Source organism: Wyeomyia smithii, chromosome 3 (genome assembly GCF_029784165.1).
Source record: "Wyeomyia smithii strain HCP4-BCI-WySm-NY-G18 chromosome 3, ASM2978416v1, whole genome shotgun sequence".
In the NCBI taxonomy this organism is placed as follows: Eukaryota; Metazoa; Arthropoda; class Insecta; order Diptera; family Culicidae; genus Wyeomyia; species Wyeomyia smithii.
This window is the reverse complement of record NC_073696.1, coordinates 251,630,165-251,875,004: the sequence shown is the minus strand read 5'-3', so window position 1 is coordinate 251,875,004 and position 244,840 is coordinate 251,630,165. Positions and strand designations below refer to the sequence as shown.

Sequence of the window (244,840 nt, the reverse complement as noted above, 5' to 3'; positions counted from 1 at the left end):
TGTGTTCTCCGGTATCGAAGGTATTTTCCGACAATCGAAAGTTGCACAGAATCCAACAGCACCTTCCGCTGCGTTGTTATTAGCTGCTTTCACAGTACTTCAGCAGTCCTTCAAAGGGACTTCAGTAAGCTCTCTCTCTCTCAACGCTTTGCTTAAGCCGCTTCAGATCACACCATAGCGAGCTACGGCAGCGGGTGCTGTTGACAACCGAAAGTCTTTGGCGCATTTTGGTCATCACGAGATAGTGGTCAGAATCGACGTTTGCGCCACGGTAGGTTCGGACGTCGATAATATCCGAGAAGCGCCTTCCGTCAATCAAAACGTGATCGATTTGTGATTCAGTCTGTTATGGTGATCTCCAGGTGTACTGAAGTAGGCTACGTATAGTCATGTTTTTGGAGGCGGTAAATCAATGAGGCGAAGACCGTTTTCGTTCGTGATCCGGCGTGTGCTGAACTTTCTGATAACTGGTATGAATTCGTCCTCCTGGCCAACCTTAGCGTTAAGATCTCTGATAACGATTTTGACGTCATGCTCTGGGTAGCTATCGTATGCACGCTCCAACTGCGCGTAAAAGGCGTCCTTGACGCCATCGTTACTTCTTATGTGAGGGCTGTGCACGTTAATGATACTAACGTTTAAGAAACGGCCTTGTATCCTCCACTTGCACATTCTGTTGTTGATTGGCCACCACCTAATCAAGCGCTTTTGCATATTACCCATCATAATGAAAGCTGTGCCCAGCCCGTGTGTGTTGCTACAGCTCTGGTAGACGGTGTACACATATCTGTATGTATGTAACGAAATTCCCTTCCAGCATACCTCCTGCAGCGCTATAATGTCGAATTTGCGGACCCTCAATAAGTTGGAAAGAATGCGGGTACTTTCCAAAAAAATAAAAGACTTGCAATTCCATGATCCGAGTTTTCAATCGTCCGTTCTGGTTGCCTAAGTCTATGCCGATTGTTCCGATCCATATCAACATCATTTGCTTCCTGTAATGATTGTTTCGCTGCTGGCTTGTAAGGCCTGCACCAACCTCCAGTCACGGCGGAGGACCATCGTGACAGCACAACTTAGTGTCCCACGCTGGCACCAGAACGTTGATCAGCCGCCCCTAATTTGGAGAACAGACGCTGTTTTGAGCCGCACCATCTTAGTGAACAAGCTATTGTCGGATGACAACATTGTCCAGGATACACACTTAGAAGAACTTTTTAAGAACTTCGGCAAACGAAATTAATTACCTGCTGGTTTACGGTAGATCGAAATATTTACTGAATGTTCGTCGAAATATATTGCTGACATTTGTTAAAAATTTCGCCGAGCTCCATCAGCTGTTGGGAAGTTTGCCGAGATAAATTAAGTGTGTACACCAACCTTTTTTGTCTATGTTTCAGCTTGCAGTCTATGACTCGTGCACTGCCTAAAATCGCATATGGATTTTCATCGTTTTTGAGTTAAATATCAGATTCCATCTATTTCTTACTTTACTATCGATTAAGGACACAAAAAATATGTTTTATTTAAATAAGTCAGAAAAAAATGTGAAGTCAAATTATCCCATCTTAAAAATAATCGCATATCAGTCCCACCGAATGTTTTTCATGAGTATGGCCATATTTTTTTCTTCATTCCATGTAACACATATTTGCTATCCCTCAAGCTTTTTACTGTTTAAAAATCATCAAATAATTAATTAATGCAAGGTTGTTTAAAATAAATTCCACACAAAAGTTAATTTTAAGTAACACATTTTTTTCTGAAAGTTCATTCGGGTTATTGGTTCCGTCAACCAAAGGGATAATAGCCTTGATCAATGCTGCTTTCTGTAAGGGGTTGATTTACTTTTGATGATCCGCTCACTTCAAATGGTCATTCAAGTTGATCAATCATTTTTTTAATGAAAAAGTTATTGTTACGTTGTGATATTTACTGAAACACTTGGTGGTAACAACTAATATAACTATATTTAATGCGTATGATATTCGTAGACAATAAAGCACCCGATCGTGTGTGATGTGGTTTCTCGACTCACTCGGCTGTCTTTTATTATCAGCGCCGATACCAAAAAGTGATGACGTTTGAGCGTTATCCTTTAGTAACGTTTGGGAGAGGGGTACTCCAACAGTTATGATTAAGGTTCATTTTATTACATTATATCGAAAAAATAAGAATAACCGACCCCAAACAGGTGGAATACCCAAAACAAGCAAAATATCTTTAAGCGTTGTTTCCTCAACTCGATGATTTCCCAGATGGGACTGATATGCGATTATAGGCAGCGCAGGTGTGGGATAGGAACTTGCTAGGACCGGAGCTAAGTTTGACGCTTCTTCCAGGTTGTCAACTCACCATTTGAATCCCAAACAAACCTGTGATCCTTGAGAAAATAACTGTTCACCCGCAAACGGACAATAGACCATTTTACAAGACGTTTCTGAACTCAATTCATGAATGAAATTTTGACAGAAAGCTCGGAACCGCTCACATAACGCACGTAAAAGCAACATCAATATCAGCAGGATCCGTGACACCTGTCAGTTCGTAAAATGGTCTATACTCGACAGGGGCGACTCGTGACTTTCAAACTTGACTGTTCAATTGTAAGTTCTGGAAATCACAGTTTGGGGAAATAGTCACAATGATGTCCGCGAAAAAGCGCAAGTTATTTTTTTTGTTACTATTTAAAAATATCACTACGAAATAATGAAACATGAATACACGTTTGGATTTAAAATTAATTTTTTGTCTGGCGTTCCCATGTGCAATGCACAGGTTGCACCTATGGACGAGTCGCCCCTGATACTCGACGAAAAAAGTGAGATAACAATTTCTGCACTTACCTTAGCAATAGCTTCTTAACGTCAGTGAACTCATCCATTTTGGCCTGAAAATATTTCGACCAAATGCACGCTGCACCTCGAGGTACCCGAGTGAATTCCTAGAGCTGAACACACGCAAACAGTCGTATTCATTCATGGCACAGAGTAAACTCACCACGCATTTTGCGACACTGCATTATTGAGCAGTGATGTCGAATCAGCGGGATTTATTCATTAATAGCAAAAAACTTTATTCCTGGGGCCCACATGGGGCTATCTGGTATCTCTTTCTTTCATCGTATTCCCGTGTAGATTTCCACGCACCCATTGGAATAAAGAATTTCGCTATAAGTAGATGTATTGTTTTTTTTCTAATTGTCTAGGATGATAGAAGATAAAATATTCAAGCGAAATGGTCTAAAACACTAGCGTGTGAAATTGTACCATCGTCGTTTAGGGTGGTGAAACAACTGGCACCATTGTCGTTCGCTGGAACTTGTCTGTTGTCTGTTCTGTTATTTTTGCGTTGCGTAGCGATCAGTTTCGCGCCTGTATATGTGTGTTCGCCTCTCTCCACCAGCGCGCGATAAAAGCTCTATTCAAAGCTAGCATTCAGTTGCGTTTTAACCGTCGTCGAGGTTTCTTGCGTGTGTTGTTCGTTTGGTGTATTACCTACCTACGGGGCAAATTTCGATGAACCTTCTTTTTTTGGGAATCTCTCGTGAAGGGTTAAAAAAAAGTGTGCGTTCAGGTTTACGTGTGTGTCAATTTAAGGTAGTTTTTATGCCAAATACGATTGTTTATATTCTGTGAATTTTCTGGTGAAAACATTAGGCCGACATTAAGTGTGGAATTCACGGTGAATAGGAGTTGTGCGCGGTTTGGTGGAGTGTTTGCTGGAGAAGTTGATCGTGAGAAAGTTTTGCTGCAAAAGTGTGTTGTTGAACAGTGATTTTAATCGATTGGGATTAGTAATACACATCCACAGGCGGCCGACCTTGTTGATACAGGTGAATATTTCAATTTTATTGGAATACAGAGAAGCTTCTGTTTTCATTCAGACAAAATTTTCAAGAACAACTCAAGCCGACAGCTGTTTACTGAAAACAGGTTTCGGTTGTGAATGCTACGATTATTATTACGATTATTACATCGTTGTCATTGGTTCTGAAAAGTGACAGTAACACCCATACTGAGTGCAATTATCAATGGCAGTCTCAACTTTAAGTTTAGGTTCCTTCTGAAAAGGATATTCCTACGAGAAAACATTCATTTATAGTTTTAGTTTCAAGATTTTTTTAGTTATAATTTAGTTAGTTTTTGAATGCGCATATTAAAAAGGGTAGATTTTAACTTTTCAATAAAATATGTACACACAGCGACTTAAATTCTTTTGTTTTGATTTATATCATAAAGATGTAATATAATGTTCGATATTTTTGTTAAGGTTTTGTCACATTTTTGTTGTATTATTGTCAATTTTTTGTTACATTTCTCTCGTCATACTTTCAAGTAAATTTTTTAAATTATTTTCATCACTTTTTTTGTATTCTTTTATGTTTTTTTTTTTAATCGTGAATATGTTACATTGTAAGCTAATTTTGCCGTTCGACATATATTTTTTGGGTTTAACATGGTGTGATTCTTTTATTTCATAATTTTCTTTCTCATATTTGTCATGTTAATGCTCTCTGACTAATTATTTCCATTACTATCTGTCATACATTGAAAAAATATAACAAAATATTGTTATATTTTTTCAATGTTTTATATATTTGCTGTTGTTTTTATGCAATATTCTCACTGTTTATTATGATTTTGTAATATTCAAGGCATGGTTTAGTCAATCTTTTTTTCTTTCTAGAAATGGTTCAATTTTCGTCAGATAGTTTTACATAAATTTTGCCTTATTTTATAAAAATTATATCTTATTCTAAAACTTACTTCTGTTGAATATGCATATGTTACTGTGTCTTAGTTGTTTTGTCCAATATGGCATATTGTTGCATATTGTTGCATATGTTTTATCTGTTTTTTTTTATTCGTCACCTTTTTGCTTTATTTTTATATTATAACTATTTTTTTCGAATTCCATGATTGTCATATTTACGAGAAAGAGTAAAACAATCAACTGCAAAAAAAAAAATGGGGTTGGAATTACATACTATTTTTCCACTAGCTCGGAAAAATGTAGTTTTCAACATATTTGTATACAGGGTGATTGGTTCCTTCATGAGAGTATTTCTGAAGCTGTTAGAGGGCCACATTTGATGATAAAAACTTTTCTACTTCTATGCTTTAATGTTGATCTACTCGGAGTTATTCAACTTTAAAGTCTCTTCAATACTCTTCCCTAAAGTGACTCTAACTATAAATATATACGACATAGGGCAATTCTATTGGTTTCAATTAAAAGCTGAGAAAAGTTCCTAATAAACACAGTCTTTAATTTCCTCATAAGTGTAAAAAGTAACATTTTAGAAGCAAAAATTTTTAAAAGTAGTACAATTTTAAACGCATTTTGAAGTCTTCTCATAAAAAACGTGGTTAACATTGTTGTTTTTTAAGCGCAAATTAAATATTTTAAAGCGCTCTACAGATCATTCTTTGTCATTTTCTAACTGCTTTAATTTTTGAAAACAACAACACAACTGTAATTATTAATTATTCATTTCTTTTCAGCGTATGTCGAACAGAGCTCCCAGGTGGCGTCCAAGTGAGTGAACAGTTACGAACCACAAAATTCAACATCAGAACAAGTCCTACGCATTTCCGCAATTCCGGCGTTCGTCTGGAGGGCAAATTAACTGGAGGTACCTCCTAGTTCGGAAAACCGCGACCGCCGCGAAGAAGTCATCGAAATAGAGCGATTGCTCGAACAGATCGGCGACGCAAGGCAATTCGTCGACTGGAATCACGCGAAAAAAAAAGTTTTAAACCGGTGCGATAAGTTTTGACCAAAAGTGGTCTCCATCCCTGCTGCTGCGCTGTTGTTGTCCCAAAACGGTGCCGGGGCCAAAAAGATAGCATCAATAATAAATGAAATAAGAATAATAACGTTCCGGCGAGAGGCAGAAGAAACGTGCAGTGCAAGAGGAAACGCGAAAAACGCTGTTAAGTGTGGAATTTTGGACGGTGTTTTGGGCTGTTGTTGTTGTTATTGCTGCTGCTGTTGATGCTTTTGATATTGTTGTGTTTGCTGCTAGTGAAGGTTGAAATTTGCGCGGCTCGGTTGTTTAAATATTTTTGACAGCGTGTTTTTTTTTCTGCTTGTGTTGTTGGCCCGCTTACCGAGAACGTGTTTTGTGTCGTCGTGGCATTTCTCTACCGGAACGTGTTAATTTTTTGGTCCGTTTAAGGCGATTGCCGTACTGAGCTGCTGTTGCTGAGACATTAAAAAAATCAACATTAACACAGGTGAGTTCTTGGTGAAATGTTTCGGGTTGTTGTAAATGGGCAAAATGAAGATTTGTCAAGGGTATAAAAAAGCGAGTGGACCTGTTTGCTGTCCCATTCGATGACGAATGGAGGTCTAGAAATATGAATACATCGCTTGATTGCGGGAGAAATCGGATACTCAAAACCGTCGCCCGTCGATTTTACTGCCGCGCGTTTTAAGAGCTAAATAGGTTGCGCCGATGGAATGATAGAGTTGACGGCGCTTTCGAAAGTGTCTTGGGGAATTGTTATTTGCATCACAGGGTGTCGCTTTGTGTCTGCTTGTGACCAGAGCGACGTTTTGGATGTTTCCATCTAATTAGCTACACATTTGTTGTGGATTTTGTTTCAATGCCTCCGCACCGTGATGAGGAACGGGTTAGGAGAAGCACATCGGCGCGAAATTTTCGAAAATCAAAGTAAAGGTTGAATTTTCAAATATATTCCAGGTGAAAGACATAGAGAAAGGCAAGATGTATTCAGGATTAGTGATTGATAGTAACCTTGAATAGTGAGAAATGCAAATGTATCAGAGGAATTATAATGAAATTATTCACCTATTAATGCAAACGAAAATGTCATGATGTTAGCATAACCTTAAAAAATTTTGAAGTTTATTTCAATTTTTCATTTCAGTTGTTTGTTACAACAGTTAGCAAACGCCATACGTATTTGATGACTCTACATTATGAATCTCAAAGAATATTGGCAAGGATGTGTATGTAATCACTGACCTAACGCGTGTAGCAATCTTATGATTTTTGTGACATTTTTCTTGTTCTCGATATATTTTGATGACTCTTAAGCTGGAAGTACAAAGTCAGCAGAACAAAGAGTTAATAGCATAAAAATTTAGTGCTCATTCGATGCTCATTTAATGCCATATCGCCGAATTTAATGCTCCATCATTTCTTTGAAAAATGTATTTGTTTGCTAGCTTAAGAAAATAGCTAGCAGACAATATACGAAAATAGCATTTTAAGTCATAAAACGGTTCTATAACGGTCAGAAACATCTAATGCTCATTTAATGCTCTTATAAAAACCTGATTTTCATGATAATTTTATTGATTTTGTATAAACTTTTCAAAAATATGACATTATATGAATAGCTTCAATTTTTTCAAACATTTTCCTCTGAAAACAATCAGAATCCTTTTGATACGATTAGATACCAATTAAATGCTCCCATATGCGAGCAGTTTCAATAACTTAGGTGCATTTTTCATTTAATATATTTTTTTTTAAATATATTTCTGCTAGCTTAAGAAAAAAGTTAGCAGAACATTTGCCATAAACAGCATTTTCCAGCAATAAACTGTTGTAGAATGGTCAAAATAATTTAATGCTCATTAAATGCTTTCGAAAAAACCTGATTTTTATGATAATTTTATTGATTTTGTATAAATTTTTCAAAAATATGATAATATATGAATAGCTTCAATTTTTTCGAACATTTTCCTCTGAAAACAATCAGAATCCTTTTGATACGATTAGATACCAATTAAATTCTCCCATATGCGAGCAGTTTCAATAACTTAGGTGCATTTTCCATTTTTTTTTTTTCAAAAATATTGTTCTGCTAGCTTAAGAAAAAAGTTAGCAGAACATTGGCCAGAAACAGCATTTTCCAGCAATAAACTGTTGTAGAATGGTCAAAATAATTTAATGCTCATTAAATGCTCTTGAAATAACCTGATCTTCATGATAATTTTATTGATTTTGTATAAATTTTTCAAAAATATGATATTATATAAATAGCTTCAATTTTTTCGAACATTTTCCTCTGAAAACAATCAGAATCCTTTTGTAACGATTAGATACAAATTAAATGCTCCCATATGCGAGCTGTTTCAATAACTTAGGTGCATTTTTCATCAAATATATTTTTTTCAAAAATATTGTTCTGCTAGCTTAAGAAAAAACTTAGCAGAACATTGGCCAGAAACAGCATTTTTAAGCAATAAACTGTTGTAGAATGGTCATAATAATTTAATGCTCATTAAATGCTCTTGAAAAAACCTGATTTTTATGATAATTTTATTGATTTTGAATAAATTATTCAATAATATTATAATATATGATTATACATGAATAGCTTCAATTTTTTCAAACATTTTCCTCTGAAAACAATCAGAATCCTTTTGATACGATTAGATACCAACTAAATGCTCCCATATGCGAGCAGTTTCAATAACTTAGGTGCATTTTTCATCAAATATATTTTTTTCAAAAATATTGTTCTGCTAACTGAAAAAAGTTAGCAGAACATTGGCCAAAAACAGCATTTTTAAGCAATAAACTGTTGTAGAATGGTCATAATAATTTAATGCTCATTAAATGCTCTTGAAAAAACCTGATTTTTATGATAATTTTATTGATTTTGAATAAATTATTCAATAATATTATAATAATATGATTATACATGAATAGCTTCAATTTTTTCAAACATTTTCCTCTGAAAACAATCAGAATCCTTTTGATACGATTAGATACCAAATCAGGGGCGACTCGTCTATAAGTGCAACCTGTGCAATGCACATGGGGACGTCAGGCAAAAAATGAATCTAAAATCCAAATTCATGTTCTTATTTTCTTATTTTTTAGTTTTATTTTTAAATAGTAACAAAGGGAATTACTTGCTTTTATTCGCGGATGAAATTGTAATTACTTCCTCAAACTCTGATTTTCAGAATTTATAGTTTTGGTACAGTGCGACTCGTGGCTGTTGAACCTACCTGTCAACAGCCACGAGTCGCACTGTACCAAATAAATGCTCCCATTTACAAGCAGTTTCAATAACTTAAAAAATCAAATTAAAATAAAATTAAAATTAAAATTAAAATTAAAAAATGTAATTTATTTTATTGAGATTTGTTTCAATTAGGACTTATCATTCGTAGGTAGTTAAACCTACTTATAAAAAAAAAAAAAATAAACTGACAACTAACTCAATTCAAAACTTATTGACTAAGAGAGCTCATCGTAGCAATTGAGGATTGCAACGATTTTTGTCGAAAATTGTTAATAATTTTATTTGACATAGCTTCATGTTTCAACACCAGTAAGTCTATGTAATTCGAGTGTACCAAACCAAGACGCTTCAAAATCATTTTCAGAATTTTATTCCGAACCTGTTATCTGTGCAAAAGAGTAAAAAAATGAGCGGTACAGCGGTACAGCTTGGAGAATTTTGTTTTGATTGTGAAATTGAACTTTGTTTACCTTGCCGTGCCTTAACAATTGCTAGACGGACTGGGCATTAATAAAAATTTGACATATGGTTGCCGTTACAATTCGCACAGCGAAAATTTTTACTCTCTTTCACAGGACATATAGCCTTTTTGTGAGAAGAGTCTCCACAAATGAGGCATTTTCGGTCGAAGTTACAGATTTTTGAACCATGGCCATAACGTTGGAAAATTCGCAATTGGGCTTTTCTCCTCCCCCAAACTTTCTATATAACTCCCACTTTACCTGAACATTATGGATGGCATGTGGTTTGTCAAAAAATTTCAAATTTTTAACCTCAGTGCGGTTAGTAAAGCAAAGCCTGGGTGCTACATTCCGATTCGGAAACTGACATTCTGTTTACTATACAAAGACTTCGCAGCCGACTGTTTTAGTGGTGCGGGGCTAGCGCTACGATCCTACAGACACTAACAGTCTCTCCCAAACCGAGACTCAAACTTAAGACGACTGGCTTGTTAGGCTTGCATCGTACGACGAGACCATCTGGGAGATAAGTCCGGTTGAAATTAATTAAATAATTAACAAGGGAAATTCCAGCTCTCTGACTTTTCTCACCTCATGATTTTCGTTTCATTAGATATGCCAATTAATTCTGTTGGGGTAAGTTATATGATCGGTGGTTGAGCGGTGATGATGATCTCATCAACGGTTTGATCGCTGGTGAGACCTTTCAAGACAACCTCGACCGGCTTGGCGTTCTTGATGTCATAGGTTAAAAATTTGTATATCTTATCAGTTTAATACTGAACAAGACGATTATGGCTTTTAATTGACTCAGCTAATAAGCATTCGCCGCTAATAAGCATAAGCAGTTGATCAAACAAGTGATCAAATAGTACCCAACAAATCGAAAAAAGGGACCAACAGTTGTTAGAAAATAGCCAGAGCAGTTATTGCTATTGAAAAGGATACGGAATAAGGGATTGGGCGATCTACAGGGAAAGATCAATCTTCAGGATCGATTCAGCTGAGCGGTCCCAGATCGATCCATCTAAAAAATCGGAGCTGCAGGATCGATCTCTGTTGAAACGATCTTTCAAAGCATATTTTTTGAGGCGCTGTGAAATTCACTGAACCAAGCGCCATTTTTTTAAATTGAGTTAAGTATTAACACCAGTGTAGGGGTATTGGGGGTAAGCCCGGCCCCCTAAGGAAAATGATTCTTTAGTAGCACTTGATGGCGAATATTGTTGGATTTTTTTTCACAGAATCATTGCTTAGATTGTTTTCTACATGATATAAAGGTTTTCAGTACTTTTTATTAACTCGAATTAACTGAACCAATTTTAATTCGGAAACTACCGAATGAGAGATCTTACATTTCTGTATGTTACTGTTGAATTTGGTTGTTGTCGGTTAACTGGTTCTGGGCAGATTACCGGAACAAGTTCCGGTGAACATTATGTATAAACAATGAAAGAATTTGATACTCGGCAAGCCTATCATGTGGCACTCTAAATCATATTATTAACTAGTTTCATTGAAACCAGGATCACATTGACCACACCGGAGCATATTTCAAATACCACCGGAAAAGCCGTCAGTTTTGTGACTTGATTCAGTACATTTGGCACCTCTAATAACCCTTGGAATCATTCATAAATCACAGAAGAGCTTGAGTGCATGGTTCTAAGTCGATTAATTAATTTATTTATCAGCGAGATATCGGTAATAGATGAGAAATATGTGTCAGTAACATCCAACTAGCCTCAGACCATGTCGGGCTTACCCCACTCACTGGGTGACGGTGTTACCCCGACTGCACACATTTTTTTAAAAAAAGTATTTCTACAAATTTATCGCTTCAATTTACCTCAGATCGAATTCCTGTGATTGCTAACAATACAGACAATAAATTGCAGAGCAACGAAAAATTATTTTAGTCTTTTCAAATGAATAAAAGCTTAAGTTCCACTCACAAAAAATTACATCCGCTCACGCATCAGCTGCAGTAGCGTATGTTTTGTCTATTATTTTGACGTTTGACGTTTCACGGTGGCTTCGATGTGTCTTAAAATATCTAAAATATTAAATACCAACACTTCACATATTCCAAAACACAGTTAATTAGCGTTTTCTAGTAAAATCCTAGGGGTGATGGTCTTACCCTCAGTGCCGGGCTTACCCCCAGTACCCCTATGTGAGAATGAATAATCTATCATACATGAAGAACAGAAATCATTTAAATAGTTCATAATGATATGGCCTCACCTCCAGTCACTGACGGACGAGCAAAATGTTGTATTAGAGAATGCGAGTGAAACATGTTTGGTGACAGCTGAGTCGAACAGTTTCGCAGACCAGCTTGTCCAAATCCAGCCATCTGCAATATCAAAATTGGTCAGGCGAGTAACTCGCCGCTCGCCTCGTTTTCTGTAATAAGCCCCAATTACAAAAAATCCCTAGAACATTGAACACCGATGACTCGAAATCATGTTTTTGGAGATTGGTTCGATCTGGTTGTACTCCGATCATTTCATTATTGCTAGTCCATCACCAGTTGCATTATGGGCAGGAATGAAATGGACTATATGGAGGCATGATGATGTCATAATCGCACGCAACCATTCAAAAGCCGATAAGACAATATTAGAAATGGTACACGATACCTGACAATCACTCAAAATTGCATAAAAAAAAAGTTCTGCACGCTGAAAAGTAATTTTTTTAAAAGATCGAAAAAAAAAACACAAAATAAACGATCTTTCTAACTTTTTCGGGTCAACAGAATCGATTTGAAAATCAAAAAACAGGAACAGGAAATCATATTTCTATCTTATTATCGAAAATTTAGAAAAAATCAATAAAATTATCATTTAATGAAAAATGCACCTAAGTTATTGAAACTGCTCGCATATGGAAGCATTCAATTGGTATCTAATCGTATCAAAAGGTTTCTGATTGTTTTCAGAGGGAAATGTTTGAAAAAATTGAAGCTATTTATGTATAATCATATACATATATATCATATATATATATATATATATATATATATATATATATATATATATATATATATATATATATATATATATATATATATATATATATATATATATATATATATATATATATATATAATCATATATATAAAATCATATCATATATAATATTATTGAAAAATTAATACAAAATCAATAAAATTATCATAAAAATCAGGTTTTTTCAAGAGCATTTAATGAGCATTAAATTATTATGACCATTCTACAACAGTTTATTGCTTAAAAATGCTGTTTTTGGCCAATGTTCTGCTAACTTTTTTCTTAAGCTAGCAGAACAATATTTTTGAAAAAAATATATTCAATGAAAAATGCACCTAAGTTGTTGAAACTGCTCGCATATGGGAGCATTTAATTGGTATCTAATCGTATCAAAAGGATTCTGATTGTTTTCAGAGGAAAATGTTTGAAAAAATTGAAGCTATTCATGTATTATCATATTATTATATTATTATTGAAAAATTTATGCAACATCAATGAAATTATCATAAAATCAGGTTTTTTCAAGAGCATTAAATGAGCATTAAATTATTTTGACCTTTCTACAACAGTTTATTGCTTAAAAATGCTGTTTCTGGCCAATGTTCTGCTAACTTTTTTCTTAAGCTAGCAGAACAATATTTTTGAAAAAAAAAATATATTTAATGAAAAATGCACCTGAGTTATTGAAACTGCTCGCATATGGGAGCATTTAATTGGTATCTAATCGTATCAAAAGGATTCTGATTGTTTTCAGATGAAAATGTTTGAAAAAATTGAAGCTATTCATATATTATCATATTTTTGAAAAATTTATACAAAATCAATAAAATTATCATGAAAATCATGTTTTTCAAGAGCATCAAATTAGCAATAAATTATTATGACCATTCTACAACAGTTTATTGCTTAAAAATGCTGTTTCTGGCCAATGTTCTGCTAACTTTTTTCTTAAGCTAGCAGAACAATATTTTTGAAAAAAATATATTTAATGAAAAATGCACCTAAGTTATTGAAACTGCTCGCATATGGGAGCATTTAATTGGTATCTAATCGTATCAAAAGGATTCTGATTGTTTTCAGAGGAAAATGTTTGAAAAAATTGAAGCTATTTATGTATTATCATATTATTATAATATTATTGAAAAATTTATACAAAATCAATAAAATTATCATGAAAATCAAGTTTTTTCAAGAGCATTAAATGAGCATTAAATGTTTTTGACCGTTATAAAACCGTTTTGTGACCAAGAATGCTATTTTCGTATATTGTCTGCTAGCTATTTTCTTAAGCTAGCAAACAAATGCAATTTTCAAAGAAACGATGGAGCATTAAATTCGGCGATATGGCATTAAATGAGCATCGAATAAGCACTTAATTTTCATGCTATTAACTCTTTGTTCTGCTGACTTTGTACTTCCAGCTTAAGGGACATTATATTTTGAAGTTGTTGACCTTTTGTCTTTTTGATCTAAATCAAGTGTCAATACTTGTCTATGTTTACATTTTTACCGCTTCAATATTTAAAATTTATATTTCAAATTGTTTGTAAACATATTCGTTGAGATATTTTTAACATTTTATATAGAATCATACAATATACTAAAATTTTTCAAGAGTTTAGAGTAATCACGTTAAAGTTGAAGAATTTTACCATGAAAAGTAAATTGTACCAATCCCTAAATTTCCCGGATTAGTTCAATTTATCCGTGGCAAGATTTTCCTTGTAACTTCAATATAAAATATTTGAAACACATGAGTTTAGCATCCCTGATTTTTCGTAACATATCCACAAGCAAATCTTCTCAATTATTCGAAAAATAGCCGGAAGGGTTGCGTGCAAAGCCACAGTACATCAAAGTAGATTAAAGGTATTGAAACTTTTTTTAAGAAAGCACGATCAGAAATATTCGGTTTACATATAAGTACGTACATCTTTCGCGCAGGAGCCTTAGTTCCGATTCAATTTTACTAACCATTACTGAACAGAGAAGAGCAATCCAAAATTAATACATTGTACCTTGGTTTTGATTTTAGTTTTCCATAACCTAGATTATATAGCATTGAGCAATGTTGAACTACAAAATGATATGTGAGCCGTGATTTAAAAAATATTACCAGATGATGATTAAATTACGATACGATTGTACCAATGAGAGAGTTTCGCAGATTTGAATGTGTGTGCGGTCGATTATTCACAAATGCTTTGAATAGTGACGGCAAGTAATTTTACGTACAATGTCTCATAACGGTGAATAAGATAAAGAAATTCCAAACTAAATCTTTGAGAATTGCACGAGAAGTAAGTCGACTTTTTTCATATATCATATATAAATACTGTAAATACTCACAGAAAATATTAATAGAATCAATAAAACACTATAATTTCTTTTAGCTTTTGATCAAGTTTCAATAATTATGATTCAACTTTGTGGCAGCGTGACATGATTTCACGACAACTGTACCATGATAAGTTTGGCGGTTTGAGATCGAATTTTAGAACATGTTTTGGCTCAGGTGCGTGTTTGCATTTTTTTAAATTTTTAAGGCTTTGGATGCATGGAATTTTGCCAGTTTTTCAATTTTAATAGATAGTTTTTGCATCAACATGTTCCTGCCTAACCTCTTCAATCCACCTCCGTAGAACTTACGAGAGTGTCACTGAGTCGGTGACCTTTCATTAAGTAAGTATCAATATCAATATCCTTTCTAATATCCCCAAACTACGGTAAAGATGGGCGTGGCCAGCAATGATGCCCATCGGAAGTACTTGATTTCAGATTGGTTTAAATGTTACTCCCAAACATTGTACCTCATACAATCCGAGCGTTAGTAACCAGTCTGCAATCTACGAAATATACCGTGCTTACGCTACGCTACGATTACGATTACGATTAATATATTATAATTGATTCATAGTTTTGAAAAGAACTCATTTTATGAGACTTTTTAATTTAAAATACGTACTGAAAAGCACAGATGACCGCATTGCATATTTTCCTTTCCCGCACATAATGAGAATTTTTGCTTTCTACTTTTTATGATATGTATTAGAGAGCTTCGTATCCACAAGGTTACAGAGTCCGCTAATGGGCACGAATCTTAGTAGAATCGGGTCATTCTATATCAAAGGACTGGATGAAACCTCTCGCCGCCGGCCGTGTCCAGAATAAGGGTTAGGTTCTCCACTGTACCTGATAACTGACTGGTGATCAGCTCTCTGCTTCAGATGACGTATTTCTCTAGCTGATATCAGCGACGATAATGAACGACTGCAAAAGCTAGTGTGCAATTCTATAGTTGCTGTCACTGCCTCATCCAGTAAAAAAATGAAGTTATATTTTCTCCACGCTGTTCTCTATTTTAAGTTTAGGAATGGTCGATCTTGGAAAAATGATTTTTCCGCTCTAATTTTTGATTTTTTTTACGATTTGTTTCTTCGATATTTTGAAAATTTTATTTTCTTTTTAGCGTGCAGGAATTCTTCTCGACTCAATTTTTAGTAATTGTCAGTAATCGTGTACCGTTTCCAATGATATCTCTCGACTTTTGAGTGGTTGCATGCGGTTGTGACATCATTATGCCTCCATAGTTATTCCATTCCTGCCTATATACAACTGGCGACACACTAGCTGATATAATATCCAACGTACAGATAGGACATCGCAGTATTCAGCAATTGTTTTTCTTTTAAAATTTTCCACAACTTTGCTGAAGGGAGCAATCTGGTATATTGAAAATTAGAAAAACTAATTTTTTTATCTAACTCTGTTAGGTGGATTGATCAAAAAACTAAAAACGCCAGAAATAAGGCCTTGTTCTATGAAACAATTTTGCTGAAGACATTGGTATCAGGTATCAGGTAGGTCGGCTAAAAAGCCATGGCTTATAACGGCACGTTCCCCTCACATGTGGAGGATTTGTGCCTAACCGTAGGAACCTTCTCATCATTTACCTGACAAAAAGGGAAAGAAGAGATAGAAGAAGAAGGAAGTATTAAGAGTGGGAGAGGAAGAGAATAAAGAAAGGATTGGAAACATAGAAAAATCATGGGATATTTGTGTCCTAGGAATTATCAGTGACAAACCATAAAGTTCGTCTTCCTAGTCCTAGTCCCAGAAAAAATTTAGAAGGCACTAGAGTTCTTTCCCGCAATTGAGGATGAACTGAAGGATATTTTTCAAATCGAGATCTATATTCAGATTCATTTATGAGATGACGACCGAAAATCCTGTAACGCAGTTGGGCAAGTCTGGGACAACTACATACTAAATGAAAAAAAGACCCATAATCGCCCGCGAACGATGCATGCTTGCTAAATGATAGTTCAAACTACAGTGGCCAGTAAGAACTCTTATCAGCACACTGCAGTTCTTTTTTGATAAATTCAAAAGATAGTTACTAACTTTTACAGATAAGCTTGGTAAATACAATTTTGTTTGGCGACAGAAGTCAAGATTTGTCCACAACCTGTTATGCTCAGATAAAGCCCAAAAGCAGATCTTTTGTTCTATCCAAGACTCAGGAATAGGTACCGCGGGCTCAGGACCCACAAAATTATTTGATGCACCACTTCGGGCAAGCTCGTCTGCCCATTCGTTGCCAGCAATGTTAGAGTGTCCAGGGACCCAAAGAAGATTAACAGTATTCATGATGCTAAGTTCTTCTAGACAAGTGCGACACGCAATGACTAGCTTCGACCTAGAGTTGTGAGAACCAAGTGCTTTGACAGCAGCTTGACTATCAGAAAAAATATAGATTATTTGCCCAATTACCTTTTGTTGGAGGGCTGCCAGCACTCCACAAATAATAGCAAAGATTTCAGCTTGGAAGACTGCAGTAGATACCTAATGAAAAAGATTGTTGCAATCTTAGTTCACTCGAGTAAACTCCGGCTCCAGCTTTTCTTTCAAGCAGATCAAGCAATATGATCCGAAATTTCTCTTTCTATGCGGCCTGATATCCATTTGCAACGGTTTTATACCAAAAAGAGCTTCTAAAGCAGCAGTGGGTGTTGTAGAGAATGCACCAGACAATGACATTAGACACATCCGCTGTAGATGATTCAACTTTGTCTGAATGCTACTCAGCTCTCCCTTTTGCCACCATACAAGACATCCGTACGCTTGTATTGGTCTTATTATTGCAGTATAAATCCAGTAAATGTATTCAGGTTTAAGACCCCAGCTTTTACCAATTGTTCGTCTACATTGTCCAAAGGCCATGCATGCCTTTTTGATTCTAAAAAAAATAAAAATAGAACATCGCAGTATTCAGCAATTGTTTTTCTTTTAAAATTTTCCACAACTTTGCTGAAGGAAGCAATCTGGTATATTGAAAATTATAAAAACTAATTTTTTTTATCTAACTGTTAGGTGGATTGATCAAAAAACTAAAAACGCCAGAAGTAAGGCCTTGTTCTATGGAACAATTTTGCTGAAGACATTGAGTACATAAAATCAGTTTTTCACAGTCAAATATAGAACGATCACGATTTTTCGAGTTTAGACCACTGTGCACTGTGGGATTTTCAAATAAATCTTTCCACCAATTGCTAATGTCTTGAAATATAACCCTTGGAATGTGTTGAAACTAATTTCGAAGTTATTTCATAAAATGTTGGTTGAAAAACGTGCTTTACAATAAGTATTTCATCGTTTTTATATCACTTTTTTGTACTTTATGACCTTCAAAAGCGCATTACTCAAAAATGTACCGTACGATGATTTTGAAATTTTGAACAGAGATTTTTGACGTCATAACAAATCGAATGGTGTACTCAGATTCTTTGGTGCATTTTTTTTATAATAACGGTCTGTGGGATCTCCGTGCAGCTACGAATAAGTGATATTTAGGAACGAGCCCAAGCCTAAGTCGTCGCACTCGCAGACGATAGAATAGAATCGCGATTTATAACTCATCGTCAATATGATCGCATCACTTATCAAGGTTAATCCTGATCCAACATTTACCCTTCCCTACTGACAAAAACAAAATCTCCTTTCTGTGATCTTTGTGGAAATGCAATGGTATACACGGTCTCCAAACAGCAAAGGTTACACGCTAGCATATCCCTTCCCTCTTCCAACCTGATTGCGAGGACGTGGTCGGCGCCGGTTTCTGATCATTGGAAAGTATTGAGTCCCTGAAACTTGTACAATGACAATGGTCGTTCACTCCCAGCCCCATTCAGTTGATTCACTGTGGAATTTTACTGACTCGGATTAATCACGAAGTAGCTACCATTAATATGTGCAATCAGTCAAGCTAAGCTAACGATTACTGGTGCATTCAAGCATGGTTTACATGATTCTGGAAAATATTCGGAAACACATTCTTTGTTTGGTTATTTTAAACTGTTTTCCAAGAACCGGAAGTTGCAATCATGGATTTTAAATTAGCAAAAGAAGTCAATTTCCGACCTCTGAGCATCATTCTGGTTTCGGGGATACCCATTTTATGTGGTATTCAATCATTTTGGATATTTTCCAGAAAGCGGAAGTCGCCATCTTAGAATTTAGAATTGTTTTTGAAGTCCATTATAGGCTTCTGCACATCATCCCTATTACGAAAATACCTATATTTGGTGGCTTTCGGCCATTTTGGGTTGTTTCCCAGAGAGTGAAAGCCGCCATGTTAGAATTCATATTAGTGTCTAGGGTTGACTTAGGCCTCTAGGCAACATCTCGATTCTAGAAATACCCATATTGGGCGGTAATCGGTCATATTCGGCATTTTTTCTAAAAATTGAAAGCCGTCAACTTGGAATTCAGAATAGTATGTATAGTCAATTCCAGGTCTCTGGATATCATTCTGATCTCGGAAATACACTATAGTTGCTGTTTACGCGGATGATACGTGCCACGTTAATGGAAACTGCGTAAATTCCGGAATCCACGTAAGATAAAAATACCGCATTTTACATTTCTTCCTCCAAAAAAGCTTCACATACCTAAGAGAGGTCTCAAGCCATCATAAGAACCTTCTCCGCCCCTAAAAAATCCACCGATCACTTCAGTTATTTTCAAGTCTATATGGATCAGGCAGGCCGGACACTCTTTTTAAATATTTATTCCGAACTACTAAAAAACTTACTTTAATTTAAAAATTAAATTGTACGTTTTTGATTTTTCTTCCATGTTAGGAGCGACGTCCAACAGCGTCTGACTCAAGCCGGATTGCTTTTTTTTTCGTAAAGTAACGCAGTTTGAGCCAATTGAATACTTCAAACAATCCAGAAATTATGCACTGAAATGTAAATTCGATATACGAACAAAATATATTTGTTTACATTATTATTAGAAACATACTGCGTTAGATCCATGCACAAAAAAATCAGGTAAATTCCGAAATCCGTCAAAAAAATAAAGTTTTATTCTCAGTTCAGCCATTATCAATTCAATTGAAGTATTGAATATTGCAATGTTTGGGAGGCTTTCCAAATAAAATCATGCATGTAAACAGAGTAGTACCGTTTTATTTTATTGGTTGCATAAAAAAAGGCCTTCCATTGTCATCTAGGTGCCTATCTATCTGCAGCTTTGTTCGTGTTGCTTGATTTCATGAATTTTGTAGGTTTCAAATTGAAATGTTTCATGACTGACAAGGAATGTTACTATTTTTTACCATTTTTGCGGAATTTTTGCGGCCGATTCTAGATATCGCGGAATTTATGGCTTCCGTGAAATCACGATGTACCACTGTTGCTACCAATAAATCAAACTGCGTACACCATTTGACCTTCCTTTTCACTTGCAACGAACAAAAATATTTTCATATTCGTTAGGGTCTTCCGCATATAATCATGCACTTTTGTCAAAAAATGTCCAACAATGAGAATATAAGGATTTTTTGAATAAAGTTGCTCTATTTTTGTATTTTTTTTGCAGACGGTAAAAAAGTTTAAAAAAATTGGCTTGTTAATAACTGTGGTGAGGCATTTCATGGAAAATAAATAAAAATAAATATTTGTTTTTTAGGATGTCCTTTCCGATTTCGCTGAAAATTTACACAGTTGTTCCCAGTTGATAAAGAGGTCACTCTACACTATCAGTTTTTCATGTAGACTCACGACTGCTGTTCCAGAAGGGCCTGTCCAAAAATGTGACTGACGAATAAAATATTTTGTATCAGAAAAACGACTTGTTTGATTGGAATGGTGTCTTCAGCAAAGTTGTAGGTAATAAAATTGCGATTCTAAAAAAAATATATACACCGTAAAATTTTTTTCTGGGCCAAAAATTCCAAATTGTCACAAAATCTAAAATATCTTAAAAAGTACCTTTTTTAAAATTTTTTTTACGCATTGAAGACGACAATACGTACTCCTATCTGTCAAAATTTGGTGATGGTAAAATGAAAAACAAAAATATTATGAACGTTCGAATATTTTATCATTTTCACTCAGAACTTATTTTTGAGGATTTTTTTCTGTTGTTGTTATAAATTATCACTAAGAGCATGATACAAATCCCACGCGCTGTTTTTGTGGCATAATTGACTATTTAATCGATTATACCTGCAATGCTATCATACCTACCTATATTATTTCCCAGCCAAATAGCTGCTATAATTATACGCAAAAGTTTAACTTATCATTCGTACTAAAATTCTATTTTTAACAACGGCTTTTACCCGTTAACATTTAAGTTCATTAAGCAGATACTGTGTGCAATAGGGAAAGCGAAAAATAAGCGAACTGGAAATATCATCGCTTATTTTTCGCTTTCCCTACTGCACACATTGTCTGCTTAATGAACTTTAACTTATTACTTGGAGAGTACTTAAAAAATATTTTCCTTCGTGTAACAAATCTATTACTTTACAAGTAATAAAATTATTCTCCTGTTGAGTAACAACCCTTACCGTCATATAATTTGCACATGTAGCAAGATCACGAGTATCTAATAATAAACGTTACAAATACTTGCAAAACTTTAACTCACTACTTGAAAAGCTAAATGAATCTCCAGTCGATTTACAATGACTTAAATGAATTAGATCGCTGCATCAATACGAACACAGCAGATGATGTCTCGCTTACACATGCAACGCGGCTCTTGTTCCCCTGCAAAAATGCATACAAGCGCGTATTATTGGCATCTTAGCAGTAGCAACAAGTATACATAAAACAGTTTTGAAATGAATAAATAAGTGGTTAAGTGAAATAACTGTTGGTGTTAAGGTCCAGCAAACAACATGAATAACACTATGTACAAAATTAAATGTATTCGACCTTTCCATGGTAAAAAATGTTCAAAGCAGCTGCGGAAACTATCGGATTATAATATACAAAACTTGAAAGCGATAAAGTATTCCAAGTCATCGCAACTAACTAACGAGTTTCGTATCTGTACGTTATGTCGTCTGCATGTAGAGAAACAAGCTCTCTCTACGCGTCCTATTTTTAGAACCGTCTGATAGCGGGGATCGTCGCTGAGTTACGCATATTAGATTTCAATGGGGCCAGTATCAAAATGATTGATTATGTTACAAAAACAGCGCGTTGGATTTGTATCATGCTCTTAGCGATAATTTATAACAATAACAGGAGAAACACAAAAAAAATCTGAGTGAAATTGACAAAATATTCAAACGTCCATAACTTTTTTGTTTTTCATTTTACCATCACCCAATTTTGACAGATAGTAATAAATATTGTCGTCTTTAATGTGTAAAAAAATTAGATTTTTAAAAAAGGTACTTTTTGAGATATTTTAGATTTTGTGACTGTTTGGAATGTTTGGCTTAGAAAAAAAAATTACAGTGTATATATATATATTTTTTTAGAATCGCAATTTTATTACCTACAACTTTGCTGAAGACACCATTTCAATCAAACAAGTCGTTTTTCTGATACAAAATATTTCATTTATCAGTCACATTTTTGGATAGGCCCTTCTGGAACAGCAGTCGTGAGTCTACATGAAGAACTGATAGTATAGAATGACCTCTTTATCAACTGAAAATAACTGTGCAAAGTTTCAGCGAAAGCGAAAATGGTCGATCAGAATCAATTTGCGAAGTAGCGTGGACTTGCTCTGGTGAAGTATTTGAATATTTGCATAATTATCTTTATAATGAATCTTTTGTAGAAATAGTTTAAGCGGTTTTCACCGTGCGATATTGTAAATACGTCCGCCATTTTGTTACTGTTTTTATAAAAAAAAAAATTTTCTCATGACCAAACTTACGTTTGCAAGATAATTTATCTGTGTCACTTTTTTCACAGCAAAAAAAAAAAAGAAAAATCACGTTTTTAAGAGCCGACTGATGAGGAGACCTCCTCAAGATGCATGGGTTTTATTCTCAGACTCTTCCTCATCCCCTCACTTTAACCATTCTCCCACGCTAAATTAAAAAAAAAAAAACATTCAAATGCATAACATCCTGCATAGGTACAGGCAATTCTAATTACCGATATTTGGCAGGAATAACTACCGAAAAATTCGCCACTTACCACGGTGACGTAAGTACCTTCCTTTCCGTCACAGTCGTTAGAGATGCAAAGGTGAACTCGGTCTTCGGCACCAGCAATTGTAATACTTCCTTTCTTCTTTTCTTTACCAACCGTAAGAACGTAGCCGGCGCCGTTATCGATCTTTACAAAAAAGCAGAAGGTTCTGAAGCCACTGACAATGAGGAGCTCCTAATATTGCGGAAGATTCGTTGCCGCTCGCTTTAACAAGTGGGTTCTGTTTTTAGTAGAATCACAACATTCGGTATTGAAGTTTATTATCAAGCTCCCTGCAAATCCGTCCGCCACATGAGGGCCATTCGCGTTGAATTGAAGTTGGTAATAAAAAAGGAAGCACGGATGTACGATATATTAACTAAAATTAAAATTAAATACTAAAATTAACACCTAAACAACTAGCCGAGCATTAAAATACAGATGATTTTGGGAGTTTCATTCACATTGCGATTCTGTTATTTGACGAAAAATTATTTATCAATTAATTCAAAGCTGACAACATCATTATATTTCCCCTCGTTTACCACTAGAACCTCATTTATCATCGATTGCGTAACTGCATAATTCCTAGCGCCAAGCCCTGCGCCACTCGGAGGTGCGTATGGTAAAATTACTATTCTACCTGATCGCTACTCGCACTAAACATTATTGGCTGAAACAACACCGATCGAAGCGGCAATTATTCTGATGAACGACGACCCAAATCTGCTCATCAGGGCGTTCGGGGCGGCTTCCATACAATTCTTCTGTTATATGTCCGTCGCCTCAACTGCCTGCTGCTGCTGCTGCTGATGATGATGGTGATTGATGATGCAAATGCAGTCTAGCTTCTTGGTGGCATTCTGACACACATACACCGTGTAGATTGCTACCTAGAGGTACCGCACTCACTTGTGGAACAACCAACAATGGGCGACTCGGCTACCGGTAAATGGTGCCGATTACCACCAATTATTGTACGCCGTATTTGCATTTTTGCACCTTTTAATGCCGTGGTTGTGATTGGCGATCGAATGAGGTGAGAAGTATGCGCACATGGTGCGCAATATTAAAACCAGTACACACACCACGCGCCCTTGCTTTGCAACAAGGCGGTTTTTGACCCACTTTTTCCGCAGATGATGGAAGGTGTGAGCGTTTAGTCGGTTTTGTGGATTGATCTTTGTCGTGGGCTCGAACGAGGTGAGTTTGTAAACAAATGATTCAAATGAAAGTAAGTGTTTTAACTAGATCATAATTGCCTGATGAGGAACATAAAGTTTTGAAATAAACTTAAGTGCCGTTTCTAATATCTCTTTTCATTGCAAATGCATTGTTATCGCGTCCCAGTGTGATGATAATGGTTGGGTTGTCAACCGAACGACAAAATTTATTCACCAATAAAATAATCGAGTCGTTTACTTCTCCGCTCTTACGTTGTTCCGCGGACACACGGCTTGAGCCTGACGTAAATCTTGTCCGGTGACAAGTTCGTAAATTTAAAATTCAATTCCTCGCTTCCTCTTTTCAGTATCCCGCTTTGTTGTTTACTCGACTGGAACCTCCAACAATCACAGGCAACCTGGGGAGGCATTTTTGCATGCCTACTCCGCGCTTGGCAGAGTTCCACCTCCTATCACCGTAACCCCAGGCAGAATATTAATGGAAGCGATTAGTCGCTTCTGCGATGTCTCCTTTGCTCACACAACTCGACTGTGATCAGAAAACTGGTTGGTTAAATATATACGACGAAGCGCGTGCAGGATGAAGCTGGGACGTGCGCTGTCCTTGCCAAGGACGTGATATTGCGCACTTGTTCGTGGCGTTCTAAGAACTTACTGTGAGTTGGAATTCGTGGCACAGAGGAATGCTATCCTGAAATGATATCATAGACTCATTATGATTGTTTAGTTATGGTTTGCTAATAATAAACTAGTCTTGATTCAATGGCGCAATGAGTTAGAGTTATGAAAAGACTAGTTATCAAATTTGAGAAGAGATTCATTTGAAGAAAACGGCAAGGTCGTCATTGAATTCCATAACAACCAGATTGCTAAAAAATTAAAATTATTAAAATTTGACATCAACGTCCCGGGCGTAAACGTTTCATGAAGTCTCGACCGTTCTTTACCGACAGCGTTTTTCCAATGACTTTGATAATTGTAATAAAATCTTCTACAGTACCTTCCAAAACAACAATTCAATCTATGACAGACATGAGATGTTTTATTTTTAGGAGCGAAATAAAAAGTTAGCAATGATTATTATTTTTTGTCGGGTTCGTGAGTTTCGTTACGCAAGAGGACTTCAACGGCGATTCGTTGGCATGTTTTTACCCGGCCTCCTTGTGCTTCTCCTGTACCACCAACCAACTTGTGTATCACACACGAATCGATGAGATCATCGTGTATGATTGGTTTTTGGTGCTGGAATATAAGCTGCGAAACTGACGAGTGACGGGATTTTTTTTCTCGTGTCTTATTCTACCGCAAATTACCCGAACAGGTTTCCAATTATCAAAGCTATCGGAACGAAAGAGTCACAAGTTAGAATCATCATATTTTTTACCATTCCATGAATATTCAGTTAGTAAAATTAGTGGAATTCGGTAATGTATTCAATCTAAAGCATCATCAACGAAGATATTCATAGCTCATAGATTGTAATCTCTTATGCAAATCTTAGCACAACTTACGTTTGTTTTTTCCCCAAGTTATTAGCCACTGTTTCCCACGTAAATCAAACTACCTATCAGTTGGTGAGATTGAAATCTGCATTTACCTCGGTCGTGTACGCTCATGCAAATTACATCCCCCAACATTGTGTCAAATCATCCGCCTAACTTTTGACTTCCAACTACCGGAAATATCTGAGGCAATAACTTAAAATTAATTCGCGCGATTACAAGGGTCCCACGGAAGTCATAGGAGAAGATGTAGGAGATATGTGGATGCGGTAAAACGTTGCGTAACTGTGTGCTGAACATAAGCTGACAAAACAATACCGCCCTAACAAGTGCACTTACACAATCTCGAAATTGTGAACAGTCGAAAGCTGGGGTCCGATAACAAAAGCGCGACATCTTTATTCCTCTCCACTGTGAACCGTGGCAAACGAGACATCAAGTTGCAATTTGATTGTAGTGAGATTAGCGCTCATAATGCAATGGAACTATCAAGTGACAGCGAAGGAACAAAATTTGTCTGGTTGTGCAACCCAGACATCGTTGCTGAGCAGATGGAATGCAACCGAATTTAAGCCCTTATCAAAATTTACCGCTCGTTTGGTGGAAAAATGAAGATAGCATTCATCTTTTACTGACCGCACCCGAACCGGATGTCGGTTGTTATTAAATTGCTTTCGCAATCCACTTATTAGACACCCGAATGGAGATGATATATTTTTTTTAAGCTGAAATATACACTCGGATTATTTGGCTTTGGTGTTGTCGGTTGAATGTCTGATGCAAGGTTCAGTGGATCAATTTTATTTTACAACTGCTGTAATCCATGCGCGTAAATAATAAATACACCTAGAACTTCACATTCTTTCATAGATCCAATCCAAATTCCAATCCAGCATTTTAATATTTTCGTTTAAAAATCATCTTCAAGTTTTCAAAGCTGTATTGTGAGGATCGTTATCCGTTAAAAAGAGTGTCTGCAGATCGTAATGACGTAACCATAAAAGCATACAACAACATAACTTTGCCGGACAAAGTGGATTTTTATAGGCAAAAATGAAAAAAATTAAATTTGTTTCTCATTTTTATTTGAATTTATCACACAATTGCAGCTTTCTAATTGAATGCTGTTTGATTTATACTTTAATGTAGAAATCGTTTGGTTTTTAGATATCTACAGATTTTGTGGACATCTGTTAGTAAATTAGTGCATTGTTTTAATAAAAAACTTCAATCACTTCAATCTTAGAGCTTTGAAAAGCAAAAACAGGGGTATTCTATAGAAAACGCCACAAAAGTTCATTCAAATAGTTAAATCGAAGCATGATGTTTTCGGCAAAGTTGTTTAACATAAAATGTGCCACAACTTTGCCGAACGCACAACGTTTCGATATCTCCGGAATCTTGCCAAACTCAGAACATCAGCACAAATACTGAAATTTTCAGAGTGAGTTAGTGCTAGTCTCTTTTTGTCTTCTCAATGTTGGTCCTTATTATTTTAGATCATACTAGTTGCGCAACTAAGTTTTCGCTGTTTGTCAATAGATGGAGCCAGCAGTAGACGCAGGTATGCAGATATGATGTCCTCGGCAAAGTTGTTTTATATGAAATTTGCCGAAAAAAGTGTATATTCACAAAATTTCAACTTCTACAAAATGATGAATATTGATTGGAAGAACTTTCCTGAAGACACTAAAATTCTTAAATTAATTTTTTTTTTGGTTCAAAACAGTGTGCACAGACCCTTTTTTTATAATAATCGGAGGATGCTCCTGATTTAATCATTTGAATGCTCCAGTGAAACCGCATAATACTCGTCGTTGATTGTCCACGTGGATCCTAGAAAACCGATGCAATGACAATTCAATGTCTCGTCCTTTAACTCTAATGACAGCTCAGAGACGCTTAGGATAAGACTCGTCGGCGGACTGAATGTCATTTCCCTCCGAATTTTGGGCAAATCAACTTCAACTCTTCCTAACTTGTGTGTTTTTGTGAGCAACAGTCTTGAACGGTCTTCTTCGTGTGGGCCCGGGCACCGCCTTGCATGTAGGTTCAGTTTCGAATGTTATTCGTAAAATTTAAATTGTAAGATTTGGACTACTGCGACCATTATTTTGACATTTTGTGGTAAAATTTTTATATCGACCCGTAAAATTTAAATATCGACCCGCAAACCGACTTAGCATTTCCGTTGCAAAAATTCTGGCGCACCCTGCATTTATGAATTGCACAAAAATTCGACTCCGTGGCTACAAAATAATTTTTGTTTCACAATGTCATGATTAATATTTTCAATTTTTGATAGTTCCTGTGACAAATCTTCCAAAACTTACTTATTGTTAGCAATAATGAATTCAATAAATTTCAATAAAATGCTTCACGACTTTAGTTCAAGAAAAAAATGAGAGTCCAACAACCTAAATAAAGGCGGGTCATTCCACCTCAAAGGTGCAAAAATTACAAGAAAAAAAATTTTCATATAAGGTTGTGAGTGTTGTAAAAATCACAATTTTGATGTCAAATGGACCATCCCTCACTCCGTGGGATCCTTCTCTTTAATGATAAAAGAGCCATTTTTCGTCGAAAACCTTTTTTTTTTTTCAACTAGCTGACCCGGCAAGCTTCGTACCGCCCCGCCATGAGTTTTATTGACCGTTGTATTGCGAAAGCTGAAATACCTAACTGCTGCTAAAAAAACATACTCAAGATATGTTTTAGCTCTGATTGGTTTATAGTTTTATTTTCAATTCAACGCTCGTAATATTTTTAGTTTCTATTTCATTGAACATTATAAAGCACCTTTTAACCATAATCAAAAAATTTCAATACATTTCTGAAAATAAACAGTCATTCTTTTGAATCTTCTTGAGGAAATTCTCACGTTATCTATTCAAATATTTAAAAGCTTGGCCTAATGTAAATATAGTAGTACCCTTCTTCCTAGCCATTCTTTCTGGAACGATTTTATAAAAAGCTCTAGAATTCTAAACAATTCAAGTTTAAAATTAGGGATATTCGAAACATGTGAAAGTGGCCAAAGCGGTCCTAGCCACTTCCTTCTGGAGTAAATATATATAATGCTGAGTTTCTTCCGACACGTAAACATGCGATATAGAGCTGTCCATGTGAGAAGCCCGAATACTCGAGGTTTATGCCACCAATTGTCAGTGACTGTCCTTGGGTCGCGAATGCGAGACGCAGACGTTTAAAGTTGAACGGCAAGTCGGTAGGAATAACTGGGATACGCGGGATTTATGCGACTTCTCCTTTGTAGTTTCCTGTCAGAATTGTCGCTTCAATGACATTTACCATTAGCTTTTTTACCACAAGCCTGGTGCCATTGCACAGTCGAGGTTGATTGATATTCCGCAACATTATAATTACCGATCCAATCTTCAACTGCAAATTGTAAGGAGATAGGCCGGGCAATACTAGTGAATACAAAAGTTCGGTAGGATAACTCACAACGTCGTCTTGGTTAGAGACAGAATCCACCGATTTTTAGGAATGTAGTTGGCCGTTAATTTTACCTTGAATTATGATGTTCATCTCATCTACATCTTTATTTTTGGCGGCCAAAATCGCACGTTCGCTTTACCAGAGATGGTTTTAGTAATTTTGCGCGATTTTTGGGAACATTTTTTCGATGAGTTTAGCTTTAGAATCTGTCAGCTGACAAAAATCCGCGGGGAATGTTAAATAGCCGGTTTAAATGTCAACATAAATTTTTCTATTCCCTGTATCTAACAACTGCTTCGGAAACATTACAGTTGATTGGTCGTTTTGTAATGCAACACGCATGTTTAACTGCGAGGCGCGAAGGTACATACAGACGTTTGAAATGAAATGGTAAGTAGGTAGGTAATATCGAGACATACGAAACTTCGAAATTTTCACTTCAGTGACATTAACCCTTCATCTGTTTTTTGAGGCAGACCTGCCGCTTCAGCACAGTGCAATTGAAACTTTGCAACATTATTGCTTTTATTTCAACATTCAACAACTAACTGTGAATCCAAAGATTTGTAGGAATGCTATAGTGCCTATTCAATGAAACATAAATAAAAATCAATGTTTTTTGAGGAGCAAAAACTTCACGTTCATTTTACCGGCTAACATAATCATTGCAGCATGAGCACATATGGTCTAAATCAGTGTGCATTTTAGAGAAAATTGAACAGATTGATTAGATCCGAGCAATGGAAAATCAAATCATCGCATTTGTAGGTAGTGATATTCTTGTTTTATCTCTTCGTTAAACTGATGCATAAGACGATTATTTGCAACTTTGCTTGAATAAACCAAGAATTTGATTTATACAACCAAGTATATGCTCTAAAATAAATTCATAACCACGTTGAGAGTATTCACATGCATTTCGAGTTTGTTTTTGCAGTAGTGCTACCACGCTATAGCTCTTTTGTACTAAATCTATTCGTTTTTGGCTTTTGTGCTACATCAAACCTACACTGTTCTCTACCGCTGTAAAATGTGTAGTAGGCAGCGAAAACGAATTTCACATTATATGTGAATCATTAACAGGTGTTCGTTTACTCAACAATGATGCCTCGACAACGACGCTACAGCAGCTTGCCTACCGCTCATAGCCTGCAATCATAGTAATCTAATAACGTTGTTCTTGGAGTAAAAGGCGGGAAAACGCGAAAATAGATTTTTTTTTTTCAACTTTATCAGTCGATTATTTTTATTTTTATGGCTAATTTACTCGTCGGAGATCAAAACAAAACAAACACAAGAAGTATCATTCAAATCCATTGATTCTATTTCAAGGAAAACGCCTTTTTACAGACACCAACTGATTTTCATTTAATAGAAGATTATAACTACAAATACATAATTCCCAGAAATAAACTGTTATATTTCTTTTGGAGAAAATTAGTCACGGAATAAAAGAAATGTTCAAGCGGTAGTGTTTGCATTTTTTTGCAGTTTTCGGCAAATGGATCTAATTAAATTTTAAATTTGATAATTTCAAAGTATTCCCAAATGCGGATTTGACACGAAAAATACTGATCACACCGATGCATTATGATCAAAACTCGAGTTACAGTATTTTTATGAAGTAATGTCCATTCTTTCTGTGTTTAAGTAATCTTCTGTTTTTATTTTTTTATACAAAAGCAAAGCCTTGGTGCTGCATTCGAATCTTGACCTTCTGTTTGTTATACACAGACTTCGCAGCCAACTGTTTAGTGTACAGGACAATTGCGGGACTAGCGCTACGATCCTACTGACACTAACAGTCTCTTCCGAGCCGAGACTCACTCAAAAGTGAGAATTTTCAGGTTGTTTGCCGACAATGCTGTATCTGGTGTAAAAATCATTTAGAGGTGAGTGCAAAAATTTTGGAATAAATAATTTTGCGGTTTGAGAATCTATTCCTAGAGGAAATTTTACAAATACAAACAACGTTTGTTTAGGTAAGGATATAAAGGTTCCAAATTAAAAAAACTGTCGTTTATCAAAATTCAAGTAGCTGGCCACAATTCCGAGTTGAGTTTTTATATTTTCTGAATTCTTTCAAATTGTATCATCCAGAATGTACATCATTGAAACAGAGTTATTAGTGCTTATTACGGGAGTCACTTCACGGTGAAATATATTTCATTCTCAAGCTCACTTCACTTTTTAAGACCTATTCCCGATTCCACCTCAAGTGAGGTGACAAAAATTACATCCGTGAATTGAGATTGACAGTTGAAGTGAAATGTGTAATTAAAAATGTTTCCCAGCTTGAAAGTTTCCAAGTCCCAGAAAGTCGATTTTTTTCCGTTTTTTTAACAACACCAGATCCTGAAGATCCTGAATTTCTAAGAATTTTGACATCAAAAAGAAATTTTTTTGCGGTATCGAAAATTTCATGAACTACTGCGCATTTATTTCGTCGGTCACAAAGTTGATACTGTGACCGCTTTGAGGCACGAATCGAATTCTGATTCGTTTCGTTACTGAAAAACAAATCAAATATTTATCATTAGATCACATATCAATCAATTTCACGGCAGCTGTCACTTTGCCGCGATGTTTTTCTCACTTACGTGAGTCCCGTAATAAGACTTTATTCACTTCACTCTGATTTCACCGTGAAGTGACTCGCGTAATAAGCACCCTTAGCAAAATGAAAAAAAAAATTCAGCAAATCAAACAAACTTGACTTCATTTCTTATAAATGCTGTAATTCGAGTTTTGTCCATAATACCTTCGAGTGACCTTCGAACTTTCTCAAAAATACGATGAAATCGTCAAATTGGAAATCATAATATAGTCATTTGCTGAAAAACGCTATCTATATTCTTGAATGCACCAAACAACATATCTGGCTACACTGCGGCTCAAAATTGATATTTTTCGGATTCCTCGACTAATTTTCTTTAAAAAGCAATTTTCAGCATGTCCATTTCACTGCTCTTTATTCAATATATATCCGTCCAACGATATAAAAAAAACTTAGAAAAGTGTTTAAAAGCATAGAAAATTTGACTTTATTTTTTCAAAGTGCTATAACTCGAGTTTTGTTCATGATACTTCGGGTGATAAGTGTTATGCTTGTACAATTTTCTCAGAAACACAAGAAAATTTCAAATTCTAAATCAAAATATACTCACTTGCCGAAAAATGCAGTTTTATTTTTCGAATGCAAAAAGGACATGGGGGTAATACTGCCACTTTTTTTGTGAATTTCTTGTCTACTTTTCTTCAAAAATAATATATCAGTTCATTTTTCGACGTTATGTATTTGTAGTCACAATTTAAAGAAAACTAGCGATTTGGACGAAAAATGCCACTTTCGTTAAAAAAGGAGAGGATTCCACGGAGCGAGGGGTGGTCAAATTTGCATAGAAGTAGGGCTTTTTGTTAGCATAATGACCTTGTTTGTCTGGATAATTCAGTTTCTGCTTCAGAATCTGACTCATGTGAGCTTTTCGCAAATTTTTTCGCCTCCGTGTTTGCTGACAGAGTTGCCTCGAATTTCGATGCGGAAATTGCGGCGGCTACCGTCCCGGCCGGTTCGGCTGATTTAACTACATTTGAAGTTACCACCGACTTGATACTTAGTGCAGCGAAAAAACTTAAACGTTCTTATTCACCGGGACCCGATTGCATCCTCGCCATGATTATCAGTCGATGTGCCACTGTGTTGGCAAATCCACTGCGCTGTATTTTTAACAAATCGTTTGAGCAACGAAAATTTTCCGAAGTGTGGAAACAGTCTTTTATGTTTCCAGTACTAAAATCTGGAGACCGACTAAATGTCAGGAACTATCGTGGCATCACTAGTCTTTCGGCGGGCTCTAAACTGTTTGAGATTCCAGTTAGCGATGTCATGCTTCATTGTACTAAAAATTACATATCCACCACGCAACATGGATTTATACCGAATCGCTCAGTGTGTACAAATCAATTGGAATTCACTTCAACGTGTATCTCAAATATGGAACAAAGAGCTCAAATAGATGTCTTTTACACCGATTTGAAGGCCGCATTTGATCGTATTGACCATTGCATATTGTTGCATAAAATTACGCGTCTAGGAGCATCACGTCAGTTCATCGAATGGCTAAGTTCGTACTTATGTGGCCGGATTCTACGGATGAAGATTGGTTCTTGCGTTTCATCGCAGTTCACGAATATATCGGGAGTTCCACAAGGCAGCAACATGGGGCCTTTACTGTTTGCGCTTTTCTTCAATGATGCTATGCTACTGTTGGAGACTGGTTGTAAATTAGTATACGCGGATGATTTAAAGTTGTATTTGGTAGTCCGTACAATTGACGATTGCCGCCGTCTACAAGCTCTGCTAAATGTTTTCGTCGACTGGTGCCACAGGAACTGGCTAGTAATCAGCATTAAAAAATGCGAGGTTATGACATTCCACCGAATTTCGAACTCGATCATGTTCGAGTACCGCATTGAAGGACTTGAGCTAAAAAGAGTTGACCGTGTGTGCGACCTTGGTGTTTTACTCGATGCCAAGCTTAATTTCCATTTGCATCATGCCAGCTTAATATCGAAAGCGAATCGACAATTAGGATTTATTGCTAAAATTAGCCGTGCCTTCAGAGATCCTCCCTGTATAAAAGCGCTCTACTGTTCACTGGTACGACCATTACTCGAAAACTGCAGCATGATCTGGTTCCCCCACCAGCTATCCTGGTGTTTACGGATAGAACGAGTTCAAAAAAGATTCGTACGATTCGCACAACGGGATCTACCCTGGCGTGATCCGGATAACCTCCCACCGTATACTGATCGCTGTAAGCTACTTGGCCTTGATACACTTGAACGTCGCCGAAAAATACAGCAAGCTGCTTTCGTTGCGATAATTATGAATGGAGAAATCGATTCACCGTCGCTCCTGTACCAGATAAACTTCCGTGCTTCTCAACGTGCCTTACGATCTACTGGCCTGCTTCAAACCTCCTTTCACCGCACATCATTTGGATTCTACGAACCAGTCACCGCTGCAGTCCGAGCCTTCCTGAGTGTTGAAGATTTTTTTAGAGTTTGGCGAATCATCCCACAAGTTTGTGTATAAGTTGAAGCAAGCAAACATTTTGTAGACTTGACCCTGATTTATGTTATTTATTAAGACTTTTGTCAGATAAATTGAAGTAAGATAAACAAATAAACAAATATGAAAAATTCCCGAAAGTTTGAGCCTAATTTAAGATATTCGTTAGGCGGCATCCATAAATTACGTAACGCTAATAGGCGGGAGGGGGGTATCCTTGACCGTTACGATTTGTTACATAGGGGTGGGGGGAGGTAAGATCAGCGTTACGTAACAAAAAAACCTCTGGAGAGACTCTCCAAAAACGAGCATTTTTATTAAGCAAATTCTTCTACAGCGTTACGTAATTTTTCTGGGGTGGGTTTGTGTTGGCGTTACGTTTCGTTTCATATGGGGGATGGGGGTCCAAAAATTGGGTTTTTTGCGTTACGTAATTTATGGATGTCGCCTTAACGTGAGATTAAATAACCCAGACATTTTTTGTTATTAACGTTATTATTTGTTAGTAAAATAAAGAGCAGTTTTTTTCTACATTTTGAATAACTCAGTGACGAATTTCAACAGTTTAGATCTCTTATTTAAATTAATTCAATGTCTCATATTGGATTTTTGTTGGCTTTCAATAATTCTTATATTCTCTAATTTTCGAAAAAAAACATTTTGTTTTTAATCAATCAATTTGACTGCTTCAAAAATGTATAACTGATAAGCCGAACGTCGTCATATCAATGAAAAATAAAACTATTCTCAAAAATTAGAAAAAAAGCAAATGATGATTTTAAATGTAAGTTAGATCAAAAATACTCTTAGAGAGCACAACCCAAAGCGTAGCCGTGTTCAAGATTTTTTCAAAAAAAAAAAACATTTTATGAATTTCAAATTGTGTAAAAACTTGTTTCGAAAACTTCAAAAATAATTTTTGCTCCACCTTTTTACCCTGTATGGGCTTATCGCTGCGACCAGAATGGTTGATCTATTGTGATTTTGTCTGTTGTATATTGTTGTATATATTATATTAGCAATTCCACGATAGAGAGTAGTGATATGCTTTTTATTTATCCGTGCTTGTGTGTATGTTTTTGGACCCTTTCTTTTATGCTAACTGTTCTTATATACCTTGTTCCTCCTGCCAAATATCGCCAATAATGATTCCTTAGAGGTTTTTCAACTAGTGTTTATAACAGGGCCCTCTTTTGTCAAGAGTTAGTCACAGTATTAAAAAGTTCAACGAAAAGAAAAGCATGAGTCAGGAGCCTAAGCCTTGCTCTACTAAGACTCAACCCACGACCAACCGCATGCCAAAGGGGACTCTGCTACCTTACGGCTTCGCTATTCCGTTTCAACAAGGTTTGAAAGTTTCACATCGATTTTATATGGTTAAAATTTTGATCAATTTTTTAATATAATACAATTTTTACACGGTTTCTCGAACAACTTTCCTCTTAAATCGGTAATCACTTCATTTGGGGCCATCCACATACCACGTGGACAGATTTTTAACGATTTTGATCCCCCCCTTCCCCCTCCGTTGACAACTGTCCATATAAATTCTAAAAAAATTGTATGGACCGTGGACATTAGCCACCCCCCAAAGCTGTCCACGTGGTATGTTGATGGCCACTTTTTACAAAGCACAAATCAGTTAGGGTAGAAGCACCGGTTTTGACCATAGCACCATTGTTGGCCATGATAGAATGAAATTGATAATTGTGAAAAAGTATCCCTAAATACTCCTATTTCGAAGTTTCCTATTGAAACTGCTGATATTATTCGATCAAATTATTACAAACTGTAGCAAATAAATATGCGTATTTTACTTTTAATTAAGGAACTAATTAAACTTTCCCCAGTTTATTATACAGTCTATCGTTTAGGTAATTTGAAGGCTATTTTTCATAGAACATAATTTTGTTTAAATTTGTCCATTTGTATAACAAATTTTGTTACCAGCATGAGGCATAACTTACTACAGCACATGGATAAAAAATAGACATTTTGGTATGATTTTGTCTTCCAAAAACGTTCACTGAAGCTTTCTTGGTCACATATCAATGCAATTCCATGTTTCATAATCCTGATATTGGCCATATGTAAACAAAAACCATGGTAACGCATTAATGTTTATGCAAAACATGAAATGTACGGAGTTCTTCGGGCTGTCATAAGATATCGCATGAGATATGTGAAATCACAAACATGGTTTTGGGCAAGAAAGACTGCTATTCTGTCTCACTCTTTTCCAAAAAAATCTGTTCTTCAGATTATTTACAAAATTTTAACTTCAGTTGTGTTTACCAAAACGCTTAAGACTCTTAACCTGGTGATTACAGCAAGTGGCACTCGAGTTACCGAGGTGCGGAAGAGCGGAAGCATATTAATTTAGATCAAAGGCAGACGAAAAATTAATATAGATCAATGATGTGATGTCAGTGGTATGAAACATCTTACTCATATGTATTAATATTCAGTTTGATCAACAGATATACTGGCCTTTTAGGTAGCTCAATAACGGGGATTTTCTGCTGATAAAGTATATCTAGATAGTAAAGTCAAGTTATAAAATAAAATCGTGTAAAATCAACTTTTTCTGCGAATTGGCCAAAATAGGAGCCCCATGTGGCCAAGTTAGAAATGCTATGGCCAAAGTAGGAGCCCAGAGAAGTTTTTTGGCTGGAAAATAAGTAAACAAAATAACATGATTTAATTATTTAAACTCAATGTTAGTGCAGAATATAGGCGAATTCATCCGATTTCTCCGTTGAACTGATTCAATTACATATTTTTCAAAGGAAAAAGGACAAATATCGCTCATGTTAATATACCATGGCCAAAACCGGTGCTTTTTAGCGTACCAGAAAAAGATTGATTAAAACAAATTTCAAGCAGTCGTGTATTAGGTTGTATTTTATCTGCATTTTAGATAGATTATAAAAGATTACTTTGTAAAAAATACCTGTAATAAACTATTTAACTATGTGGGACCAGTACTTCGAACTTTTGTGGTATTGTCCGAATGTTTTGATGTATCGCACTTTTTATCATATTTGCAGTGTCAATTATCGGGAAGTAACTGGCTAAGTGTTAGTGCATGTCTTTCACCAGACTTCTTTATCGAAGTCATCTTGAACCATATCGCAACTTATTTATAACCATTCCGAAAGCTACTGGCACGTTATACGGCTCTAGTCGAAAAAATATCAAAGCGTGGTCTTGACCAGAGCTTATCCATCTGGAGAGAAGTCTTGTGGAGGAGCCTGAAAATGAATTTCTGATTAACCCTCAGTTTTTTTTTAAATCTTTTACAAACACCCAGAACTATACCATTCCCAAAGAAAAATTTTGTAATTGCAGAGACTAAAACATCGAATGAGAATACAATTATATACCTGATAAAAGATGCGTTATAGCTATAGCACATTCATTATTCAGGTTAAAAATTAATTAAAAAAATCGTTGAACTCAAACAATATTGAACTTGTTGTTTCGCACCATCCAATTTTGGATGGATTAAACACAACCTAATCGTGAAAAAATACTTAAAAAACGTCATTTAACGACTCATTGTCATACCAGTTCGTGGAATGTGTCATATCTTTTCAAACTGATAAGTCAGTTGCAAACAGTTCGTGCAGTCATCAATCAGTCGTGCATATCGAGCGAGCAACTGCGCGTTTTTTTTTTTTGTCGATCTAGAGGATAAGACTGCATTTAACGCGGATGCTTTCAATGGTACCTTGACCTTGACAGTTCGTTCGATGATATCATCTAAACAGAAAGCTCGTTTCGGCTAACCTTCTTTAGTGGTGAGTACTTTACTCGAGTCTACTCTCGAAGCATCAGTGCGAACAGCACATATGAATTACAGATTTTTTGGGTGGGTTTGTACCGATTATGTATGCAACTGGTGGCTTGTCAGCAGGTAGAATATATTATGATGTTTTAGCGATCACAATCGGCAGGTGGAATTTTAACTAGTAACAACAGCGTCGTCGTCGTCATCGCTTGCCACGAAAACGTGACTGCTGTCATCGCAACCGAAGGTGAACTCTACGGTGTGGTGTCAACGTTCCGTACGTGTGTTATGCCGAATAGTACGATTGCATAATCCCACAACTTGAGATCAGCTTAGCCAAAAATTAAAAGTAAGTGGCTTACGAACTGGTAACCTCTTGACAGCTAAGATGTTAGTGTTTTTTTCTTATGGCCAAACATGGCTGACCTTGGCGATTATAATCGCTGATAAATCTGAAGATAACATACGTAATAAACATACGCGTAATTTGTTGTGTTTAATGGAAACGTTATTTGTTTTCACCAAACTAATTCAGCAGAGATTTCCGGTTCACGGGAGATAACACTAGTCAAGTCATCTACCGCTTTCGTACAAACTCGGTATCGTGGGCACCGTGCGTGGTTAATGGTGTTGACCTTTGCTATCCGGTTTGCCGAGCAAGGTGGAATTGGTAAAAAGGAGAAAAAAAAATCAACAACTGCGCTAGGATAGCGGTTCGCAAGCTGGGCCTTGTATACTGAGCTTATCGACCTTGGCATTCGGACGTAGCTGTCACGAAATTGTTTGGGCAGCGATTTTCTTCTGACTGTATACATACTTTATGTGCAGGGCCTTTCGTGGTTCAGTTACTTTTCTCGGTCAGATAGGCAGGAACCACAAATGACGGACCACCAAATTGAAGATGTCGTCACAGTGACTAAGTCATAGTGGCGTTAAATTAATTTTTTGTCCTTTGTTTCAATTTAAAAAATTTTTTGGGGTGAAGGAGCATTGTTTCTACGTCCAACACAAACTATTGCTTCATTCGAAAACGCTTTTATGCGGGAAGAAATCATCACTGGACTCAATTTTTAGTTAAAAGACGAAACACATGCCACCAAAAATTAGCATGTCTGACCCAATCATCACGTATCAAAAATGAGGAAAAGAACATTTTTCTTACGCAGCAAAAAAGCCCATCCGAAATGGTCCTTCTGAAGGTCAATGCATCAGCAGCAGCGTACAGTTACGGTTACTCATCGTTCCCCATTCGCCATTCGTCGTTGTTAGCATCGAAGCGTACAACAACCGGGAGGTTCGTCGCTTGCAATCTTTTGTTTCTCTCACTCTTCCTGCGCTAAATTACGGGTGTGGTAGCTGTGTGTGAAGGATGTAGGAAGGGTACCAAGGGGTTGCGTTTCACACATCTCCCGGATGATTCCCGCTGCCAGACGGTGAACGAATACGATCGCGATATTGCTGCTGGGGTCCATCCGCTGCGAAACCCAGAGTCTCAAAGTCAAGTTTTTTTTGTTCTTCTTATGGGTTGTGTGATTCGCGTTCGTTGAAAGTTTGCTGCTGCTCTCGGAGCAAGATGTGGTGTTGCTTTTCCCGTACCAGAGGCGATACAAACTGGGGTCTTGAACTCGGGTGAACTTTTGGGCCACCAGTAGAATGGTGTTGATGAAGGATGAGTTGGCAATTTCCCGTCTAACACGGGCTTACGGTATTTTTGGCTGAATATTTTAATGCTTGTTCCGCCCTTGAAATTTTGAGGTCGAAATTGGTGTTGTTATGGTTTTGGTTTATTTCGAGGTGTGTAGAATGAGATAGTGTTAGTCACAGTGGAGGTTGCATTCCGACGTCCCAAGAAGCGGTATAATAAAATCTCTAATATCGCCATAAACAGTGATGCAGCCTTGAATTATAAATTCAGTCGATAAGCCTTATTGATACGGGAGAAATAAAACTGTAAACTTATTCTAAACAATTCCCCCGGAACGAGGCATAGAATGCTAATGCGCCGTTTTATTTTTCTCATTTCAGGTAAACCAATCAGGCAAACGTAACGATTTCCGGTTTGGAATGTGTTCCGCCCACGGGGGTCTGTTGCCGGATCGGTCACTTTCCCCACAGGCCATATCGAGAAACTTGCGACTCACTCGAGCCATACTTCTGGGCAGACTGCTAGAATTTACATACACCTATCAAGTGTCCACAGCGAGTAGCAGCCGCAGGTAAACACGTTCTTTGTTTAGGTTTGTTCAGCTGCCTACGCTACTGGCGTCAGAATGGCGGAATGTAATCTGATGATCGCCTTCTATTCAGTGAAAACCTACAACAGAAGCAACAGACAAGATCGGACCATTTTTGCTGGGAAACAGGTTCAACGTCAATCAGCCGCGGCATGTCAGAAGAACAAGTGCATGGTAATGGCGGTCTGTTCTGTGTTGTTCCATTGCACCGGGAAGGTTACGGTATATCCTGACGTGCCTGACATGCACTTTAATTCCACGGATTTACGACCTGTGCTGGAGTCCAGTACACGAGCAAAGAAATTACATGATTGATGAATCCGATTGGAAAGCTGTGGTTACTTGCGATAAAATCGAGTGGCAATCTCACTTCTGTGTTGCGCAATTTAACGACGTTAAAATGACGCCTATGACCTAATTTATTTATGAACCAATATGACGAAGTAGTTTCTTCGATCAACAGCAGCACACCTGCGACTCGCGGCCTTACAGTACCGGGGCTCGTATGCCACTTAAGCACTAGTAAGTGCTTGTCCATCGCGCTGGGCGCAAGTTACACCAACAGATCGAAGTTGAATTTCCCTATCGACACCATTTCAACAACAGCTTTTCCGATTGGCGAAAGACTCTTGGCGTGCCGGTTGACTGGCAGCGGAAAGTGAAAAATCCAAAAGCGGTGCAGTACATGGGCCGCGTACAGGTGCCGTCCAGTAACGAACGATGCTCCAAGTTCCAAGAAGTGCTGAAACTGCTGATCGTTACCACACTCCGCACCGGGCAACACCGACGCAACGCAGCTGGTATATCATATTTAGCCTGTACTCATCTGTAATATGGTCGTGAAAACAAGCACCTCCAATAGAACAAGTGCACTTGCGCTTGGGACCCTCCACACGTTATGAATACGTGTTCAAGACGGCGCCGGTGGTGGCGGTTTTGGTTTGAGGACGAGGTACTGCCCCACGGTGCTCCAGTGTACAAAATTAGAAAAGAAAACGGCTGACTGCTTGCTTGCCTGCTCGCCGATTGAGTGTGAGCTTGTACACCACATCGCATCGAGCTCACGGGGATGGCAACTGTGTGATAAAGAATGTTATTTGAAACCCACAGCGGTTATCCGAGGCGTTCCAAGCAGCTTGAAAGGGGTGTCATATTTTGCTAGGTGCATGGATAACTCTTTGAGCGTCTGAAGATTATTTGTGTTCTTCGCTGAGTGGTACTTTGGTTTTAGTTGAAGTCAGCAGGATAATTCCTTCAAGTTGTGTTCTTAGGAAAGAGGATTTTTTTGCTACAGTGTGCCGTTTCTGCATTTCTGGGTGGCAACGGAGGAACTATTGGTGCAGCTATTACGTAATTTTCATTGGCGATGTATAGTCGTATAGTCGTTGTAGTTAAAAATGTGTACTAGTTTCGCCATTTCTACCTAACATCATCAAGAAAAATTTCCTAAAAAAGATTTTAGAATTATGAAAGTCATCAAAGTATTTAGTAAGTCTTGTAGCATTTTATTTAAAATCTCCCAGATGGTCTCGAGGTACGATGCTGGGCTAACAAGCCAGTCGTCGTAGGTTCGAGTCTCGGCTCGGGAGAAACTGTTAGTGTCAGTAGGATCGTAGCGCTAGCCCCGCAATTGTCCTGTACACTAAACAGTTGGCTGTGAAGTCTGTGCATAACAAACAGAAGGTCAAGTTCTGAATCGGAATGTAGCACCAAGGCTGTAGCATTTTATTTATTTGTCTGAAAAATATAGTGCTCCGTCAATTTGTGACGGAATAAGCTATGAATATTTCGGAACAATCTTCACTATCATTCAAACAAAGTCGCATTCAGCGTTTTAGTTGTTCAACCTTACTCGTAAAACTTTTATTTTCCTTTGTCTATCTTGGAATTATTTCGGAAACGCGGCTTCTCTTCTTTTCGAGACGAATTTGTAATTGAAATCATCATTAATAAAAAAAATGATCGAAAATTACTAAAATGATAGAACCGATCTACAACGGACCAAACATTCACCTTGAGACAGATCTTCAGCAAGTTTCGAGGACAAAACTTCTGGACACCTCATCTTTTTATAGACTTCAAGGCGGCGTACGATTCAGTGAAATGCAACGGGCTGTGGCAGATTATACTTGAACATGAGTTTTCAACCAAACTGATCAAGCGAGCGACCCTTGACGGTTTCACTTCATGCGTCATGACAGCGGGCGAATTTTCGGACACTTCACAAACCTTGGTCTTGAAGAAGGGGGACAACATGGTCTTGAAGGGTGTTATATGATGGGCAGATGCGCAGAAAAGCTGCACCATCATCACGAAGTCTCACATGGCTCTAGGGATCGCGTTCGACATCTAAATCATTGATATAAATCGTAGATCTGTGAAGGAGGCCTTCACGGCGCCCAGAAGAGAAGCTGCGAGAGTGTTTACGAAAAAGTTTTTGTCATTTTTGAGCAAGTAAACTTGCAAAACAGCTTATAGCCATAGCCACGTATTCGATACGAAAAGCAACAAAACAAATTAGGGGTTATCCTCATTCCACGTGGACAGCTTTCTGTGTCTGTGGGTCTGTGCAAAGTCCACGGTCCATGCAACATTTCTAGTGTTTATATGAGCAGTTGTCCACGGAGGGGGAGGTCAGTATTGTTAAAAAATTGTCCATGTGGAATGTGGATGGCCCCTTGAGGCTACACACATGTAAGTGAAACGTCATCCGTTGTATTTGTATTGCTGTGACGTTCAGGTTCATTTCAGTCCCATCAGTCATGTCTTATTGGAAACGCCTCTGTTTTATACAAAAGCTCACATCAATGTTTCATTTTCTTCTTTACTTTGACCTGTCAGCTCGATTGAGGCCACCTTCGTCCCATCTCGGATAATCTATAGCCGATGATCGCAATGTTTACCGGTTGAAAATGAAAAAAAAAAATACATTGTGAGCTGCAGCGTTGCCGGAAATGATTGCAAAAGTAATAAAAAAAGCAAATAGGAGTTTCTAGATTGGTTATGACTGTTGAACAAGTCCGAATGATTTTTTTTCGCGGTTAACACAATAAAGGTTGAGGAGGAACAATTCTGAAGGAAGAAGAAGTTATTACATACGGATCTGCAGTTCCGTTTCGCTTCCGTATGAGTGTGTGTTGCCAGCATTACTAGTATCAGCATGCAAAAAAGCAAATATTTGTGTTTTTCTCTAACGCAGTTGACAGGCCGTCATGTGATTTTGGGAAGCATATGAATTTTCATATGCAAATCATCTGCGTTTGCACCCCGTTATACATTACAAAGAAAAAAACATAAACGGTTGCTTTTTCATATTGATGATGGAAGAAAGTATTTGTTGTTACTTGAGTAGAGCTGAATCTTGTTGCTTTGTAAGTAACAAATTAGTTACAGGAAGAAGAAATTTTTTCATGAGTGTTTTTGCTTTTCAACACTTCAATCTCGACCCACGCAATGCAGAAGGTGATGCAAAACAAAACTTTCTCTCTCTTTGAACGTCAAATTAATCGTTTTATTGCTCAAAACATTAGTGTCAACTTCTACGCGACATTGTGAGGGCTCGGTTTTTAAGGAGTTGAGTAACAAATTTGTTGCGAAAGGGAGAAATCTTCGTTATTGCTTTCAAAATAGAAATACAAATTTTGCGTGTGGTTCATCATGTAAGTAAGTAAAGTAGTAAAAATGACAGAAACGATAAATACGTTATCAGGTGAAGATGAGAAATGATAAAAATGGTAAAATATGAAAAATAACATTGATAAACACAGGTTTTGCCCTAGAGCTCAAACTGAAAATAATTGAAAGTTTATAGCTTTTTACCAATTCTTGTGAATTTTGGTACCCCTAGCAAAGATAACTTTAATTAACGTAGAAGCGACGAACAATAAAGCAGAAGTAACAACAATGGTTAAAATGAAAGAATTGTTAACCCGTAAAGACCCGGGACGGAACTTGTTTTTTGAAAATGCTCGTTCTCAGCACTGGAACGGCCGATTTGGGATAACTTGGAATTTTATTCAAGGGGAACAGTTGCTCTAAGTTTTGGTAAAGCTGCCGACCCTCTGGACTCCTCCCCGTTTTCGTGAGACGCAAAAATGTCTGTGTTTTTTTTCTTATTTTTCAAACAGATTGAGAAAAGACTGGGAATTTTCATACGTATCAATTGCTCCATGTATCAAATCATGTCAGGTAGATGAAATATGGTATGTAAGAGTGAATTTTGAAGTTTCTAAATTATTTCAGTACAAAATCACAAAACTACGTATTTTCATAAAAATTCAAACAACAAAACCGTTTTTCAAATTTTAAGCTCTACATTTTTGCGGCAAGGTCTCCTGAAACCATACGCGATGAAATATTTATTTTAGGATGCAAAAATTGTGAGAAAACCCAGTTTAAATTCACCAAAGCACGTATTTTCATGGAAACCTGATTTTCTCAGTCTCCCACGGTAGGTTTCAAGTTCTTCAGTTCTTCTTAGTTCTTCAATTTTCAAGCACTATATTTTTAGAGTAACGTCTTCCAAATCCATAGATGGTGAAAGATTTTTTCTAGCATGCACAGATTTGGAGAAAATCAAGTTTTCATAGGAACTCGTACTTTAGTGAATTCAAACTCGTTTTTCTCTAAATCTAAATCTAAACCTTTACCGAAACTTACCAAAACTTAGAGGGCACCTTTACCAAAACTTAGAGCATCTATTCCCCTCGAATAAAATTCCAAGTTTTCCCAAATCGGCCGTTCCAGTGCTGAGAACGAGCATTTAAAAAAAAAAACAAGTTCCGCCCCGGGTCTTTACGGGTTAAAAGACAGCTTTGTCTTAAATGATAATTTCAACTAAAAAAATAAACTGCAAAAAAAAACAAACAAAACCAAAAATGATAAAAGTGCTAAAAGTCTAAAGTCCAAATGACAAGAATACTTTATTACAGAGTGTTAAAGATGTTAAAAATAATTAATTCGTCAGAAACGCCAAAAATGTGAAAATTTTCAAAATTATCACAAATACTAAAAATAGTATAAATAAAAAAATATACTAATATAATATAATAACTAAAAAATAATGACAACAGTGGTAGAATTGTCAGATTTTTTTTAAGTTAAGTTCCTCTTAACAAACTTGAGTGTATAATTTTTCACTCGTTAATTTTTCAAATTTTTTACCTTGAAGGAATTTCCAATTACTTGCGTAAATTCTGACAGGTGAATACTTGCAATTTTTCACTTATTGAAATTTTGATGTTGAATCTTTTTGATACAATTTTGTAACAGGTACAGGTCGAACTCGATTATATATAGATATGATTATACATGATTGGATTATATATAATTTTGGACTAGATTATGTATCGTAGATTTTTTTTCTATGGAAGCTCTCGTACAAGGCGTTGCAACCTATGCGGAAAATATAGAACCTCAAGTATGAAAAGAGTTATTCCTTTGCTGTGTAATTAATGGACTTTCCTAATCGGTTCCTAAAATAAAAAATAAATAAAAATAATAAGTAAATAAAAATACAAAAAATAATATAGGGTAGAGCGGGGCTAGTTGGTTACGGGGTAAGTTGGTCAATGAGAATATCTTCGAATCTACGTATCAAAAAAATCAGGTTTATGGGTGATACGCAGTAGATAACCAGAGAAACTAAATGACAAAATGATTTTCAATTAGAACCTATATTAAATACAGGTTGGTGCCAAATTGGCCATCAATTCTACTCGGTTTTCAAGTTTAAACTTTTTGTCTAAACAAAGTTTGCCAAATGAAAATGAACATGGCTCAACGTATTATGAAAGTCATTTTCGTTAGTTTTGAGTACCAGCAAACTTTCTTAAAGCAAACTTTCGCCAAAATTTTATTTTCATATATTTCAAGTAATTTTCTTATTTAATACATGAGGGGCTAGTTGGTCACATACTAGGGGCGCTGGTTGGTCATATGGACATCATAAATAAATTCAAGTAACCAAGTAAATGCAATTTCAGGAACAGTGCTTTCGTGATGCAAACTTAATCCAAGCGAAAACAGCATTTTTATTGTTTAGCAAAACCATTTATTTGAAACGATTAAACTATTTGGTAAAAGTTATCTCCATTGCATTGTCATTTTGATGAATATTTTATTGCACACTATAAATGCTGAGTCATTGATTTAAAATAACTATGAAGTACACTAATGCATCGACAAATGCCTTCTACCTGATGAAAATTTCAACGAAAGCAAGCCTTCAACAAAAAAAAAAGAAAAAGAACTAATGTAGCTATAGTTTTGTGCTTGTGATTGTGATTGCAGATGCGAATCTAGAATTTGGCTCCGGTTCTCAATTTAATCCGTATTGTCTTTGATTTAGTTCGCAACCAAACTATTAGAGAGATTTAAACATATACTTTTCGTCAGGTATGAAAGAGTAACAGGATTTTTTTCATGCAATTATGAGTTACTTTTTTCATTGTTTGGGATTTCGGAAAGCAAATGTATAAACAAAAAACCAGGTGCGGTTTGACCTCCGCTGAGATGCCACAGGCTGCCGCAAATGCAGCGAGGAAGGAAAACTGAATTGTCTTTTCGAAATATAAATGGCCAATTTACCCCACACCCTAACCAACTTACCCCGGCTGAGGGGCTAGTTGGCCAATTCGACATCCACTTAAAAAAACCTAAATTAATCCACCTAGCGATCAGACCCAGCCTTTCTCATTCAAACTTTTATTTGTAAAAATAGATTTACATGAACGCTTCAATCCAATAAATGTATATTCACTCTTTAGGTACTAAAATATTGATGTTGTAATCTAAACATATAAAAATGCAGTCCGGTCTGTCTGTCTGATCCATATAGGCTCGAAAACTACCAAACCGATCGACGTGAAAATTTATATGTAGGGGTTTTTGGTGCCGATAAAGGTTCCTATGATAGTTTGAGACCCCTCCCTCTTTTGAAGGGAGGGATTCAATACAAATGAAACATAAATTTCTACACAACTCAAGAACAAACCAATCAAATGAAACCGAATTTGGCACGTGGATGTTTTAAGGGGTAACAAATATGACCATAATGGTTCGACACCCCTCCCTTTTCTGGAAGTGAGGGGTTCCATACAAATGAAACACAAATTTCTGCACATCTCGAGAACTAATCAACTAAATGGAACCAAATTTGGCCGGTGAATATTTTTAGTGGTAACAAATATGTTCCATAATCGACCTCAGGCAACATTTTGGATTGTAAGATAGCGACTTCCGGTTTCTGAAAAACAGTTTAAAATGACCAAATAGCACCCAATATGAGTGTTTCTTCAACCAGTAGGACGTCCGAAATCCAGAAATTGTCTCCAAATGTCGTTATGAAATTCAAAATGGCGACTTCCGGCTTCAAAAAAAAAAGCGGCAAACGACCAAATACCACCCAATATGGGTATTTCTGGAATCGTAATGATGCACTGGAGCCATAAATCAACTTCAGACAACATTTTGAATTTTAAGATGGCAACTTCTGGTTTCTGGAAAACAGCCTGAAATGAACGATTCTCATTGAACAGCCGGAAACGACCAAATAACATTCAATATGAATGTTTTCGGACCCAGAATTACGCCCAGATGACAGAAATTGATTTCACAGGCAATTTTAAAGTCCAAAATGACGACTTTCGGTTTCTGAAAAACAACCCAAAGTGACCAAATACCACCCAATATGAGTATCTCCGCAGCCAGAGTGTTCTTGAATGAATGCAAGAAGCTAAAAATTGACCTCAGACACCATTTAAAATTGTAAGATGGTAACTTTTGGTTTCTGGAAAACAGCCAAAAATGGCCGATTTCCGTCTAACATGAGTATCTCCGGATCTAGAGAAATCGACCAAAGACCCCATTTTGGATTCTAGGTTGGCGACTTCCGGTTCCTGGGAAACAGCCGAAAATGATCGAATAACCCCTAATATGGGTGTTTCTTCAACTAGAATGACGCTCAGAGGCCAGAAATTATCTTAAATATCATTTTAAAATCCAAGATGGCGACTTCCGGTTTGTGAAAAACAGTCTAAAATAACCAAATACCATTCAATATGAGTATCTCTGGAACCAAAATGATGCAATGAGCTAACAATTGACCTCAAGTATCATTTTGAATTGCTAAATGGCAACTTCTAGGAACAGTCGAAAATGACCGAATAATACTCATTATGAATATTTCCGTAATTGAGATGATGCATAGAACCCAAACATTGACCCTGAACACCATTTTGAATTTAAACACGACCACTTTTAAATTCTGGAGAGCAACCAAAATAACTAAATACCTCCCAATATGGGTATTTCCGGTGTCAGATTGATGCCAGAAAATCTGCTGAAAATGACCGAATACCACCCAATATGAATGTATTCAGAATTAAGGCGGTGTACACAAGCCAAAAGTCGAGGATGCTGTCACTTCGATAAAACCAATCATTTTAAACGATTTGTTATTTGACTTTGATCATATCCTGTGGCCGATTTGTCGAACATTTGCAGACTTTAAACACATCGCAAGGAATCAATGAATTTGGAACGTTCAAATAGTACGATACCACATTTAAATTATGTTGAGGCCACATGTATCGATCAAAGCAGGTATAGTTTCAAATAGTATTTGAATTTCTTTTCTTTCCATAACTTTTGAGCCACATATCAAATTATAAGTTATATTAATTATAAGTTTATAAGTTATTATAATCAAATGAAATGGAAACGTATAGGGCAGCCAAACTTTGAAACCACGTATTCAATCATAATTCATAAGTTAACCCTTAACTAGCCCGTCCATCTGATAATAATATTGATCAGATCGGTTGTGGAGTTTCTGAGATAATGAAGTTTCGTGATTTTCACATTTCGGTACATTTCAGACGAAATTACAGTTCGATTACAGTAAAATTCAATAGGGTGTTATGAGGCAGCTAGACTTATCAATTGACACTAATTTTGTGGAAATCGGGTCAGCCATCTCTGAGAAAAGTGAGTGAGTTCAAGTAGTCTTCGGAATATGTTCCTTTTCATAGCTGGATTTCACATTTTTAAACATAACAGGCAAAGCAATAGTCCGATTGCAAAACAAATCTATAGGGTCTTATGGGGCAACTAGACCTTCCATTTTACACTGATTTTATGAAAATCGGTTCAACCATCTCTGAGAAACATGAGTGAGATTAAACAGTCTTCAGAACACGTTTCTTCTCATAACTTTTGAACCGTATGTTTAATCTTCATAAAATTTAAAAGTTAAGGGTTTTTAAGGTAGCCCGTTCATTTGAAATCAGTTTTGTTCAAATCTGTTGTGTAGTTTTCGAGATAATGATGTTTCATGGTTTATGGTTGATACATAACCCTTAAACTAAAATTCCGATTACAATAAATTTCAATAGGGTCTTATGGGGCAACAAGACCTTTCATTTGCAATTAATTTTATGAAAATCGGTATGTATGTGCAACTTTTTTTTCTTACTCACTTTTCTTAGAGATGGCTGGACCGATTTTCATAAAATTAATTGCAATTGAAAGGTCTAGTTGCGCCATAGGTTGCTATTGAATTTCATTGTAATCGGATTTTCAGTTTAGAGGTTATGTATCAAAATGTAAAAATCACGAAACATCATTATCTCAGAAACCACACAACCGATTTCAATAAAATTGGTTTCAAATGATCGGGCTGTCTCCAGAACCCTTAACTTTTGAATTTCGTAATGATTGAACATATGGTTCAAAAGTTATGTAAAGAAAAGTTATCCTGAGGTTGTTTAAACTCACTCATTTTTCTCAGGGATGGCTGAACCGATTTTCACAAAATTAGTGTCAAATGAAAGGTCTAGTTGCCCCATAGGTTGCTATTGAATTTCATTGCAATCGGATTGTAACTTTGTCCGTTGTTCATGAAAATGTGAAATCACATAATGAAAGTAAACATATTGACTTCCTCCTAACGATCACTGGCTAATTAAAAGGTAGAAAAGTGATCCAAATGGCCGAATGTCATATACTACTCGACTCAGTTAGACGAATCGAGCATTTTCTGCATATGAGCATGTATAGGTGTATATGTTTGTGTGTGGGTGTGTACGTGTGTATGTGCACCTTTTTTCGCACTCACTATTCTCAGAGATGGTCTGACCGAACAGATTTCAATGAAATTAATTGCAAATGAAAGGTCTAGTTGCCCTATAAAACCCTATTGAATTTTATTGTAATCTGATTTCTAGTTTAGAGGTTATGTATCAAAGTGTAAAAATCACGAAACATCAATATCTCAGAAACCACACATCTGGTTTGATTAAAATTAGTTTCAAATGAACGGGCTACCTTAAAAACCCTTAACTTTTGAATTTTATGAAGATTGAACATGTGGTTCAGAAGTTATGGAAAGAAACGTATTCTGGGGACTGTTTAATCTCACTCATGTTTCTCAGAGATGGCTGGCCCGATTTTTATAAAATTAGTGTCATATGGAAGGTCTTGTTGCCCCATAAGACCCTAATGATTTTTTTTTACAAACGGACTAATACTTTGCCTGTTATGTTTGAAAATGTGAAATCCAGCTATGAAAAGAAACATATTACAAGACAACTTACTTGGACTCACTCATATTTCTCAGAGATGGTTGACCCGATTTCCACAGAATTAGTATCAAATAAAAGGTCTGCCTACCTAATAACACCCTATTGAATTTTGCAGTAATCGGACTGTAACTTCGTCTGTAATGTATCGAAATGTGAAAATCACGAAACTTCATTATCTTAGAAACTACACAACCGATTTGAACAATATTGATATCAGATGAACGGGCTAGTTAAGGGTTAACTGATGAATTATGATTGAACACGTGGTTTCAAAGTTTGGCTGCCACATACGTTACCTTTTCATTTGATTGTAATCAAGCTTAAGCAAGCGTTATGTTTTAATTTGTAAAACAACGAAAGTCTATTATCTCAAGTACTACACGACTTATTTGAACATAACTAGTGTCATACAAATGAGTCATCTCTCAAACTTACAAATAACAAACTTCATAACAATTTGATATGCTGTTTAAAAGATTTAGAAAGAACAGAAATTCAAAGATTATTCAACACTTTACCTGCTTCGATCAATATATATGGCCTTAACATGATTTAAATGTGGTATCGTACTATCTGAACGTTCCCGGCATCGCTCGTGATTAAATTGTTCGAAATTAAGAGTCATTGCTTTTATTTCGCTATTTCTTAAGTACTAACATTACGTCAAATTTCATATTTTATACTTTAATTACAACATCAATATTTTAGAACCCAAAGAGTGGATAAACATTTATTGGATATAAGCATTCATGTAAATCTATTTTTACAAATAATAAGTTTGAATGAGAAAGGCTGAGTCTGACCGCTAGGTGGATTAATTTAGGTTTTTCTAGATGCTATAGACTTAACACAACATTTCCATGGAATGAGTTTTTGCCATAATATTTCCCACAAAAAGTTACAGAACATTTTGACCAAAAATGACCAACTAGCCCCGCTCTACCCTAATAAAAAAATAAAAATAAAAAGTGAAAAAAAGAAAAATTTAAAAAAATAAAAATAAATAAAAAAATTAAAAAAAACATAAAAAATAAAAATATATAAAAAAAATAAATTAATTTGAAAAAATTGAAAAAAAAAAACAATAAAAAATTCAAAATAAACAGAAAAATAAAAAATAAAAACAAATTGACGTTAAGAGTTTAACTATTAAGTAAACAGCTCAGTATAACTGATCTTTTTTTTTTCTTTCGTTTTGACTCCATTTACAAGGAAAATAACTTCAAGATACTGTTGTTGTTTTTTTTTTTTGAAAAATGTGTTATTTGACTTAAGGTGGGTTAGTCAAAAACAAATCTTATTTATTCAAAAACAACAAAACATGTACGCAAAATGGACAATTTTTTTTACTAAATCGATTATATATAAGATGCGTTTATATATAGGGAAAAATGAGACTATATATAACCGATTCTGACCTTTATAACGTTCTACAAAAATTATAGAAGTCACAGAAATACAAAATAGTACCTAAAGTTGTAAAAAACGACAAAAATGAAATTACTGACAATAAAGCAAAGATTGTGTATGAAAAACGACCGCAAATTATGCCAGTCTGTATATCAATTAAATTAAATAAAATAAAAATAAATAAATAAAATATATTTGGCCCTGAAAAGATTCAAAGGCCCCATCCCGGTTACAGAAATACTCATATTAGAATCTAAGAATTATATAATATTCGGTCTTTTTGGGTTATATTTCCAGGAGTCGGATGTCTTTATCTTGGACTTTAAAAAGGCGCTTTTGGAGTCCAAGATAAAGACTGTGCCATACAATGAGAGCCGAATTAGTTGAAAACTTGCTGTCACGGATAAACAGTCATTTTCATAAGCCTGGTTCCAACTCCTAATATCGAAGCAAGCTGTTCCTGCGTTAAGCATGGATCATCATCGAGCAATTCCGGAATTTTAGCGTCCTCGAAAGTTTTTGGCCTGTCGTCACGCGAACAGTCGTCAAAATTTAAATCACCGCTTTTTAAAGCGACAGAACCAATCGCTGTACGTTGTTTCACTGAGATCTCCATTTCTGTAAACATATTTTTCAATTCTTGATGCGTTTCAGCCACCGCTATCTTTGAATGAAATAAAAAAAGTTACACTAATACTAACACATTTTCGCACATTTAAAAATGTCTTTTGTTTAATTAATTTTGTTCGTCTCATATTTGTCTATTTCATTATAATTTTATTGATTACACTGGTAAACACAGGTTTGTCCTAGAGCTCTTACTAGAAAAAATATAGTCTAATAAAAAATATATTTTTTTAACCATTCCTGTGAATTTTGGAACTCATAGAAAAGATAATTTCTTCAGAGACTTTAATAAGTTTTCCCGTAAGCTAATGTAGAAGCTACGAATCCTCACTGTGCTGCATTTTAACACACTTATACATACACTAGATTCTTCAAAATTCACAGGAATGGTTAAAAATGGTTACAATCTTTCTAGGGCCACTATACTAAGCTTTAGGGTAGCATCTTGTTAACTTTTCAATTATTGACAAAAACATCTGAATTATTAAAGATTAAAAAAAATTGGAAATGTCAGAAGCGACAGAAAAAATCTCCGGATAGGTTGAAGTGTCAAAAAGTACTTGGTACTTAAACAGTTCCAAAAATATTTAAAAAGTTTTAATTTGTTTTATAGAATAATTTCGTTATCTATCGTCACGGAAAAAGATATAATTCACATGTTATGTCAAGCAGACAGTCATTTTTAGTAGATTTAACGATAATTTAACAAATTGAATAAATTGGATGAAACTAGACAAAATCGTGACACAGCCGCTCAAATAACCTCTAGCCGTAGGCAGCTCTTTTTATTTTCCCTGTCGTCTGCAAAACAAGTTCAAACCAATTACCATAACAAAACCGCGCTGCTCAGTAAGACGCGACTGCGCATCTTTCTAGGTCACAAGTTAATATACGTCGTCGACCGCAGACCGTCGAAATCCGAAAAATGATGTGTCAACAACCATCGGTTCCCGTTATGACAAAACAAATTCATGCACCGGTACAAAGAAGTGTCAAGTTTGCTGACCCGCCAAATTGTTCATCGAAAAATCAGCGCAACTTTCGAAAAGTGATTCCTTCGAAATTGCCAACGTTGTAACTGTTTGCCTTCACGAACCAACCAAGGTGCCAGCAAATATTCTGGTGAAAGATATTCCTGCGCAGGCGCGACTCACCACTTGTTGCTCTGGAACGCGGCGATGGTCGTAAAACAGCACACAATTCACACAAACAAAAATTGAAAGTTGGGAATCCGGTCCTCCGCGTATAACCTTCACAACAGCATCCAACCGTCCACAGCGGAGGTAAACCTGTTTGCTGGTGGCGGTGGTACCCTGCCTCCTACACGACACCTATCAGTTCTTCCGCCGTTTGGTCTGTTCAGGGGCACAGGTCTTGCAGTTGTCCCGATTTCTGCCCTCTTACTGAACGCTGAATGAAGCTCGCGGATTGCGATCTTAAAAGGCAACCCGCGCGAAAGCGCACAAAATTCACTTGCTATCTACAACAGTTGGAGGAGTCCCGCCGCGTCCCAATCCCGTTTCGTAGGACTTTGCCCGGATGGAGCAGTTGGTTGATCTCGTTGTTCGAAGAAGCAGAAACCTGTCCTGATGGCAGAGCTCTCCGTAGCGTATGTGTGCATCGTCATCATCGTAATGAGAACAGTGCCGCAGCCATCGCTTCCACTGGTGCTCCTCTCAGTGTTGACTCGTCATTTATGAGTAGCGTCTTTCTTGATCGCTCAAAGCGGAACGTCATCCATATCAGAGGTGGTTGCTAGTTCAACCCGATTTCTCCACTCTGGTTGTCTATGTCAAAAACTACAGCCCTTTAGTTCCTAGGTTTACGCTGGAACAATAAATTCTTAGATTTATTCAAACTTCCATTTTAGGAATCCCTTCCATAAATTCCTTCCGATAATTTCTGCCCTAAAGTAATTCGAGAGAGAGAGAGAGAGAAAAGTTTCTCGAACAAAATTGAGTTAATCTGTTGGAACGTCCGTTGACTGTGAACCCGACAACAACAAAGTCGTGCTTCCACTTGGATTCTGTGCAACGTCATGTTGCACCCAGGCGGGGCTTTCTAATTACGTACATTTCTTCTGCAGCAGCTTGTCGCAAACTCGCTTACGGATCCTCCATTCATACAAAACCGATTCGATCACAGTGAAAAAAATTCCGCGTATATCTTGAATGAGATGCTTGAAACTGATTCATGCGGTGAAATGATGCGAACGGCTGCGATACGGTGCAAGTGCTGCTTTGCTTGGCACGTCTCGGTGATCTTCGAGTGGATTTTACTTCAAGGAATAGGATTCTGCGCTGCTGTGCGGCGAATTTGCTGTCGTATAGTTATTTATATGAATTTCTAGCCACATTTGCAACGTTAGACTGTAATCTCGCGACTGATCAGACACGACCACATTGCAAACCGTTTGCGCCAATAAAGCCCAGACCCAGCGGCTGTGTAGATTGCAGTGGATAACTGCAGCAGTGAATACCCGCGTCACATTCCGCACCGATGACCGGACCGGGGCTGCTAATAAAAGCAGCTTAATTGGATGTGTGATGCTTTAGAGGAGCACCGCGCTGAGTAAGTGGCTGGTGAAACCGGCAAGCACCAATTTCATGACCCTGTTTTTTCGCACTTCCATGTTTTTGCTGTTTCAAGTTGCAAAAAGTTATTTAGCGTAGTCACAGCTGGATGAACTTGTATCTCGTTATTACTTCGAAATTGAGAAGCAAATTTTTCCAGGTTTCTCGAAACAGGTTTCCTTGAGGTCATACATGATAAAAAAACCAGCTCCAATATCACTGTTCAAAAAAATTATTGAATTTTTTCAGAGATAATATTTACCATTATTCTAAATCTTTTGAAAAAATAAACGCCGGTGGACAATCCTTTTCCTTTTTCGTAAAAACATATTTTTATTCTAGCTATTGCCAAAAATTTTATAACTTTCCCCAAATCAACAAAAAAAAACAAATACTTTCAAACGCTTTTATAGTCCAAAAAACCGAAAGAAATATAATCACAAATTCTGCTTTGTTGAATGATGGAAAATACTTCGCAATGCCAGCAAATTAACACTCCAAAATCCACTTTTTAAACAAAATTGGAAGCTAATCAGGAAATAACCATATATTAGCTCAAAGAAGATCAAAGAAACTAAATAAGGACCAAAACCAATGTGGATTCTAAAGTTAGCTCAATATGACTGTTTTCTGTACAAAATGGAAAGGTAGAATCTTCTCTACAAGTTAGAAAATAATAAAAAAAAACACTCGAAATGCATAATACCGTCCTCAAAAGCAAACTGATTAAAATCATCTGTAACAGAAGGTAAAAAATATAATTAGAAGGTTTTGAGGAAAACAGAAAATCCAAAATTCAAGAAATGGCCAAAGGCTACTATCAAAAAGTTTTTCCTAATTAACCTCAAAAATCTTACAAACGTGTCTGAAAAGGTAGAATGCAAGCATACAGAAGTTTATGCTGAGAAACATCCCTAAAATCCCGAAAGAGTCGAAAAGAAAATCCAGAATATAACTTTGAGTGACTGAAAACACGTTAAAAGGGAAAAAAACGCATCTGAAGATAAGAAACAAATAAAAATGAAAGCAGTTATAAATTTTCCTCGAACCAACTCGAACAGTTTCTAAACAAAAGAAAATATCTCAATTTAGTCTAAAAAAGAAAATATTAACAAAATGATAAGATTTACATTTAATGTACAAATGTGAGTCGATTATCATCATCATTTTAACCTAGTCTAAATGACATTATGCTCATATTAAAACACGTTCGATGATTAATAATGACTGATTTTTTCAACGATTGGTTTTGTTTATTTATATACCATGCAACACGTCATTTTATGAAGGCGCTACACTGCGCAACGCTTCGCTTACTTTATTACTCGCCTAAGCTTGTAGGTTTTAACGACAGCATTATACTCGGGTTATGCGAATAGGCGCGTCTTTTGATAACTGTACTACACCTTTCCTTTGCCTGCTGAGCTGGTCTCGAGGTACGATGCTGGCCTAACAAGCCAGTGGTCGTAGGTTTGAGTCTCGGCCCGGGAGAGACTGTTAGTGTCAGTAGGATCGTAGCGCTAGCCCCGCAATTGTCCTGTATACTTTACAGTTGGCTGCGAAGTCTGTGTATAATAAACAGAAGGTCAAGTTCCGAATCGGAATGTAGCACAAAGGCTTTGCTTATACTACACCTTTCCCCTTTTCGGAAAAATGGTGTAACCATTTTGTTATGCTACTCCAAGAATTCAAATGTTAAAAACCATGTTCGATAATTAGATACACGTTTTGCTTTCGGCACGGGTTAATGCACTTGCGTTTTTGGGAGCATCTTTTGATAAATATACTACAAAAGCTTAAGAAACTAGAATAACTTCCGATCTCAGCTAGAATTACTTTGTACCCTCTACGAAAAAATAAGTGCATGATTTTAAGTTTGACTAATACCACAAAAGATCAAAATAATGGTCGCAGTGGTCCAAATCTTCCAAAAAAAAATTTTTACTAAAACGACCAAAAGCGGTTAAGAATAAGCAACCAAAACGGCCAAAATTCTACCTAATATATCTTGAAAAATTGTTAAAGAAAAATTAAACCAAAGCAGAAATGGAGTTGTTTTAAAAACAGAAGTAATCAAAAAGGCACTGGAACTTATTCAAAAGTGGGCAAGAGTAGGCTAAAAATGTCACAAAAAATTGCAGAAAAGACATAAAAGCTTACTAAATTTACCTTAAGGGCTCCTAAAATCTGAAAAACCTCTATAGCCAAAAATGCACCCTAAAATAACCGGTAACAATTTGAAAGTTCGCGAGAACAAACCAAAAAAGAATAAAGCTCTAACATACTCTCAACCTCTAGAAGACAGAACGATCAGAAAATAACATGAATAAATTCAGCCAAAATGCCAGAAAAAAAGTTGAACAAGGAAAACGGCAAGAACAGAGCTTTTTTGCTAAATTGAAATGAAAACCGTTCGAAAGAGCAGGAAAAGTCATGGAGGTAGCTAAAAAAATATCTCAAATTAGTGTTTAATTACATAAAAAAGCATCAATGAACCAGAAAAAGTACCAACCTCAAGAAAAAGTTTATCAAACTAAATTTAAAATGAACAGAAACTCTCGTAAATGTAGCTTAAAACATCTGGAAACATGAAAGGCTAGGAAGAATAAAAAAGAATGAATTCGAAATTCAACTCACCAGTAGCTAGAAAAGGCGGCAGAACGAAAAGGCCAACAATGGAAATATAGGTTTAAATCGCTTTAATTAGACAGAAAAAAAATTATGATACAAATGCTTCTTGGATACAGAAGAAACAGAAAAATATAAAACTCGTCTAAAAATATATTAAATAGTTGAAGAGGTTGGTTATCAGGCACGACCGCAGTGTTTTTTTTTTTTTGCAATAGGTTTAGGAATACACTCGATTGGAATAATTCAATTTAATGGTGTAAAGCGGTAAATTTCAATAATATTTATCTGCCAATTTTTTTTATCAATTGATTGGTAACCTTGAAAAGAAGCGCTGATTTTGGATTTCCTTTTACCGATGACACGGAATAATTCTAGATCTCTTGTTATTCTACGCTCGAAAAACACTGCAAGCAGCCGGCACACTGACAGCTATTAGCACGCGACAAATCCGAACAAAATAACTAACATGTCCGCACATGTTAGGCAATGCTATGCAGTGCGGTGATGCAAAGTTTATTCCATGTAGAACGCTGCGATCGAATGAGTCACCTGCTCAGCCTTGCTGCGTTAAAATCAGCTGCTGCTCACCAATTCAACAAGACAAGAGCATAATAAAATCACAATTTTCCACATTTTGGTAGAAGCATAACTAATTTTCTAATCGATTTCTGTAAGAATGAAAAAAATACGTTGGAAACTGAATAAGTTTCAAGTATTCGAAGGTTGGCAATTTTCGTGACGCTCTTGATGTTTTCAATTTTTCAACTTATCACCTACATATATAGGTTGCCGTAAGACGTAATTCTACATAAAAAATTCTCTGAAACTACAGATAAATCAAATTAGGAATTTGGAATTAACTTTAGTTAATTTTTTAATGCTTTAGAAATAAAATAAAAAAATTATCCTAAATTTGGTTCAAATCAATAAAGTAATTCTAACGAGACAACAACAGCCAACTAAAGAATGATTCAAATTCAGCCGAATGATTATTTCTTTATTCGTTGATCTGTTTTGGTAATGTTGTTTTTTTCAAAGAAATGTTTTGCAATTTTTTTTTAGGTTTTGAGCTTGGTCATCATTATGTAATTCAATTTCCTCTTCTTCTCTGTATTTGTTGATTTTCTTAATGATGTCATGCTTATATTTATTTTTCCAATCAACTTCCAGTGGGTTTCCTTTAGTCCTTGTTTGTTTTGTGGTGAATTTTAAGCTTTTGTAATTATGTGTAGGCTTCTCAGCTTTTTCTAAATTTATATTCTTTACGTGAGATTGTTTTTTTATAATTTGCTGTAGCGTCTCGTGGCTAATGCTAGTGTCTAGAGTAACGCCAAGGTCCCGATAATGTTTAACCGTTCTCCGTTGATGTCGTAACCAAATGACCAATTTTTCCTGTGATAGAAACTCATGACATAACACTTGGATATACCAATTTTTATCCGTTTGGCTGTGCACTGTTTCGAAAATTTATCAAGTAAATCTGGAAGCCTATGACAATCTTCGATACTGTTACTGTTAACAGTGGTGTACAACTTCAAATCGTCGTCATGAACAAGACAACAACCATCTCCAAGCTATTCAATTATGTCGTTTATAAATAGCGGAAATAATAAAAGGCCCAAGTAACTACCTTGGGGCACAGCAGAACTTTCGTAGCAAACCAGCATGAAGATGATCCACCTATTTTTACAGGCTACTTTCTTTCACAAAGTTACGACTAAATGTGAGGCCTTTACGTCTACTTATCACAAGATGCTGCATTCAATGCTTTGAATGAAGCAACAAGAGATTGCGGAGAGTGTACAACGTTGTCAAACTTCAACGCTCCCAGTGTTTGTTTTGATTCTCTTCAGTGCATGGAGTGCACGGAACCAACACTAACATATCGGTCTTACAAACCAAATCCACTGACCACACACGCACATTCTCTGTGTGTAAATAAATGATAATTCGGTGTACATAGAAAAGCGCACTGCGCTGAAAGGTTTCTGATCTGTTTCATGCCTCTCGTTCGCATCATTGAAATCGAGAGAATGTGGCAGTTGACTTATGTCGAATTCGTTTTCGCGGTGTAACTACACTTTTCCGGATTACACTTTGCTGCTTGAAATAAAACATTTTCAGTGTAGTTGCATTGGCATGCGTAATAGTAGGGATAGCTGTTAATTTGTTTTGTTTTGGTAATTCTCGCTATCGTCATTTTGTCTCGTTTCCATTTCATATGTGAGACAAATCGCGCGAAATGACCGATGGTCGAATATCGACCATTTTTGATTTGAATGAAACTTTGCACACTTTGGCTTAGCAAACTTAGCATTTTTCACAGGTGGAGAGATTTTTTACACCCATGAGTTACATTCTAAAAGGGCGTATGCCTTTTGGCACAAGTTTTATTCGAAGCATTGTAGCCCAGAAACCGTTGGTTGTATAGAAAAACTGTCTGAGAATGAGTTGTAGGGAATTAAAAATGCACCATAAAAAAATATACACTGTACAAGAAAAAAAATTTTTGACCAAAAAAAATTAAAAATAAACATTAAATTTCAATTTAAAAAAAAAGAGTTGATTTTTTTTTTAATTTTTTTTTTAAAGAAACTTGACGTAGTGCAATCGTATTTATATACGAAAACAGATATTATAGGTAACCCAGTAGTTATAAGTTGCGTACTTTACAAACAGTAATTATTAGTAAACAAGTGATAGTGTTGCACGACAAACATATTTTTTTATAAAACATTCGGCAAGGGGGAACGTGTAGGAAGGCTAAGGTTTAGCGCTTGAGTTATTTATCCAATCGTTTTGTTGTCAAAGAATGAATTGTATATATTTGATCAAGCATTCCAATAAACGTATGGTTTTCGCTGGAGAACCATGTACAAATTAAGAAAAACGTGTATTTTCCTAAATAATTATAATTTTTCGAGCTTAAATTAGAAATAACTCGAAACCCAATGCTTTTAGAATGTTCACTACCAAGAGCTTTTAGATTCAAAATGATTTTCTGCATCTTTCGAAATCATCAGAATACAAATATTTTGAAAAATGTTTGAATTAGAATTTTCATAAAAAAAATTAATCTACCATAAAAAAATTATTTTTCATTTCTCCATCCTGGACTTTTTTTTAAAAGTTGCGTATTAACGTCAAGTTTCTTTAAAAAAAAAATAAAACAAAAATTCAACTCTTTTTTTTTTAAATTGAAATTTAATGTTTATTTTAATTTTTTTTTGGTCAAAAAAAATTTTTTTTGTACAGTGTATATTTTTTTATGGTGCATTTTTAATTCCCTACAACTCATTCTCAGACAGTTTTTCTATACAACCAACGGTTTCTGGGCTACAATGCTTCGAATAAAACCTGTGCCAAAAGGCATACGCCCTTTTAGAATGTAACTCATGGGTGTAAAAAATCTCTCCACCTGTGAAAAATGCTCAGTTTGCTAAGCCAAAAACGTGTGCAAAGTTTCATTCAAATCAAAAATGGTCGATTAAATTTTCGCGTATTTCCAGGCGATTTGAAATGATTTTGCTCATGTCCATCTTGCAATTGTGCCGAAAAAAAATGTTACCTGACACTACACCACGTGGAACAAGAACCAAAACAAACCAATTTTGAACCATACGTGTGAATGTGTTGGTAACTCCCTACTCTGCTTTTTTCGGGTGTAGTCCGGGACAGAAAAAGTGTAGTCCGGAAAGTGAAATCAAACATTTACGGTGTCAAAAGTGTAGTCTGAGTGTAGCTACACCGCGAAAACGTAAACGACACTACAGTAGAGCGAGTAAAGAAAGAGGTCACAAGCATTGTCTTATTTTGAGCACTAGAATTGGTACACAAGTTATACTAGTTGATCATCGATACTCTTTGATAGATTGTTGTTAGCTCTTGATTTTTGTTTGATAATTTCTTCAAATTTTCATGAAGCTTGCTTTCTCAATACATAAATTGTTCATTGAATAAATCCTTTTTTTACCAGTGGGTATTCACTGAACCCAGAAATTTAGTTCGAAAAAAGTCGAATTTAATTGTTTTTCAAAGCTTACCTTTTAAAATTCATTTCTCTATTCTGGACTCTTTATTAAGAGTTGCGTTATCACCTCAAGTTTCCTTTTTTAAATAACAAAAAAATGACACGCCCATCTGAGGTATAACTCTCAGTAGTCAAGTATAAAAGCTAGTATGCAGAAATTAAGTCTTCATTGTATAAGACCACATCCATAAATTACGTAACACAAAAAAAAACGATTTTTGGACCCCCACCCCCATATGTAACGAAACGTAACGCCAACATCTACCCCCCCCCTCCCATTAAAATTACGTAACGCTGCAGAAGGATTTCCTTGATAAAAATCCTCGTTTTTGGAGAGTCTCTCCAGAGATTTTTCGTTACGTAACGCTGAACTTACCTCCCCCTCACCCCTGTGTAACAAATCGTAACGCTCAAGGATAGCCCCCCTCCCCCTCATGAGCGTTATGTAATTTATGGATACCGCCTAACCGATGACTGAATCAAGGAAAGCTGGATTGACCGGTGATTTCAAATATCTCGCAGCTTTCCATAACGCACTGGTGATTGTAGATCACCTTCAGTAGCGCTAGGTTTTGAATCTCCCGTCTGTGTGAAAAGCACCGTCACACAGGTTAGTCCTTTGTAAAAACCAAAATTTGTTCTTTTTTTTTCGAGCGAGTACTTTAGTAATCGTAAGTTTACTAACAAGAAAAGGGGTACTATTTCCTGTTAGGAACATTTAACGTCATAGTAAGAAAATACTGCCCCCGTGATTGGTTCGCAGTAATTCTACAGAACAAACTGTCACAAAATTGGCATATTGTTGTTTTCATTCAAAACTTGCACAGTTCGTAATTCATAGCTCATAGAGAGAAACATAGAGAGAAATTTGAATGTTGCCATTATCATTGAACTTATTTGTTTCAGTCATTTTTTGACGTAGGACTACGTCTTTGTTTTCTATACTAGATTACATTTTGTGAAATTGAAAATGAAACTGGCAAATGTTGCGTCAGATTTCAAACGATTATAGCAAGCGAACGACTTAATGCATTTTAGTCATTTATATGTCGGTGGATAGATAAAATGTGTAACAATTGTTTGATACAGGCAAACTTCGATATAAGGTACCCTCGTTATAAGGTACCTTCGATATAGCGTCACAAGATATAAGGTACATTTTACCTCGATATAAGGTACATTTTTATATTATGTTACAAATAACTCCGAAATTGGTATGGAAACTTCTATAAACAACATACTGGTTATTTTGTCAACGGTTCTGCTTACTATTGATTATTTAGGGAGTGTCCATAAATTACGTTACACTCAGCGGAAGTTTGAAAAAAGTACAAAAATTTATTTTGCCGAGAAAACATGATACAGTGTGGATGGGAACGGGGAAGCTTATAAAAAAAATAACTTAAAGTTTGACCCCTGAAAAATCTGTGTGAAATTTAAAATACAATGCTCAAAAAAATATTCCAAACCCAGTTTTTCTTTCTTAGCTTGAACACTCTCTCAGCTTAAACAAGTTTTGATTTAAAAAAGAGCATTTTTATCAAAAACGTCATAGAACCTAGGAAAAAGTTGAAAATAGGCTTAAAGTATGTTCGGCAGAATAATGTATTTCTCAAATATGAAAAAATGTCTAGGACATAGTAGGCCTTTTAAATCACACCCCAAAAAGTTTATTGGTATTTGTTTTTTTAGGCATTTTGAGAATGTGCGTTTATGAAACTATCTGTATATGGTCTATTTTCATGAGATAGAACCAAAGTGTCTTCAGCAAAGTTTTTCTACATGAAATTACCTACAACTTTGCTAAAGATTTCACTTTGATTTGATAAGCAATAAAATAAATAAAATTATCATCTCACTTTCAGGCAGATTAATCAAGAATCAATTTGCATCAAAAGCTTCTCCTTAAGATATAAACAAAATTTGTCAAATACACTATAGCATTTAAATGGCATTTTTACACTCAAAAGGTTGACGATCACGTTTTTCACGTTTCAAACCACTATGCAATGTGCATTTCTGGGCCACTTTTATGTGTAATGGAAAGTTAGTTCAAACGGGCATTTTAAAATTCAACGAGGAAAATGCAAGTTTCCAAATCCTAAGGAACGGAGAAATAATTGAAAAAGATCTCAATCCGTAAGCAGATATACATGGTTCTTATTCATTGAACCAAAAATTAAAAAAAAAACAACAAGAAGAAAAACAGAAGTATTTTCGATACAAAAGTGTGTATGTTTGTAAATAAATGTTAAATAAAAACTAGTTATAATAACATAACGGCTTGAATTTTTTTCAATTTTTTATGCTCTAGACTACCTCTTTTTTGGACGCGGCTGAAAGTCTCCAAAAAAGCAAAAAAAATGTAATTTGAATTGTATTTAAAACAAGTCGATTCACACTTATAGTTGGATACTATTTCCAAAAGAAAACTATACGTAGACAAAAGACAACAAAATTAAGTGTTTAAAGCCCTATTGTTGAAATTCTTTCATGATTCGATATAAGGTACAATCTACTATATAAAAATGGAATTCCGTAACGCTTGATCTTATTGATATTATTCCCTAAGTCTCTGTGGTGTACAGTAATCATCATCATTGTTAATCGTTCTAAATCAAAAATAATAAGCGGTGACATGTAGGTTTTTTAACATGAAAATGTTCGCTGATGTTCAGGAAAGACATTAATTATAAAAAAATAGTTATCTAATTACTAAAACTTGAGATATTATTCACAAAACTACGTAAAACATGCAAAATTATGACTTTCTGTGCTAAATTTGCCTCTAAATCAAAATTCAAAGCGATGACATATAATTCTTTTTTCACTAAAATGTTTTTTTATGTTCAGGGAACACATTCGAGGAAGAATAATTAGTATCTGATTACTAAAACTTGAGATATTATTCACAAAACTACGTAAAACATGCAAAATTATGACTTTTTATACTTAATTCGTCTCAAAATCAAAATTCAAAGCGATGACATGTGATTCTTTTTTCATTAAAATGTTCGTTGATGTTTAAGAAAGATATTTGAGAAAAAATAATAGGTATCTAATTACTAAAACTTGAGATATTATTCACGAAACTACGTAAAACACGCAAAATTATGACTTTCTGTGCTAAATTTGCCTCTAAATCAAAAATCAAAGCGTTGACATATGATTTTTTACACTAAAATGCTTGTTAATGTTCAGGAAAGACATGTGAGGAATAATAATTAGTATCTGATTACTAAAACTTGAGATTTTATTCACAAAACTACGTAAAACAAGCAAAAATATGCTGAATTTGCTTCTAAATCAAAATTTCAAGCGATGACATTTGATTTTTTTTGCATTAAAATATTTGTAAACGTTTAGGAAAGACATTTGAAGAAAAGTAGCAAGTATCTGTTTACTAAAACTTGAGATTTTATTAACAAAACTACGTAAAACTTGCAAAATTATGACTTTCTATGCTGAATTTGCCTCTAAAACAAAATTTAAAGCCATGACATGTCATTTTTTTTTCATTAAAGCGTATGTTAATGTTCAGGAAAGACATTTGAGGGAAAATAAATAATATATGATTACTAAAACTTGAGATATTATTCACAAAACTACGTGAAACATGCAACATTATGACTTTTTATGCTGAATTTGCCTCTAAATCAAAATTTAAAGCGATGACTTGTGATTTTTTTACATTTAAATGTTTGTAAACGTTTAGGAAAGACATTTGAAGGAAAGTAACAAGTATCTGTTTACTCAAACTTGAGATTTCATTCACAAAACTACTTAAAACAAGCAAAATTATGACTTTTTATGCTGAATTCGCCTCTAAATCTAATTTCAAAGCGATAACATGTGATTCTTTTTTCATTAAAATGTTTGTCAACGTTCAGGAAAGATATGTAAGGAAAAAAAAAAGAATCTGATTACTAAAACTTGAGATATTATTCGCGAAACTACCGAAAACACGCAAAATTATGGCTTTCTGTGCTAAATTTGTCTCTAAATCAAAATTCAAAGCGTTGACATATGATTTTTTTTCACTAAAATGTTTGTTAACGCTCAGGAAAGACATTTGAGGAAAAATAAAATGTAAATGATTACTAAAACTTGAGATATTATCACAAAACTGCGTGAAACATGCAAAATTATGACTTTTTATGCTGGATTTTCCTCTAAATCAAAATTTAAAGCGATGACATGTGATTCTTTTTTCATTAAAATGTTTGTTTATGTTAAAATATAAAATGTATATTTGAAGATGATTTTCTGTATACAGCACAACAATATTGCAGCCTTCTAATAGCGCTCTCGATCAACCAGATTGGTTGAGAAAATTCGTTATCGATATTGTTTCAGCACATTTTGCATGTTGTAGGATAAGAACAACGATACACCGTGCCTCAGAGCTGAGTCGAGAAAAATTGCAGTTCGAAAAGATTCGCGACCTGATCGGGGATCGAACCCGATATCACAACCGTGTGGGAGCCAATCGACATCGCTAACCACAGAGCCACGAGGACCACATACAGCATACAGAATACAGAAAATCATCGAAAAATATTATTTTTTTAATTTATACGTTTTTATACGATCACATGCGAAACTTTGACTTTTTATGCGCAATTCGCCTCTGAATCAAAATTCAATAATTTGTTTTTTTTTGCAATAAAATGTTCGTTGTTCTTTCATCTACATTTTTTTTTGCAGAATAACCCATGTCTCGAGCATTTTACATTTCTGATGTTTTCGTAGTTTTGTGAATAGTTACATTTTACGGCATTCGATTTACTTTTGTACTTTTGAATTTGATTATTATTAGAGAGCTTTTAACCAGAAGGTCATCCAGCTCTTAATCTTACTGTTTTACTTTTTTTGCGTTAATCCGAACTAGAACTCACATTTAGCTACAGGAAAGGTTACGATATATTTGTTTGAATATCGATTAAGAGGCAGCTTAAGCATTAAAAATCTTTTATTTCCATATTTTCTTCAAAGTTTTGTGGATTAAAAAATGGCGACTTCCGGTTTCAGGAAAATAACCTTCGGCTCCAAGTATCGATACCGCCGGTATCGATACAAGTATCGCCTATCCCTACTGCCTACACATTTTGACTCAACAGAGTGTTTTGGTTTGTTCCTCTTTCTCTAAGCTGTGTGGCCACGCCCTTATGGCAAAATCTACGCTTAACTCGATACAAAAGACTGCGTGTAGAAAATTCAGCTTCAATCTAGTTTGTCACACAATAGCGAGTGGAGTATAGCTGTTAGAGGTACGCGACATTAAGAAACGAGAGCTGCATACGAGTCAACTTCCAGGTACCGCGGAGCATGTTACCTTTATTTTGCATACGGCAGTAACAGTTACCATCGTACGCCGCAGGGATATTTCGCTGGCACAGCTACTGGAGGGCACAGCGGAGAACAAATTTTATGCGCGGCCAAAAAAATATTCAATACTACTGATGATGGTGCGATCATCAGCGTTCTGTAGCACGAATTTCATACTGAAGATTATGGAATCGGTTCTTTTCAGAACTATAGATGCTTGAAGATAAGAGTTATGAGAATTTTCACAACTACTACTAGGGTAAAATTTTCTTGTATTCATGCATCGTTAGTTTTACAATAACGACCATCAAATATAAACGGTAGTGTTGCCGATGAACAGTTTATCGCAGAATATAATATATACATCTAGTCCTACGTCACCATTTCATACAACCCCTAGGGCTGTACACCTTGTAGTATTTTTACTTTATGTTTACCTTCTTGCTTTATTTTCCTCAACACTTTTTTCATAAAAATTATATATTTTAAACCAGTTTGCTTTGGGGTCATCCACAAATCACGAGAGGTTTAGGGGGAGAGGGGGGGTATCCAAATTTCTTACGAATGCTTACGAAGGGGGAGGGGGGGAATCAAGAGAATCTTACGTAAGATTGAAAAATTAAAAAAAGAACTGAAAAAAAGTTTACAAAACTAAAACAAAATAAAATTGGTTGAATTATCTATCGCTGCGATCTTAACAGTTGAACCTTGGGAAAGCAGTGAATTCGCCGTCGCTGGGTGATTGCGTGCTTTACTTTATTTCTACTTAATTTTGAATTTTGTTCACCTTAACATAGTATTAACTGTATTAACTTGTTTTGTTTTATCCTCTACGAATATGCTATGTGTAAAAATAATGTTTTACCTTCGAAAATATTCTTTTTCCCTAAGAAGACAATCTTACGTAAGATTCGTGGGGGGGGAGAGGGGTAATGCAAACTCTTACTAAGCCTTATTATGGGGGGAGGGGGGGTCGAAAATTTTGAAAAAAGTCCTTACATAATTAATGGATGACGCCTTTGTCTGTATTTAAAGTTTTTGGTAATGTTTGATCAACTTTTTTTTTGATCTCAGATTAACTAGTCTCTTTTTTTTATCAATACTTAGCCTGTTTTTTCCAGTTTGTCCTTTTTCTCCATGTTTCTATTAACATATTATTATTTTTTTGTTTTATATAGTTGTTTTTGCAACTTTATGTTGAATTTATGTTGTAAGTCGGGCATATTCATAGTTACTCCCATCAATTATACAAAACTTGCAATTTCATTTCCATGAATTGTTCATTAAAGATTAATTGCCAATAAATAAACACTTCTGTACGGTTTTCATACTTTTCAAATCAAAGTGTTCATTCACGTGCACGAAATGTGTTAACAGGCAGTCTAAAAAAAGAATCAGAAAATATGAATTGCAGTTTTCAGATCTGGAGACTCTAAAAAGGTCACATTTTTTGCGTTTTTTCTGGGTTACCGCTCAAAAGCATAAAATCTTTGAAAACAAAACTTGTGTTCTATTGGCCCCTTATACTCACAATGATGATGCTCTCCTTGAGTCCCAGCGCATATTTTTCTCCACTTTCACTGCACAAAATTCCGATGCTCGCCCGATCGGAGCGATTGACTTTCCTTTTTCCCATTGAAACTACCAACAGCGGGAAACTCACTGGATTTTTTACGAGCAAATATTACCAGCTCTCGTCGTGTTTGCTAGTACCACTAGCGTGGTATGAACTTGTTTATCAATAACTCAACATTTCGCAGAACGACAAGTGGAATACACCCTGAACACGCTGGTGAAATGATGATAACCACCGCGCCATCGGTTGGCATCCACCACAGCCACCCCGATGGAGATGCAATCTCACAGGAATAAAATGTGTCAACCGTGGCTCTCCGCCGCAGAACGTGGCGCGATTTCGGATGAAAAGAAATTTTTCGAAACTAATCATGTATGCATGCATATGCAAATCAGTCCATAATCTGGCGGCGGCAGAAACCGAACCGCGCTCGCTGCTAAATGCGGTTAAGTGTTCTCCGCACTGTCACTCTCACCTGATGTTGGGAAGAGAACAACATCGAGCGTGGTGTTTTATCGGTGAAAACAGGCTCCTCGCTGTCACCGTTGTCGCCTGTCGCGCTGTTGTGCTACGGTTGAAAACCAGGTGAAACCACCGATAGTGAAAAGTCACATGGATTCTTCGAACTTGTTCGAGTGAAAGAGGGAAAGGGCCTACAATCTGTGATGTTGGTTTTGTTTTGGTGCGAGCAGGTTGTATAATCAGGGCGAAGATGAAAGCAGCATTAGGTGCTCTGGGACCCGCCGACGGAACAAATGTTCGATGGAAGCTCTGGATCGTGAATCAGTTGGTGGTAACGAACGGAAGTGACTAATCGATTTGGATGTTTCGGAATAACTTTGATGCTGGCTGAGAATCCGTTCGAAATGCTTTTCCGGTGAATCACGATCAGTGGATGACGGTTTTTGGGTTTTGTCAACAGTGTTAAATAGATTATGTGACGTGTATTTTTGTTGTAGAAACGTAAATCAAATTGTTTAAATTTAAAAAAAATTTAATTAAGAATGAGAGACGGTGAAGTTAGGTGCCTTCCTGTGCATTATTACATTTTAATAATTTGTTTTTTTTTCCTCTTGATTTCAGGTCTGACGTGATGCTCTGAATTTTTTAGTTAAGTTATGATAACTCTTATGTAAGTAACAATTTGAATTTGCGAATAATATTTGTATCCGTAACTAGTAGTTACTTATTCCTTTTTTATATTTTCCTCATGCTACAGTCGATAGTGAAACTATCAATATAACCTACATTCAACTGAAAAATAATTAGAAACTCATGCTACCTAGAAAAAAATTTTATCAGCAAAAAAAGTCAACAACCCCTCATGATTGACGTACGAAATGACCTAGCATCGGTGGCTCGAAGTTCATTATTTGAAGCACATTCACTTGCTGCTAGCTAAATGGATATAATTTTTTGCCTTATTTTCGTTTATTCATCCAACCGCACTTCGTTCTTCGATCTGTGCTACGCCGGCGATCGCGTACAAACACAACCGAAGCTCGAGTTCACCTTTTAATGACGCCGCTGCTGCCATCTTCGCCGGATGAGCGATCGAGCGCAAAGAGAAAAGACGGCATTCACAGAGTGTCTCGCTCGATCGGCCTGGAAGGAGGTCGGTGATTAATTAGTTCTTTGAGGTGTTTTTCTCCTATTCCTATTCGCCGGCCTTTAAGCACCAAAAGATTTTCGTTGATTGAATAATAATACAAAGCTTTGTATTGTTTAATCTGATCTCGAATGGAAGGGAGCCGACGGCAAGAAACCCAACACTTCGGCACGGTTGAACGGTGATCGAGGTCGATCGGGTGACAAAAGCACGTTGTTCGATTTTTAACGGATACCGAAGGGCGGCGGCGCCAGCGATGGCAGAGATAAATACAATGGGGTCTTTATTGTATGCAGTATCGTAAACTATTTATGCTCAGTTCAAGTGGATGCCGAAGGTGGCGTTGCTAATTTGCTGATATACCCAAGAGACTACCTTAATCGGAGCACTTAACTCTAAATACGGTACGTTATTTGAAAAATAAATCAATCAATTTGTAGCGGGTTTAAAATAAGTTGCACTATTTGCATTGCTATTAGCCAATTTTCTGCAACCAAGTCGTAATGCTGTACTGACAAAATGCCGGAATACTCCCATTAATTTAGCGCTCACTCGTAATATTCAACATGTCGTCAGTCCACTCACACAGAGCAATAACCCCCCGACCACAGTCAAGTCAAGTCTCTACATTGTGACTCGCATTTATAAAGCGGATAGTTACTGCTTTTAAATTGGCGCTAATCGGATCAGCGGCATTTTGCAAATGAGTATCAATTGATTTGTTCTACAGCTCACATACGAAAGGGCATTCTCCGGACTGTCTAACTATACACTAACTATAGAAGCGTCCGTCCAGGTAAAACAAGAAGTTCAACGTGCAGAAAGGGGATTCCAACGGTAAACGTTTCATACCTGCCAAGATGCTCAACCGACAAGAAGATGCAGAGATGCAAATCGCGAACAAAAAACCGCGGTCTTCGCCACCAGTTTGACGGTAAGGGGCGCGAGGGCCAATAAAAATTAACCAATTTTCGCAACTTCGGCAGCCCTCAATCTCGGCAGAAAATAACTTGTTTTTATGCGATCCAATGCCTGCCAGCACACTGTCTCATACCATGGCAGCAGCAGGTCGAACCGGTCTCACAGTTCCCTAGCAATACTGGCACGGCTGTGTGGTGCATATCATCTAATGTGGCTCTCCTTAGGACCCCGCCAGCAGCTGGCACGTAAATTCAGCGCATTCATATGTACACTGTACAGGCTCTCGTTCGAGCGAAATCAGTGGTTTTACTTTCGTACAAAAGCCCGGTCCGGTTTCAGCTTGGATGAACAAAAAGATCGGGAGGGGAAGCACGGCTGTATAGGCACCGACAAGAAAGCAGAAAAAAAATGTTCTTCCATGGAAATTATGCAATCTCCGCGCAAGGACCGAAAGCGAAGCGAGTCTTACGTACGATTATGATTGCTTTGCATGTCAGCAGCAGCAGCGATGCATGCGAAGATCGTATTCCAACTAACAACGTTGGACACTTCTGGCTATGCGACTACCACACGAAGCTATCAGAACCCTGCAATCTAGCGCAGGGAGCCGCTCATCGGTGTGCGATGGGGTGACCTAGCGGTATGCGAATTCTTCGAACGAGGTTCACGAGGAGCGCTCGCACAGCTGACATTCCTGAAAACGCGCGGACACCCTACACACTGCACTCTGCCACAGAGCATGCACGATCGCCGTCATGCTGTTGCGCACCGGTCGGTGAAGGGTTAACGACACGCTTCGATCTGCCGATTGGCAGATATCGGAGGTAATTTGATCGCCATCGTTTAACGCAGTGCCGTGCCTGTAGTTACCGCTTGAACTACGCGCGGTGCATTTTGCTGGTAGCATGGAGGTAATAGTTCAAGGTCACTCACTGGCGTTACCCAATAATTAGACATTCTAATTGCTGTGGTGTGGTGAGTGTTTACCTCCTCCGTCCGCAGAATGCAGAATACTTCGGGTAACGTGGTAACTGAAAACCTGTCTCAGTAAATGAGCATTAAAAGAGAAGGAAAATTGCTTAATTTAGCTTAGTACGCATGAATGAAAATTGAAATAAGAACAGTGAAAATGTGTTCTAATCTACACTGATTTCGTCGTTGGTTCGAAACAGCTCACAAAACATCTTATTCAGTTTGAGAATAATTCTAGCTACAGCCAACAAAAAAAACGAAAACCTGTTTGTAGTGATCTTATAGCAAACATGATCTGAGTTGGTTTGCAGCAAGAGATAAACGATCAACTATAGAATTGAAAAAATAAGTCCCTTTATTATACCGCTACTTCATCTTTGAATTGGCATACCACAAATAAACATGCGCGGTAGCCTTCACCGATTAAGGCACTTACTTTATACGTTAATTGCGCAGTCTTAAACAGTTGAGGAGTGGATTATAAATGCTAGACAAAATCTGGTTTCAAAACGAAGTACATGCCGACTGTAATGCACAGAATTTTAATTCAAGGACGTGTTTTTATTGGAACAGCAATTGTATCTAGAGAAAAAAATGGAATAAATCCAAGAAAAAATAATGATGGTATTGAACACCATACAGGGTTTTACAACTTAACATAGATTTGAAACATAATCCGTAATATGAAAATCCGTCTTTATGGACCCAACAATTAGCTTTTATTTTAAGAAAGAGAAATATAATTTTAAAAATCTCTTTGCAGATGCTACAATTTAATTAAGAACAAATACATACTAACTGATACTGATCCTAACGAAAAAGGAGTTAAATACGAAACAAAATTTATCAATGTTTATTTTGTTTTAAATATGAATATCCGTTGAATTTTTGAATTAGTAAAATATGGTTTTAAATCTTTTGGCGTCTTTTTGACACCTCACATTTGATCTAAACCGTTTGAAATTCCAACGCAAGGCCACGCCTTTGTTATATATAAGCTGGTACATTCTGAACAGTTCCACAAAAATGTCCCAGTTTTGATTTTTTTTTTAAATTGTCATTTTTGATTTGGTTGAAACTTTGCATGTACGTTTCTATAGGCAAAAGATGCGATTTTGTGCTATTGGTTAAATTTTTTGGAACACGACTCATTTTTGAGAAGCTATTGAAAAATGCTATTTTGGAAAGGTATTGATAATTATAAATATTTTTAGGACCAAAACGGTTTATTTGCTCGGTCTGACGTCTTCGGCAAAGTTGTATATAATAACTTTGTCTTTCCGAAAAAAATATACACTCTAAAAAAATATTTTATTTTCGGAAAAAAAATTGAAAATTAATTCGCAAAAAAACACCTTTTTTCAATATCTATTTTTTTATAAAAACTACAAATAATTACCTAAACAATGCAACCAGTCGGATTATGGAGAAATCAAGAGAAAAAAAGTTTAAAGTAATTTATTTTTCACAGGGTACATTTTTATATGGAAGGACAAAATTATTATCTCCAACTTTGCCAAAGAGACTATGCCAATCAAACAAATTGTTTCGACTGTAAAAATATTTTTAATGCCCCATAGAGTACTCCATTGGAAATTGAAAATATTCCTACAGCCAAAACGGTTTGAATGATTGGCATAGTGTTTTCGGCAAAGTTGTGGATAACAATTTTGTACTTCCATAAATAAAATACGCCTCTCAAAAAAAAAAAAAAAAATTAAAAAAAAAGTTTTTTCAAAAAATCATTACTTTTTTTTTTAATTAACCATGACCGGACCGATTGCATTGTTTGGGCAATCTTTTGTAGTTTTTATGGAAAAACAACTATATTTAAAAAAATAAATTTTTTAAATAATTATTTTTAGTTTTTCTTTTAACTTTTTTTCAAAAAATAAATAATTTTTTTTAGTGTACATTTTTTTCGGAAAGACAAAATATTATCTACAAGACGTTTTACCGATCAAACAAACCGTTTTAGCCCCAAAAATATTTGTAATCATTAATACCTTCCCAAAATAGCATTTTTTTTTAATAGCTTCTCAAAAATGAGTCGTGTTCCAAAAAATTAAACCAATAGCTCGAAATGGCATCTTTTGCCTATAGAAACGACAATGCAAAGTGTCGGCCAAATCCAATATGGTCGATTAAACTGGTTGCCTGTTTTTTTGTGGAATTGCTCTTCTGTAGAAGTAAAAAAAAAACTGGCCCGCTGCTAGATTTCAATTTAAACTTACTGCACAACCACACGATGGATTATAATAATCAGTATGTCGTTGGATAGATAAGATTATGAATAGTTTTGTGACCTGCCAGTTATCATTATACCTTCATTACTCAGCAGAGCGAAAAAAAAATTTGTTTTGAAAGCACAAATTTAATTGAAAAATTGACAAAAAATGTTGTTTATTTTTTCGAAAAACCCTGAATTTATAAAAAAGCTTTTCGTGAAAAGTTCAGGATGTAGATATGAGGGAAATATTTTTATTGAAGGCTAAGCTTTCAAAAAAAAAATCGACTTTCAATATTTTCCAAAATATTTGTATTCAAATTAATTAAAAAAATTTGGATAGACATTTCCAATCAAAAAGCTCATATTATTCACCTTTTCACGTGTATCTGTTTAATTATTTCGAATTTATGTTCAAAAAGATATAAACATTTAACACATGTTTTGGTGTAGTATATACACTTTTGACTTTTTCCAGGGCTTTGGATGCATGAATGTTGTCAAGATTTCGGATTTTATAGGACTATTTTCTATTGCGTTAACGGAAACAATGACTGCGTTGTTATCGTCGAGACGGCTGTCGTTGTATAAGATGCATATCCCGAAGAGCCAACGATAGGAAATAATCGAAATGTAAACTTATCACTTTAATGTTACATTTTACCACTTGTGACTTTAAAAAAAATATGATAACTTGTATTCATCTCCAGTAAACCCCACGAATTTGTGAGTGGCTCCGACAGCTTTCCTATGATATGTCGGTATAAATCAGATCCACATCGTGTGATATAATATTTTGCAGTTCACTGAAATAAACCATTTTTTGGTAGTGGCTCCAACAGTATACTTGGTAGGGTGGAGAATCGTTATATGAAAAAAACGAAACTTGATAGCAGAAAGCCCAAAACCAAGTTTTTTTTTTGTTCTATTTGGGGCCCAAAACAATCTTGAATTTATTGGAAGTCGATTGGTTTTGTCTCCGCTTGGCGCATTGCATTTTAAATTTATATGGAGATATGTATGAAAAAACCAACTTTTTTGCATTTTCGATTCTAAAGAGCTCAAAGTGACTCAAACCATAGGTTTCATGACTTCAAATGGTAGGTTTTTCGACATACTCAACTTTGAACAGCTATAGCTCTTCATAGGGACATTCTAGCTCTTCTGTGCCTTCTGCGAAGTTGTTAGGCATCTAAAATACTATACTTTAACATAATGTAGTGCATTATTAGAGCATTATTGAGCTCTCTAGAAATGTAAATGCAAAAAAGTAGGTTTTCCCGTATGAATTTTCATACAAATTTGAAATGCAATGCCCCAAGCGGAGACAAAACCAATCGACTTCAGGTAAGTTTAGGGTTGTTTGGGACCCCAAAAGGAATCAAAAAAACTTGGTTCTGGAAAATCGATCACTTTTCCCCATCTTACTACTTGGTCTATTAAACCGAAAGTAGTTCAAAAGAGCCGAGGATGAATTATACGTATGATCACATCACTCATCAAAGTAAATCCTGATCCAACGAGCCCTTTGCTACTAACAAAAACCTTCTTCCTGTGACCTTTGTGGAGATGCAGAGGTTAACACGGTCTCCAAATAGCAAGGGTCACACTAACATCCCATCTCTCTTCCCACCTGATTGCAAGGACGTGGCTGGCGTCGTTATTGACCCTTCAAAGTATTGAAGAATGGTCGGTCACTTCCAGGCCCAAAAAAATAAAAAAACAGCTTTTTGAGATAATTATTTTGTCAAATAAAAAAAATATAGCACAAAACGAAATATATATTATTGGAACATCTGCGTGAAGTTGCACTCGAAAAATGATAAATAAAAGCTGAACTGGTTTTTTAGAAGACACGACTGCAAGGCTAACGTAGAGTTACGAAAGCCTGTCTTAAGTCATTTTTTTTCGTTCGACCGACTATTAGCAACGTTTTGGCTTCACCTTGAACGACAGCACAACAATTCAGTAGCTTCGGATTTTTCGATAACAGCGCTGGCTGCGTCCTTAGGGAAGAACGGAAGTGGTACAATCGTTTTTGCTAGAGATTGAGTTCAGCTCTGCATTTCTAACGGCTGTTGTACGGAAAGGAAGAGTATTTATGTCATCGTGGTGAACGACGGATTTTTTATACTTTCTACGCAAATTTTTTACTGAGCCTCGTAAGTTTCTTCTATCAATTATAGGCAATTATAATCAGTGCCTTAGATTATCGGTATTTATTCACGAGTTGATGAATTGAATTATTCTCAGTGTCAGCACATTTATTTTCTGGTGCAACTCAGTAACCAATGCTCACTGCGACAAAGCATGAATTTCGTTTACCATATTCAATGACAAAACAGCGGAATGAATATTAAAGGCCTTGTAAATGATATTCAGAGAAGTTCCGGTAATTATCAATCCATGTAGTGAAAGTTAGTTCAGACACTGTACACCGCACGGTACAGTATAAACTGTCGAAAGTTCTGAAATGATTTTTATTATTGACGTTCAAAATAACGACACGAGTGTTGAAGTTTATTCGGTCGGTGTTCATCGGTTGTTTGGTATCATGAATATCAATATTCGCATGGGTAGTATGAGTATCATCATAAAGAAGGCTGAAAATCGCTGCTTTTGAATATCATGACAGTGAATATTCTCAGCACTGATTATAATTGCTTGGAGAGGTGTATTAGTGTGCGGGAAGAGTCAAAGCAATCAATGAAATGGGTAAAGGGGTTCTGAAAATAAAGACATGCGTAAAAGTCTCGTTTACACTAAACGGTTTTTTTTTTTTTCAAGATTCTAACAGAGGCGACTCGTCCATAGGTGCAACCCGTGCATTGCACACCGGGACGCCAGGCAAAAAATATATTTCAGACGCAAATTTATATCAATATTATATTGGTTTTCAGTTTCACTTTCAAATAGTAGCGACTAGAAAGACTTGCGTGATTACGCGGACATGATTGTGATTACTTCCCCAAATTGCGATTTTTAGAATTTGTAGTTGAACATGCAGATTCAAAAGCCACGAGTCGCCCCTGGATTCTAATAAGATTCGAGCTTGTGACCATTCGCTTATCAAAGCAGACTCTGTAACCTTGAAGCTGCGAGCTCCAGTTATCAGCAACGTTTTGGCGAGTGGCATGTTCAGCAATGTTGTGCAGTGCAATCTGCCGGTGTCCTTGATTGATCCGTCTACAAATGGCTAGCCGTTCATATGAACCGGTTCATAGAAAAGAACGAACGGCTCACAAAAATGAACCACGCTTTTTTGAGCGCTTGGTAACGGATGGTAAACCCAAAACCGAAGTTTACCGAAACAATACGAGTAGTCAACTTCGCACGTAGTCATTGTGAACCATGAGCCGTTTATATCAGTTGGTTCGCAACGGTGAGTGAGCGGTTAATAGTCGCTCTTGGAAAAGAGCCGTTCTGTTTATCTGTAGACCAACTGCGCTAAAATCAGCTGCTGCTCTGCTGGATGCGTCAGATTGAGTCAGATTCCAGTAAGACTAAACCATCCTCTTGTTACAATAATCGGTTATACAATGGAGACTAACTTTCTGCTTTTATACGTGACTACTGAAAGTTATACTTCCGGTGAGCGTGTCAAGCGAGCAGAAAAATCACTGGGAAATGACAAAGAAAATAAAACATTTTCGATAGCTGCACCGGCCTCGGTCGAGAAAAGAACACAAAGAAGGAATGCAACAACTCAATTGTACACTTATTGCGTAGTTTTCATCACTTTCAGTGAGGTTTTGGACAGTGATAGAAAAAAACATAGCAACTTCTTCAATTGTATTATTTGGGACATTGAAAAGTTCCTTCGGCATTTCACAATAGTGACAAATTTGTTTACTGTAAAAGGTTGAGATGGTATGGAATGAACGGGTAGTTGGGCCTTTGCCATAGTAGACGCGTAAAGCGGCGCGAACCGATTCGCACGGCTGAAGGTTAATGTACAGCTCTACTTACGGCTTTACATTAACCTACGGCCGAGCGAATCGGTTCGCGCCGCTTCTCACGTCTACTATGGCAAAGGCCCAACTCTCAGTAGTCACGTATGAAAGCCGAGCAAACAAAACAACAACAACAAATCGTGTAGAAAGTCAAATCGTTAGTATACTTCACTGTCGACTGTGCTGGAGAGGAAAGGTAGTGATTGGTCATTTAGTTTGATTTAGATTGGCACTGAGAGTTTCACCTGATATATAGCCTTGATTTCGGCCTTAACTAATCGCAATATGTGTTTAACAAGCCTCTACATATTTTCAATATTACAATAGTTAGCATCACATACTCACAATCTTCCGCATTTTGGTGGATGCAGAGCTAGGTTTCAGTCCATCGCTGTAAGAAAGTAATCCCTTAAAAAACTAAATCAGTTTTAAGCATTTGAGAGGGGACAATTTCGTGACGCTCTCGATGTTTTTGGTTTTCCAATTACAAATTGATGCCCTATGTTTCCGAAAGACGAAATTTTACATCAAAAAATATTAGAATTGACACATTTTATATGGAATTGCTTATAAACAAATATGTGTAGGTACATTGTACAAAATAAAGACGAAATGACAAAAAAATCAAACAAAAAATATAAACATGACCAAAATTACATAAAACGACAACAATAATAAAAATGGGAAATGACAATACCAACAAAGATCATAATATGTAATGATAGAAACAAAAATAACAGATATGACAACAACAATCAAAATGACAAAAATCTGAAGAATAACAAAATGGTTAAAATAATCAAAATAGCAAAATGTTATACAAAAAAAAACAAAAATAAGAATCGTTTTCACACATGTTGGGCCTTACAAACTGTGTATTTCGCACAGAGAATAAATTGTTAGTTTAAAAGAAATGCACAGAGAAAAACAATTTTGTCTCAAACAAGTAAAATTTAAAAAGACAACGAACAAAAAAGTAAACGAGCGTTGCCTTGGAGACATTTAATTGCAGACGTGCTAATTTGCAAAGAATTTGTGTATTTGACCTGATTCAGGGGTATCTCGACTGTCCTTTATTGATGTGTTGTGTGTCGTTTCATGTCCCATGACACATTCTTTATTAAACGTGATTGAACGTCCTATGGTTATAATAATCCTCTGGATAAGTATTTTCGTTCTTTCAACAGGATTGAGAGAGGTATTGCTTACAAAAGCTGGAAGCGAAAAAAATCTTCAGAAAATCTAACTAAGTACAGGCGTTCGAGAAACAAAGTGAATTCAATGATATCAAATACTAAAATGAATTTTGACAGGGAAAGACTGAATGTTAGCTTGCCATCTAAGCAACAATAAAAAAATAGTGAAAATTGGGGCATTTTAGATAAAAAAATCTAGTTCGTCTAAGTGTAAATATTCAGCTCAAAGAGTATAATCACTATTTCTCATCTAATTTCTCAGATGGTAGTTGTGCAAGAACTTTCTTTCCGACAAATAACAATAGTTTTAGTATCCAGTCGATGGTTGATTATGCAATTATTTTTGCTGTATTTTCTATACAATCTAATGCGGTAGGTTTGGATAAAATACCCACGAAATTTTTGAAAATTATTGTCTTTGCTAGGTCGTGCATAGATAATTAGTAGGTAGATTAATATCACTTTATACTTTTTCCGGTTAAGCTATCAATCTTACGAATAGTTATCTGAGCAGTAGAAGTAAAGCAGTGTTCTGCAATGGTATTCTGTCAACTTTTCATCCTATTCTAGCAGGAGTTCCGCAAGGGTCAGTTCTTGGACCTCCGCTTTCTTTCTTTTCATAAACGATCTTCCTGTACTGTGCTCGATTTCCCATCTATACATCTTTTTGCTGATGATGCCCAGATTTATATCCGACACACGATCAAAAAATTTCCAATTACCTTAGCATAATTTCTTCAACTTTAGCCAATCCTTCTTTGTCAGAGGCAGTAGTCCCCGTGGCTCTGTGGTTAGCGATGTCGGTCGGCTAGCTCTCCCACACGGTTATGATATCGGGTTCGATTTCCGATCGAGTCGAGGATCTTTTCGAGCTGGAAATTTTCTCGACTCAGCACTAGGGCACGGTGTATCGTTGTACTTATCCTACACATGCAAAATGTGCCAAAAACAATATCGATAACGAATTCTCTCAACTAATCTAGTTGATCGAGACCGCTATTATCCCCAAGGCTAAGTGTGCGATATTGTTTGTCTTTGTCAGAGGCAGCATCTACTGGAATAGGCTGCCAACTTCCGTCAAACTATTAAATTCAACTTCATGCTTTAAGAGGGATCTCCTGTTGAACTTACAGTAAACAAATAGCATATCTCAAAATTGTTCCATGGTACGTTTGGTAGGTAGAAAAGCTGCCGAATTGGATAGGTCAGTGGATTGACACAACAATAAAGAATGCGTTATTCTATGGCGACCGTGAAAGAACAGCATCTGTGATATTACACAATACCAAACGTCGATATTACGTCCTTCAATTCGCATTTTTAATATGCGATATACAAGCATCTCGGCTTGTTTTAATTTACTATGTACGCTACAAACGTTCCACTAACTTCCGATATTTCACCTTCAATGTCTCAACGTTTTAGCATTGAATAATGACAGACTGTGGGCAGTAAAAAATCACAACAACCGGACCGAGCTAAGACATTATCGTTCCCGATTGACCATTTGCTGTCGATCAATTCAATCAAAACATTTCGCCTTCGGCACCAAGGCAAAATCACGGAGGTCAAGACCATAAGACAACAGATCCAAAAAATCACTCGTTTATGAATTTTTGTTATGCTATGACGTGACTGCCAGTTGCTTGTTAGACCTAAACCGAACTGGAGTTAGTAATAACTTGCCGATCCTACTGTTCCGCTAAAGAAAAACAGGTAACACGAACAACGCGGTGGAGTGCGAAGAGTTGGCTAATTGAAAAATAGCCATCGTTTTTGTTTAATAGCAGAAAAACAACATTTTCTGCTGCTGTTTACCGGATAATCGCCTATTAAATTTTCCTTCATCATTAGTGAGCAGCTCCAAGAGCCGTATGTGTTTCCAGTCCCTCTGGCTGAAAAGAAAGATAGAAAAAGGTGTTTATTTGAAACTTATAAAGATTATTACGCATGTATGCAATTGATTTTTCTCTCCTCCAATCGCTATCTCGTGTCGAAACATCATCAATCCTAGATGTATCGTTTATCATACCATTGTAAAGGTACAATTAAGGTATTTTGACGTTGCAACTTTTTTGAAGCATGTTAATTGCCGAGCAAAACGGTGCTCAGTGCCAACAACGTATGTTTTCTAAGGGCTCAACTTGATCCAATTATAATCGAAAAGATGTTACGTTTTGTTCGGCTTTGTAGTGTACCGAAGAGTACAATTCAATGATATGCGGTTGTTTTTTTTTATCAATGGCTTTACAAGAAAATGCACCGCGGATTAAACTGGATTAGATTTTGCTTATCCATGACTTCAAATAAAAATAAACTGATGCAGTCTAATGCATGTTATATTTGACCACCAATCGGAACGGACCGCCTTACTCTGGCCAACACGAGGCAGTTAACACTTTAATTAAGTATGAATAAAAAAAACCATCGGAGTAATAACAGACATAAATTTAAAAAACATAAAAATACCTAGGCGCTACATGAACGAGGGTTTAACTGTCTAAAAATATTAAAATTCAATAGAGCGCGTAATAATCGGAATCTGGAACAACAATTTGATGTGCTGAAAAATGCTTGGAATGTAGTTAACAAATCATTAACAGGTAGCTTTAAAATTCATCAGAGCTCTAGTAATCAGAATATCGAAAAAAAAAAACTCTGTACGCTGCGAAAATATACTGAGGATTGGGAACGAAAAAATAGATCAATAGTTACTCGGATTAAACACCTCCCCTCCATTCAAAATCCTGCGCACGGCTATACATCCAATCAAATGACTCCCAAGAGGGGCCCCATCGTGAAGTTTTACTCAAGTGTCAATATTGGCAATATTGCAAACCACTCAAATCGTGCGCCCCTAGAAGAGTTGTTTATGACTTGTCGTAGGTGAATGTTGTAAACATGAGAGTCGTAACTTGAACAGAAGTACACACTCAAAAGCACTTGATGGACCAAACTCGCGAACGAACTTCTAGCCCAGAAATTGCAGCAATTCCCAACCAATCGTCTTGGAGCGAGCTTTTCTTCTTCTTTTGCTTCACTGGTTGCTGGTGGTCCGGATTCGAAGTGGCGACGGTATTTTACATGCAAATTGTAGCCTTTTTATTTATTCAATACTTCTTAATTGATTTTCGTTTCGAAACACTCGGCGATCGTCTTGGCCAGAGCATGGGTCCTATTGGCTGCGCCGTGTTCTACATGAACACCAGTCGAGCAGGCTCCTAGCGCCTGCAGCTTGTTCGTGTTAAAATATTGGACAGTTTCTTGCCACTGATTCGATTGTTTCCGAGACCTTGGCAGCTAATTGATTAGCCACTTTGCTCTTTTGCGGAACAGGATTAAGCGGTACAGGTTGGGATTGAATATTAGGTTAGGTTTAATTTTTCGCTACACAACCTTCGGCTGGTTGTAAGTCATGCTACAATCTCCGAAGAATTCAATCAATTTTTGCATAATTTCCCCATTACGAGAAACGTGCAGTTACGACGAGGGACGAAATAACCTAATCGTCCACCGCAAAAAAAAACCAACATAACTTCGGTGCCTTAGTTTGTCCGGATCGTACAATGCCAGCATGTGTGTGTGCGCGCAGACTTAACTGAATTAGTTCAGCCAGTTATGAATTTCCGCCAAATCAACCGTGTCTATCGGTTGTGGACGACAAAAGTGCGATTCAACACCTGCAATAAATTTGCACCGAATGGGTGCCCAGCCAAGAGGAGGCCGCACGTGGTCTAGACTAACGACAGTGGGCAGCATGTTTTGTGGCGCATACTTAACGCGCCAGTAGCATGTAGGCTCCGCCGAATTGCTGCTGCGAACCTCGGAATGTTGCAGCCCGATTATTTATGAACCGATTACAAGTGCAACCACAGCGTGCAGGCCATTTACCATTTGGAAACCGATTTAACGGATAATAAATCGTAACGGCCAGGGGTATGAACACCCACCAGAGCGATTGGCAATTAGCTAATTTTTAGGCACTGCTGCACGTGTAGTTCCCCCGTGTTTGGTTTGATCGATTTTTTGCTAAACACAACTTTGTGTGGTAATCGGACACAATTATCATCGTACGAAAATGATAGGGAATGTACGCTGTTATTTTACAGTTATTATGCTAATTGTTGCCAAGCGTGTGATCCTAACTAATGACGCAAGGAATTTGGGAATTTTCTTTTGATGTCTGTGTTAGAAAAAGAAGAGTTTGCTAGTCTTTTATAGTTTGGGTTAAGCTCTGATTCTTGATCGTTTTAAGAAAATGTAAATGGTGGTTAGGTGGTTAGGGTAAGATTAAAAAATACTTAAGCTTCACACATTGATTACCTGTATAAGAATCTAGAGAATATTCATATACACTAAGGTCGCTTTTTACGCGGATTCCGGAATTTACGCGTTTTTTTTTACGCGGCACGTATCCCCCGCGTAAAAAGCGACTTTGGTGTATGTTTATTATCTACATATTCTACACAAATTCATGTATATTTATTTTCTACATAACTTGTAGATTTTATAAATTACACAACTTTACTATCCCATCTTTAGTTTCTGGACCTTTACATTAAAGTCTTTTTTACGCTCGAATTTGTGATTTTTTTTAAACGGATATATGATTACTTTTGACCTAAAACGGTAAACCTGATTGAAATGAGGTCGATATCTAGTACCGTTTTTAAATGATTGAGTAAAGCAACCCGCGTAAAAAAGACCTTACTGTATTTTTGCTCGTTTTTACTACCAACCCAATATATAGGTCATGTCTGGACTTTACTTTAATTTTGTATGGTTTTGTTGCTGTGATTTTATTTCAATCTAACTTTGCCTTAGTTCTGGGTTTTTTTCAACTGGATCTGCAATAAATTTTCTGGAATTTTGTATTATTTGACCAGTAATCCCTCAAGTTTTTTGAGTATCATAAATATTTCACTTCATTTAAGTCTCGAGCTAGAATGCTGCTTGTCAAAGGCTAGTTAGCGTATGGTAAAATCTAGGCTGGGAGAAACTGTTAGAACAAACACACACACACACACACACAAATTCACAAATTTCGTGTCGTTTTGTTTCTGTTTCACACTTCGTTAGATTTGTTCAATTTCAATTGAATGAAAAACACAAAATAAGAGCTTCGATGTTGTTAGCAGAAGTTATTACATACCGTTTCTATTTTTTTAGTTGCGAGGTGCAAAGCAAACGCAATCGATTTTCCTACCCAGATGCTACCCTAATTTAACATATACTCAAGAGACTCACTGCCAAAGCACTGCAATGAGCTCTGTTGTGTAGTTATTGTGCGTAATGTGTTTTCGTGTGAGAAAGCTTCCGCGGTGTTTTTTTACATGCTCCTCAGATACACACAAATCGTTGCTCACTTCAAGCCCGTGCGTCGATTTGCTCACCAGTGTGAGAGCAGATTTTTTCGCAGTAAAAGATTCTCCGAGGAAAAACGACAACCCTTCGTAAACTTACATAAATACTAGGGACAGTGGTAAATCGCGATTTCGCGAACGCCGCGAATTCCGCGAAATCCAGCACAGGCCGCGAAATTAACGAAATTCCGCGAAATGCCGCGAATACCAGCAACACGGACAAATCAAAAGTTTAAAAGGGCACCTCTTTGGCATCGGGAGGCCTTCTCCTACGCAATCAAAAAGATGGCTCTCTTACAACGAGATTTTGTCAGCCTGGTTTGAATTGTTTTCGGACGGTTCGGTTACTAGGTCCTCTTCGAGGAAAGATTTTGGTGATTGGGGACCTGCATGATAGAATTCCTGAGTGTGCAAAATCGAAGTTTCAAGATGAACTTACTTAGTTCAAGTAGCAAGCATTTTTGTATTTTTAAAAATACGTGACAGTGAGATTGATATTATAATTTTGGTAGGTATTCGGAACGCGGACGGTTTCTTGAACTTTTCCGGTTGGCCAATAAATATTTATCGATTCCCGGAAACTCGGTAGATGCGGAATGCAGCGTGAGTCAGAATAAGTTGAATAATACGTGCCTGCCGACACCAAAATATGATCGAAGACAATTTGACACAGTAGTTCGTACTGCAAAGAAATCATGAATATACGGTTAAATTACCTACATAATATACATATATTATATTAAGTTAAATAACAACAGTTTTTTATTGTTGCTCTTTATATGACGTTTTTTAATGAAAAGGTTGCCGCGATATTACCGCGAATTTTGAATGTTTTCTATTTTGTCACCCGCGAATTTTCAACTTTTTTGCCGCGAATTAGCACTGTCTCTAATAAATACTTTCAAGCGAAAAACATAAAACTCATAAAAAGCACAAAAAGTAAATGCCAGAATTGAAGTTAATAAAACGAAAAGAACAAGAGAAAGAAAACATAAAAAGGAAATGAAAGTATATCAAAAGTGTGTATAAAGTTCAATCCACATCAACAGCGTCATTTTTGATTTGGCTGAAAATCACTGCAGATGTTCCTATAGAAGAATTTTGCGCCAATTCGATGTAGAGGAAGCCCTCTTCAGAATTCAATGAAACTTTATGTTTGTGTGTGAGCCTTACTAAATCAAGCAAACTTCATTTTTCAAAAAAATATCTAGACTAACATTTGAAAAACTGAGATATGTAAATAAATTCAAGAGATAGAGAAAAGTTGACAAGAGATAACTTTCGAAAAACTGTCTGAGCTTCTATTTAAAAATATTGAAGAAAATAAATTTGAGATCCTGCACTGAAATGATCAGTTTTAAAAACAAAAAGTGATTCAATAAAATAGATCATGTAAGATATTTTTAAAATTAGATTTTTTTGATAAACAGTTTGATTCCTCAAATTTCTATGGGCGTTTAGAAGCAAAAAAGTGAAAAATACGGGACATAAAAACTTCTTATCCAAAAACTGTTCGTTTTAAAGTGTCCCGATGAATTTTAGGCAATTAAATTTTCGATCTTTGTACCCCATAAGGTTTCCGTAAATCCGGATCTCCGGGACCATCTTCAGGATCCAAGGTAAATTTTACCAATTGGCAATAACCTCCAACTACCAAATGGCAATAACAATGTGGTTCCCTTAGGGCTCTGCATGGCTATTAGGGGGGGGGGGGGGGGGGAGAATCGTTATATGAAAAGAAAAAAAAACGAAACTAGATAGCAGAAAGCCAGAACCAAGTTTTTTTTATTCTATTTGGGGCCCCAAACAATCCTAAATTTATCGGAAGTCGATTGGTTTTGTCTCTGCTTGGCGCATTGCATTTCAAATTTATATGGAGATTTGTATGGAAAATCCAACTTTTTTGCATATTCAGTTTTAAAAACAATCTTTTGACGGGCCAAGATCCAAAATCAATCTTTTGACGGGCCAAAACCCAAAATCGGTTAAGAACTGAAAAAGTGTAGGATCTTAAATTTATTAAAATGAAGATCCAAATAATTTCCCAATAGTCATCTCTTCACAAATTTTTTCTATCTTCACAATATAAATTCAAAATAAAAATAAACTTTTCGCTCTTTTTGAATCTTAGTTTATAAAATTGTTTGAAAAATGAAAAAATGAAATGATGCTTACATGAAATGAAAAATGAAAAAATGAAATGATGCTTACATCTGGACGAGTTAGCGCGAGATCAGTCTGTAAGCTAAAGATATTATATTATGCTTTTTTTTTTTTTTTTTGAATCACGACCAGCCTTCTGAGAAGTACTGTCTTCACGTGACAGCAAATTTTAAACTAATCCGGTTCACATTGTATTGCACAGCTCTCCTTGCTTCCTAAGAAAAAGAAACGAAGGAGTGCGAGTTCAATATCATCGATGACAGCCGCAGTCGATCATGAAGATGTTATAGTAAAACGAGAGCCCAGTCGCCAGTAGAGTGTCGCACCGCAGTACTTTTCCGGAACCTGATCACGACTATTCATTGAAAAGAGGTTGTGTAAAAATGGTTGTGTTGATAATTAAGCATGTTTTTAGAGTCAGAATGGTTTATTTGATTAGTTCGGCAAAGTTGTAGATAGTAGTTTTGAACTTTCGAAAAAATACACACTTAGAATGTTTTCGAAGAAAAAAATAGAACAAAAAAAAATTAAATATGGTGTTTAATCAGTTTTCGGCAGTCTATGTTTCCCTCCCAGTCGGTCTCGAGGTACGATGCTGGCCTAACAAGCCAGTTGTCGTAGGTTCGAGTCTCGGGAGAGACTGTTAGTGTCAGTAGGATCGTAGCGCTAGTCCCGCAATTGTCCTGTACACTTAACAGTTGGCTGCGAAGTCTGCGTATAATAAACAGAAGGTCGAGTTCCGAATCGGAATGTAGCACCAAGGCTTTGCTTTGCTTTATGTCAGTTGTTATGTTTTGAACTGCCTTCCTTCTTTAGTAAGTGGTCTAATTTCATCTTTTAACTTTCATAATATTTTCCTTCTCTCCATCTTATTATTTAATTAAGAAAAGTAACGAAAAAAAAATTAATTAAGCCTCTTAATTTATTCGCAAAATTCACTTTCAAAGTTCCTCTTTGGTTAACCCAACTGCGTTTTGGACATTATTTGGTTCTCTTCGTCAGTAACAAAGAAAGAAAGAAACCTGGTGTAAGTATAAAGGTACTCCATTACACCGCCGTTGAAAGTATAAGTGGAAACCTGACGCCATCAGTTCCGCGTGCTTCAAAGCAAGTTGATACTAGCGATGTCATTTCTGTAGGTGTGGTGGATGCGCCTTTGTATACACGATTGTCGAAGGTTCGATACCTGTTGTCGTTTGCTGTGTGAGAACAAAAGGGATCGTAATATTTTCGCTGTGCACAGAGCGTACTTATACATCTGCCGCAGTGTTTGTTTGAATTCCCAATCTGATTTCTATAACTACTTGATTTTCAACGTGATCTCTTTGTATAGAGATATAAAATATATAAGGTATAAAATAGCAATATTAAGTTTTGCAATCCAATAAACATCAAATTATGTCTTTACATGTCATGAACTCTAATAAATAAAAAATACGGCGCGTTTTAAAGAAAAAGTTCCCTTTTGTACAGCTAACCAATTCTTAAAAAAAGGGGGACCCATTGCAATCGTTCTTTTTTTTGGTTGAAACTTTACCGATTTGTGCTAACGTTCTTTTTAATTATGACTCGTTTCAAACTCGTAGTTTGATTGGTGTGACGTCTCGATTAAAATTGTAGATAGTTATTTTGTCTTTCTAAAAAAAATACAGGCTCGGGAAAAAAATCCACGAAAAAGCTCAAAAATTAGAAATAAATATTTAAAAAATTCAATTTTCCTAATGAAAACTAAAAAAGATCAGTTAAACATTGATGGCTCCGATCATGAAGAAATAAGAAATGTGAATTTCTTTTTATTATTTTGAATTTGTTTCTACAAAAACTACACACTCTAAGCTAACCAAAAATAGTTTGCTTGGAGAAATAAATCCCAAAACTTGATGTCCCGGATTTTGGGAAATAAAACCAAAACTTGATGTCTCGGATTTTGTGCTGACATGAATCAAACTTCGTTTCCTGCGCCTAATCATTTTTAGCATCCTAACGGTTTATTTGACCGGTATAGTGTCTTAGGCAAAGTTGTAGGTCATAATTTTGTTTCTAAAAAAAATTACACTATGAAAATATCTCAGAATCAAAAATTGTTTCTTTGTACAAACATATATTTTTTATTTCTTTAAGTTCAGTTTTCATGAAAAAAATAAATTTTAAAATATTAAAGAAATTTTTTTTATATTTTATTTTTAATTTTTATTTTTAAAAAAATAATTTAAAAAAAATAATTTTATATATTTTTCTCAGAAAGACAAAATTGCTACCTACAACTTTGCCGAGGATTCAACACGTTTTTTTTTTGTAAAATCTGTAAAAGGTTAGTCATACATGGTTGTTTGATCATGAAGAATTGAAAATTAAAAAGGTGAAACAAGATTTTTTTTAGAGCCATTATCGAAAAAATAAGCTAAAATAGGCTATAATGTTGCAAGGAAAAGTCCTGGAAATGTGTGACCTTCAACAAAAACGTGTGTTTTGTATGTCTAAACGCTTCTTTAGAACAACGTTTTCGTATAAAATGTAACTATTAAAAGTTAAGTACAAAAAACTAACTTTTTGGTAACTTTTACAGAAAATACTATGTAGCTTTGTACCCAATGAAGATTGGAATTTTGTTCGTTCAGCAAAGTTGCATATTTTTGTACGTTCTAAAACTTTGCCGAATAAGCCATTCCTCTGTCTCTTAACACCAAGAAGTTAGTATTTTTGACATATGCTCGCCGTACTCTAATATGGGTGGATAGGGACAAATGGAATCTAAAGGAGTTTATAGTACTTAAGCTGTACTTCAAGGAAAAGTATTGACATCATGATTCCACTTGCTCCTTTTTAACCTATACGTTCTTGAAGTTATCGAAAAAATAAGCTAAAATATGATATAATTTTGTAAGATCATGTGGGTCATTCATACAAACAATTGTTCCGAAGACACTATTAAGCTAGGATGGAGGTGGAAGGCGCTATGGAATTGAGTTCCACTTTTTGCCTTATTGGACCACTGCGAACCGTTCTGGATCTAAAACAAGCTATTTCAAAAATTAATCGTGAATCCAATAAAACAATACAAGTAGTACAAAATGACATCTTTAGCCTACAGGGACATATATGCAATGTTCCTTCCAAATCAAAAATGTTCGAATAAAATTGTTATCCTATGTTGCTTGAAATTACTCAGGACAGAATCAAAACAAATATAATTAAAATTGAATTTAATCAAATACGCTTACATCGAATGATAGCTAGGCAATAAAAAGAAATTGACGAAAATAAAAAAAAAATTAAAAAAATAGAGGTTTTAATTCAGTTAAATGATGATCGAAATGACAGAAAGAATAATTTAAGAAATGAAAGAATGTATAACACTGGTCGACAAAATAAAAAAAAAACTGTACATAAAAAAACCCTAGCCATTACCAAAACGCGTCAACTTACGTGCGAGTTCGCATAGTGATTGCTCGCCGGGTACGTCGCTTCAACGTTATGTTTTCGAGAAAACTTATTTATGAATAGAAGAATACATATAATATTTCGTTTTCTTCTGTTTGAGCTTTATAGCCTAGATAGCCAAATTCAATAACCACAAACAAAAGTAGAATATAGTTTGAATAATTTATTCGAAGAAATGGTAAAATGAATAGGAGTAGTAAAATAATTAAAATTACGGAAAATAAAATGAATTCATGCAGGATAGATAAAAATGAAACACATTTGTAATATACATCAAATTGGATCAAACTTAAAGTAAAACAAATTAAAAGCAAATCAAAAATAATAAAAATATAACTCGAAGTGGGCGTAAAATATGAAACAGCATGAAATGAAAGCAAAAATTAACAAAATATTCTTTAAATGAAAACGCGTTCTATCCCTAGAACACATTTTCATGAAAAAGTTTGTTAATTGATCTACATAATCTTCATATTCTCGTTGTTGTTATTAATAATGCTGTCTTAAATATAAATAAATCTGTGAATTGTGCAACCGGTGCTTTCACCATGTTCGACCTTTATTTATGCCCGAGTCAGTACCCGAACATTGTAGATTGGGCAAAGTTGAAGCGGTAACATTTTTGGCAAATAGTGTGCGTCTTTCATTTTGTTATTTGAATGACGCATGCTATTTGTCGGAAAAAACCCATCTTCCTAATCAATTAACAGAACTGTACTGATGTTTAAACACAATGTGGTTTTCTGTATCTTCCATCGAGAAAGATTTTTTTTTACGAGAGATTAAATAGGATGGATGCGTGGTTTTATCGATAAAAAACAACTGTGAATTAGAAATTGTGAACGTGTGGTTCAGAATAGGTTCGATGCAAGAATTTGTTTCGTCATGTGTCATGAAATACAACAGTGAGAAAGACACCGAATAACCGCAGAGTGAATCAAATTTACTTACTAAACAACCTCAGAGACGAAGAAAAAAACAATGCCCATTTTTACTACTGACAAAGAACGCGATTACCATTTGCAGTTGTACGGTAGTTTCATACAAATTGGTGGTTGTACTTTCTTCATTCATTCCATGTCTATCAGATTATAGAAGCCTAGGGAGAATCATATTCCGAAACATAATCTAATCTTATCTGAAAGCCCCAAAGCGCAGTCCAATATTCGACACACCCTAACAAGCACCCCATTCGTGTGCTGGACCTGGCCCACTGTTTATTGTTACCGTTTCGAATTCGAAACAGAGTTCCAGAGCAGACATTGCATAAGCGGGCGCCTCTCTTGGAGATGGACTGGCAAACAGCAGCACCCCGCCAGAAATAGTTGAAACGATTTTGCATTCAAAACGAATTTTCGAGAGGGAAAAAAAATATGAAAAAATGCGATTTACGGCACGTCTGCAATCCACGATTCGACTTCAGAAACCAACGACAACGACGATCGGTGTTTGGAGAATCACAAGGCTGACGTAAAGGAATTTAGGTGCAAAACCCGACCGAGCATTTTGCGGATTCACATTTCTCTTGTAGATATGCATTGGAATGATGTTGCATGTTGTTGGATTTTTTTAGCAAACTTAATTAGAAGAATTTCTTTTATTTTCCTCTCCTTAATAATGTAGGCAATTATTTCGGTGTAAACGTTTATCAGCTGTTCAACGGAGTTTATCGCGCTGGATTCAACTTACGTTGTAAATGTGGCGCTTCAGGCTAATTATTCTGTACAATTTTGCATAAATAAACTTTTTCATGTCATTTATGTGAAGAACTTGTTATACAATATATACAAGTATGTATTAGCTTCAGGACATGTTCATGCGAATGTACATTCACTCTCGGCAGCCACTTCCCCTAACATCAGAAAAAAACTCTCGCTAATCGTGGTGTTGTTCTCAGCTGTACGGCATATCCAACCGACATAGTTATGAAAATTACCCGCAAGTTAAGCAAATGAAGTTTATAATAACTGAAAAGCGCAACTGTGCGAAAATTATGTAAAACATCACCAGCAATTACAGCGAGTTGAGCAGTCCAAAAGTATACCGTTAAAAAAAACAGTGCAGTACAAAAGTACAACAGCGGCAGTGTAATAATACATTCGTGTAATCGTGTGGCGGTCGCAGACATACGGACACATTTACGCACACACACACACACAATCCGTAGGCCATGTCAGTCCGGGGTATAAATTTGCGCTCTGAACAAGTGTAAACGGTCGATTTTCCGGATTGTTTTTTGCGGTTGCTTTCCAATTATTAAACCAAGCCTGGCAAAAAAAAAACATTGCTGGGGCAGCAGCATAACTGCGAGCGATTTCGTGGTATGACAGCGATCAGTGGATTCAAATTATGCTCCGAAATTGATGAATGAACAACGGTAGAGGACCGCTAATGTGCATCAACGCCTGGCACACAGAAAAATCAGTAAATCGAAAAAATAGCGCCATAACAGCCAAAGAAAAACAAACCTTTTCTTCGTGACTGACTGACTGTGGCAGATTTTTCGCGGTGCCACGCCATCCGTTTTCATTTCCAACCGCTTCCGTCTTTTTTGCAGCTCGACGCTGCGAATTGTTATTCATCTTCGGTTGCTGATGTTGCTGCTGTTGTTGTGGATTATATCAGATTATTAATTGAGCGGGCGAGGCGTGGTTCGGCGAGTGCATTTGGCTAAACTGTTGCGCAACTGCTTTTTTAATTAGGCGAATGAGTATGCAGGAGCTGTACGGTGATAAATATTGATGAACAGGAGGATTGTCCAACCGATTGACTTTTGCGCTGCGCAGCGGCTTGTGCGCAACTTTGTGGGTCACGGATGTGAAGTGAGATTTTCTTTCCTCGAATTTTCTCTAGCTGCTGGATTCGGTAATTCCAGCATCACCACCGGGTTTTGCGGTCCAAATTTGCGATGACTCGTGTATAGTCGTTAGTGTCCATAATCGTCATACGATTTGTCTACTCTGCTAGAGACGTAAAATTACGTCAAATATGCCAATTTCGAGTTCATTTTTACGATTCATGTTTGTTCCAGTTGACAGTTGAAAATCAAATGTTGGGTGAAATTTGAATTTTAAACAACAGGTTAAAACTTTCCCAGGGTGGCCAGCGAACCGGGAAAACCTGAAAAACCGGGAAAAAGCCGGGAATTCTAAAATGAACCGGGAAAAAGCCGGGAATTTCAACACTAAACCGGGAAATTTATCATGTTTTTTTTAAACATTATTTTTTATTTACTACATGCTTGAGATCTGTTGTATAAATTCAACACGCTATACATTTTCTGCCATCTCACAAACACTGGAATACTCAAGGAACCATTTAGTTGGTCTCGGGGTAAGATGCTAAGAGTAACAAGCCAGTCGTCATATGTTAGAATCTTGGCTAAGAGAGACGACCGTTAGAGTCAATATGATCCAAGCGCTAGCCAATATGACAATTATTGTTCTGTACACTAACAGTTCGCTGCGATCGTTTTTCTCTGATTGGGTCCTAAAGTTTCAAACGGTTTTCTGATTTTTATATATCAGCTGAAAGAGTACAATTTTCTGAGCAAAACGTGATTTTAAAAATTTTTTATCGGTTTTCTTCGATTTTTAAATGAAGAATAAAAAACTACTCGAAATGCCTAAAATGACAGTTCTCCCATATACCGTACATGGGCGAAACGTCAACTAAGATCTTTCGAGCAGTTTTTTTACTATTCATTTAAAAATCGAAGGAAAACGATAAACATTTTTTAAAAATCACGTTTTTCTCAGAAAACGCGGCTTTTTCGAATGATATATAAAAACTGGCATGGCTTTTGGACCCAATTTGTCTACTTTCTCATTCGCATTGATTAGGGCTTCAACAGTAAGTGGCGATCAAACATCAAAACAATCATCACTTTACAGGATCAACGTCTAATGTCTGAGTTTGTTTCATAGTTATGTACCGAATTATTCATAATTGATGTAAAAATATTCTTTAAAAAGTAACAAGATTCGAATCGTAGGTTACAAATCGCCAACAAAAACTTACAAAGCCTCCAAATCACTAAAAAATATTTTGAAGGCCAAAGAAGTCAATAATGATTCCAATTAGGCTTTATATTTTAACTTAAAATAGGCAAAAACTAAACTATGATAAAAAATATCTAAAACCTCTTCTATCGCATGGGAAATTGAAGCCATTGGTGCCGGTCTGTTAATCAACGGGCCGTTAGTTAAGATTCTAGTTGGAGTCGCCTCCCCGGGTGTCGGGGATTGACACAATAGTGGCGGAAATAGAGTTTGTGTTAATTATGCATATAGTTGATTAGTAATAAGACTTTGAAGTTCAATGTGTCCTTTCAATTCGCACAGCATTTGCTCTGACTTCGCACAACCAATGCGTGATACGCATAACGCAAAAGTTGTACAAGGAATACATTGGCAGAGATCAAAATCAGAATATGTATCATATACACAAAAATCGCAATGTCTCGGTAAACTTCGGCTTCGGGCGGACGATCAGTTTCGAGGCGCTCAAAAAACCGTTCTTTACTTTCGCGAGCCGGTGCGTATCAACGGCTCGTGCATCCCTAAAAATCGTCAGCAACCGAAACAGTTATTGACGCTGGTTATTGAAGCTGGTGCCAGTAACGCAGAACCGAATGCATGTGAATGAAATCAGAGTCATAATTAAATGCAAAATGTTTTGGACTAATCTCATGTTTTTGTTTATTGTTAATGATTGAATGATGTTTTAAAATGACCTGTTTCATGAAAGTGAATCGATCAGACAATAATTTCTTCAATGGAGTCAGTACCCAACTTATCAGTATTGATTGCTGGTTGCACTGTTTTAACGATGCCAACCTTCTGAACATCGGCTGATCCTTCATAAGTGTAGTGGTTTGGAGCTGCGCAATACGTTCAAAATACGCTAGAGCATCAAATGCGTTATGCCCAACGTACATGCGTTGTACTGGTTCCAATTTTAATCAGTAAATGCGCTTATTTCGCTCATAAATGATCTGGTAACGCACACTCCAACTTTTGCGTGTAGCAGTAAAATTGTATTAAAGCCTGAAAGAAACTAACAACATCAATGTAAAATCAATTTCAAAGCTGAATCTAGAAAAGTGTGTGCAAAAACTTATTCTCAAACAAATTTAAAATTGCCAGAAACGGCGATCATTGCAGTTTCAGGTAAGACGAAAAACTATCTCGATTCGGGGTCAAAAAAATGTGCTCTAATTATTTTGAAAACTCTGGAAAATAACTAGAATATTTTCTCTTATTCACTAAAAATGAATATGAAAAAGTAAGTTATCAGAAAACAAGAAAAAATTTAAAGAATTTTTAATGTCAATTCAATAAAAAAAATTTAAAGTCAATTCAATTTAAAATTAAGTTTTAACAGAGCAAATGATGTCAGAAATGGGGAATTTAGTTATTTTTATATTTAATTTTATATTTTATTTTTAAATAAGCACTTTGAATTAGGCCAGAATCCGTAATAAAGCTTAAAAACAATTGATGAAATTTCTCAAGGCTTGAAATGATAGAAAATTATTTGCAGTTGCATTCCTCAGCCATGAAAATTCGAAAAATCAACAGCAAATAGATGTTGGCCGAAGTAGTTAGCCCTTTTGAGAGTTTGAAATGAAATAATAAAACATAATAAAATCCAAATTCCAAATGAATGAACGTGATTGAACTTACATATTTATGAGTTTTGAAACCGGGAAAAACACCAATTTGTAACCGGGAAAAAACAGGGAATTTCAAATTGGAAATCTGCTGGCCACCCTGCTTTCTGTCAGTTTCCATTTTTTTTTTAACAATTGTAACCCAGATGAATTCAAACGCAATTGTTCAGTATGTAACTTACTTAGATCCAGCGAAAATTAGCACAGATATTAATGTTCAAAAACTTACATATTATCGTGATATTCTCGTGAAATTTCGTGTAACACAAAACTTTCATCCGTTTGAATCCTCTAGTGCCCAGTGCCGCCTTTAGACGGTCTTCAGTTGAACCTCTAAAAAGCTTCAATAAAAATTTTAAAAATGTTTATTAATTTGGGCACTAGAGGGTTAATCAACGTTGTTGATATACTGGTTACCGCACAGGTTCATATTTCTCATAAATCGTGTTTGAATTCCCAAAAAAATAACTTTTGAATGAAGCATATATAGAAATAACTATTCTGCAGCAATAACGTCGTAACTTAAACACTACCAGAACCTGACATAATTTATTTCATTTAACAGTCGTCATCCGATAGTGACGCTCTTAAACTACACTTTCAATAGAAAATCATTTGTTTAATTTTCGAGCACTTCATGAGTCATATGAAAACTGCTTGAATTCTTCTGCATCGATTTTGACAATTGAAGTGCTCGAAAAGAAAAGAAATAATTTTCAATTAAAAGCATCTAACGATTGACAAACATTGCAAATTGCATTGCATTGAATTGCAAACAACTCTGAGCGTTTTAGAGACAGTTGGCTTCCATACAGTACTTCGCGCATATCAAGGGAAGAGGAAGTTAAGAAAATCGAGTCGGCATGTGACGTAAGAGAGAACACCAGGTTTGAAATTCTGTGACGTCACATGAATTCTTTTTAGAAATAAAAAAAAGTTGTAAGGTTATAAATAAATGATGTCTAGAAATGAATTGAAATCTGAAAAATTTCATTGTGTTTTGCAGCAAATGAGAATATTTTGCTTTCAATTTTGATGATTTCAACGTATTCCTGAGAAAATTTTATTGTTTTTTACACGAACACTTGTCTGGAGGTATTATGAGTAATACTCGAGGAAATGCAGTCAAATTTTCTCTGGTTATATTCATGGACATGTTATAATGGACATTCTAGAATTTGCCTTTAAAAAACAGTCAAGAAATCCAAACAAAAACCATTTTGAGCGGCAGTGTTATGTTGTTTTCGCATTTGTAAAATTGAATTGCCATCAGGGGAAAAATCAACCAAGGGATGACTGTTTTTTGATGACACTCGAATGCGTTCTTCTATAACAGTAGTGTTATTGGCAGAGACAGTCGGCAGAAAAAAGTTGTTTTTGCTTTGCCGTTCACCTTATTCCCATGTCAACGATGGTACTGGCATTTATGGTTGTATGTATATAACATTTGGTATGTGATACACATATCCGTCAGTACACAGCCGCTCTGTTGTCCAGTTTGCTTTTCTTAGCATGAAGGCTGTCGATAAGGTGCCGAGCAGTCAGTGTTTTACTCCTTAAGCTCATTCCTACCACAGCCTTGTATAACAGACATCACACGACATCCAACATAGACAAATTAAAAAAAGGGTGTTGTTTATATGAAAAATATATGTTTTATTTGAAAAACAGGTCCTTCCCAAGATATCCTCCCAAATAATGCCGAATTGACATACGAAGTACATTTTTCGTTTCCTTTTGTGATGCTCTGTTGCCAATACGTTCTCAATGTGATTACCCGACTGCGAGCGCGGGTAGCTATCGTAAACTCACTGTAACAGAAAAAGTATTTTGAGAAGACAGTAAAAAAGGCTGTACTTTTGGAATGCCTGATTACCATAAATTGAACGTTATTATTTAACAAACAGCAAAAAAATTAAACAACATTTGGCAAAACTGTCTTTGAAAAAAATAAGCTGATATTTGAAAACATGTTTCAATTTATTAAAACTTTTTAGATTTTAGTATTTTTAGATTTATAACCAAAGGAAAACTAGCAAATTTTATCGAAGCTGAGTTGTTTGCTTGCTGATAATTGAAAATCCTGCATTAATAAAAACCGGCTTTTTTCCTAGATATCCAAGCAACAGGTAACGCTACCGCTTAAACTTTAGACTTCCTTGGCTAATACCTTCAAAAAATTTGGCATCATCAAGAATTTCCACAATCGGTTTTTTTAAAAAAAACATGAAAAAAACTACGTCATTTATGGATGTTCCCTTAATACCTCAAGGCGACATGTATTCTTCGTTTGAATTTTTCTCAAGAACACGGTGAAATTATTGAATTTGAAATCAACATATACTCATTTGCCGAAAAATGCCGCCTGCTCTCCCCGCCTAAAATTGAAATGTCAAAATAGTTGACCTAAATAGTTTTTTTAACCATTTCTGTGAATTTTGGTGCCTCTTGTGTATGCAGAAGTGCGACTGGGTAATTTCTCGCCGGGTTCGTCGCTTCCGCGTTGCTTAATGCTAAAACTCATTTAAGTCTCTGAAAAAGTTATTTCACTAGGGACTAGGGGACTAGGGATTTCACTAGGGATTCATAAGAATCGTTTAAAAGGTATAATTCACATATTTTCTAGTTTGAGTGTAATCAAAGTGTAAATTTGGCAAACCATTCAGTAAAACGAACATAGTTTTCAACTATTGTTTTCAACAAATTGATGTATAAAAAAATGTTTTCAAGGGGCGAACACTCTTCGGTATTCGCTCATGTTAGAATTGAAAATGTTACAACGGGAAATTAGAATAGAAAATATTTATTTATAATCATTTTTCGAAACGAAGTCGATTGATTTGTATTTCTTCGTAAAGAAAGTTTGTAAACAATACCCAAAATTGTCGAGTTTTCAGTATATAAAAATAAAATATATTCTGTTGTGATGTTAATAAAGTATCACACATCCGGTGGGTTAGACATGCGAAGGAGAGGCTGCTTGTTTTGTCTATCGTCTCAGTTGCAAAGCTCCGGGAATGTGTTTCTTTATTCTCCATTGTTTCACAGAAAGGCAAGAGATAAAGCGGTGCCTGACTATCTTGCTTCGTTACACCTGACATTAGAATTTAAAATTTTGCAACCGGAGGATTTTTACTCGATTTTGATGCCATGATAAACACAGCGTAAAACACAATGTTAGAGTTTTTTAAATTAGAACAGATACTCTATGATCTACGCAAGTTTTGTCAGTCGTATAATTGTTTGTTACGTGACCAAACCCACAACTGGAAACCAGTTTCACAGTTTGCAGACCCACCAGGTTGACCGGCGAGCCGATTTAACACATTTTTTCTCTGGGGCAGCAGCCTTTCGTCGCCATGAAGCGGTATTATCCAAACCATAATAAAGAAATAATACCATCCCATTTGAAGCTTCACGTCTCATTAATATCGTTCCTCGTTTCATTTTATTGCAGTTCGCTCGGTTGCTCCTAAATGGATTAACGCCGCTGCTACTACTTATTCGGTACACCGACCGCGGCACTTACTGTGGCAGTCCACCTCCCGTGCGAAAGGTAAGTTCGAACTATTTATTCTACGACTTTGTTCTGGCGCAAGCAAGCCGAGCAAGAAAAAAAAGTCTTCATTGAGCAGAACAAGAAATATCCCGTCGGTTTTGCACATTACATCCACCGCAAGAACCGAGCCGGAAAAAATAAACGTTTAACCGGTACGGATCGGAGGTGTGTGCTTTTATACGCTGTTGTACCAGAACTGAACCGCAGAGCACCGTTAGACCGAACGTCGCTGCTGCTGCTAGGCTGACCGAACGAACTCTGCGCGGAACTCCCCCCTTGAGAGTCGACCTGGTCGACATGCCAACCGCGATGTGCCAGTTTTTTTTCTACCGGGTACGTAACGAATCGTATTCTCTAAGTTCCCGCCCCCGTTGGATTTGCGGCTTAAGCCGCAAGTTACAGTTTGTCATAACTGCGTGCAGAGTTTGATTTTAATACTTTTAGATAGTTTTCAGCAGTTCGAGTAGTGCCCTGGTATTTTTATTCTAAAATTCTGATTGTTAACACCCTTATGCTATTCCATCGTTCAGTGGTTTAGGAGCGATATTCACTGCTTTTAAAAACAAATGAATACAAACCTGAAGTTGAACAGGAAGTTGGTTCTCGATTTTACACCGGATTAACCCCGTGGCTAAACACAAACACACTCCTTCAACACAATGCGCAGGGTTCTAAATATGACCGTCGCTTCCTGCCATTGAATTTGTGCCGCTCTCGCGGTCTCGCGCGCTGGAAAACCTCCGTTGTTTGTTACGACATTGCATTTGGCGATGCGGTTTGCGCATGAATCGCTTCGTGGCCGGGAATTGAAATCAGCTGCTTGCCGATGCTTCCTATAATTTCAATTTTGGTCACACCTCATCGGTTAGAAGTAGATTTTCTTGCGATTCTATGCGTGGCGGAAGCGAGGACATAACTGTACCTCCGGCCGGTGATACTCCATGACCATCGCCAAGAGACATCGTGGCGGCGGCGACGGCAATAGGCCGGAGCCGGGCGATTATTTGCTTTACCAATTTTCGTTGGGGTTCTCCGCGTCCGTGTTGACCGTGCCAATTAGGGAATCTACCGCTAGCTACTGCAGTATTGGCATTGCAATTTACTCGGGCGGAGGAGATAGCGTGGATAAAGTAAAACAATGGAATTCCACCTGCCCACCTTCGGTAAACGGGGTCGAACTAATCAGCAAACCAGTCGTTCTATAGCTCACAGACCCGCGGCAGATATGCGCAGTAAAAATTAATAATAACAGGTTAATCGGAACGTCTCGACAAGGCAAATATGTATAGCTCGTGCGGTTCGAGATTTCGCGGAGAAGCTAGAGGCTCTAATTGTTGGGGCTGTGGGTTCAACAGGTTCAATAATTCATCAAGTCAATAAGCCGGTATTTCCTGCCCCCTGATTTTTGCTACAGCTTCATCGCTATAGAAAAAATCTGAAAGTCAGAGGTACTTTGCCGCCCTGTAACAGTTTCTCCGGGCAATATTACAATTTGTAATAATAGTACACATACTCACTATTAGAGATCGCGGGCGTATTATTCAAATTGATGGTTAGTAGTCCTAGAGTTGAAGAGCTCGATAGGCTTGTGATCTGATTGATTTGTCTGTCACTGTATTTGTTTCCATGATATTTTAACGTTTTTATAAACCGATTTTTCAATAATGACACATTCCCACAGTGAACTTTCTCGTGCAGTAACTTTAAAACTAGTCTAACTGTAGTTTCGAGTGTACCCACTACACTTTCTTGTCTGAATTTAGCCCATCATTATCATCATCATCCTCACCCCATGCGTGCGTCGCGTTCTCTATCGACACCAGGCAGACGATCGAGAGTGAATGGCGATGATGATCTAGTAATAAGCTCGTACCTCCGGAGGTAAAGTTTCTGCTTGTGTCTCGCATGCGTATTAATTACAGCAAAATTGATGTAAACACCATGTTTCCGAACCCGATCGACAACTGCAAAAAGAGAGAGAAAAAAAAATACCATCACAACAGCGGGCTGTTTAAAAGTTAATTATTTTCCCTCTCGTTACCAGTTAAAGGTTGTAGGGTGTGTGTTTGGAACGCACGCTCGTTTCCCCAACCGTAATCCTGTTAAAATTGGACCCGAAATGTGTGCATTAACAGTGCGAGATACTGCTTTCGAATTGACAATAATTTATGCCTCAACATAATCATAGGTGAGGAAAAAATTTCGATGGAAAGCAGAACAGGTTGTGGAACGCGGCAAGGGCGACCAGAGGATGTGAAATAATTGTTCGATAGCAGGGAATCGTTCGCGCGTCCATATAATCGTTATTGGATTTTAACGCTGGTTTATCCGGCTGGCCTGGTTGTTGTATTTACTAGCTTCGCGTGTCGATCAGTATTCAACTTTAGTCCGATTAACCTACTTTAAGGTTACCGTGGGTACTGTTTGTGCACCACCTCTATTCTGCTGGCGGGCCGTTAAGAAATACCCCGGGCGCGAAAGGCGGGGAGCCAATTAGTCGACAGAACTAGACGTGTTAGTACCTACATCGTCGTATCGTTTGCATGTTTATTGTTGCCACCTGGAATGAAGTGAGCATTCATTTCGAATAAGCAAATATGTGCCAACTAGGCGCAGGACTGGTAATTATTCGTAATTTAGTTTTCTTGTAGCTCGATTGCTATTAGCAGATCGGAATCCTTTTTTCGAGCCATACATTGTGTTCAATAAATTCAGATACATTTTCAAAGCTCCATTATGGTATGTAAATAACACACAATTTCTGAATATTTTTTTTATTAAAAGTACTTTTCATAATAAAAATCTATAGCAGACGACTTGGAAAACCCCTCCCTTAGTTAGCTTTATCAGTATCAATCGCTTTTCGAAGCTGTCGCACGGATTCCATGGCATCCCAGATTTTCTGGATTATCGCTTTAAGCTATTTCAAGTTGATGATCTTGTAGTTAGCAAGCTTCGATATTATGAAGGACCAGACAGAAAAGTCCATTGGTTACAGATCTATGAATTTGGTGGTCATTCATTTTTAACCAGAAAATCCGTCAAATCGTCCAAAACCAGCCTTGAACCAAGTTCGCAGAATGCACCGATGCACCGTCTTGCTGGAATACATAGTGGTCATCTCCGGGAAAGTTTTCGAATACTCAGTGCAACTCCAAAAATTCAGTTTTATAATAAACAGCATTAACTTTGACGGATTTGTTGATTACAACTAGTGGAAGCTTACCTCGACTGTAAACTGTCCACCAAACCATCATCGAAGCTGTACTCTGGAAACAAGGGACATTCGATCATTTTGTGCGTTGTAACGCTGCTCCAGAGCAAAAAGTTTCTTACAGGAAAAAATTAACTCGTGCCCAGTGTGCCATGGAAGTATCATTTCGATCATTTCCGCTTTGTCGAGTTTTTTTTAAGGGAACACGGAAACACCGTAAACTTTACGCTTTTTGTAGGTCTTACATCCAAAGTCAATTTTCAAAATAAAGTGGACGAATCCAATAGCTATTTTCAGATCAGTGGTGTGTTATTATTTGTATTCGAATCGGTAGCAAGTTTTCGAACTAAACGTTACCTTCTTCGCCCCGTCGCCCAACTCTAAAAAACATTGTCTGCTACCGAAACAGTACAAATACTAATACAAATCATCACGTTGATACATACATCGATTGATACTTCTTGAGTGTAATATTTGCAGCTGATTAATAAATTCGAAAAGACTTCTTCCTCTTGACAAAATAAGTCTCTTATGATAAAACAGACCAGAAGAATAATGATCTTCTCCTAAGCGTATCACTGACTTCAATAGTGATACTTCCAATAATATGAAAAAAACCTAAATTAATCCACCTAGCGGTCAGACTCAGCCTTTCTCATTCAAACTTATTATTTGTAAAAATAGATTTACATGAATACTTGAATCCAATAAAAGTATATTCACTCTTTGGGTTCCAAAATATTGATGTTGTAATTGAAGCTTGAAATATGAAATTTTACGTAATGTTAGTGCTTAAGAAATAGCGAAATAAAAGAAATGACTCTTAATTTCGAACAATTTAATCACGAGCGATACCGGGAACGTTCAAATAGTACGATACCACATTTAAATCATGTTGAGGCCATATATATTGATCAAAGCAGGTATAGTTTTGAATAGTCTTTGAATATCTTTTCTTTCCAAAACTTTTGAACCACATATCAAATTGTTATGAAGTTTGTTATTTGTAAGTTTGAGAGATGACTCATTGTAGTGTCATACTACTTATGTTCAAATAAGTCGTGTACTACTTGAGATAATAGACTTTCGTTGTTTTGACAATTTAATACTTAACGGTTGCTTAAGTTCGATTATAATCAGATGAAAAGGGAACGTATAAGGCAGCCAAACTTTGAAACCACGTGTTCAATCAGCTAACCCTTAACTAGCCTGTTCATCTGATATCAATATTGTTCAAATCGGTTGTGTAGTTTCTAAGATAATAAAGTTTCGTGATTTTCACGTTTTGATACATTACAGACGAAGTTACAGTCCGATTACAGCAAAATTCAATAGGGTGTTATGAGGCAGCTAGATCTTCCATTTGACATTAATTTTGTGGAAATCGGATCAACCATCTCTGAGAAAAGTGAGTGAGTTTTTGAAGTCTTCGGAATATGTTTCTTTTCATAGCTGGATTTCACATTTTTAAACATAACAGACAAAGTAAAAATCCGTTTGCAAAAGATATAAATAGGGTCTTATGGGACAACAAGAACTTCCATATGACAATGATTTTATGAAAATCGGTCCAGTCATCTCTGAGAAACATGAGTGAGATTAAATAGTCTCCAGAACACGTTTCTTTCCATAACTTCTGAACCACAAGTTCAATCTTGATGAAATTCAAAAGTTAAGGGTGTTTTAGGTAACCCGTTCATTTGAAATTAATTTTGTTCAAATCGGTTGTGTAGTTTCTGAGATAATAAAATTTAGTGATTTTCACATTTTGCTACATGGTACTAAAAATCCGATTACAATGAAGTTCAATAGGGTGTTATGAGTTCACTAGATTTTTCAATTTCGACTTATTTCGTGAAAACCGGTCTAGCAATTTCTGAGAAAAGTAAGTGAGTTTAAGGAGTTTTTGATGTATGCTTTGCTTTTTTAACGTGATTTGACATTTTTTTATAAATAACGGATAAAGTTACAAACCGATTACAATGAAATTCAATAACAACCTATGGGACAACTAGGCCTTTCATTCGAGACTAGTTATGTGAAAACCGGTCCAGCCATCTCTGAGAAAACTGGGTGAGTTTAAACAGCCTCTGGAAAACATTTCTTTGCATAACTTTTGAACCATATGTTTAATCTGTATGAAATTTATAAGTTAAGAGTTGATGTTGATGTTTCGTGATTTTTACATTTTGATACATAACCTCTAAACCAAAAATCTGATCACAATGAAATTCAATAGCATCCTATGGGGTAACTACACCTTTCATTTGCAATTAATTTCACGGAAATCGGAGAAAAGTGAGTGAGAAAAAAAAGTTGCACATACACACACACTCACACACATACACACATACATACAGAAAATGCTCAGTTCGTCGAAAGGGGTCGAGTGATATATGACATTCGGCCATTGGGACCACTTCTATACCTTTGGTTTTTCCAGTGATTGCTATACCTTTCTAGGAGAAAGGCAAAACGTAAAATAAATTTTCATAATTTTATTCGTCCTTATTAGTTTCATCATTTGAATATTTTCTACATTTTTGGGCAGTATTTTTTCTTCTCTTCTTTTTTTCTTTACTAGTATGAATAACATATAGCATGTAAGTTAGTTATAAATTTAAATATATGTAGTCTACTTTTGTTTGACGAAATAAATAAAGAAATAATATTTTTCCCTGCTTTTGTTAGTTTTTCTGAGTTTCGTCACTTCCGATCAAAACAATATTTTTTCTGAAGTCCTCGGTTTGATTTCTACAAAAATCAACTACTAGTATTTTTCGGTCGTTTTACGTCTATGAATTGTAAAAAAAATAATTGGGAATTCAAAACTATTTTTATAAAAATGTTAAAATTCGGGAAAGGCTCATATTACCTCGGAGTGAGAAATGTTTCTCACGTTAAATTTACCGAGGAACACGATGACACTATTAAATTTGAAATGAAATTGGCTGCATTTGCCGAAAAATGCAAATTTAGTTTTTTAATACAAAAATTATCTATCAACACTTCCGGTCAAAAACAATATTTTTCCTGGATTCCTTGGCTTATTTTCTTCAAAATTCACCTTTCAGTATTTTTCGGGCGTCTTATGTCTAAAAAGGTAAAGAAGAGAACAAAGAGGTTTTGACCAAAAAATGCATTATTCTGCAACAAAGAGACGGGTACCTCAGAGCGGGGGTATTCCGATCGACACCAAAATTGGGATTTTTTCAAAGTGACAAAATGAATGAATATTTTCCCCAACTTTGAGCGAAATCTGTGATGATTGTGTTTAAGCTTGTGCTTTTCCTTAGTCACTTCACATGGAATGACCCATAAATCGGTGGAAAAGGTTGAATTTATTTTTATAAATTGAGATACCTGAACAGTGACAAGAGATAGAGAAAAGTTATCAAGATATGACTTCTAAGGAAGTGTCTAAACTTTCATTTAAAAATACTGAAAAAAACTGTTTAAGATTCTACACTGAAATAAAAAATAGATTTTAAAAACAAAAAGTGGCTTTAATAAAAATAGGTCATCTCAGTCATCTTTAGTTGCCTAAAACTTTCCCAGCTCAAATTCTAAATAGTAAGCTAGATGAGCACTTTTAAGGAAAAAATGTTTTTAGGAAATAATTTCTGTGATGGATCTCAATTTGTTTTTTCAATATTATCAAATAAAAATTTAGACAATTTCCTAGAATCTATTCCTTGTCAACTTCTCTTTGAGTCTTGCCATTATCGAAGGGTCTTAAATGACCGATGTTTTTAAAACCACTTTGTTATTTAAAACAAATTTTCTGCAGTGTAGGATGTCAAATTCGTTTTTCTCGATATTTCCAAATAGAGGCTCAGGCTATTCTCTAGAAAACATCGGAATCGGACTCCAAACTGAAAACTTGTGATTGAATTCCGGGTGTTTTTTTTCTTGGGTAAATCTAGACATACTAAGTAGAAGGCTGTGTATTGGTTTTTACCGTATAATTGTAATCTGTTTGCGATTTATCACCCGGTAGAAGACCGGTTCTAGCTACGGCCAAATAAAGTCACGGAATCCTGCAGTCGAAAGTGGGAAGTTGGTTATTGGTTCGTTGGGTGACGTTATATCCGCCCCCTTTTAGATATGCTGTTAGTTTTCTTGAAGAGAAAGACTTACATCGGCCTGTCACGCTGGCCTTTGGGTATGCTTTATATTCTTCCTATTTTATTGATACAATTCAGTTATTTGAAATGTTGACGTGATGTGTTACGTGAACTAAATGGGAAACATGTCTCCTTTCATCGCTTTCACTCTCTTTATTGGGGGCTATTGGGCTACTGAATTCATGCAATGGGTTACGGGCGAAGCAAAACGGGAGAAGCGTGTCTGGCAATCGAAGGATTTCATTAGGTTATCTGGAATATAATAAAATGCCCGTCTGGTGTCTTCTGCGCATACAGCTGCACATCTGTTAGTTGGTTTCGTCCCTATGGACACCTGCTAAAAGGTTTGGTAGCCCGTTGTATAATAAAGTCGGTTGCCTCGTTGCCCTTGACCGACCGTGCATGGTTTTTAAAGCTTCGCTTCCATTACTTCGCATGTTCGTGATGCAATGAAAACGGTAATTTGTGTGAACGAACAGATTCAAAGTCGTGGCGCTCTGACCGTTTTAGTTTTTGCCTTTTATAATAGGCTTCTTCTTGAAGACCTCTCTCACGTCCTCTTATAATGTGGAAAGATCTCATTCCTATAACCTCAATGTATGTGTATCGCCTATTAGGTTGGCGTAATCGTTTTCGATTCATACCGTTCGTCATAGCGTTCGACCGTCGACACCTGACCGTCCAACCTCCGGAACCACCGCTTTATCATATGGAATGTTACATTACCGGGGTTCTGTGGAGCACCCCTCTCAGCTTCTGACGATGACTAATAACTTCGTCTGAACAACTCAACATAGCTCTACTAATTTTACGATATAATTCTAGAGCACTCGCGAACGGGCTTTCTATATCATATAGGTTAGGGCTTCCTATTTTCTTTCGTGTAACTCTATTCCCCATACAGCGCCGATTTTGGAACACTCGGTAACTATAGGATTCTCGTTCTGCTGATTTCTTGAATGGCGCACTTTAAACTACCGAGCTCGCAAACTTTCCGGAACTTTAGACCGACCGCCAAACTGATCTATGGTATGCTTCAATCCCGCTTCTGAGACCACGATGAAGTGTTGCTATAAACCTTTTTTAGATTAATTGTGATATCAAATCTTAACACAAATCCTGTACGCGCTTGAAACGACAATTACCCCTTGCGGAACCACTGCCTATCTCTTCTACCCTGCGGCCATTTCTCGGCCTATCTCTATTTTAGTACAGTGTTGTCTTAACCTAATCTCTGAGGGGTGGTTCTTACGCTTCGCCGCCCCACCGCATTTTGTGAACAAGCCAGTAACTCACATAAGTTACGAGCTGCTTTTGATGGTTCTAGTGTCCCTTGAAACCAAGCGGAGGATTTCGACTTCGAATGTAAGCGGGTTCCTAGCCCAAAGCTATGCGAACAGTATGGCTCGGAGTTTAGCCACAACGCCAATGTGCATGTAGTTTTGAGTATTTCGAACTTAATTTGTCTCGCGAATGACACCACTTAGATAGATTTGATCTTCAAAAAAAAAAAAATCGTGATGTTTTGGTTTCAGGCATACGATCTGTTTTGGGTCACTCAAAATGTGGTTCATTTTTGTGAGCTGTTCGCCCCACCCTGATATCACCGACTTTAACTGAACCAGCAATTGGCATTCATCGTTACCACGGAATTTAGTTACGACAGTACCAGTAACGTGGAAATGATTGCATATGAAAAAAACCAGTAGAGACATAGCAAAAACATCATATCAAGAAGACTGGGAACTCTGCCTGCGATTGAGCGACGTTTTCGGCAGTGCATTCTGTTGAGTAAAAGTGGAACTGACGCATGCTAGTGTGTGTGCTGGCGATGCGAGCGCAAGCCGAACCCACAGACTGAACCACCACATACGCACACTCTGTCTTTGCAGCGATGTAAATACCAGCACTTTCATAGCAACCTTCCACCTTTAATAGATGGAGTGCGCTGTTTGATTTGACGCTTGTCGTTTATATGGGATAGATCCAGAGATGCCAGTCTTCTTGATATGATGTTTTTGGACATAGTTAGGCAAAATGGTTTTACCAAACTTAATGTCTTTTTATTGTTGTGCTTTGGAATTCAATTGATAAATGGGTATCGTGAATCCATCAATGATTTTTGCGAAAGCTGGACAGTCTCAGAACATTTCATAACACCGATGTTTCTTTTTAGGGTTAAACTACCTTCGATGGACGTTCTTTAGTGGATTACGGGTTAGAATAACTCAATTTATGCGAAAGGCGAGGGATTTTCAGTAAACTTCCATCGAGAAACATCTTCTCCAGCTAATCTGCTTCAGAACCACGAGAAACCTTTTTTACAGTCTTCCTCTCATTGTTTATATCGCGTTACCATACCATATGTTTCAATGTACCAAGCGTCTCCATAAATGAGTAAAAATAATGAAAAAAATTCAAACTCTTTTTGTTCAAGTTTTCCCCGATAGAATATTTTCAAACAACTTTTATTTGAAAGCATTTTTATCTATTTTTTTGTGAATATCATCAGTAAAATAACAAAATCAACCTGTCAGTGTAGATGATTAGCTCAGAATTTTCTGTTTCCATTAGGTTTAGAGGCCACCAATTATGTTTTACCTCGAACATAATTACATCTCAATGGTGCTTTCAGCACCTGCGAGGTGAAGATAGCACGCCGGATTGCAATTTCGCGTCGGTTTAGATCACCGTTCGGAGTTCAGCTCTCAGCATTGAAATATAAATTTCACTGTAACCGTTTTGTTGCCATTTTATCGCGTTTTAGCGGTACACGACTATGTTCCCGCCGGGAGGGCACAGACGGCCGCGCAGCAATCGAAAACAATTGCAACGAGATTTGCGTACTTGAACTTGGCAAACCTCAACGCCACCATCGCTGCCGCCGGCCACGGCAAATTACCGTTTCGCACGACCTAGGCCGTGCTCATGTTGAACACGTACCTCGTGTTCGTTTGGAGCTGCCAGCGGCGACGGTGATGGCGACGACAGCGGTGGGGCCCGGTTGGTGGCGGTCGTTTAAAAGATACAAGCGATATGCAAAAAAATAAGCAACTTGTAGAAAAAAATGTTTCAATCTATTTTACCGTTCCGCATAAATCCCCTACCCCCTTGGCGCGACGTGGTAGTCGTTAACCGCCATCCAATCCAACGGATTCCTGCACTGTTTGTTTTTGCTGCGCCCTTTTTTGCCAGTCAACCATAATAAAATGCGGAATATGTATCTCCCATTTTCTATTCAAAAGCACTCCGGCCTCGTCGCCATGATGTATTTGGAATTCTGCGCCACCAGAAAGTATCTTTCCCGAAAATGCAAAATGCTCTACGATCGTGTGGAATGGTTTATCGATTCCGCTAGGTGGATCGAGGGAGATGGTATGTTTTTTTTTTTCTGAGTATGGGCGGGTGGGCTGTGGCTTTGATTGGTCCGTTGCCGAAGATCAATAACGAATCGTGGATCCACTTAGCAAAACACACCCGCATGCCGCTAAAAAGGTGCAGTAGAGTTCAGTGGCTTTCATTCATCGCCGGTCGGCTGACGATGTGTGAGCGTGTGCGTGTGCGTGTGCGATGCTAGACCGCGTTTGAGTCTTTTTTGTGCGTACCTTTTTCCGTGAGAGCATGCGAAATCACTGGCATCGGTATTCTTTTCCCGCGATCAAAACGTATGGGATCAATTTGAAAAGCCGCGCATAGTATGTACCCTCTCCCGCTCTGCCCACGGTGCCGTCACGGATTCGACCTTCTTTAAGCGCGCCGCCGCTCGCGGCTCTCATAGCTTCTCACATGACTTCTTCTGTTGTGTTTTTGTTGTTGCCGTACACTCGTCGAAGCCCCATTATCTCATAACGAAAGTGAAACGTGCAAAACTATTTTCGACGGCGCGAACCGTAATCATTTGGTTTAGCTTTAATCACGGCTGGCAAGCCAATAATCAAATTGACGAGCTCCACACGCGGGGAAAACGGAAAATCTCTGCTAACTGCAACTATGCACACTACGCGCTCTGCTCTCCGAGGTCAACAACTTCGAGAAGATGTACCTACTAAGTAATTCGAAAAAATTGTTTAGAGCAATGCAAAAAAGAAGAAACAAAGTCATATGTTACCCGAGGCCCGGAATCAAATTTGAAGCTGATGTTTCCCGGCTGTGGCGGTTGCAGTAAATCCATCACCGGTAATTAAGTTTTCGACAAGTGCATTAAGTTCATACCAAGCTGCTTTTATTTTCACGCCGTAGATTGGAACAGCTGGCTCGCTATACATGGAAGAAAGTGAAATGACGTCTTGCTTTTTCACTTCCATAAAGACGAAATGTGAATTGAAAATACACGGATGGTTTGCGAAAAGCTTTCGAAGTTAAATTATAGGTAGGCATCGAATTTAAATACAAGTCTGAAAAAATCGTAACTAGGTTCAACATGAAAATCCTATTAGAAAACAGTCGGTCGGTTTTAACTTTTTGGAGCTCATCGAAAATATTTTTTGAATTCAGTTAAGACGATCTGCTTGGTTTTTCTCGTTTCTAATCTAACTCAAATCTATTTGTTTTATTTTACTTCAACGACTTGTTGGGCGGTGCGGAGTAGATGATAGAATGAAGTAATTTGAAAAAAAGGACGGACTGCGCTACACACTGTTTATAGGTGTACAGACGAAAGTTGTGCGCTAAGTAGCTTAATTTTAGATTTAGAATTGTTTTCCACTAAATGCATTCATATTTTAACTATAGAGCTAGTTTGAATTATGTAAATTAGAGATCTGTGATTGGGCCATTGAGCAATATCAATATGTAACACAGATTAAACCGCCAGTTTCATGCAACGACACAACTCGGGAAAATCGTTTGATATTTACGTTGAAAGGAAAGCTGCCAGAAATAACAAGAAAACGAGACTCATTCCACGTTATATGTAAATGGGTACTGGCAATGACCAGAAAATTACCAGACTCGCCGCGTGTCACTATTGTCTTAACACCAGTGGCACTTATTAGCGCCCCGAAATCATTTATTTCAAGTTTTAAAATATCGAATGAATTCTAACTATTAGCAACATTTTTATGAGCAGACACAATAATAACTGCTTCAATTGAATAACTTTGAGGCGCGAAAAAGTGCCGTTGCACAATGCACAATGGTCCAGAAACCAAATTTAAGGGGAAATTTGGGTCTAGAGCTCTATAGAAACATTTTAGAGAAAAACTTTCTTCTACGAAGTTGTTACATATGATAAAGCGCGCATTGAAAAATTATTAAAAATCAGGGTGACCAACATTTCCAATGCAATCAAGTATCTAACTTTCTAATCTTTGTAGATAGAAGAAAAATTTGTTCTACAATGTAATAGCTCCAATCATTTTAAGTAACTTTGTAAAAAAAGGTTTTCTCTATCTTTGAAAACAACCGATTTATATTAAAAAAACACATCTTACACTTTCACTTTTTTATTTCAAGTTTCTTGTCAAAACTGTCTTTGAACGACTTTTAGAGTTTTTTAAGAGAAAAAATTTGCAATGCTGACATCGTAAATATCTCAATTTTACTCAAAGTTATTAATATTTTTCATAAAAAAATATGAGTTTTTCATTTGTATGTCATTCTTTTTGGGGCAAACATAAAAAATATCTCTTGGTTTCATTTTGAAGGACATACTTGACTCTATAAATGGAGGAACTTTTAGAAATATGTTATTTTTCAAATTTGAGTAAATTCAATTCAAAAACAAGACGAAAATTTCAATAATTTTATAAATCATGCATATAAAAGCACTCACATTTTTTGGTATTTTTTTTTTTAACTAGACGTAATTACATTAATTTGACCCACAAAGATCGAAAATCGATCAACTGGTTCAAAAGTTATGAAATTTTTGAAATAAAATACATCGAATATGTCCGTTTTTTATGGTCACCCTATTTCGAATTTATATGAAAAACGCATATATTTTGATGAAAAATATTAATAACTGTGAGTAAAATTGAGCTATTTACGATGTCAGCATTGCAAATTGTTTCTCTTAAAAAGCTCTAAAAGTCGTTCAGTTTTGACATGAAACTTGAAATAAAATAGTTAGTATGTAAAATGTGTTTTTTCAATATAAATCTGTTGTTTTCAAAGATAGAGAAAATCTATTTTTATACAAAGTTACTTAAAATTAATGGAGCTTTTACATTGTAGAACAAATTTTTCTTCTATCTACAAAGATAAGAAAGTTAGATACTTGATTGCATCGAAAATGTTGGTCACTCTAATTTTCGATAATTTTTCTATAAGCGTTTTATCATATGTAACAACTTTGTAGAAAGAAGTTTTTCTCTAAAATGTTGCTATAGAGCTCTAGACCCAAATTTCCCCCTAAATTTGGTTTCTGGACCATTATGCAATGGCCCAATAAGGCAAAAAGTGGAACTTAATTCTATAGCGCCTTTCACCTTCATCCTAGCAAGAGTGTCTCCGGAACAATTGTTTGTATGAATGACTCGCATAATCGCAAATTGTAAAAAATTATGAAAAGTGATATGAGTGAAATGAAATATTAAAAATAAAAAAAAAAAATTTTTTTGGATTAAGAGATAGAGGGATTATTCAGGAAAGTCGTAGAAGGTTCAAAAATATCAAACTTTGTTGAACAAATGAAAATCCTATCTTCATTCGGTACAAATTTATGAAGTATGTTATATGGAACTTGCTTAAAATTTATTTTTTCTTTGTATTTAACTTTTGTTAGTTGCATTTAACACGAAAGTGTTGTTCGGAGGAATTGTTAGGGCATCCAAAACACACATTTGTGCCAAAGACCATACATCTTCAAGACTTTTTCTTACAAAGTTATTTCATCTTTGAGCTTATTTTTTTGATAACTTCGAGAAGGTAAGGCTAAGTTAGTGAAGTAATAAGTACTATTTGAGCTTATTTTTTGATAACTTCGAGAACGTAAGGTTAAGTGACTGAAGTACTATAAACTCTTATAGGTTTCTACAAAGTTACTAAAGAGCTAACTTTTTTGTGTTAAGAGATAGAGAAATAGTTTATATGACAAAGTTGTAGAAGATTTTAAAATTTTAAACTTTGCTCAACAAATAAAATTCCTATGGTCATTGGGTACAGAGTTACAGAGTACTTTATATGATAGTTACTTAAAATTTAGTTTTTTGTACTTAACTTTTGTTATTTGCATTTTACAAGAAAACATTGTTCTAAAGAAGTATTGGCACATACAAAACACACGTTTTTGTCGGAGACCAAATATCTTAAGGACTCTCCTTATGAAGGTTCAGCATATCTGAGATTATTTTTTCGATAACATCAAAAACGTAAATGGTAAAAAGTAGGTGGATTGGGACTAATGGAACTTATTACAGTTTCTGGTAATGACCTAAGCTTTAGATAAAAGTATTGACATCAAGATTCTATTTGCCTTTTACTCATACGTTCTTAAAGTTATCGAAAAAATAAGCTAAAATAAGCTATAATTTTGTAAGGAACATTCCTAAAATGTTTTATCTTCGACAAAAACGTTTGTTTTCTATGTCCCAATGCTTCTTTAGAAAAATGTTCTCTTGTAAAATGCATTTAACCAAAGTCGAATACAAGAAACTAAATTTTAAGTAACTTTCATATATAATACTCTGTAACTCTCTACCCGATGAAGATAGGATTTTTTTTTGTTCAGCAAAATTTTCTGTTTTTACACGTCCTTAAACTTCGCCAAAGAAATTATTCCTGTATCTCTTAACAAAAAAAAAGTTACTATTGGTTGTATATGAAAACCTACTGTGAAAAATGCTCGCCGTACTCAAACATGGGTGGATTAAGACCTAATTGAACCAGCAACATTTTGTAGTACTTGAGCTAAACATTGAGGAACATTCATAGAAACAATTGTTTCTGAGTCACCATTAGGCAATGATGAAGGTGAAATGCGATATGGAATTAGGTTACACTGTTTGCTTTTTCGGACCACTGTTCCGCGGTTAAAGGCGAACTTGCGTAATCTGGATGGAATCATTAACCTGTCCGGGCATGTTTAGCAGTGCTACAAACATGCATGTACGGCGGTGCTTTTCACACAGACGGGAGATCCAAAATCTAGTGCTGTGGAAGGTAAATTCCAAACACCAGAGCGGTACACCGGTTTCCCCTGCTTGTCAGACCATAGAAACATATTATATTTGAAATCGCCGCCTGTTGCGCTACGACTTGCCACAGCCCTGCTCGCAACTGGTTGATCTTTTTTCCAGTAAATCATACCTTTTGCAAAATCAGGCAATGAAAATTCAGTTTACTGCATGCAAGATTGCATACGTGACTACTGAGAGTTAGAGTTCTGGTGGGTGTGAAGATTGTTTAGCTTAATTTAGACTGAGACTAAGAGTTTCGCCTAATATTTGGCCTCGTTCTCAGCTCTGATTGGTCGGAATATGCGTTTAAAAAGGTTCTACATTTAATTTTCCAGTCGATTGCTATATGAATGAAGTAAATTCGTTGGAAACTGACTGAGTTTAAGCATTTGAAAATGGACAATTTTCGTAACGCTCTGAATATTTTCGATTTAATATTTTCCACCCCTTAAGACGTAGTTCTACGTCAAATTTTTTCAAAAATATTCAAATCTGTTGTATTTGTAAGGATATATGTAAATTTCTTATTTTCGTGAAATCGCTGAATTTATTCAAGATGTTATATCACTTGATTTTGCTTTCTACAGTTATAAAAAAATAGATTCATTGCTTGTGGTCGTTTGTTGGCTTTCGGTCAAGGGTCCTCATAACGAAAGAGCAGATTAAAGCTCCTAATCCAACACATGCTAGTGTTGAAAGATGGTTTTCACTGTCTCATCTGTTCTAAAAACCAGCTGTTTTATTAACAAAAACTTCTGTTTGTTCCCAGAGATTTATATAAATAAAAAAACGATACGAATTATATCTTGAACCAATATACATACAAAGACTGAATGAAAATGTACGTCTCTATATAGATAGAGGACTGGTGTTCATTTATATATATGTTTATTCCACACAACGAAATCATCGCATCTGATATCCAACAAAAAAGATGGTAAGCAATTTTTCAAGCAGCTATCCAACTTTGCGGATTTCCTCAATTTTAATCAGGGTTGAATCGCTTATAAACATAGCCACACCAACAAATTTTGGCATTTCCTACCGCGGGTAATCGTACAAATTTCGTTAATTTATTCGCCCCCAAACGATATTATCCGCAAATTTTCATCGCGCTAATGTGTCATTGTTCTAGCAGCAGAGCCACAAGCTCGCGATTAGAACACACACACACATAGAGGAATAGGATGGAGGAGGAAGAGGTCAACAGCTTGGCTGGCGGCGCCGATCGCCGTCACTGTTCTGAAATAATGGCCGGCACCAGTAACGATGGTTGCTTGTGATGGTAACCAACGATTTTTTTTTTTTCACAAAAGGTAACTAACGATGATCAGCATCATTATCATCAACGTTGTTTATCAGTGACAAAGCACAATTTAATTGCACTGACGCTAAACGATTTTGAGAATGATGATGATGATGATGATCGTTGCGTTGGTCCTTCAGCCCATAAGAAATTTGTTCTACTCTATGGTGACATTTCATAGTTTCAATTTACAGGTATGTTTAGCTACGTCAAGTCGGTAGAAATTAAGAACACTTTAATCATGTTGGATAACGATACAATTTTCATTGAAGATGCAAAAAAAAACAAACACCAAATTATCTACGTGTCAATAAAACTTACTGGCATTTAACTAATTAGTTGAAAGAGAATTAGATGATGGAAAAGACCGAGTGCTAGCTTCTTCACCCGAAGAAAACATGGCCAAATTCCACGGTCTGCCGGTCAAACATTACCTGAATCTAGGTTGAGCCGCATGCTTTAGTTTCTGTAATTGCCTTCGGATTGGACCAAACAAAACGACACTTGAATTTCGGTCGTTTGCAGATGCGAGAAGGTTTTTGTTTGTTTATGGTCAATTGCACTTTGCGGAATGTTATTTACAAATCATTTCAGTGGCATTTTTCTGAGCTCTCAGTGTATGTGAATGTTGCAGTTCTTGTGCTTTGTGAAATAATTTTTCGATTTATGGCTAGTGGAGGGTACTGGCCGCTAAAGTTGTTCATTACATCATAAAACTATTTAGCGCTGCAGCAGTCTAGTCACATACTGTCAGTAATCAGCAGCACCGGCATTAATTACACAACTGCCACCGTTTTGAATGTTGTAATAAAAATTTACTTATCTCAATCTTCTGAGCAATTTAGTGTTGATGCACATTTCACCGGTGAAGGGGATTCGCGAGAGTCCATATACATAACCGATTTTAAATTGAGAAGAAAAACAAGCACAGTCGATGGAAAGTGAACCGAATTGGTTTTAGGGTACGGAAATGCTGCCTGTTATACTAGTGGCGCTGATTTGGCTTCCCATGGTCGTCTTGTCATCTGGTATTGTCAAGAGTGATCACTTTCTTTAGGCTTTTACTCTCGCTTTCGGTCTGGTCCCATACTGAAGGGACCATGGTAAAACTCTGAAACATTAGTTACTTGCTTTGACAGTATTCCAGTGGAGATTTCGTAATCGCTGGTGGCGCTGTTGATTTAGGCGTTTTTGTTTTAAGTTTCCTTTGTTTCAATTTCAGCGCAAAATTACGATTGTTTCCACTTGGATGCCTGATACGAATCTAATCGATTGCCCACCCGAAAAATGGTTTCTCCTGTAATGCTGCTGTACTTCTCTTCAAAGGCACCACATTAGGCACGGAATTTATTGTGGTAAAGTTCATTTTTTATGTACTAACTATTTCTCAAGGGAGTAAGTTTGTTTTTTTTTTTAATTGAGTAGGATTCGTGTCTGGTTCATAGTTTATTTGTGTAAGAATTTTACAGATCTTCAATTTCGATTCATCTAAGTGATAACGATAGTTTGGTTATTTTGTCAAAAAAATTTACCTGAACCTTTATATATCTTCTCTTTTGAAAGTCTAACATAATATATTTATTATGCATACTATCCAAACAAATATAGAATGTATAATAAGAATCACGAATCACGAATGTCCCTTTCCATAATTAACATGCCTGCATTCACATAATTCGAGAGATTTTTTCGTATGTAATGTATGCATTTGAACAAAATTAAGCAAATTACTGATGAGCTCGGGTTTTGCTGCAGAAGAAATTCGATGTAATATCGTAATCCAGCATCTAACGTTATCCAGCTGGCAGTTGACTTTACTCAGAGCATTGACATTTGAGACATCGAGGATATTGATGATGTGGTCCCTGACTAAGTAACACTCCCGTAAGTTCTTGGAGGAAATCGAGGGATTATATAGGGTCCAACTAGGTTGTTGAGTCCATTTAGCAGTACCCAGGTTTCACGATGAGGAAGCGAATTTGTCCCTTTTTAAATACTCATAAGTCGGTTTGTTTTAACTGATTTTCTTCATTCGAGCAACAATCGATTGGAAAAATTTTACGCGCATTCGCCCAAATACAGAAAATGTTGTTTGATTATGCGAACTATTATTCTATTTAAAACTGTCAAGCCTTATTGAAACGAAAATTACTTCCTCTGATTGGTCGTTTGCTGGCTTTGCCTTAGAAGGTCAACAGAATAGTATACCTAGTTAGCGGGAAAGCCATTCTTCGAACTATAAAAGAGCTTACTTCTGGTGAACCTAACTACATCATTTTGGTGGATGAACGGACGTACAGGACTCTGCAGTAGCGAAGTCACTTATGCCAGCAGCAGCGTGGTAGCAGCATACGTTTCGATTTGTCGGGTGTGGGCTTTCTTCCCCGCGATGAAGCTTTGCCTTATTTTTGCGACTACACATGCAAGTATTCTGTGCTGGATCCTGGCAATAAAAATCTGCTGCGGTCATCCCATTTTCTAAATGTAAAAACAGCTTTTTCAGTGTGAGTTGTCCTAACCTCTCAGGTTCTGTTTTAATCACTGCCGAAAATACCCTCTCTTACTCTCATACTAGTTGTATCTACTTCATTTAATTGCAGAAACACTGAATTAGTTTAGTTTAGTTTGGGGTTTAGGGTTGGTTGAACCAACAAAATTGCAAAATGAACCAGATAAAAGGTGCTTAGGACTAGGGTTTGCAATATTCCCGGGAATCGATTTCCCGGGAAACGGGAATGATAAATCGAATAATCCGGGAATTCCACATGGAAATGACATTTTAAATGAAATTCATCAGTAAAAGGTAACAAAAAATTGTTTAAAATTCATTCTCAATCCGCATGAAAAACAAATGAAATACAAAACATTTTCAAGTTAAAATAAAAAATTCGTGATCGATTTTTGTAGCATAGATTTGCAGAAGAGAAGAATTAAGGGTATTCATGTCGTCAAACAATCGCCTAGATCCGCTGACAATTTTCCGTTAAGCTCAAAAATTTTATTTCCTTCTGTAAAACTTTGCTCAAGTCTGCTGAATCACCGCTGATGTTTGAATGAATTTGGCAATTTGACAGCTAGCCCATACATTTTCTGTCAAATTAACGTCAACGCAACGCAAACGTATCCATTGTGTTTGGGCTTTTAGGCAGGCATTGGCCGCGAAAAATATTTGCTATATTCGGTACGGACTTTTTGGGCAAAATGTTTTTTACACTACAGTGAATATTCACTGTTTACTTGAGCGGTATTTTTTTTGTCATTTAAATATATTTGCTATGCAATTGTGATTTATTTTGAATAAACTGCGTCTCAAATCTAGTTTTCATTGACAGAACAACATTTCAAACCCTTTTGGAGTTTATATCATCATTGATTAGAACGTAAGATTCCAAGGAAGATTTTTGGTTCATAAACTACGTTATTTCGTTATTTCGCCGTTCGGTGGTTTTCTGTGACCCAGACAAACCGGAAAGAAACGAGAGAATACTAAATAATCAGTTCCATACGACTCAAAATAAGTCAGTCTTAGAGCATTTGAAGGCTTACTAATTAACATGCAAAATGATTTTTACTTTTAAAGACTATACTGACTTTAGGTTTAATTAAATGATTTATTTGAGGTCGCACCAGTTTGACGTATTTAATTTTATTGCAATAATGCATAAAAAACTATAGTGAATCATACAAATTTTTTCGCTGAACTCGGAAATCCCGGGATCCCGGGAATCAATATTTCTGTTCCCGGGATCCGGGAATCCCGGGAAAAGCTATTTCCCGGGAAATCGTTCCCGGGATTGCAAACCCTACTTAGGACTAGCATTACATTCTCGTTGTGCAGTTCTCACTGATTATTCATTTAATTGCAGAAACACTGAAGCTCATCTGTCTATCCATTAAAACCTTATGTTATTTTCCACCAAAAGAGAGTAAAAGAGTTCCACGAAACCTTGTAATGTCACTTTTCACATGAATGTTTGTTTTTATTTGAAAAAAAAAAAACACTAGCGTCATTCACAATAAAAATTATATCCAAATTGGCGGTGACTAAGAATTAATTTTCAGTCATTCCAATTTCTCCAAGATTATATTATAAACGATTGCATAATTGGATTACACCAGACTATTATATATAGTTTTTTACTAAATACAATCTTTCACGAATTTTGTTCATTTCAAGTAAATTTAATTTTTATAATTTTTAATAGAATAGTCAAACATACCCGGGCCGGGGTTGCTCGGGATACAAGGTATCAAGGTTTCATTTAAAAATCATCATATTTTATATTGCACTGATCATTGAATTGGAGGGGGGGAGGGGTCAAAGCGTCAAGGCCTCTGGACGTCTTCCCGGTTCTGAAAAAAATCATATTGAGTGGTATTGAGGCTCTTTTGTAGAAACAGAAAGTCGCAATTTAGAAAATCAAATTACTTTTGGAGGTGACAGTTGGCGTCTAAACATCATCCTCGTTTTGAAAGTTTATTTTCTGTATATATGTTCGCCATTTCAGGCTTTTTTACAGAACACAGAAGTCGCCATTTAGAATTTTAATATAATATCTGGAGATAATTTCCGGTCTATGGGTATCATCCTGGTTCCATTTTCGCGGTTATGCTGGATGATATCCAACCATTTTAGGCTGTTTTTCAGCAACCGGAAGTTATGAATGGTGGATATAAATGGTACTTGGGATCGACTTGCATCCTCTGGTTGTCATCCCGGTTCTGGAGATACCCACATTTAATGATATTTGGCCAACTCAGGCTGCATTCGAGAGCTCGAAAGTAACCATTCTGGAGTTTAAAATGGCGTCTGGGGTCGGATTCTTGATTCTGGGCCATAGTCCCGGTTCAATGAGATCAACTGTGTTACGGAACTTCTTTTCGAGTAAATTTTTGTTAAAATATCATAAGGTGAAGATAATACGAAACAAATTTGAGGCCCTTACTAAACCACGTGGTCATATTTTAATCAGTTGTCAAACCCCTCTACCCCCTTTACCCCTTCGTGGACTTTTAATGAGCTTAAAATATGAAGTACCGTAGGAAAAAAATCAACTTCATAAAAAGTGAGTTTTTGAGACATTTCATTTATAATTATATGCTTATATTTTTTCCTTAAAAAATCTTCATCTCATGGTGTTTTTTTTTTGAAACTCTAAAACTTTACCGAAGACGTTTTCACAATCAAACCAAACGCTCTGGCTTTATTTTATTTAATTAAAAAAAATTGATGAAAAAATTTGGATTTCGAGTGTATTGAAAAGGAGGGACCATTTTACAAAACGGCATTATAAAAGCAGTGATTTAGCGCACTAACATCACTCGTCATCAATCCGGGTTTTTTTGCAGTAGAGGAATGATTGCGAGAGAATATTGAAGAGAGAGAATGGGTGAGAACAGTTTAGTAGATGAAGTGTTTTATTGCTATCATTAACGAACCGCTTACCGTGCAACGCACATGCTGTTCAAATGAACAGTTACGTAGTTCAGTCAACGATCATTTCGAAAACGGCATTCAAATCAACTCAAACGTTCTGTCTTCTGGAAAAAAAATTTCTATGGAAAATTCGAACTCAATCGTGAAGCACGTACGGAGAATCTTGTATTACAAATCTCTAGCAAAGGTCTAGAAAGAATCACTTAGTCTTTGCAATCGGACATCTGGAAGTCGTGCTTCTGGCGGATAAAGGTTTATTTTTTGACCGATTAAAAAAAACATCGAAGTTTTTTCCATTGCTAACGATCATATAAATGAAACTTTTTTCACCTTTTCTACCGAGCGCAAACCCGCGCATGAAACTGCAATAGAACTCCCAACCAGCTACCATCGGCTGTCTGCTCTGCTATGCATAACCATCCACCAACCGCGAGAGCAAGCAAAAAATTAACTTGTCACAGGTCACACACAGGCACGGGCTGGCTAACGCCGAGTACGCACATGAATGGATGGCAAAAGCGGAACGAAAATAGCGAATGGACTGGCTCACAGATTTTCAGAATTTATATAATCGCAGGTAATCCGCTAGCGAGCTGATCAGAAGAGTCAGTTCTTTGAAAGAACAAAATTTTAACAAACTGTCAGTTCTGAAGCATTATAGAAGAATGAATTCCAGAAAATTTGAATTTTTTATCATCATCATATTCTTCCATATGCGACCTAATTTGTAAAATCATCAAACCCGTTGACCATTGAAAGTCCAGTTGCACTGCTTGCTTTGATTCTCAATAACTGGTAGTTATTGAACCAGTTATTGAGAATCAAAACCCACTACGTTGTTTGAACAAAAAAAAAAACCAAAGCCGTTTCACAAATTTCCATGTACCGTCAACTTCAATCAATATTTTTTATATTTATCTTCGTCCTTAGCTGTCAATCAAGCGGTTCTCAATTTTAGAATTAATTTTTCATTATTGAGTTTAGTTTTGTTGTAGAATTAGGGACCATACTTAAATGACGTAGCATTTATGGGGGAAGGGGGGATATCACCATTTTGCGACAAGCTGTGACAAGGGGGGAGGGGGGGGGTTGTAGTAAAATCGACGTAGCATTTTTTTTAAAGGCTAAATTTTTGCAGGAAAAATGTATTCTAAAAATACACTAAAACATAGCACAAAGTATTGCAGCGAGATCTGTCGAAATGTTTTTATCTGTGGCATTGCTGTTTTGTGGCTATTAATAGTGAAAATTAAAAGATACTCGTTTCTTTTCCGAAATAGTTTCTGTGTTTTCTGCAGACATGGATCATACTAAGTTGTTTAAACACCTTTACTGCCGCTCCAAGCATAACTGTCCCAGCGTCTATAAGGTTTGCATAGAATATGGGACAGTTATGCTTGGAGCGGCTGTTTACTCCTTGCACCAAAACACAAGCCCTTCGGAGCAGAAGATGCAGTCACGAGTCTATAAGTTGTAAATAAATTGAATTAGACACGTTTTTTTTTTTTTTAAGTATTTTTTGTATGTATGTTACTACAGTCAGGTTTTTATCCACGTACCTCGTGAAAAAACCGCGTTAATTCGAAAATCCACGCAAAAAAACGCGCTAATTCAAAAATCCGCGTAAAAAACCGCGTTATTCAAAAATCCGCGTAAAGTGAACCAGCAAGAAGGGCTTAGAAAAAACCCGAGACGCTCTAGAACCAGTATTTAAAATTGTCCTCTTTGACGGTCATTCCGGATCTTTCGGAGGGCGGTGGGTGTTTTTTTGGACTAAGTCTTCTACTAGATAAACACTTGAACGTTTCTGGTTCCAAACCCACTTTAATTCGAAAATTCGCGAAAAAGTTTTTGAATTAGCGCGGTATCGCGTAAAATAAAAGCGCGTTAATTCAAAAATCCGCGTTAATTAAAAAATCCGCGTAAAAAAAACCTCGTAAAAAATTCCGCGTATAGAAAACCGCCAAATGCTACGAGGGGGGCCTAAAAATCATGAAAAAAAATGCTACGTCATTTAAGTATGTTCCCTTACGTCTCTCAGGAAGTTCGGCTACATAGGGATGTGAAATGGAAATCTAAAAACGAAAAAGGGAAAAATATGTCTAATTTCAAATGCTGCGGCGGTTTGTTTTCAATGGATTTCCTTCGTTGTTGCAGCAATCGATTGGCAAATCTTCTAAGAATTCGCCCAAATGCAGAAAATTTAAATTTTATTATTCAAATTTCAGTACTATTGAAAATTATCAAGCCTTGTTAAAACGCAGAATTCATACTCTGATTAGTCGCCTTATGCTTACTTTTTCTAGCACGGTCGACAGAGTTATAGATCTAGTAAATCGAGAATGTGCTGTTTGGCCTATATAAGAGCCTGTTACTGCCTAAACTAGACATATTAGTTCTAAACAGTTCTGACTCAGCAGCAGTAGCAGCGATAACGGCAGGGCCAGCTTGTACAGCGGCACTTTATCTTGTTAAAAGCTGCCTTTGTGCGGTAGCGGGCAGCATCAGTAGTAGATACGTCAACCGGCACTTCCTCCAATGAAAAGTTGCCTCATTTTGACAGTGCATATATGCTAGGGTGGCAATGCGATGTATGGAAAAATCGAATTTATAGAACCGACCATGTACATTTTGTTTATTTGCCCAAAATACTAACCTGTGCAAAATGTCAGTCTTATCACACATGAGTTAGGGGTGCCTCAAAGTGCCTAAAATTTGAGTGCTTTGACCCCCGGAAATTACCCTTTTTCAATAGAATAATGTATTTGAGATGCCTAATAAACAATAAAATGATTTACTTGTGGTTTGGTAAATCATTTTAATCTTTACTAGGTATTTTGAACTAGATTTTTATGAGGGATGTCCGTCCATTTTCGAGCGTCAAAACATCAAAACTTTGAACGCTTTGAGGCACCCCTAAATCATGCCCGATAGAGCTGGAATTTCACACAGATAATTTTTTAGGTCAATAAAAAATGTACATGGTCGGTGACATGACCATTTTCGCTGTCACCCTTATATATACTCTGAATGTTGAAACATGTTTGCGCTATATGGGTCATTCCATACGAAGTGACCACGAAAAAGCACAAACTTGGACACGACCATCACAGATTTTGCTAAAAGTTGGGGAAATTATTCATCTACTGTCACTTTGGAAAAACCCCAATTTTGGTGTCGATTGGATTACCCCCCGCTCTGTAGGACCCCTCTCTTTATTGCAAAGTCACGCATTTTTTGTTCAAAATCTCTTTTCTCTTTTTCTTACAGTTCATAGACGTAAGATGTTCAAAAAATACTGATAGATGATTTTTGAAGAAAATAAGCCAAGGAATCCAAAAAAATATAAGTTTTGACCGTAAATGTTGCCAGATAAATTATTTTTGTAGTTAAAACAAAATTTACATTTTTCGGCAAATGCAGCTTTTTTTTAAATTTGCGAATTCCATCGTGTTCCTTGGAAAATTTCACACAAGAAACAACTATCATGCCGAGGTAATATGAGCCAATCTCGAGATATAATATTTTTACGATAATAGTTGTAAATTTCATAATTAATTAATTTTATAATTTACACCCGAAAAATAGTGATAGGTGAATTTTAAAGAAAATAAACCAAGAAATCCAGAAAAAATATTGTTTTTGATCAGAAGTGTTGCCAGATACATTATTTTTGTATTTTAAAACTAAATTTGCATTTTTCGGCAAATGTAGCTAAATTTATTTTAAACTTGATGGTTTCATCGTATTTTTCGGAAAATTTTACGTAAGAAACACTCATCTCCCCGTGGTAATATGAGCCAATCTCGAGATATAGCATTTTTGCAAAAATAGTTTTAAATTTCGTAATTAATTTTTCATCAAACGCAAGAATGAATGCCATGAGCATTATACCTTTTATTCCAAACATCGTTGTATCACGAACCATATTTTAACCAAACATCATTGTCACCAAGATTATATTTAATAATTTAATTCAATTCAAACTTAACAATTGGGAACTTTCTATTCACTCACCGCAGAAACAACGGAAGCCTACAGGAAAACGGCCATTACATTGCCAACTTTGATTGACTGAGAAATCCAAGCATTATGTTCCAGCAGCAGAAACACAACAATGTTGCAGTAGGCTAGTCATTCGCATTTGCGGTGCGGTGGTGAAGCAAAATCAAACGCCGATAGATACATTCGATCGTATACTAATGAATGCTGTTGAAGTGGCAAAAGTCAAACTTTTATTTCTTCGGCGTCGTGGCTTCGGCTCGGATCGAATCTGTATACCTATGTGTATACGTATGACCACCGCGAATTATGTAGGTTTCACCCGGGTACCTACGAGCTGCTATGCGAGGGGCCACGAGAAGTCATAATAAAATTATGAACGTTGCATAAGGGAATGCACGAGGGAACATAAAAAAGATTAGCCATTTGCAATCTGTTGCGCCTGATCTGCGCGCCAAGTGGTCACGCTTCATCCGGGGCAACCATCCGAATGCCGGTGTGTCGGGGTTGTTACTGGAGCTGGTGGTCCGCTCGAGTGCACTTGTGCCACTTATAGGCTCGTAACACTTTTGTAGAACGCTAGAATTTCCCCACCAATAGTTTCGCCCGTTTGAACCATGTTTCACCTTCACTCACATTCGAAATTAATTCGTAATCATGTACGACGTATGCTCAGCTATGCCCAAGATATTCAGGCTATGAAAGTGATTTATGATCAATCCGGTACCAGCGCCTGGTTTGTCGCTGTAAACTTTCGTCACTTTACCACCAGAGGCGCTCCAAAATATAGAAAGGAAAAGCAAACCGGTGAAGGTCCGCTCTCCATAACAGCCTTGTTAACCTGAATTATTATGCAAAGCGATTGGGTATTCAAGAGCGAGAGCCGCAGTGCAGTGGTACGGTTGATTCGTTCACAACGCTTCCGAATCAAGTTGCAACTCATCGTTTTAACAGCCGAGGTTCCGGAGAGTTCCAGCGCTGATTTTTTATCTCTTGCTTGTTCACCGCAAGCAGTGTTAAGTTTGATGAGGAAGCGCACTTTGTCGGCCGCGCCGGGTAACTTCCATCGCCTCATCGCCACTCCTCCGTACTACCGGCCGCGACGGATGACCTATTCAGAAATTAGCAATTACAAAGCCCGTCTGTCGGCTGCTGATTGGTGTCTCAGCTAGACTAAGCCGCCGGGTGGCCGCAGTTGATCACAAAAGATAACTGCCGCACAAAATGAGGCTACTCGCGCACGCGAAAGACCGACCATCTGCGAGCGTTGAAAGAGCTTCTCCCGAATGGACACGCCTTTTCACCGTCCACGAAGTTGACCGCGTCAGATGTGGAATACACTTTCTTCTGCAGGGAGGAAACAACACCGGGCGGTGATCGATCATTATCATGTATTCGCAGCACATAGCCTCATGGCGGAATGGGAAGGAGGGAGGAGGACGCAGAATGGGTTCGACACTACACCTAAACTGTGCTGGTGGCAGCCTTGAGGCTGCTACAACAGACAACAGACAACACGAAAAACCCTGAGGAGGAGGAAAAGGAGGAAATCTCGACAATCTGCCGTGGAATGTTGTTTCGAGGTGAACAGTACGCGAGGTTACCTGATTGCGGGCTCATCAATCATTAACCTGAATAGTTGCGTGGCTCTTCGCTTCGAGCAGCTTACGAGAAAAAAAAAACAATTGTTCTGATAAGCGTAAATCAAGGTTCTGCGAGTATAGTGATATGCAATTAAACTAATGATGATGTGGCGCTATATTTATGTTTTCGTTGTGTTGCCAAGTTGGTACAACCTACAACCTACATCTAAACTGGCCTCCACTTCAGGGGAGTCTGGTCCTTCACTTGGAAGTTTTTAATATTAGGTGGCTGAGAATAAACGAGATCGTAAGAGCTGTGATAACAATGCTTGTATTGGTGAACACATCAAAAAATAGTGAAGAAAATTCATAACCATAGACGTAACTTGTATCTACTACTTCACACAAGAGACAAAAAACAATCGAAACAATGGGTTAAACTAGAATAATATAAGAATTTAAAAAGAGTTTTATCCTGTTTTCTTGTATAACTACTTGCTGAATAGTCTTAATTAATTTCCTCTTTAAAAAATTCAATTTAGAAAAAAGTTGATATGAAAGCCAGCGAAAGTCGGCGACAAAATTTAGCTTAGATTAGATGATACAGTTTTAAATTTTCCCCTCCCAGAGTCGCACTACTACACCTTCACACTAAAACTTGTACCAACTGTTTTCTTACTGCATACAATCTGAAAAGGTTTTAATTATATAAAATTAATATTTGGGTATCACATCTTTAGGCTTATATGAAGACAAACAATTTTTATTATAAACGGAGGGACTGTAAATTTTTCATAAGTTCGTGGCATACACATGACTAAGATGTAAAGAAAACAATACCCTCTACTTGTGAGTCATTGCTATTAACATAAAACAAAACCGCTGGTCAACCAAAGAAACAAACTAAAAACCCGAATGAATTCAGCTTGTTGTGCGACTGAACAATGCACCCATTATTCGTCTAACGACGAAACAACCGGAGCAAATTGCTTTCTTAGCGATACTTTCTGTCACATCCGAGCAACCGGAGCAACAATCACCACCACAGCAACGATATCGGCCGAGCCGCTAAATGTGCGTGCCTAATTTAATTACCCGATCATTGTTCCGCCGCCTTGCTTGCTAGAGGTGGCTGTGTGCGATATCCTCCAGAGGATGCGCAGCAGTAGTCAAACAGCCGCCAGTAGACCAGTAGACACCGGCTGCTCTCTTTCTCTTGGTCGTGATCACGCCACTGACTGTCAACTTCCATTATGGTGGAGCTCAGCGCAGTGCAGGGTAAAAAAATAATTACTTTCGGCGCTTATCGGTCACCTGTGCTGCGGCGACAGTAGCAGCAGCGGCGTAATGCAAAGAAATTCATTCAAGCCACTTTTTCATTGCTGCCACCGTTTAACGTGCCGCTGTCTGGCCAATCCACGATCCGATGAAGCTCTAGCTGGCTAGTGCTAGAAAAACCAAGTTGCTTTCTCGCACTGGGAAACATTTTTTGGAAACAAACAAAATCGACTAAGAATTTTTATTTTTGACGCTTTTCCAAAAAAAAGGAAAAAAAAGACAGACTTAACGTCACACTACGGATAGTATGACAATTTTTTTTGGCTATGAGTCTCATGTAAAATTTACAATGATAACTCAATGATTTCCCAACAAGACTGATTGAACTGATACGTGCCACCCTTGACGGTTCCACATTAAACGTAAGGGTAGATTTCGGACGCTTTCGTGACGTTAGATGGTTTGAAACAGGGTAACGAACTGTCGAACTTATTGTTCAACATCATCGCTTCACGGAGAGCTGGCGTGCAGAGAAGTGGCACTATCATTACAAAGTCTCACATGCTTCTTGGTTTTGCGGACGATATCGACATCATTGACATCACCGTAGAGCGGTGGTCTCGCAAGAGGAAGGCTGCGAGGATAGGGCTTGTCATAAACTCAGCCAAAACGAAGTACATGGCGACTGATAGAGAGTGTGGTAGCATGTCGAATATGTGTGCTGCAGTGGTGTTTGATGGGGAGTCGTTTAAGTAGTCACTGAATTTATTTATTTGGGTACATTAGTGGCGTGCGATAATGAGATCAACTGTGAGAAAAAAAAGACGGATAGTGGCCGTACACAGGGTCTTCTACGGATTGCGAAACTTTGTGTCCCGCACACAACTTGCATTTTGAAAGAAACTGACTCTCCCGGTAGCCCTCGATTGATGCCGCAATCGTTGGATGTGTGCTCCAGACGAGAATACCCTCGTAATAGGTGTTAGAGGCAATTGGAAGATAGCAGTTCAAGATCGAGTGGTATAGAGACGTATTCTCGATTCGACACTGGATCGATAATCTGTCGCCCCAAATCTAAAGTAAAAGTAACTCTTCCGGTCATGCTCGCAAAGGAGGTAGTTCCCATACACAAATGTACGGGTCGAAAAGAAGGTTCCAGTTGCAACCATTTGCACTACGCTTTTATACCTTGTGGTTTCCATAAATTACTCATCAGTAAACAGATAACTGTAACGGCCTTTTATAATTGTAAGGATCAAAAAGAAGATGTGATAGAATCAAAAAGTGAAGTTGATTAAAAATGTTAGTGAAAGTTTATAGTAATTCTATCGAAAGCTCGAACGAAAATTAATTATCAATAAAAAGATGCCAACTTCTAACATTTGCACTGCGCAGGTGTTTTCATACCTTTTCCTCTACAAGTCTGCAGCAACGAAATTTGCTGCAACAAAACGTTTGTATAGGAACCATAAAAGTTTTATCTCGTGATGCATGTTGTGTGGAGAACTTTTGACGTTTCTTAAATCATACACTAGAAAAAAACACTCCACAAAATCAATAATAAAATCATAGAGTATCATAGAATACCTACCTACTCCGACATATCTCTTTATAGAACAGCTTAAATCATACCTCAAAACCTGGTTAAAAGATACTCATAGAAAATTTCCTTTTACATACACACAACGAAATCAGGTTTCACGCATCAGATAAATTACCATAATTCGACAGCTTCTACACATATGAAAAAGCAGGAATAAGAACTTTTTTTTATCATGCATAGAATCTAATGCAGCTATTATTTTATTCGGAGCTTCAAGAATTCTGCCAAGTTTAATAGTTTACGAGATATTATATTTTTTCGCTAAATTGTAACGTATAATAGCCAGCGAAGGAAAAAAATCACCTCTAGCGATTAATGAATACACATAAAACAAGCCTTAGATGCGTTGAAATCGTCGTCAGTATGCGAAAAACAAAGTATCGGTGCTGGTGCACTCTCTTTGCTTTCCTCTTTACGATATATTTCTATTCATTAGTGTAAACCACAACACGTGGTTCTCAATGTGCACAACTCGGTATATGAAATTATTCGTCTCTGTTACACAGAGGGATCAGAACTTGTTATATCCTTATTCATTTGACTCATGAATATGATTTTTTGTCAGTAAAAGAAAGAAAATGACAGTGTATGCCCTCCTACTCTCGCTTAAACTTCCCCCACACATTCCCTCTCACCGCACCCAACCTCTGCTGCTGTTCAGGCGACATGATATTCTCCTGTTGCTATCCTTTCTTCCCCTAACTACCGGCCTATGGAGAGACAAACGCAACGATCGAATCGCTTCTCAGAGCTGATGTAGTCTAGTCATGTGTTTGTTTTCTCCCAGAAACCTATGCACCATATCATCATTTCATTATGGGTTGAGAGGATTCAAGTTTAGTCCCGGCCTGTACACTTCGTGAAGTGCACAAGGGATGAATAAACGACGATTGCATCATATTCGTTTCGTTTCCATCACTGAATAGCTGCTGGGGAGCTCGTAGCCTCAAGGTTACAGATTCCGCTTGACATGCGATTGATCATGATTCGAATTTTAATAAAATCTCAAACCGTTCAGTATCAGCGTGACCTTGATGAATGCGTTTATTCTCAGGTTCCTTACCATCCCGCTACATGATCCCGCCAACACCCAGAAAAAGACACACAGTTGAAAGACTACTTCTCCAGGTAGTTATAATTGCCAATACTTGGCATGGTAACTAACAAGGCTCGATAAAGAAGAGAAGAGTGAAGGTATAAAAATCTGTCACTTACCATGGTGTGACAAAAGTAGCTTCCTTTCCATTATAATCGTTAGAGATGCAGCGGTCTCTGGCAACAACGGTTGTAACACTTCATTCTTTCTCTCCCTAACCGACCGTAAGGACGTATCCGGCACCGTTATCGATCTATACAAAGCGGAAGCTACTGAATTGTACATTGATTGAAATACAAACATGATACACAAGTTTCTTTCATAAAGGTGGCGGTCGTAGCTGTATTATAATCACCCCTTCAATTTGAAAAAATAGTCAAGATTTTTCGGGCATTACAGTCATACCTCGATATAAGGCAACCTCGATATTACGTAACTTTTACCTCGATATAACGTAACTTTTTAAAATGTATTGAAATTGAAAATAAATGATACAGCAACTGTTTTTTGGCTATAAATTGCTTCAAAAAAATGTTTGTAGTGAGTTTTGAAACCAATGAAACCAATGCGAAAATTGTCCAAAATGTGCATAAGGAAGGTTTAATAATACTAATAGGTGATGGAAAATAGGTTTTCGCACATCTGTGAGTAACCACCAACAGTCTTGCATCAATTAAAAAAATTTTTTTTGGTTGTTGAAAATTGTCCTAAATGGGCATTAGAATGGTTTAAAAATACTGACAGGTGATGGGAAATAGGTTTTCATGCATCTTCGAGTGATCTTTTGTATCAATTGAAAAAAATATTTTTTTTGCTTCTGAAAATGTTTCTAAATGGGCATAAGAAAGGTTTAAAAATACTAATACACGGTGCTCCCACAGACCGTTATTATAAAAAAAATGCACCAAAGAATCTGAGTACACCATAAGATTCATTATGACGTCCAGAATGTCTGGTCAAAATTTCAAAATCATCGTACGGTACATTTTTGAGTAATGTCCTTTTAAAGGTTGCAAAGTACAAAGAAGTGATATAAAACGACGAAATACTTATTGTAAAGCAGGGGCGACTCGTGGCATTTGAACCTGCCTGTTCAACTACAAATTCTGGAAATCACAGTTTGGAGAAGTAATCACGATTATATCCGCGTAGTCACGCAAGTCATTGTCTTTGTTACTATTTGAAAGTGAAACTGAAAACCAATAAAATATGAATATTAATTTGCGTTTGAAATATATTTTTACCTGGCGTCCCCGTGTGCAATGCACAGGTTGCACCTATGGACGAGTCGCCTCTGTTGTAAAGCACGTTTTTCAACCACCATTTCATGAAATAACTTCCAAAATAGTTTCTACACATTCCAAGTATTATATTTCAAGACATTTACAATTGGTGGAAAGATTTATTAGAAAATCCCACAGTGCACACTGGTCTAAATTCGAAAAATCGTGATCGTTCTAGATTTGACTATGAAAAATTGATTTTATGTACTCAATGTCTTCGGCAAAATTGTTTCATAGAACAAGGCCTTACTTTTGGCGCTTTTAGTTTTTCGATCAATCCACCTAACAGTTAGATAAAAAAAATATTTTTTTCTAATTTTCAATATACCAGATAGCTTCCTTCAGCAAAGTTGTGGAAAATTTTAAAAGAAAAACAATTGCTGAATACTGCGATGTCCAATCTGTACGTTGGACACGACAAAATAGAGTTTTTTGTGATAATAATAGTAATAATAATAATCTATCATCACCCCTTAACAGCTAGACCTGGTTTTACCAAACTTGGTACAGGTTTTGTACCAGATTTAGAGCTGGACTTATCAGACCTCAGACCTCAACTACCAGTGCTGATATTGAATTCCGAACGAGATCGGGTACTTAGCTAGTACTCAATAAAACGTCAGTTTATTGCTGGTAAACCCTCGCACGGCTTGCCGTAAATATTCGCACTCGATGCGTTTTGATTAAGTAATTATCATTTCTGATACTTACAATCCATTTCTATTCTGATACCGTTTTCGGTGTCAAACGGCTAGGCAAGCTCACAACATCCCGGCATAAAGGATAATTATAATTTATTGTGCAAAAGCACTGAAAATGGAGCTCTAAAATCTGTCCAACCAACACGACTTGGATGGTAAAATCTCCTATTATATGATAATTACTATCACCATACAAGAAAAACAAGAATTCGGTTCTAACCAGTGTAAGCAGCGTCCGGAGGTGACATATTTCACGACAGTTATTTACTAACTATGAATTGGAATTCCTACCGTGCCTCGTTTTCTCGGCTCTGAATTCGAGCTAGCCTTGGTTGCGCGAGACTTGTTTGGCATAAAACAATTGACAATAAATTACCCAAGCGTTTGCTTAAGTAAGTAGACGTTGGACTAGAAATGAACCTTTGCATGCAGTCCCTGAAGATCGAGACAGCATTTCGAAGTTCATCAGATAGGCTTGAACCCAACCCACACACAAACACAGCCAACCGCACGCGCATTCATTAAACCCGCGAGGCAATCGCGCACCGTCAAGGTCAATTTAGTTTAAGTCTCGCTTTTTACGGGGTGTGTTTTTTTTTCTAAAGGAAGCACATTGATGTCATAAATCATGCTCACGTTTGTCCTACTAGCCGATCGTATGGTGGAAGAGTTTGGCAGCGCTGCGCTAGGTCGCTAGCTGAATTTCACGAGGCGCACGTGTCTGCCGGTGCATGATGCGTGATTTAATTCGCGAATAGTAATCAGCGTCGATATAAATCGCGACGGATCGATGGCTTTGAACATGTTTGATGCAGTTTTATTTTATTAACTGTGTTCTTTTTCCCTCGTTTGATGATATCTTAGCGGATGGCTACCGTTGCGGTTCGAGTGAGCTCGGAGACGTGTCGGGTTTCTTGTTAGTTTCGTTTAGACTGCTCTAGAAATTTGGTACAACATTTTGATTTGTTGTACATCCATAAAAAGTATAAAACGATCTTCCCAATCACCGCAACATCCAGAGCTAATTTTATAAAGCTTTGTCGTCTATCTCGCTTTCCTTTCCCGGTTGGGCCGGTTGTCATTCGCATCGCCTCGAAACGAGGTCACCATCAATTTAGATATCACCCCCCCGGAGTCTAATCTAGGCGATTCACTTTCAAAATCCGGAACAGGGATAGCTCCGGCTGTCACTCACCGCACCCCGATTGACAGACGGCGCGGATAATGCGAAGCCGGTTTTACGCATTTCACTTCACCTGCTACTTTGCGAACCTACGACGGGATACGCGTTGCCCGGCGAAACAAGTGTTCTTTTCCACTTTGGTCAAACTAACCGTCGCACAGGTGATTATTGATCCGGATTTATCGACCTGGTTGGCCTTGGCCGCGTGGTTTCCGTTTGAAGAGGCATATAATTATTACGATTGCTACCGTTGTCGTTGTCGTCATCCCCGAGGGCCCCCAAGGGGTAGATGCCGTGTCGATGATCGTACAGTCACGACTTACTGCTGCTGTTGCTGCTGCGTTGAGCCCTGGAGCAGCGGCAGCGTGGAGCGCCGGAAGCGGAGACAACCGAAGTCGACGGCAAGCGCATTGGCAATCTGAATCTGGAGCGAAACGGAGCGACAATTAATGGGTAATTTTTCACGGCAGCAAAACGGTACCTACCGGCAAGAGTCGCAGGTCCCGGAGAAAATCGTGAACGAGGCATTTGTCTGCATTTGTCGAAGATGTGATGTGATAGGGAACTGGGTTAGTGAGGGGGCACGGGAAGATGACACCTGCGAAATGGGAAAGAGGCGATGCAACATATTTTCGTTCGGTGTGATTACAGTCGGGAGCGTTCAGAAAATTTGAATGTTTCATGACCCAAAACTGATGACCGGATTTAAGGAACAATGCTTGCTCTTAATAGATTGTAATCCTGTAAATGTAAAATCATTAGATATATAATTATGGTATGATGCTTCAAGAATGCGGTAGCAACAAGAGGTTATCGTGAATTTTCGATCGTTTTAGCGTCAGACGAATTCCATCGATAATACACTCGTAACTTAACTCGTAGATCGGAGAATAGGTGCTAAACGGTTAACGCCAAGAAAGCTCCGGGCGGTCGACTCGCGATCTGACCGATACGACAGTGTGAGTGGGTCATCGTGTGAGCAACAGCCGAACGATCCTAATCATATGGTGAACGCGAGTGCGATCAATTTGCCTATCCGACACACAGTTCACGAAAGAGGTCAGCGCGAAATGCCACAGCAGTCGATCGACCCCTCGCGCTGATATGAATGCCGATCTCAGCCGAAAACCGGTTCAAATTGGATTAAAAGCTGCTTTGGAGGAAGCTTTAACTGGTTTTGCCTTTCTCCGAGAAAGGTGCTGCAACCGCTATGAAAATCGAATATCTACATAAGTTCACATGCGCATGCGAATATTAAAAAATATTTCTAGAATTCAAATGCATGTTAATATTCTATTATTTGAAATTAAAACCCATAAGAGAAAGGTCAGATCACACCGCTAGGTGCAAAAGTTCGTGTTTTCTCTTGAATCTTGTGGGCAGTATAATTTGGGTGTGATTTTAAATCGTTCGCAGTTGCTAGTAAAAGTTATGTAAAAAAATAGAAGGTTATCTAAATGGAAATTTTTTTCGTTCTTTTTGCAGATACCAACTGTTCGACTCTGCAGAAAAACTATGATCCACCATCAAACCAAAATCACCTCCCAGCTATAATCGATCGAGGTCGGCTGATCGACCTGCGTCCGGGTCGACTACACTCTCCAGGGGTAACACGATAATCGAAACACCCTGCAAGCCCAATTCCGCTGGACGGAACAGGAGGCATCGGCGGGGAGAAAGCAAGGTTCCGCTAGTTTCACACCACCGACCGGCGAAGGAGGGTTACCGAAGTCATAAACTGTTTCGTCTTAATGTCTCGTGCTGCCACCGTCCATCCGATGGTGGTCGAATTGCTTCTGCTGACTGCGCACTGGTGAGTAGAATAATACTATAGCTAACCTCAAACAAGCGGGTGCAAAGGCTTGTAGCGGTAATTGCGGCTGCTAAAGCAGTGCTGTGTTATGCTATGATTTAATCGTTTCTCGGAGGAGGTCTCCCTTCAGCAGAAGCAGAACGATTAAGAACGATAGCAGAAGTTAATGCTAATTGTGCAACACTGGCGTTTTCTTGGCTGATTGTTGTCAATTGTGTCGGACACTGAATTATGAATTGATTTTATGTTTGACACACCATAGACAGCCCAGCGAACGGTGCAATTTATGATTCGACGGTTATAGGTAAAAAAATTATAAGAATTATCTCCATCAAAATTAACACAGTGGAACACACTTGGCAATTGTCGGGTCAAAGCGCACCGTCAGAATTGCCACAACACAAAAAGAGTAATAAATTCTATCACCTTCATAAATACAATCGCCCGATGACCGTAAAAACTATGCTGTAATTAGTGTGTGATTGCCCGTGGTGATGTGACAACAAAACACTCTAAAAAACCGCTTTATAAGACATAATTAAAAGAAATTTAGACACATGAAACCGCCCTTTGATCAAAAATTCTCATCAATTTAAATGTAAATTTCGCTTCAGAAAGAATGTGAATTTCACTGAAATATTAGCACACTCTGTAACCGTTGATAACCAAGCGGGTAAATAGTTCCGTAAAGTTTGCGATTAGCTAGCTGAATAAATAGTCTTCCCGTGGGATCAAGAGGATGTTGCATGCACGTGTGCTAACGAAGGCACAACTGGGAAAATACACTTGCATCACTATGAAGTACATAATTGCATATACAGCTCTGGTGGCAGCAACACAAGAACTTCCAAAGTTCTGTTCGGGCTGCTTTTTGCTGTACTTCGAGCTAACGTTGCATGCCGGAGGTCGTCAACCCTTTTGTTTTCATCAACACTGTGCATTTTGTAGCCACAAAGTTAACGGTGCAGTGCAGTGCAGGTCATCCGATGAAATTCACTAGGTTTGTTTACACCTTTTGCACACTTGCAACGCGAAAAATCAAAAGAAGTTAAACGGGTTTTAATTCCAAAACTCGGATAAGAAAATGATAAAAACTTAGCAAAGGTCATCGGTTGACCTTTGAAAAGATTTAGTAGTGTTGATGGTTTACCGTGCGCTAAAGACGCAAATGTCATAATAATTTACTTTAGAAGTAAAATAGGTTTTCAAGGTAAAAAAGGGTCATAGAATGATTCAATAAACCTGGCGAACAGTGAAAATATAGGAAAAAAAAATTATTGTTATACAATTGACACATTCTACCTTAACGTTCCAACGTTCTGAATATTCTTTTGGCATAATAACTTGATTTTTTTTAGGAAACTCTCAATTATTATTGCAGATTTGGAAAGTACACAACATTTCCTGTGATATCCGTTATTTATCGCGTATTTCTTTTTTATTTTCATAGGAAACAATTCAAAAAATTGAGTCTATACATTTCTACTTCTACTTTATACACTTAGTTTACGAGTTGTTCATAAACTACGTAATAAATTCACTTTAGTCTCGTAGTCTCAATTTTAGTTATTTGGACGCCCTATCGCTTCGTATATTCAAGTTCATACTAATTCTTAAAAAATACAAAAGCGTAGACACATTTTTCCCCCCCAAAAAAGACAACTCGATTTACTAACTAATTTCTATTTTAACGACTTTTACCCGTTAGCATTCAAGTTTATTGAAGGTAGACAGTGTGTGCAGCTGGGGAAGCGAAAAATAAGCGAACTAAAAATATGATACAGACTTGGTCCCGTCTGGATGAGGTATATTTTCTCAAGTCTCACACACTGTCTGAATTTAACGAATTCGAGAGCGTTTCTCTATTCTCTACTCGTATTGGTAAAATCTCTATTGTCGAGGTTGATTTTCTATGTACGAGGGTTATCGGTAAGGTGCCGAGCAGTCTGTGGTTTACACATTTTGCTTGTTCTTCCTACAGCCTTTTATAACAGCCGTCACACGGCATGCGTCATAGGCAAATGAAAAGAAGGGAGAAAATGTTCCCTGTGGATTTGGGCTGTTATCGAAACGCGCTACAGAAAAAGTATTCTGAGGAGACAGTGAAAAAAAAGGCTGTACTTTTGGAATGCTGGCTCATATGATATACAGGGTGTTAGGGAGCTCACTTTGAATCTTTTAAGGGTTGATAGAGGACCCTATTTGATGCAAAAAATCCTTCTATGCATATGGCCAAAACTACTGCAGAGTTATTCACTTTTTCAACCACCCAAGATTTAAACAAACCATACAGTCCATGATAATATAACCAAAAAAAAAAAAAAAATTATATGCACTCTAGTCATCTGGAGTTAAGAAAACCTGGATTAAAAAGTGCTATGTTTTAGTTAATTTTACATAAACCTGCCTTTAAATTTTGTATAGTTCTTTAAATACTAGAAATTAGAAATTTGAGACAAGGATGTTTGGGTTCAACACCTCCCGCCCCACCAGAAGCCTTCCATCTTTAAAAGCTTTTTTAATATTTGGGTTTTACATTACTGTTTATTATAGTGTCAATGGAAAGTATGAAAGATCGTCTTCACGACAAAAGTCGTTATGTAAATTTGCAACTCAATCGAATCGGACTTCTTGCTGGGGAGCCTCAAACCTGTTAAAGTTTCACTTTTTGGGACCGTTCAATAATTACGTAAGCAAATAGTGGGGGAGGGGGAGTGTGCAATTTTCTTACGCTATCTCACAAGGGAGGAAGGGGGGTGAATTGATTATCTTACGTAAGAAAAACATTGTTGATGCAGCTATTCAAATAACCACACAGTAAAAAAAATTTACATTTCTTTAAATGCACATAAATGGAGCATTAGAAACCATGTAATATTCCGTGTGGCATTATATTCACATGCAATGTAAATGAATATATTGTTAATTTGCATGCATATTTATATTCAAAGCTTTAAGTGTACATCACTTAATGTACAAATTTACATGGTTTAAAACGGTTCTGTACTGTGCATTATTAACGGTGTGAAATTGTATATGTTTTTCACTTTATGTGCTAGAAACTGCTATGTGCATTCATTTGTATTAGCTGTAAATTTCATTTTTTGGTACTGTGCATGTTCATGAAAGTGTGGACGGTAAAATTCACAAAGAGAAAATTACGGAAGGATGATTAACTCGAATTAAGGACAGAAGAGGAAACGAAGTATTGTGCTTGCTTAAGGATGATAAAACTGTAATAAAAATCTATATATGCTGGCAGTAAGATAGGGGGGAGGGGAGATATCGAAAAATCTTAGGTAGTCTTACAAGGGAGGGAGGGGGGTTTGAAAAATTGGAAAAATATGGTTTCGTAATTATTGAACGGCCCCTTTTGAGCGATAAAAAAACGCACAGAAGTTGTCAATATGATGTTGTTGAAATTTTAAATTTTTGGAACCAAGTGTCTTAGGAATGCAGGAAACTTCAAGATATGATATTGTTTCGAAAAAATCTCAAAAATGAACAACTTTCTGGAAAAGACTTGCAGCTCTAAAACTTTCTGACTCATAAAAAATCGTTTCTTAAAAGAACATTTTCTAGAGACAACACCAGATCTCGACGATTTATGTATTTTTAAGTCATTTGGCATAAAAAAGAGGACTTTTTTCGAGAAGACATAACCTGATACAAGACTGACCAGCTTGCAGTTCGGATTGTAACCCCTTCGAAAACCCCTGGGGAATCTTGGCTAGGTTGGTTTATGCGGAAGGACGTCAAATTGAATCCGTTTCCAGCCTTGAGTCAGCAACTAAAGAGTGTTGGGCCAAAATAGATATGGCAACACTGCAAAAGCTATCCGATTCGATGTGGAATAGTATTTTTTATGTAATACCGAACGATGGTGGTCATACTAAATATTGGCTATGATCTCTTCGAAATCAGTTGTTGAGAGTAGAAAGTTGCCACCAAAATCCGAACCATTGCAATGGTTTGTTGCAACATGAAATTGGCTGTAATGAAAGAGATCTATCCTACAACAACGAAAGCTGCTCAAAATTGTGTTTGAATTTTGAGCAACAGAGAGAAATGAGCCTCGGTTAAACGAATGTGTACCACTGTGGTTGTGCAAAAGTAGTGAATCTAAATCGAAAATCAGTTCGTTTCGACATTTTTCAAATGAAATGTAATAAGATGACAAAATCAAGTGAAAAAAGTGATTTATAATCGGGTGATTACTGTATTAGTAAACCCCGCGAGAAAATAGGGATCAAATTTGAAGAGGATTGGATTTGAAATAGATTGGTTTTGGATTGGATTTCATAATATTTGAATCGGATATGGGTTAAATTTGGATTGACTTTGGCTATGATGTTGAGACGATCTGGATTGGATTCGAATTAAAATGGATTTGGGTAGAATTGGAATTGGATTTGAACTGGATGTAGATTGAATATGGATTGGAATTAAGTTGAAATTATGAGATTTATAAATTGATTTTTAAAGATTGGGTTGAATTTGGTTTGGACTCAATTTGGATTGGATTTATATACCATTCTTGATTGTTTGAAGTTGAGAAGAGGACTGGCAACAAGGCCGGTAAGTGTTGTGCGTGTTTTATCTCTACGTGAAATTTAGCTAATTTAAGCTGTTTCCCCCCAAATAATATTAGTATATTCAGTGAATTTTACAAATAAAGTTCTGCTGGTTACCGGAACAGTGGAAAAAGGAGTCACCAGGACATTCTAAGCAAGCTAAGTAACATTTTATTTCGAGAATAAGTCGTTTGTTTTCTAGGCGGTTATTCGAGACGCACAAAAATCACCGACGAATAAAGTACGCTCGCAGCGCCGTCTGTTAGCGAATGGAAAAGCGAGAGGTGTACATGAAAAAGTTGCGACCTGCACATTTTTCACTCATATTATTGGCAATTTCATTTTACCATTTTACGAACTGCTAGAGTAGGATAGACGGTATTTGCTGTTCCATGTTTTCTGTGAAAATATTATTCATGAATTGAGTTCTGAAACGTCTCGTAAAATAGTCTATAGCCGTGAAAGGTCTTTTCTGTTTCGCTCAAACTGTGAATCGTCGCATCACGGTAATCCAATTTTTCCACTTTTTGCCGATAGCGTTCGTGGTTGTGATGGATGCGTGAACCTGTGGATGATTTGTTTAGATGATTTTACGCGATGAATGGTCGTGGAGATGAGCGAGACGTCTGTGCAAGCGCGGCAGTGTTTTTGTAATAACCTATTTCAATTCATGTATTCAGCCACTGAAAGGAGCACAACAACAACTATTGATATGTCGTGAAATAGTCTAAAAAGTCCATCACTCTTTTTGGGAACACATTATAACGGACACTTTTCATGTTTTTTGAATCAGTTTTAATTATTTTTTGCGTTTTCCACTTTAAAAGTTTGAAAATTTCAGCTATGGAAGGCAGTCAACCGAGATTTTCTTCACATGCCTCTTGTTGTATTTTATATATTAATTTTTAAGAATCTCACATTATACATGATCATATCTACAATGTTTAGATGACTTTATACTGTGAATAGTTGCGATGCAATGTTGTTTTAATAATTTATTTCAATTAATGTTTTCAGCCGCCGGAAGCAGCACAATAACTACTATAGAATTGTCATGAATTAGTCTAATATAAGTTCATCTATTTTATTTTAGCACAACATGACGGATCATTATCATACGTTTATCGAATATTTCAGCTATGCAAGGCAGCCAACCGAGATCTTATTTACACGCCATATTACTTCTTATTGTATTTTAGAATTCAACTTCATTAATCTCACATTATATGCATATGATCATATCTATATTGTTACATTAACCCAATTAAATCATGGTCGTATCACTTATCAAAGTGAATCCTGATCAAAAACCCACCCCACTAACAAAAACCTTCTTCCGTGGTCTTTGTAGGGATGCAGAGGTATACTCGGTCTCTAACAAAGCAAAGACTACATTCTAACATTCCTTCCTTATTGAAGGCTTCGTGCGGTACTGGCAAAACTCGAAGTTCAGAGTTCCAAGAGAAACGGGATTGAAAAGTTGGCTTTTTAAATTACCTTTGTCGTCTCCAAGAAATCTATGAGCAAGTTTAAAACTTTCAAAGACACATCGACTCATAACTCAGTTTTTTTTTTGTGGATTTTGACACAAGTCTTTGTGAAATAACAGTTAATCATATTTGGTATCATTTGACTGCAACATGGAAAACATTTGAGTTGTGCCGGTGTTGCACGAAACCGACGATATCCCCACCTGACTGTAAGGACGTGGCCGGCGCCGTTATTGGTCTACAAAAAATCGGGTCGTTGAATGATGCACAGTGAGAAGGAACTACCACTCCCAGTCGTTCTTTCAGTTGATTCATTGTGCATCTTGAGTGGCTCGGACCCATCACGGAGTAGCAACCATTGATATGTGCAGTCAGAACTAAGCTAAGCTAAGCATTCTTGATTGTTTGAAGTTGAATTGGATTCGAAGTACAGAAGATTCGATGTGAATTGAATTTTAGATTTTGTATTGGATTGGGCTTGAAATTGAATTCGATTGGATGTAGGTTAGATGGATTTGGATTGAATTGGAATTGAATTTGGATTGGATTTATATTGCATGCGAATTATATTTCGATTTGAATTGACTTGGATGTGAATTAGATTTGAATTGGAATTGGATTTAATTTAAATTGTGAATTGAATTGAATTAGACTTGGATTCAATTTTGATTTAATTTAGAGTGGAATTAAATCGAATTAGGATTTAATTTAAGCTAGTTTTCAATTGAATTATTAGAAGTTACATTTTAGGTTGCATTTCAGATATTTTTAGATTAGATTTGGTCTAGATTTAAATTGGATTTAGAGGTTTCGGAATTCTGAGATTTTTTTTTTTTTTTATTCTCGCTTATTTTCCGTCGGTCTATTTCCGCCACTGTTGTGGCCAATTACCGACGCCCAGGGAGGCGACTCCACACCCAGGTCCCTAACTCACGACCCGTTTATTAACGGACCGGCGCCAACGGCTTTACTTTCTCATGCGATGGAAGGCGTGATCCCAGAGATTTTTCGCCTCAGAAAATCTCCCGGTGTCGGCTAGGATTGAATCTAGACCAGTTGGGTTGGTTGTGAGTGGATCACGCCACCTCACAACCATCGACACCTATGTCGGCGGTGGGATTTGAACCCCGGCGTCGAGCGTGGTTGGCGGAGACGTTACCAACCACACTAGGCCCCCGCTCTTCTGAGATTTTTGGATTGGACTCAATTTGGATTGGAATTAATCTGGGGTGAATTTGTATTGAACTAGGATTAGATTTGTATTGAATTTTACAGGACTCGAAATGAAATTAGAATGAGTTTAGATTGGTTTCCGAAGGGTCATCGACTAACTGGATCTGGATAAGATTTGAATTGGATTTTATGTAATTTGGATATTGGATTGGGTTAGAATTAGAATTAGATTTGAGGATATCTGTTAGTTTATTATAAGGTAGTGCTAAATTTCGCGAAATCGCGAGTTTCTCAAAATCGAGCATGCTTTTTTTAATTAATAGTACCAACTTATAATTTATAAACCAATTTTTCTGCTATTATAAGCTCTTCTTTAGGTTCAGAATTGTTTCAAAGTTTTAGGCCTTATGAATTTTTGAAAAATTTAGCATTTCTAAGCATATTTTTCTTAATTCCCGATGTTTTTTTAAGCATTTTTTATTTAAGAGAACTTTAAGTATCTCTAAACCTCCTTTTCAAATACGAATCAATGAAAAAATTTACCTGAAATTCACAAATTTTAGTTATTTTATGAGGAGTTCCGAAAAAATTTCGGTTACTTTAGAAAACCTCGAAGTTTCGCACAGCCTTAGTTAATTGGTGCATTGTTTTAAAAAATCTTCAATAAGTAAAGAAATTCAAGCGATAATTTTTTTTTGTGAAATTGTGTTTTGTTAAAAAAACAACATTGTTTAAACGTTGCAAAATTTTAGGAAATTACTTTAAAAAGTTTTACAGAAAAAAAAAAATTCTCTCTATGTCACAACTTTGTCGAACAAAGAGGATTTTTTTCATGAAAAATAAAACAAAGTAAAATTCGTTTCTCACTTGTGGGTGGATCAATCACAAAATGGCTGCTATAAAATGGAAAATTTTTGAATTAATGCTGAAGGTTCTACGGCGATAAATTAATTTTTTCGGGTCAAAATAATTTCGATCGCGTTTTTGCAGTTTTGGAAATCGGAATGTAGCACCAAGGCTTTGCTATGCTTTTGGATGGTTTTGTTTTGAATTAGATTTGAACTGGGATTGGATTTAATTTTGTATGTGGATTGGATTGAATTACATATTGATTGAATTTGGAGTGGAAATGAATTGAACTAGAATTCAATTTGGATTGGATTTGGACTAGTTATAAATTTAATTGGGATTACATTTTTAGAAGCTTTTCTGTGTCAAAATTTTTGTATTAAATTCGGGTCGATTCAAAATGTATTCGAATTGGATTTCGATTGAGTTGAATTTAGATTGGATTTGAGTGGATTGGATTTCAATTAAATTTGGATTGGATTTGGATTAGATTTGGATAAGATTTAGATTGGATTTGGGTTCAATTTAGATTGGATTTGACTGGAAAGGATTTGTGTTGGACTTAGACTAGATTTAGATTGGATCTGAATTGGGTTTGGATTCGCTTTCGATAAGATTTGAAACTTGGATCCTGTACATGCCGACGATTTACAAACACTTTTGTTCGTTTCGAACGACTTCCTTAAACAGACAGACTAAATCTTTTTTTTTACGAACACCGTTGTAATAAGTTGGGGATTGCTTCTCTGGAACGTAGAAGAAAAATTCAGCAGGCAATGATTGCTGCTAAAATGATAAAATGAGTGGTCTAGAACTATATATATTAGGAAAAAAGTCAATTCAACTTAATACATCGAGCAAGCCCTCTTCTGGAATCATTTCTGCAGGGTTTAAGCTAGTGAAAAATCATCATAATGTTCGGATTATTAATGTTGTCATACATTTAACATAGTTGAAAAAGTAGGCTTCTTGTGCACTCACGACTTCTCTATTTTCACGTTGTTCACTAAGGTGATTTATTAGCCAGTGTTGGAATAATTATGATAAAAAAAGTTCACTCACCGCTCAATGCAATGAAAAATCGCCAGAGAACTTCGCACAAGAAGATCATCAAGGATATTCGATCTAAAAGTTCATGAAAACACCATACGAGAATCTTTTTCAGTTGGCATCGAAGAGGATATTTTTGTCTCCATCTCACATGCGAGTGAAACGTACTCGGGATTCGAATCATTCGACCATCGTGTCGCCTTCGTGCCTTTTTTACGTTGAGAATAGGTAGCCTAAATCAACGAACGCGCGAACTCATATTGATATTCCGTTTTGATATTTTTCGTTTCACTCAACCGTCCAGCCCGAGCGGCTCGGGTGAGGATTTTGTTAGTAGTTGTTTAGAAGTCTTGCAGATTCGACGTGCATCTACGGCTGTGACAGCAATTGGATGCGAGTTTTTGAGGAATGGATAATAATCGAAACCAATGTAAACGGTTTAAAATCTCTATCTAAATAACTCATGACATTGAATTGCCGTGCGTTTCATTAACCTTTTTAAGCTGCTGTTGTTATAGCATATAAATGCTTTGCTAGAAAAAAAAAACATTTATTCTTTTCATCTGTTTGATAGATAATTAACCCTATTTCAGCGGACAGAAATGACTTTCGAACTTTAATTACTATATGCACATTTGACACCATTGATTAAGTAACTCCCAGAATAGCATTTTCAAAATAGCTTCTTAAAAATGAGTCGTGTTTATTCTACCAGCTCACCTCGTTTTGACCTGAAAACAACCTAACTGCTTTCCAAACCCTTCTTTTTTCGCTCGATTTTGACCCAGTATTGATCTGGTGTGCTGCCCGAAGTGCATTGTGAAATTTGTCAGCTTCAAGCTAGCACCGCACGTGCTTAATTCGTAAACAGTTGAACAAAACATCGAAAATACAATTATTTGAAATCTTTTTTATACTTGCGTCGTAAATCGCGATGTCGTTTCTTTATCCCTCGACAGATTTGCCCTGATGCAGTGGAATAAACAAATTCGCTATCTGCTCAGGCTGTCATATGCAACTACTAGAAAGCCCTACATTAGAACCACCCATCAGCACCTTCATTGCACTTGTCGTAAATGAAATGTATAATCAGTTATCTGGCTGAAGAGCGGGTAGAGATCGATATTTCGTCGACCAATATCCCGATTCATTTCATGCTTTTTTATTTACGATATGTGCTCTCGGTATATCATGAGCGAATGTGATGTAAAGAGATAGAGAGGAAAAACGATCTGATTGTTTCCGTATCCTTGCATATCGGCGAGTTGCGGCAAACCAAGTCCATGAATGTTCGTTTTCACGCACATCGAAGTTCAATCGGGATTTATCAGCGTGTGTAACGAGCGACAGAAAGTTCAGAGGCGAAAACGTATCGCATTTGAAATTGATATTTTGCTGACAATTCCAACACTGTTTATTACAGAATGCAGAAGTAGTAATGAATGTTAAAACAGTGTCGAAATGATTATATAGTCTTATTCTAGCATTCCAACAACTTCAGATATCCTGCTTAGAGTTGTTTCATGGAAATAAGCCCTTCAAATAAATATAATAAAATACTTGGCACTCCAACTTTATGTAGAGTTTTAAATGGTATCCCCGCCGATACCCGCGCTCATTCAAAGACTGAAATGTTCCCTCGTGTTCATAGAGACAGGAACAAAAAAGTTTTCTGAGCAATTTTCGCCTGAACGTTCACAATATCAAAAACAAAAACGAGCGTGCAATGCGCAAGCGGTCTTTTTTCAGCGAGCAATGTTAGCTTAGAACGCTACTCATAAAATTAAAATTCAAATACCTAAATATTAATAGCCGTTACGAATACCTTAACTTTGTTTGATATACCTGGATCGTGAAATTCGAGAATTTTCGGGGTTTTCCTCTTCAACATGCTATAAGTAGCCGTAAATCATGTTTTTCTAGATTAATTGCTAAGTTTCTCAAAAAATACATCAGGTACTAACTTCATATCCAAGGAAGAGTTTCTCGATTGACGTTCTCGGATTGACGTTTCTTCAAAAAAAAATTGAACCCTCTTACCTGCGAAACAGCATTCACCCGGCGCAGTCACGTGCGCGCAGATGATGACGAAATTGTCATTTCGCGCGCTCACTGGTTGGCGGCGATTCGCGGTTCGACGCCCGGCCGATTGCAGCTTGGCAAAACTGTTTCGGAATTTCAATGAAATCGTGACCGGGTGCCGATAATCGGCAATAAATTGCGGGTAAAAGCAATCGCCATCATGCAGGTGATGATATGCATGCGGTGCGGTGTTGCTACAATCCGTCATGATGGCCATGCCACACCAACTACTAATTCAATTACGAACGCAAACCTCGCGATTTGATGATGTGGGATGTGGCTCCGTGAGAACTGTGAATAATGCCGGGTAAGGCCACTTGTAGACCTTCACAATAGAGGTAGTATTATTCTTGTTATCACAAATCTTTTCGGGGTATTTTTGATACATCTTTATGTGTGTATTCACTGTCAGCTGATCAAGCCGGGACGGAAGTGAAAATTCATTTAATGTTTTCTTACACCATAAAACCTTCACACTTCCACCCACTGATGTACTAAGGCAAGTAAAAAACAACCGTTATCGGGACAGTCACTGCTGCGCAGTAAAAACAGTAGAAAATTACATATTTGTACAGTAGAGTGGCGCAATTCGTTTCTCGGCTAGAAGCTTTTCATTACATGAGGTAAACTTAGGGTCGGGCAAAACTATTGTACAGCTCTTTTTTTCTTTTTCATCTAGTGCTTGAAAAGTACCTCAAAGGTAAATAGAACCGATTTTCTAGTGCGTGACAGCAGGAACAGAGATGCTAAACTGACTCGCTGGATACGTTCTTGAACTCAAACCCATATCTTAACCACACTTTTTCTCGTGATCTTCGTCTTTCCGCGAGATTACAAGGTTCGAGAGAAACCCGGACTTAACGCAACTAACCGCTCATTAAAGTTTACCGGTGAGCACGTTATCGTCGCTCGTGAGTTATATTGTTTCAACGTGCTCTCCAACAAATACCAACATCACTAGTGGCGGCAGAAGTGTGATGCAATTTTTTTACTGCTGTGTTAATTGCGCTGTATATATTAGACACTACAAGTTAATGGGCAATTGTTGCTACTTACCTAAATTATAGATATATAGAGTACTTGGTCTTACCTTAAAACAAACGCTCTCGGGGAAATTACAATGTGAGGCACAGCTGGCGCTCCGATCGTGCTCGTGGTGTGGCAACATTTGGCGAAAGCTTGAGAATGTTTGCACAGGTGGGATCATTAGATGTTTTTTTGAGTCGGAAGAAGAATTATTGCGAGACGGATCTTTCTGATTTCCAAGTAAGTCTCTGTCATTACAATAAACTGCGCATGGTGCAATACACAGCATTTATAAGCTTTTCAATAAGTGTAGGGAATAGATAAAAAATGATATCAAACTTGACGGCGGCAACAAACAAACAATTTTAGATAAAATTTCCTGATGATAAATAAATGATTCAGTCGTAAAATATTTTTCGGACTAGTCCAGTCATTGCACATTACCTTGGTAGGTCTACTGGAAAAAATCACGTCAAGTCCGTGTAGGCGTTCGCAACGGCCATAACCTCATCGAGTCGATCAATGAGGCGGCAAATTTGCACTGTTATTGACATTGATTCACCGCCGCCCCGTTTAGTGTCGATACTCGTTTGCCTCTCTGTCGAACCTCCGCACCCAGCAGCAGCACCCTGAAGAGATCTTTTTGTTTATTTTAAGTTCAACCGCGCACTTCAAAAGCCACACTTGGGTTTGACCAATTGATTCCAATAATAAAGAAAAAACTAACTAATGCTTCCAAAAGTCAAGGACAGTCCGAGTAGCTGTAAGATGCTAACGTTCATCCATTGACTTTATTGTTGCATTGTTTTCCCACTGCTTGTGGGAAACTCTTAATTATACGTTTGATAAATTGCATCTTGAAAACCGGTGACAACCCTCGCGTTGCGGTCTGCTTCTACATAAACAGCCACCGGTTCATGTACTGTCAAGACAGCAAAAGCAAAACAGCCAGAAATCCACATTACTGTGTAATTCGATTCATTAAAATGACATAATTTCACACAGTTCGCGGGAAATGGAATAATTGCAGCTTTCGATACGGCACAGTCGGTATTTTTTCTCTAGCACTGGGAATCGCAGAAAAATACTGTCATCCGGTTAGGAGGACATCAATTAAAATCGTGTATAACGGTACAGCTTTTGCGTTTAATATTTGAGAACGGTAGAAAATAACTAGTTTAGGTTCATCCGCGATTAAAAGTTGGTCTGCAATTTCCGGCCATGTTGAAGATCTTTTCGTTTCAAGAAATGAGAAATCTATTCCTAACATCCAGTACAAAACGTATAATGAGTTCCGACTGGTGGACAGGGGCAATTTGCGATGGCGGGAGGGCTGCTGGCATTAGCACACTGAGGTGATAAAAAACGCGATAGCGCATCGCATTAAATCGATCAGCAGGTGATTATTATTACTGCCCAGATACGGCTGGAATGTTGTTTGCCTTTGGTTTTCCAGTGAATGCGAAGTGTCTTTAGAGGCACAATAACACTAGCTAGCCAGTCGGATGTGTAATGTTTTATTTTTATTTCACCGAACGTCATATCTCCTCTATACTGCTTTTGTGGTGATATCATTCATAATCCTGCTTTTTCGTTAGGTTTTATAAACTTGCCTTAAAAATGTTTGCTCGTTATTGCCTATGGGCTGACTTTGAGGGAATAATTATTTCTTTTTTCATAACGACGAACAATCATCATCTCTACCCATTACGATTTCTTTTAACGGGACTCGATTTTCTTCCGAACAAACAATATGCTGCCTCGCAATACGATGCACGTGCAAATGTGGCCCTGCCGCTGTGAGAGCGAATAATTGACCGAAGGTTACGTGCACGTTACAACAATAGGTTTGCATCTATCGGTTGATAGACCATAAATCGAGTGGTAAAGGAATTATCGACGATAACGATAATAACGTCATTCAGATGGACTGAACTATTCAATTCAACTCCAATCGAGTGGCGTCCGCTTTATGAACCGTTCGTGATTTAACGTTTGCCTTCCTTATGCATACGTTGCCTTATTATGCGATTATGAACTGTTATTTATTGACATTGAAACGGTTCCTATTGTTTTACTGTCGAGTAATGAGCACCTGAAATATATTCAGGTGTTGCTTCGGATTATGTTGATTTTTTTAGATTGAACAGGAAATAAGAACTGCAATTAGGACGTGAGTGTTTCAGAACCGATTTCTATCTATTCCTATTTTCCCTAGTTGAATTAACTTCTAATTAAACCTAACGCCAATCCAACCCAGATTCAATCTAACTCCAGCACAAAACCAATCAAAATCCAATCCTAAAGGTAAAAGTTTTCAACAATTAATTGATCAAATTACCCTTTCCTTTAATTTGGGAGAAACACAACATCTTAGTGTTGAAAATAGAAATAAGGGTCCACGATTTCCTCCATACGAACCTCGACGCTGTGATAAGGCAAACTAGTATCATGAAATCACTGTTTTCTGTATTCTAAATAATGTGAATATTCATGGTTATCGTATTTCAGGGGCGACTCGTGGCTGTTGAACCAACCTGTTCAACTGGAAGTTCTGAAAATCAGAGTTTGGGGAAGTAACTACAATTTTATCCGCGAATGAAAGCTAGTAATTCCTATTGTTTCTATTTAAAAATAAAACTACAAAATAAGAAAATAAGAGCATGAATTTGGATTTTAGATTCATTTTTTGCCTGACGTCCCCATGTGCATTGCACAGGTTACACCTATGGACGAGTCGCCCCTGTCGTATTTGAAGGTTAGAAGTTTTCAATGCAAAAAATAATCTACTCCTTGCCAATCCTACTAAGGAACAGCAAATTCAATGATACTGAAACACACATTGTGTTTGAAAACCCCCATAAACGAATTTCCTAGAGGATCAAGTGAGGAATTTATAATCTACTTATTCACAAAACCTCACTTCCAGCTCTCGTCTACGAGATAGCAAAAAATTAATTAAGCTAAGGAAATACACCTGCCTAAATAGAGCCTCTATCGGAATCTATAATTGCGAAAAAATCAAAATTAGATTTTAAGAAAAAAAAAACTCATACTCAAAAATCCTTGTAGATGACTCTACTTAATAGGAGTTGAGCATTTTGAATTTAACAATAGAAGCAATTCATCCCCTCTTGCAAACGCTATTGAAATAAAACGGAGCTGATATTTTAGAAACATTTCCGGTGCTTCAAAACGTCTGTAAATAAATTTTCTTGATGAACTATTCAATAGTTTATAATTGATGACCACCCCACTGAGATACATGAAAAAATATGTCATAGAAACGCATATATCAAGATGGCTTGACAAAGTTTTTTTTTTTTAATTCTTTTATCACCAATATTTAGTGGTTAATTTGTGAGTTCGAAATCCAATTTGTGGTAATTTGTGGTTAAGTGGTTTCCGAGAAATTTTCAAAAAACTGAGTCAAGCCATCTTGAAACATGATTTTTCTTTAAATGAATCGGACAACGATGATATATAGATCAATCGAAAGCTCTTAATTTGTGGTTCACGAAAATGTAATTTTTAACGTCATATTTACTAGTGTTTGTACAAAAATTTGTGTTTTATTGTTCACGTGGTTCTACGTTTTGTTTATTTGTTGATGACGCTGCTGTCCGCTAGTGGCGTTGGCTGTTTGCGGTGTTTGTCACTGCTATACTGAGCGTGCGTTTGGGGAATATGCTAAATATCGTGATTCTTAGGAACTTAGATTCGGAGAAATGTTTCAGAAATATTCAAACAAATGTTCAAATAAGCTGTCGGGTTCCAACTTAATGTTGCTCTTCTGTTATTTTTTCATGCATATGTGCTAACTTATGAGCAAAGTAATAAAGAAGATTTCTGCTGTCCGCGTGTCTGTTAAGCTACTAGTGGCACCGTCGCACAGAAGAGTACCTAGAACAAAAATCTGGCCAAAATAAGAAAAAAAAATTATGTCGCTTTTTGGTGCCGCTATATTTTTTCTGCAGCTTAAATAAATGCTTCACAATATACCATCACTCGATTAACGTTAAACGGTATTATCATATGCTGCGAGCGCTGTAAACATTGACAAATTTTCAAGCATTTTTTGGGAATCGAACCAAGTTGTGCCAGGCGTCAATAAAAATGACAATTGATCAATATTATACACCAAATGAATTTTTTATGTTCAATGCTAATAAACCGGTTGATAAAAATTCCGATAATAAAAATTATAGCTACTCTTAACAAGTTTTCGAAATTAGTGATTTTTACGTATTTTCGAGCGTTTTCAATATTGAAAGAGTTATCAAATCTCGCGGAATCCGATCATATAATCATCGGGGGAATGGAAGTTCATAACATCACATTCTCGCAAATATCTCATCCGGTAACGTCCAGATTGACATTTGCGACCCGTTTGAAAAATGTTGTTCATGACATATTTTGACGAATACCTGCCTCATGCTTAAAACAGAGTTTCAGTTCAACAAAGATTAAATGAGATTAGTTAAGTGAATGAACTTCAACTAATTTAAGTAAACTTAAAATTAACTTGGTGCACAGAATCAATAATCCAGGTAAATAACATTCCGTCTAAAAGCCTTTTTCCAACCTACGTAGGTTCCACGAGGCATAATATAATCTGTGAGCAACAAATTGAAAATTCAAAATGAAGATATTTTGCTACATCATTTTTCTTGCAAATTCTTCGATTTGTTTCGCTGCCCGTTTTGCGAACACAAATTATACGAGCGTATTTCTTCATCTGTTCAATAACATTAATGAAGCCACATAGGCTATGTGAATGTAAACATCAAGTTATGTGCGTGATTATTAGAGTTACTCTTTGATACAATTCTGCGCCTGTTGGGCTACCTGTAGTAGAGCAAGTGTGTTGGCTAAGTTCCCCGAATCTCGATATTTACCATATTCCCCACACGCACGCTCAGTATAGCAATGACAAACACCGCAAACAGCCAACGCCATTAGCGGCCAGCAGCGTCACCAACAAATAAATAAAACGTAGAACTACGTGAACAATAAAACACAAATTTCTGTACAAACACTAATAATTATGACTTTAAAATTAACATTTTCGTGAACCACAAATTAAGAGCTTTCGATTGGTCTATATATCATCGTTGTCCGATTCATTTAAAGAAAAATCATGTTTCAAGATGGCTTGACTCAGTTTTTTGAAAATTTCTCGGAAACCACTTAACCACAAATTACCACAAATTGGATTTCGAACTCACAAATTAACCACTAAATATTGGTGATAAAAGAATTAAAAAAAATTACGTTGTCAAGCCATCTTGATATATGCCATAGAAACATACTTGAGCATCCAAGAATTGGCACGGTGATCAAGTAAGGTGTTAAGTAGTTTACAAATAACAAATTTGCCTCCTTTCACCTTGCCACGCTAATAAAATAAATAATATTCAAAGACGTTAAAATGCATCGGTTTATATCGCTCACTCTCATCCCCATCCTATCCCAACGTCTATTGCTCTAATGATTATCGAGCTATGCAGAAATTCATGTTTTGTTTTTACGGAACGGCTCTCTTCCAGAATAGGAAGTGAATGTTAAGCTACCATAGAAACATTTCTTGTACCTACTCTAAAATCCTCACATACCTTAAACCGGGGTGTGATTGTGCCAGTGGGAGTGAGATTGTGCCATTCAATCCGTGACTTGCCAGCCATCTCTTTCTAATCAGAAGACTAGACTTTCTTAGTTAAGTATTCGAACAAACTTATTCAAGAAAGAGTGGTCTCCTGATCGCAATGAAATGACATATCATCATAAAAACATATCATCATAAAAATCATATCATCATAAAAATCAATTTCTCGTACTGTAAAAACATCACAAGCCAAATTTTCCCCTTCCTCCTATCCTATCTAATTTGTGGATGACCTATTATACTGTCAATATAAACTGAATCTAAACCAAATCTAAGCAAATTTCAATCTGAATACAATTAAAATACAATCTAAATCCAATACAATCCAAACTGCTTTATACAAATAAAATCCAAATCCAATGTAAATCCAATCCAAATCCAGGATAAATCCCATCCAAAATCAATGCAATCCAAATATGCCCCAAGTCCGACTCAAATCCAATGAAAATCCAATTCAAATGCAATTCAAATCCCATCCAAATCCACTCCAAATACAATCCAAATACAATTTAAATCCAATAAAAAATCAATCTTAATTTGATTCAAATCCAATCCAAATCCAAATACAATCCACTCTAAATCCAGTTTAAATCAAATCCGTATTCAATACAATTCTAATCCCAATCCAGTACTTCTACCCAAATCCAGTATTTCTACCCAAATCCTATCCAAATCGAATCCAAATCCTCCGATTCAACCCAAATCCATGTCAAATCCAAATACAATCCAAATCCAATTCAAATCCAATTCAAATTCAATCCAAATCCAACCTAAGTTCAATCCAAATCCAAATACAATCAAAATTGAATTCAAATTCAATCCGCTTCCAATTCAAATCCAAATACAAATCAAATCCAATCCGAATCCAATCCAAATTCAATGAAAATCCAATCTTAATTCAATTTAAATCCAATCTAAATCCAAATGCAATCCAAATCCAATCCGAATGCACTCCAAATCCAATCCGAATGCACACCGAATCCAGTTAAAATAAAATCCAAGTCCAATCAAATTCTAATCCAAATCCAGTAAAAATTCTATCCAAATCCTATTCAAATCCAATCCAAATCCTCCGATTCAACCCAAATCCAATCCAAATCCAAGTCAAATCCAATTTAAATCTAATCCAAATACAATCCAAATCCAATTAAAATCCAATACTCATCCAATCCAAATCCAAATACAATCCAAATCGAATTCAAATTCAATCCGCTTCCAATTCAAATCCAAATACAATTCAAATCCAATCCGAACCCAATCAAAATCCAATAGAAACCCAATCTTTATGTAATTTACATCCAATCAAAATCTAAATGCAATCCAAATTCACTTCAAATCCAAATAAAATCAAATCCTAATCCAATCCAATTCCAATCCAAATCAAATACAAATTCACTACAAATCTTATCCAAATCCTATCCAAATCTAAGTCAAATCCAATCCAAATCCAAATACAATCCAAATCTATTCCAAATACAATCCAAACACAATCTAAATCCACTCCAAATCCAACTCAAGTCCAATCAAAATACAATCCAAAACGAATTCAAATTAAATCCGCTTCCAATTCAAATCCAAATGCAAATCAAATCCAATCCGAATCCAATCCAAATCCAATAAAAATCCAATCTTAATTCAATTTAAATCCAATCTAAATCCAAATTCAATCCAAATCCAATCCGAATGCACTCCAAATCCAATTTGAATGCACACCGAATCCAGTTAAAATCAAATCCAAGTCCAATCCAATTCTAATTCAAATCCAGTACAAATTCTATCCAAATCCTATCCAAATCCAATCCAAATCCTCCGATTCAACCCATATAATCCAAATCCAAGTCAAATCCAATCCAAATCTAATCCAAATACAATCCAAATCCAATTAAAACCCAATCCAAATCCAAATACAATCCAAATCGAATTCAAATCCAATCCGCTTCCAATTCAAATCCAATCCGAACCCAATCAAAATCCAACAAAAATCCAATCTTAATTTAACTTAAATTCAATTCAAATCCAAATAAAATCAAATCCGAATCCAATCCGATTCTAATCCAAATCCAATTCAAATCCAATTCAAATCCAATCCAAATCCAAATATAATCCAAATCCAATCCAAATCCAATCCAAAACCAATTCAAGTTCAATCCAAATTCAATCCAAATCCAATCCAAATCCATTTCAATCCAATCCAAACCAAATCTAATTCAAATCCAAATAGGTACGAAGGACTCCTCCATCCAAATCCAAATACAATTCAAACCCAATTCGAATACAATCCAAATCCAATAAAAATCCAATCCAACTGAAATTCAATACAAATTTAATTTAAACCCAATCCCAGGGTGACAAAAACCTGGAAAAAAAAACCTGGAAAACTTGAAAAGTCAGGGAATGTCAGACAATTCATTCATCGATCAGGGAAATCAGAGAATATCAAGAAAAACTGGAAAATATTCAGGGAAAAATATTCAACCGAAACGCAATTTTTTTTTGTTCGACTCTGTAGCGCAAAAACTAATTTTTGTATCATAATAGGCTCTACGGTTTGGTTTCATATTCGATTGAATAGTTTTTTCCCTGGGATTTCAGAGTTGCGTTCGTCTACGTTGCACTTTTTTGTGCCGAATGTTGAAAAAAATCAGAAAATTAACATAACATTAGTAGGGAATATCAGGAGAAATTCAGGAAATTTGATTTTGAAAACTTTAACGCCACCCTGAGCCCAAATCTGATACAAATCCAAATAAAATCCAATCCAAATTTAATTTGAATCTAATTCAAATCCAATGCAAATATAATTCAAATTCAATCCAATCCAAATCTAATCCAAATTCAATCCAAATCCAATCCAAATCCTATCCAAATCCTATCTGAATCTAATCCAAATCCAATCCAACTCCACTTCAATCCAATCCAAATCCAATCTAAACACAATCCAAATCTAATCCAAATCCAATTGAAATCCAACCCAAATTTAATCTAAATCCAATCAAAATACAATCCACAAATAATCCGAATCCAATTCAAATCCAAATCGAATTCATATCCAATCCATGCCCAATCCAAATCTAATCCAAATCCAATTCAATACAATCCAAATCCCAATGCAATCCAATCTTTATCTAATCCCAATCCATTTCCTATCCTATTACCAATCCTAATCCAATCCCAATCCAATCCTAATCTAATCCCAATACAATCCCAATCCAATCCTAATCTAATCCCAATCCAATCTCAATACAGTTCCTATCTCAGTCCTAATTTATATCCAATACAAATTCAATCTAAATCCAATCCAATCAAAATCTTATTCAAACCAAAATCAATGCAATCCCTCTCCCATTCCGTTCCGAATCCAATGCAAATTCAATCCAATTCCAATCCAACCCAAATTCAATCCAATTCCAATCCAATCCATATACCAACCCCAATCTCAATTCAACCTCAATCCAATCCCAATCCAATCCGATCTAAATCCAAATCCAATCAAAACTCAATTCGAATCCAAAATCGGTTTGTATTCAATCCTAATGTCATTTGAGTTTAACCCAATCCAATCATAATTCAAAACTATCCAGAACCAAATATACTCCAAATCCAAATCAAATCCTGATCCAAGTCCAGCCACATTCGTCTCTGCATGTTTTGAGCTGTCAAGCACATAAATATAAGACTTCTGTTAGATTTGCAGGATTTTAGTATATTGTTAAATTTAGAATCTTTTGAGTAGTGGGTGACAACTGAAATTTTGAATTTTTTTGAGTGTCTCTTAATCCACAACAAGCACGCTCAGAGAGAAATGAGAGTTTGTATATGTAAGCACTCTCTCTCTCTTTCTCTCCTTTTTATGTCAGTATTTTTTGTTTTGTTTATGCATGTCCAGTTGGATGGGACTTATTTTCAAAAATGTTCACGGGACCTGTTTTCCCAGGCAAAATACCTCCTTAAGGCTCAATAAGCAACATATAAAAAATTGGTTGAATTTTATTAGAGTCTAGAGGTGGCGCCAAGGCCGGATTTAGGCACTGGGGGGCCTGGGGCAAATTTGTTTGTGAGGCCCTCTTCTCTTGAAACATTTAAAGAAAACGTTCTTGAAAGTGACGAGCAATAAAAAAGGTCGCCCCAGGACTTGAAGGACCCCTTGAATCGGGAGGCCCGGGGCATCTGCCCTCTTTGCCTCCCCCCCTCAAATCCGGGCCTGGGTGGCGCAGAGAGCCTAAAGGTCAAATTTGGAACGAAAGTAATTTTTAAACAAAACATATACCTATATAGGTAAACATGTGATTTTGTGGGCGTAAGCTTTGTCCGTTTTGCGTTAAATTTAACAGTTTTTGAGATATTCGCAATTTCAGTGTGCATTCTTGCAATCTCGGGTATGTGATTATAAGGAAATGCACAAAGTGCCTGTATAAGTGAACACGTCATGTTCTCGAATATGTTCTTGCAATAGACATCATTATTCCTCCAAAAAGAGTGGAAAAGCGAAAGAAAAAGAATGGAAAAAGGGAAACTAAGGAAAGTGCTTGTATAGGTTGTATTTAATCTTAAAAAAACTAGTAAATTTCAAGTTAGTGACGTTCCAAATTTTCCCATTTCCCATTCTTTTTCTTTCTCTTTTGCACTCTTTTCGGAGGAAAAATGATGTATATTGAAAGAATATATTCGAGAACATGACGTGTTCACTTATACAGGCACTTTGTGCATTTCCTTATAATCACTGACCCTGGGATTGCAAAAGTGCACACTGAAATGGTGAATATCTCAAAAACGGTTTAATTTAACGCAAAACGGACAAAATTTACGCCCTGGAGGGTCACAAAATCACGTGTTTACCTATATAGGTATGTGTTTTGTTTAAAAACTGCTTTTGTTCCAAATTAGACCTTTAGGCCCTCTGCGCCACCTTAATGAAATTCAACCATTTTTTTACATGTTGCTTATTAAACCCCACGGAGGTCTTTTTGCCTGGGAAATCAGGTCCCGCGAACATTTTTGAAAATAAGCCCCACCCTAATGCCCTGCTTTGTTCAAAATGGAAGAGCCCTGTACAAGTGCATTGTAATTCGCTATGAACTGCACAACAATTCTGGCAAAAAGTTCACAGTCAACCATTCTGAAAGAGAAAATCTTTCGGTTTCGACTGTGTATAATTTCCTGCAAACCACAAAAATAATCCACCAGGAAGGTAATGGAAGACCGGCCAGAGTAGTGGACAGAAAAACACATTTTCCTTCTTGTCCAAATCATGGTTCAAGCCTAGTGGTTTGGCTATCAATCAAGAAGTATACCAGTACGAGTGTTTGTTCAAAATTTCAATTCTATTTCTTCCAAAACACTATACCGATGAAAGCAGGGGCGACTCGTCCATAGGTGCAACCTGTGCAATGCACATTTGTATTTGTATTTGTATTTGAATAATCCATCTGACAATAAATAGTCTTAATGAATAAATTACTAACTAATCACAGTTTTGAGTCTACTTATAAAATATCGGGTTGGTTCGTCAAACTGGAAGTGGTCTTCAACAGCGGTAAAGCCACGAACACACGCTGTGAATGGTTCATTTTTTCCGAACAAAGTGCGGTGAAAAACAGGTTGTAGTAATGTTGCGTTTCGGAGATTTCTGTTCGGGACACGAAAATTTACCATTTGGAGCAGTGCCGGGGCATCTAATTCTCCATTTAGTAGCTTAGCGATGAACAAACATTGTTGTATTTTTCTTCGGCGTTCCAGAGTGTCTAAGCCCAGTAGTCGGCATCTATCAGGGTATGGTGGCAAGTTGTCGGGGTTTCTCCATGGTAAGTTCCGCAGTGCCAAACGAATAAACCGTTTTTGAACCCGTTCTATCCTAAGATTCCACGTGATCTGGTAGGGGTTCCATACAATACTAGCATTTTCTAAAATCGGTCGTACAATTGCACAGTACAATGCCTTCCAACAATGCGGCTCAGAAAAGTCCTTAGCCACCTTGGATACAAATCCCAACTGTCTTGTTGCTTTAGAAATCAACCCTGAGCGGTGCAAATCAAATGTCATTTTCGAGTCCAACAGGATACCCAAATCAGTCACTTTGGTTACTCTGGTGAGCGTCATGCCGTCAATATGATAATCATGGATAATTGGTTGTGATTTACGATGGAACGAGATGACTTGACATTTCTCCACACTGACAATCAACTTGTTTCTGTGGCACCAATCAACAAACAAACTTAGACAGGTTTGTAAACGGCGACAGTCCTCCTGCGTTTGTATAACAGCATATAACTTCAAATCGTCAGCATACACCAATTTAAAACAACCTCTATTCAAAATCAAAGCAGCATCATTGAAGAATAGAATGAATAGTAGCGGACCAAGATTACTACCTTGTGGGACACCGGAATTGTTTGTAAATGCCCTCGATACGCAACCATTAATCCGTACCCGAAGTTCACGATTCGTTAAGTATGATTCTAGCCAGGACACCAATTGAGTAGAAAACCCAAGCCGAGACAACTTGTTCAGCAGTATTTGATGGTCAATTTTGTCAAAAGCTGCCTTTAAATCTGTATATATAGCATCGACTTGCGTTTTTTTCTCCATATTAATTATACATTCTGACGTAAATTTCATCAAATTCGTTGTAACCGATCTACCAGGCATAAAGCCGTGTTGGTCAATTGAGATATAGCTTTTCGTGACATCGAGCATAGTTTCACGCACTATAATTTCCAAAAGTTTTGAGGCTGCGGATAGGCTCGTGATCCCTCGATAATTAATCACATTGTAACGATCACCACGTTTAAAAACAGGAGTCATAAAAGACTGCTTCCAGATGCGAGGGAATTTCATCTGCTGGAACGAACGGTTGAAAATAATACTCAATGGTAGCGCTAAAGAGGCAATACACCGGCATATCACAACAGCTGGCAGACCATCAGGACCAGGAGCGAACGATCGTTTTAATTTTTTTCGCTGCAGTCAAAACCGTTTCTACATCCACAGCAAATGCGTTGAGATCGATTAAGTCAACAGGAACATCGCGGATGGCGTCACTTATCTCCGTTCTTGAAGCAGGATACTTTGAGAAGACTGATGCAAAATGCTCAGCAAACAACTGGCAAGAATGCGTAACATCAGCTGATGTGGTCTCATTGAAATAGACATTCTTTGGTATCACAGGACATTTTCGCTTGGAATCAATAAAACGCCAAAAATCACGTGGATTTCTCGTTAAGCTTATCTGTACTCTTAGTACGTATGATTTGTAGAGACAGGAATTCATAAGTCGATATGCTTTACTAGCCAATTGAAACTTCTTATGATTGCCAGGATTTCTGAAACGCCGTAAATTCCGTTGACAAGTATTGCGCGTACGTTTTAATTCACTTAAACGGTGAGTGCCCCAGGCGGGTGATCTCGGGGGACGGATTCGCGGAACATTCGCAGTCAGCCAATTGTTCAATATAGAGCAGAACGATTCTGCCATTTCATCAACATCATTCGGTAAAATCGCATTCCAGTCAATGGTGGTCAAATATTGTGAAAGAGCCGCAAAATCTATTTTACGGAAGTTCAAAGGCCGCTCATTTCGACTTTCAACTGATTCTTCACATACTGCTGGTATTGGAAGAATTATCTCGAGCGGGGGATGATGTGAGTCAACGGGTAGAAGCGGAACGGAGCAGTTATGAACAACGGCTTCACAATTGGGCGTACAAAAAACTAAATCAAGAGTGCGATTGAGCGAGTTGCAGATTAGGTTTCTTTGGTGGAGGCACAAATAATCCATTCCATCCAAAAGAGTGCTGCTAGCTGCCGGTAGTCGAAGAGAATCGCATTGAACACAATCCTCAATAAGGCTCCAACGCATTCGTGGTTGATTAAAATCTCCACACACCAAAACAGCGTCATTAGGAAGACATTTTTCGCAAAGCTCATGCATAGACGAAATATACCTATTGATTACACTCACGTCTTGGCTTTTGTCCGGTGGAATGTAGATTGCGCACAAATAAAACTTCTTTCCCTTAATTGTCGCAGAGACACAAACTTGTTCCAAACTTTGTCCGCATGATAGTGGTACTTCACGGCTGGCATATTGTTGCGCAATAGCGATCAAAACGCCACCGAAGCGAACTTTGTTGCTGTTGGCTGGGCTCCGATCACAACGAAAAACATTGAAGCCTGCACCAAAAAGTAGCTGCGAGGTAATGCTATTGTCTAATCCAGTCTCGGTCATGATGATCACGTCATAGTTGCAGTCAGTCGCTGCTAGAAGCAGGTCGTTAATCTTAGTTCTCAAGCCGCGTACATTTTGGTAGAAGGTCCAGATGTGCCCGTCCACACAATCGCTGCTGCGCTGCAAGGTACAGTCATTGAGTGCGGGGGGGAGTTCAAAATTCATTAAATACTCGCCTTTGGCAGGAACCAGTTGGTTCCTGCCGTCCACGTTACATCGCAATTTATTTGAATTGTCGTTACAGAGGTTTACGCAAGGTGTTTCGGCAAATGTTATTGCCGGGTCGCAATGTTCATCGGCCGTATCGGGTTTTTTGGCTGGTCCATAAACTCCCTAAACATTAAACCAGCTGGCCAAATTTCAGCGTTGAGGGCCTGTTGTTTTATCGACGGATCAAGACCAATTTTAAAAGACAGGAAAGTCATTTGTGAAACATCCTTTCCTTTCGGCACAAGACGAGTTACATTTATTGGGTCATTTATGTCCAAACAGCGAGAAACGATTTTTTCGACATCATCATCGGATATCAATGGTTGAAATCCAGACAAATAAAGCCAGAACACTGGTTTCGGAGCAGCAGGCATGATAAAAGGCACCGAAAGATTTTCAAAATCAATTGCCTTTGTGCCTTTATTGGAAGCTGGACGAGTGGATTGGTCATAATCACCGCGACGACGTTTTGCACTCAATCTCGGCCAAACTCCTGTTCCACTCTCACTTGGTACACCGAGCAAAGGCGAAGCAGCAGAATATTTGTTTTGTGTCGAGGCAGAAGAAATGTTGTCCACTTTTTTGCTTAACGCTTCAACCAGGCCAGATAGTTGTTGTAATTGCGTGGCAAAGCCGTTTGTGCTGTTCGATTGGGAAGAATCTAAATCGGCCATGTAGGCACGGATGCTTCTTCCGTTCAGCAAACTCCTGCATTCGGGGCAGATAAACAAAACTTTGCCTTGCGCAAATATATCTCTGCACGGTCGAAGATTAATGCCACAGCACTGCTGGCTGATGTGAAACAATGTTTCGCAGAACCCGCAGCGTAAAGGCTCTAGATCGTTGATCACCAATTCACAGGCGCCGCACTGTTTTTTTATTTTCCAATTCTGGTGTTTGCAAACTTTTTCGCAGCGTTGGATGTGATCACAGCTTCAGCCTATTGTAGGCGGTCACAATGTAGTATGGCTGATTTTTAGATGCGAGGAATCAATAAGTGAAATATGCGACACGGACACCGATAATCTTCAGTACTCCACTTTACAGATCAAACGTAGTTGATAAACAAGCCAATTAACGAAAGATTGAAACGATCAGCAGAATATAACACAGTTTAAAAGCGAAAAAACTAATCATCAAATCACAACAAACGTACTATAAACACATGGGGACGTCAGGCAAAAAATGAATCTAAAATTCAAATTCATGCTCTTATTTTCTTATTTTTTAGTTTTATTTTCAAATAGTAACAAAGGGAATCAATTGCTTTTATTCGCGGATAAAATTGTAATTACTTCTCCAAACTCTGATTTTCAGAATTTCAAGTTCAACAGCCACGAGTCGCCCCTGGATGAAAGGTATGTGTTTTGGCCAGATGAAATATCATAACACTACAAGCATTACAAAAAAATACTTATGTTCCTGAACAACCAATCGACTCCACTTGCACCTCAAATATGTTACTCAACGAATCTACCTCAGTGTCGTCCAATCGAAGATTTCTTCGGGATTTTAAGTTCTTTCGGTTCAAAAACTGGACTGGAGATCAACGAACTGCAACTGGTGTCGATAGTGTGGTAGTCAGCGCTGCAAATTTTCACTGTCATGTAAGGATCTTCAGTTGAGTTTAAAATTTCAAGGAACGAGCTGAGAATGAAAGAGACTTTCAGCTCCAATCAGTTGACAGTGAGAGTGATTTCGCACACGCTGTGTTGATTTAGCGATGTATATGCGGTTGAGAATGAAGATGTTTATATAGTTCATCGACTTCCTGCAATGAATTGGCTCAAATCAAATTTCATTGAAAATTAACACCGCTGACGCAGAAGGTCGTTTCGACTTGAGACAGTGAAAATGCGGCTTTTGTCATTTTCGTTTGCAGTGTCGAGAATTTGCAGCCCTGGTGGTAGTCATTCCACAGTGTAATCACGGTTGACGTATACAGGAGACTATATCGTCAGTTGATTTCTAGATTGTCACAACACCAGAATTACACTTTTGCACTATAGCAGTTTGTCTTTCGTTTCGAGCTAGTGAAATTCGGGTGTTCATTTAAAAGACGACAGACACAATATCGAAAAGGGTAAATCAACTTGTAGATCCCCTGAGGAAGGCCAAGTTCAAAGGCCGAAACGTCGGAGACAAAACCTAGTAGCGTTTTAATACATCCCTAAGACTGAAATTTCATGTTACAGTCGTCTTTAAATTTGGATTCAGTCGAGTGTTGTAGAATGTATCATGGAGGTAGGATTTACGGGAGAATAAACATGCGCGACAAATGTTCTGGTTATGTCAAGATTCAAACCTACTACATACTACACTCTGTTTACACTGTTTGGTCCTACGTCGTTATAACATGCAACCTCTAGGGCTGCTCATTTTGAAGTTTTTTCAAATGTAATTTAAAAAAAGTAGTAACCTATAAATCATTCAAAGTATCGCGCATCACTAGCTACAGTTCCATCTTTCTGGCAGAGCTCGAAACCGTTATAATAAACGTGTTCGCCCTTAGAGGCTATCTACGAATCAAGCCATTTTTCGATGCTTTCATTTGAGAAGATGTGCTGAACAACCAGAGCATGTGTCATCGAACGTAATAAGTAATAATCGTATGGCGCAATATCTAGAGAATGAGGTGGGTTAGAGAGGACTTCCTATTTGAGTGTTTCTATGTAAGTTTCAACGACTTTGGTAATATGAAGCCGAGCATCGTTATGCAGTAGAATCACTTTTCGTACCTCTGCTCCAAGCTGATCCTGCGTTTGGCATTGCTCCTCCTCGAAGGTTCTTGGACTCCCTTTACGCGGATAGTCGTCAAAATCAAAATTACCGTCTGTAAAGCGACGGAATTATTTATCCCGTTGTATCACCTAGAGCAGCATTGTTGTAAACTTTTTTTAACTCTCGATGCGTTTTAGGCACTGTTTGCTTCGAATGGGATGAGAAAAGTAATACAGTAATCGCCCGATTATATCTGTACCCAATTTTATCTGCCCCCGATTTTATCACATTTTTCACCCGATTTTATCATCATAAAACATTTCATTGAAAAAATGTCAGGGTGAACTGATTTTCTATTACGCTTCAATATTTAGGATATTTTTCATAATTCTGTGTATCATTCTGGATGCAGTTTACATTAAAAATTCAACCGATGCACAATGTTACATTTTGCTGTTATCGTGCGAATCATTGAATAGTGATACAAATATTTATTATAACCGTATAATATGTTCGGAGGAGTTTCAAAATATTTGAAAACGCATCTTTTGATGTAGAAAGCTAGGTGATCAATCCTCCTAAAAGTGAGATAGAATATTTACTTTTTCATTAGAAAAAGATAGACGGCAAAGTATTAGGTGATCTCAAAACAAGAAACTTTACAGAAGACATCATGTTTATATCTCTTACATAGTGCAAGCAACATAAAGTTTTCTATGAGAAGGCATTAAAAATCGTTATTTACATTTTAATATTTTTCTGGTTGCAATATGTGAGAGATATCAGCATGCTGTCTTCGGCAAAGTTTAGTGTTGTCAGAACATCTAATATTTTGAACGAACGAATGAACGAATAAAAAACTTAATTGTAATTTATTTGCAACTTTACATCGATTTTTTTTAGGTTTTTTATTTTTTTAGATTTGTTCAGAAAAGCTTTAGGCAACTGAATTGTCTATCTAAAAAAAATGTTTTGAAAAAATAGTGATGATCGATTTTTTATAGTCACTTTTTGTTTTTGATTTTTTTTTCAGTACAGGATCTCAAATTGAATTTTTTTTAATATTTTTTTAAAAGCTCAGACAGTTTTCTCAAATTCATCCCTTGACAACTTCTCTCTATCTTTTGTCATTATTCAGATATATCGATTTATGAAAAAACAACTGCAGCTTTTTTCATATGTTTGTACAGATAAATTTTCCAAAAAAAATTAAAATCGCTGATTTTACGTATTTAGTTATTGATTTAACATCTTCAATAAAAAAAAATAAAATTTTAAAAATTTCCCGATTTTATCACTTTCCCTATTTTATCACGCCAATAATCATCAGGGTGAGATATAATCGGGTGATCACTGTATTCCCACAAATGACGATTTTTTGGCATAAAATCAGACATTTTCACACAACAAAAAGTACATGACGCCACAAAAAACTCACTAACGTGTCAAAGCAAAACTAGTAGCGGGTCACTTTCTAGTGGTTTTGTCACTATTTTTATCCCAGTCACTAAAAAGTCACTGTTTATGCTGAAATGCCACTAAAGTCACTATTTTACCACAGAATGGACGCTTAAGTCACTATTTTAGTTTCAAATGTATTGAAACATTGTACAAAAAAAAATTCAACAACACTTACAGAATAGTTAGACAATTTGGTTTCATGTCACAAACTTTTTAGTCACTATTTGAATGAAAAAAAGTTACTATTATTTTATTCCAAATCCGCTACTAGCCGTGCAAAGCAGTTAGTTTACCAATGTCTCAGCTTGGTTCATCACGTTTTCGATACATATGTCAAATTCATCCAGTACTTACCACTGTCGCCATCCATTGACAAACAGTGAAAGCTTGATTGCGCACCTAATAGATCAACAGGAAATATTTGCTTTTCAATTAGAGATTAGGAGTTCAATAAATTTCGACCTATTCAAAAACCAATTTGTTAATTATTTGCCTCTTTACCGAAAATCGATTACATTCATCTTACTAGCACCCGCTTTCAGAGTTCGCTTGGGTATTCATTCATCCAAAAACATGTTACACAACATCGCGCGTACCAACATCGGGCGACGCTTTAGTGCCCATTCAAACGCATGCCCGAATTGCACAATAGTCTCAAAACCAAAAATGCCAGCCGCCTCCAATATAGATCACCGATATTTTTCTTCTCCTATTGTCTGACATTGTGTAATCTACATTACCTCCAAAAAGCGGTGTATTGTTTGGGAAAGTTGTAACTTGTTTTTTTTTGGCTCTCTCTCTCCGTGCATCATAATGAACCGTTAAATTTTTCCTCTCGTTCAGGTTGACCGGCGCCGACAGCTGACTAGGCCGCCGAAATGATTTAAAGGAAACGGCTAAGCGCCAAGTGCATCATCTACAGGCTGAAAGCTTTCCTGATCCGTTCGTACACAACACAAAGAGTGAAAGCGATCTTCGATGATAAAGATATGTGTGTAGTAAATTGAAAACTAACAATCAAGCGATAAATTTAATCACTTTATATTTCACGGTTCCGTCCGGTCCGGTTCGGTGCGGGGCGGGTGTGTTTTGGTCTCTCAAGTCGTACTCTAGTTCCGGCGGCGGTGGTTGTAAAGTGAGGGGGCGGCGTTTGGTGGATTGAAAAATGAACACCAGTAGCAGCGGCTTCGAAGGTTTGGCCGGATAGACACCCGGTATTCGTAAGGGCCGTTTCGGTTGTTGCCCTATTAGTTGGTGGCTAATGGTGCGCGGCCAATTTTCGATTGATAATGTAAAGTGTTTGATTACAGAGACGAGCCGCTTTATGGTTTCGTGTGGCTCCGATGAGAGTTACGTTGATTAATTAATTTTGATTGGCTAGCCCTGCTTAAGGGGCTTAATCGATTATGTAAATTTTTGACGCTAGAGTATTACCCGTAACCTTCTGTAAGTGAATTGAATAACCCGAAACTATAACTGTAACATATTTTCCACCATATGTAAAAAAAAACCTAGAAACATATGTTTGTTTTGATTGGTTTGTGAAGTATGCTGAGTACCCAAACTCTGTTCAGGTACTTTTACCTGGTTGAAACGTGCCCGCCTGTATGCTCCACTAAACAGCGTGGGTAAAAACGCAACTTTGAGCGAGCGGTTTAGTGAGCCTATTGTGCATGCTCTAGGGCCAGTCCAGTCAAGCGAGTATCGCAACTGCACGCGTCATGTAAAACACAGCATGATTTTCACTCTCGACTCGAGCAGAAGCTCGTATACAGTCTGACAGCTGATCATGCTATCGTCATTAGTGGGAGGGAGAACTGCCTGCAATTTTCCGCAACCGGCTTGCAGCAGACGGTGATGATGATGATGATGATAATGATGATAATTGTCGTGATAGCCGTAGTCCTATTACACCCAACAGGGCGGGTTCGTGATCGAAGGTAGCTTTCGCGTGATATGGTTACCAAACGGCTCCGCTGCTCTTCGGTGCCTTTTCCCCCAGCCAGAGAATTCCCATCAATTGTCTTATGTGATGGATGTTATTTTAAAGTCGTTTCGGATACACGTGTGCCAATCGGTTTGATAAACTGCAGTTATTTTTGGGGTTTGTTTATAATATCAGCATGTCAATTTTTTTGAATTTCGGGCGGTAACTGCAAATAATGGATTTTTTACCTATTTGTGCACGAGCTGGAATAGCTTTTATGATGAATGGATTACATTCGTCGCTCTAGACATCATACCCCAATGTCGCTCTAGACATTGGGTATAAAGCAATTTGGTCTAGTAACTAATTGAACAGATTGAATCAGAGCGTCGTTGACCCAGTAGTGACTTATAATAATAGTGTGTCAAATTGGGAACTGACTCAATGGCAACAATTATGTTAACAACAAGGTGTTGAAATTGCCTACATAATATTACTATACCTTGATGTAAAATCAACAATAAATTGTATGTAATTCATACCAGTCACTATATATACTACCTATGTCGGCAAATCGAAAAGTAATAAATGGCATTATCATTTTGATAGCTCAATCGTATCTTAAGAGATATCGCATCGCCCGTAAAATTGTAAGATTATTCCTGATTGCCGTATATTGCCTCCACGTTGATGCTTATTTGTGTTGACATTCCAGATAGAGTAAATATATATTGATAATGTTATCATTTAACGCTCGCTGAAGCTATGCAAATAAAATCAAAGTTTCGAAATATTTTGATATATGACCTCACTTTTATCTATACTGGGACATGTTCAATAAAATTTAAAAAATACGCCAGTCAAATGTTAGTTTAGATTTCAAACGGTTATAACGGTTACAGGAGGCAGTCACATATCTGTGATTCAAAAGATAAAATTTAGAACATTTTTTGATATGATGTTTAACCTTATTACTCTAATAAGCAAAGCTTTGGTGCTACATTCCGATTCGAACCTCGACCTTCTGTTTATTATACACAGACTTCGCAGCCAACTGTTAAGTGTACAGGACAATCGCCTAACAAATGCTTGGATTAGGATCGGGTTTTGATAAAATTGAGATTTGGCTTGGATCGGATTTGATTGAGGTTCGAGTTGGATTGGGAACTAGGTTTAAGTTGAATTTGGAGTGAATATAAAACGGTTTTGAATTAGATTTGAATTTGATTCGAAATGAACTTAAATTGTATTTGAGCGATTCCATAGAAAATGTCCCAATTTTATATATTTTTTTATTGTCACTTTTGATCTGGTAGAAATTTTGCACAGATGTTCATATAGACTTAAGATGTTATTTTTTTTTTTTTGAATCACGACTAATTTGTGTAAAGGGTATTAATGAAAACGAACATTTTTAAAACCGGTACGGTTTTTCGATCAGTGTGACGTCTTCGGCAAAATTAAGATAGTAATTGTGTCTGACAAAGTTAAGTTTTATTATTTTAATGTTTTGAATTTTTTTCTATAAAAACTACCGAAGGTAAACTAAGCATTGATTTAGAAGTTTAAATTTTCAAAAAAAAACGTAATACTGTTTGATTGGTACAACGTCTTCGGCAAAGTTGCAGGCAGAATTTTGTCTTTTCAGAAAAAATATACCCCGTAACACAAAAAAATTAGAAATACACAAAAAATAAACAAAACACAAAAAAATAATGATAAATTAAATAGGGTATCTGTTCTATTACCGTCAGGCTTGTTCTATTGTCGTCAGAAGAGTTAATGAAGTCATAGAAACTAATCATTCACAGGAAGACGTTCTGCAATATGAAGAATCATCATGCATAAATTCAAAGGTCTAGAACATGGTTCACCTTCATAACGAGGGTCATAACAATAAGAGAACAGATATCCTATATTTTTTGGAAGAGCATTAACAGATAGAACTTTGAAATATATAATTAAGTGTCAATTATTGATAAAAGTATTTTTAGAGCCAAAATGGTTTACTGTCTTCGGCGAAGTTGTAGATAATAATTTTGCCCGTACAATACCCAAAATTCTGGAGGCAATGAAAATTGACTTTTCGAATGTGTGTATGTGTGTGTGTGTGTGTGTGTGTGTGTGTGTGTATGTGCAACTTTTTTTTCTCACTCACTTTTCTCAGAGATGGCTGGACCGATTTTCATGAAATTAATTGCAAATGAAAGGTCTAGTTGCGCCATAGGTTGCTATTGAATTTCATTGTAATCGGATTTTTAGTTTAGAGGTTATGTATCAAAATGTAAAAATCACGAAACATCAATATCTCAGAAACCACTCAACCGATTTCAATAAAACTGGTTTCTAATGATTGGGCTGTCCCTAGAACCCTTAACTTTTGAATTTTGTTATGATTGAACATATGGTTCAAAAGTTATGTAAAGAAAAGTTATCCTGAGGTTGTTTAAACTCACTCATTTTTCTCAGAGATGGCAGAACCGATTTTCACGAAATTAGTGTCAAATGAAAGGTCTAGTTGCCCCATAGGTTGCTATTGAATTTCATTGCAATCGGATAGTAACTGTGTCCGTTGTTCATAAAAATGTGAAATCACATAATGAAAGTAAACATATTGTCTTTCTCCTAACGAACACTGGCCAATTAAAAGGTAGAAAAATGATTGAAATGGCCAAATGTCATATACTACTCAACTCAGTTCGACGAATCGAGCATTTTCTGCATATATGCATGTATAGGTGTATATGTTTGTGTGTGGGTATGTATGGTCTGGCCGATTTTTGCCTTTCTCCTAGAAAGGTATAGCAATCACTTGCAAAACCGAAAGTATAAAAGTGCTCCAAAGGGCCGAATGGCATATATCACTCGACTCAGCTCGACGAGCTGAGCATTTTCTGTATGTGTGTGTGTGTGTACTCACTTTTCTCAGAGATGGCTGGACCGATTTTCATGAAATTAATTGCAAATGAAAGGTCTTGTTGTCCCATAAGATTAAATTAAATTATTAAATTTCATTGTAATCGGATTTTTAGTTTCGAGGTTATGTATCAAATAGTAAAAATCATAAAACATCATTATCTCGAAAACTGCACGACCGATTTGAACAAAATTGGTCTCGAAAGAACGGGCTACCTGGAAAACCCTTAAGTTTTGAATTTCATAAAGATTGAACATGTTCAAAAGTTATGAAAAGAAACGTGTTCTGAAGACTGTTTAATCTCACTCATGTTTCTCAGAGATGGCTGGACCGATTTTCATAAAATCAGTGTCAAATGGAAGGTCAAGTTGCCCCATAAGACCCCATTGATTTGTTTTGCAATCGGACTATTAGTTTGCCTGTTATGTTTAAAAATGTGAAATCCAGCTATGCAAAGGAACATATTCCGATGACTACTTGGACTCACTCACTTTTCTCAGAGATGGCTAACCCGATTTCCACAAAATTAGTGTCAAATGAATGGTCTAGCTGCCTCAGAAGACAATATTGAATTTTACTGTAATCGAACTGTAACTTCATCTGTAATGTACCTTGTGACTTGTGAAAATCACGAAACTTCATTATCTCAGAAACTACACAACCGATTTGATCAATATTGATATCAGATGAGCGGGCTAGTTAAGGGTTAACTGATGAATTATGATTGAACACGTGGTTTCAAAGTTTGGCTGCCCTATACGTTCCCATTTCATTTGATTATAATCGAACTTAAGCAACTGTTATGTATTAAATTGTTAACAATACAACGAAAGTCTATTATCTCAAAGAGTACATGACTTATTTGAACATTACTAGTGTCATACGAACGAGTCATCTCTCAAACTCAGAAATAACAAACTTCATAAAAATTTGATATGTGGCTCAAGAGTTATGGAAAGAAAAGAAATTCAAAGACTATTTAAAACTATACCTGCTTTGATCGATATATGTGGCCTTAACATAATTTGAGTGTGGTATCGTACTATTTGAACGTTTCAAATTTATTGATTCCTTGCGATGTGTTGAAAGTCTGCAAATGCACGACGAATCGGCCATAGGATATGATCAAAGTCAAATAACAAATCGTTTGAAATGATTGGTTTTAATCGAAATGACAACATCCTCGACTGTTGGCTTGTGTACATCGCTTTAACTCTAAATATATTTATATTGAGTGGTATTCGGTCATTCTTAGCAGATTTTCTGGCATCAATCTGACACCGGAAATACCTATATTGGGAGGTATTTAGTTATTTAGGTTGTTTTCCAAAAATTAAAGTGGTCGTCTTTAAATTCAAAATGGTGTCCAGGGTCAATGTTTGGTTTCTATGCATCATCACGTTTACGGAAATATCCATATTGAGTATTCGTCGGTCATTTCCCACTGTTGCCTAGAAGTTGCCATTTAGCAATTCAAAATGGTGCCTGAGGACAATTGTTAGCTCCTTGCATCATTCTGGTTCCAGAGATACTCATATTGGATAGTATTTTAAGCTGTTGTTCACAAACCGGTAGTCGCCATCTTGTATTTCAAAATGGTATTTAGGACACTGGTTAAAGAAAAACTCATATTGGGTGATATTTGGTCACTTTGGACTGTTTTTCAGAAGCCGAAAGTCGTCATTTTGAACTTTAAAATTGCCTGTGAAATCAATTTTTGTCATCTGGGCGTAATTATGGTTCCGAAAACATTCATATTGAATGGTATTTGGTCATTTCCAACTGTTTGCCAGACACCGGAAGTCACCATCTTGAAATTCAAGACTGTGTCTGTGATCAATTTTAGGCTTCTGTGCATCTTTCTGGTTCCAGAAATACTCATATTCAATGGGAATCGTCCATTTCAGGCTGTTTTTCAGAAACCGGAAGTTGCCATCTTACAATTCAAAATGTTGTCTGAAGTCGATTTGTGGCTCCGGTGCATCATTACGATTCCGGAAATACCCATATTGGGTGGTATTTGGTCTTTTGCGCTGTTTTTCCGACTCCGGAAGTCGCCATTTTGGATTTCATAATGGAATTTGGAGACAATTTCTGGATTTTGAACGGCATACTGGTTAAAGAAAAACTCATATTGGGTGGTATTTGGTCATTTTCAGCTGTTTTCAGAAACCGGAAGTCGCCATCTTAGAATTTAAAATGCTATCTGTGGTCGATTTTAGCTCCTGTGTATTATTCTAGATCCGGATATTATTATATTGGGTGGAAATCGGCCATTTTCGGCAGTTTTCCAGAAACCGGAAGTTGCCATCTCACAATCCAAAATGTTGTCTGAGGTCGATTATGGAACATATTTGTTACCACTAAAAACATTCACCTGCCAATAGTTTTAGAAAGAAACGAAACCCGCAGACTGTTCAAAACGATAGCTACGATCAAAATATGTGGCCTCAACATCATTTAAATTTAATATTGTACTATTTCAATGTTTGCGGCCTTGCTCGGGATTGAAGTTGAAATTAAAAGTCATTTCTATCATTTCACTTTTTGCCTTTCTCCTAGAAAGGTATAGCAATCACTGCTAAAACTAAATGTATAAAAGTGCTTAGAAGGGCCGAATGTCGTATACCACTCGACTCAGTTCGACGAGCTGAGCATTTTCTGCATGTGTGTGTGTAACGCTCTCCCAATCTCACTCGATTTTCTCAGAGATGGCTGGATCGATTTTAATGAAATCAATTGCAAATGAAAGGTCTAGTTGCCCTATAAGACCCTATTGAATTTCATTGTAATTTGATTTCTAGTTTAGAGGTTATATATCAAAATGTAAAAATCACGAAACATCAATATCTCAGAAACTACACAACCGATTTGAACAAAATTGGTTTCAAATGAACGGGCCACCAAAAACCCTCAATTTTTAAATTTTATGAAGATTGAACATATGGTTCAGAAGTTACAGAAAGAAACGTGTTCTGGAGACTGTTTAGTCTCACTAATGTTTCTCAGAGATGGCTGGACCGATTTTCATAAAATCAGTGTCATATAAAAAGTGTTGTTGCCCCATAAGACCCTAATGATTTTTTTTTTGCAGACGGATTATTACTTTTCCGGTTATGTTGAAAAAGGGGAAATCCAGCTATGAAAAGAAACATATTCTGATGACTACTTGGGCTCACTCACTTTTCTCAGACCCGATTTCCACAGAATTAGTATCAAATGAAAGGTCTAGCTGCCTCATAACACCCTATTGAATTTTGCTGTAATCGGATTGTATCTTCGTCTGTAATGTATCGAAATGTGAAAATCACTAAACTTCATTAACTTAGAAACTACACAACAGATTTTAACAATATTGATATCGAATGAACGGGATAGTTAAGGGTTAACTGATGAATTATGATTGAACACGTGGTTTCAAAGTTTGGCTCCCCCATACGTTCCCTTTTCATTTGATTGTAATCAAACTTAAGCAACCGTTATGTTTTGATTTGTAAAAGAACGAAAGTCTATTATCTCAAGTATTACACGACTTATTTGAACATAACTTGTGTCATACAAACGAGTCATTTCTCAAACTTACAAATAACAAACTTCAAAAAATTTGATATACTGTTCAAAAGTTTTGTAAAGAGAAGAAATTCAAAGACTATTCAACACAATAACTGATTTGATCAATATATATGTCCTCAACATGATTTAAATGTGGTATCGTACTATTTAAACGTTCCCGGTATCGTTCGTGATTAAATTGTTCGAAATTAAGAGTCATTTCTTATATTTCGCTATTTCTGAAGCACTAACATTACGTCAAATTTCATATTTTATACTTCAATTACAACATCAATATTTTAGAACCCAAAGAGTGAATATACCTTTTGGGATTTAGGCATTCATGTCAATCTATTTTTACAAATAATAAGTGTGAATGAGAAAGGCTGAGTCTGATCGCTAGGTGGATTAATTTAGGTTTTTTTACTAAATTCCAATTTATTCCAATTGTTGTCTTTAGATTTTAAAATATTGTAACAGTTTATGAGTTTTGCTTTTGGAGCATTTCGATTTTAGTTGATTTTTTCTCTTTTGTTTATTTGATTAGATTTTTATATAAAGTGAAGTACAATGTTTGAATATTTTGTTTGTAGTTTATCAAATTTATTGAATTCATCAAATTAAATTTGATAAATCAAATTCAATAAATTTATTAAATTGATGCAAATGATCACATGCATGGTGGTGCTTCCAAGTTTGCGAATTCGTGCACTTCAATGTTGTACATTGTTGTATATTAAATACCACGCTTAAAACTGTATTCCGCACGTGCTTGAGCCTCAACCTGTGTGTCCGGGCACGGCCTGTCCAAACTAGTGACTGCGTACCCAAAGGGGGGTAGATAATTTGTTTGTAGACAGCCTTCCGATATCAAAATTAGCCATCTTAGCCGTATTGATCAAAATTGTTCAGTTTATATAACACTCATTCAAAGCCTTTAGGCCTTCCTGCAGTCTACGTGTCAGAGCTCAGTTGACGCGACCGTTATTCATGGTATCATCCGCGAATTGGGATAACACAGCAACCCCAGGAAAAGGTGGGATGTCCGAGGTGTGGATGTTGTACAGGAGTGGACCCAAGATGCTACCTTGGGGCACTCCTGCGTCGATGTTAAGTTGCTCTGAGCACACATTGTGCAAGGAAACCCGAGAAGCTCTGTCTGGAAGATAGCTTTGGATGTTCTTAATCAAATAAATTGGAAAATTTAGTCGATGCAGCTTGTGCAGTTGACTTTTTCCGCTGAATGATGTTGATGGATGGTGAACCTACCCTTTCGGAACCCAAACTTTTTCTCAGGAAGGACACTATTCATTCTCATCGGTGAAGAAAAACAGTCGGCTTTGGATCGACTTTTCAAACAGCTTGGAGAGAGCTGGAAACAATTTGATTGGGTGTTAGCTCTTAGGAATAAAAGGATCTTTCCCCGGTTTGAATACTGGGATGACTTAAGCTAACTTCTACAGGTGCTAAGCTCCCAGTATTGGTTGAAGACACGTGCTACAAAACGCAAAAGAACCCTAGCTCAAGTGCTCGAGCTCGAGGTTGAATGTTTTATCCAAGCCGGGGGCCTTAATATTCCTAGATCTCCTCGCTACACCGATGAGCTCATTCGCCGCCACTCTTGCTTCTTCTGGGGCCAAACTATTCGAATTGTAGACATTGGCGAATCCCGTAAGAAACAACCAGCTGGTAAGAGCTGACAATGGTTCTTTTTTACAACTTTGTCTAGAGACCAAAACGGTTTTGAAATTGGATGGATTTGTAGGAACTTTTGTTCAAACTCGCGGTTTCGTAGATCTTGGATTTGTTCCTGAATAACCTTGGTCAGTCAATTGCTCATGTTTTTTTGGGTCTAGTTCGTTGATTGGTTTGAGCAGAAGTAAGTTCTTAGGAAACATTCGTATAAAAAAAAATTCTCAAAAAATTATTACTTTTTTTCTTGATTTCTACATGATCGTACAGTCCTTAGAGCTTAGGTAATCATTTGTAGTTTACATAAAAATATAAGATTTTAAAGTTTTTTAATATTTTTTATATTTTTTTTTCGGAAATACAAAGTTAGTATCTACAACTTTGCCAAAGACGTCACAACGATCGAACAAACTGTTTTGGCTCTAGAAATATTTTTAATTGATAATTAAACTTAAACCTTCCCAACATAGCATTTTTAAATAGCTTCTCAAAAATGAGTCTGCATAGACGACTCATTTTTGAGAAGTTATTTAAAAATGCTATGTTGGGAAGGTTTAAGTTTCAGCCAAATAAAAAATGACAATTTAAAAAAATATTAAAACTGGGTTTTTTTTTGTTAAACTGCTCTGCTGCTGGTACCTCGACTGCTGCTGCTACCACTAACGTTATCCTATGCTACTTGGTAAGCACCATTCTAGTGGTCACTAGTAAACTGATTGGTTTGAGTGAAATCAGGCTCCTATATAGCCCAAACAGTGCATTCTCGGTTAACTAGGTCTAATATTCTGTCAATCGTGGTAGGGAAAGCACTAAGCGATCAATCAGAGGTCGAAATCGGCCACATTTACATTTTTTGCATTTGGTGGGTGCATAGATGATTTTCCAATCTGCTGATTGCTGTAAAAATGAAGGAAATCGGTTGGAAACTTGGTTGAAATTCTAAACAATTAAAGGTGGACAATTTTCGTGACGCTCTCGGTGTTTTCTGTTTTCCAATTTGTACTCCTCCAAATGTTGCAGTAAGATATAAGTCTACGTCAAGAAGTCAGATTTTCTAGAATTGTTTTATTTTTTATAGATATCTATTTATAATTATATTTTTGTTTTTTGTTTTCTTTAATTTTGTCTTAAAAGCAAAGTAAAGCCTCGGTGCTACATTCCGATTCGGAACTCGAACTTCTGTTTATTTATACACAGACTTCGCAGCCAACTGTTTGATGTACAGGACAATTCCGGGGTAGCGCTACGATCCTACTGACACTATCAGTCTCTCCCAAGCCGTGACTCGAACCTACGCCAGTCGTCGTAGGCCAGCATCGTACCTCGAGATCATCTGGGTGATCAATTTTGTCTTACGGTGTTTATTTTTTCTGAAAAGACAAAATTACTATTCATAACTTTGCTGAGAACAAAATAATACCCATCAAACAACCCGTTCTGGCTTTAAGATTGTTTACTTATTTTTTTTTTTTTTTAAATTTAACTTTTTCTCCTCATTTCTTCATAATCTTCATAATTCATAATTTGTAGATTAAAAAAATCAAAACAATGAGACGATTAAGTTTATTTTTTTTATTTCTTTTATCGTCACACCAAATAAACAAACCGTTCTGGTTTTTAAAATATTCGTGCTCTGTTTTGACGCAGGACTACGTCTCACTTTAGTGAGGTGGCAAGCTGTGGAAAGTGTAGTTAACAAAAATGTATTTCTTATAATGCATATTATGTTACTACCTCTGAACGTATTTTAAACGCAAATGCAGGTGGAGGTTGCCCGAAATTTGTGGCATAACGACATCTTTTCGATATTACATTATTGAAAAGTTGAGATGAAAATCAATCGTTTTAAGGGAACATTCATAAATGACGTAGCATTCGAGGGGGGAGGAGGGGGTTTGCAGTTTTGTGACGAAAGGTGACGAGGGGGAGGGTGGGAGGTCAAACCAAGCTACGTAGCAAATATGAAACTAAGAAAAAAATTTGGATTTTTTTCTAATTGTTATTTTTTATCACTGTTTTGTATGTTTTGGATTATTTTTATTACTTTCTTGTCTTTTGTTTTTCATTTATGATGACACCGTATGTTTTTGATAATAAAATTTGCAAAAAGAATTATCATGTGTAGGGGGGGGGGGGTTGTTACAAAGCTACGTAATTATCTAGAGTGGGTCCTGATTTTGTGACGAAATGCCACGATGGGGGAGGGGGGTGTCAAAAAAACTCTTAAAAAAGCTACGTCATTTATGGATGTTCCCTAATTTAATTTCACTGCATTCAACCAATCAACCGGCTCGCTTCTACAGCTGAGAATAGGTTGATATAGCGTAGAATCGAACTATAATGCAAGCATTATTTCTTTCACCAATCAGATCTTGAACACAAATCTTGTGTAATTTTTCGAAAGCACCTAAGTAACAATGAGAGATTCTCTCCTCTCTCACTTTGTTTAGTTAAATATGTCGTCATTATAAATATTTTCCAAGCTTTCTTTCCCTTAATCGAGAGATCGTAATACTGTCTTGCTTACTATGCATTGAGTGTTATGAAATATGGAAAAAACAACATAGTTATTGATCAAAGAGAAAGTAAACAAAGAGAGTCTCTCAATGTTATATAGGTCCTTTTGAAAAATTACGCGAGAAATATCATAATCAATAGGAAAAGTTTTTCTCAAACTTCCGACATAATAATTAGACTATCTTTGCAAATCCAAACAGGCGAACAAATAAATTATCAAGCAACAGGGAAACGCAACATTCATTTTAGATTCATGTTGTAAGTGGAGCCACTTTTTCGAGTTACGGTCCGCGTAAAAAACCGCCGTAATTCAAAAAACCGCGTTAACTCAAAAATCCGCGTAAAGTAAACCATCAAGAAAAGCTGTAGAAAAAAAAAAAACAGACGCCTTACGACCAGTATTCAAAATTGTCCTTGACGGTCATTCCGGATATTTAGGAGGGCGGAGGGTTTTTTTTACTAAGTATTTTTCTCAATCAACACTTAGACGTTTTTGGTTCCCAACCCGCGATAATTCGAACCTGTCTGTATGCCATTTCTTCAATTTCGCAAGACACAAAAAAATTGTATGTCTTATGCAACACAAATGTACAAAAATTATCGAGTCGTGATGAACATGGAAAAGTTCAATGAACCATTGTTATCGCATAAATGCATTATGATCAGATCTCGTACAACATCCGCACTGATCTAATATTCATGCTTTATTTTGTCTGGTTTTTATTTTAGAAAGATTTCAATTTTAATATCGTCTTGTTTCGCAATATTTATGTTGAATTAATGTTGTAGGTGGCTCCGCCTTTTTTCAAGTTTCGTCATTTTCCCAATTTCGCAAAAGCAAAAAGATTTTTTTACATTCCTGTTACAATGCACGAAAAATGAATCCTATTTCGTGTTAGCAAACAGTGGAACCGGATGGAGCTCTCAGCCACGGTGTATCGTGTTGCGACTTAGAAGGAAGACAATCGAATTCTTCTAACTAATTTTGTAAGTGGCTCCACTTTTTTCAAGTTGTTTCATTTCCCCAGTTTCGTATGTCTAGCTCAGTCACGCAACAAAATAACACGTTGTATAGTGTTGCGGACTAAGAAGGAGGACAAAGAAATTCTTCTCGTGTCGCAAGGAAGTAGATAACAAGAGTATAGCCCTCGCAGACACGCAACAGTTTTTTACTTTTAGTATTTGGCAGTATTTCTCCTAGATTTGTTTCCAAAAAACTCGATGATGAAACATAGTACATCTTCTCTCGTTCAATAAAAATAGTGTTGAAAATCCTGTTTAAAAAAAACCTCTGAATCATGGATCGTATAAATGGAACTATAAATTTTTTGCATTCGATTCAGTCTGTAATATCAATTCCACCCAAAATTTTTTGTTAGTTCTAGTTCAGTTTTTACATTTCGCGATTTTAATTTTTTTATAAATTTAAAAAATTGTTATTACAATGAAACCTGAAAAAAGGTATAATAAAAAAAATCTAGAGACATTTTCCCGTCGGGATGCGGTGTATTTTTCCAAATCTGTATCACATTTCCAGTTCGCTTATTTTTCGCTCTCTTTACTTCACATACTGTCTGCTCAATGAACATTTTCACAATAAGATCCTAAAATTTCGATCTTTAGAGTAGCATCCAGTATTGTATTTTATCAGGAGGCAATCGAATTCAGGAATGTTTAGATTTCAATGTATTTGAACCTAATGGATTCAGTTATACCTCAATTATATGCACCCTCAATTTTGAATAAATTTTTATTTTCAACGTTTTCAACTCATTCGTTGCTCAGCACTACTTCTGTTTTGCTTAGTAATATTGTTAGGTAACATACCTTTTCCACTGAATTTTATTGTATGTATCACTTAGATTGACTCTATAGTAAAATAAATTTGTGATCAACTCGATCGAACAAATTTTTTTTGGTTCCTGATTCTGACCCCGAAAAATAAATAAATTTTTCCTCGGACTTCTAGGGTTGAAGATGGAGAAAGATGAACACAAAAACCAACCAAATCAGTATAGTTTTTTAACCCTTTCCCGCTCATGGTGACTCTAAAGCACCAAGAATTATAATCATCATATCTTGACACTAAATAGTTTGTTGTGCTTACGATTGTTCCATAAACTTTTATATGCTGCCTCAGAGCATCACTGGGCATTTTCTTCAAAATACTACAGTTGACAGTAATTTTAGTTAGTCTATAAAGTGTTCAGTTTGAATTTTCTCGTGAAGCTTTAAATTTTAATGATAAACCTTGTGAGCGGGAGAGGGTTAATAGTTTCACGTTGTTTTGAAACTTTTTTCAGCACAAAAAAACCATGCTTTGAATTTTCGCACATTTCAAAATTTTAAATTTGTAAGATACAAGTAAAAACTACTTTTAAGCAGATTGTCATCCGCACTTATTAGAAAAAAAATGTTCAAAGTGCTGCAAGGAAGCCACTTATAATCATGCTTTTACCATTATAAAAAAATCTGTCATGAAATGAATTTTATTTCATACATTATGAATCAATCAAGAGGCTTAATTAAAACATTCTGATCACAAACGAATTCCACCTTTTTCACCCTAATGGCAAAGTGTTTACCATCAAATATCAACTGAACCACTAACCCACCTACGAGTGCCTGTCTCTATACACACCGGCAGCTATCGTTATCGCAAACCGCAAACCTAGCACGCAAACACGACTTTTGTTTTTAGTTCACCCTTATCGTTCGGCCAGTGATAACAAGAAATAAAAGGACGACGTTTTGTTCACGTTCAAGGTGCCTTTTATTACCAAATTTTCTCAAGACTCCGAATTACTACTTTCTCTCGCTGTCGTTTTTTTTTTTTTTTTGGGTGGAAAGTTTGATATCGTTCCGAAACAGCAAACAATCAGAGTGTCCCCGTAAAGACCATGTGATAAACCTTTGGACCGAAGATCTGCAGTGCTGATACTAGAAACTTGTCGCATTTTACTTATTGCGCTGTTCGCTTGCAAGCTCTAGTGAATCGAATCGTAAAGCAAAATTGGAATTTTGTTCACGCGATTGTGTGGGCGGTAGAAGGCCATCAAATAGCGCCGCCTCGGTGGAATTTAATCTTGACGAAGCTGTCTATTGGGTCTTGGTCTTGGTCAGCCGATGAGGTGCGAATTTATAGTTGACCGTGTCTTATCTCCCCAGCCGTACGTTCTATGGGCGAAACTTGCGATAAGTCAGAATGGAGAAGTGTTCACTGATAAGGGAGTGTCGGTACCTTGCGGCATTGGATCCGCATAATTGCTATCCGACTATTTGTATATACTCAAGCTACTTCAGCTTGCTGAATCGATTAATCATCAGTTATGTTATTTAAGAAATGCCAAGAGTAGCTTTTAGATCAATAACCTGTTTCTAAATTTGTTTCAATTTCCTAAATCTTTTTATTTTTCTCGTTACAGATACCCATTAAGCGTCAAACTATGTGAGTACGACTCTAGCAGCAATCTGACCAATCCCAAAGAACATACATCTTATGCCCGCTCTGAGTGATCCACTAGCAAAATGAACGGCCTTTCCACCTTGAATCGATTACTTGGCAAACGAAACAAAGATGGTAATAATTTTGTTTATACCATTTTCTCATTCAGTGATTAACTTGTAATCGTTGCTTCTCGTCCCTAGTTTCCAAATCCACCTCGAACCTCAGCCGGTCGACGACCAATCTGGACAGCACTAGTCAGTACAACAAAATTGTCCCGCTGGCCGCCATGACCAACGCTCCGTTCGAACAAACCTTTCGGATAACGGTCCTGCTACCGCGGGATCAACTGTACGTGGCACGAATTGGGGCCAAAACCCGCTTGTCTACCCTGATGGACATGGTTTGCAGTGATAAGCAGCTGGACGCGCAAAAGTATCTATTCCGTCATCCGGCCGACTTTCACCAGGGATTCGAGCTGGACCTCACTATCGGCGAGGTTGGACTGAACGAAATCCGATTGATGTCCCGTGGGGAGCTGGAAAATATGCAAACCAATGAGTACCGATTAAGCACGAGTGACATCTTCCGGCTGCATCAGAAAAACCTTCGGGAGAATTCAGTATCCTCGTCCGATTTAGGTCGAACCTCGAAGGTAGCGTTGAAAACGACTAGTCCCTACAGCTCTTCTAATTCACTAAACTCAATGGATTCCTCGGGGCTGAGCTCCAGCTCTCGTGGAGGCGTCAATGGAAACCAGCACCACGCACCAGTAGCTCCTGCGAGGAAGAAACGAATCGCACCTAGGCCTCCTAGTCAAAACTCAATTCCCGAAAAGGGTCCCCTGGAAACGGTTAGAGACGATTCTATCTTCAAGGAACCGCAGCTGCCTCCCTACTCCAAGAAAAATTTTCACGTCTCTTCCCCCAATCTCTATAGCAAAGAGCTGAAAACCACTGACTCCTTTAATAACAACAATAACAACAACAACAATAACCAATCCAGCGATTATAACGGTAACGGTCATCACACGCCAGAAAGCGTCGAGGAAATAAACAACATCATCAACACCAAAACCTCGTACAGTACACTGAAAAACCGTCCCACGTCAATGTACATCATCCGGGAGCCCCCGGAAACCATTAATCATCAACCGCCGAACGGCAATTTGCAGCGCAGTTCACTAAATGGCACAGCCGGCAGCCTGGTGGATATCGTAAATCACTCTCGCACTTCATCCAACTCGTCCGAAGTAGTCAAGGACCCTCGGGATTTTCAGGAAGGTCCAAAGCAGCCTCCGGAACCCAGAAAGCGCCTTGATTCGAATGGTTCTCTACGTGGTCGACTCAATTTATAACCCCTTACTGACTTCATTTTTGTTTTCAGCGAAAAAACCTAAAGCGCCAGCTCCGCCACCGCGAGGTGTGTCACTAGGCACTAAATTAACGACGGAACCGAAAATTGTCCCAACGCCTTCACCCAGGGCGCCGGTCCGGTCTACAATGGCATCCGATAGCGACACCATTATATCGGAAACCGACTCCAACCGTAGCGAAGCCGATGAATTACAGCGGAACAAAGGTAGGTTGCGATCTGGATCTTCCATTCTAGAATTTTGACAGCACTTTAAATTTCAGAAACTGTAAACAAGTTGAACGCCGTCAACAGCACACACCAGCACAGGGCAGCTACCGCTGCTGTCCAGCCACAAAATGTAACAAAAGTAATGCTAAACGTTGATCAAACAGCAGATATCCAACCGGCGGAGTTGTCCTCTCCAAGCACACCCAAAGCTTCGACAACCAGTGGAGCTTCCTTGGTGTCGATAACAATCGTGAAAGAGGAAGCACCCCCCACTACGGCAAACGGACACCACCCTGCGCCTGCCCAGTATAAACCGGCAGTCGCTCCACCGATCGTTTCTACCGTCCACATTGTTTCCGCCGCAACTAATGGCGAGCAAAAAGCGGGGCCCGAGGCCGATCGACGACTTTCTAACGGTGATAACAGTTCGGAGGAAGACATTAAAATCTACAACATTGAATCCGGTCAGGAGTTGCGCATTCCGGAGGGTAAATCCAATCGTTCACCGAGCCCCGCAGAAGAGTGGACCTACACTCTACCGGCTCCGCCGAAATTCGCCGATTCGTCTATCAAATCCGGCGAGTACGATGAGAAGCAACGTTATTTCGATCTGCAATCGACCTACGTTGAGAACACTACCGTAATGACGGACCAGCTGACGATTGGTTCCGATGATACGGAGGAGATTCGACCGATTATTCGTGAGAAAATCCTGATAGACGAGAGTGGGTTGGCTTCCATGGAAACACTGGAAGAGCATTCATTGTCCACGATGACGCCAAACGAGAGTGAGGACGGCACCGGCAGTAGAATTCTAACGCCTGGTTTGATCCCGTCCGACATCGAGGATAGCTACCGGGATGGCAGTGAGTTGCGCGAATCGATGATCCAAACGTTGGAAAAGCGCAAAGAAAAGTTGAAACAAAGCGAGCTGCAGGATTTGAAGGACTCCATCGAGGGGAGTGGTGTATTGCAGCCAAAGGAGCAACCGCAGGAGTGCAACGAGAGTGATATTATGAAATGTGCCAAATTGAACGAGGAAACGGTAGTCGATGATTTTGCGGTCGTTGTCAAACGGAACCAGGTAAAACCCACGCAGGCTGTGGCGCTTGCTGAAACGGAACCGATTGCACCGAAGGAGAATGAAGAACTGGTGGTGGTGAAACGAAAGACCGAAGTCATTAGCGAGCTGAGTCATGTCATCAAAGACGAGAATGGGCTTAAGGAAGTATTGACTGGTGGGAAGAAAATCGAGGAGGAGGAAATTCCCGGTGCTAATAGGAGCAGTTTGAGTACGTTTAAAATAAGCACCTACAACAATGTCGGCGAAGTCAGGGAAGTTTTGAGCCCACAACCTGCCGAAATGTACAACGAGAAAGAGGAACAGGTGAGTTATGACATATTTTATCATGGCTGGTATTTTATTTTTTGACAAAATCTTCTCTAAATTTAGCCTTTAAACTTTAAACTATTGACCTATCTACCTTCGTCGATCCTTGCAGGTCGTTATACCACCCACTGCACCCAAATATGCTAGCGACGAGGAGGGCAACTTTGTTGTACGTCGCACGGTTTCTTCCGACTCCACTCACCGAGGCAAACTGAGCAGCGACGAAGACGAATCAACTAATCGCAACGTTGGAACTCCCCTCGGTAGCAACAACAACAAAAAAGATCCTGGTCCGGTCAAACGACGCAGTTTAACCGTGTTGAACAGCACACCACGCAACATCAATCGCTCGGATTCGTTCCATTCGACCCGCTCGGATTATATCCAATCGTTGAATAGCGTTAACGGGCTGAAGCTGACACCTCGCAGTACGTCGTACATTTCGTTGATCGGGGCACAGAAGTTCGAGAATCGGTTCTCACAACCAAGCCAGCGGCGTAAGTCGACCAGCGAAATGAGCATCTGTGATTCGCCTTCGCTTCAAAGTCTGGAAGTAATCAAAAACATTCTCAATACGTCGAGAAGCAATCTGGCTGGCGAAACTTTGCACTCTGTTCAAGAGAAGGAAATTTTACCGATGTCGGCAATCAAACGGAACAGTTTTACCGATATCTCCACATTGGTGCAGTATAAAAGCGAGGTTCTCCGAGGTAACGGCATTGTCCGACGGGAAAGCATGATAGAACGGAAAATTGAGCAACTAGAGGAGGAAAAGCAGGTGGTTGAAGAAGAAGAGGAATTAAAGCCGACAGTCAAGCTGGTGCCGGAGAAAAAGGTTGAAATTGAGCAACCGGTGTGTCCTAAAACTATCGACAACGACGAAATTGTAGTCGACGTGTCCAACGAGTCCAAAAGCGATGATGAGAAGTTACAAACCAAGCAACTGTCGGCCGCTGCAAACAAGCCACAACCGCAAACCTCCGTGGTAAATATTACCACCACCAGTACGACCGTTGCTAGCAGTGGTGTTAGTGTGACGGTTAATGCTCAAAGTAATGGAATCAGCGAGCAGAAGTGGGAATACAAGGGCCCTCCAACCATTAACTTTACCACCTGGAGCGAACGGCCAAAAATAGATGTTTCGATTAAATCCGATCGTGATTACCGATTCGGAGGAAGCTCGACCCTACCGAGAGGGTACAGAAATGTAAATAATACTACCAAAATTAGCGTCAATACAACCCCAGCGCCATCAGCGGAGAAACAGAACGGAGTCGACTGCCCAGTTCCCCATGAACAAGTGCCATTGAAAAGCGGCGATTCTGCACTCTCGCAAGAAGCAACTCAAATTGAAACGGTTTCCGCGCATTCCGATAAAGAGCGTCTTCCGATTGTTCGCGCCGTTGAGTACAAGAAAAATGTTGTACCACCCCCCGTTGCACAGAAACCGATCGATAAACCGTTCTTCTATGAGACATTTTCTCGTAGCCAATCGGCAGTAATGCCCAATGGTACCGCCACCATTAACCGACTTACTCATGGTCACAACAAATTTCAACCGGTTGTGCGTGGTTTCAAATCGATTGACGAAAAAGAACCACCTGTGGCATCGAAGGCCCGTCCGGGTTCTATGATTGAATCGACTAATTTTTCCACCGCCATTCTAAAAAGCACTCCAGTCCGAAAGGAAAAACCAGCGCAACCAACAGCACCCGCTTTGCCTTTCGGACAGAACACGCTTCGCCGAACCGGTCTAAAGGACAAAATTCTGGCCCAAGCAGCCCCCGAACCCGTTAAGCAATCACCTACAATCACGCCCGCACCTGTATCCACACCACCTGCAACGGATGGTACGGTTCCGAGCGTAGCTGCTGCACCACCACCTCCACCGGTGACGGCAAAACTTACAACTCCAGTGGTTCGCGGAGCAATCGTTAAAAAACAACTCCCGCCACCCGAGGCGGATCCGCGATCGGCCTTGCTGGACGCCATTCGGTGCTTCAACAGAGAAAAGCTACGCAGTAAGGACCCTAGCGCTGGTGAAGAAGCACCTTCGCAGTAAGCCCTAACCTAACTTAATAATGTATCCTAATGTTTATTATCTAACTTTCTTTCCCATTCACTCTACGACTACCCAAGGCGGAAGCTGGATAGTAGATTGAATCGTTATTAACTTATTACTTTGTTGTTCCCCCTGTTTTAAATTTTCTTCTCTGTATTGGCACAGCAAACTTTTCCCCTGAAGCGTTTTCATTTTAAATAGCACGCTTCAACATGTAATAAAGCATATACATAAATTTTAAACATCGGTAAATTTGTCTTAAAACGAGGTCAATTCCACGTAATTTGTTATTTGAATACGGGACCAAAGGTAAAAGGTGTTTTTGTAGCCATTTCCCCCGGGCGGGTTGCCGAAAGGGGCGACTCTGTAGGTAATCCACACGAGCACAACTATGAGATAATATAATAGTAACTGTTGCCTGACACCAAGCCTCCCAGCATCTGTGTGACAGATTTGAACAGGCAACACTAATAAAATATCAATTAAACAAGAAAATAAACACCTGCAGATTTATGCTGCCTAGACTAATACAGCAAAACGATAATGAATTCAATCACTCGGGTATTAATCATTAATAATTAGTTTTTTTTTTGTTGATTTTATCCTTACCCTTCAGCGAATGTTTTTCTTTTGATCCAAGAAAACTTACGCTCACAACCACAGTTTTTACACAAACACACACACACGTGAAATGGAAAGAAAGAATTATCATCAGTCAGTCATTAATTGCTAGGTGTACTATTGAAACGTAGTTCTAGTAGGTTTCCTTAGGATGTAAACGGCAAGTTATCACAGCTAGAGCACTAGGAAGAATCGATATAAAACGATGATAAACTTCTAACGGGATATCCAGGATGTACATTTTCGATTAAAACATACTTTTTGAAATAAACTGATATTATTACTAATGGAAGCAGAGGGCGCGTGTGATCTAATCGATAGAAATTCAATAGAGAAAGCAACTTTTTAGGTTTTTTCGTAGTGTTAATTCACAATATATCTATAATTACACCAACAAAAATTTGGAACAGTTGAAACGTCGATGACAAATTTTTAAATGAGGGTTTGATAAGCACATGCCCGACCTAAACGTCTCAAAAAGTTTTTGGAAGAAATGTCTTTCAGAATGATTAAACTATCAATGTTTAGAAATTAAGGGTTAGCAATGTTTCCATTTAATTCTTTTACCACTACTTGATCAATGTTTAGCTAACATTGCATAGTTTTCATAAACCAAACCAGATGTTTAAAAAGTGTTTTTAGATATTAAATTTACATTTATACATCATTTGGGAGGTAAAAATAATGTCTTGTCGCCCTTTCAATAGATGGGGTAGCCGACTGTCAGCTATTCCTTCTCCCAAATCCTGGAAATGGCCCAGCATAGTAGGCAGCCAACGCTTTTTCAGAGCTCGCTCGGCAATTCATCTTTGCCGGTAGTTTCGTTGCTTTCCAGCTTCCCAATCTTACAACGAACTTTATAAACATCGGGGGCTGGTACTCGGTCACCTGCTGCTGGTACTTCTAGGTCAGTTTCGTTCCGCTCCTGCTTTCTGTATCGAAATATTCCTTCCACCTGTCATCCATGAGTGGGTTCCCATTCGCATATCGCTGACACGAGATAGTTGCTCGAGCTCCTCATGTTCACGATCCTCTTGCGCTTCTTGCGTCTGAACATCGAGATCATGTCGTTACGTGCCCGTTTGTACTTGACCTTATTCTTCTTCGTTTACTTACCCAGGTATATCGCACAGGTCTGGTTCTTTTCATTCATTGCTGCCATTCCCCGTCATACCAGTCGAATTGCCGATCAGTGCCTCCCTGAGAGCTGTGCGTATCTTGTACCAGCCGTTCTCGAGAGGCAATGCGCCAAGTCCTTTAGCCGTAAATAGTACTGTTTCAAGCTGTTGCGTGCTTCTTCCGCAGCCTGGAAGTCCCTGAGCTGCTCGATGGTGAGCCGCGGGGATTGGTTAGGCCGTGCGTGATACACGGCCGACATTTTCGAGCGCAAGCATACCGCAACAAGGTAATGGTCCAAGTCAATATTTGCACCGCGATTACTGCATACATTAGTAATGTCTGAGAAGTACCGGCCGTCGATGAGAAAATGGTCAACGTTGTACGTTGGTCAGATGGTTTTATGGATGTGTTTGCGGGGAAAGAAAGTACTTCAGACTCCTTCCCTTCCAATCTGAGTGTTCATGTTCCCGATAATGATCTTGATGTCTCGAGCTGTCGTAGAATTTTGCTTAAAACGCTTCTTTTCCTACATCGAGTCTTCCTTCGTAATTCCAAATTTCATTCATTCCAAATTTGTCCATCGTCAAGTAAATACGTATTTTTTTTCAGTAGAATATTCGATCTACGACCGCCATTTTCAAGTACAATAGGTTGTGGGCCATATAAAGTTGAAGATGGAAAGATCCGGAATTACTAAACTGACAAATGAAATTAATGCAGTATGGAAACGGGCTAACGCCTGTACAAATTTGGATGACAGTTTGCAGCTAGTTCTAGTGTTCCGAAGTCTACCGAGTTCTTTTGATGTTCTGACAACCACCCTGGAAAACCGGTCGAATGAAAAACTTACACTGGCCCTTGTGACGGATAAAATCGTTGAAAAGATTCAGGAACTGAGCGAAATGGTTTCGGTTGAATCGGCGGCGTTGAAATCGGACGGGAAAATGAGAGTCTTCTTTTGTCACAAAAGGCCAGTCACAAAGTGCGAGCTTATAGATTGTGGCAGAAGCAGTGTTTGAGTTTTTTTTTCAAAAAGAAAAATCCGTTGTCAAGGAGACTAAGAAAGTTGCTACATAACCGGTGAAGGCGAGAAAAGTGGAATCTGTTGATGAAGATTTCGATTTCACTGTAAGTGAAACACCAGTGACCAAGAGAATTGTTTATTCTGGTGCCAGTTCTCACATGTGCGCTAATTTGGAGGTGATTGCCAAATTCACTGCTATGGGCAGGATAGTGAAGCAAAGAAGACCTGGACATGCATCTGATATCAGTGGGAAAAGCTTGCTCGACTTGGAATATCCGAGCAGCTTATAACATGATTGAACTTGTATTTGAGTGGAATAACTCTTCGGGTGCGACTCGGCTCATGTGTTTCTTCAGCTTTCATCAGTACTTCCAGGGTATCAACAGGGAAGCAACTTCTGTTCACGTTATTCTTCAACGAGCTCTGTTGGGAGATAGATGCAAGCTCATTTATGCAGATGACTTTGAACTGTATGCTGTAGTTTACTCTTTCGAGGATTGCCATTGTCTTCAAGCTTTGTTGAACACTTTAGTAAACTGGTGCGAACGTAATAAACTCATTTTCAGTGTTCTAAGGTGTGCGGTAATGACGTTCCACCGCTCTGAAAACCAACTCTATACAATAACTATAAAAAAATGATACGCTTTGCAGCGTTGATCGTGTGACTGATCTTGGTGTTCTACTTGACTCAAAATTGGACCTCAATCTTGTCTACTTCTAGATAGTATCTAAAGCAAACCGACAATTGGGATTTATCTCCAAGATAGCTCGCGATTTCAACGAACTGCAATAGTTATAGTTATAGCGTTGTATTGCTCACTAGTAAGACTTATCCTATACATAACATGTTTCTATTGTTTGGTCTGGACGGGAGGTGGACTACCCTCAGTTACTAGCTCAACTCAACTTCCGTATTCGACGTTGCGACAGTCATCCCTGTTACGGCCTAGCTTTCATCGAAGCCTGAAGTTTTTGCCTTTGTTGTGAAACAAAAAACGTTCCACGCACTTTTTTCCACTGCCAACCAAAGGAACCTCATTAAGCACGCAGGTGTGAGTATAGCATATTGGAATGAGGACCTAGAAAATACAGTATGTATGTGGTTTTCTCCTGGGATCACGGTGAACGGCGATAATATGGTTCGTCGTCTACGTTAAGGATTCGACAACTGAACAAGACGTGAAAATGAGTTTGAAACCCGACCAGTTAGTCCTGAGAACAAATAGAAGTTTTCGTTGATGCTGACTGAATGTATTTAATGACATAAAACTTTCATGACGTAGAAAAGCCATGGAGTGATGGATCTAGGCAACCATCGCTTTGATGGCGTGCAACATCATGCAATCTCTTAGCAATGGGTTGTGTAGTTTGTATAGCAACTAAGTGGAAAAAAATTCTAATTACTAGTTCAATCTCAAGTAAACGTCTTCCCCCTTAAGTCCCGAAGATTCCCTGCCTAATTATATTTATTTTTTATCGAAGAAATGGTGTGGGCAAAGATCGTCAAGCTGAGCAGTTCGAACTACCAATCATGGTCGTTCTTTGTGAAGGCGTTGTTGCGGAGGGAGCAGCTCTGGACGTACGTAGAATCAGAAACTCCCCCGTACCCAGTAACGACTGCATGGAAAGTGGGCGACGAAAAGATACGTGGAAGGCGCTGAAGGACTATCATGAAAAGACCACGCTGTGGTAGCGGGTGACCCTTCTCCGGCAGATCACGAATCTTCAAGGTACGTGAAAACATGGAGTCCTACTTGCCAGAAATCGAGAAAATGTATGCCCGTCTCGAAAATTCTGGATTCGAAATGAAGGAGTGCCTGATGGTGGCGCCAATTCTGCGAGGACGAGGTCCGGTTTTGACGAGCAAGCGTTACGCATGGACGGAACGCGTGCGTCGCATAAAGGTGCAGTGCGCTACCACTGCGGCATGTGGTCCCCGTGGTTCTGTGGTTAGCGATGTCGGTCGTCTAGCTCTCCCACACACGGTTGTGATGTCGGGTTCGATTCCCGATCAGGTCGAGGATCTTTTCGAGCTGGAAATTTTCTTGACTCCGCACTGGGGCACAGTGTATTGTTGTACTTATCCTACAACATGCAAAATGTGCCAAAAAACAATGTCGATAACGAATTCTCTCAACTGATCTAGTTGATCGAAACCGCTATTAGCCCTCCAGGCTAGCGTGCGATATTTTTTTTTTTTGCTACCACTGCGGCAAACTGGGACATCGTATGCGGAATTGCAAAGCGTTCCTGGCTGAAAACAACGCAAAGAACGATAAAAAGAAGGAAAAGGCAAAAGCTAAATCAATGCACGAAAGCGGCTCGAAGTCGTTCACGTTTGTGCGTAACGATGGGATTGTTTGTCCGGAAGTTTTGACTGCTGATAGTAAAATGCTGTTGTTGGCCCTATGACAACATCGCCGACAATGATTGACGACCATAGGCGCTACACGGTCATTTATTTCTCAAAACATAAATCCGAGGTAGCTGACAATATCTGTGAGTATGTGAGGTTCACTCCAACTAATTTCAGTCGATAATCGAAAATCATCCGTTCGGATCGGGGTACCGACTACACTAGCAACGTTCTGCGAAAATTCTACATCAATGAAGGAAGGCCGAATTCACCGCTGGGTACGCACCTCAGCAAAACGGCGTAACTAAAAGAAGGAACAGGATCTTGAATGAGATGAGACTGTGCATGCTGTTGGACGCTGGTTTACCTCAACGTTTGGAGCACCGCGACGTATATCCAGAACCGATTGCCGTTATCATACCGGTTGTTGAATAAGTCCACTCGGCGAATCGTTGTCAGCCGTGACGTATGTTTTTTGGAGCTCGACGAGAGGGACAAGTAAATGAACGATGGGACAACCCATGACCTACCAAGTGAATCCAAAAACGAAGATAAACATATTGTGGTACCATTGTTAAATCGTAGACCTGACGAAGAAGAAATAGGCGAATTTTTCGAATTCGATGAAGAAGACGTGCATGGTTTGATGAGAAGAAAGTGCAGGTGGGTTGGGTTGCGACGATCAGAGAGAGAGAGCGAACTGTGGTGTCCCACTGGGGCGATATGCAGGTGCGATTGGTCTGGTAATTAACAAGTGCACAGAGCCAAGAACGTACAACGAAGCGATCACAAGCCAGCGCGAAAGCGGGCATGGACGGGGAAATGGCATCCCTACGTGATAACGGAACGTGGACCCTGGACAGGTTACCCCAGCATTGCAACAAAGCAGATCACGTTTCGTACCGTTCTGACGATAGCAAGCAAGCGGAGATTGATCGTGGAACACATAAATATCAAAACCGCATATCTGCATGGCATCCTGCTGGAGGAGATTTTCCTGAAGCAGGCTCCAGGGTATTCGAACGGCGATCCGAGTACCGTGTGCTCCTTGAAGCGAAGGCTGTACGGACTGAAGCAAGCAGCGTCCCACCCGGAATCGGCGGATTCGTGCCTCTACTTGTTCTGATCTACGTGGATGACATCGTTATTGCGAGCAGTACGAAGCAGGAGTATCGGCGATTGGTCGGTGCATTGAGTGAGAGTTTCAAGATCACGGAACTGGGCGACTGATGTGCTATGTGCTGAAGATCCTGTCGCGGTTCAACATGGAAAACTGCAAGACTTCTCGTGTCCCGATGATCACCGGTTACGTACAACAAAAGGAGGAAGATAGCGACTCGTTGACAGATAGACTACAGTCCCAAAGTCAGATCGGCACTTTGTTGTACATTGCGGTCAATGCATGCCCAGATATAGCCATCTTGACTTCCTTTCCCGAGCAGTGTGCCACCAAACCAACATCGGCGGACTGGAACGGGGCGAAGCGGGTGCTTCGTTACTTGAAGGATACAGTAGACCACGTACTACACTTGGATGGCAAAGGCATCTTTTATCTGGAGTGCTTCGCTGACGTGGACTGGGCTGGTGAAGCCGACAACAGGAAGTCCAACATTGGCCACATTGTCAAGTACGGTGACGGACTCGTTGGATGGGGAAGCAGAAAGCAGACGTGCGTATCTCTTTCCAGCACCGATGCAGAGTATATCGCACTGGCAGAATGCTTGCAGGAGTTGCAGTGGCTTCGTCGATTGGTGGACGCCCTAGCGAGCATCTGATGTAACCCATTGTCGTCAACGAAAACAACCAGAGCTGCATTGCGCTTGCAGCATCAGACAAGGCCTCAAGAAGATCGAAGCATATCGACACCAAGTACAGCTTTGTGAAGGATTTGTCAGAGGCTGGTATCGCATCCAATCGGTACTGTCCCACGGAGCAGATGGAAGCGGATCTTCTCGCCAAACCTTCGGGAGCAGTGAAGCTACGACAACTTCGAGAAGCAATCGGAATTCGATCACTTAATGTTGAGGAGGAGTGTTGATGGATCTAGGCAACCATCGCCTTGATGGAGTGCAAACATCATGCAATCTATTAGCAATTGGTTGTGTAGTTTGTATAGCAACCAAATGAAAAATAAAATTCTCTCATCACTACTCAACCTCAAGCAAGAGTAGACGTCTTTCCCTTTAGTTTCCGAAGATTATCTGCCTAACTATAATAGTGGTATGCCACGAACAACGTTCAGATGGTGCCAAGGGATATGAACCATTCCAGCACACCAGCTCCATTTTATTAAAAAATACTGGGCCATCATCAAGCGGAACCTCAAGAAGACCAGAAAGACAGTTGTAAACGAGATGCAGTTGGATGCTAACTGGCGTTCTGCGGCGAACAAAGTAATCAAGAAGTCTGTACAAAACTTGATGGAAGGAGTCAGGGGAAAGGTTCGGCAATTCGCATTGGCTAAAAAGGAAGCTTCTATCAATATTTTTCTTTTATTGAAAAAAAATGGCCGATATACACACACTTTTGTTTGAACAATTTTTGACCGTAATACGCTTTAGTTCTATTTAAAAATGTCAAATCTATGAATTTTTTGTCTCTTCATGAGTAACTATTCTTTACCAGATTTTTAAAAATTCCTTTTACAAATTAAGCATATCAAACGGCGGTAATGCTAGAGAAAATATACATTTTGGACTTTTTATCATGATTCTGGAGAGTTTTCACCACAGCGTTATTGATTTGACTGCATTTTGAACGAATAAGTAGAGTTCAAAATATTATGTATATCATTACTCAATATCCCCTTCTGCTTTTGCTAAAATTTTTTTTTCGCTGAAACACCATTTTCAACTTGCGGTCGTTATGTTCCTCGCTTTTGAGCACTCACAAGTTATTTTACGAAATTTCTGACTATATTCTGAAGAACGAGCATAATCAAAATGATCTTTAGATCGTTCTGATTATGTTGACAATAAAGCACATTTGCTCTGCAATTGTGGAGCACTCATAGGTTTCTTACTTATGTCATCATCATCAGCCAATCACTTGATCAATAAGAGTAAAATAGTTCGAACTTGGAATACGAAGTTTCAAATCAAAATTATATAAAGTAGCCAGTTAAAATATAATTTCACACAGAACAAGGACCAAAAAGAGGAAAGAGATTAATTTGTTATTTCAGTTGAAGCGAAAATGCGAATTTCAATTTATTAGTGCAGCAAATTACATGGGTCTATGACATCGGCAAATAAATACAACTGTAGCCGCAAAATTATAGGCAGCAAGAAGGGCTCTGACAAAGCTTATAATATTGTTTCTTTAAATGCTAAAATCTAGTTACTCTCGACCGGCGTGACACCCTCCACCAGCCAAGTCGCGATGTACAGCTGAATTGCGTGCTTGGCTTCGAGCAGCGCAGGCGAATCATACCCGCTGATCGTGTTCAAATCTGGACTGTTAAAGTAGCCAGGGATGACGATTGCACCGGACTGTGACTGATGATATTCGGTAATCGAAATGTCCCTTATCGGGTCCAGAGCTCCATTCGTGAACAGAATGTTCGTAACGTGAGGATTTTTGCCACCGAAATGTATATTGGTCAGATGTACCCCATCGACGACGACTTCGCTGGTAAGCCAATCTCCGTACACCGCGCGGCAGAAGTTCAGGAAAAAGTTCATAGTTACACGGAAGCCGAACGGCTGGTCTGGCGAGTCGGCCGTCAGGAACCAACCGAATTCCGTACAGAACTGGTAAACGCGTTGCCGTAAACCGAGAATATTGTTTTCCGGGAAATGATTTTCCACGTTCTGGTGAGCCTCGACGGTTGTGGCAAAGTCGAAGGGCAAGCATGGCAGATCGGCATAACGCTGGCCAACATATTCGGCAAGAACATTTAAGTCGGTTTGAGCAGTACTGTTTCCCAACTGGTGGCACACTTCTTCGGTGGATTGAGTTCTCTGCGGTGCTTGCAAAATATCCTCCTGAATGCTTGCCTTAACGTTATAGAAGAACGTTTCCACATCCAACATGTTCTCCATGTCAACCGGTGCGCAAGTGTTGAACAGATCGGTAACGGTTTCACCCAATCCAGCATCGAAAAGAGCCTCTCCGGTACGGAATCCACGCCAAATCGTTCCGAAGCAGTCATCTCCGCCGAATTCACGAATCACCTCACCGATTTCGAACGCGAACTCCTTAAAGTTGAACCGGGCATCGACCTGTCCGCTTGAAACCCAGGCACCGTCCACCAGGTGAGGATAACGATGACGCATCCAGGTCGCAACAGCTCCAGCATAACCGGTTCCAGCCAGGATGACACGTGCGTTCTCATCCTGAACCACATTCTGGCGCAAATGAACAATCCATTCCGCCACGTCCACCAAAGCCTGCTCGACGGTTAGGAATTGAAGGTTTTCAACCGATAGGTCTCTGCAATAACGAATCAGATTATGTTGAAATCAAACTCAGAAGCACCAAGAACTTACTCCGTTGGAACACTGTCTCCGTAGTAGCGATGTTCGTTGGTGAATAGCCAACCATGCTCGTAACTGGCGATATCGTGGAAATGTCCGTGCTCAATATAGTACTGCCCGAGCGGCCAGTTTCCACCGAGGAAGATGAAGATCGGTCCTCCAGGTTGGTAGTATTCATCGTTGGAAAAATAGCCAAACTCGAACGTGGCGCGATCCTGCGGGTTGAAATGATCAACCCGAGTGCGGAATGTGCTTCCAATCGTGTGGGGATTAGTCGACACGTACCCTTCCGGGACCTTAGGCACTGGGAAAATGTCGAGGAGCTTTTGTACGAAGGGGGCAACCTTTGGTGCAGGTTTTGCTGCCGCTAGAGCGGCTACGGCCGCAAAGAGCAGGCCCACTAGTGCTCGTTTGTTCACCATTGCGTCTTGTTGCTTCGACTGTTGGGTGAAATCTACAGTATTGGCAGTCGATTTGCAGTAAGGAAGGGTTTAAATTTTGGAAGAAATCTAAAGCGGCTAGAAGGATCGTAAATTTAGCAATCATCCAATGGTATCAAGTTCATTATCGGTAAGCTGAATTCACGTAATTGAGAAGCACGATCGTAGGTTTGATAAGTGATTGTAGTGCGGTAATTGTGCTATTTCAATGATAAGCAATAAGTGCGACCGAGTGTCAAGCAGCACAAATTGGGCAATCATACCAGTAAAGGTGAGTACCAATAAAAAAACTTAAAACAATGATTAATAGACTGTTTCGAAAATTTTCGGTGTGGGCGATCCATCCAGTTGCAGGAATTGTAAAAAGATTAGATTGTGGTGAAGAAAAATACCTTGTCGCTGGAATGGCGCCCGCCTTGCACGGAGCAATAAAAAGTGGATGCCTGCGGTTTCCGGGCTATTGTTGAAGCTACTATCGATTCAAACATAGACATTTCCTGTGAAATGTAAAAAACTGTGTTTGCTCCAGAGAGGCTGGTATTGCTTGATTATTCGCTTTGCTTCACTGGCTGCCAAGAACGCACAATTTCATGTAATTTTCAGCAGCACCAAATAACATCCCTATTCTACCACACAGGTTTGATTCCATTATTCCGAGTATCGTTTTTTTAACTTTTGGATTACCAAAATTCTCGGATAATCGAATCACAGAAACCTCAAATTTCTAATCAACGAACGTAAAATAATTGTTTTTGTTATTTCATTTGTATCATGCCTCATCTATTTATTTATTGTGTCAATCATATATAGGCTGGTTTTTTTTTTTAATAACACATAAATAAAAAATAAACAATCAGCCTAGCGGACTCAAAATACAGTTTCATTATATATCGGGGCATTGTAAAGTCAATGGCCTCACAGTGTTGTTTATAAAAATCATTATATTCATAGATTCATTTTTTTGTATATTCCGTTCGATAGTGGTTAAGAGCGAATAAACTACGGTTCCGAAGTTGTCGGGTAGGCATAAAAGTAAAATTTCGATGGTAGCTCTGCTGAGTCACCACGCTGCGAAATGGCAGCGTTTACAAATGAAACCATTGCATAACGCTTGGGGTAAAAAAATTGGACACAAATTTTTGATTTTTCATGGGACTACCTTTAATCGCACTGACGAAACTACTCATGCATCATCAATCATAGTAACCCATGAGTTAGCAAAAAAATTTGACAGCTCTATCAGCAGGCTTGCCAGATCTACGGATTTAGCCGTAGATCTACGGATTTGTTCACTTCTACAGATTTACAAATATATGGGAAATCCGTAGAAAAGAAGAAGAAAACACGGAAAATCCGTAGAAATCCATAAAAATCCGTAGAATCTACGGATTTTCACGAAATAGTTCTGACATCTCTGTCTTTCAGTCAAACTCTAACTGTAATGGCGAAAAAATTGAAACTACTCCGTTCAGAAGTGTGCGCGTTCGTGCGGCACTTTGTGGACGCCGGGTATCCCCGTTCCGGCATCTACAACATCTTGACACTATTGAACAACGATCAGAGCATCGAAAGAAAGCCTGGTTCTGGAGGGCCAACGACCCTGAGCGACAAGAAGCTTCAAAGGATGCTGAAGAGGAAGACCGAGGGAAATGTGGCTAAATCGCTGCGTGCACTAGGCCGGGAGGTTGGTGCATGCGCTAAAACAGTGAAAAAGTATCTGGAGAACATGGACATACATGTCAGGAAATGGCAGTCCCGTCCACTGGTCTCGGAGCTGCAGACACCGAGGTGAAATTTATTTCACAGACCAAGCTCCCCAGGGATGTCAAAGTCGCTCTTCTTTCGCTCCGGGCTGGCCGTGAACGGGGAAATTTATAGTACGAAGTGCCTGCCAGGAGTTGTGTCGTTCATCAAGAAATACCATAAGCGCGAAGATACGGTGTTCTGGCCAGCTTTGACGTCGGCCAACTACTCGAAGCGATCGTTGGAGGAGATGGAGCGGCTGAATATCTATGTGGTACCGAAGTTGGCGAATCCGCCCAATGTCCCCCAGCTAAGCATGGAAATTTTCACTCACTAGCAATATGTCATGCAAATGTGTTCTTAGATTCATCAGGTATCGTTCAACTATTTCCACTCGCATACAAGTTTTCCATAGAAACGCTGCTGATTGTTTTTCGCTTCTAGGATTTCCGAATACCATAGAAGAAGACTGAATGATTCAAACACGATAGTATTTATTGTATCCAAGTTCACTTGCATTCAACATTATCGCGAGAATCTTTTAAATATTTTCGCCAGTGATACAAAATTATGAATCCAAATGAACGTTAGATTACGTTCAATTGTTTGCTCACCGGAGCAAGCAGGTATCATCAATGCTAACGGAAATTGTAGCATGGTGAATTAGCATGTGATATTTTAAATCACCAAGAATCTTCGTGGTATATCACGGGTAAAGCACGACGTGGAGTAGCCGAAATCCACCTACAAGCAACCCACATTTGAAAGAATCGTTGCGATCGCTTGATTGCAATCGTTTACGATTCTTTCGTTAAACACTCGCTTTATGTTGCTCGCTCCGCCTAAAGCAGGCAATACTGAAACAAAATCATCAAAGAAAGCCATCATATATTTCTTTGCTCTAAGTTGTCTCTTGCATCATGAGAATGTGTAACTTTTAATAGCGATGGTTTGCTGGGATTGAAAGCTTATGGATAGCACGTTCAGAAATGATACCCGAATGATTGCTATGAGATACGATTTTTTTCATCCTTGCCCCCAGCTGCTTCCTATCGAGAATTTCTGGGCAAACTTGAAGCGCAAGATCTATTCTAACAATTTTGTCGCGAAAACGGAGGAGGAATTAATAAAAAAAAACGAAGAAAGAGCTTAAAAACATGGCTACACGCATATTTTCGTCCGCCGTGGCGAATGTTCCGGTTGACTGCCGGAAGGCCGCACGCAAGGACGTAATATTTTTTTGCGAGGAAGCTAACAATAAGTAACGCAGACTTAACCCCCCTCCCCCCCCCCTTCATGCGTTACGTAATTTGTGTACGACGCCTTACCTTTCATGGGAAATTTATCCAACTCAATTATCTGTCTTAGTTTTTTTTCATCACCATCTGAAAAAAGTCCATTTCTTCCGCAAACGTTACTCTCGCCATTCAAATGATACCATTGCATACTCACATGCAACGAGCTTTATAAGACGTAAGACGATGTGAGGTTACGAAGAGCATATACAAGTAATAGCTTTTGTACTGATTGCACAGTTCAACTTTTTTTTTTGCCTTGGCTTCTATATGTATATAATTTTTTTATGTATATTGACGGAAAGACAAAATTTCCAGAACCTGAAACCGTTTCCGTAGAGTTACCGTTTAGAGCTGTTAATGATCATCTAAAGGATGTTGTTTGGATTCGTTAGACGTCTGACGTGAAGATGTTGAAATTGATAGGACCCAGAAGGCTACCCTGAGAGAAACCAGTGTCAACATTAAACGTATCGGACTAAGAGTTGTTCAAGCAGACCCTGAGTGATCTGCCCAATAGATATTTTTTGGTGGTTTTCACGAGGAAGATCGGGAAGTTGCATAGATGCAGCTTATTATAAAAAAGGCCATTGCCAGACGTCAAACGCTTTTTCAACGTCCAACAACACCATGGCACTTGTAGAGTCCCAATGGAGTGCTCCTTTGTGAACCCGAATTGCTCTCAAAGGAAGATGTTATTTTGGTTAGCGAAATAGGTGATAGGAGTCTAATGGCGTTGACTTCATCAGGTTTATTCCAACAGAACGGGAAGTAGCCAAGTTCCAAACACTTGATCTCTGCGAGGTAATAAAAGATTGCTCAAGTTTCGACGTAGAACTACGTTTCTCAGGAAGTTGTAAAATGAAAATTTCAAACCGGAAAAAGTGAAAAATTAATTGTTTGCTCACCGTTGTGCCCTCCAGTAGCTGTGCCAGCAAAATATCCTGCAGCGAACGATGGTAACTGTTGCTGCCGTATGCAAAATAAAGGTAACATACTCCGCAGTGCCTGGAAGTTGACTCGTATGCAGCTCTCGTTTCTCAATGTCGCGAAGCTTTAACAGCTGCACTGCACTCGCTATTGTGTAACAAACTAAACTGAAGCTGAATTTTCTACACGCAGTCTTTTGTATCGAGTTCAGCGTAGATTTTTGCCATTAAGGCGTGGCCACACAGATTGGAGAAAGAGGAAGAAACCAAAACACTTTGTTGAGTCAAAATATGTAGGCAGTTGAATTTATTTCGTCCATGTTATTGTTATCTGTGCTCGGGAAGTTTTTTCCACCATTAAGTAGTAAAGCAACAATGTTGAACATTATATCAAACGATTGTTACACTTTTTATCTATCCTCCGACCTAAAATGACTAAGATGCATTAAGTCGTTCGCTTGCTATAATCGTTTGACGCAACATTTGCCAGTTTCATTTTCAATTTCACAAAGTGTAATCTATTATAGAAAAGAAAGACGAAGTCCTACGTCAAAAAGCTGCCTTTTTGCGAAAGCGGGCGGCATTATTAGTAGATACATCAGCCGCTACTTGAAAGTTACCATATTTTTTAAAAACACACTAAGGCCGATGCATCATCATCATCATGCGATGATATACAGAAGACGATGCGGCGCGATACACCACGTCTTTTCTCATGTGAGGAATAACATCAGCAGTGAAAAATGACGCGCGTCAAAACACACCCCGAACTGATTCGCCGAGTGATCACTTCAATTTTCTTTCTGCATAACATCGGCCTAACGTTCTGAAATGCTGGCATTCAAAATATATGAACCGTCAAATTTTCAGTGTGAAAACAGCTTTGCACTGTGTTTCAGAAAAACGCTTCATTCCCTCTGTCGGGGATAGCACAGAAATGCGGTCAGCATTATATCCGATAATAAATTAAACAATACACTTAGGTAATTTTTGCTGAAAATGGCACCACAGAGTGCTCGGTTAAAAGACAAAAGACAGCTGTCACATTTTTTCGTAAATCTCAATTCACTTAACCGGAATTTTCGGCACAAAATATCCGTAATCTCGGTAGTGATAGCTCGGTAATATTTTATGCTGAAACTTCAGTTAAGTTGAACCGAGATTTACGAAAGAATGTGACAGCTGTTATTATTTTTTTAACCGAGCACACAGTGGTGCCGTTCTGTGTGAACAAATTGTAGTTAGTTTGGTAACAGTCCCAACGGTAGGTGCAGCGGTGTTACCCTAAGTAAAAAGTTGCCTTTGTACGATAGCGGCAGCATCAGCGGTAGGTACATTGGCCAACACTTCCTCCAGTGAGAAGCTCTGCCAGCCGTGTCTAGTTTTCAATGTGAAAACAGCTTTCCACTGTGTTGTTCGCGTGCCTTAATCCCTACTGTCGGGGTAGCGTAGAGATGCGATAAACATATTCGATATTAAATTGAACAACAATTGTCTAAATAAGTGCAACAAAAAAATTATTAAAGCTCAACATGTTCTCGTTTTGCGCTATAATCAAAAGTTAATTATCTCTACCTGCATATACACTTTGACTGTTAAAATGATGTTATATTTATATGTGTGCAAATTCAAATTCGGACATGAAATACAAGTAATGTAAAAAACAACCTTATGTAGTTTACGTCAACTTTGCGGTCGTGGCTTTGCACACAACCCTTGAGATTTTTTTTTTTTCAATAATTTAGTTAGTTTCCAGAAAAGGTTTACACAATCTGGGAGGGAACGAATGTGATTTGCAAAGCTCTTGTTTTTGAGATCCACCAACTGGGTTTTAATAATTTTATTGAGACAGTTACATTAAAATTTCAAATGGGGCAGGCCAGTACGTTGTTAATGGGGCCTAGTTGTATTACTGAGATGTACTTAAGCTGTCTATATTCTAGATAGTGTTCATGGGTGTTGAGGTGAAACGGGACGGAATCCAAGCATTAATTTATCATTGTTACCATTACATGATTATCAAATTTTTAATACTTTTGATACCATAAAATTCAACAGAATCATAACAATTTGAAAATTTCTATATGCTAGCGCAGCCTGCTGCTGACAGTGCTGACAACACTGGCGCAAAATTTGGCACACGCAGTTGACTTGAAACTAGAAAAAAAGTTAAAACCATAACTTTGCGAGGCGCTACACTTTCGAAGCAAGTTTTAGCCCATTTCGGCCAATTTTTCGCGGAAATTAGTTACGATCTCGCTGTTTAGTGCAAAGAGAAAAGTTTACTTAATTTGAGTGGTTACGCGACTCTTACTTGCCGGTATTTGTGGAAAATGTTCTAGTCGCTACCGGTTCGACAATATAAACAACACCAAGAGAGAAAAAATAGTGACGTGAAAAATAGCAAGATTGAAACGTTTTCAAAGTTTCACACTAAAACTAAATGTACAAACTGATTAAATTAGGCGCGCTGATGCTGGTTTAGCAGTTAAACCATAGGTAATGGCTGGTTAGTTGAAAAATTAATGATGTTATATGAGGCATTCCCGAAATGCGGTAGTATGCAGAATGATGCCATCGGTCCTCCTATGCTTTGATTCCGTCCCGATTCACTTAAGGTTAGAAAGGTGACCTGACCTTTGCTTGCAGCTGTTCTGCTTGGGTTTTGCAAGTACGGAGTATTACGAACGCTTCGGCTAGAAGATGCAGGAATTCTCACGTAGACAGCGGGGAGTCTGGTTTGGTTTCATCGGACTTTAGTAGTGTGCACTTTATCCAAGCGACAAGGATTTTTTTTAAAAAAAAAATACATTTTCCAAAAATGAGCTTATTTGAATAATCATTTGTAAATTATTTTATCTTTTTTCCTTGAAAAACAAATATTTTTTTCATATGTGTTTAGATTTTTTAGAGAGACAAAATTACTATCTACAACTTTACCGAAAACGTTACTCCAATTAACTCTTTCCGACCGGGCCCGTATAATTGCGTAGGTAGAAGGTGACTTGAACAAAACCTTCTCTCTCGCTTTTTGAACGTCCTATTCATTGTTTTATCGTTCACAACGCTAGTGTCAACATCGCAGCTGCTAGGAAAAATGAAAACCGGAGCAAGCAAGTGTTTTTAAATAGGAGTTGCTTCGATTTAGGTTTTGTTATCCGTCATATTTTACCTACACAATTGTGTGGGCTCGGTCGGAAAGGGTTAAACATATGCTCTAACACTAAAAATATTTATAATCATCAATAACTTTGTTTACATAAGCTCTTCTCAAAAATAGGTCGTGATTCAAATAGAATGCAAAGCAAAGTTTCAGCAATATCGAAAATGGTTGATTGAAATGGTACCGTTTTTACACTGTTCTTTTAAACTCGCCATTTGAAAAATCTACTGTTAAAATGACGATAAAAACGTTTAATTTTCTATTTTGATCACTCATGATGTCAATCATATTGTAAAATGACTCTTAGCAGCGCAGTCAAACAAGTCTACTGAGAATAAAACTCAACGACACGATGAATCAGATATTTGGCAATCCAAAAAGGATGTCACTTTGACAGTAAAGTGGTTGATTTTTACCTTCGACTTGACACGTCCTGTGCTAGGATATGACGATACACGAATCATTCACACTCACTTTCAACATCCCACGTGGAGAGCATTCCAACCTTGTCTATTGAAAAACCACTGAGTAGCCAGCATTTCGATGAGTAGTCTTCGGTATGTAGAAAGCATCTTGTGTGCAAGATGGTAAAGCTTGAATGCAACAAGTGACGTTTCTCAGCCTTCTGAACAACTCGTACAAATTGAGAACTTTAAGACTGTGCTCTAAAATACTTCCGAGAAGTGCGAGCAAAACGATTGTATTCGTTGTCAGGGCCTTGAATTTCTGTTTATAAAGGTTCGCATTCGCATTTGTTTTCACGGCATCGGTAATGCTAAATTTAGCACGTCTCCAATCTTGCGTACAAAATTCGCAATATTTCCTTTCTCGGAGTTATACATCCGACATCAACTTTAGATAAGATAAACTCAGTGAATTAGTAGTAGCTGAAATTGCATTACCAAAATAACTCTAGCTGGTTATCTGAGCACGATTGGATCATCACAGGTGCTATTGATTTGCGCAACACAATTGCGCAATATCGGGATTCGAGTTGGTGAAATATAACATCAGCCCTTTTTCAGTAGCTTTGTGATTCGTCCGGACTCTTGATCCTCCGTGGATTTTATAAAAATCTTTACGAATCTAATCAGAAACCAATTTTTTTTGCTGATTTAAAAATAATTGAATGGCGCCACAAAAGTGGGAAATCGTATGGTTATTATGGGTAACTGTTAGTTCCAATGAACAAAACTAAGCGTCGGCACGTGTCGAATCGTATCGCTACCTCCGGTTTATGATTTTCATCTGTAGATAGGACCTCGTCTACTGAATCTAATCACCTCATATAATGTACCTTGTTGCGACCTCATGGCGCTCGCGTATCAGTTCGCCAATATCGTCACCAGTCGAGGATTGAAGGCTATGCTATAAAAGGTTGTTGTTTGCTTTGGGAGACTATTTCGTGTGGTGTTTCAAGTGTGGTGTCTAGAGAGAATTCGATCTCTTCCGACCGTTCAAGTGAGTTCCAGTGTGACAATATGATCAGCAGGGCAGCGATCCTGTTGGTAGGCTTTCTAGCCGCGACCAACGGACAAGTGCGCGAAGGATGGTTCGATAGCCGAGTCGATCACTTCAACCCACGCAACCAGGAAACGTTCCCGATGAGATATTATGCGAACGATGAGCACTCTTACCGTTGGGGACCAATTTTTGTAGTCGTTGGTACTGACGCAGCTGTGGATACTCGTTACATAACGCAAGGTCTGTTCTACGATATTGCTTATCTGGAAGGTGCCTATCTGTTTACCAATGAACATCGCTATTTCGGACAAAGTTTACCGGTTGCGTAAGTATTATAGACTAATGACAAGTGGATGAGTGGTAGAATTTTAATGAAGTGTTTTTATATAATGTCAACAGTGACGCATCCTCTGAAAACATGGACTTTTTGACCATCGATCAAACGTTGGCAGATCTTGCTGCATGGATTCACTATTTGAGGGATACGGTTGTCGATAATCCTAGAGCCAAGATCATTCTGATGGGATACGGACACGGAGGTGCTTTGGCCGCTTATTTCCGCCAACAGTATCCACATCTGTGTAACGGTGCCTGGATATCCAGTGGACCAGTGGAAGCAGACTTAGCCGTACCCGGATTTATGGAGTCACTAGGTGATACCATCTGGGCTGCCGGAAGCAGCGAATGCTACAACACCATTTTCAGTGGATTCTTGGTAGCGCAAAATCTTATCGCCCTAGGACGTTCGGATGAGTTGACCGAATTATTCCACTTGTGCGAACCCCTCAATACGGACGATCGCTGGGATACAACCGCTTTCCTGTTGGGTCTGCAAACTGACATCCAGCAAGAAATGTTGCACCTTCGCAATCTAGCGTCAACACGTGCGATGTGCGAGCAAATTGAAAACGATACAATCACCAACAGTTTGCACGCACTGAATACGTGGTTCGCACGTGAACACCAATTCGAACAGTGCATCAATCTCAACTTTGAAACGTATATGGCTCCGCTCCTGCAAACCGACTTCGATTCAACTGACCTGCAGAATGGCCTTCGTCAACGACTGTTCCTACAGTGTACGGCAACTGGATTCTTCCCGACGACCAGATCTTTCTACCAGCCATTCGGTAACCAAATCGATACGGAGTTCTACGTTGAAGTGTGCAGCCGTGCGTTCGGCGATTGGATCACCGAAGATCTGATTCAGGCCCAGATCAACAGAATGAATATCCTGTACGGTGGCAAAACACCCAAACTGAGGAACGTTCACTACACCCACGGTACAATCGATCCCCAAATGGCGGCTGGAATTCTAGCGGATCTCAACGATGACGCTCCGGCAACCATCATTCCCGATACCTTTTTCGCACCCGATTTGGAATCGATCGATGCCGACCTGGATTCGCCCGAGCTGCGTGCCGCGAAAGAAAGAACCCGCGATCTCATCGATATCTGGATATTCGAGGAGTTTGAACCGATCGCTTCGAAGACGCCGGGAGTTTAGGAAGTAAGCGAGTTAGGTTAGGTTTTTTTTGTGATGAAATAAAAATGGGAAAAATTTTCGGAAGCAGATTGCACATTCAATAGATCTAGTAGCCAAACTATAAAACAAATCAAATTGGATCACTGACATTTACATCCACGACCAGGCTTGTGAATGGTCATGGTAGACCAATTTTTACCGAGATTGTCTTCTTTCACTTCTGACGTAGGCTATAAAACAAAATAACATCGCCAAACAAATGACAGTTAGCATCTCCTTCTACATTTACGAGCGAAAGCCTACTGCGACGCGCACTAATGTCGGATTCGGTTTCGGTTTGCAGCTTCAAATAAAACATTTTCAGTGTAGTTGCATTGGTATGCGTTATAATGGGATAGCTGTCAATTTGTTTTGTTTTGGTCGTTATGGCCATCGTCATTTTGTTTCCATTTCATATGTACATCTCGCAAATGTGCTGAAAAAGTTTACCTGACACTTTACCACGTGGAACGAGAACCAAAACAAACCAGTTTTGACACATACGTGTGAATGTGTTGGTAACTTCCTACAGTACACTCTGCTTTTTTCGGGTGTAGTCCGGGGCAGAAAAAGGGAAAGTGAAATAAAACATTTACGGTGTCAAAAGTGTAGTCCGAGTGTCGCTACACCGCGAAAACGAAAACGACATTAGAAAGCGAATCAAATGAGAGTGTTGACCGTTTACAAGCCTGATTGCGACAACTCTCTTTTCATGACAATTTTCTTGCGGATTGGCAATTTGTTAATGTTAGTGCGGAAGATAGTCTTCACCTCTACCTCATAGGAATCAAATTGTCGTTTTTTCTCACAATCCTTTTTTTTTCAAATTTTTGACATCATTATTTGTCAATGTTGGAATTATTGACGTTTCTGTCATTTGTGACATTATTGACGTATGTTTTGAACCATTTGATTCGCATACTGTAAGAAAAAATGAATAGTGTAGGGCAATATATTACCATTTCAAATTACAAAAAATAAATGTACTAAAATTTCAATACAAATAATTGAAAACGTTTCGTAATTTCCAACCTTTTTATGATCAGCTTTTTCATGGACTCTCTAGCGGACTGAACGGAAACAAATAGCTGGCAAGCTTCAGCTTCAAACGTTGCTTGACCTCCAGCAGATCTTCAGGATCATCCGGGGACATGGCAGGCAGATCGGAACCTCCCATCTGGTTGCGAATCACATCGGCTTGTGCATCGAGCGTAATATTACGGGTGATGCTTATCATTCTCCACGGATCAGCACCGCCGTTGGTGAAGTGAGTTAAACTAGAGCCTGGAGTGTCTCCACCAAATCGGTTATTCGCACGATCAATGCCTCTCTGAATCGATTCCTCGGTGATCCAATCACCAAATACTGCACGGCACAAGTTGATGAAATAATCAATCGTAACACGGTCGCCGAATGGCTGGAAAGGTGAATCTGTTGTGATGAACCAACCGAACTCCGTGCACTCTAGATAGACGCTTTGGCGGATCCCGTATTCGCTATACTCGGTCTCCCAACTTGGGTCTTGAAGTATTTCGACGGCTCCTGCTAAATCTGTGATTGCACAGCCGACCTCACCCGTCCATATTGAGTTAAACCAGCTCGCGAATGCATCTACGGCAGTTTCCGCATCAGCTCCAGTAATATCCTGGCAGACTTGGGCAAAACCGGCCACACTATGGAAAAAAATTACATATAGGAGTCATTGGGCATCACATGATCATTTTCGTACTTATTAGTGTAAATTGTGACCAGTTCAACCGTTGCCATCAAGACAGCGAAGAAATGCTGAATTTGGTGCGTATCTTCCGGATCGATTGGTGTACAAATGTTGAACTTCTCGTACATCAAATCAGCCCGTCCCAAATCGATCATGTTCTGCAAAACATGGAATGCCACGAAGATCTCATTGTAACATTCCTGACTACCGTGTTCGATCAACGTATCTCCCCAGGCTTCTGAGAAATCTTGGAAATTAAGCACGGCAGTCGTAAAGGCACTGGAAGCCCACGCAGCGTTTCCTAAGTGTGGATACCGAACCCGGAACCAGGTAGCCAACGATCCTCCAAACTCAGTCCCAGCTACCAGAACCCTAGCCGTTTCATCTTCGATATGCTCACGCTTCACGTAAGTCACGAATTCAGCTAAATCTGCCAATATTTGGTCTGTACTCAGTAGGCTTAGGTTTTCGGTGCTCAAATCTCTGGAAATAATCGAAGATGAAATTTATGTTTTTTATGTCTCAAGTGAGAAGTATCTTACTCAGTGACTCGACTTTGTCCGTAGAACCGCGATTCAAAGGCAAACAGTGCGCCGTTCCATTGCTGGGCCATTTCGTAGATCAGCGTTGTCTCATCAATCATCTCCGGTACGATAGGTCTGATCCCTCCAAGAAAAATCAAAATTGGGCCACCTGGTAGGTAATTTTCTGTTGAAGCGATATACCGCAGCGTCCATTGCTCGGTATTTTGCGCGTGAAAATGGTCTACGCTTGTGGTGAAGAAATGTTCGGAAATTTGTCGTGGAGTTGAATCGGAACTGGGGCTTGTTGCGGCGTGTTTCTTTGCTCCCACGAATTGTCTTGTAAACAGTTGCTGAACAAGCTGCCGGCTGGCTTGTGCGTTCGGTAATCTGCGTGGAACGGCAGCGAATGCTACCGTAATCACCGCCAAAAGGGTGATCAGAATAATCGATCGCATCGTTGTGTACCTGGAATGAAGTTCTCATCAGACGAAAGCAGTGTAGAGGTTATGTTACAGCTGTCGCGTGGCAGACACGTGGTAATTTTTTCTAGATCACTACAGCACTAGTTTTTAAAAGGTATCACACATTTGTACTACACATTATTCATTTCTGATAATCACTTAACTGAAACCTACTTTCTGGTGGTCCTTCCAGTTCTTCCTTATCCAGGTAATGTATTGAAACAATTAAACTGCAAACTAAGCGTAAAGTGCGTATGTCGGAAGCATTATATATTGATGGCTTATCTAGGCCCCGAAAACTTCCGTGTTTACTTCCATGGTTGCGTCAGGGTAATCAAATGATTTACGGCGATCTGTGATTCCAATATCTCTGGCGTCCACTGGCTGATATGAGGCTAGTGAGCTTGAGTTGGAACAGACGTTACAAACAACAACATTTTTGTTCACACCCTTATTGAATTTCGACCTTCGAAATACAGAGTGTGCTGTTCGTAAACAAACTTGTCAATTATTCAGAGTGGCTAGTTTGTTCGATGTTGATGTTTTTGTTTTATGAAGTCGAATGTCTTTAATTTTTATGTTGTTCTGCAATTATTTTCGAAAAACCAAAACCGAGGATAATGAGGGCTACGAATTTCAGTGCATAAAGAACTGTGTCGTGCAGAAAAAAGTCTAGTTAAAAAAACACTATTTATCAAAGTATGATATGCGATGTGATTAAATAATTAATTAACTGTGAACGCAATATAAGTTTTATACTTATGAAAGTATAAAGGTTTTACTAATCGAATGGAATGGTTTTACTTATGGTTATGGTAGGTATTATTGATTTTTCCCTTTTTTTTCGAGAATATGATTATGCATAAACCGGTCAACCATTTAGTAAATATAGAGGGGTTATATTCTGAACCTATCAAACTTTTTTTGTGCAGGGTCAATGTCATTTTTGTAACATTTTTTCCTTCTCAGTAACTTCGATTATTTCATCATCCTTTACGGTCGTTTGTTGTTTGTGTTATTTGTATAATAGGGTAAATATGTATAAAACGCCCCCCCGGGGCATAACGCCCCAGTCCATTTATTCGGAAACACACAAAAAATAAGACATGAGACTATTGGGAATTCGTAGCGGGTCATAGGACCAACCTTCTGTGCAAGTTTCATAATTGTCACTAGCAGCAAAAAATAAACAAAAATCAATTTTGATTTGAGCTTCTTGCAGCGTTTCCGTAACGTTTTTTCACTAGCGTATAAAGTTTATTACCTGGTATTTGCACTTATATATCTCAAATGAACCTCTAATAAGCTGTATCTAGTGAAGAAACGATAAAAATTATATAATTTGCCTATGTATTCAATGCTTTCTGCTACATTACAGCTCCGGGCGATATGCCCCACCGCTAGCCCGGCTGATTTGTTCATTGCTTTAGCGTTTGCTTCTGAGACTTCAAGCGCTGTTTCACTTCGCGTGCTGAGCTGTCATATGAAGCTACTGCATGGGGCATATTATACTGCATCTGGGGCGTTTTGCCCCGGTAGATTGGAAAGCTTGCAATTTTGTCATATTTTTTAATAAAGTTATGGCGTTTTTGTGTAACAGTAGTTACAAAACAAAATGATAGCAGTGCATTACCAACTAAATAGTGTATCCAACTGCATGGAAGATTTGTTGTTTGTGATAAACATAGCTACAATATTGACGATGTTCCTTAGGGGGGGCGTATTATACCTGTTTACCCTACTTAGTTTTGGGCGGGTGCTAGCTAATCTTATAATTTTGTTCGCTTATTTTGGACATTTTTTGTTTAATTTACTTTTTCTTTAGATATATCAATTTAAATTCAACCATCGGATAGGTTTTTCAGTCCTTTGTTTTGAAAAAATAAAAAAGTTTGCATAAATTTTTGAAACTTGATTATAATACCGCTCACTCGTGTACATAATTCCGCGCAATTTGTTATAATCGAAATCATCACATTAAATGTTTTAAATCAAACGGGTGCACTATCTGAGCGATTGCCGGATGAAAACAGGAACTATAGACAAACAAATACTGGACCACAGACAAACAGACGTCTGCGATTTAATAAAAAATGTAACAATTTAGAATGCATTTGGAAAAAAAGACACACGGCTAGAACTGATACAAAAAATGAACTCACAACCTTACTTCGAAATGCGGTAAGAACTGATATATCCAGACAAGTTTCTTTGGAGAGCATACGGCACAAGATGCTATTTTGGAATAGTAATATTCTTTTGATCTTTTCATTTTCATGCTATTGCTAGAGAAACATTTCAAAAGGTCCTATCTGACATCGATGCTAATCAGAGAAAAATGAACTTGAAGTTTTGTATATCTTTTTCAAATGCCAATTTCTACAGAAATAAAATTTAATCTTTTTTATGGTCTTAAGTGTAAAGAAAGAATGTTGTCTGCACCTCCAATGCTTTTTCTAACGTTTAAAATCCTTTTTCCAGGGTTTATTGATGGTTTTGTTACATAGGACCTATGTTGTTTTCCTTATCACATAGGACCTTTCTGATTGGTCTCTTAGTAAATATTAGCGACACATTGGACCTTTGATTTAATGGCTCCAAAGGCTTAATACGAACTAATATATTTTTATGATTGAAGTATGATATTCGAATTCGAAATTCATTTTCATAAAAACAATTTTTAGCTTTTTTATGATTTTTTTTTATTTGACCAACATTATTCTAACATAATCTTATTCTGTGTGGATCAAAATAAATAGGAATCCAGTACCCACTTAATCATGAAGGCAGGCGGGATCAGTGAAGTGGTCTATGAAATGACCGCAAAAAATGAAGTGGGGAATCAAATAGGAATTAAAAATGTTAAACTCAATCAAGAAAGGAAATGTGATATGTCATGCGATGTGAAAATATGTAATACAGTTTCTTTAAAAAAAACTAGCAAGAAACGGAAACAACTCAACCATTTTATGCTATATTTATTTTTATTTATTATAATTAATGCAAGGAAATTTAATTATGAACATTATTTTAATTATTCATTGCTGCTCATCATCGTCTTCAGGATCCAGATCAGCCTCAAAGTGGTCAGATATGTTATTTTTAGCCCTTTTGCCTCTTTTGGCAGGAACTAACGTCTTTAAAAATGTGGCATAGTACTCTTTTTGTTTGACATAGGGCATGAGTTTTCTTAAGTCTACTAGTTTCGCGCTTGGTAGTTCCAGAGGTTCACATGCTTTTGGCTTTAAACCTACTGTACCTACATTAGGTGCCAAATCAGGAAGAATTCGAATCTTATCAAATGTCACATCATTGATATTTTCTTTAAGTTCGACAAATCCCGGAAATTCAGTCGAAAATTTAAAAACCATCGTGTTTCTCAAGCGGAACGGCTTATCTGCGAAAGTGTTTTTTGGAAGTTTGTATCTTTGTTCCAAACATTTCAAATTGAGAATTTGTGTTTGTTACAGTTCAACTACGTTGAATGGTACTCTTCGGCGGATATTTCCTATAAGAATTGCCCAATCATGAGGAATTTCTATGTTCATTGTATTCTTCTTCTTCGCTTTCTCAATGGCCCCGTGGATTGTGTCGACTTCCATATGCGAATGTCCACTCGCCATGAACTTATGGAAGATTTGTAGTTTCCGCCCACTTTCCGCAACGGTTTCGATGAAGTACGCTAATAAGAAGATTATCGTTCGGTTGTTGTTTTGGCCAGAGCATCGATCGCTATAATATATTACCGTTTCAACGGTAGCTGGCAACTTATTTAGGTCGTGGAGTAGGCAAGAACCTATTTCTTGGGACCCCCTTCGGCCCTTAGTTTCATCCCATAAGAAACAATCCGCTGAGTTAACGTAAAGGGCTGATCGCGACGTGAACGATGACAATGACATGGTTGAGGATATCGACCACTAACGACAGAAGCTTGATCAGCACGGCCACGGTCTGTTCTGCTTGACGTAAAGGACTGATTGCGGCGTGAAACATCATGATGAAGAGAAAAACGATTACGGTGCGATGGACCTGACAAAATCGTGTTATAGAGAAAATTAGTATGCCATCCAAACATGATAGAAACTTTCGCATGAAATTTTACCACATATAAAAGAAGAACCATGGGGTGTTGAACGTCTATTCTCTAGGCTGTTGGAGTGGTGACACCGACTACCGATAGCAGAGACTTGGAAAGAAGGGCCAGGACGAGGTGAACCTCCGTCAGTAGAACGGTAGTGGCATGGCCGGGGATAGTATTGACTGTCGAATGACGAATTAACATCTGAAATTGGTTTTTAGGTTAAAAATTTAGTTAAATTTTTACAGAAATTATGGCATTAAACTTTACCTTCACACAAATGGCCATAAAAGATTTCCATTTGATTTATATTTCTTGGACTTCGGCTGGCGTTATCTGCGGCATCTAGCATAACAAAATATACAAAATTACTCACGGAATTCCAAAATAATTCTTCAACTTACCGAGATTAGACGAAACGGATTCCATTTTCTGGTTTTTTCACTACGTTTTACGAATAAAAAAAACATTCACTCAGTATTGCAATATTGAATCTTCGAGGTCCAATCTGTTTCTGTCAAAGTTTTCGTTTGAATAACATATTGGCCTACTAGTAGGTAAAAAGGTCCAATCAGAAAGCTGTGCGATATTGTAATACTTTTCAAATTGGACGTTTTTTTCTCACACTCAGAAATTTTTATAGTAATCAAAAACCAATTTTTTTTTTTCAATTAGCTTAAAGACAAGAAGCTCTTTTAAACGAATACGTATAAATTGAGTTTTGTTTACAAATGTCAGATAGGACCTTTTGAAATGTTCCTCGAGATTTATTTATTATTTATCTAGAGACTAACTAACAGACATAACACCTCGAACAAATCTTCAATAAAATCATCGTTTGGATGATTCCAGTACTTAACGTTAGTAACAGTACCATCTGCTGCCGTGTTCGCGCTGCGTCGTGTATTCTGACTGTATTTTTGTGGCGATGAAGCTAGGTTTCAGTGTTACGTCTGTTAGTCTGTGGTATCAAGGTCGGCGCAAGCAGTCCGGCTGCGTTTGCAGTGAAGAGTGCGGTGTATGATCCTTTGCCTGAGTTACCTACACTCTAAAAAATAGGCACGTAAAATCCACCTGAAAAATCACGTAAGTGACTGACCTTCAGAAAATCTGCCGTTTTACGTGACATTAGTAACTTAACTTAAATTTCACGTACGATTCACTGTCAATTCACGTAAATCAGTCAAATTATAATGTAAATATTTTGAGCGCGTTGGTATTTGTGTGTTTTGACTTTGTTAGTGTTAGTGCGACTGTGGTGTGACGTTTCCGACAACGGAATTTACGTGAATTTTTAGTATGCAAAAAAAGTCAATATGGCGTCCAAAGAACTTCTAAGCTGCTTCAGCTTATTTTATATTGGAAAACACGCAATGTAAGTAGCCAGAATAATATTTAGATTAACAGAGGTAACATATACATTTTTCAAATTTTCAGTTGGTGAATTCTTTCCGGGCGATTAGAATGGTCAACGGTCATTTTCGAGTGGAACACCTCCTGCTGGTTGAACGGTCGACATCTTTCCGGTCATTCCTGTTTTTTTCGTGTCGGATGGGCGATTTTAAACAAGTAATTATTTTTTAATATTCGAAAATAAATTATATTTTTCAAATGCGCTGTCTAGTCTATTTACTTAAAATTCACGTAGATTCCATCTGAATAACACGTAAAAAGTACGTGAAAATCATGTGGGGTTTATGCGTTCTGTTTATGGTTTCACCAAAATATCACGTAAAAAGGTACGTGAAAATCAGGTTATAATTACCTGACCAACACGTAGACGATTGACACTGAAGTTGACACTAACACACTAACACATGAACGGCTTTCGAGAAATCGGCAAAAGTTACGTGAAAAAAAGGTGGATGAGAATCAGCCACTTTTCCCGGTAAATTTTACGTGCATTTTTTTCAGAGTGTACCTTAGCGTGGACGTAAGGAACACCCTTCTCCGCAAGAACCACTTCTTTTGTGAGAATCGTTCGTACTGATGTCTCGTCTATATTGAATACGCGACTAGAATCCTTCATTACATCCTGCAGGTTTTCATCAGTTACAGATGTTTCGATATCGTTAAACCAAAGACTAACAGACGTAACACCGGAACCTAGCATCGTCACAAAAAACGATCATTTCCAATTCCCTATCGAATAACAGTCATCGCGGGAAAATGCCGCTTGGGGCGCTGTCACGCAATCTCGTACATATTTTGTGGTTCCCCATTTGACACATGCCGTAACGCTAGCGCTGATGTCGAAATACATGACGCAGCGCAAACACGGCGGCAGGTGGTGCTAGTGTTACTAACGTAAAGTACTGAAATCGTCCGAACGATGATTTCATTGAAAATTTGTTCGTAATGTTATGTCTGTTAGTCTGTGGTTAAACCATTTTCTTATCATTGCTTCCGAAACAGCAGCACGGTGCTTGGGGTAAGCAGACGGAATTCTTTTACTTATGACTCGGTGTCTTTTGAAAAATCCGTCCATCCAACTTCGTGACGGAACCGCATTGCGAAACATGTCTTGTCTGTTAGTTTTGTTGGCGAAATTTGTGACACAAACTCAAATTGTTTGTGGGCTCACGGGAAAACCAGCATTTTTATAATCCATTCGCAGATTTTTAATTATTCTATTTTCGAAAGTTTAGTATTCGCTCCTGAGCCAGACTTAGCGTATCCCGTACATTTTTCTTCCGGACTGAACTACCTCGCTCGACTTCCCTTGCTGCGTCCGTTAAGTTTACCGGAGTGTACCGTTTATTCTGCTTGCCAGTTTGTTTCGACATTATTTCGCTGCATCCACGAGGAATTATAAACAACACCTGGCCTTTTGCTTCCAACTCCGCTCACCAAAATTCCTGTCACAAAATGAACAAACGAATAAATTTTCCACAGCTTTTGCAATAAAACAACGTTATTTACTTGTGATTATCTTTTGCGGCACGAATAAATCACAAAAACTGCTTTGATATAGACCGTTCCGATAATTATAAATACACTTACGATCAACCGTCATTTCAAGTAACGTGCAGTATTCAACCAAACGTTGGCTGCGTCCTGTTGCTTATATCAAAAAGAAACAGATGCTGTCATTTTTTTTAACATTTGGTGCGAAATTTTGAAAATGCGTGGCCTTTCTCCCGAGCAAAGAAAGCGAATTGTGCACAAATGGGGCACCGTGAGTGGTCTTTCTATAAGAAAATTAGCCAGAGAAGAAGGTATAAGTGTCGGAGTAGTTCAAACCGCATTGCGGAAGTATTGTGAATAGTGCACATTTACTGATGCCCCAAGACGTGGTAGAAAACCCGGGCCTGTTGATCCCACAATGGACAAAAAGGTTAAGGAATACTACAAGCGGCATCCTTCAGTATCAGTACGAGATGTGGCGAGAAAGCTTGGAACCTCGGCGAGTAACGTTATGCGTGCCAAGGGAAGAATGGGTCTGCAGACCCGTCGGAAGCAGAGGCAGCCAAAACGAAATCCAAAACAAGCTGAATCTGTGAAACCGAGAGCTCGGAAGCTTTATGACAAACTTCTGACCAGAAAAATGGGGTGTGTTATCATGGATGACGAAAGCTACATAAAACTGGACTATAAGACTCTGCCAGGACCGCAATTTTACACATCACCGAAGGAAAAGGATGTCCCTGGACCAGTGACAGCCATTTACACCGAAAAATTCGGCAAGAAGGTAATGGTTTGGCAGGCCATTTTTGAATATGGGGAAATATCTCGTCCATTCATTACGAATGACACAATGAATGGTAAAATTTACGTGAAAGAGTGTTTGCAGAAAAGGTTGTTACCCATGGTTAAGCAGCATAACAATCCTCCAATCTTTTGGCCCGATCTTGCTTCCTGCCATTACTCTAAGGATGCACTAGGGTGGTATAAAACAAATAATGTCACATGTGTCCCAAAGGAGATGAATCCTCCAAACTGCCCTTAAATTCGCCCTATTGAAACTTTTTGGGCTTTGACCAAGGCAAAGCTGAGGAAATATGTCAAACCTGCGAACAATGTTGAAAAATTAAAAAAAGGTTGGCTTAAAGTGGTGAAAATGGTCGGAGAACACACTGTGCAAAAGTTTATGAGTAGTGTTAAGAGAAAAGTTAGAGAACTCGCGTATCCTACGAAAAATAATCCCAACTTGAATTAAAACTGGAAAGGAAATACTTATTATCTATATTTCAGAATAAAATGACCCGAAAAATCCTGTATTTTTTGTTTTATTCAAGAAAGAAGATGTATTTATAATTTTCGGAACAGTCTATAAACAGCTTACCACATTTACTAAAGAAACTGCACCTGAAAGTGACGTTTCGATCTATACGCAGTGTGTTTTTTAAAAGCTGTGAGACGCTAAAGCTGTCAGTTTTTGACAACAGTATTTAAATAACAAGGCCTGTTATGATTTAACACAAATTAGCTATGTTTAAGTGTAATATACTGTCGAAAAATAGGTTTTTAGGCTCAGTGTGCGGAAAATGTGCTGCGCGGAATTACCTGCAGACATGGTACCTACTTTGTATTTATAGATGGATAGCGGTAAAATTGGATCTTTTCTTTGAGTATAGAATTTACTATTTACTATATTTCGAGAAATTGAAAATTGTAACAATGTTAAATATCATTTAACGGTTCACTAATCACTAAAATCTTGAGTCGGAAAACCTAAGTAGCAGCACGGCAAAATAATTTCGCTCTTTTTGACACACTTCTACGCATTAACTTCCCAACTCCCCTAGCATTTTTAATCTGGCGTAGATTACCTCCGCAGTCGCAAAGTTTCTTATAATAACGTCGAGGCCATCTGCGAAGACTGCGAGGGTTGACTACCTTTGCTGAAAATCGTGCCTCCCGTTTCAATGCCCACTGGTCGGATTACTCTCTCCAGAGCAATGTTGCACAACGGGCAAGATAGTTCATCTCCTTGTCTACACCCTCTGTACGACTTGAAGGAATTCGAGAGTGTCTCTGATACGCACACGTAACTCGATACAAGGTAGCTTTGATAAGTGCAGTTTTTGCCATAGCTGGTCTCGTTCGACTGTATCATACGCTGCCTTGAAGTCCACAAATACGTGGTGTGTGGGCACGTTGTACTCTCGGTATTTCTGAAGGAGCTTCTGGAGAATGAAGTTATGATCCATGATCAACGTTATGCCACGGCAGTTGCTGCCCTTTTCATAGATGTGGCATACAACGTCTTCCATCCATTCCTCCTGTAGTCTCTCTTCCTCCCATATTCTGGAAATTATACAGTGGAGTGCCGGTGCTTTTGAACCTCGATTGTTCTTAAGTGACCCAATTTCCCGTTTCATCTCTAGGATATCGAAAACTGAGACACTATTATTGTTTGTAGGCACTCCAGGGTCAATTTCCACTCGGCCTCTTTTCTTCCGTTGCTGTTGAGGTGATTATTGAAAAACTGCCTCAACCTGTCGACTACTTATCTCGCGCTCGTAAAATTCGCCTCACCGGGCCAACAGCGCTGAAGGAACTTTTTAAGGCTAAAAACGATAGCCACAAGGCTCACAACGACGGGAGGTTTTTTACTGCAATGACCATGCTGGAGCATCTTGCCAGCTGCTTCTTCACTGGGACTTAACGAGATATGTTTTCTGAGCGAGGATGACAAAGCTCGTGTAGTGATGGGTCTTACAGTTGCAAACGAGCAAGCGCCAATAATCACGCATCTGCAATATCGGGTACGGCTTCCAGACAACGATTTTGTCGTGGCTCCGAAGCACAAATTAATTCCCTCGGTTATCTCCGGGGGGTTGTGATGCTAATGGGTATAGTGGGCCTACCTATGTTGCAGTGCGCTCAGGAAAGTACTATTCTTCAACTGCTTTCTCCCATGGGCTGGATTTTAATAGGGTATGCGAACTGCCCTGCATTTGACGATATTATTCGGTATCAAAAGGCGATTAAACCGATAATCATTATTACCGTTGACGGAGGTCTAGACAAAAACTCCCGATATAAGAAGGTAATAGATATGACTATTCATCACTTCCGAGAATTGGACCTTGATGCAATGTTTATTGTCACAGATGCACCCGGCCGCAGTTTATGGTTCACACCTGGACGAAAAAAAAATGAAAGCCTGGAAACGGCGATCTTCAAGTACGCAGAAGATGCCATGGCAGATACTTGGAATGATTCGACAATCGATGGACATCCTGTAAGAGCAGCATACATTGAGCCCACTTACGTACAATGTGTTGCCACAGAACTGGAAGAAAATTCATCCGAATGGTTTGCTCGTCACGTAAGAACATCACAGTACTTTTTTGCAAATTGTTAAATGTAACGACAAAAAGTGCTGCGTGAAAGCAAGGATTACCTAGTTATGTCTGGGACCAGCATCAGTTCGTGCCTTTTCTACTGCAAACTTCAGATGGATTCAAAGCGCCAATTCCTACAGACGTAAACATTAGTTTTTAGTTAGTTAGTTAGTTGCGCAAAAAATGTAGGGTGAAAAACAATTATTTTCAGTAAAAAATTATTGAAAAACATAGTTGAAAACATACAGTAATTTGAAAAAAACTTTTGGTACAAAATTCAGATTAGAGAAATGCGAGACTGTTTTTTTAAAGGTTAGGTTTTAGACCGATTTTTCAATTTCAATTTCCATTTCAATGATGGTAAATGGTTTCAGCAGTTATTCACCAAAATTTAAATTTCCCTATCTCAACAATTTCTGAATCCCAAAATTCGATTATTTTCGAAAAAAAAAATTTTTTCGACGTGTCATGCCTGAGACATTTAGCCGAATGTAAAAAAAAATTCGACATCAACAGTTTCATGAACTTGGAACCTGCGTATTTTTTCATCGCTCAAAAAACGTGAAACTTTTACCGCTTTGAGGCATGTGTTCCCGAAGTACGATTGAGCTAAAATTTTGTAAGAGGACTTTTTTCGAAAAGACGAAACGTTTGAGCGAAACTTCTAAACGAAATTCAAAGGTCAAATTTTTTCCATGCATGTCATTGCCAGTCTAATGTGTAATCATTAATACCATTTTTACGAAACCTTTTTGGAAAATGAGTAAAAAGTAATTAAAAAATCCAGCAAGCACAAAATGACCAACAGTGCCCAGTTTCAGCCAAATCAAAAATGATCGATTAAAATGGTTGCCCATTTATTGTGAAATTGCTCATTCTTTTTTTTTTTACTTTTCACTCTAGCACTTTTCCCTTTATATATCTGTGAGCAGATACGTATTTCAAGTTTGTCTTCAAAAGTGCTTACTGAACGAATGAATTGTCCTAATTTGTCAAGGTAGCTCAACACACTCTTGAGCTAAAGTTAGAGTATACATGTTGAAAAAACAAAGTATACCCCGGTCTTGCTTTAATCAATGGAACAGGATCAGTTTCGTCAACTCATTTTATGTTTTATACGTCCATAGAGCATCTGAGATGAATAAGTAAACATGTGCCAGACGTAAACGGTTCCGTTATTACTGCAAATCCCAAGTATGATTGTATTGAACTATTGGCGACGGTATTTTTTTTTCTAAGATTTATTGATTCAATTGCTTTCCATTTTGAATATAAATATCGTACTCACGCTAAATTTACCAGTCTCTATCACCATGAATAACCTCTATCTGTTGTTGCTGCTAGTAACGCTAGCCTCGAGTGGTCCGGCAGTTGATCAAAGAATGGTATGTATGACATGGTAACCAAACTTTATTGAATATAGACGCATTTTTTTTTTGTTTTCGAAAACTACAACTTCGGTTTTAACGATGAAGACAACACCCACTCAAGGTTTTGAAAAGTTAGCAGCACTGGCAGTGACGGTGACAACTCAGGCTACTACAACAACAACCTCAACTAAAGTTCCTATTAGCACAACGAAGCCGACGACGACAACCACCAAAGCTCCTACAACCACAACCACAACAACGACAACTAAAGCTCCTACAACGTCAACGAAATCGACGACAACAACTACTAAAGCTCCTACAACGTCAACAACAACGACGATGACTAAAGCGCCTACAACCGCAACGAAATTGACGACGACAACTACTAAAGCTCCTACAACCACAACCACAACAACTGCAACAACGACGACGACTAAAGCGCCTACAACCACAACGAAATCGACGACGACAACCACTAAAGCTCCTACAACCACAACAACAACAACAACAACTAAAGCTCCTACTACCACAACGAAATCGACAACGACGAAAACCAAAGCACCCACCACAACTACAACGAAACCGACGACGACAACTACTAAACTGCCCCTGTTTACATAGTTGACGTAACAACTAACACCATCATTGCGAGAAAAACGAGTTTTTGTTATTTTAACCCAAATCATTATATTGAGATACAATTTCAACAAAATAGTCTGTCAATTTTATGAAGATTGATGTTTGAAAAGAGGCCCCATGGATTATATGAGTCGGCCCGTGGTAGTTGATCCAGAAAAACCGCTACGCCAGTTTATGCGAATAAACATGTATTTTTCTCGCAGATTGTTCGCATAGCTTGGCGTAAAAACTTGACTACTTGACTACTCTGCCTCGCAGTTGATTCAGTTTTATCAATCGTGTTACGGTCAAACGTCAGTTATTGTCCATCGGCAGTTTCAATTAGACAAACACGCACAAACACACATACAAACACACACACAAACACATGCATAAAGACTTACATTTACGCTAAGGTGGGTAATCGTTACATGGAAAAATGCAAACTTGACAGCACAGAGCCAGGACAAAGTTTTTCTTTGGTTCAATTTAGGCCCCCAGACAATTCTAAACTTGCCGAATATGGATTTCTCGTGCCTCTGAGTGGTGCATTACATATGCATGTACATAAATTTGTATGAAAATTAGTATAGGAAAACTTTTGCGCATGTTTCTTTACAGAGAGCTATCGATCAATTCACTTCCGGTAGTGTCATGATTGTTTGGGGCCCCAAATAGAACCTTAAAAACGTTCTGGCAAATCGATTAAGTTTACCCACCGTATTATACACACACGTTTTAATTAGTAGGGGGAAAGGACACGGTGACTTCACACCTTCCTGAGGCTGAGTGTTTTGTGAAAATATTAATATACAATATAATTATTCAATCCCACTTTCACCTTTACCCCTTTCCATGGAATATTTGTCGAATTAAACGACTTAACTTAGACAAACAGACAGTAGTTAGACAGTCGAATAAAACGACTTAACATAAACAATTGCACCTTGTATGGAGTGACGCCAGTTTTTGCAACCAATTGGCAGTTACGCCAAAACGTTTTTCCAATATTTCTCAAAAGTTTCAGAACAAAATGGTTTTCTTTTTGTTTGTAGTGTATGTATCTTGAGGAAAAGGAAGCTGCATCAACGAAAAAGTGCATTTTGGTCATTTTGGCTCTTACGTCAACTATGTAAACAGGGGCAGTAAAGCTCCTACAACCACAACAACAACGACGACGACCAAAGCACCTACAACTACAACTAAATCGACGACAACAACCACTAAAGCTTCTACGAAGTCAACATTATTGTAATCAACGACGATGACAGAGATTGACGAATTGTATCTCGGTCTCGGATCATGTGCAGCAGATCCTTGAAGTATGTTTCAATAAATATGAATACGTCAACTACAACAATGTGTTCTACTAGTGGAATAAGAGAGAACTGGGAAGGTGACGACACCTTGATTCCGGCGGTGTAGGGAGAAATTTCATTGAAGGTTAGCCGCACATCTACTCATGAGTGTGCACCAAATCTCGTGGCGCCAAATCCTGGCTTTTGAATACTCTCAGAGCCCGAAAAATACAATCTTGTCCTGGCTCAGTGAAACTTTACAGACATGATACTGATTTATGCCTGTTCGTTAAGGTTCTTTTGGCCTCCGTATGATGCGACTACATTTTACAACAGAAATACTTCCTACTTTTTTAGGTAAAAGAGTAGGAAATACTTCCTACTTTTTTACCTATGAAATTCAATAAAATAAACAAATAAATTGTTTAAAAACCTGAAAAAGATCATTTACATTCCAGCGTATGGCGTAATCTTCGGCTCCAGTCAGAAGGTATTCCAAAACGTCACGCTGCGTTAGTACAAGTGCTTGACACGTAGTGTCGCTTTGCTATTTTTTGATTATGTAGTTACAGGACGGCGTTCAAAGTTAGTTTGACCGTATCGGTTTTTTTGGTTTTATGATTATAGTTCTTAGAAATGCAGACTGTAAACCATACGCTACACACAAAGAAACTATTTCGCCTTCATTTCATATTCATCTCGTGCTATGATCATAAACTACTGCAAAATAACGAATTATTTTAACTATTTAACTATAAACTTCGTTGGAAATAATTTATATACAGTATATATATTCAAATATCATGGAAATTTTTTATCAGTTATCGCAACTTTATTTCTTATAATATTTATTTATAACTGAAACCTTATTATTGTCTCTCCTCTTTCCGCAACAGCGATCTCAAGGACTCTCATGCGGAGTGAATGGGAATAGATAACTGGCTAGTGTTACCTTCAGACGTTGCTTGAGCTCTTGCAGATCTGCAGGATCATCCGGGGACATGGCAGGCAGATCGGAACCTCCCATCTGGTTGCGAATCACATCGGCTTGCGCATCGAGCGTTAGATTACGGGTAATACTTATCATTCTCAACGGATCAGCATCGCCGTTGGTGAAGTGAGTTAAACTAGAGCCAGGATTGTCTCCACCAAACCGATTATTCGCACGATCAATGCCTCGCTGGATCGATTCCTCACTGATCCAATCACCAAATACTCCACGACACATGTTGATGAAATAATCAATCGTAATTCGGTCGCCAAACGGCTGGAAAGGTGAATCGGTCGTGATGAACCAACCAAACTCCGTACACTCTAGATAAACGCTTTGGCGGATTCCGAATTCGCTATACTCGTTTTCCCAACTAATGTCTTGGAGTGTTTCGATGGCCTCTGCTACATCTGTGAGTGCACAGCCGAGCGTATCATTCCATATTGAATTAAACCAGCCCGCAAAAGCATCTACGGCAGTTTCCGCATCAGTTTCCGTAATATCCTGGCAGACTTCAGCGAAATAGGCCACGCTATGAAAATATAAAATACAGTTGTAGATTAATTGGACATCACATAATGCTTTACGTACTCATTATTGAATATTGTGACCAGTTCAACCGTTGCCATCAAGACAGCGAAGAAATGCTGAACTTGGTGCGTATCTTCCGGATCGATTGGTGTACAAATGTTGAACTTCTCGTACATCAGCTCGGCCCTTCCCAAGTCGATCAGGTTCTGCAAAACATGGAATGCCACGAAGATCTCATTGTAGCACTCCTGACTGCCATGTTCGATCAACGTATCTCCCCAGGCTTCTGAGAAATCTCGGAAGTTGAGCAAGGCATGCATCAAAGCACTAGAAGACCACGCAGCGTTTGCTAGGTGCGGATATCGAACTCGGAACCAGGCGGCCAACGATCCGCCCAACTGAGTGCCGGCAACCAAAACCCGTGCCGTTTCGTCTCCGATATGCTCGCGCTTCACGTAAGTAACGAATTCAGCCAAATCCGCCAATATTTGGTCTGTACTCAATAGGCGCAGATTTTCGGTTCTCAAATCTCTGAAAATAATCAAAAGTGAAGTTTTTTCGCTTTCTCTCAAATGTTAACTTTCATACTCAGTGACTCGACTTTGCCCGTAGAACCGAGATTCAAAGGCAAACAGCGCACCGTTCCACTCCCGTGCCATTTCGTAGATCAGCGTTGTCTGATCAATCATCTCTGGTACGATTGGGGTGATTCCGCCAAGGAAAATCAAAATGGGACCACCTGGCAGGTAATTATCGGTTGAAGCAAAATACCGCAGCGTCCATTGGTCAGTGTTTTGAGCATTAAAGTGATCTACATTTGTGGTGAAGAAGTGTTCGGTAACTTGCCGTTGGTTAGCACTGAATCCTGTCGGTGCGTGTTTTTTTGCTCCCGCGAATCGTTGTGTAAACAGCTGTCCAACAAGCCGCCGGTTGGTTTCGGCTTTCGGTACTCTATGTGGAACGGCAGCGAAAGCCACGGTAATCACCGCCAAAAGGGTGATTAGAAAGATGGATCGCATCGTATCGTTGAGCGCCTGAAATGACAGTGAGTTTATTTCACCTATTTGTTTATAAATAAATTATTTTTTGTTGCGTCACTAATTTTGTACAAATTCTTACATAAAATGATCTTTTTGCAAACTCTCATAAAGTGGATTTTACTAGAGATTTAATGATCATGAACGAACTACGAATTATGTCATTGTTTTCCCTTGTGACTTATTTATCGTGATCGTCTGAATGAAACCCCATTTTTTTTGAGGGAAGTGACCATAACCCAACTAAATTAACTTGTCTGTTTTATTGGCTCCAACTAAATTAAACCCAAAATACAGTAGAGCAATACCGAAGAGTTGCATCAGAAACACTGCTCTATGATTTTTAAACTCAGGAAACTTTCTTCGTCTAGCTCTAACCATTCATTCAAATCACTGCCTAATTCAAAGCTCCCACCAACCCAACTACTCACCTAGCTTTTGTTTCACTAACCCACTAAACCCATCATTCACTCATCCACCTAACAAAGCCACCTTTTTCCTTCCTAAAACTCTCGTATGATAATTGACCTATTTCAAGGAGCTTGTACGCCAAGTTTGAGGGAGATAGATCCAGCCGTACCGGAGTGACGATAGAACATGCGTTAACCAACTTAAGCACTAGTAAATTCACTGAAAACGAAACCTACTTGCTGGTGGTTTTTCCGGTCCTTCCTTATCCCGATAATAATGTATTGAAATAATTTGGCGGCCAACTGAGTGTGAATGGGTGTAATTCGGTTGCATTTTATAGTGGCGGCTTATCACTTTCGTGTTTACGTCATCGGTCGGTATGATTTACAGCGATCTGTGTTTCTAATATCTCTGGCGTACACTGATATGAGATCTGCTGCGACCATGACTTGGGAGAAAAATTGAAATCAATAGCTCATGGTTGGGTTTCACCGAGACGTTTAATGATTGTTTGGGTAAATATGGTGATTATTTTTCGAAAATATTCTATTTTAAAGAAGTTACCAATATTCGAAGAACTTTTCAGTAAAAAGTATCCTCTAATTCCTCTGGTTATTTGATAAATTTTAAAAAGGATAACTTTGGTTCTATCGCTTCTTGAGAGTAAAATTCACGAAAAAACGTTACCCCCATTTTGAATAAACTTCCTGTTTATATTGGTGACAATATTCCGTCCATTTTCACAGTCTAATTAAATAAGATAAGAATAATATTCTGTTTTGTAAAGATGCAGTAGAATCGAACAGACAAATTATCACGTGAACAATTTTGCCATGCTGGTCTCAAGTAAGAAGAATCGAACCAAGAGCAGTCGAAGTGTGAGGCGATAACGCTAACAATTCCTTCGTTACAAACATCGTTTGGTTGAACCAACAAAAAATCAATAGGCGTTTGAAAAACCTTGTGATAACTGTATGCTTACTATTGATGTACACCAAACTTGTGGACTTAGAGTGCTTAGAGTGGCGGATAAACTTTGCCGCGGCCAGAGGAATGGCCATATGTATCTCCTGTTTTCCACGTTCGAATATTCGGAAACACACCTGGAGGCATCCAAATGGGCTCCCAGATCGATCACGTACTGATTGACGGTCTTCACTTTTCGAATGTTACTGATGTTAGGTCTTTTCGGGGACCCAACATTGACTCTGACCATTATCTCGTCGTTTGTAAGATCCGCGCACGGATGTCGAACGTGCTGAAATCTCGCACAGAGAGGACGACGCGTTTCAACATTCAGCGGTTGAAAGCTGATGGCGTGGCAGCAGAATACGCCAGAGAGCTGGATCAACGGATCGCAGAAAAGCAGAAGGAAGGAGTGGAAGACATAAATGGGCTGTGGAGCAGTGTCCACGGCGCCTTCGAAAGGACTGCAAGAGAGGTGGTAGGTACGACGCGTGGAAGACAGCGTAATGGCTGGTTCGATGCCGAGTGCCAGAGAGCGACAAATGAGAAGGACCGTGCCAGGAGCCGCATGCTCACTGCGGCTACACGTCAGAACAGAGAGAGGTACAGGGGGCAAGAGCTGCCGAAAATAACACGAGGAGCAAGTGCTCGCCAGTGCCGAGGACAGCTATACTCAAAACGACGTGCGGAGATTCTTTAGAACTGTCAACAGAGTCAGAAGCAGGAATTTTCCTTGTGCCGGTCATGTGTAATGACAAAGACGGCAACCTGCTTACTGATAAACCGACGGTTGCAGCCAAGTGGAAGGAGCATGTTCAGTCGCTATTGAACGGTGAGAAGCCGGAAGAGCAGAACAGGAACAGGATAACGATTATGAGTGACGAACAAGCTGTGGAGCCACCAACACTGAATGAGGTGAAAAAGGCGATTAGTGAGCTGAAAAACGGCAAGGCCGCTGGGAAGGGGGTATCCCGGCCGAACTTCTAAAAGCAGGAAGGCCTCATATGCCCTATCTATAAGAAGAGTCATCGATTGGATTGTTGCAACTATCGAGGCATTACGTTGCTCAACTCCGCATATAAAGTGTTTCCCTGCATCCTGTTCTTCAGATTGAGACCATTAACGGAATCCTTTGTTGACGAATACCAGGCTGGTTTTCGACAGGGGCGTTCCACGACGGATCAAATTTTACCCTGCGACGTTCCTCGATAAGTTCCGGGAGTATAACTTGCAAACTCAACATTTTTTTTTTTTTTTTTTTTTTTTAAGGGGGGATTTGTTAGTAGCTTAAGTATTTATGATAAATATTAGTAAATAATGAGTATGTGTGTCCAATCACAAATGGTGACTTCTCAACACTGTTAGAAATTTGTAATTTTAATTGTTAGGATTTGTTTGCTTTCGCAATTAGGACTTATCATTCGTAGGGATTTAAACCTACTTGTCAGAAAAGGGGAAGTAAACTTACAACTAACTTAATTGCTAACTTATTGGCTATAAAGAGAGCTTATCGTAGCAATTGAGGATTGCAACGATTTTTGTCGAAAATTGTTAATAATTTTATTTGACATAGCTTCTAATGGTTCAACACCAGTAAGTCTATGTAATTCGAGTGTACCAAACCAAGGAGGACGCTTCAAAATCATTTTCAGAATTTTATTCTGAATCCTTTGGAGCGTTTTCTTCCTTGTTGAACAGCAACTTGACCAGATCCGTACAGCATAAAGCATTGCTTGTCTAAAAATTTGTTTGTAAATCAAAAGTTTGTTCTTTAAACAAAGTTTAGAATTCCTGTTAATGAGAGGATATAAACATCTCGTATATTTGATGCACTTGGCTTGTATACTCTCAATGTGCTCTTTGAAAATAAGTTTTTTATCATAAGTTAGTCCCAAGTACTTAACCTTGTCGGACCAACTTAAAATAACCCCATTCATCTTGACAACGTGATTATTGTTTGGCTTGAGGAAAGAAGCCCTAGGCTTATGCGGAAAAATTATCATTTGAGTTTTAGAAGCATTGGGAGAGATTTTCCACTTTTGCAAGTAGGAAGAAAAAATATCTAAACTTTTCTGCAATCGACTGCATATGACACGAAGACTTTTTCCTTTTGCTTGTGTCATCGCAGAACAATGACTTTGTGCATCCTGGAGGCAAATCAGGAAGTTTTGAAGATTTTGAAGCAGCAATTGAAAATTTTCACTAAAATTTCCATTGTGCTCTCAGGGAGTTGTTTGATTAGTATATTAAAGATTCCATCGTCACCAGGTGCTTTCATATTTTTGAAATTTTTAATAATTGATTTAATCTCATTCAAGTTAGTTTCAATTATTTCTGCAGGTAAAAAATTCTGGGAAGAAATCAAATCAAATTGACGTGTGACTTCATTTTCAATTGCAGTCTTTGCAGCAAGTCTTTGAGCCTTTTGTTCATTGGATACAAGAAAACGTTCACCATCTTTTAAAACTGGAATAGGCTTTGAAGGTTTCTTAAGAATCTTCGACAGCTTCCAAAATGGTTTTAAATATGGTTTCAATTTTTCAACTTTAGTCTCAAAATTTTGATTTCTCAGAAGAGTAAATCTATGCTTAATCTCTTTCTGTAAATCTTTATAAATAGTTTTAAAAACAGGGTCACGAGAACGTTGATATTGACGTCTGCGGACATTTTTCAAACGAATTAGAAGTTGAAGATTTTCGTCAATTATTGATGAGTCAAATTCCACTTGAGCCTTTGGAACAGAATAATTCCTGGCATCAACAATTGCACATTTTAATGCTTCTAAAGCGGAATCAATATTCACTTCGTTTTGCAAATCAAGCTCATTATTGAAATTTCTCTCAATATGAGTTTTGTAACTTTCCCAATTAGCCTTGTTATAATTAAAAACAGAGCTCATAGGGTTTAAAACTGATTCATGGGATAAAGAAAAAGTTATAGGAAGATGGTCAGAATCAAAGTCAGCATGTGTGATCAAATCACTACATACATGACTTTGATCTGTTAGCACCAAATCAATTGTTGAAGGGTTTCTTACAGAAAAAAAGCATGTAGGACTATTCGGAGACAAAATAGAATAGTATCCTGAAGAACAATCATTGAATAAAATTTTGCCATTGGAATTACTTTGAGAATTATTCCATGAACGATGTTTAGCGTTAAAATCGCCGATTATGAAAAATTTCGAACGATTTCTGGTGAGTTTTTGTAAATCACCTTTAAAATAATTTTTGAGCTCGCGTGTGCATTGAAATGGTAAATATGCTGCGGCAATAAATAAAATCCCAAGTTCAGTTTGAACTTCAATTCCCAAAGTTTCAATAACTTTCGTCTCAAGATGGGGAAGAGCACGATGTTTGATTCGGCGATGAATAACAATTGCAACTCCACCGCCGGAACCCTGAATCCTATCATATCTATGAACCACGTAATTAGGATCATATTTAAAATTTTATGTTAGGTTTCAAAAATGTTTCAGTAATAATTGCAATATGCACATTATTTACTGTTAAAAAATTAAAAAGCTCATTCTCATTGGCCTTCAATGAGCGAGCATTCCAATTTAATATTTTAATTGTTTTATTTAAAATCATTGCTAAATTTTAAATTAGAAACAATTTTAATAGTAAAATTTGTGCCTATTTGAATGGCTTCAAACATTGATTTTGCCTGCAACATGGCGTTCATAAGATCGAACATTGCCTGTTGCAAAAAAGAAAGTTTACCTGCCGTAATTCGGCAGCAATATTAGCTGGAGTAACAGGTGTACAATTATTTTCTAGCGTGTTTTGCTTACCCATATTAACAGTCATTTTCGAACTACCAACACTAGGCGGTATAATGTTCGAACTACCTGTAACCTGTGCATAAGTTAAACGGGTATGCAAAGGAGTAGGTAAACTATGCGTCACTGGTACGCTTGAAGAATTTTGTTTTGAAGTTGGTTTTAATTGAGAAATTGAATTTTGTTTACCTTGCCTTGCCTTAACAATTGCCAAACGGACTGGGCATTGATAAAAATTTGACATATGGTTGCCGTTACAATTCGCACAGCGAAAATTTTTACTCTCTTTCACAGGACATGTGTCCTTTTTGTGAGAAGAGTCTCCACAATTAAGACATTTTTGGTCCATGTTACAGGAACCATGGCCATAACGTTGGCAAGTACGGCATTGGGTGATATGCTTTTCACCTCCGCCATACTTCCTATAAATTTCCCACTTTACACGCACATTATACAAAGCATGTGCTTTTTCTAAAAATTTTAAGTTGTTAACCTCATTGCGGTTAAAATGAATTAAATAATTAACAAGGGAAATTCCAGTTCTCTGACTGTTTTCGCTTCGTGATTTTTGTTTCATTAGAATTACTTGGGTAGGGGCTATACCAAGTAATTCTGTTAAAGTAAGTTTGATCTCATCAACGGTTTGATCGTTGGTGAGACCTTTCAAGACAACCTTGAACGGCTTGGCGTTCTTGGTGTCATATGTAAAAAATTTGTACATCTTGTCAGTTAAATACTGAACAAGACGATCACGACCCTTTACTGAGTCGGCTAATAAGCGGCATTCACCTCTACGGCCAATTTGATAGGTAACTTTAACGTCAGAAACAAACGTTGAAAGTTCCTTTTTGAATATATTAAATTCAGAAGAAATAGTTACCACAATAGGTGGAACTTTCTCCTTTTTTAAAGATTTTATATTTTGTATAGTTTCATTATTAATAACTTCCATTTCACCAGCTTCTTGCTCAGGCAAAATATCAAAAGGATTGTCACTACAGACACTCGAAGTGTCAGAAAGAGATGCCTCTCTTTTCCTCCCCGCAGCGATGCGAGGTTTCTTTTTCCGTCCAGCCATTTCAGGTGATACGAAAAAAGTTAAAACAAATGTTAAATTCAAATGTAGGTAGTCTTGAGAAAGACTGATGGGAAATAACTTTCAGGTAATCTTTAAAAGACACACTGACAAAACACAAACTTTGAAGCTATAGGCAGTCAAAGACCAGTCCACAAGCAACCGAAAAAACGTCTGATCTGTAGGACAGTTCAAGACGCACTGAATGCAAACTCAACATCTGTTTGTGGATTTCAAGGCGGCATACGACTCAATGAAAAAAAAAACAAGCTAATCAGACTTGGTAAAAGCACCGCTCAGAGCCGCTCGGTGACATCGCCAAATTCTAGGCACCCATCACCACGAGCGAATTATCTTTTCATGCAGCGTTGCCAGGTCATTTTTTCAAAAATCTGGAAAAGGCAAAATAAAAATCTGGGAAAAATCTGGCAGTCATTTCGTGGGGTGAAAGGTTGATTTTTCGAATAAAAGTTTTGGGGTACGCAAAATTTGAGGTGACAAAATTGCAAAATTTTGCGCCAAAATTGAAGTGATGACCTTTTTGCGGAACAGAGAAAATAAAATCTGGATCATCCATGAAAAATCTGGATAATTGGACATCAAAGCTGTCTAGCTGGATACATGTTCAAAAATCTTGATAATCCAGCTAAATCTGGATACCTGGCAACGCTGTTTTCATGCGACATTCGCAGCAAGCCCCAGCTCGGCGCAAGAGCTAAGAAGCTACGAATGCAGTGCCGTAACCTTTCGTTCGTCACCGGGAGGCACATACACTTTGAACGTTTTACCTTTTTCGTTCTGTTTTGAACCGCCAGAGCGGCAGGTTGGCTGGACTGAGGCCGCTCGCGCACGGCATTCGATGTTTACTCTGCTGCAGTGCTGCTATGGATTGATGAGCAGGAAGGGATGATGGCTGAGTGTTTGCTTGTGTAGTTGAACATGATTTTGCATTGCCGTTTTGATGTAATTCTGATTTGATGTGGCTTCTAATAAATGGTAAACATGTCTTGCTCTTGCAATCCGCCAACTTGGATGATGCGTGGTTTGTACTTCGAATGCAATACGAGTGATATCATTTACCTTCGTTACGGATCGTGAGCTTACTGCATTTCGTCTATGCTATTTGTAATCAAGATTATGCTTTCATAAATCAAAAGCTGTTGTTATAAACGTTAATCGATTTGATGATATTTGAGATTTGATAAATTACTAGTTTTAGCGATATAAGTAGATTAGCGTTGTTTTTTTATTTGCATTACATTGACTGACCCGGTAACATTGTGATGGCAAACATGTGTTTTTCAATTCGGCTATTAGCTTATGTGCAAGTTGTTTGGAAGCACTTTTCTCTTCCGTTTAAGCCTTCAATTCATTTTCGTTACTGAGCCCAGGGTGAATATTATTATAATTTGATTAGTATGAAAAAATTTTATCATATCAAAGAATATTCATTAAATCAAATAAAATATATCTTAGTATGTCTCGCTTTTTCAATCAGAATTAACACATGAGTAGCTGGATTGATGATAAATCGCAACTCTGAATGTATGTACTGGTCGGACTCAATTACCCGGAGCATTGAATAATATTTCACTCCGGATAACCGAATTCTCCGGATAATAGAAACGTTTATTTGTTTTAATTTTTTTTTTCTATTTTCGCTTGTCAAGAACAGCTAGATTGCTAATAAAAATAAGTGTAAATGTGCCGACATCAATATTTAGAAATGGTCTAATGGTCGATGTCGATGTTTATCATATAAATCACTTTCAGTTTATTTAAGTTCATTTATCTTTATAGCTTTAAAAGTTATAGTTTTAAAAGTATAGCTGCCTTCATATTCTTTATCGTAATCGGTCACCAGATTCCGAAATAAGTTCCAGAATAATTATAAAGGAAACATGAAGCCGCTAAAAGACCTTGATACCCTTTTTATATGTCTCTTATTGGTAATTATATAAGCGTTGCGGCTAGATAAGCTGCGGATCAGAGAAAGCGACTAAGATTTATTCAGAAGCAACCCATCCATGCGACGGGTACGGTGACCGTCAAAATAGTGGAAATTCAATAATAATAAGTTGAACTAAAATCAATCTTGCTCCTCCCCTTTTTGTATCATTGAATTGACTACGCAGCATATAACGCAAAATACTGAATCAAAGTTGGTATTTCTAGGTAGAATAGTCAACAAAATCCGAAATCGGAGAAAAATAACAACTCGAGATAGTCAAGCCATTCTCTCCGCATAGTCGAACCCCGGATAATCGAGCCTCCGGATGATTGTGCCTCCAGATAATCGAGTCCGATCTGTATTGCAATATGCGTATGTACATTGGGTTTAAAATTTCTTATAAGGTTTTTCGGAAAATCCGTGGGTGGCAAAATAACTAACGAATTTGTTATGTCCCTCAAATGTATTTAAATAACTTTATTTCTTCGAAAATACAGGACATATTTGCATTTGTTTTACGAAAACCATCCTTCTGGTCAACATAAGCAGCATATTCAACTAGTAAATGAAATAAAAAGTAATAAAAGTAATAAAATGCGCTCCTTATTATTTTGTTTTTATTTGCGATTGTTGTACATTCGAACATTTTAATTTTAGTACTAAAAATAGTTGGAAATCGATATGAACCTGATATGTAGAAGGTTCGTCTCCTCGTTTGCGCGTGTGGACAGTACATGTGTGAAAAAATATCAAATGTGAGAACGAAACAAACAAAGCCAAATAATTTCAACTGTTGCAATAAAAAATTTTCACCGCATGTTCTTTTAAAACTATGAAAAGAAATAGAAAATCAATTTAGACTACTGATCAGTTATCACTTGAACCCTTTTTGTATCCTTGGCTACACCGGTGTTGTTAAACAGAGCATTATTTTGCTGCTTCATTTCATTAAATTTCATTTCGTTAAATTCAAGACATTCAATTTTAAAAACAACACAAATATATTGTCACCCATTCACCCGCAAACGTCGTCAGCGCTCACTGTGCGCTAGCTCAACGTGTAATATACATAGCAAGGAGAATCAGAGTACAAGGAGGCGGAGATGCCACAAAGCAAAAAAGCAAGCAAAAATGGATCGGGGCTACACCGCGCGCTCCATGTAACTTTATAAAAACACCAACGAAGAGATATCACCTGTTTGGTGCTATTCTCTTATTCTTCACGAGCCTAGTCGGCGACCGAAGCAGCTAGCTTGAGTGCGTGTTACCTAGCAAGCAAGAGCTCAATTTGCGTTCCGCTCCTAGTGCGGTGCGTGCTTTACCAAGTCTGCAGCTCATGCTGGAAAACGGTTCCCCTACGAAACTAACTAAGCTGAGTCGTATGACGCTGGAGGGATCGAAATCGTGCGTGCGGAAAGCTGGCGAGACATCAGCCGCGCCCGTAACGTTGGTTAGACTGAAGCAGGGAGATGCGCTCTCCAACTTGCTGTTCAACATCGCTCTTGAAGGTGCAGGTGGGACTTGTCATTAACTCTATCAAAACGAAGTAGCTGGCAGAGCTGGAGCGGAGGTGGAGATAGATGGGGAACGATTTGAAGTGGTTGACGAATTCGTTTATCTTAGTACGCTTGTAACATGTGACAACGATATGAGCCGTGAAGTGAAACGACGAGTTGCAGCTGCGAACGGGGCCTTCTACGGACTACGTAACCAGCTAAGATCCCGTAGTTTGCAAACTCGCACAAAATTAGCGCTGCATAGGACGCTGATACTCCCGGTGACCCTTTACGGACATGAAACATGGACGCAGGATCGACGAGTGCTCGGAGTTTTTGAGCGTAAAGTTCTGCGATCGATACTTGACGGTAAACTGGAAGATGGAGCGTGGCGCAGACGCATGAACCACGAGTTGTATTAGGTATGCTGATATAGTGAAGGTAATACAGCGGGGTAGGCTTCAGTGGGCTGGACATGTACCCTGACGAAAGAGCCACCTAAACTATCTTCAGTAGAGAACCAGGAAGAGGCCGTCGTCACCGGGGTAGGCCTCGCACGCGGTGGATGTGCGCGGTGGAAGAAGATGCACGATCTGCTGGTGTACGAGGAGACTGGAGAGCGGCTGCCCAAGACAAAAGAAGCTGGACATCTCTAATTCGTTCGGCCCTAGACCGGTGAACGGTCCGTTAGCCAACAAAGTAAGGAAAGTAATCAATGTTTTTCTTCGACTATCCCCTATGTTCAACAGCTTGTCTTACTATCTGGCATTTCGACGCAGGATTCATTTGACCTCTCGGCTACAACGGATATTTCGTAACTGATTGAAAGAAAATGGCGCACTATTAGAAAAAAGTAGATAACACAGTGCAACAAAAATTGACTTTTTTCTGCCTTGGCTTCTATATATAATTATTTTTTGTTTTTTTATGCAAAACTAAATTTCCCCGAGTTTGAACATATTTCAACTTAAGGGGCAACAATGGCGCCATTTTTAATTTTTGAGAAACCGGTAATTTTTTATGTTTTTTCGACGCCATTTTGTTTCAAGACCAAATATCAAAATTCTAAAAGTTTGTCCACATATTAGCATCTTTTTACCCATCTTTTGAAAAAAAAAACAGATCTTAAATTGGACAAAAACCGAGCTCAAAACGGTGATTCTACGAAACCGGTTTTGGCATGGTTTTAGTGTATTTCACAAAGCAATATTATATCTTATTTTGAGTAAAAAAGTCTCAGAAATCGAATGGTAGGTGTCTGAAGTACGTAAAATGTCAGCAGATAAACCTATTTTTGTATTGTAGAGGAAATGGGGCAAAATCGACATTTTGCTGACATTTTACGATTTTAGATCAGACACCTACCATTCGATTTCTGAGGCTTTTTTACTCAAGATAAGATATTAATGTTCAGAAATAGTCGATATTATTTTGCTTTGTGAAATACACTAAAACTATGCCAAAACCGGTTTCGTAGAATCACCGTTTTGAGCTCAGTTTTTGTCCGATTTGAGATCTGTTTTTTTTTTCTTCAAAAGGTGGGTAAAAGGATGTTAATATGTGGACAAACTCTTAGAATTTTGATATTTGGTCTTAAAACAAAATGGCGTCGAAAAAACATAAAAAATTACCAGTTTCTCAAAAATTCAAAATGGCGCCATTGTTGCCCCTTAAGTTGAAATATGTTCAAACTCCGGGAAATTTATTTTCGCATCAAACTTTATCAAAAAATCATACATAGAAGCCAAGGCGAAAAAATTGTTGCATTGTGTAATTTTTCTGAAGGAGGTGGATCAAATTGACATAAATTATCCATCCACGGTTAAATCGACAATCGATCTCGTTGTTTACATCTCGAATGTAAATGTGAAATGTATTAATGGAAAACGTTTTTATCAATTTAGGTCAAATTTGAATAATCATTAATATGATGATGATGATGATGATGTACGGAACATTTATTGATTTCGGATTTTCAATCCAATTTAGTTTTTTACTATAATTGTTTTTATTATTATTCATTGATTGGATCTACATCGACAGACAACAAACGTCTCAATGATGGTTAATATTTTCACCTAACAATACGGCGAGATCCTTCACATGGTCGACACGTTGAATTTCGGTACTACAGAGCATATAGTTGAAGATGCCAGGATGACGAATACGAGCGAAGGTAATAACAGAGCATTTCTTAAGATTGACAAGCATGCAGTTCTCAGATCGCATCAATTTATGAAGTCGTCTAACTCTCGCTGCACAGTGGTACAGAACGACAATTTAGGCGGAAATGGAGTTTTCGATACATTTTTGTGATTCTAGAGCCATACTTTATATGGCGAAGTTGCTTATTATAATTTGATCTACATTTAAACTGAGGTGAAAATTAGGGTGGTCCTAGAACCAACGAAATAAACCAACTAAAATTTTTATTTGTGGAAAAATAAAATGTTATTTTCAGTAAAGTTGTAGATCACTTGATTTTAAGCCGCTTTGTTGAAGACTACTTTCTTGTAGCTCTTAAATTGACTGAATAAGAGCAATTTTGCCTAGGGTGGCTCTTAAAAAATGTTTTTTCGCTCTACTTTGTTTAATTCAATGTTCTCAGCAAAATTATGTTCAGACAACTTTTAGAGCTTTAAAAGACGCACTATACTTTAACGATATCTTTTATGGGTGAAAAGCTGTTAAGCTTTTAATTTTTAAAAAAGCCCTTTTCAACTGTTGATATCTCTGAATGGGGCAGATGAAAAAAATATCTTCTGGTTTCATTTGAAAGTGCAACTTTTGTACTTTATCATAAAAAAAATTGGAGATAAGTTATTTCTTAAAATCGAATAAAATAAGTTTGAATATGATCATTTTCAGTCGAAAAAGTAAGGTTTTTACAGCCTAGTTTTTTTATTTGAGATTTTTAAGAGCCACCCTAGGCAAAATTGCTCTAATTCAGTCAATTTAAGAGCTACAAGAAGTAGTCTTCAACAAAGCTGCTTAAAATCAAGTGATCTACAACTTTACTGAAAATAACATTTTATTTTTCCACAAATAAAAATTTTAGTTGGTTTATTTCGTTGGTTCTAGGACCACCCTAATTTTCACCTCGGTTTAAATGTAGACCAAATTATAATAAGCAACTTCGCCATATAAAGTTTGGCTCTAAAATCACAAAAATGTATCGAAAACTCCATTTCCGCCTAAATTGTCGTTCTGTACCACTGTGCGCTGGAAGCCGATTGCATCCACCATGGAATGGGTTTTCATGTAAATCTTCAAATCAACAGCGAAGGATAAACGAGAGCATTTGAGGACGCAAACAGACGTACCACTCCATACAAAATTCTAAATAAAATGTGGTTCTGATTAACTTGTGTGACTCCTGGATTCATACCGTTTTCTAAGTAACCATAGCAGACTGTCAACTGAGTCCAAAGAGAAAAATCATATCAGCGCCACCACCGCTGTGGCGGGTATATTACGCGTAACTGAAACTCGTTTGAATTGACCGTTATTTTGATCAACGAAAATCAACTTCGAGGTATGTCTGTTCGTCTGCGATTAAGTACAACAGGAAGATTAACGGTCCCAAGGAGCTGCCTTGTGGTTGGAAGCATTTGCTTGAAAGTCATCGATTGTCACAAGCAGTTTCCGACCGACAAAATTGGAATGGCACCAGCATAATAAACAGCCGCTTATGCCAAGGTTTTCGAGTTTGGCAATCGTAATAGCGTGATTGATTTTGTCAACCGCCGCAAACAAATCAGTATAAACGACGTCCGTTTAAGCGCGATCCGCCAGGCTTTTCATACTGTTCTCATACATTCTCAACTATAAGCGTAACGTTGTGAGAAGCCTGGGTTATAGAGATGGTCGGGTTTGATGTTTTTCAAACCCGTACCCGACCCGAACCCGAAACTTTTTTTTTCGTTCAAACCCGAACCCGACCCAAACCCGAAAATTTTATTTCTTTGAAGCCCGAACCCAAACCCGACCTGAACCCGACATTTTCAAACTCGAACCCGACCCGAACCCGAAAATATTTTTTTCACAAAACCCGAACCCGACACTTTCAAAAATTTCCAGACCCGAACCCGACCAGAACCCGAAACTTTTTTTTCGTTCAAACCCGAACCCGACCCAAACCCGAAAATTTTATTTCTTTGAAACCCGAACCCAAACCCGACCTGAACCCGACATTTTCAAACCCGAACCCGAAAATATTTTTTTCACAAAACCCGAACCCGACCCGTACCCAACACTTTCAAAAATTTCCAGACCCGAACCCGTCATCTCCACTGGGTTACTTGGTCAGCCGAGATCATTTCGGTGAGAGAAGTTCGTGCGATTTTTTTAGTGAAGAGTTGACAGACTTCCTTTAACTCGGAGGCAACCTTACCGTTGAAAGTCATAGTTAAAGGGAGACTCGGTTTTTTGTTGAACGTTAACGTGTCTCCAAAATGTTTTGGTTTAGCCTTCGAGATGTCGTTAATCATGGAGGGTGGTGCCTTACTTGCTTGACCAAAGATGATGGAGCAAGTGAAACAACAGGGACAACACTCTGTGCGCTGACGAAAGAGAGAGTGAGATCCAGGCAGCAATCGTTCCCGTTGGTCACGTGGTTAATCTGTGGTAGCGTGGCAGAACTATAGCCCTCGGGAAACCGTATAACTTCAAAGTGCAAAGAAGAGTGATCAGGATTCGGATAGCAAAAACCGTTGCTCAATGGTTACCATGTAATACCTGGTAGATAAATCAAAGCAAAGCAAAGCCTTGGTGCCGATTCGGAACTTGACCTTCTGTTTTATTCATACACAGACTTCGCAGCCGACTATTTAGTGTACAGGACAATTGCGGGGATAGCGCCACGATCCTACTGACACTAACAGTCTCTCCCGAGACTCGAACCTACGACGACTAGCTTGTTGGGCCAACATCTAGGAGATCACCGATAACAATAACGGACCGAGAGTGCACTCCGAGCAGTGTATCATCGTGTACTCGATCGGATGGAACATAAATCCCACACAGACAGACCTTCTGGTTCGCAAGCTCAAATCACACCCACACCTGTTCGATGTTATCCCACAGATCTTCTTTTACTTCCTTAGCCTTCAACCATCGTATCACCGTGACAAGTACATCACTGCCAGAAAGTTTCCGACTATTTACGGGCACATGTTGCAACGGAAAACTTCGAATTCAGGATCGAACTGAAGAGAGAGCGTTCGCGAGTTGAACCACTACGACTACGTGTTGTATGGACTGAAAAATAATGCATCAGTTGCTTCACATAAATTACAGTGGTACTTGCCTGCAGTTACAAACCGGAAAATTCCCGAACCACAGGACCGAGATGACTGTGAAGAGCGCAGTCTGTGTACTGCTCGGCTAAACTGGAAGAGTCGAGATCTTTCAACATACTTTCTACAGTGGGGCGTGGTTGCAGAACTGGTTGGTGTGAAGATCCGCTGCTATCCAAACTAACTGGTTGTTCGTCGCAATAGTTTGTTGGCGGACATCAGCAAATCTGTTGCAATCAGGACTCACTGATTGCTCATTGCAGCGAAAACTGACTGAAACTATTCAAAAAACCACCAAGAGAGCGTCCTACATTACACGCGTACTTACTTACCTGTAAGTGCTGGCTGGCAGACTCCTTAGAAACCACCGTTAACAGAGTCAAGACGATTATGATGGCCGCGAGCAAAAAACGATGCGTGGCGCATAAAGTTGATCAAAGAGCCTGTCACGGGGTCCCGATCAAACGATTATAACAAACGGGCAACACAAATATATCTTTTTTTGTTATACAGTGTGTTTGAGGCCATCCACATTCCACGTGGACAGATTTTTTAACGATTTTTATGAGTTGTTTTGGATTTTAAATCTAATTTAGTAGTCAATTGAATTTATATGTTTGCACAATGTTCTTTGTGCTAACGAAAATCTAATTTTGAGTGTATTTGCTGAGCCGAGTGTAACGACAACCCCGTTTCTTCCATATTAACTTACGAATCCTGTGATGAAAGTATATTTTTGCTCTCAGAGGGATACAGCTGATTTAAAGTAATAGCGCAAGCAAGCGTATGACAAAAAATCAAATTACTGCTAGCCCATGTGGGGGTGATATAGTCTTAGTAAAATCAGTCCCGACGGGACCAAGTCAAAAGCTGCAGAACATGTGGAAAAGACCTTATGAAGTGGTGGAATTTCTAAGTGAAATGACCACTGTAATCAAAAATGGGAATCGTTCAGAAGAAGTTCATGATAACAGGCTAAAACGTTATTATGAATGATGATATGAATTTGAGCAATTTTTTCAAAGTTGACAGCAGGATATATTCAATGACATAGGACAGCGGTTCTCAACCTGGGGTACGCGTACCCTTGGAGGTACTCGAAAGCCTTCAGGGGGTACGCGAAAGAAAAATCAGTAATTACGGATGAAGCACTTTTTGATCATACTTCATTTGTTGTTCAATCTTGCTTTTAAAACCTGACTGTAGTAATCAAACAAACGACGATAGTTGAATTTTAAACCTGAACTAGACTACATGATCGTGGTTGGTACTCCAAGCTCAACATACTGATAACCAGCTTTTCAGATCAATTTACAAACCGATTTTCCACCTTCAATACTAAACACAATTAGTGAAATTATTTTAAAACTATTAAAAGAGATGCAAAGCATATGAGCGCTCCGAGTTATAAAGAATCGTGTAGATATATAAATACAGCAACAAGATATGCTATCACAGCTAACCAGCTTTGATTTATCCACCACTAAAACAATTTCAGACCTTATAAAATACGCTGCACCTCAAATCGTTTCACAAACGTTTATCTCACGGACTCTCTTGCGGACTGAACGGAAACAAATAGCTGGCCAGTGTTAGCTTTAAACGATGCTTGACTGTTGGATCGTATCGGAACCAGAACCTGTCGGGGATTGTTTCCTTGCTACCGCGAATTGCCTTGTAAAGAGTTGTTCAACAAGTTGCTGGCTTCAAGGAGCACATTGAAAATATCCAGTCAAAGTGCAATAAGTATATCAAATGTTTATATCCTCTTATCAACAGGAATTCTAGACTTTGTCTCAAGAATAAACTGTTAATTTACAAACAAATTTTTAGGCCAGCAATGTTATATGCAGTTCCCATCTGGATAAGTTGTTGTACAATTAGGAAGAAGACACTTCAAAGGATTCGGAATAAACTTTTGAACATGATTTTGAAGCGTCCTTCCTGGTTTAGCACAAACGAGCTACATAGGCTCACTAATGTAGAAACATTAGAAAATATGTCAAGCCAAATTATCAACAAATTCCGACAAAAATCGTTGCAATCCTCAATTGCAACGACTAGCTCACTTTATAGTCAGTAAGATAGTTTTAAGTTTATTTTAAGTTTTGTTTTATTCCTTTTTTTCCTTGACAAGTAGGTTTAATAATTTTCCTACAATTACATTAACTTAACTGCGAAAGCTAATAACATTCAATAATATAAAAAAGCGTACAAATATATATAATAGTGTTGAAATGTCACCATTTGTGGCAGAACACACAATATTAATTCTGAATAGATATTAGTACATAAATAAATCATTACAAACATTCCCCCCCTATTAAAAAAAAAAAAAAAAAAAAAGTTGCTGGCTGGCTTGCCCATTTGGAGTTCTGTGTGAAATGGCAGTGAATGCTA

General features: G+C 37.8%; 8 protein-coding genes across 15 annotated transcripts; 4 read left to right on the top strand and 4 right to left on the bottom strand.

Annotated features, from left to right (window-relative positions):
* Positions 1 to 3,446: 3,446 nt before the first annotated feature.
* Positions 3,447 to 189,298, top strand: LOC129730449 (uncharacterized). Of its 8 annotated transcripts, none has more exons than XM_055689782.1 (10): positions 3,453 to 3,835; positions 5,508 to 6,242; positions 70,034 to 70,082; positions 99,927 to 100,025; positions 136,447 to 136,774; positions 183,330 to 183,484; positions 183,553 to 184,677; positions 184,736 to 184,930; positions 184,987 to 186,320; positions 186,436 to 189,298. In XM_055689782.1, the coding sequence occupies exons 6-10, from the start codon at positions 183,433 to 183,435 to the stop codon at positions 188,383 to 188,385; spliced, it is 4,656 nt and encodes a 1,551-aa protein (XP_055545757.1). In that variant the 5' UTR covers positions 3,453 to 3,835; positions 5,508 to 6,242; positions 70,034 to 70,082; positions 99,927 to 100,025; positions 136,447 to 136,774; positions 183,330 to 183,432; the 3' UTR covers positions 188,386 to 189,298. The 8 variants fall into 8 exon arrangements, with proteins under 8 accessions (XP_055545754.1, XP_055545757.1, XP_055545760.1 ...); XM_055689781.1 differs by lacking the exon at positions 70,034 to 70,082 and having other exon boundaries at positions 3,454 to 3,566; positions 3,660 to 3,835; XM_055689779.1 differs by lacking the exon at positions 70,034 to 70,082 and having other exon boundaries at positions 3,447 to 3,835.
* Positions 189,299 to 194,734: 5,436 nt separating this feature from the next.
* Positions 194,735 to 195,280, top strand: LOC129729190 (uncharacterized). Its single transcript, XM_055687681.1, has one exon. The coding sequence runs from the start codon at positions 194,735 to 194,737 to the stop codon at positions 195,278 to 195,280; it is 546 nt and encodes a 181-aa protein (XP_055543656.1).
* A 1,396-nt stretch (positions 195,281 to 196,676) lies between these two features.
* LOC129730456 (putative serine protease K12H4.7) lies at positions 196,677 to 198,458 on the bottom strand. Its single transcript, XM_055689797.1, has 2 exons — positions 197,996 to 198,458; positions 196,677 to 197,939 (listed from the first exon to the last, which is right to left on the bottom strand). The coding sequence occupies exons 1-2, from the start codon at positions 198,403 to 198,405 to the stop codon at positions 196,841 to 196,843; spliced, it is 1,509 nt and encodes a 502-aa protein (XP_055545772.1). The 5' UTR covers positions 198,406 to 198,458; the 3' UTR covers positions 196,677 to 196,840.
* An 8,466-nt stretch (positions 198,459 to 206,924) lies between these two features.
* On the top strand, positions 206,925 to 208,604 carry LOC129730457 (putative serine protease K12H4.7). Its single transcript, XM_055689799.1, has 2 exons — positions 206,925 to 207,342; positions 207,417 to 208,604. Exons 1-2 carry the CDS (start codon positions 207,035 to 207,037, stop codon positions 208,522 to 208,524), a joined length of 1,416 nt encoding a protein of 471 aa, XP_055545774.1. The 5' UTR covers positions 206,925 to 207,034; the 3' UTR covers positions 208,525 to 208,604.
* Positions 208,605 to 209,567: 963 nt separating this feature from the next.
* Positions 209,568 to 211,531, bottom strand: LOC129730454 (putative serine protease K12H4.7). The gene is made up of 4 exons (XM_055689795.1): positions 211,419 to 211,531; positions 210,802 to 211,248; positions 210,272 to 210,742; positions 209,568 to 210,215 (listed from the first exon to the last, which is right to left on the bottom strand). Exons 2-4 carry the CDS (start codon positions 211,236 to 211,238, stop codon positions 209,594 to 209,596), a joined length of 1,530 nt encoding a protein of 509 aa, XP_055545770.1. The 5' UTR covers positions 211,239 to 211,248; positions 211,419 to 211,531; the 3' UTR covers positions 209,568 to 209,593.
* A 2,765-nt stretch (positions 211,532 to 214,296) lies between these two features.
* Positions 214,297 to 215,846, bottom strand: LOC129730460 (uncharacterized). Its single transcript, XM_055689803.1, has 4 exons — positions 215,727 to 215,846; positions 215,593 to 215,667; positions 215,347 to 215,526; positions 214,297 to 215,273 (listed from the first exon to the last, which is right to left on the bottom strand). Exons 1-4 carry the CDS (start codon positions 215,749 to 215,751, stop codon positions 215,041 to 215,043), a joined length of 513 nt encoding a protein of 170 aa, XP_055545778.1. The 5' UTR covers positions 215,752 to 215,846; the 3' UTR covers positions 214,297 to 215,040.
* Positions 215,847 to 223,084: 7,238 nt separating this feature from the next.
* On the top strand, positions 223,085 to 223,606 carry LOC129729189 (integumentary mucin C.1-like). The gene has a single exon (XM_055687680.1). The coding sequence runs from the start codon at positions 223,085 to 223,087 to the stop codon at positions 223,604 to 223,606; it is 522 nt and encodes a 173-aa protein (XP_055543655.1).
* A 2,105-nt stretch (positions 223,607 to 225,711) lies between these two features.
* On the bottom strand, positions 225,712 to 228,166 carry LOC129730455 (putative serine protease K12H4.7). Its single transcript, XM_055689796.1, has 4 exons — positions 228,108 to 228,166; positions 227,012 to 227,457; positions 226,484 to 226,954; positions 225,712 to 226,424 (listed from the first exon to the last, which is right to left on the bottom strand). Exons 2-4 carry the CDS (start codon positions 227,440 to 227,442, stop codon positions 225,803 to 225,805), a joined length of 1,524 nt encoding a protein of 507 aa, XP_055545771.1. The 5' UTR covers positions 227,443 to 227,457; positions 228,108 to 228,166; the 3' UTR covers positions 225,712 to 225,802.
* Positions 228,167 to 244,840: the final 16,674 nt, after the last annotated feature.

What these genes read in the sequence shown, in the direction of transcription:
- LOC129730449 (XM_055689779.1), top strand. Translation starts at nt 183,433, where the DNA reads ATGAACGGCCTTTCCACCTTGAATCGATTACTTGGCAAACGAAACAAA. An exon ending in TGGCAAACGAAACAAAGATG is followed by an intron (nt 183,485 to 183,552) that starts GTAATAATTTTG and finishes TCTCGTCCCTAG; the next exon opens with TTTCCAAATCCACCTCGAAC. An exon ending in AAAGCGCCTTGATTCGAATG is followed by an intron (nt 184,678 to 184,735) that starts GTTCTCTACGTG and finishes TTTTGTTTTCAG; the next exon opens with CGAAAAAACCTAAAGCGCCA.
- LOC129729190 (XM_055687681.1), top strand. Translation starts at nt 194,735, where the DNA reads ATGTGCTATGTGCTGAAGATCCTGTCGCGGTTCAACATGGAAAACTGC.
- LOC129730456 (XM_055689797.1), bottom strand. Translation starts at nt 198,405, where the DNA reads ATGGTGAACAAACGAGCACTAGTGGGCCTGCTCTTTGCGGCCGTAGCC. An exon ending in GGAGACAGTGTTCCAACGGA is followed by an intron (nt 197,940 to 197,995) that starts GTAAGTTCTTGG and finishes TCGTTATTGCAG; the next exon opens with AGACCTATCGGTTGAAAACC.
- LOC129730457 (XM_055689799.1), top strand. Translation starts at nt 207,035, where the DNA reads ATGATCAGCAGGGCAGCGATCCTGTTGGTAGGCTTTCTAGCCGCGACC. An exon ending in GGACAAAGTTTACCGGTTGC is followed by an intron (nt 207,343 to 207,416) that starts GTAAGTATTATA and finishes TAATGTCAACAG; the next exon opens with TGACGCATCCTCTGAAAACA.
- LOC129730454 (XM_055689795.1), bottom strand. Translation starts at nt 211,238, where the DNA reads ATGCGATCGATTATTCTGATCACCCTTTTGGCGGTGATTACGGTAGCA. An exon ending in GGACAAAGTCGAGTCACTGA is followed by an intron (nt 210,743 to 210,801) that starts GTAAGATACTTC and finishes GATTATTTCCAG; the next exon opens with AGATTTGAGCACCGAAAACC. An exon ending in GTCACAATTTACACTAATAA is followed by an intron (nt 210,216 to 210,271) that starts GTACGAAAATGA and finishes TTTTTTCCATAG; the next exon opens with TGTGGCCGGTTTTGCCCAAG.
- LOC129730460 (XM_055689803.1), bottom strand. Translation starts at nt 215,751, where the DNA reads ATGGAATCCGTTTCGTCTAATCTCG. An exon ending in ATCCGTTTCGTCTAATCTCG is followed by an intron (nt 215,668 to 215,726) that starts GTAAGTTGAAGA and finishes TTGTTATGCTAG; the next exon opens with ATGCCGCAGATAACGCCAGC. An exon ending in TGGTTCTTCTTTTATATGTG is followed by an intron (nt 215,274 to 215,346) that starts GTAAAATTTCAT and finishes CGATTTTGTCAG; the next exon opens with GTCCATCGCACCGTAATCGT.
- LOC129729189 (XM_055687680.1), top strand. Translation starts at nt 223,085, where the DNA reads ATGAAGACAACACCCACTCAAGGTTTTGAAAAGTTAGCAGCACTGGCA.
- LOC129730455 (XM_055689796.1), bottom strand. Translation starts at nt 227,442, where the DNA reads ATGCGATCCATCTTTCTAATCACCCTTTTGGCGGTGATTACCGTGGCT. An exon ending in GGGCAAAGTCGAGTCACTGA is followed by an intron (nt 226,955 to 227,011) that starts GTATGAAAGTTA and finishes GATTATTTTCAG; the next exon opens with AGATTTGAGAACCGAAAATC. An exon ending in GTCACAATATTCAATAATGA is followed by an intron (nt 226,425 to 226,483) that starts GTACGTAAAGCA and finishes ATATTTTCATAG; the next exon opens with CGTGGCCTATTTCGCTGAAG.